Consider the following 288,358-nt stretch of genomic DNA (forward strand, 5'->3'; position numbering starts at 1 on the left):
TCACTCACCCCCGCGCTCAGCCATCCCCACTGAAACTGAGCAATTCCTGTCTGACAAAGGACTCCTCTCAGCCCTCCTTTTGGATGTCCAGGGCAGCTGCCAGGGGCCAGAGCTCTTTGGGAACAATAAAATGCGCAATGTTGACATTTAATACATGATAAAGTACTCCCTGCTCCAAGCCAGCTACTGAAAACACCAGGCCTGAGGGACGGGTCTATTAAGTGAAAATAAACCTCTTTTATTGTTTCATGCAAAAAACACATATTGTGCTTCACAAGCTTACAGCTGGGAACAATATGCATTTTTGGCAAAGGAGACTTGGGTGACCTCTCCACTCTCACACGATGACCCCTCACTGCGTGAAGAGTAGATGGCATTTCACGCACCGGCTACTGGCCCAGTGCTTCTCTTGGCTGTGGTCAGAGGGGGTCAGAGGTGCAAGCGAACCTCTCCAGCAAGGGAGCTCCCTTTTCCCCTTTGCTTCTTCTGATCGGTCTCGGTGGTAGAGCAAACTTAACACTTCTTTAGAGCCACAAACCCAAACAAATAAAACTCCGGGCTCTGAAAACATTGAGTCTGCCAATGAATCACGGAACATCAGAGAATTGATATGTGGATGGTTCTTTGAAAACGGATGGTGGAGAGTGGTCCTGAAGAAAGGTGGCTTAGGGCCATGACTTCTGGTTTCCCCTAGAACATGTCAAGTCCATGAAGAAAGAACTTAACAAAAATATGTACTTCCTTCCCAGCAGAAAAGTTATCCAATGCCCAGTGCTTAAGTGAGAGACAACAAATTTGATCTTAAACTTCCCATTTCCTCAGACTTACAAGAAGCTGTCAGTGGTACAAATCTGAGTTACCCAACAGTGGAGGCTTTTTCTCTGTGTTTTTCTTCTCACTGGAAAACTCCTTTTGATTTTCCAGGATGCAAAATGTGGGACGGATCTCTGATGACTCCGTGTGGGCAAACAATACCAACACGTATGCAACAGACATTTCAAAGTAATCCATTCAGATTATTATAAATTACAAAACCAGAAAACAAACAAATGAAACCCCACCAAACCTTTTGGCTTTACAGTGCAATATACTAATGAAGAATAAGATGCCAGCCCTGGAACTCTCTATTTTTTGGAACGAAGATATGAAAAGTGTCCACTGCCCTATAAAATAATTTTTATATGTTTATATATTTTACATATCTAAGGTTTATTTATACAATAGTTGATAATGACTAACATGTTATATATACCCTTTTCATAAACATAATTCACATACCTATTACGTCATAAAGATTGTCTTTTGGTCTATTAAAAACATTGTACTGAAAAAAGAAGCAGAGACACAAGAGTCTTTAGATTTTCTGCTGATACTTCCATGGAGGAGTGAATTTTTCTCCTCTTCCATTTTCTCTTTCCTCCTTTTTCCCCGTAAACAACACCCTCTCCCCCTGACCCAGCATGCAGGAATAAGAAGCAACAATTCCAGAAGATGAAACTCAGACTTCATGGTTAGCAGACTATTCTCCGGTGCATTTCTGGGCTGACCTCATTCTAATCTTTCTACTTCATCCTTGGCTGCATTCCCACCACCTCCAGCACTTTTTGACCCATGACAATTTGGAATATATATGCTGGAGCTCACAGACTGGAGATGAAAACTTTAGCAAATGGGGGAGCTTTTCGTACGCTTCTGAGTTTGGCTGGGAACAAATCATAGTCTTCATTTTGTGCTTTAGAAAAAAATATTTGGTTTATTTGGCTAAGCAGTTTCAAAGGAAAGCTAACTCTTCATGAAACCCTCCATGAAACTATAAGACATGGAAAGTTCTCAGAGATGAAAAAACAGCAAGTGTAAAATTAGGAGTGGTGGTTTCTTGTTATTCTAAATGTGAGAGGGGGAAGCCAGTCTAAGGAGAAGAAAGTCTGAGCGAGAGGGCCTTGGGGACAAAGCTATAATTAGCCAATGTGGTCTAATGGTTTCTGGGCATTAAAAGCTGTGTTGTTCCCCCATCCCCACCCAGCTTATACAACTTGCTTTTGTGTGGACACCTTGCCTATACTTAACCTTTCTGTATATCACCTATAAAACTAAAATTCCTTCCAACTCTGACACTCTATGACTTTGCCCTGGCAAGTGAAGTCTTTGAAACCTATCTATAGGTGGGTTGTAAGGCCTCATGATTGTAACAAGTAGATGCCAGAATCTGAAGGCAGCATCTCTCTATTCATTGCTCCTGAGGCTAATGAGGAGCCAGCCAAACCCGAATTCATCCCAGAGGAAATGGAACCAACATTTAGTCACAGCAGTTCAGAGAAAAGGGATAACCGACAATTGGCAGTACCATCATGGACCACGTGTAAGAAGGAGGTGTTGTCACTACATTGGCCTTTCTGTGGTCTCATCATACTTCTTGCTTCTCACTCACCTCTTGGCAGATAAAGCCAATGCTGTGGGGCTTCTTGTTGCCTATTATCACCTTCCCCTGGGGTTAACCAAGAGAAGGCTATGATTAAGAAGTCCGTTAAGTTAGTCATCCCATTAAGACACGGGTGCCAGTTTGAGCCCTGCAAGTGACAGCTTCACACAGAGGGAAACATTTCTGTAACCACAAAATACAGTCCTTACTCAGCTCATAGTTTGGCTTGGCTCCTTACCAGCAGGACTGGATGAAAGACTGGGGATGCTTCAGTGCAAAATTATGATACTGAACTTCAAAACCGTCTATCAATACATATCCAAATCATGCTGCATTCCTGTCATTGTCTTTGATAATCAAGGTGGCATGTGCTTTTAGAAATGAAATTCTTATTGATGTCTTAAGATGGGGGAGAAGATGAAAACACATGGCTCAAAGAGTCTGGGGGTATTTGTGCATTTCATTTATCTGTACAATCTCTCTCTCAGGTTAGCACAGATAATTTAAAATTTATATTTTAAATTATAGTTTTTTTGAAAAAGAGCGGTAGAATATCTTCTTTTGACTTCTTTAAGATGACTTATTTCTGAACAAAAAAGCCTGCATGGTTATAACTGACTTTTATATCTTTAGACTTGCAGTAGCCTCTCAGTAAGCACTGCAGTCTGTGGCATCTCTCTTATAACATCATGCGTGTTTCTTGTCTGCGATTATTTATATACTAAGTCCTTATTTCCTTGATTGGTATATTCTAACAAGAACCCTCTGGATCAGAAAGTGTCAGTGTGGAAAGACAGAACGGAATTGGAATGGAAAAGAATGTGGATGTGGTGGAGTGATGCAGGATGCACAGTCAGGGGAGGGAGTGAAGGCTGGGGACGTTGCGAAGAAGCACTGGCCTCTCTGGCTTGAACACCTGAGAGGAGAATATTATGCCAGCCCCTGTACTGCTCTAAATCTGAGCTGGAGCGATAGGCCAGACACAGTGTTGGGAGGCGTTTGATGTCCGGTCTTTTCATTTGTCAGTTAGGTGCCAAGGTGTGAGAAATTGGCAAGACAAAGTTTGGCTTTGACAGCAGAACAGAATAACAGGAGGGCCAGGAGTCTGGTGTAACCTGTAGCGGCACGTGACTCACGTGCTTTTCTCCAACCTGGCCCGCCACCCATTGATACTGTGGGAAGACAGATTTGCTTTTTCTCGTATTACCCTTCTGTTTTGGAGGCCAGCCTACTGGTATTCCTGTACCATCCCTGATGTCCAAGGAGTATCACATGGTCCACAGCTCTGTACCGAGCAGTTTCCATTCAAGCAGACGATTTGCTCTCTTCAGTATCCGGTTATTGCTAGCTCCTCCTGGGAAGGCGGGGTCTGTGAAGGTGAAAAGGATTTCAGAATCTATTGTGAATGCAGCCTGGTTAGAACTATAGTTCTTTAAACTTCTTAAGTCTTTTGGGCAGGAATTTGTCTTTTCATTTCACAAAAGAGATGTCGTGTCCTCTGTTCGTCATATCGGGAGGTACACACTATCTACTTCCCCATTACTGGGGATGCTAAAACTTTGATCTTTTGGTTAAGGTGGTTGTCTACCAGCTTTCTTCACTATAAAATTGTTATTTTCCCCTTTGTGATTAATAAGTATCTTTTGAGGAGATACACTGATACACTAGTTTTAATATCCATTGATGACTTTTGCTCGAACCATTTGTTACTGCAGTGGTTGTCAAACTGGGATTTTAAAAAATTCCATCATTCCTTCTACATTTTTTAGTTGTCACTCTACTGTAAGGAAGAGCTTTTCCTTCTCCCTCATTTCTTTATGTAGTAGGGACTCAGGGATTCCTATTTGATTATTTGTAAGGATTAGCATCCATTACTGCCAAAAATGAATAATCTGAATCTACTGATGAAGAAATGTCAGACAAAGCCTAATTGAGAGACTTTCTATAAAATAAATGGCCTATATTCTTTGAAATGCCAGGATCACGGAAGACAATGAATCTTGAGGAACTGTTCCAGATTAAAAGAAACTAAAGAGATATGACAAATGCAATATGTGGTCCTAGATGGGATCCTAGACAAGACATCAAAATCTGTTTTCTCTGTAAAGGAAAAGGATAGGACAATTGGATAAGATCTGTAGCGTAGTTAATAGTGCTATATCAATGTTAATTTCCTGATTTTGGTAATCGCATTGTGATTATGTAACACCCTTGTTTTTAGGAAATACACACTGAAATGTTTAGGGGAAAATGGGCACTTGATTTTTAGCTTATTTCCAAATGGTTCAGAAAAATTATATATATAATTTATATTAAATTGTAATTTAATCATTAATTAATATATACGTATATGCATATATAAAAGAGAGAGAGGATCAAAACAAACACAGTAAAATGTTAATATCTAGGGAACCTAGTTCTGAAGGGTATACAGGAATTCCTTGTACTATTTTAGCAACATTTCTAAAAGTCTGAAATTATTTAAAAAATAAAGTTAAAATTCACGAGCCCCCAGAATGTCTCCAAAGCCTCAAATATTTTATTTTTGATTTCCAAGCCCAACCTGCATTCCTGTCATCCCCACACATGTAGCCAGTGTCCTCCCCTTCCTGCCTAGCCCCTGGTGCCTTTTCTCTTCCCGAGGCTGAGGATGCCCAGAAGGAAGTGCAGCCAGCCAGCACTTGCAGCTGCCCCTTGTCCAGGTGAGGGCAGGCGGTTTAGATGGGCATCACAGGAGCTGGCTGCTCTCTGTGACTTTGCTGCCACTGCTTGGCTCTTGGCCCTTCTGAGTGCAAATGAAGTCCCGACTGACCATGCTGAAAGGGGACAGGAGAGAGCTAAAAGGATGATGGGAAATTGGTCCAATAACATTTAAAAAGATTTGCTTTCTAAAAGACTCAGGCTCGGAGTTTGTCCACGAGTGAATTCCCATGAAAACCCAGTAAAACGGGAAATAAGTAGGAGAGGGAGTTTTCCATCTCCTGCCCAATGTCTTTCATTTTGGAGCCTGACTCCTTTCCTATCCAAGGACTCCTGCTGATTTAACAGGCCAGTTTTGTCTTTGGGGAAATTTTAATGATGATCACAGACAGGTTCATTCTTTGCGGGGTGGCACAGGACAGCTGGATCTTGCAAGCAAAGTTTATGGGAAATAGCGGTTTTGGGAGTCTGACCAAAACCTCCCCCTCTCCAAAGGCAGAAGCATGAATCGTGGCTACAGAGACTAAGTATACTGAAGGAGCCTGAGCTTTCAAGCAGGCAACCACATCTGGGCTAACAGCTGAGCTTCTCTGTGCTCTCAAGGCCTGCCGATGCAAGACAGGACTTACTCCTTTGCGGGCGTGCTCCACTCAGAATAACAGCAAGTAAGAGCCATGGGAGGCTCCAGGTGGCTGCTTCCTATTCCACGGGAGAAGCAGGAATGAATAGAAAGCCTGTGATTACGAGGACGCATTCTGCGTCCCATCATGACGGTAAGTTACACAGGATTTGGAGTTATGCTGTCTCCATCGTACACCCCCAAACACGGGCAGGAGTTTCAGCCTGCTATTCACAACTTTTAGCCCTAAGAAGGGAAGACACCTGTGTTAGACATAGTCTGCTTCTCCTCCCTGTGCCTAAGTGGGTACCGGCACTGATGCTGGGCACCTGCCTTTGGAGATGGGTCAACCCGTTGCTATCACAGGGGGCCTGGAAATGGCTGCTTTGACCTGCACATCAGGCCTGGCATCAGCAGCTGGGGGCATATCCCTCCGAGACTGGCGGCAAGGTGATTTGAGACAACTGCTTCTGGATCTCAAGGGAGTAGTGGTGGTTTGTTAGCTCTTTAACTACCTTTATTGTGATGTAGCATTTCTGAGGGTGAGCGCAGGGACAGGGAAGTAATAAGGAAGTAAGTGCCACGAGAAGGCCAGCTGCCACATGAATCTGATCTTCCAGGTTGTGCTAAATGATGTAGAAAGAACTTCAACTCTAAGATCCACTGAGATTTTAATGGACACTCAAAAATCCCATCAGTGGCAGGAGGTGTAAATTTACCTATGGCTGGCAGTTGTACAGTACTGGGTAGCAGCTCTTATCAGTCCTGTGTCTACAGGCCAGGGGTTTTAGGATTAGGCAGGTAATAATGCTTTGTTTATTGAGCGCTCAGGGGAGAGGTCTGCTTGAAGTAGAAAACCCTGATGTCTGTAGGAAAGCTTTTGTGTCTCATCTTAAATGAGGTGGCAAGCAGCTAGCAGCAGCCACTGGAGTCCGATTGCCTGGGTTTATTCCCAAGCTCCACCGAGTCCCAGCTGTATGACCCCATGGAAACGATTTACTCTCTCTAGGTCTTAGTTTCTTTACCTGTAAAATGGCCATAGTAATAGTATTTACTTTGTATGGTTGTAGTGAGATTTTAAGATCAGTCAATATAAGTAAAGCACATAAAAGTGTCTGGCACAAGGCAGGGGGCCTGTCTATCATCGCTGGCTCAAAAGTATTACTATAAATTAAGAGACCTCTTCAAGGCTATTTATTATGTTCCTGGTTCTTGATTATCTCAAAGAATGGAAAACCCTACAGGTGGATACAGATCATTAAACTGGCTCATGGTCACACTCATTACTGGAGTTTCTTTTGCCTTAAAAACCTGAATAGAGTTCTTAAAATTTTACATCCTAATCCACAAATTGAGGACAACAATAGCTCAGTATTTACTTTATATGATTGTCATGAGAGGGCCTCTATTATTCTTCCTATTATATAGATGAGAAAATTGAGACTCAGAGAGGTGAAGTGACTCGCCCAAAGTCACACAGTGAGTCACACTTGAGGTACAATGGGTGTTCTGATTCTATAGCCTGGGCTCTCCACTGCTAGGTCAGAGAAAGGTGAGCGGAAGAGAATGAAGGAGGTGGGGGGGTGGAGAGGAGGAGGGAGGGAGGGAAGGGGAGAGGGAGACTCGCAACTAATAATAATATTCTCGGAATGAGTAAGTGGGCGTGGGAATTCAATACATATATCCTAATGATAACAAAGCAGATGACGTTTTATGCCTTGTCTACATAATTCGAAACAACCATTTTGACTGCTTAGAAAAATGAGATTGCTTTTTGCTTGCTGCAGAGTCATGGCTTTAAAGAGCTGTGAGGGCCAGTCCCTTTGGAAGGTGAGTACTTAAGATCCTGCAGTCCTGGAATGCTAGTGCCTAAGCCAAGCCCCTTGTTTGAGAGGTGAAACGGGGCTGGAGAAAATGGAAGTAACTTGCCTCTAAGCTTGTGGCATCGCCCATAAGTTCATCTTTCCTGTGAAGGTCCTTCTTGGCAGGAAAAAGAGGATTCATTTATTCTCCAGTTTTTCATTCAACACATATTGAATGTATGATCAAAAATGTTTGATAAATGAATGAATTTCCTTGACACTTTGAACTTGTTCCTCTTCATCTCACTATGCTGCATGTCCGATTCCTTCTCAGTCTTTAAATCTCAGTTGAAATCTCACCTCCTTGGAGAATCCTTTCCCGGCCACCCTACCCAATGTAGTGCATACCCCCCAGCCATTCTCCGTCCCACCTCTTTGTTTCCTTCATAACATCTGTCATATAGAAACAACCCTGTGTGTTTAATGTTTACCATTTACTCCCGTTCATGAAGGCAGGAACATTACTTGCTTTGTTCACTGCTGTATCCCAACTGTATGGAACAAAACCTCACACACAGTAGATGCTCAATCAATATTTGTTGAATGAAAATGAATGAATAAATGAATGAGGTGACACTGATTTCTACCCAGGAAGAAAACATTCTGTGACTTTAAATGGAGATGGAACGAGAGCTAGGACTTTGGCCTGGAGCCCCTTGGTCATAATGGCGTGTCCAGCAGGGGATTAACTAATCAGCACATGCATTTTCTGAATTACAAAGTGTGCCAGGGACATTTAATTTCTGTCAATTAGCACCGAGGAGGAGGGGTTGTTATCGAAATCACCAGCCAGCTGGAAGCATGTCCATGTCAGACCTATTTGCAAATCAGAATGGACATTTCATAAACCTTGTCAACCTTGTGAAGCTGCAAGTAAGTCCCCAGAGGGGCAGCACCAAGGTGCTCACCGGCTGCATTCAGGGTCACAGACGACCTTAAACCTCAAACCTTCAACAGATGAGGAGGTGAGGTGATGGGGACAACCAGAAGACAAAAGACTGATGAGGGTTATGGCATGAGATACATTTAAAAATAACTGTCATATTTCCTCAACCCTGGTGCCACTGACCAGCTGATCTGAAAAGTGAAGAGAACAAAAAAGCTGAGATTTCTAGTCTTACAGAGCCAGCCCCACTGCTTCCTTTCTGTGACCTTAGACAAGTGATTTATCCTCAGAGCCTCAGATCTGTTTGATCTATAAATAGCGGACAATAACACCCAACTCATGGGATTGTTGTGAATGTTACATGAGAAAAGGCATGTAAACAGTCATGATAGCTAATGTCACAGAGCATTTTCTATGAGCTGGGCACTGTGCTAATGACCTCATGCCCATTATCTCTTTTAATCCCCACCAAACCACTCAAGGAAAGCACAGTTAGAACCTGCATTTTGCAAGCAAGGGGACTAAAGTTTGGGAAGATTAAATGACTTCCCCGTGATCACACAGGGAGGAAACGCAGAGCCTGGATTTGAATCCGGTCACCTTGACTCACTGTGCTTTTAACCACCCTGTAAGTGACCCTCTAAGGGGTTAGCTCAGTCCCTGGCATTTAGTAGCCGTGTAATGAATGGTAGTTAGAAGGTTCTGTTCTTATTTTAGCATTTCTCCTGATCACCTGGCTTTGTCATGACTGCAAAATTCACTTCTAGGGTCCCTTCTGCACGCCAGCATCTGGCCTGTCTGTCTCACTTAATCTTCCCAATGACTCTGTGAAGTGTTGATTGTTTTCACTCTTCAGATGAGTAAAGAAAGTCTCAGAGAGGTTAGTTAACTTGGTCCAAGGTCAGACAGCCAAGAAGTGGTGGGGCCAGGATTTGAGCCCAGGGACATGTGATTCCAGAGCCCAGGTGGTTTCCTCTTCATTTCTCCACGCTGCCATCTTTCAGAATCGGTTTCGCCTCAGTGGAGCTCTCCTGACAGCTGAAACGCTCCTTCATTACTCCCCGCTCTTGCTTCTGAGCCTAGCTCTTTCTTGTACTCCGTTTTTGAATTGTGCCTCCATTCCCACTTATGGGTAATAGCTACCATTTACTGAACACTTTGATGTACCTCGTATCACCGTCAGAGCAGTACATGCATGATCTCGTTTAATCCTGCTGAGAACCCTATGAGGTGGAGGTTCTGATTCCCATTTTACAGATGAGAAAGCAGGTTTAGGGAGGTGGTGTAACTTTCTCAAGTTGCTTCAGTCATTTGCCAAAGGAAACCTAACGAGTAAGTGACAAGCTGGGACCAAACCCCAGATGATTTGGTTCCAAAACCCATCACCCTAGCTATTATATTATATTGTTTCTCCATATCTTGTAAAGTTCTAGTGGATTGGGAATACAGCTAGAATAGCTACCCCCAAATCCTTGTTGATTGATGTTTTAAAATTTAGTCCTTTACTGGAGGTCTCCATGAAGAAGGTCCAAGCTATCAAATTTGCCAAATCTAAAAAGAATGTAAGCTTAAAAAAGAATTCAATTTATAAATAGAATGTGCAGGATGGAATATTTGGAAATGTGGTTCTGATATCTAAAATTCAGCCTTCCGTTCCAAACAGTATGGCACCTTCTGGCTGTCTGACTGCTCTGTCCTTTGTCATGGAAGCTGGTGCCATCTCTCTCGAGCTGTGACTGACATGTCCTCCTCAGGCAGTGTGGTCCTCCAGCTCTCTCCTAGACAGAGATGGAAAACATCTCCCAAGGAACTGGGTGGGGAAGGGGTAGGGATCCAGGTACAACCCTTTGAAGGTGATATTTATTTGAATTCCTCTTTGGTCCTCCAGGCGTTTTTGCTGTCTCCTTATGTTTTGATTCACGCTTGCTTTTGCTTATTTGTGAGAGTCTCCTGACTGAAAATCGTTCTCACAATCCTCTCAGATGGTCCAGGGAGTTATTTTCATGGGAAGGACATTAGGATGGCTCTGGCCTCCAGGACACGTGCGACTGACAGCAGTCAAACTCTGACATTGCAAGTGGCCTTCATCAAGTCGGTCGGTCACCCTAGCACTGATTCTAACAGCATTAACCAAGGATACACAAAATGGCCTTTGCGAATGCATTTTGCCTTTCTCCCTGGGTCTTGGCTGGCTTCCTTTTAGTCCTTACCAGGCTGCAGCTCTTGTCCATCCAGCAGTGACCCTATCTGCATAATTAGCTTGCATCTGTGGGTGTGTATTTACCCCACCCCCACCCCCAAAAGCAATTGCCTTTGAACTTCGGAAAAATACCAGCATGGAACACTGGAAGGTGTCAGCTCTCTGAGTCCTCTTGTTCCCACAGAGAAGATGAAAGTGGGGGTCATTTTGGACATCATATTCCCCTTCGTCTGGACTCTGTATCCTTTAGAGGAAGTAAACTCAAGAAGAGGGAGAGATCTAGGGAATGCAAAATAATCATTGTGTTTTGATATCAGTGATCCAGAACCACATTGCAAACTTTGGTTCTTTTTCAAGTCGCTGGGCTGCGTCTGGCCGCCCTTGCAGCAGGCGTAGATTTGCTTTTTGGATTTCTCTATACAGAACACTCTCAGTCACCTTCTTTCCCACCCCTACTTCTTGGATGATAAGACCCTTGTATGGGTTGGCTAAAGAGTTCGTTTGGGTTTTTCTGTAAGATGTTATGGAAGAACCCGAATGAAGTTTTTGGCCAACCCAATACTTATTCTCTGGGAGGGCTTGACCCCCTGAGTTAAACCATTTCCCCACCCCCATCTCCATCCTCATCCCTGTGGTCTCAGCAGCACACACACATTTGTGCAACCTCTCCAACCTCAACCATGTTATGTGTTTACAGTTGCTATTGAAGAAGAGGGATGTGGTGATTTAAGATTAAGGTTTGGACTTAGAGTCCTGGGTTCTAGTTCTTGTTGCCTTGGACAGGTCATTTGACCTCTGAGTCATAATTCTAATCCCTAAAATGGAATAATAGCAGTACCTGCCCTCATAGGGTTGGGTAGGATTGGATGGCATAATGCGTGTACAGTGCTTGGTACACAGTAGGTGCTCAGTAAATGGTGACAATTATTGCTGGATGAAGAATCAGTAGTCTCCCTTCCATCTCAAACTAATTATGTGACCTTAATCAAGGCATTGAAACATCCTGAGTCTCAGTTTTTTGATCTGTAGTCTGGGGACAAAAATAACTTTTCTCTGCACTCTTCACGGGGTTCTTATAAGAAATTGGTGGCAGCAGCAGCAAGATCTGTTTTAGTTTCAGAAGTTGAGGACCTACTCTGGTGTTTGCAGTTGGCTACCCAGAGGCTCCAGGCAAGGCCCAGAGGAGAGCTAGCTAGAAAACCCTGTACTCAAACAATGCAGGCATAGCCACAACCCATATTTTCTCTATTCAGGAGCAACAAGGTCTCCTAAAACAGCTGTACTTGGAAGGATTCTTGTAAAAACCCCTTTAAACTCAAACTTCTCAAAACCAGACATGCTGGTGCATCAAAATCTCAATTCCCAGCAATGAATCAAAGCTTTAGAGTCCCAGTGACAGAAGCCAGATGGGAGTTCAAATATTCAGGCAGGGTATCTATGGCCCCAGGTTGCAATATTTGCTTTGACTAGTGCTTACTGAGTACCTCTATGAGCTGCACTCAGAGTTCCATGTGGTACATGAGCGGGAAATTTACAAGGGAGTGATCAGCATGGAATTCAGGATAGTGGTTGTGAAGGAAGTGGGGAGGTGGGGAAGGAAGGAATGGGACTGGGAGAAGCACACGGCAGGTTTCAATTATTTTTTTAAAAGCTAGGTGGTAGGTATATGGTTATTGGTTTTATGATCCTATATATTTCTATAGAACATTTAATTATAAAAGGGGAGAAAAGCAGAAAGGAGCCCCAAATCCAGAAAAAAGTAATAAGAAACAACATTCTGTGAAGGCCATATGTATTTTTATCTATCCTGGTAACTACTTTACTCCTGTTGCTTCTCATAGAGCCTGGTCCAGAGTACGTGATGAATTAACTGTTGTTGAATGAATGGATGGATGGATGGATGGTTGGATGGGTGAATCTAATGCTCCTCCATCCCATCATCTTTGATCCCACCTCTGCTGCATTCCATTTGTCAAAGTACAGGTCAATAGGCAGAAGGGCCTCCTGGGAACATTTTGTTTCTGCTCTGGTCTAGGACACAATACTACGGCCTGGCCAAGAGCAGGTGGCTTTGATCATCATTTAACATTGCTCTATTTCAAGCAAAACGTCCTTGTGAGATTTATCCTCAGGGACACCAACCTGCTGCAGGGGTCTCTGGAGTTAACTCCTCTGGCTTAGTCTTGCCTGCCAAACACATTCCCCTAGGTGACTGCCTTTCAGGCTCACCTAAGAGGTCTCTGTAAGTGCTAACACTCCTTTCTCTCAGCCCAAGGGGGAACTGGAGTCTTTACTCTCAAGACTAAGCAAGAGAAGCATCAGTGGAAGCAGCTGCTGCCCCAGGAGAGCCCAGCTTGTTAAGCACTTGCTCCCAGCTGGAGAGGCTTGAGAGGCCCTCGTTATTCAGCTTCTCACTTCCTAGGAAGGGAGTCAGAGGCTGTGGGGCTGCCTGTGTGAATAGGGGCTGGGGAGAGGATCAAGATGGAGGCCTGCTCATCTTATTGAAGCAAATTATGTGTTTCCATACCTGCCAACATGATGCCAGAGGAGCTGGGAAGCTGAAGTGCATTACTTATGCCTATGAAACTCTTAGCCGAAAAAGGTAGGTGAATAGGCATGGAAATGCTCATCCTCCAAGTCAGCTGCTTTCCTAAGCTAGGGGCCTGATGAAGGTGCTTGTCGGGGGATGAACGGTGGCCAGGATGGGGGCTGGGAAGAGTGTCAGGTTTGACAGCAGTGCTCTCAACCTCTGGGCCTTATTCTGTATAATAGGGTAACAGCCAAGATATTTAATAATCAGTATGGCATAGCACTAGCCAATCAGCATGAAGAAAGGCTTTATTGCTGGAGGTCTCAGCTGCAGCTGGCCTTAGCTTTTTAGCTGTTGGATGGGAGAGCGATGGGGAGGACGACATGGAGAAAGGACCAGGGTGTGGGAGGGGGGAGAGGTCTTGGGGAGCTCAGAGCATCTACTATTCACAGATCAGTACAGGACGATTTCAATATATTAACAACCAGCGAGGCCCTACTCCTGCTGAATGTCAGATCCAAATGTCAGCTCTGCTGTACCACATGAGAAAGGTGAATTTGATTCTCATACTTTATGTGCCTCAGGATCACTTGGGGAGCTTGTTGAAAGCGCAGATGCCTAGTTCCCACCTCAGAACTACTGAGCGACACCCTGTTGGGCCCTGGCTCGGCCCGCTATGCTCCTGAGACCTGTGTGCCTGGATCGGTGGATGTCTAAGAATCCAGCTCTAACTTTCAAGGGGTTTATGAGGCCTCTGGGAGATGAAGTCAAGCACACGGTCTCTAGGGGGACACGCCCACTTCAGGTGCAGGTCGTGTGAGTGAGTGAAGCAGGCTACTGGGGCTGCGGGGCAAATTGAAGAGCGCATGTCCATTTCACGGCAGTTGCAGTCCCACCAGATGGCTGCCAGTCGGGAGCGCGGGCCTGGTGTGGACGGACCTTCCGAATTGTCAAGGGAAGCTGGAAGTCAGTGAGTCAGCTCTGCACCTCACCAAGTCACAGGTAGGGCGTTGCTTTAAACTCTTCCTGTTCCGAAAGCTCTGTCTGTGGGAGGGGGAAGGGTGGAGGAGGTGTAGCTGGTCCCACGCGAGAAGGGAAGGAGACAAGTTTTAAGTGAGGATCTTGATGCTGCTCAAGTCAAGTGCGACTCCAACATTTCCTTAGGTGTGGCCCTCAGAATCTGTCCTCAGCTGGCTGCGCCCCTCCTTCACCTCTCAGATGTCCCCCCTGCTCTCTGCCCCCACCCCCGGGAAGAGCCTGCCCTCCGCAGCTTTCCTAGCACTGAGGTGTCAGGCCTGATCACGGGGTGAAGGGGCACCTCTTCTAGGGACTCTGAGTCTTAGCTGAGGGGATGGAGCTCTCACAGGATGGAATATCTGGCTTCAGACGTGAGGTGCTGGGGATCCAACTGGGATCCCGGGAATGTTCCACAAAGGAGTAGATTCCTCTGTACTTAGGTACAAGAGAACTTGGCTTGATTGCTACATTTAAACCCATTGCCAAATGCTTCTTTCCCTGCTTGGGCACCCTTTCTCGCACCTCTTTGTCTGCCTGACTCTTTCTTGTCCTTCAGGACTCAGACTGTGTCGTGACCTCCATGAGTAGGCTACTTGGTCTCCTTTTAGCACCACAGCCCTGGGCAGGCCCTTGTTTTAGACTTTCTCACCTGGAATTTCGATGGCCTGCTTCCTTAAGAACATTCAAGGCTAACATTTATCAGGTGTTCACTATGTGCCAGCGCGGTTCCAGTCACTTTATTACCTCAGTTAACCCTTAGAGTAGCCCAGTGAGGTTGGCTCTATTATCGTTCCTATTTAAGAAGACAAGGCTCAGACAGGTTAAGTAACTTGCCCAGCATCACATAGCTAGCACGTGGTAAATGAAGATTTGGACCCCGTCTTTGTGCAGCAGAGCCTGCAACTGTAACCACTGCATTATGCCACCTCCTTGCAGTTTGAAGTCAGTGGCCTGACATCAAGGATGGTCTCTTGGTTCATGTAGCATAGTCCCAAGTTAGGCTCTGAAGTTAGATAGCCTGAACTCAGGGTGAGGGCAGCTATCAAACTCGCTCTGTCACTGTCTGTGGTTACCCTTCAAGCCTCAGTTTCCTTGGCTCTATAATGGGGACAATTGTACTTGCCTTATAAGGTTATGGTGGACGTTATAGGAGGGGATGTATCTCTTGTTCTCATTGCAGTACCCAGCTCATAGGAATATCTGAAACATGGTGGTGGAATAAATGATGGGCAGTGCCCAGTGAATTCAACTTGTACTGCCCCTTTCAAATCCTCATATGTCTCTGCAGAGATGGGATTTGGTTTGGGAGGGAGTGAGTCTGATGCTGGGCATGGGGGAAGAAGGCTGGATGGAATGGGGATGGCCAGCCTCTGGTGTTGTTTACATTTCTCAGAGAGGTTACTCTATAGAGATCGTGGACAATGGGAAGAATATTCCGTTTCATTTGGAGGGTATGGATTGTATCTTCATTATGCCCAAACAACCTGCTTTTCAGCCACAACAGTTAAAAATTAACTGGCTCCAATGCTACTGAGGCACAGACTAAATGTTTGGTTGGCTGGGCATGCCATGTATCTGCCATTCTGGATGTAGATTGCTAAACTCATTAACTCACCGAGAGTGCTTTTCGGGGTAAATACGAGGAGTAAGTACTCATATTTTGACAAATCGTACAATGCCTGCCTGTCTTTATGACTTTTCCCCATTTCTCCATCTGGATTACTATATTCAGCTCATTGAGTCATGCAGTTGGGCCTGACGATTTTGTGGAATAGACATGGGTCACTATCACACAGAAACACCAGGGCATGTGACCACATTGGCTCTACCAACCCCAAAGGTCTGACACAGGTGCAGTATTCCTTGGCAGGATTATGGTTTTGTTTTTGTTTTTTTAAGGTCTGGAAAAGTCTTGACAATTCAATTTGCCAAGTGTGTGGTTGCTACGTAAAATATGGATGTTTTTAATCCCAGGATCTTCAAGAACTGTCCAGGGAGAAGGTCTAATTAGACCTGCCTTTTTTTTTTTTTTAATGACATCCAGGCGTAGTAGCAAATGGCATTTATGCACTAAAGTGCCCACATTGATGGGCATGCAATAAATGTTAAATTACAACAATTAAGTTAAATGAGAATTAATGATTTGTCTTACAGCATTGCCTCCACTCCCTGGGATGCTCTTTTACCCCTGTTTACAAGGCTTTGCCTGGCTGGTCCCGCTCACTTCAGCCCCATCTTAGTGGGGTCACCTACTTTTGCAGATTCCATCCTTCTTTCCCCACCTGTCAAGAATGTCAAGGCTGCTCTCCAACTCTTTTATATTCTTCCCTGACATTTCTCCTAATCCTCTTTCTCTCTCACTCTCGTCACCTCCCCACTCTCTCCATATTTTCTTCACTCTCCCTTTCTCCTCCTTCTTACCCACTTTTCCTCTCCAACCTTATTGTCGAGTCCCTTTTTATAGAAACTTTCCTCTAGAAGGCACCCTCACCCCAGCCATGGATTGGCATCTTCTCAATGACATTGTTGCCTTATTCTTCAACCTGGTGAAACAGCTAGTCTGCACCAAATAGAAGAAATCAGTGAAAGTAAAGACTGTTGCAATGCAAACAGAATGTATATCTAAACTCAAACCACTTACCAAGTTGTTTCTAAGCATGCTGTGTTCTCTTGGGGAAGTCAGACTAGAGCCAGGATGAATGAATTGTCCGTAACACCATACAAGACCCTCTCCACAAGTACGTGATTCCTGCTTATCTATCACGTAGGATTATATGTGGGCAAACAGATTGAGAAGCTTAAAGTATGGCAATAGTCAGCTTTCTCTCTGACCTTGTTTGGAGCAAAGCCAGGAAGCTGACTCTCTTTGGTTTAGAGGGTTCTTGGAATGTTCGAAGTATCCGTCTCACACCCTTCCCAGAAATTCTCCCTTGGCAGCCAGGATTATGACTTGATGGAGGGACAAAGATATGGGGGCTACTAGTGGCTGGTGTCTAGGTGCCAGAAGATGGCAGAAGCTGTTCTCAGATGTTGAGGCCAAAGAAGTAACGCCAGCATTCCACCATTGTGACCCACCTGGCTGAAGCCCCTTTGATAACATCATAGAAATTCTACACAGAACCTAGAGGATGAGAGGCTGCACACTCCACGCTGGGCAATAGAGTGGGCAGGATGAGCTCCCATTCCTTGGTCTGGGTAGTGGCCTTGCTACATTGAATCATTATGTCTGGAAGGTCACCTAGTCTATCTTCCCAGCCAGGGCAGGAATCCCCACTCCCACCTGTCCTTTCCTGGAGGTAAAGTGGGCAGAACAAGGACCCATGCTCGAGTCCCCAAAGAATGGCAGGACGCCCTCAGTGGAGGCATACTGTATTTAAACGCAATTCACCTCTTTGGGGTCTAGGAAAAGCCACCTGTAGATTCATTTGCTGGGAAACACGGTCTGCGTGGCCAAGGCAGTGGGCGTTGGGGTCATGGTTTTGCTAAAAGTTGACTTCCTCCGGAGGTCTGTCTGCTGTCCAGAATGGCAGCCGCTTCGGTGGGCGAATAGGACGGTCATCTCTGGGCCCAAGGGGGCTGCTTCAGGCTGGGACCCCTTCGGGGTGGCTGCTTGTTCAGGCTTCCCAGAGGTGTGATGTTTGGCGGGAGGAGGGCTGTAATTCTGAAATCTCACGGTTTTGACTTGCTGTAAGACAGAGGAGAGCAAAGGGACATAGGTGAGTGGGGAACCTGTGCTATTTTCCCCTGGGACTTGGTTCATGCTGTTTCTCTACACTCGTCCCTTCCTGGAATGCCTCATTCACGTGTTCATCCAGCAAATACTTGTGTCTGTCATGAGTGTCGACCATGCCTCACCACGCTATCAGGTGCTGTGAAGCCAAGAGTGAACAAAACCGCCCTGACAAATGACAGCGATAGCCAGTGCCACCGCGGGGGAAGCAGAAGATGCTGAGGAATGCAGCGGAGTATCCAACTGAAGCTGGAACGGGGCTTGTCGGAGAAGGCCTCTTAGAGGCAGAGTTATTTCAGTTGAGAACTGAAGAACGACTGGGAATTAGCCACTAGAAATAGGGGGAACAACCACCTACCTGAGAATAGGGTCCTTCCCCTCCCCTCTCTCCTTTCCACCTGCCAGTAAGGCCTCCCTGCTGACTCCATCCAGACAGTTCCTTCATAAATCCTCAGAGCAGAGGTAGCCAACTGGACACTGCTGACTGAATATAGTCTGCACAAAGTCTGGGAGTTTGATTTAGTGGCTAACACATAAAAATTGGGAGATGCATATAAAAATCAGCATTTTATATGTCCCTTAAGATAATCAAAGTGCAGGCACACTGGGGCCTGTGCCGCATTCTGGCAGCAATTGGCTGGAGCTGATTAGCAGGCCCCGCTTTATGTGGGAGTCAATGATCTGATGTTTGGATAAGCCCTTCCCCTCTCCCTTCTTTCCTAGCCTGTTATAGATCTTGTATATTAGGTTTTACTTTGGCCATTCCCTGTCTTAGAGGTTAATAAAGTGTTCTGTGCTACTGCTCAGAAATCTTTTTTTTTTTTTCTGTGAAATTCAATCCCAGTGTCTTGGGATTGAAAGGTGAGTGGGAGACCAAATGTCTTCCAAATGAAGACATCCAAATGTCTTCATACTTTTGACCCTTACCATGTCCAGCAGAGGTCTGGGCGCTTACTAAACACAGTTTGAGGGCTGCATCTAATGGCTTGGGGGTAATTGACAAGTGGGGTCTGGAAAACTTTGAATTATTTGAATACTGTAATTCAGAAGAAGAACTCTCAACATTTATATCAGTTAACACTAGCTTTTTCCAAATGCCTTTCCCTGCAAGCTTATAGCTTAACATTAAGAGCATGAGTTTTTGTGTCAGATCTCGATTCTACTCCAGACACTCATGTGTGTCAGCTGTGTGCTTCTGGGTCATGTACTTTAACTCCATAAGCCTTCATGTCCTCATTTTTAAATGAGGATGACAATAATAATTATAGCTACATCAGAAGGTTGTTGTCAGAATTAAATGAGATAGGACATGTGAAGTACTCAGCACAGTGCCTGCTAGGTCGATAGCATTCAGTAAATGCTTAACAAAGAGGAGGAAACCACACCATCTTTCCATTTGGAGGGAAATGGGTGATGGTAGTGATGATGGTGATGGTGGTCATGGTGGTGGTGATAGTGATAGTAATGGTGGTGGTGTGATGTTCAATACACTAAAAGATAACAATCACCTAATTTTCTTCACGTCACCTCCTCCGTCCCTGCCTCAAGCATATTGTTGAGAACATAACACTTTTGCAAAAACTCATATGACTTCTAGTGGGAAAAGCCCTAGAACCGATAACTGATAACCGCAAAGGTCCCGATAACAGTTGTTGGAGTAGTTATAACTCAGTGTGACCTTACTAAGTCACTTACCTTCTCCTGTGCCTCAGTTGCCTCTTCTATACTGTGAACGAGTACGTATCAAGCCCTACGTAAGTACTTTACTCATTTAACTCCTCTCCAATCCTATGAGGCTATTACTCTTCTTACCACCATTTTACAGATTAGGCAAAAGAGTCTCAGAAAGGTGAAGTGTTTTAACCAGAGTCACCAGCTAGCAAGCAGCACAGCTGGAATTCAAATCAAGATTGTGTCTGATGCCAAAGCCGTGTTTTTTCCAAGTTGCCTCTGGGCCTCGAAAGAAGGATGTATAAAATCCTCTGGAAGCCTAAAGGAAATTCAGTAACATGTCTGGGGAGGGTGCGGGTGATGTGAGGATATGGAAGGGGCGTTGTGTGCGAGGATTCTTTGGAGGCTGCAATTTTGATTCCTCGTCCATTTACGGTGAAATCTCAGGAGCTGGGACACTGTGCAAAGTTAGGGGTCTAAAGAATCAGGCCCCCCTAATGTCACCTACTCCTACCTTTTCGCTGCCATTTCTTGAGTTCTCTGGTTTCACCAGGATGGATGGCGGGGGAGATGCAGGCAGTTTTGGTAGAGGCTCACTCCTGGCGAGGATTTCTTTGCCTTCCATGATGAGGGAACTGGCTGCTGAGTGGATCCTGGTGTCACTGCCCCTGCTGACGCACGTGAGGGCAGGCTCCCCAGTGGCAGTGGGCTTGGGTCCCATCTCCGCCACCACCGCCGAGGCTGAGGAGGGGGCCCCCTGTGGCTGGTAGAATTGGAACTGCTGAGGCTGGACGACCATGGTGGGGTTGCGTCTGAGGGAGCCCACCACGAGGGTGGGGACCCCTGACTGGACGGGTCTCTGCAGGGATCCATCTGGGGAATTGTATGACAGAGATATCAGCAATGGGGCGGCTGACAGCAGTCTGGGTGGGAGCTGGGTAAGCAGTGTGTCCTGATAGCCCAGAATAGTTAAGTGCTTTCCCAATTTGACCGTGCTCACATTCTCCCAGGGTCTTTCAAAGGTGACCTTATTCTTTTTTTAGTGCTGTTTGCTGATGCTGGCAGCAAATGACTGGCTAGGCGAATACTGGGGGTGGGGTGGCGTCAGAAGGTATATCACCTCTATTCGTCCTCTCCCTCTCTCTCTCTCTCTGTCTCTCTCTGTCACACACATATACACACACACTCCTACTTTCTCCCTCCAGGCCTTTAAGATGGAAAGTGAAGAAGACAGTCCTAAAGAGAGAGCTTCACCGTGAGAAATAAACATAAAGGCATGCAGACCAAAGAGGAAACAAAAGCAGAGACAAAGAAAGAGACAGCAGAAATTGAGACACGCAAGAGAGAGTCAATGGAGAGGCATGAGTGGGAGGGAGAGAGGGCAGGAGAGAGGGGAGAGGACTCCAACCCGCTACTTAAAGAAAATTCTGGTGGAAGCTGTAGGCCTGTGGTGGTGGGACCTCTGCTTTTCATCGGGTCTGCAGGGAGGAAGGGTGAGTGGGATTTAGGGACTGCGTGCACCAGGCAAACGTGACAGCAGCCGGAAGCAGATTTGGAAAGGTTATTCCCAAATTAGAGATGTGAGCGGATGAGCTTCGTGAAGTCCCATGACACAGGCTCTGGAATCAGATCTCCTCCCAGGGAGCCAGGGGCACATCAGTCACATCATCTCCCTGGTCCTCGGTCCCCTGGTTGTAAACTGGAGCTAATAACAGCACCTCATGGCCTGGGGTGAGGATTACATTTTATGATGTGTGCAAAATGTTAGGATAGTGCCTGGAACATAATAAATGCCCCATGTTTTAAAACTTTTTTTTTGTTTTTTTAGGTAAGGAGAAGCAAACTCTAAAAATGCACAGTCCAGGAGTTTGGTTTTGCCCCTTCCGTTTCCCTGAGCTCTTTTTTTTTTTTTTTTTTAACTGAGATAGTCCTCCCTCAGTAAAAGGAAGCTATTCCTTCCCCTCAAATTCTCTGGAAGACAGGAGATCCCCATCCTTTGAGCATATGCCCTGTGGGTGACCTGGAGAATAATTGAGAGTTCATTGTGCTCTGTGGGGGGCAGTGGGGGAGACACCCTGAGAAGCATTGTGGGCTATTTCTTCATAAGGGTCTCCCAGAATTTAGAGCTATAGGTGACATCCAGCAGAGATGTTAGTTCTTTGTGACACTCTATGGACACGTGTGTGAATCACAGTCATCTGTGTCCAGCACAGAAGGCCTGAGCCAAGGCCATGTTCTGTGTCATGACTCTTTATCAAGCCGGGTGTGAACATGAAGAGCAGACGCTCACTGTAACACCGCTGGCGTTCTCAGCTGCCACTGGCAACCCAGCCACCACTTACACAAGTCTGACCTTTCAATGTCAATATCTATTTCTCCACTGACAGCCCTGTGAGATGCATACAGTCAATTCTCTGTCATTTCTCTTTGCTTTGGGGAGATTGATAGCTTGACCATTCTCACCTTGGGAAAAGGGAGAGAGAGAAAGCCTCTGGGACCTAGGAAGGTCAAAGCCACACTAGGCAGACCTGTCCTCAGGCTCTCGGAAATGGGTGAAAAATCAGTTTACCGCCTTATCTACTTATCTTGTCGGGTTCCTAATTTCCAACAGATTTAATGCTTTCTTATTACATGTGCATATAATGCAAGTGGTCAAAACTCCAAGCCAATCAAGATCTACACAAAGATAGAGAGGGAGTGTTCGAAAGGAAGTGTGAGCAATTGCCAAGGGGCTGTTCTCCTCGGTATTCAAAAGTGGTCTAGACTATGTGAACATTTCAACGCAAGTGAAGTGAATTACATTCACATTCTGGAGGGACCCAACATGATCTGCTTAGCTGCAGTAACAGTATTGATACTGATAAAATGCTATACTATAAAAATAGCTAACATTTCTCGAGAGCTTATTATGTGCCAGGCACTGTGCCATTAGTCTTAAATGAATTATTTAATGCCCTGATGAGGTAGGTACTATTTTTATTTTCATTTTGCAAATGAGAAAACTGAAGGCCGAAGAGGTCAGTAACTTGCCCGAGGCTGTTGTGGTGGGATAACTTATTGCATGTGTGTTTTGTGGGGAGAAGGTGGAGGAGAGGGTGAGGAGGAGGGCACCGTTGGCTAGAATTAAGAGGCAACAGTGGTAGGATTGGTGGTCAAGCAGATGATCAGAAAGCACTGAGAAAGGGTAGAACAAAGATAATTGCATTAATTGTCTTGGGGCACTAATTGCTTTAATGTCTGTGTGGCATATTGTCCCACATGTGAATCTTTTGCTCTGACTAGTACTACATTTTCACCTTTAATCTTTTTTTAAGATAGCAGGAGGGATGGCAGAGCCCAGTTTAAGTCAGGGGATGTAGAACAAATCAAGTTGACTTTGCTTGGCTTGTTGTCTTCTTCTAGAGAGGTGTACGAATATAGAAGCTTGATGTTTTATAGAACAATGGGTTTCAACCACTTTTTTAGAGCCCCTGAAAATGAAGCCTTATGCAGAAATTCAATATATTAGGAGATAAAAGCATGGCTTTGAAGATGAAGGAGCTATGTAATTGCCATGTGTGCAATGTGGGTGTTATATAAAAATAAAACCAAGGTGCACAACAGTGTACTAGGATTACAAGGTATGTATGTACATGGACGAGAACTTGGGACTGGGGGGGAAGGATATGAAGGAGACATTTGTACAGTATAATGTACTTTTGTACAATATAATTTTTTTTACCTTGTGCATATATTAGTTAAACAAAGTGGGATTCAGGGGCTCTTAGCAATGACTCTTCTTTTCCTCCTCCCCTGCATCCTTCCCTTGTTTCCCTTTTGGCACCTCCTGAGGGGTTCCGTGGAGCACAGTTTAAGAAGCATTGATCCAGCAAGTGCTTTAGTTGTTCTGTCTTAATAAGAACCAGCATCCACCTTGGCCATGCTCTGATTACATGTTGGCACACAGGGCTGGTATCATCCCAATCAGTCAGCATTCGTGTATGAAGTGACTGAGGGCGGGGACCTTGAGTCCGTGTGGCTTCATCTGATAAAACAACGCAGTATTTGGGAAGTGTAAAGCAACCTTCACAGAGGCTTATTGTAAAGCCAAGATCCTTGTTTTTGCAAAAAGCACTCTGTTTGCCAGTGTGAGATCCCCCCATCCCCTAGCTCTAGGCACGTACCTCTCTGCCACCACTTACTCTTTCTCATGCTGCTCCGCGCTTTGCGGAGGGAGCCCTGCCCCAGGGTCCCCAGACCAGCCAGGTTCCGCACGGGGTTGACTATGGCCGTGGGCACGAAGACGGACTTGAAGGGCTGGCTCTGCCGGGGATCACCTTCTGAAATGCTGCCTTGGGAGGACACAGAGGAGGTGGATAACGTCCATGTGGCGTAGAGAGCAGAGCTCCGGGAGTCTGGAACACTAGATGTCTTTCTGGTTGTGCAAATATTTTTTTTTTTTGTGAAAGAGAAGAAATAGAGAAAGAAAAGGTTCAGTCAAGAGTCCTGTTTTAAAAAAACGATCAGCTCCCAACTGTATAGCACATGTGGTCCCTCCTCATCCTATTCCTACCCATACATACATAGATACATATATATATGTTTACACTTGTCTTCATCACAGGCTTAACTATGGAGGCCTCAGCTTCCACACCTGGATAACTGTGTGGCATGCTGAGGGCGGGGAGAGGGTCTCATACTGAGGCCGGGTGGAACTAGAAGACTTGAATATCATCATCTTTCACTCCAGCTCTGCTCACTCTTCACCCCATGTCCCTTCAGCCCTCAGTTCAGAGCACAAGATCTTGTATGTGTTCATTTTGCTTCACAGGGGCGATTTCTTGTTCTTTCAGTGACTTTCCCACTAGATCCTAAACTCTTACAAAGGCAGAGATTTTATATGACTTGTTTTATAGCCTCTGTGTTCTGCACATATTGTTTATTAATAAATGTTTGTTGAATGGCTGCCATGATGCTTTTAGCACTGAAGCCAGTCATTCTGTCTCACACATAGTAAGCACTTACTGTATACCCACTGTAACACCCAGCATTGGCCAAGCTCTTTGCCCACATCATCTCACAGGTTCTTCTCAACAGCCTTCTGAGGTAGGTACTATTAGTGCTACTGTTTTGTAGGTTAAAAAATAGAGATTTACTGTTACTTGTCCAAGCAATTAATAGATCTGAGATTTGAACCCAGGTCCAGGCTGGCCCCTCGCTCTACCACTAAGCTACCCTACCTTCTGGCTAGTTAGAGCATTCATCATTTGGAAAACCCTGCGTCCCACTTGAAAATTAACACACTAAAGGAGCTGGTAGGCCCTACACATGCCTCCATAAGACCTAATTCTTCAGCCTTAGGCTTTGATTTTTAAGAACAGTGTTAATCTTTTGTAAAACAGCAATCTCCTGTCCATGTTTCCAGCCTGCAACTCCCTGAACCCCATGGGGAATGGTGTCATTTTACATGCCCTTCTTGCCCTTTTACCATCCTGCCCCAACATCACAGCCCCTACCGAGTAGTTCGTGAATCCCCTTGTCACTCTGTTGATTAAATAACCCCCGCTAATTCCCTGGAGATAACCAGTTCAACCAAGGCCCCGGCACAGAGATGCCCTCCACGTATTTTCCTTCCTGTCAATGCCTCCAGGTTTCTCTTTAGGTAATTTCCCCTTATTTCTCCTTTTCTCTCCTTGTTTTGCTTTAAAAAAAGTTTATGTAGTTTAATATTGAGCCACCAGTGTTGTACAAGATGGGAAAGGCATCATGTAATGCAGCCAACTCTGCCCAGGAAGCATATGCAGCCCGATGCACTGGGAACTGCTGCTTGCGGAGAGGGGTTTCTGTCCACAGCCTACAGCGTGCTTCTGGCCCCTGGGGATGCAGTCAGTGAGGTGGAGTGGGCTGTACACCAGGAAGAGCTCAGACTACATTCTGGAGATGAGGGCTGGGCTGGAGAGAACTCCCCAGCACTGGCTTGCCTGGCAGAGTCTGCCTCTACCTGTGTTGTTTTTTTTTTTTTAATAAATTTATTTATTTATTTATTTATTTATTTATGGCTGCATTGGGTCTTCGTTGCTCTGCATGGCTTTCTCTGGTTGCGGCGAGCGGGGGCTACTCTTCGTTGCACTGCGTGGGCTTCTCATTGCGGTGGCTTCTCTTGTTGCAGAGCACGGGCTCTAGGAGTGTGGGCTTCAGTAGTTGTGGCTCGCAGGCTCTAGAGCGCAGGCTCAGTAGTTGCAGCACACGGGCTCAGTAGTTGTGGCTCACGGGCTCTAGAGCGCAGGTTTCAGTAGTTGTGGCACGTGGGCTCAGTAGTTGTGGCTCGCGGGCTCTAGAGCACAGGCTCAGTAGTTGTGGCGCATGGGCTTAGTTGCTCCGTGGCATGTGGGATCTTCCCGGACCAGGGCTCGAACCCATGTCCCCTGCATTGGCAGGCGGATTCTTAACCACTGCACCACCAGGGAAGCCCCTACCTGTGTTTTAAACAAAGGCCTCAAAGTGTTGGATGCTGCAAAATGGACCAGCATCATGGAAGACAGGTTCCAGATTTGTTGCCAGCAGCAGCAGCAGCAGCAGCAGCCCGGACAGAATACAGTTAATGAGGCCCAAGCCAGCCTAATTCCACCAGTCCCTTCCTTGGATAACTGTTTACAGACCAAGGTGCAACTTCATTTTTCTGGACCTAGCATGAGGCCGGATTCCAGAAACTCCTAAATCTCAAGTCCCCCATCCAACACTGAGTCCCTCTATGTCTTTTGGCAAAAAGCTCAGCACTTACCCAGCATGTTCTTCTAACATCAAAGCACTTTGCAAACATATATTCATTAATCCCCATGACACCCCAGACCTGCAGATATTATGATCCCTGTTTTCTAGATGGAGAGACGGAAAGACATTCTGGGTTTAAGCGGGAGGTGTGTGTGTTGCCTCTGATTTGCTCCACTGGGCTGCTTTGAGCGTGCAGGTCCCTGTGTCCCCTTTTCTACCTGAGATATGAGCCCTTAAGAACCTGCGCAATATTTGAAAGGGACATGACACGCAGTGGCTCTATCCTGCTCAGCCCTGCCAGTGACCTCCTGGTAAGGCAAAAGCTTGGACCATGACAATCTTTATATAGTTCTATGTAGAAAGTTAAAGGCAAGTGAGTGGTGGCCCACGTGTCACTTTTCTCCACCCTTAGGCATCAGGATGGCGTATGTGTCCAGTGAAGGTTGCCAGAAAGAGAAATATCCTGGCTTATTGGGCAGAAGGGCATTCATTGGGAGGACAGGAGGGGGCGGAAAGAGCTTGGAAACAGGATCCAAGGGAGGCTGCCGAGAGCTGGGCAGCAGGGATCTGAGGTGGGAAGCGTCTGATCAGGTGCTGCTCCTTGAGTCCCCGCCATGAATGGCCTTCAACTCTGTCCACATTCTTTCCTCCCTTGTTCCTTCCTTGTTCATGTTTCCAAGTCCCAAGAGGCTGAGCCTGTCCCTCACCTGTGGTGATGAGTTGAGGAGGTTGGGGATGAGGGGAAGGGGGAGAGGGAGGAGGAGGGAGGAGGAGGGAGGAGGAGGGGGGAGGGGGGAGGAGGAGGAGGGAGGAGGAAGGGGAGGAGGAGGAGGGAGGAAGAGGGAGGGGGAGGAGGAGGGAGGAGGAGGGGGGAGGAGGAGGGGGGAGGAGGAGGAGGAGGGGGGAGGAGGAGGGGGGAGGAGGAGGGAGGAAGAGGAGGAGGGGAGGGGGAGGGAGGAGGAGGAGAGAAGAGGAGGAGGGGGAGGGGGAGGGGGAGGAGTTGGTTTCTGCAGCCTCTGAAAAGGGAGGAAACCTTATGCCTCTACCGAGACTGCATGGAAGTGGAAACCAAAGGGATGTAGGTGCTGTTATGAAGGGCTTGAATGAAAACGTGACAAGTGTTCTGTACCACCTGAGCCAGGGGATAACTCTGGGATACGGGAACTAGGTCGTGGTGGCAGATACTTAGCTGTGGTTGGCACAGCTGGACAGGCTGGTGTCACCATCGAGCACAGAGGGCTGGAGCTTTACACAGCATAGCAGCCTTTCCTCTCTCAGTAATTAAAAGGCTCCCTTGCTGAATCGTAAATCGAAACCCTGGCATTTTGGTCAACTCTGGTCTCTAATTGATCCCCAAACTCTGGCTGGCTCAGTTCATTAGGAGATGATGCTAGTAAGAGCAGAGGTTCAAACGCTCAGGGGGCACTTCACACCTTTGAGGTCTGGCTGTCTTATAAAAGGCAGCCCTGTACACCAAGGGGGCTGGTGGCAGTGCAGAGCCATCACTGCAAACAGACAACAAAAACGGGGCAAAACCTCTCACACACACACAACCTTAGAACAGAAAGGGGCCTTGCGCACGAAGTCCAACCCACTCAGTAGGAAAAACTCAGCTGACAAAGGATGGCATCATTCAGCCCTGAGTAGCGGGAGGAATTAAACCTCCCACAGGGGGAAGGGTTGTTAAGAACAAGGGTGAGCTGCCCCCAGATAGACAAACTGAACATGTCATCTGCGTCCAAGATTTTGGGGATGGGAACTTTCTCTGCACCTGAGAGGCTGTCAAGGAAAACACACACACACAGAAAGCATTGATCTGCTGTCACCTAATAGCCCTCAGGAGATTATACTGTGACAAGGACTTTCCTTTTTGGAAATGCTGACTCCCTAGAAGCAAACACACACATCAGCATAAGTAGCATCTCAGTATATGCACATATTCAGGTTTCTATGAGCTGGGGGTGGGGATGGACTCATGGCAAACTATGGTGGTGCTGAAACTCCATCCACTGCCTAACACGTGGCCATCGTGGAGCAGGTGAATCTGGATGCTCATGACTCGCCCAAGAACAGATCTAACTTGGAGAAAAGCCAAGAAGGAGAGAACGGGAAGCTGCAGCCTTGAAGTACACTGGAATGGAGTCCTACATGCATTCTAGTTAGGGTGACCTTACGTCCAGGTTTTCCCGGGAGAGTCTCAGTTTACACCTGCTCTCCTGGTAGAGTGTCCCTCTTTTATCTCAAAAGCGTCCTAGTTTGGATGATAAGTTATATGGTCACTCTTATTTTAATGTTTTTTTCATGGAATATCCAGGACTTTGGGCTAAGGCCTGATGCATAAGCAAATGCCCCAGTAGTAGAGATGGTCCCTAGAGGGTTCATGATAAGATTCCATGGAAGACTGTTCATGAGTTAGGGTAGATCCTTGCTCTTTGTTGTCACTTCTGGACCATCCTCCCACTCTTCTCAAGACTTCCCAGCTTGGGTTCACATGATTAGACTCCGCCACCTACCACCCTGTTGGAGCCATCATTTCCCCTCTTTCCTTGAGGAATTGAGCTCCTGGATCACTGTCATTCTCTCCACCTCAATGGATCCTATTGTGATGATCTCATCTAGTCTTAGGGCTTTAAATACCATCTCAAGGCTGGACCTCATTCTTAAATGCTAGACATGTATACTCAACCACTTACCAATGTCTTTACTAGGAATACTAAGGCATCTGAGACTTAATCTTCTACGAACCAAGCTTTTGCTTCCCCCCAACACCTCAAAACCTGTTTGTTCCTCTTTTGGTTTTCAACTCCATCTCAGTAAAAGGCAACTCTGTCTTCCAGTTACTCAAGGCAAAAAAAAAGTGGACTCATCATGAATCCTCTCTTCTTTTACACCCAGTATTTGATTTGTCAGAAAATCCTCTTGTCCCTACCTTCAGAATATACCCAGAATCTAACCACTGCTCCCTCCCTCCACAGCTAGCGCCTTGGTTCATTTCACCGTCACCCCCTCCCCCAACCGGATTATTACAATATCTGCTTAACTAGTCTCTCTGCTTCCACCTTTTCCTATCTATAGTTTACTTTCAACCCAGCAACTAGAGGGATTCTGATTACAACATAAGTTAGATCATGTCATGCTTCTGCTCAAAGCCCTATAATACGGTTAAAGCCAAATTCCTCATTACGACCGAGGAAATTCTGTGTGATCTGAATCCCTGTTACCATTCTGACCTCCTCACCTACTAAACCCCCTCTCACTTCCCTAACCCAGTCCTATTGGCCTTCATGTCAGGCATGCTCCTCCCTCAGGGCCTTTGTTCTGTACTTGCTGTTCCTTGGGTCTGGAACACACCTCCCTCATTCCTTCATTCTACCTTCTTACTGCTCAGTAAGGCCATCTCTGATCAAGCTATTAACATTGTAATCACCCCCACGCAAATTCTGTCCCCCTTTCCTGACTCCTATTTTCTTCTTAGACCTTATCATTAGCACACCACATGTATTACTTATATGTCTTGTTTATTGTCTGTCTGTCCCACTAGAATGTAAGCTCCACTGGGCGAGGATATTGTGTCTTTTGTTCACTGGTGTTTCTCCAGTATCTAAAAAGGTGCCTCACATATAGTGCTCAATACATATTTGTTGAATAAATGAATTAAAGCATCAGTTGTAGACATCCTTAGTTTGCCTTTGGAGATTTTGCAATTTTCTAACAAGTTCCAAGAACCTTCCATTTGAAAGGAGTAACTATGATCCTCTATTCCAATTTTCTGGCATGTGAAGAAATCTTTTTGCCTGAATCTGTTGGAACCCACATTTTGCCTGTAGTCTTTCTAGAAAGGGGATCCACCACCTCACCAGCCAGACTGATTGGAAAAATCTGTGGGTTAGAAAGTGCAGTCTTTTATTAAACCAGAACCTTCTAAATTGTATTCACTGGTTCACTGTCTCCTCATGGAACAAATTTACTTCCTCATCTACACAGTCTGTTGTGGTCCCTCTGACCCTTGTCTTCTGCAGCTCAAATAATCCTACTTTCTTTATAGGTTTCTCCAGTGATGTAGTTTCTGTCTCCTCACCATTGCTGCCCTCCACTGGACACACTGCCCCGCCTACATGAAAGTCCCCAAAACTGGCCATATATGACTCTAGCTCTGACCCCCGTAGTGTACAATGGGATTATCCCTTTCCTTGGAGTTATGACTCTCTGGTATGTCATAAAGACAGAGTGTATATGTGGTGATGGTCTTGCTGCCTTGTGACAGGCTTTGCCTGGAATTAATGGGGGTGGGGGTAGGAGGAACCATGGATAGTTTTGGGGTCTGTGTGTATTTGTGGTCGTACGAGGTGGCTGGACAAACTGTATGCCAGTGAAATTGATGAATGTGCCAGAGAATGAAAAAGATTGGGAAAAGCTGTTTGGGAAGAAGATCTTCAGGGTAACTAGCATGTGACCTGGGGTGTGGATGGATGGGTAGTGGTCTGAGTCACAAAAACCCTGTCTAATGGCCCAGCATCCTGGAAAGTCTCCCAAGGTGCTCCAAGAGGTCTTCTGATCATTGTGTTTTCCCATTGTGCCATGATTGTGAAGTGTCAGGGCGCAGGGTGTGAGGTGCGATTTGGGGGGGATTATATAGTAGAAAACCTGAAATCTAGTTCTTGAGCAGACTGGTTAACTCTGCACATCAATTTCCTCATCTGTAAAATAACATCTACCTTAAGCGAGATTCTTGAGCATAGCCAATGAGTTAAAAGATGCAAAAGTGCTTGTAAAATGGGAAGAGCTATTTAAAAGATAACTATTCTGCTATTTTTTTTTTTAAAGTTAAGTGTTAGGAGGGTACTAGAACAAAAGCTGTTTCTCGGCCCGCACTCTGAAAGGGCATTGAGTCCTTCAGAGATTCAACCCACAGATGGCCCCTGGCCTAGGCGACCCGACCCTCTGATGCCTGAGATTGGAGAGGACCCACCTGAAAATGGGGATGACATAGTTGTTGGGGAAGATGCCGACTCGCCCGGTCACCAAGGAGACGCCCCTGAGCCAGCCATCCTGGTACTTCCCCAGGACCCTGATGCCCTCTCCCTTCTGCAGGTCCAGTTCGTCAGGTCCATGGGCTGAGTAGGAGTGCAGGGCTACAAACCTGGGGAGACACAAGGAACTGGTAAAGGAAGCTGGTGAGTGGAGGGCATGGAACCAATGAAGGGTGAAGCTAGAGGAAAACTCAGAGACCATCTGCCAGGTGTTTAGCGGCAACACCTTTTAAGAATTGAAATCTCACTATGTAAGGCAGATGAAAGTGGTGGAGCCTGGCTGAAGGAGCAGTGGAGGGGCCCAGATCCCTGCTCCCTCCTTCTCCCTGCTCCTCCACAGAGTGCCCCACAGCTGCAAATCACTCATTTAGGTCACATCAGCTCTTTGACAATGGGGAAACTGGTCTAGAATAGAGAAAGGAGTTGGTGACCAGGAATCAGTGGCAGAGCTGGGTCTCAAACCTGGAAGTGATGGTTCTCTCTGGGATGCTTTTTCACACTGCTTAGAGTATCCCCCAAGACAATGGTCACAGCCATCAAGGTTCAGGGAACTGAGGGGTCAGCAGAGAAACCTCTCTGGTCCACTCCCTCTCCTGAGGGTAGGGACATGTCTGACCCCCAGGAATGGCCCGAGGAGCTAGCTTAATGTAGGCTGGATGTGGACATGGGAAAATGGGAGGCGGGTGTTAATTTCAGTGTTTGGCATGCAGTGGAATACTGGCTGTATGTTGGCATGGAGGAGGATGGGCTTGAAACATGGTAGAAATGTTCTCGGGTTAGTTCAGTGACTTGCCTCTCTGAAGTCCACACAGGAGTTGGGCAGGTAACATCCAGGTATGAGCCAGGGGGTGAAGACCCTGGGGAATAGTGAGGCTGTGGAAAGAGAATAACTGCCCGACTAAAGGCATTAAAAATAACCCACTTTGGCTTGCCAGGTTCGGGGTTACCAGTGTATGGCCTCAGGCTGGATGTTAGGAAGTCCTTCTAGACTCTGTGGACTGTGGGACACTGAAAGGTTTTATCAAAGGGGCTAGGACAGTGTTCTCATCTGCAAGGTTCCTTTCCCCTCTAAAATGCTATATTTATTTCTTGCTGATTACTAGAGCAACATCTATTGATGACCTAGCATTGTGAATCTAAAGGAAGACAATAGAAATTGCTCAGTACCCAAGCTTCCTGCAATGTTTTGGTATATAATCTTCCAGTCTCTTTCTACTTTTGTAAAATAATGAGCCAGGATGATGTGGTTTGGTAATTCGTGTTTTTCACCATTACTCCCTTTGGAGGTTGTAAAAGAAGGGGAGCTGTTATCTCTCTGGATGTGTTGGTTGGGGACGGGGGACGCTTGATGGCAGAGGGATGGCAAAGATGACCCCTCTATGCCAGGACCGGGAGTGGAGGGTTGAGCTTTTTTTACTCACATGTTAGCTGAGAGGTGTTGCTGGGAGCCGGGCAGACTGATGATGGCCGTGGAATGTCCTGGGGAGGCAGGTGCAGGGTGATAAGTGCTGACCTACACAGACAGAAAAGCCAGGCAGAACCAGTGAACATCACCAGCCAGGCCCACAGCAGAGCTGCTGCAGCCTGACGCAACCATAAACCAAGGGCCACGCCCAGCACCACCCAGCATGTGTCTGCTCTGTGGTTTGGGGCTGTGGGCAGAGCCGAGTGTTGGTAGATTGGTTTATGGTCTGCTGGGGTGGCATACCAGGGTCGCAATCCAAAAGACTGCTCAGAAAGGGCAGAGGATGAAGACCTGTCTAGTTTACAGTCAACAGGGTACTTCCAGGATCCTCGATCTCTTCCCTGGGCCCCTCCCAGCCCATCTCCCACTACACTCACCTCCCTCTATGAAAACCTATTCTCATAAAATGATACAATGGCTGATATTGAGAACTTAACACTCGCCAGGCAGTTTTAAGAGCTTTACAAGTATCAGCTAATTTAATCCTTATTAAAGGGACTATTATCCCTATTTTTGGATGAGAAACTGAGGGAAAGAAAAGTTACCTAACTAGTATGAAACAAACTTTTAAACCAGGTTGTCTAGGTCCTGAGCCCACACTATCAGTATTAACACACACACAGACACACACACTCAGACTCACACACACACACCAGTTTACCCAGTGACTTAAGGAAGGTAAATCTGCATCCTCTTTACTTTTCCAGGATGAAAGAGGGAGCAATAATGCTAAAAGTATCTGGAAACTGCCTATTATCCTGGCACCTTGCCTGTTGTGTAACGTCTTACCTTGCTCATTTCCTTCTTGGCATATATCACAGGCTGTGATTGTTTCCTTGTTTAGTTACTGACCATCCCCCATCACTAGACTGTAAGTTCCATGAGGGCAGGGACTATATCTTGTTCATCATTGTAATTCTTATGTGCCCAATATGTACTTGTAGCTTAAAGAATGAATAAATGAACAAAAAGATCTTTCTACCCAGTCCACCAAGGACTAGTGAAACCTCAACCATCTCCATGCCATCCAGAGTAAATACGTTCAATCTGTCTTCAGTTGTCGGCTCATAAGCGATGGTAACTACATATGTGTGCCTTTTTAGGACTATGCTTTTGTGGGTATGACTATTATTTGCATATGTGTGTTTGGGCAGTTGCTAATCCATTACCGAGTACATGTATCTCTGGTTCTTTCTACAATTGCGTATGTTTTTTCAGAACCCATGACAATTGTATGTACATGTATGATGGCACTGGTCTATTGTATGTCTGATTATGTTCACACATGTGGGCCTGTGGATTGATAGGCATGTATACTCTGTGTGATTATATGTATGTATGGTTGTAAATGTCTATCTGGAATTCTGTGTGTATGTATGTAAACTCTAGAGGTGTGTGCAAACATGCATGGGTATAGTTTTGTGTGTGTGCCAATGACTGTGTAAATGTATGTATGGCTGCGTATGTATGTGTGACATTTCAATCCAGGTATAGGATCAGAAAACTATTCCAGTGAGATAGTAACAAGTGTTGGCAAGAATGTGGAGAAATCAAAACCCTCGTACAGTTTTGGTGGAAACGTAAAATGGTTCAGGCCCTTTGGAAAATAGTTTTGCAGTTCCTCAAATGACTAAACATAGAATTACCATATGACCCAGTAAGTCCAATACCCAAGAGAGATGAAAACATACGTCCACACTAAAGCTTGTGTATGAATTTTACAGCAGCATTATTTATAATAGGCAAAAGGTGGAAATAACCCAAATGTCCATTGACTAATGAATGAATAAACAAAATGTGGTATATCCATACAACGGAATATTATTCAACCATAAAAGAAATGAAGTATTGATATATGCCAGAACATGGATAAGCCTTGAAAACATTATGCTAATTGAAAGGAGTCAGACACAAAAAACATTACATAATTCCATTTATATGAAATGACCAGAATAGACAAATCTGTATAGAAAGTAGATTAGTAGTTTCCAGGGGCTGGGGATATAGGGGGGATATAGGAATAATAGTTAAGGGTACAGGGTTTCTTTTTGAGGCGATGACATATTGTAAAATTGTGGTGATAATGGTTGCACATATCTGTGAATATATTGGAAACCACTGACTTGTACACCTTTAATGGCTTAAATGTATGGTATGTGAAATATGCTTTAATAAGCTTAAAAAAAAAGATGCCAAAAAGCATATGATCATCTCAATAGATGTAGTAAAAACATTTGATAAAATTCAACATCCATTTATGATAAAAACTCTCCAGAAAGCAGGCAAAGAGGGAACATACCTCAACATAGTAAGGGCCATATATGGCAAACCCACAGCTAACATCGTACTCAATGATGAAAATTTGAAAGCATTTCCTCTAAGATCAGGAACAAGACAAGTATGTCCACTTTCGCCACTTATATTCAACATAATTTTGGAAGTCCTAGCCATGGCAATCAGAGAGGAAAAAGAAATAAAAGGAATCCAAATTGGAAAGGGAGAAGCAAAACTGTTCATTTGCAGATGACATGATACTATGAGTAGAAAATCCTAAAGACACCACCAGAAAAACTACTAGAGCTCATCAATGAATTTGGTAAAGTTGCAGGATATGAAATTAATATGCAGAAATCTGTTGCATTTCTATACACTAACAATGAAAAATCAGAAAGAGAAATTAAGGAAACAATTCCATTTACCACAGCATCAAAAAGAATAAAATACCTAGGAATAAACCTACCTAAGGAGGCAAAAGACCTGTACTCTGAAGACTATGACGCTGATGAAAGAAATCAAAGATGACACAAATAGATGGAAAGATATACTGTGTTCTTGCATTAGAAGAATCAATATTGTTAAAATGACCATACCACCCAAGGCAATCTACAGCTTCATTGCAATCCCTATCAAAATACCAATGGCATTTTTCACAGAAATAGAACAAATAATTTAAAAATGTGTATGGAAACACAAAAGACCCCGAATAGCCAAAACAATCTTGAGAAAGAAGAACAGAGCTGAAGGAATGACACTCCTTGACTTCAGACTATACTACAAACCTATAGTCATCAAAACAGTATTGTGCTGGCACAAAAACAGACACATAGATCAATGGAACAGGATAGAGAGCCCAGAAATAAACCCACACACTTACATTCACTTAATCTATGAGAAAGGAGACAAGACTATGCAATGGAGAAAAGACAGTCTTTCTTCAATAAGTGATGCTGGGAAAACTGGACAGCTACATATAAAAGAAAGAAATTAGAACATTCACTAATACTATGTAGAAAAATAAATGCTAAATGGATTAAAGACCTAAATGTAAGACTGGATACTATAAAACTCCTAGAGGAAAACATAGGCAGAACACTCTTTGAAATAAATTGTAGCAATATTTTTTTGGATCTGTCTCCTAAAGTAAAGGAGATAAAAGCAAAAATAAACAAATGGGACCTAATTAACTTAAAAGCTTTTGCACAGCAAATGTAGCCATTGACAAAATGAAAAGACAACCTACTGAATGAGAGAAGATATTTGCAAATGATATGACCAATAAAGGATTACTATCCAACATATGTAAACAGTTCATACAACTCAACATCAAAAAAGCAAACAACTGATTAAAAATGGGGAGAAGGTCTAAATAGATATGTTTCCAAAGAGGAAATGGAGATGGCCAACAGGCACATGAAAAGATGCTCAACATTGCTAATCATCAGGGAAGTGCAAAACAAAACCACAATGAGATATCACCTCACACCTGTGAGAATGGCTATCATCAAAAAGAACACAAATAACAAATGTTGGTGAGGATGTGGAGAAAAGTAAACCTCTGTACACTGTTGGTGGGAGCCACTGTGGTGCAGCCACTGAGGAAAATAGTATGGAGGTTTATCAAAAAAATAAAAATAGAACTAACATGTGACCCAGCAATTAAACTCCTGGGTATATGTCCAAAACAAACAAACAAAAAAACAACAACAAAAAAACTAATTTGAAAAGATACATGCACTCCTGACCTAGAGGAACTTGACCAACAAGTAGAAGATGACGAGAGAACGTGAACCAAGATGGCAGAGTAGAAGGACGTGCTCTCACTCCCTCTTGTGAGAACACATGAATCACAGCTAACTGCTGAACAATTGTCGACAGGAAGACACTGGAACTCACCAAAAAGGATACCCCACATCCAAAGACAAAGGAGAAGCCACAATGAGACGGTAGGAGGGGTGCAATCACAATAAAATCATATCCCATGACTGCTGGGTGGGTGACTAACAAACTGGAGAACACTTATACCACAGAAGTCCACCCACTGGAGTGAAGGTTCTGAGCCCCACGTCAGGCTTCCAAACCTGGGGGTCCGGCAACAAGAGGAGGAATTCCTAGAGAATCAGACTTTGAAGGCTAGCGGGATTTGATTGCAGGACTTGACAGGACTGGGGGAAACAGAGACTCCACTTTTGGTGGGCACACACGAAGTAGTGTGTGCATCGGGACCCAGGGGAAGGAGCAGTGACCCCAGGGGAGACTGAACCAGACCTACCTGCTACTGTTGGAGGGTCTCCTGCAGAGGTGGTGGGTGGCTGTGGCTCACCGTGAGGACAAGGACACTGGCAGCAGAAGTTCTGGGAAGTACTCCTTGGTGTGAGCCCTCCCAGAGTCCGCCATTAGCCCCACGAAAGAGCCCAGGTAGGCTCCAGTGTTGGGTCGCCTCAGGCCAAACAACCAACAGGGAGGGAACCCAGCCCCACCCATCAGCAGTCAAGCGGATTAAAGTTTTACTGAGCTCTGCCCACCAGAGCAACAGCCAGCTCTACCCACCACCAGTCCCTCCCATCAAGCCTCTTAGGTAGCCTCATCCACCAGAGGGCAGACAGCAGAAGCAAGAAGAACTACAGTCCCGCAGCCAGTGGAACAAAAACCACATTCACAGAAAGAGAGACAAGATGAAAAGGCAGAGGGCTATGTACCAGATGAAGGAACAAGATAAAACCCCCGAAAAACAACTAAATGAAGTGGAGATAGGCAACCTTCCAGAAAGAGAACTCAGAATAATGCTAGTGAAGATGATCCAGGACCTCAGAAAAAGAATGGAGGCAAAGATCGAGAAGATGCAAGAAATGTTTAAGAAAGAACTAGAAGAATTAAAGAACAAACAAACAGAGATGAACAATACAATAAATGAAATGGAAAATACACTAGAAGGAATCAATAGCAGAATAACTGAAGCAGAAGAATGGATAAGTGACCTGGAAGACAGAATGGTGGAATTCACTGCTACAGTACAGAATAAATAAAAAAGAATGAAAAGAAATGAAGACAGCCTAAGAGACCTCTGGGACAACATTAAACGCAACAACATTCGCATTACAGGGGTCCCAGAAGGAGAAGAGAGAGAGGGAAAGGACCACAGAAAATATTTGAGGAGATTATAGTCAAAAACTTCCCTAACATGGGAAAGGAAATAGCCACCCAAGTCCAGGAAGCGCTGAGAGTCCCATACAGGATAAACCCAAGGAGAAACATGCCAAGACACATAATAATAAAATTGGCAAAAATTAAAGACAAAGAAAAATTATTGAAAGCACCAAGGGAAAAACAACAAATAACATACAAGGGAACTCCCATAAGGTTAACAGTTGATTTCTCAGCAGAAACTCTACAAGCCAGAAGGGAGTGGCATGATATACTTAAAGTGATGAAAGGGAAGAACCTACAACCAAGATTACTCTACCTGGCAAGGATCTCATTAAGATTCGATGGAGAAATCAAAAGCTTTACAGACAAGCAAAAGCTAAGAGAATTCAGCACCACCAAACCAGCTCTACAACAAATGCTAAAGGAACTTCTCTAAGTAGGAAACACAAGAGAAGAAAAGGACCTACAAAAAGGAACCCAAAACAATTAAGAAAATGGTCATAGGAACATACATAGCGATAATTACCTTAAATGTGAATGGATTAAATGCTCCAACCAAAACACACAGGCTCACTGAATGGATACAAAAACAGGACCCATATATATGCTGTCTACAAGAGACCCACTTCAGACCTAGGGACACATACAGACTGAAAGTGAGGGTATGGAAAAAGATATTCCATGCAAATGGAAATCAAAAGAAAGCTGGAGTAGCAATACTCATACCAGATAAAAGAGACTTTAAAATAAAGAATGTTACAAGAGACAAGGAAGGACACTACATAATGATCCAGGGATCAATCCAAGAAGAAGATATAACAATTATAAATGTATATGCACCCAACATAGGAGCACCTCAATACATAAGGCAACTGCTAACAGCTCTAAAAGAGGAAATCGACAGTAACTCAATAATAGTGGGGGACTTTAATACCTCACTTACTTCAATGGACAGATCATCCAAGATAAAAGTAAATAAGGAAGCAGAAGCTTTAAATGGCACAATAGACCAGATAGATTTAATTGATATTTATAGGACATTCCATCCATAAACAGCAGATTACACTTTCTTCTCAAGTGAGCACGGAACATTCTCCAGGATAGATCACATCTTCAGTCACAAATCAAGCCTCAGTAAATTTAAGAAAATTGAAATCATATCAAGCATTTTTTCTGACCACAACGCCATGAGATTAGAAATGAATTACTGGGAAAAAAAAGTAAAAAACACAAACACATGGAGGCTAAACAATACGTTACTAAATAACCAAGAGATCACTGAGGAAATCAAAGAGGAAATCAAAAAATACCTAGAGACAAATGACAATGAAAACACGACGATCCAAAACCTATGGGATGCAGCAAAAGCAATTCTAAGAGGGAAGTTTATAGCTATACAAGCCTACCTAAAGAAACAAGAAAAATCTCAAATAAACAATCTAACCTTACACCTAAAGGAACTAGAGAAAGAAGAATAAACAAAACCCAAAGTTAGCAGAAGGAAAGAAATCATAAAGATCAGAGCAGAAATAAATGAAATAGGAACAAAGAAAACAATAGCAAAGATCAATAAAGCTAAAAGCTGGTTCTTTGAGAAGATAAACGAAAATTGATAAACCATTAGCCAGACTCATCAAGAAAAAGAGGGAGAGGACTCAAATCAATAAAATTTAAAATGAAAAGGGAGAAGTTACAACAGACACCGCAGAAATACAAAGCATCCTAACAGACTACTACAAGCAACTCTATGCCAATAAAATGGACAACCTGGAAGAAATGGACAAATCCCTAGAAAGGTATAACCTTCCAAGACTGAACCAGGAAGAAATAGAAAATAAGAACAGACCAATCACAAGTAATGAAATTGAAACTGTGATTAAAAATCTTCCAACAAACAGAAGTCCAGGACCAGATGGCTTCACAGGTGAATTCTATCAAACATTTAGAGAAGAGCAAACACCCATCCTTCTCAAACTCTTCCAAAACATTGCAGAGGAAGGAACACTCCCAAACTCATTCTACGAGGCCACTATCACCCTGATACCAAAATCAGATAAAAATACTACAAAAAAAGAAAATTACAGACCAATATCACTGATGAATATAGATGGAAAAATTCTCAACAAAATACTAGCAAACAGAATCCAACAACACATTAAAAGGATCATACACAATGATCAAGTGGGATTTATCCCAGGGATGCAAGGATTCTTCAATATACGGAAATCAATCAATGTGATACACCATATTAACAAATTGAAGAAGAAAAACCATATGATCAGCTCAGTAGATGCAGAAAAAGCTTTTGACAAGATTCAACACCCACTTATGATAAAAACTCTCCAGAAAGTGAGCATAGAGGGAACCTACCTCAACATAATAAAGGCCATATACGACAAACCCACAGCAAACATCATTCTCAATGGTGAAAAACTGAAAGCATTTCCTCTCAGGTCAGGAACAAGACAAGGATGTCCACTCTCACCACTAGTATTCAACATAGTTTTGGAAGTTCTAGCCACAGCAATCAGAGAAGAAAAAGAAATAAAAGGAATACATTGGAAAAGAAGAAGTAAAACTGTCACTGTTTGCAGATGACATGATACTATACATAGAGAATCCTAAAGATGCCACCAGAAAACTACTAGAGCTAATCAATGAATTTGGTAAAGTTGCAGAATACAAAATTAATGCACAGAAATCGCTTGTATTCCTATATACTAATGATGAAAAATCTGAAAGAGAAATTAAGGAAACACTCCCATTTACCACTGCAACAAAAAGAATAAAATACCTAGGGAGAAAAAAGACCTGTATGCAGAAAACTTTAAGACACTGATGAAAGAAATTAAAGATGATACCAACAGATGGAGAGATATACCATGTTCTTGGATTGGAAGAATCAACATTGTGAAAATGACTCTACTACCCAAAGCAATCTACAGATTCAATGCAATCCCTATCAAATTACCAATGGCATTTTTTACAGAGCTAGAACAAAAAATCTTAAAATTTGTATGGAGGCACAAAAGACCCCAAATAGTCAAAGCAGTCTTGAGGGAAAATGGAGCTGGAGGAATCAGACTCCCTGACTTCAGACTATACCACAAAGCTACAGTAATTAAGACAATATGGTACCGGCACAAAAACAGAAATATAGATCAACGGAACAAGATCGAAAGCCCAGAGATAAACCCACGTACCTATGGTCAACTAATCTATGACAAAGGAGGCAAAGATATACAATGGAGAAAAGACAGTCTCTTCAACAGGTGGTGCTGGGAAAACTGGACAGCTACATGTAAAAGAATGAAATTAGAACACTCCCTAACAGTATACACAAAAATAAACTCAAAATGGATTCGAGACCTAAATGTAAGGCCAGACACTATAGAACTCTTAGAGGAAAACATAGGAAGAACACTCTTTGACATAAATCACAGCAAGATATTTTTTGATCCTCCTCCTAGAGTAATGGAAATAAAAACAAAAATAAACAAATGGGACCTAATGAAACTTCAAAGCTTTTGCACAGCAAAGGAAACCATAAACAAGGCGAAAAGACAACCCTCAGAATGGGAGAAAATATTTGCAAACGAATCAATAGACAAAGGATTAATCTCCAAAATATATAAACAGCTCATGCAGCTCAATATTAAAAAAAAGCCCAATCCAAAAATGGGCCAAAGACCTAAATAGACATTTCTCCAAAGAAGACATACAGGTGGCCAAGAAGCACACAAAAAGCTGCTCAACATCACTAATGATTAGAGAAATGCAAATCAAAACTACAATGAGGTATCACCTCACACCAGTTAGAATGGGCATCATCGGGCTTCCCTGGTGGCGCAGTGGTTGAGAATCTGCCTGCCAATGCAGGGGACACGGGTTCGAGCCCTGGTCTGGGAAGATCCCACATGCCACGGAGCAACTGGGCCCGTGAGCCACAATTACTGAGCCTGCGCGTCTGGAGCCTGTGCTCCGCAACAAGAGAGGCCGCGATGGTGAGAGGCCCGCGCACCGCGATGAAGAGTGGTCCCCATTTGCCGCAACTAGAGAAAGCCCTCGCACAGAAACGAAGACTCAACACAGTCATAAATAAATAAATAAAAGAACGTGAATTTCTTTAAAAAAAAAAAAAAAAGAATGGGCATCATCAGAAAATGTACAAACAACAAATGCTGGAGAGGGTGTGGAGAAAAGGGAACCCTCTTGCACTGTTGGTGGGAATGTAAATTGATACAGCCACTATGGAGAACAGTATGGAGGTTCCTTAAAAACCTACAAATAGAACTACCATACGACCCAGCAATCCCACTACTGGGCATATACCCTGAGGAAACCATAATTCAAAAAGACACATGCACCCCAATGTTCATTGCAGCAGTATTTACAATAGCCAGGACATGGAAGCAACCTAAATGCCCATCGACAGATGAATGGATAAAGAAGATGTGGTACATATATGCAATGGAATATTACTCAGCCATAAAAAGGAAAGAAATCGGGTCATTTGTAGAGACATGGATGGATCTAGAGACTGTCATACAGAGTGAAGTAAGTCAGAAAGAGAAATACAAATACTGTATGCTAACACATATATATGGAATATAAAAAAAGAAACAAAACGTCATGAAGAACCTAGGGGCAAGACGGGAATAAAGACGTAGACCTAGTAGAGAATGGACTTGAGGACATGGGGAGGAGGAAGGGTAAGCTTGGACAAAGTGAGAGAGTGGCATGGAAATATATACACTACCCAATGTAAAACAGATAGCTAGTGGGAAGCAACTGCATGGCACAGGGAGATCAGCTTGTTGCTCTGTGACCACCTAGAGGGGTGGGATAGGGAGGGTGGGAGGGAGACACAAGAGGGAGGAGATATGGGGATATATGTATATGTACAGCTGATTCACTTTGTTATAAAGCAGAAACTAACACACCATTGTAAAGCAATTATACTCCAATAAAAATGTTTTAAAAAATAAATAAAAATTTAAAAAAAGAGGCTTAAGAGCCACAGTCAGTGATTGCAATGTGTGGGCACTGGGCACTGGAATTAATGCAACGAACAAGACACACAGAGCTCCTTCCTCAGGTGGACCTCACCATGTATACCAGGGAAGACTCTTAAACCCATAGTTTTGTAAACATGGTGCATGTTGGCGCTGCCGAGGGGTGGGGCTCAAGGTGCTCTGGGCGCTGCTGGGAGACGCTCGCCTTGATCTCCAAGAGGTATTTCACTCACAGCCTACAATTCCAACACTAAGTTGTGATACACAGACCTCACTGTCATCAACTCCCATTTTTACAGATGCAGTAGCCAAGATAGAAAGATTACATGATGTTTAGGAGATGGCCAGCAAGTGATAGGTTAAGTTGACACCAGGAGCAAGGACCCTGGCCTGGAGCCCTTTCTGTGAGTCACCAAGGTTAGCACTTAACTCCATGTGGCTAGAGAGCTCATGTATGTGAGGCATGTTTGTGCATCCCAGGAAAAAGCCGTCTAGCCAAATTCAGCATTCTGTTTTTATGTTCACAGGTATGTCATGTTCATGACGACCAGCATCCCTGGCCAGTGTCCCCTGTAATATACAATAGATCTGGAGGGAGGTTGAATATGAAGTTCTTTTTGTTTTGTTGTTTATCTTCCTCCTTCCCTGGCCAAAGCGATGTCCCAACAGAGTCAGAGCTCCTTTTGCCAGACTGCTTTCCTTCCTTCTCTAAGCCTGTCTCAGAACCAGTCCGGCCTACAAAGCCTCCCTGTTCTGGATGAGCAGGGAGGCACCGTCCAGTGCTTTGATTTGCCCTGAGAGTAAAAGCGTTTTCTGAAAAAGAAAACTCGATCATGAGCTGGCAGCAGGTCCCTTTAGGTCCACCTCGAAAAAATGTCTTCTCAAGTACACAGTGAGGTCAGCAGGGGTAATATTATATAATGCTGTGAAGCCGACTACATCTCCATTTTCTAGGTAGTCATCGAAGCTTTGAATACGCTCTGTGATCTAGCCCCTGCCCTGCTCTCCGGCCTCACCTTCCTCCCCTCTCCCTCCCCGCTTCACTTCCTTCAGCCGTGGGGTCTTTTCTCAGCTCCTTGAGCAGGTCACACTGCTTCTGTCACCCCTGCCCTTTCCATGCCCCCCACCCCCATCTCCACTCTGTTACTTTCCCTCGTTATTGACATTTTAAATTATAAATACAGTAGGCATAGAAATAAGTGTATATAATTTTTTGTTATTTAAAGAAGAATAACAAAACTAACACCTGCATACATACCACCCAACTCAAGAAACAGAATAAAAATAGGAATTGAATACTGTACTTAGAGGCCCTCTGCATATTCCTCTCTAATAAGATCTCTTCCCTCCTCCCAGAGCTAAAACTACAATGCTGAAATTTAATTGATTGTTCCATTGATTTTCTATGTAATTTTTAACAACGTTGGTATACATCCCTAAACCATACGTAGTTGAGGTCTGCCTGTTTCTGAGCACAGTGTGAATGGATTCACATTGCGTGTGTTCTTCTGTGACTCACATCTTCCGCTTAACACTAAGTTGTCGTGGTTGGTTTTCACTGCTGTCCTGTATTTCACTGTATGCATCTACCACCATTTAACCGTCCTATCATTTAAGTGTCATTTGGGTGATTTTCAGTTTGGGGCTGTCCTGAAGGATGTTGCTATGAACATTCTTGTATATGTTCCCCGTGCACATGTACAAGAGTTCCCCCAGGATCTACACCTACGAGTAGAATTGATGGGCCGTAGGGTAGGAGCCTGCTCAGTTTTATTAGGCAATAACAAACTCTTTCCCAGCGTGGCTGTAACAATTTACACTTCCGCCAGCAGTGAATGACAGTTCCTGTTACCCCACTGTCTCGCTAGCGTGTGTTAATGCTGAGCTTTTTAATACCTGTTTGTGGTGGGTGTGAAATGATATCTCATTGTGGTTTCAAATTAATTTCTCTGAGTACTAATGAGCTGGGGTTTCTTTTCAAATGTTTATGGACCATTCTTGTTTCTTATATGAAATGCCTGTTCATTTCCTTTGTCTGCTTTTCCACCCCTCTCTTGGGTTATTTTCTTATTAAGTTATGAAGTTCTAATATTTTGGATATGAATTTTTTGTAGCTTGTAGTTTTACTCTGTGGTGTCTTCTGAAGAACTGAAGGTCTTATTTTTAATAGAGTCAAATTTACAATATATTCCCTTATGGCTTATACTTTTGAAGAATCTTGAATACTATTTTTTTTTTATCCCAAGGTCATAAAGATATACTTCTATGTTGTCTTCTAAAAGTTTTATAGTTTTGTCTTTCCCATTTAAGTCTTTAATCCACCTGGAATTGATTTTTTGACAAGGGAGGAATCCAATTTCATCTGTTTCCACATGGATACCCAATTAGCCCAGCACCATGGTTCATCCTTCCCTTCATCCTTCCCTTCTGATCTGCAAAGCCTGCTCTGTCATAAATCAAGTCTCCATGTTGTCTGTTTCTAGGTTCTCCAGTATGTTCCATGGTTTAATAGAATCCCTGTGCTAAATTCGTGCCATCAATTATTATAGCTTTAAAATAAAATTTGATATCTGATAGTGTAGGTCCCACTCTTCACCCCAACCAAATTCCATCTTCTTTTTAAGAAGCATCTTGGCTATTGGCTTTTGTCCTTCCATTTGAATTTTAGAATCACCTTTTGAGTTCCACACAAAGAACCCACTGGGATTTTAATTTATAAATAAAATTGGGGAGACAGTGAGTCTTTCTATCCAAGAGCATGGCATAATTCTTCATTTATTTTAGGTCTTCTTTTTAATTTTATTAAAGTATAGCTGATTTACAATATTGTGTTGTGTTAGTTTCTGCTGTACAGCAAAGTGATTCAGTTATACATACTACATTCGTTTTCATATTCTTTTCCATTATGTTTATCACAGGATATTGAATGTAGTTCCCTGTGCTATACACTAGGATCTTGTTGTTTATCTATTCTATATATAATAGTTTGCATCTGCTAACCCCAAACTCCCAATCCTTCCCTCCTCCACCATTTTAGGTCTTCTTTAATGTCTTTCAGTAAAGTCTGATACATTTTCTCCATAAAGGGCTTGCATATCTTTTGTTGGATTTAAAAAATTGAGTTGCTGTTGTAAATGGTATCTTTTTAAAAAATTATTTTTCTATTTTCTTTTTATTTATTTTTAATAATTCTATTTTATTTTATTTGGCCATGCCATGCAGCTTGTGGGATCTTAGTTCCCCCATCAGGGATTGAACCTGGGCCCTCGGTAGTATAAGCACCACCTAACCACTGGTCTGCCAGGGAATTCTCTGTTTTCTTTTTAGAGTACAGAAGTGCAGTTAACTTTCTTGTATTGATTTGTATGCAGAAACGTTGCTAAGTTCTTATTTATTCCTAATACATTTTTCTGGATTCTTTTGAGTTCTCTATATAGACAACAGTATCATCTACAAATAAAGACAACTATGTTTCTTCTTTTTCCTATCTTCCTGTTCTGGCCAGGTACTCTGGGAGGGACAGTGTTGAGTAAACATAACAGACATTTTTTTCTTTTTCCTAATCTTAAAGGGAATGCCTTCAACATTTTACCATTAAGTGCGATGTTTGCTGTAGATTTTACTTGGATTCCATTTATCATGTTAAGGAAGTTCCCTTTTACTCCTAGTTTGCTAAGACTTTTAAAATATGTGTAATGAATGGGTAGAGAATTTTATCAAACTTTTTTTCTTTATCTATTGAAAAGATCTTTTTTTCCTTTTATTTGTTAATGTGATAGATTACACAATTAATTTCATAATGTTAAATTAACCTTTCAAATCTTGGGAAAACCCCAACTTAATCATGGTTATTCTATTTTCCTACATTTCTGGATTTGTTTTGCTAATAGACACTTGAGGGGTTTTGCATCTATGTTTATGACTGAGTTAGAACTCAAAATTTCCTTTCCTATGTTGTTGTGTTCTGGTTTTTGATATTAAGAATATCTTGGCCTCATGAAATGAGTTGGGAAATGTTTTCTTTTCTTCCTTCTTTAGAAGAGTTTGTAAAAAGTGAAATTATCCCCTCCTTGAAAGCGTGAAAGAATTCATCTGTAAACCTGTCTTGGACTGGGGTTCTCTTTGTGGGAAGATTGTAAATTTCTTTAATAGTTATAATATGATTCTAAAGAGTTGCCAAGAACTGTGTCCCAGATGTAAAATGTTTTTCATAAACCATGTTTGCTGAAGATAAATTTCTGATTAATTTATTTGCTTGATGGCCTCCGTTGGGGAGAAAAGGTGGTGCCTGGAATATCTGTATAGAAGCTTGGAAAACCCCAGGTGATGTGGACCACCATACTGTCAGTTCAAGTTCTTAGCGTCTCCAGGGTCCCATGGCATTACTCAAGAAGAACTGCATGGGGACAGTCACTGATTTGGTGGATTTCTATAAATCCTTGAAACACTATGCAGCCATAGCTAAGAGAATGGACTTTGGGGGCTGTCTGAATTGAGTTTGAAATTTGGCACCGTAACCAACTGTGTGAGGCTCAGACATAATTCCTCTGAGCCTTAGTTTCCTCATCTATAAAAGGGGGCAATAACGGTAGCTATCCCTTAGAATTCTTGTGAGAATTCAACAGAACATATACGCAAAGTACTTTGCACAACATCTGGCTCATATGAAATACCCCCCAAATTGTAACATTGTTACTATTACAAGAGGGGAGACATACAAAGCAGATGTGTGAGAAGAAGCAGAAGAAGATAGGACTTTCTCAATGAGATTGGATTTTTAAAAATTAAAAAAAAAAAAATTTTTACTTGGAGTATAGTTGCTTCACATGCGATTGGATTTTTTTTTTTTTTTTTTTTTTAACATCTTTATTGAAGTATAATTGCCTTACAATGGTGTGTTAGCTTCTGCTTTATAACAAAGTGAATCAGTTATACATATACAATATGTTCCCATTTCTCTTCCCTCTTGCATCTCCCTCCCTCCCACCCTCCCCATCCCATCCCTCTAGATGGTCACAAAGCACCGAGCTGATCTCCCTGTGCTATGCGGCTGCTTCCCACTAGTTATCTATTTTACATTTGGTGGTGTATATATGTCCATGACACTCTCTTACCCTGTCACATCTCACCCCACCCCCTCCCCATATCCTCAAGTCCATTCTCTAGTAGGTCTGTGTCTTTATTCCCGTCTTGCCACTAGGTTCTTCATGGCCTCTTTTTTTTTTTTTTTTTTTTTCCCCTTAGATTCCGTATATATGTGTTAGCATACTGTATTTGTTTTTCTCTTTCTGACTTACTTCACTCTGTATGACAGACTCTAACTCCATCCACCTCATTACAAATACCTCCATTTCATTTCTTTTTATGGCTGAGTAATATTCCATTGTATATATGTGCCACATCTTCTTTATCCATTCATCTGTCGATGGACATTTAGATTGCTTCCATGTCCTGGCTATTGTAAATAGAGCTGCAATGAACATTTTGGTACATGACTCTTTTTGACCTATGGTTTTCTCGGGGTATATGCCCAGTAGTGGGATTGCTGGGTCGTATGGTAGTTCTATTTGTAGTTTTTTAAGGAACCTCCATACTGTTCTCCATAGTGGCTGTATCAATTTACATTCCCACCAACAGTGCAAGAGTGTTCCCTTTCCTCCACACCCTCTCCAGCATTTATTGTTTCTAGATTTTTTGATGATGGCCATTCTGACCGGTGTGAGATGATATCTCATTGTAGTTTTGATTTGCATTTCTCTAATGATTAATGATGTTGAGCATTCTTTCATGTGTCTGTAGGCCATCTGTATATCTTCTTTGGAGAAATGTCTATTTAGGTCTTCGGCCCATTTTTGGATTGGGTTATTCGTTTTTTTGTTATTGAGCTGCATGAGCTGCTTGTAAATCTTGGAGATTAATCCTTTGTCAGTTGCTTCATTTGCAAATATTTTCTCCCATTCTGATGGTTGTCTTTTGGTCTTGTTTATGGTTTCCTTTGCTGTGCAAAAGCTTTTAAGTTTCATTAGGTCCCATTTGTTTATTTGTGTTCTTATTTCCATTTCTCTGGGAGCTGGGTCAAAAAGAATCTTGCTGTGATGTATGTCATAGAGTGTTCTGCCTATGTTTTCCTCTAAGAGTTTGATAGTGTCTGCCCTTACACTTAGGTCTTTAATCCATTTTGAGTTTATTTTTGTGCATGGTGTCAGGGAGTGTTCTATTTTCATACTTTTACATGTACCTGTCCAATTTTCCCAGCACCACTTATTGAAGAGGCTGTCTTTTCTCCACTGTATATGCTTGCCTCCTTTATCAAAAATAAGGTGCCCATATGTGTGTGGGTTTATCTCTGGGCTTTCTATCCTGTTCCATTGATCTATATTTCTGTTTTTGTGCCAGTACCAAACTGTCTTGATTACTGAAGCTTTGTAATATAGTCTGAAGTCAGGGAGCCTGATTCCCCCAGCTCCATTTTTCGTTCTCAAGATTGCTTTGGCTATTCGGGGTCTTTTGTGTTTCCATACAAATTGTGAAATTTTTTGTTCTAGTTCTGTGAAAAATGCCAGTGGTAGTTTGATAGGGATTGCATTGAATCTGTAGATTGCTTTGGGTAGTAGAGTCATTTTCACAATGTTGATTCTTCCAATCCAGGAACATGGTATATCTCTCCATCTATTTGTATCATCTTTAATTTCTTTCATCAGTGTCTTATAATTTTCTGCATACAGGTCTTTTGTCTCCTTAGGTAGGTTTATTCCTAGATATTTTATTCTTTTTGTTGCAATGGTAAATGGGAGTGTTTTCTTAATTTCACTTTCAGATTTTTCGTCATTAGTGTATAGAAATGCAAGAGATTTCTGTGCATTAATTTTGTATCCTGCTACTTTACCAAATTCATTGATTAGCTCTAGGAGTTTTCTGGTAGCATCTTTAGGATTCTCTATGTATAGTATCATGTCATCTGCAAATAGTGACAGCTTTACTTCTTCTTTTCCGATTTGGATTCCTTTTATTTCTTTGTCTTCTCTGATTGCTGTGGCTAACACTTCCAAAACTATGTTGAATAATAGTGGTGAGAGTGGGCAACCTTGTCTTGTTCCTGATCTTAGTGGAAATGGTTTCAGTTTTTCACCATTGAGGACAATGTTGGCTGTGGGTTTGTCATATATGGCCTTTATTATGTTGAGGAAAGTTCCCTCTATGCCTACTTTCTGCAGGGCTTTTATCATAAATGGGTGTTGAATTTTGTCGAAAGCTTTCTCTGCATCTATTGAGATGATCATATGGTTTTTCTCCTTCAGTTTGTTAATATGATGTATCACATTGATTGATTTGCGTATATTGAAGAATCCTTGCATTCCTGGGATAAACCCCACTTGATCATGGTGTATGATCCTTTTAATGTGCTGTTGGATTCTGTTTGCTAGTATTTTGTTGAGGATTTTTGCATCTATGTTCATCAGTGATATTGGCCTGTAGTTTTCTTTCTTTGTGACATCTTTGTCTGGTTTTGGTATCAGGGTGATGGTGGCCTCGTAGAATGAGTTTGGGAGTGTTCCTCCCTCTGCAATATTTTGGAAGAGTTTGAGAAGGATAGGTGTTAGCTCTTCTCTAAATGTTTGATAGAATTCACCTGTGAAGCCATCTGGTCCTGGGCTTTTGTTTGTTGGAAGGTTTTTAATCACAGTTTCAATTTCAGTGCTTGTGATTGGTCTGTTCATATTTTCTATTTCTTCCTGGTTCAGTCTCGGCAGTTTGTGCCTTTCTAAGAATCTGTCCATTTCTTCCAGGTTGTCCATTTTATTGGCATAGAGTTGCTTGTAGTAATCTCTCATGATCTTTTGTATTTCTGCAGTGTCAGTGGTTACTTCTCCTTTTTCATTTCTAATTCTATTGATCTGAGTCTTCTCCCTTTTTCTCTTGATGAGTCTGGCTAATGGTTTATCAATTTTGTTTATCTTCTCAAAGAACCAGCTTTTAGTTTCATTGATTTTTGCTATTGTTTCCTTCATTTCTTTTTCATTTATTTCTGACCTGATCTTTATAATTTCTTTCCTTCTGCTGGCTTTGGGGTTTTTTTGTTCTTCTTTCTCTAATTGCTTTAGGTGCAAGGTTAGGTTGTTTATTCGAGATGTTTCCTGTTTCTTGAGGTAGGCTTGTATTGCTATAAACTTCCCTCTTAGCACTGCTTTTGCTGCGTCCCATAGGTTTTGGGTCGTCGTATCTCCATTGTCATTTGTTTCTAGGTATTTTTTGATTTCCCCTTTGATTTCTTCAGTGATCACTTCGTTATTAAGTAATGTATTGTGTAGCCTCCATGTGTTTGTATTTTTTACAGGTCTTTTCCTGTAATTGATATCTAGTCTCATAGCGTTGTGGTCAGAAAAGATACTTGATACGATTTCAATTTTCTTAAATTTACCAAGGCTTGATTTGTGACCCAAGATATGATCTATCCTGGAGAATGTTCCATGAGCACTTGAGAAAAATGTGTATTCTGTTGTTTTTGGATGGAATGTCCTATAAATATCAATTAAGTCTATCTTGTTTAATGTATCATTTAAAGCTTGTGTTTCCTTATTTATTTTCATTTTGGATGATCTGTCCATTGGTGAGAGTGGGGTGTTAAAGTCCCCTACTATGATTGTGTTGCTGTCGATTTCCCCTTTTATGGCTGTTAGTATTTGCCTTATGTATTGAGGTGCTCCTATGTTGGGTGCATAAATATTTACAATTGTTATACCTTCCTCTTGTATCGATCCCTTGATCATTATATAGTGTCCTTCTTTGTCTCTTGTAATAGTCTTTATTTTAAAGTCTATTTTGTCTGATATGAGAATTGCTACTCCAGCTTTCTTTTGATTTCCATTTGCATGGAATATCTTTTTCCATCCCCTCACTTTCAGTCTATATGTGTCTCTAGGTCTGAAGTGGGTCTCTTGTAGACAGCATATATATGGGTCTTGTTTTTGTATCCATTCAGCCAGCCTGTGTCTTTTGGTGGGAGCATTTAATCCATTTACATTCAAGGTAATTATCGATATGTATGTTCCTATTCCCATTTTCTTAAATGTTTTGGGTTTGTTATTGTAGGTGTTTTCCTTCTCTTGTGTTTCTTGCCTAGAGAAGTTCCTTTAGCATTTGTTGTAAAGCTGGTTTGGTGGTGCTGAACTCTCTCAGCTTTTGCTTGTCTGTAAAGGTTTTAATTTCTCCATCAAATCTGAATGAGATCCTTGCTGGGTAGTGTAATCTTGGTTGCAGGTTTTTCTCCTTCATCACTTTAAGTATATCCTGCCACTCCCTTCTGGCTTGCAGAGTTTCTGCTGAAAGATCAGATGTTAACCTTATGGGGATTCCCTTGTGTGTTATTTGTTTTTTTTCCCTTGCTGCCTTTAATATGTTTTCCTTATATTTAATTTTTGATAGTTTGATTAATATGTGTCTTGGTGTGTTTCTCCTTGGGTTTATCCTGTATGGGACTCTCTGTGCTTCCAGGACTTGATTAACTATTTCCTTTCCCATATTAGGGAAGTTTTCAACTATAATCTCTTCAAATATCTTCTCAGTCCCTTTCTTTTTCTCTTCTTCTTCTGGGACCCCTATAATTCGAATGTTAGTGCGTTTAATGTTGTCCCAGAGGTCTCTGAGACTGTCCTCAGTTCTTTTCATTCTTTTTTCTTTATCCTGCTCTGCAGTAGTTATTTCCACCATTTTATCTTCCAGGTCACTTATCCTTTCTTCTGCCTCAGTTATTCTGCTATTGATCCCATCTAGAGTATTTTTAATTTCATTTATTGTGGTTTTCATCATTGCTTGGTTCCTCTTTAGTTCTTCTACGTCCTTGTTAAATGTTTCTTGCATTTTGTCTATTCTATTTCCAAGATTTTGGATCATCCTTACTATCATTATTCTGAATTCTTTTTCAGGTAGACTACCTATTTCCTCTTCATTTGTTAAGTCTGGTATGTTCTGACCCTGCTCCTTCATCTGCTGTGTGTTTTTCTGTCGTCTCATTTTGCTTATCTTACTGTGTTTGGGGTCTCCTTTTCACAGGCTGCAGGTTCGTAGTTCCTGTTGTTTTTGGTATCTGTCCCCAGTGGCTAAGGTTGGTTCAGTGGGTTGTGTAGGCTTCCTGGTGGAGGGAACTAGTGCCTGAGCTCTGGTGGATGAGGTTGGCTCTTGTCTTTCTGGTGGGCACGTCCACGTCTGGTGGTGTATTTTGGGGTGTCTGTGGCCTTATTATGATTTTAGGCAGCCTCTCTGCTAATGGATGGGGCTGTGTTCCTGTCTTGCTAGTTGTTTGGCATATGGTGTCCAGCACTGTAGCTTGTTGGTCGTTGAGTGAAGCTGGGTCTTGATGTTGAGATGGAGATCTCTGAGAGATTTTTGCCGTTTGGTATTACGTGAAGCTGGGAGGTCTCTTGTGGACCAGTGTCCTGAAGTTGGCTCTCCCAGTTCAGAGGCACGGCCCTGATGCCTGGCTGGAGTACCAAGAGCCTTTCGTCCACACGGCTCAGAGTAAAAGGGAGAAAAAATAGAAAGAAAGAAAGAAAGAAAGAAAGAGGCTATAATATAGTGAAGTAAAATAAAGCTATTGTAAAGCAAAGCTATACAGACAAAATCGCACCCAGAAGCATATACATATACACTCACAAATAAAGGAAAAGGGGAAAAATTAATATATCCTGCTCCCAAAGTCCACCTCCTGAATTTGGGATGATTCGTTGTCTATTCAGGTATTCACCAGATGCAGGCACATCAAGTTGTTTGTGGAGTTTTAATCCGCTGCTTCTAAGGTTGCTGGGAGAGATTTCCCCTTATCTTCCCTGTTCGCACAGTTCCTGGGGTTCAGCTTTGGATTTGGACCCGCCTCTGCGTGTAGGTCGCCTGAGGGCGTCTATTCCCCGCACAGACAGGACGGGGTTAAAGGAGCAGCTGCTTCGGGGGCTCTGGCTCACTCAGGCCGCGGGGAGGGAGGTGTACAGAGGAGGCGGGGTGAGCCTGCGGCGGCCGAGGCCGGCGTGACGTTGCACCAGCCTGAGGCGGGCAGTGCGTTCTCCCGGGGAACTTGTCCCCGGATCACGGGACCCTGGCAGTGGCGGGCTGCACAGGCTCCCGGGAGGGGCGATGTGGAGAGTGACTTGTGCTCACACACAGGCTTTTTGGAGGCGGCAGCAGCAGCCCCAGCGTCTCACGCCCGTCTCTGGGGTCCGTGCTGATCGCCGCGGCTCACGCCTTTCTCTGGAGTTCGTTTAGGCGGCACTCTGAATCCCCTCTCCTTGCGCGCCGCGAAACAAAGAGGCAAGAAAAAGTCTCTTGCCTCTTCGGCAGCTGCAGACTTTTTCCCGGACTCCCTACCAGCCAGCTGTGGTGCGCTAACCCCTTCAGGCTGTGTTCACGCCGCCAGCCCCAGTCCTCTCCCTGCGATCCAACCGAAACCGAAACCCGAGCCTCAGCTCCCAGCCCCGCCCGCCGAGCAGACAAGCCTCTCGGGCTGGTGAGTGCTGCTCCGCGCCGAGCCTCTGTGCGGGAGTCTCTCCGTTTTTTTCCTCTGCGCCCCTGTTGCTGTGGGGTCTGCGGTGATCGCCGCGGCTCGCGCCCTTCTCTGGAGTTCGTTTAGGCGGCGCTCTGAATCCCCTCTCCTTGCGCGCCGCGAAACAAAGAGGCAAGAAAAAGTCCCTTGCCTCTTCGGCAGCTGCAGACTTTTTCCCGGTCTCCCTCCCAGCCAGCTGTTGTGCGCTAATCCCTTCAGGCTGTGTTCACGCCGCCAGCCTCAGTCCTCTCCCTGCGATCCGACCGAAGCCGAGCCTCAGCTCCCAGCCCCGCCCGCCCCGGCGGGGGAGCAGACAAGCCTCTCGGGCTGGAGAGTGCTGCTTGGCGCCGAGCCTCTGTGCGGGAATCTCTCCGTTTTTCCCTCTGCGCCCCTGTTGCTGTGGGATCCGCGCTGGTAGCTGCGGCTCGCGCCCGTCTCTGAAGTTCGTTTAGGTAGCGCTCTGAATCCCCTCTCCTCGCGCACCCGGAAACAAAGAGGGAAGAAAAAGTCTCCTGCCTCTTCGGCAGCTGCAGACTTTTTCCCGGACTCCCTCTTGGCTAGCTGTGGTGCACTAACGCCTTCAGTCTGTGTTCACGCCGCCAACCCCAGTCCTCTCCCTGCGATCCGACCGAAGCCCGAGCCTCAGCTCCCAGCCCCGCCCGCCCCGGCGGGTGAGCAGACAAGCCTCTCGGGCTGGAGAGTGCTGCTCGGCGCCGAGCCTCCGTGCGGGAACCTCTCCGCTTTGCCCTCCGCACCCCTGTGGCTGCGCTCTCCTCCGTGGCTCCGAAGCTTCCCCCCTCTGCCACCCGCAGTCTCCGCCCGCGAAGGGGCTTCCTAGTGCGTGGAAATCTTTCCTCCTTCACGGCTCCCTCCCACTAGTGCAGGTGCCGTCCCTATTCTTTTGTCTCTGTTATTTCTTTTTTCTTTTGCCCTACCCAAGTACGGGGGGAGTTTCTTGCCTTTTTGGAGGTCGGACGTTTTCTGCCAGCGTTCAGTGGGTGTTCTGTAGGAGCAGTTCCACGTGTAGATGTATTTCTACTGTATCTGTGGGAAGGAAGGTGATCTCCGCGTCTTACTCTTCCTCCATCTTCCCGAGGACCCCCGCGATTGGATTTTAAGGAGGAAATATTCATTCTCTGGGACACAAGGGCCTCAGTAGTCCAGATTCCCTTTGAGAAAGACTGAGTGACGGGCAACTAGCCCTGCGTGTGGGACATGTGTTCAGGAGTCCTTTCCTGACACTGGACTGGGCTTTTCTCATGTACCCTGAGGCTTCCAGTGAAGGATGGGGTCTGGCACCTCTCTGTAGCTGTGCTCTGCACTGGCTTCTTGGGAAAATGCAGAAAAAAGGCCACACCTCAAACCAGAAAGGCAAAATCCCCTTCTTTAAGCTGGGTCCTCTGGTTGGGCAAAAAGTATCCCCAGCCCTGCCACTCCCCCTTCCATTTTCGAGCTCATGTTCTCCTGAGCCTAACAGCCTGCTGCCTGCAAGGTGGGATTTTGTACCAAAGCAGAATCTGATGAGTTGAGTGCTATTAGTGCTTTTTGAAATGCCACGGTATACCAAAACCTTAATTATAACCCTTGCCCTCCCAGTCATAACGGTCCATTTGAAGAAGTAACTGCTTGGCAATAATTATAATTAAATCCTCTCACTGGGCTTCATTAGGGGCCATAAAAATCTAAACAAGCAAAGTTCCTCTTAGATCTGCTGTGGGTCCTCTCATGGCATTTATTCCCAGGAGATGCTTGTCATGCATCTACAGAGTACCGAGTATTGTGCTAGGTCCTGGGGATCGATGACGAAGGCCACTGCTCACCAGGATAGCACAGACTGTGTGAGAACTCTTCTGTCTCAAACCCGACAGAACCTGGGTCCTGCCTGCACATTTTCCAGACACGAGCAACCCAAAGAGGAGTCATTTCTGAACATCTAGAAATTCACATGCTGTACTGGCCTCTGATACAGACTCCATGACTTAGAAAGTGGCTTTTTATGGCAGAGAGCGGGGCTGACAGTTATTTCCTGAACTAAGGAAAATGGACCCACAGGGAAAGCTGGATGGGGAAAGCAGCAAACCAAAACCAGTCAAGAGACAATATGGCATAATTGCTAAAAACGTGGGTTCTGAATTCAGATTTTCCTAGGTATGGCTCCCTGCTTTATTACTCTTTTACCAGATGACCCTGGCGAAGTTAACCTGGTCCTAAATTAACCTACCTGGTCCTAAATTCCTTCATCTGTTTTAGGTGAGGTTTAATAGGTTTTTCTCTAAGGACTATCAATCTTTATAGGCCTGTGGCTTTTACTTTGAGGGAGGTAGCTGGAGAAGCAAACTGAAGCAGGGCTTAAAGGAAAGTTAGAAAAAAAAAATTCCCTTCTAAAAAATTTAGTGAAGGGAATTCTCTGGTGGTCCAGTGGCTAGGACTTGGTGCTTTCACTGCTGAGGGCTCAGGTTCAATCCCTGGTCAAGGAACTAAGATCCCACAAGCCACGTGGCACGGCCAGAAAAAGAATTTAGTGAGCCCAGAAATCATGTGACAGTGTCAAGTTCACTTGGTATCTTCAGAAAGTTAACTTCTTGCCACTTATTTGTTGTCTCATTATTTAAAAAATTTCTCGAAGGATATCACTGCAACCCCAACAGACATTTTTAAAAAGAGAAAATGGATAACACCCTTCCACATTGTCGGAGCAGTGGTCTCTGCACCTTTTGAGTAATAAGTCCCCTTAATAAATGAAGGCTCTACAATCTCACAGACCTAGGATGTGGAGCCGTCATGGTACCCTGGAACACTGCCTGATGTATTTTTGTTGCCAAGTCTGCCTTCCTCTTCTGGATTATTGTTATAGGGGACCCTTGGGAGACCTCTGATGTGGTTGTCACCTAACAGTTTTTCCTTCCCACGGGGTTGATAGGATGTGGTCATAAAGTCCACCAAGATCTGGGGGTCCTTTCTTGAGACAAGCTCAGGGATCTACAGTGAGTGAAAAGACATGTAATATTTCCAGAGCAAGGACTTACAGCCCCTTTCTGGATAGCATGCTTGCAGGCTTTATAAGATTCTGCAGAAATTAGAAGCTTGTCCACTACTGTCCCAAATTAGATTTAAATAGTCTTGGTTGCCTGCCCAGAGGGCTCAGTCTGTGGTGCCTGAGGTTTGACTGTCCTTGAAGCAAGCCCTCTACTGTTTTCTCCTGTCACTGAGCGAACCACACCAGCTTGGAGCTCCGAGGCTGTTTGCACAATTGGTGCATTGCACCCTTCCAGGCACTGCATCGGATAGGAAATAAAGGGAGAGCCCAACTTTTCAGTCAAATTCGTTTCCAGGTGTCGTGATATTTTCATCTCATTGTGCTCAGAAGGAATGAAACCACGGACTTGCATTAAGAAGGAGGGCCAGCCTTAGAACAACTGTAAACTTATTATTGGTTTTCCCAGCCTGTAGAACAATAACTCAGCACTCAGTAAATGTCTTTTGAGTCTGCTTCCAGGAAGGTCAGTGTCTGAACCATCTGGGACAGATGTGAAGAGACTATCCTCCCAGTTCTCTCTTCTGTTGGCATTAAGAAGTTGTTAACACCAAACAAGGCATATATATATATATATATATATATTTTTTTTTTTTTTGGGGGGTGGCAACCTGTGTCATTTTTCTCAAAAGAAGGCTAGGTGCCAGTGCCCATGGATTTTGACTAGCAGACCTCCTATAACATTTGAGAATGAATGTCTGATGCCTGTTGATTGACAAGCGTTCTGAGTGTTCCCAGCCTTGGATGAGGCAATGTGAGGATGGGGTTGAGAGGAAGGTGTGGTCCCTGCCCTTAAGGAGCGTATATTCCCACTGAGATGAGATGGGGAACACCATCCACAGATTTTGCAAATCACAACCACCACAAGGGCTAATATTTGAATGCTTCCTAGGGATCATCCACTCCTAAGCACCCTATTAGCTCATGTCATCTTCCCAACACACCAAAGGGCTAAATACTATTATTATCATCACCATTCCCATTTTACAGATGAGAAAGTCAAGGCAAAACCCATAAAGTCATTTGCCCAAGGCCATAGAGCCAGCCAGTAAGCAGAGCTGGGGTTCAAACCTAAACATCCTGACTTGAGAGCCGACCCTCTCATAACTCCCTACAGTCTGCAAAGCAGTGTGTGCAGTTTGGAGGTTGGATCAAGAGGCTGTCGGGGCTGGAAGGTTCTCAGAGCGCAGGAGTCTGTGAGGGTTGGAGCCCTCAGACGAGTCCTCTCCCAATGTTTGTAACTTATTTGCTGGGCTGAGCCAGGGCGAGTATGCCTGGTTTCTGGGAATCCTGCAAGGATGGCTGAGAAGAGATTTCCCAGTCCTTTCTCTCCCTGGGGTTTCATGGTGCACTTTCATGGCTTTCATAAGGCACCGGCAGTGGGATGTCAGGCCAGACTTTGGCTCTGTGCGGAGGCTCAGCAAAGCCTAAGGGAGAGGAATGGCTGCATTTGGATAGTCACACTTGATGCTCAGATGGCCGCTGGCCAAAACAGAGATGTTACCACACCCAGTGTCACTTTATCTCCATCATGAGCCAGATGGAATGGCTGTCCCTTATGCGATAGTCAAAGTTTTTTTTTTTTTTTTTTAGAGTTGTGGTCAGGGAACTGAGATTCTTCTTAACTAACTATATATGAACCTTGAAAAATCTGAAGCCCACTCCCCTTGGCTTTAGAACTGTAGTATATGTGAGCTGCAAGGGACCTTAAAGATAGTCTAATTTAATCTCCTGAGCCTCCGAGAGGGGAAATGGCACGTTGAAGGTCACACGTGGGATTTGGTGGCAGAGTCAGGTCAGGTCCCCATTGGGAGAAGGGATCCTGTCTTGGTAGCTGGTTCAAGCGGTTGGTTTACATGATTTGTTTTCCAGACTATGTTTCACTCATTTTCGCCAAGTATTTATTGAGACTTCCATGTGCCTGGCTCTGTCCTCAGGGAGCTTATATTCTAGTGAGGGAACAGGCAAAACAATAAACATACACAAAACAAAAAACAAGGAAAGAGACTAAAAAAGATGTGCTAGGAAGGAAACAGAGTACCGGGAGGGGCTGGCTTTGGAGACGGTGTTTTTGATTCCACGTCTTCCCACCTGGTTAGGATGACCGTGGCCATGAATGTCATCCAAATCAACATGTTGCCCATCCCTTGCACTGGGAAAGCGTGCCTCTGTGGGGACCTCAGCTTTTGGGGTAGGTCCTATTCCCGTGCGGTGCACAGAAGGGATGGGGCTGAGGACACATCAGCTGAAGGCGTATCTTTTCCATATATGGGAGGCCACAGTAAGGGAGGCACAGCCATCCGGCCTCACGCCCAGGGGCGCAGGTGTTTTTGTCCTCTGACAGAAGCCCTAGACGCTAAAGCACTAAAGCATGGGCACACCCTCAGCAAGGGAGGGTGTTGATTAAGCACAAAATCCCCACGGCTGGCAGGGCATGAGCAAGCAAGGCAAAATGAGGGGATCAGCAGAGCTTGGCGGTGACACCCTTCATCTCCTTTACGTGGCACTTGTAGAGAGCCCATCTCTCGCTTTCACTTGTATACTTATTTCTTTCTTCAGTTCCTCACTCTTACAAGCATTCCCTCACTCGTCCATGTCTCCTGTCTTTCATTCAACCCCTAGATCACTTGATCATTCCTTAATTCAGCCATTTCTTCAGTCTCTTGTTTACGTTTATTGACTCAGACACATTGGTACACTCACTGGGTTTCACTCACTTTCTCACTCAGACATCTACTAACATTTACTAAATATTTCCCTGTGCCAGGCTCAACTAGGATTAACCCTGGAGGGGGTCAGGAGGCACCAGTTACCTTGCTGTTATGGAGTTTAGGGTAAGAAGGCAGCAGTAAGGTAAATGCCAAAACAAGGTGTAAAGTGACAGCTGTGTATCCAGAGGCAGATGTGAATGGCTATGGGGGCTCAGCTGGTGCCTCCCAGGCATCTGCTGCTGCCTCTTCCCTTCAGGGCTGCAAGTGACCAGGTACACGCATTCTCACCAAGGCATTAGGGACCTCAGATGTCACTAGACCAGCAAGTATTTGCATTTTAAAGGAAGAGAGAGAGAGAGAGAGAGAGAGAGAGAGCAAGGTTTCACCTAGGGGTTGGCAAACTTTTCCTGTAAAGGATCAGACAGTAAATATTTTAGGCTTTGTGGGACATACAGTCTTTTTGAAAGTCCCCAGCTCTGCTGTGTGGTGTGAAAACGGCCGTGGACAATACGGAAAGAATGAGTGTGGCTGTGTGCCAGCAAGACTTTATTTTTGGATGCTGAAAATGGAATTTTTACATGTCATGGAGTATTCTTCTTTTGATTCCCCCCTACCCTCCAACCAATTAGACCTGTAAAAACCTTCTTAGCTTTGTGCCATACAAAACGAGGCTGAGGGCCACATCTGGCCGGTGGGCTGTAGTTTGCCATTCCTATTGTAGCACCTCCCCGGCAAATAAATGAATAGTGGATAATTTCCAGGTGCCAATAGCAGAAATAGTTTGCAGTGCATAGTCCTTCCCCTGGTGACTGCTTTCTCTGTTTGCATAAAGAGGTGAGGGCCCAGCAAGGGCCTAATCCCAGGCATAGGGAATATGACTTTGAACATCAAGGGTAGACAGTCTCCAATCTCATTCATGTCCTACCCACTTGAATTGGATGCAAGAGAATGATTAAAACCGTGAATGCTCTCTATGACCTGGTACATGCTGCTTCAAATATATTTAGGGTTGGTCTCCCCAGTGCTTGCCCAGAACTTGGCACATGACATGGAATCAGTAAATCTTTATTGAATGAATGGTTGGCTGGCACGTGGTGGGCACGCTGTGTTTGTGAACAGGACTGTGAAGGCAAGGAGCCTTCCCTAATCAGTGCCAGCTCAGATCAAGGTCAAGGCCAAGGCAGCAGGTGGAGCACAAGAGCTCAGTTAGGCAGCTTGAACTAAGCCCAGCAGGAGGGAAGGATCTGTTCCCATTTCTGACTCTACCCTCTCTGTCCTCAGGGTTGCCCTAGACTCAGCCATGAGAAAGCAAGTTTCCCTAGCTGAAGTGTCTGGAAACAAACTGGTGTTTGCAATGTTCTTTGCACATGTAAGCAGGTTTTATTATGCATCTAGTTGTGCAATTTTCCACCAGGGCTGGATTGTTTTGGAGTGGGAAGAGAGGGAGAAGGATGGATATTGCATCTGCCAAAGCTTGTGCTTTGAAAATACAACAAACATTTTTTTTCTATGGAAAAAAAATGGCCCATTTCCTCAGAAGTTTCTCTTTCCTTTTCTTTTTTGAGAACATTATTAATCATCAAAAACAAAATTCCTCAAGCATTAACAAAGGGTTGTGATAGGGGCTTTTACCTTGTTTTTCCATGAGAACAATGTGTTAAGAACAGCCTCCTTGTGCCCTCTGTAGAAACCCTCACCTATGGAGAAGACTTGATTTTCAGCTATGCCCCGAGAAAGCATGAAAGCAGCTAATTTGCTGAACAAACCGAGATGTACCCCTAGTCCACTGTAGACCCCAGAAAACGCCAGCTAGGATGATACAGAATCACTGAATCTTGGATTATGGGTCTGTACAAGGATGGCAAACACCTGGCACACCTGCCTCCTTTTCCTACTCCTGGGCCCATGACAGACATTGCTAATCAATCCCATCATTCCTTCCCACTAAGCCTGGTTACTGCCCTCAAATTGCTCTTAAACTCTCACTGTGAATGATCAAGTCAGCATATGAGAAGCCCTACTCCTGCCACCTGGGTGGGGAAAGAGCATGGGCTTGGAAGAGAGTCAGACCTGGGTTCTGACCCAAATCCTCAAATGTACTTGCTGAGTAACACTGAGCTAGTTACTTAGCCTCTCTGGGTCACAGTTCCTCCATCTAACATGGAAACAATATATCTATTCACAGTACTCACAGAGGCTGGTCTGTATGGAAGACCCTGGCACTGGGCCTGGCACCTGCTATCCAGGCCACAAAATTAGCTCCTTTCCCAGTGGACCTGTTCCAACAATCCAGTGAATATATAGGTCCCTTCAGCCTCTCCAGCCCTGTGCCCATGAGTCTGTTTGCACATTTCCAGTGATGGCACTGGCAAGTCTACCCGTCCCACCTACGGAAAGTTCCAGTTTTTCTCCAAAGCCCTTATATTCTTGGCATGTGTTTGGGAAGAAGGGTCTGATGTTCAGAAAGGGCGTTTGCCTTGCACAGACCTTACGTCAGCTGCCGTTTATGCTACATGTATTGTGCCCCAGGCCCTGTGCCATCTCCCGCACATAGGTGGTCCCCAGTTGGGGCTAATTTTGACCCTGGGGGACATTTGACAAGGTCTGAAGATATTTTTTGTTGCCACAGCCAGGTGGTGGGTGCTCCTGGCATCTAGTAGGTGGAGGCCAGGGATGCTGCCAAACACCCTACCGTGCACAGGACAGTGTCCACAACAGAGAGTCACATGTCCCCAAATGTCAGCAGTGCTGAGGCTGACAAATCCTTCTCTATGTGAATATCTCATTCACTTTCCTAACAGGTCTGTGTGAAAGGTGCTGTTACTGAGTCCTTGCAAATTTGAGCCACATGGACAAGGTCCCTGTGCCATTAAGGAATGTCCATGTCTCCTGTACCACCCTTCTCTATACTACCTTCCTTGTCCCTGACTGTTGCCCTGTACACCTCTTTTCTCTTTTCTCTTGCCCTTCTATTTTATTTTTCCTCTCCTATTTTTCCTTCATGCTGAATTCTGTGAGTGTGTGTGTGTGTGTGTGTGGTGTGTGTGTGTTAAGGGCCCCAGTGGCCTTGGGTATCAGTTACCCTTGCTCCTGGCTCCCAGGGCTAAAGAGTCTGTGTTAAAATGTCTGCGGTCAGGCCAGGCCGCTCCCTTTTTCAACCCTGGCAGGGCTGGGGCTCCTGAGTGGCTCACCTGCCAGAATTAATTGGGCAGAATGATGATGTAAAGTTTAACTTCTTGTTGAAGAAATGCTGAATCAAAGAAGCAAGCCGGGTTAATTACCGAACTTGCTTTGGTCACCAGAAACAAGAATGGTTTTTCCCCAGAGGACCTCAGGGAGCCTGGGCAGGGCGGGGATCTGTGCACTGCTGTTTTCTGGCGTAACTTCAGTATAAAGTGAACTGGGCTGCTGGGGCTGAGGAGAGGGTCTCGCGTCACCTCCTTCTTTCCCCAGGCTGACTTCCTTTATCCTTCAGGTCTCTCTCTACCTGAAGGTCACTTCCTGCAGGTAGGCTTCCCTGACCACCCTCAGACTCTCTTCATTCCCCATCCTTCAACCTCACAGAACTTTGCACACTTACAATCTTGTATCAGGTATTTATAATACTTTGTTTAGTATTTGTCTTTCCTGCTAGTCTGGAGAGTCCACAAGCTTAGGGACCACGTCTGCCTGGTCCACTGTACTGCCTGTGCCTGGAGCACTGGGGACATCCGACAACTCTTTGTTGGCTGCTTCACTGGTGGGCTGTGAGGGGCTTGGGCAACTAGACCAGATGAGGATGTGGCTTACAGAAAAAGCTGAAAGGTGCCAAAAAAAGATGGTGGAAACACGGCCCTGCCTCAGTCTCCACCCTGGTCTCCTCCTTTGTCCAAAGTCTTTTCTCGTGGCTTCCCTCCTGCGGGTTCCCCTTGGGATTACAGCTGAGGGTCTGAGCTGAGCAAGTACAGTTACCCCAAGGGGCCGCAAGATACAAGCCCAAAGCCATACTCCTTCCCTACTTCCAGAATTGCCACTGCTTATCAAGGAAGCACGGGGACTTTTGGAAGCCTCTGCACCCCAGGCAGGCTCTGATGGAGCATCCTTCTGAAGCAGGCTGCTGGTGGACGGCATTCTTAGCAAGGCCTGTTTGCACAGGCCAGCCCTGGGGCATGGGCATGGGGGCAGGTCATAGCTTCCTGAGCTGACCCAACATTAATCATACAGTGAACATTTACTGGGCCATTTACCACTGCCAAACCCTGGCCATTATCTCATATACATGCATCACCTCATTTTATCCTCACAGCGATCTTAAGAGGTTTAAAAAAAAAAAAATCACCACATCACTTCCATTTTACAGATGGAAGAACAGAGGTCCAGAGAGATTAAGTAACTTGCCCAATGTTATATTGCTCAGTAAGAGGCAGGATGAGAGCTGGCTGACCCCAAAGCCCTTATTTTTAAAGAGAATTCTTGTGTGGAAGTGTGCTTGAGAGAAGACCAGAGGAATCACAACCATGACCATCATTGACTAAATAATAGGAGCTGTTCTTCCCGGTGTCATTTACCTTCAGAGTGTGCTATTCGCTAACTGAGCAGCATAATACTCTGCCAGGTCTGTTTTATTACTCCACCTAGAAAATGAGAAAGCTGGGACCTAGACAGGCATAATGCCTCCCCCCGTCACGCTGTTGATGGCAGGGAGCGCTCGGATCAGATTCTTAGGCCTCACTGGTGACATCATGGCACATCAGGTAGTGATGGCACCTGTCTTGTACTAATGATCACTCTTGCAGCCTGGGACCATGTGGCTCACAGATGAGGCATTAAACGATGCAGTAAAAGGACTCTTAGTTTGGTCTTAAACCACAGTTAGTTTATTTGATTTTGGAGGAAGACGTGGACTCTGTTATGGAATTACCTTTTCCTGCCAATTTTCTCACATATAAAATGAGACAAGATCACCCCCATGTTGGCCAGGAGTTGTGAAAAATATACCTTAGGGAATTCAGATTGGAAGGGTCACCTAGATCTTGGAAGTTGTCTGGCTCGATGCCCGATTTAAGCCAGGGGCTCTCCTCAGTCACACCGATGATGATATATTCTAAACACTCTGCTTGGAGGCAAGCAGGTAAGAGCAATGGCGGCAGCTTACCGAGTTATGGCTAATCCCTGAAAAGACCTCGCAGGGAAGGACCTACCCATTTTGCAGATGAGGATGCTGAGGCTCGATGGGGTAAGGTACTTAGTTCACTGTCACTTAGTTATTAGGTAGCAAAGCCGTGGCATGAAGCTTAGGCTGACTCAGAGCCCTTCTGTTTATATTAAGCTGCCTTCCTCTACAGGGAAAAATAAAAACCACCCCAAAATCCAACAGCAGCACCCATAGGCTCCTTCAGCATTTTCCGTACTTAGTTTCTAACAATCTGTGTGATGGGAGAGATTTGTCCCTGTTCCTCATGAAATCCTTCATGTGCTGATTTATGTTCCTTTCCTCTTCCAGACACAGGAACACAAAACCAGTCTGTAAACCCACGTTTGGAAAAATAAAGTCAACTTCTATTCCCACAGCAACCCTGAAGCCCTTTCTTCTCCAGGCTGAAGAAACCTGGTCTTTTCCTCCTGGTCTTAGCCCAGCTGTGGGAACCAGTCCTCAGGAGGGGCAGGAGGGTGAACACACGGCTGATGGGGCCAGGATGAGGAGGCCGGCCTGAGGGCAGTGATAAGGCTGTAAACAAGGAGACTGGCACAGGCAGGCAGGGGAGATTAGCCCAGCTGGCAGCGGCCAGTGGAAAAAGGAGTAGCAGTTCAGTGATGGCAAACACACCAGGAGAGAAGGTGGTGAGAAATGAGTCCTGTCTTTGAACTAGGGAAACGCCCGGGAACAAACAAGGAAGAGAGAGAAAGAGAAACACGGGGCGGGTGGGGAGAGAATAAATATATAGTGGTTAAGACATGAACTTTGGATTCCCCAGTATATGCTGAGGGCCCATGATATGAAAGTTTGGAGATCATTGTGAAATAATTTAGTTAAAACTCACAGTATAGGATCTTACACATCATCAGCTCTTAGAAGGTAGTAGTCAATCTTATAGAAGCATTGCAGCTTAAAAAAATTCAGGAGGGGGGACTTCCCTGGTGGCCCAGTGGTTAAAACTCCACACTCCCAGTGCAGGGGGCCTGGGTTTGATCCCGGGCCAGGGAACTAGATCCCACATGCATGCAGCAACTAAGAGTTTGCATGCCACAACTAAGGAGCCTGCAAGCCGCAACTAAGACCTGACGCAACCAAATAAGTAAATAAATAAATAAATATTAAAAAAAAAAATTCAAGAGGGATGATAGATTTGGAATGTCACCATTTTGCAGCCCCGAATCAATGGTCATGAATGGTTCCTCATGAATGGTAGAGAGGATGTGTTAACATTGCATAGGCTCAACCCAGAATGTGCAGAATGTGGAAAATTCAACAGGAGAAATGACTTGGCTTTTTTTACATGTCCATGGCAAAGGACGAGAGAGACAGAGAGAGAGGGTCAGGGACAGAGAGAGAGAGACAGAGAGACAGAGAGAGAAAGCAAAAGCAAGAGGACCTGTAGAATAAAAGAAATCTAATACACATATCAACCCAATGCAAGGTGTTTACCTCATTTAGATGCCATTTAAACAAAACATCTTGTAAAAAACTTATAAGGCAAATATGGACATTTGAACACTGAACATTTAATGTTTTTAAGAAATTATTTTCCATTTTCTAGTGTGTGGTAATGGGATCACTCTTATGTTAAACTCTTGGAAGAAAATACTCCCTGAAATTTTTAAACAGGTACTGAGATGTGTATGGATGAAATGATATTATGTCTGAGCTTTGCTTTAAAGTAACTCAGTTAGGAGCTGGTTCATGAGTGGGGTTATAACTGAAATAAGATTGGCCTGTGAGTGGATAATTGCTGAGACTGGGTGATATGTACAGGACGGTTCACTGTGTTCTTCTCTTAACTTTTATATGTGTTTGAAATTTTCTGTTACAAAAAAGTTCAAAAAACCTGGAGGAGAGTGATTGAAGAGAAATCTAGCAACTGACTACCAAGAAATTTTGACTGCTAACATTTTCAATAATAACAAAAATAATAAAAATGGGAGCCAAGCACTTTACACCCACTTTACATCTTTGATACTCCCGACAGCCTTGTGAGGTAGGGGTTATTCCTGTTTTTTTGATGGAAACTGAAGCTTAGAGTGGCTACAGACTTGTCAGAAGTCTCACTGCTGGGACGGGGGAGAGGTGTCTGGGTCTAAGGCTGGAGTGGTTTCCCCTGTACGTAACACCGCTTCTCTAGGTGGCTCCTGAGAGTTCTTTACCCAGGAGATCTGGCAGAGCAGAGGGCAGCAGAAGCCCTCTGGTTCTACCCTGTGTCTTTTTTTTTTTTTTTTTTTTTGCTTTCAGATGTCTGCCAGGGAATTCCTGCTAAGGCATTAACTGATAATGTATGAGAACAGTCTAAGGGGCTGTCTCCACCCAAGGAGTACGTTCTTGAAAATTTAATAAACATATTTCAAGCACCTGTTAGGCCCCATAGAAGGTACTTTGGGGCAGATAGTGATGACATGGAACAGAACAGTTTGAGGGGACAGGTGTTGATTTAGTGGCGCCGCCCCACTTTTCACTCACGACTCTTTGGGGCCAATCTGGCCAGTTCAAGAGAGCTCTGACAGCCTCACTTGTGAGCAGGGGTTTGTTGTGTGAAAATTGTAAAGATAAAAATTTATATTGGAAGATAATCAAAATAAGAATATAAGCATAGGGGAAGTTTATTTCTGTAAATTACCTTAGAAGGAGGATTAGCTAAGAATCTTAAACATACATTAGCACTGACACTGTGTCCAAAGGAAAAAAAAATTATATTACTACTCAGTAAAAACCATCTCTCATGGCTGTCCTGAGTACCGTAAAGTTGGGTTGGGAGATTTCTACGAAAGATGGAGACAAAGGGACACAGGAGATCTGGACTTATAGTTGAAGTTCCTAGAAATTATTTTCTTCAGAATATTTTGAATATTGGATTGAAAGGAGAGTCAGCTTTACAGACCTCAGGATTCCCTAAGGCACATGACAGCTTATCTTCCCAGAAGCCCAGGAAAGATGCTTGGACTTGCCATATTATCATCCTGGGATGGGATGGAGGAGGCCTGGGGGAGGGAATCACATCATAAGGAATGATTTCAGTGACCTGTCTTTCCCCTCTCTATCTTGCCTCTTTTATTTTCTGGGTAATCAGAAGAGGGGAAAGGGATTGGTAGTTATTTAAGTAAATCAGAGGCCTCTGTCTTTGTTTTTGATTCTTGAGGCAAAATATGTTATTAGAAAACTTGATTGGGGCTTTGGAAAGTCAACAGCAACATAAATGAATAAAACACCACCCCTGCCCCTAACAAGTTTTCAATCTAGTAAGCCTGGTGATAAGATACATATGGGGTGCTTATAGTACAAAGAACACAAGTGTAAACAATGTGATGTGAACACAGGGGAAAGATATTAATTCTGCAGAAGAGGGGTGGCAGAAGTTTCCTTGAAGAAATGGTATGCATACAGGGTTTGGGGTATGGATGTGACAGTGACAGGCAAATGAACCAAAAATAAATTCCAGGAGGAACAGCATTTACTTATTCCACAAACATTTGTTCATTGCCCAGAGTAATGCAGGCACTATGCTGGGTACAAGCACAAAAAGCCAAGAGGTGGCCTAGTATACACTATGCTTACAGATGTTGAGTAGGTCACTGCAACTTGTGTGTGTGCATGTGTGGGGGGGACATGGGGGGAGGCTGGAAGGCTACCGTCAGATCAGGGAGGATTTAGAATGCCTTCATTCATTTAGGAGAGAGGGCACAGGTCTGGCCTCAAATCCTGGGTCTGTTTCTAGCTTTCAGACTTTGGGCAAGTTATCTAATTTTTCTGTCCCAAACCTTTTCTGTTTGGTAAAATGGGCACATGAACACCTACTCTGAACAGTTGTGAGAATAGTCATAATGTCTGTAAATCATCTCATATTGATAGTTTCTGACTCCTGGTGGACACTTAGTTAATGGCAGGTATTGCCGCTTCTGAAGACTGTAGGGAACCATTGGTGGTCTGGGGAGGAGAAGCAGCCAAACAGATTTGGGTTTTCAAGAGTATGGAGGCTATGATTGGGAGAATGGGTAGGGGTGAGGGGGTCGGCAGGGTGAGGGGTTGAGATTGAGCAAGGTTCTGGGAGACCAGGGAGAGGCTGAAGCAGTGATGGGGACCAAAACTTAGGCAGTGGGATGGAATGAATAGAAACAATTGCAATTTAGGTGGCAAACTGAGCTTGCTGACGAACTGGATGTAGAAGGTGAGGGAAAGAGAGAACTCTGGAATGATGACAGGCTTTCTATATAGCTGCACTGCAGTTGCACTCACCTGGGCCCGTGATACAGGAGAAGGGGCGGGCTGAAGGAGGGGGCTGGAGGAATTGGCAGTGGCGGGAGGGGCAAGGGAGGAAGAGGCTGAGTTCCCTGGGCAGGGAGGGTGCGTAGACTGGGGGAGCAGACTGTCTTTGGAAGGCTAGAGTTACAGAAAACCAGAGCACCTCATGGTGCTGCGAGTGGGGAGATGGGACAAACCGACTCCACATCCTGAACAAGTCAGTTTTGGAATCTCCAGGGTGGGCCTGGCACGGTGACTTCCCTTAAGAGGCATTACTGACGGACTTCTTTCTAACTCGTGTCCCATGCAGTTGACTTTCCTTCTCCTTCTAAGGCGTCGCCGTCCTCAGTGCAGACCTAGAGATAATCTCCAGGACTCCCCCAAAGGCCAACGGCATTGGTTCCAATTCTCCTTCTTAACCTCCTGCAGTGCAGTTTCCCACGGAACCTACTCAGAGTCTTCAGGTCTAATCCTGAATTATTTTCAAGCACAATTGTTTTTAGTCCGAAGTTCACCTTTAAGGTCACTTCCTGACGTTCCAGCCAGATGTGTCAGGTGGTTTCCCAAGGGTGGGAGGACACAATGACAACAGGAAAACAGAATTCCTTGCTTCAGCTTCTCTCTGTGAGAAGATAGGAACTGCTACCCTTTGGCGCTTAAGAGGTGACGGATAATCCACCTCTTCATTGTTTCTGTAGAGGTGTTTTCAGGAGACCTACTCCTTGCTCCTCCAAGCCCCCTCCGTTTAGTTGGTGGGGACTGGACATTCTTTAAAGAGGCTTTTCCCTAAAAAATTTTCCTGGACTTTTTACACGTCAGTCACAGAAGGACCAATGTTCAAATATTCAAATATCCCTCTCTCAGGGAACATGACTGAAGCTGACAAATGCCCTCTTCTCTCCTTCCGCAGCACTTCCTACACGTTCTAATTATGCATGTATTTACTCTGGACTGGTGCTTTCTAAACTGCATTGCGTCCCATCTTCATGGTTTTTGCCATATCCACATATCACTTGTACCTTTATTAACTCACTGTTCTTTAAAACAAAAGCTTTAACATTTTAATAAAGTATTAAAGATTTTTCATAGACTTCTGTGAACAAGAACTGGTATCACTTGTAAGATATGGAGGATAACATCCGACAACATGATAAAAAACATACAGTGTTAATGAAATTCAGAGATGGGCAATTGCTTGCCCAAAGCTCTGAGCCTGATGCCTTGTTCTCTCTTCCTGACAGAGGGAGATTAGCAAAACCTGATAGAGGATGTTAAAGACAGACTAGCACCAAACTAAGACTTTCTGATATCACCAAGAGGCTTGGGGAAAGTTGGAAAGGAAGTAACTTTCTCTGTCGACAGTTCTGTGTTGTAAAATTCCAAGTATCTTCACCACCTAAGTCAGTGTGGGTGCCATCAGGGTGTTCATCTCATTTTAGGAAGCCCTAACTCCACTGTAGTCAGTCATTTATTTTCTGTGTCCCTGCTAGACTGTGAGTTCCCTGGGGGCCAAAGCTTACTCCTGGTGCCTTCAGTACCGTGCACAATGCTTGGACACAGTTGGTAGTTCATAAAGGAACAAAGTGATAGTAAATGAAAACCTTCTTGAGGTGCAGAAGACTTAGGGCAAATTCTTTACTGAGGGGTGGGCAGGGAAGAGAATGCTGGAAGGCCTTGGAGTCAGGTGAAGACGTGCAAGAAAAGGGAGGCTACAGACATTCAAGATAAACTACATTGATGTAACGGTGTTGCCTGATGACGTCTCTCTTAATGGCGAAGCATAGTGACAAGAGCTTATGGGCCAGAATCACACAATTCTACGGTCAAAACAGACTCTCACTGTTCACTAGTTATAGGAACTTTGGCCAAACCATTTTTCTTGGGGGCCTTAATTACGTCGCTGTAAAGTGAGAGTACCTCACCTACAAAGGCTCTTACCATATTTTAGGATGGAGCGCAGGACTCAGGACACTGGCAACAAAGAAGGAATTCCTTCCTTCCTCCCTCCCTTCCTCCCTCCCTTCCTTCCTTCCTCCCTTCCTTCCTTCCTTTTCTACCTATCAATTCTTTTACTTTCAATAAATGTTTGAGGTTATTATTGCTGTTCTTGATGCTTTGGTAGTAGAATCCCCAGGACTCAATCTGGTAATTAGTACATTGTAAGCACTCAACAGATGTCTACTGGTTGAAAGAATTACACTTACCTGTGATCTTTCTATAGGAAACAATTCCTCCTCCAGTCTTCCCTGTCTATGTATACGCCACCACCATCTGCCTAGATGTTTAAGCCAAATGTCTTGATTCATTGATTTATTGAGCACCTACTAGGGACTATGTACTATGAAAGGTGCTGGGATGGGGAAGGAGGGGGGGTTTGATAAGCTAGACCCAACCACAGCTCTGAAGGATATTAGAGAAAAAGGAAGCAGGAGATCTTGTCATTTGCTCAACTTTCCACTCATCTTTAGATGTAGCTATAAGTGGGGCATTTTAAGAGTGTGTTTTTGACAACATCTGGGCAAACATGTAGAAATACTTATAATCCACCACCATGTGAATTGAGAAAAGGCTATCAGTACTGTGCAGTGGTTCCCTGGGGATAGGATATGCCACTTTGGAATTCTCACGATTTGTGAACATTAGGAAGGATTACTACTTGTTTTGAATCCTACTAGGATTCTCTGCTTCGGTCCAGCCTCTCTGTTGATGAGGTAAATGACCAGGAAGAAGAATGAAAAAGGCACAGGGAAAGTGACTCTTGGTTAAATCCTTTGGGAAGCCAACTTATAGCTGAGTGAGCTAGCCTAGATCTACTGAGTGTGGGCTGTACTTCGTATACCTATGTCTATATATTTAGAAAGAATGGTTTCAGAAAAATTCTGCTAGTCTTTCGCTTAACTGTGAGTCACTAGGCTCCCATGTTGGAGCATGTATGTGTGTGTATGTGTGTGTACGGGGTGTAGAACTTGGGGCACAAAATGTGTATGTACTTGTAAAAAAGTGTATGGAGTGTGTTTCACAGTTTTTTAATGCAAGGAGAGTGTATAGGGAAGGGAAGGGAATTTCACAGTTTTTTAATGCAAGGAGAGTGTATAGGGAGGGGAGAGTGTAATTGTGTGTGAGTGTGTATGCAGTGCAAGTGGCGGGCAGAATGACATCAACAGCCAGCCTCCTAGAGATGCAGACAGTGGTATAAGGTCTGAAGTGCTGTAGCAGGTGATTGTTTTCCTTTTAGACCAGCACACAGGTCTTTGAGGAACCCTTGACTTTCTCCTCCTCCTTGTCTTGTTAAAAAGGGATTAAAGTCCAATTAAGTCATTTAATCCCAAGGTAGAGATTCATGTTTAAAAACAAGGTTTACAGCTTAATAAAAATTACATCAGTGCAAGTTGAGGTTTGTCTTTTCAAGTTGTCACCTGCCTGGATCCAGAGAGTGTTTATAGCAGAATACCTGACATGCAGTTCTTAATCACTTTGCCTTGTACCTCTGGTCCTTCATCTTTTAAAGCATCCTTCAACCTAAATAGCCTCATGCTGTTAGAAGCAGTTCTGCTTCTGGATTGCCAGGACTGCCCCTTGGCTTATCTCCCTTCAGTTGGCAACTCAGTGGCCAGGCTTAATAATAATAGCAGTTGTATTAATAACAATAGTATTAAGAGCTAATGCTTATTGGGTACTCAGTATGTGCCAGGCATTGTGCTAAGCACTTTACATACATTATCTTATTAAATGCTCCATATGAAAACCACCAGGGCTGGCTTCAAGGGTGTGTGACATGTGTAGTCACACAGGGCTCTGTGCTCAGAAGGGCCCGTCACTTGGTCTGATGCTCTGCTGTTGCCATCTTGAAATTCTTAATCATTTTTGACCCGCATTTTCATTTTTCACTGGGCCTTGCAAAGTATATAGCTAGTCCTGAAAACACCCAATAACCCATAGTTTCTTTTTCTTTCTTTTTCTTCCCTTCCACGTGATGCCTGATACATTACTGGAGGATGGAACAGTGAATGTTAAACTGTGATCCCAGAAAACAGATGTCATTATCTCCTTGGAGGGAAGTTCTCTAAGGGACAGGAACCATGCCATGGCTCTTAGCAAGGGAAAGCAAACCCCCCTCCTCTAAACCTCAGTTTTCTCATCTGTAAAATGGGGGTAACAACAACAACAATAATAATAATACCTAGCTCACAGGCTGTTTCAAGGATGAAATGAGATCATGTATAGACATCTCTGACACATGATAACATTAGTTGTTATTAATGCATTATGGGGGCTTAGCAGGTACTAAACATCCAATATTGCTTGTGACACGGTGTGGGTCACTTGCCCAACTCCAAGGTACCCTTATCCCAGGGGTTTGTTCCCTACCTGCCCCACGGAGCTGGGAGGAGCATCCGCTTTCTCCATGTGCTGGGTGATCACAGAGGGGTTGCTGGAGCTGATGAGCACTGGGGTGCTGATCTCCACCATATGGCGCCCCGAGGGAGAGTGCACCATCCTGTTGAGGGTGTTCAAGGCTGTCATGATGGAGAACTGCCCGGGCCCCTTCCTCCTGGACCCCGGGCCCCTTCGGAGTGTGGGTGTGTTGGTCGCCTTGCCTCTGGACGATGACACCAGGGACATGCCTTTTGTGCGGGATGACTGACGGCCTTTGTTCTTCTCTAGGAGGTGTCTTGCGGTGAGGTTTGGCTGAAAAGACAAAAGGTCTGATGAGAATTTAGTCATCCTGATCTCGTGTGAGCAGCTGTGTCTTACCCAGGCTAGTCTGAAGCAGGCTCAGATGCCACCGCCTCAGTTGTCATTCCTTGGTCAGCTTCCATCTGTTATCAATATATCCCAATTCCTTTACTATATCAATCAATTCTCACAACTCTCCTGCAACGTAGGTACAACTCTTATTGAGGTCTGAAGAATTTAAAACAAGCCATGATAGTCTGCTCTGATTTTCCCGTCTCTCTCAGCATCATCCCAGCCTCCTTTACCTGGGGGACCCTTCCCTCTTCCTCTAGGCACCCCTGAATCCCCCCCTCCACCCTTGACTTGCTTGTTTGCCCTTCTCGGTGTTCCTGCAGCCCCCATGCTTTCCCACTCCACACCGTAATCATTTATCCTCCTTTCCTCCGCTGGACTGTTAGCTGCCTGAGGGCAGAGGCCTTATACGCGTGTTCTCTGCTGTATCCCAGAGTGGGTGCTCGATGAGTGTTTGTGGAATAATGAGTGGATGAAATTGCTCAAGTTCATACGTTTGATAAGTGTTTAACCAGAATGTAAGTCCATTCAGGACCCTGGATCACCTAAGGCTAAGACCACCTTTTACTACTTCCTTTAAATACTTTTACCTCATCACCATTCTCTCTTGTTCTATACCTCTTAGTCAGTGGTGTGCCGGTACATCAGAAAAACAAACAAAACAAACAAACAAATGACCCCCCTCACCCCGATCTGTAGAGTGTACCGATCTCTGTGGTGTAAAAATCTACCAATGGTTTAACAACTGGCTAGCAAGATTCCTGAAAACCTAACACCCAGCCCTTGCCATCTAGCTCCAGCCAGCTCTAGCACCACCACTGACTGTATTGTATTTTGAGTACCCTTGCCACCAAGGGCCCCGTGAGTTCATGGCCTTCAGAAATCGGAAATATGCTGACAAAGGGGATTGTGTGAACAAACTTTCCAGGACAGTTACTTAAATTTCCATCATGATGATTGTCACCAGTTGCCCTCTAAAAGCACGTGTCTCATTCTAATTTAGAGATTCACCTGTAGAGGTAAAAGGGAGTTTGCTCCTTTAAGAACTTTTTCTTCCTTTAAGAACTTTTTAATAACAATGTGAGGATGATTAAGATGATTAATATAGTTGAGATAGAAAATTTTAAAAAAGATGCCGCCAGAAGCTTGTAATATTGTGAAAAGAAAGCATCAAGTAGGGGAAGGGGCATTATTATGCCCACTTTAAAGACAAGAGAGCTGAAGGGGTGACATAAATGGCAGAGCCAGCATGTAAACAACCAAACAGGAAAAGACCAGGCGGTAATAAATGCTCTCATGTGTCAGAGAGTGACTGGGGGAGGCGGCTACTTTAGATTGGTGGGGGGCTGTCAAGGAAGACCTGCTGAGAAGGTGACATTCAAGCTGAGACACAGATGCCAAGAAGGAACGAACCATGTGAAGACAGGCATGAGAACATGCCAGGAGAGGGATCGCAAGCTAGTGGAAAGATCCCGAAGAGGGAGAAAGCTCAGCCTGTTTGAGAAAAAGATGTGAAAGAACTAGAAAGAAGGATGGACCAGAGTGAGTGAGGGGCAGGTGGTAAAGAGGAGACCATGGAGACAGGCAAGAGCTGGATCACATAAGGCTGGGAGGCTCTGAGTTTATTGAGTGTAACAGGAAGCCTTTGGCAGGATTTAGGTGGAAGGGTGACATGATCTGATGTATGCTTTTATTTAGAAGCTCATGCTACGGTTTGGCCGCTTCCTACTTAGCGTCTGACCCAGCAATCCCACTCCTGGGTAATTACCCAAGAGAAATGAAAACTCAGGCTCACTCAAAAATGGGTATGCTCATGTTTATAGCTGCTTTAGTGATAGTTGCCAAACAATTGGAAACAATCACAATGTCTTTCAATCGGCGAATGGATGACAGACTCCGGCACATCCGCATCGTGGACCATGACTCAACCAAAAAAAGGCACGAGCTACCAATACACCCGACCACATGGCTGAACCTCAAAGGCATTATGCTAAGTGAAGGGAGCCAGACTTCAAAGGCTACATTCTATATGATTCCATTTCTGTGACATTCTGGAAAAGGAAAACTGCAGGAGCAGAAAACAGGTCAGTGGGTGCCAGGGGTTGCAGTCAGGGAAGGAGCAGACTTCCAAGAGGCAGCCTGCCCTTGTAGTTTTTGGCAGGTGTTGGAACTATTTTATATCTTGATGGTAGTGTGGTTATACTGTATGCATTTATCGGAATGCAGAGACACCAAAAAGAGCAAATTTTACTGTATGTAAATAAAAATAAATACATAAAAAGCTCACTCTGGCTGCTATTCAGAAGTGCCAGACCGGAAGGAGGGAGATCAACTGGGAAATTACTGAAATTATTTAGGGCGCTTCTGATGGAAGCCTGGACCATGTCTCATGTTCCCCCAGAGCACGCATCCCGCCATTGTTCACCCAGTAAGACGATAATACACGCTGAGTTGAATGAGTAAAGTTCTTTCTGGTCATTCATAGCCACGATGAAATAAGTTAATTTCTTTTTCTGCCTTCACCTAATTGTTCTGCCCCCAGGTGAGCAATACCGTGAGTGTTTCCGTCAGCAACACAGACAAAGAGCCCCGTGTGACTCTAGGTCTTCCCTGTCCTCTGCCAGGGTGATTAATAGCTCAGTCGGGGAAGGACTGCAGAGCTCTTCAATTTGCACCCACTCATTTGAAACAATATCCTTGAGGTTCACTGGGCTGAGCGAGGTTCATATAACCCAGGCAGGCCCCGCTGGAGAAGTCCTGACAAGAACGGGCATAAGCTCCGCGTTTGTTTTACCACCTTTTACCCAGGTGCAATTCAATAAGTCAAATGATACATTAACAAGAAAAATCCTGTTTATGCCAAAAAAGCCCCACCTCACTCTCAGAAGAAAGCTCTCCTTCCTTCCAATTGCTTTGCACGGCGCTGGTAGTTCAAAACTTATTTAAAGGGTTCTCAGCAAGTGCTGGTCTTAATGAAATGACTGGAGTCAAATTTTAAGTACTCCTTTAAAAAGCTCAATATAGAGTTCAAGTAATTTTTGAAAACCAGGTTCCCAGATTAGAGCAACCACTTGATTATCTTTTCCCCTCCTAGCAATTAGGAGAACAAATGAAGCGATGGCTAGTTTGATGATGATTGTGAGGGTTCTTGTAATCACTAATTTTAGAGGTGGAGCAGTGGGGAGAGTATCCAAATGAATAATCATTAAATGTAGAAGTTTTGGGAAAAAAGGATCAGAAATGGGTAATGAAATCAGTGATGCCTTTTTTCCCCAGACCTATGAAGAAGCTTCTTGAAATAATACAGGGGACCATGCAAGCTCTAGTCTGCAAAAATTTAAGCACCCCCTATGTATCCAACTAGGATTAGTTGTAGCTCATCTCTGTCCTTGGAGACTTAACGGTTATCTCCCAAACGTCGTAATCGTTCCTCTTCAGCATATGTTGCTTGATCCAGCAAACGGCTCTACCACTGACCTAGGCACACAAATCCGAAAGTGGGGCGTGATCCTTGACCACTTCCTCGCCCCTATCCCCCGCTCCTGTGGCTCTGCCTCCTAAGAGGTCCTGGAATCTGTCCAGTTGTTTCCAGTCTACTAGTCAAAGCTACAGTCATTTTCTAACTGAGCCATGTAGTAGCCTCCTAATTGATCTTTCTGCTTTTTTTAATCCCTCCTCCTCAAATTCTTCTTCCCACTGCATCCAGAGCAATCTTTAAGAAACCCAAATCTGATGGAGTCACTGCCTTACTTTAAAATTTTCAGTGGTGTCTTCTGACCTCTGGGTCAAGTCCAAACTCCTTATGATACGGCAGAGGTCATGATGCTCAGCAAATATTCCAAGTAGTCCCCTACACTTCTCAGCTGATTTCAAGCCAGGTGGGACTAGGTGACTGGTGCAGGCCAATGGACTATGAGTGGGAGTGACAAATGTCACAGAGCTGAGGCCTTTGCTGATGCACAACTCACTCTTCTTTACTCTTCCCCGCCATGAAACCTAGGAAGTCCATGTGTTCCACATGGCGCGGCTACAAGATGGCCCGGCCTCATCAGTCTGGGCTCCTCAGTGACTGTGTGAGCACAGCCTCTCACCATTCTGTGCCGAACATGTAATATGGATTCGAAATAACTTTTTCTTTGTGAAGCCAGAGATACGGGGGCTGTTTATTACCATAGCATAACCTAGCTCATCCTGACTAATGCAGGAAGGTTTACAAAGTCTCCTGCGGTCTGTGTCCCATTTGCTTCCCTGGCTTCATTTTTTTTTTTTGTCTCTCTCTTACTCTCTAAGCTCCAGCTCTAGTATTCTTTGGTCCTTTGGAGGCACCACACTTCCTCATCCTGCAGGAGTTTTGCACACGTTACCTCCATTCCCTAAAACACTCTTCCCTCCAAGCTTACTCCTCATCATTTGTCAGATCTTGGCTTACAAGGCATTTGCCAACACCCTACCGAGGTAAGTTGAACACCATACTCTCCTCCCCCCAATAGCTCCCTCTCCTTCACTCTTTGCATCATTTATCACACTTATAATTACTTATTCATGTCTGACCCTACAATCCTTGAAAGTAGGGACTCATATCTGTCTTGTGTCATTGGAACTTAGCACAGGACCTGACATGGCAGGCACTCAATGAAAAATAAGTTGAATGATTGAATATATATTTAGGACAGGGTCATGTTGAAAGGTTTGTTCTCTGAATTTTTTTCCTGGTCAGTCAGACCACCTCCCAAATATTTTTTTCATTTTCACTTGTGAAGCTAATTTTTTTTATGAAGTACCTGCTCTGTGTTGGGCTAGCCTGTGAAGTACAAGCCACACACCCATCAGGTGTTCTGAAAAGAAAGAGACAACTGAGTATTCAACTAGTTGCTGGAATTTTATGGAAAAAGAAGATTTCTAGCTGAGCCTCATAAAATGAGTGAAGTTGAACACGTAGAGAGAATTGGGTGGGTGTACCTGTAAGGGGCTTCAACAAGAGAAAAAGCACGATCATTTAGTGGAGAAAGGAGGAAGACCAGCCTCTCTGGGCCATTCCTCTTCCCCTCCCTTCCATCTTTCATTCCTTCCATACAGATTGAGATGAGAGGGTGAGGGAACTTTGACAGCTGGGCAGTGTTCTGGGCACACCATTCACTTCAGAACCTGCTTCGGCTCTTAAGAATGGTAGAACTGGTCCCTTCTTTCCAACTCTGCCTCTGTTCTGTTTCATCCCACCCTCCTAGAGGGCAGGGAGCATACCTTCTACTTCTTTTATAGCTCAGTACTGCTTGCTTTTAATGCTTTATGCCTGGTAAGCGCCCAATAAGTGCAGTTAAACAATGAAGCCTCTCTTTTAAATGTGTAATGACCTGCTTCAAGCTGGGGAGAGGGTGATGGCTAGAGAGGTTAGGGGCTATAGGTTATATTACTATACTGGAGAAATAGGTAGACAGCCTAGCATGTGTTCTTTCTTTTTTTTTCAAAGTAGATTTTAAAAAAACAATAGAAGTAATATGTGCTCATTTCTGAAGATTTACAAAACACAAGTCAGCAGAAGAACATGAAAATTATCTAGAATCTCACCATCTGGTGATCACCACTGTTAATACCTTGGTACCTATTCTTGTAGCCCTTTATCCATTTATATATACACATATGTATTTACAAAGCTAGTTTCAAGAAGTTAATTTTTTTTTAATTGTGGTAAAAAACACATAACCAAATTTACTATAACAACCATCTTTAAGTATACAGTTCAGTAGTGTTAATTTTATCCACATTGTAATAGAACTCCAGAACTTCATCTTCTAAATCTGAAACTTTATAAACATTAAACTTTATTTTACTTAATAAATCACAAACATATTTCCATAATACCAGATACTCCATGATATTGAGTATTCTCCTTTAACATTATTTTTAATGGGTATATATTTTTCCATCACCATGATTTTAAAAAACTAAATCCTTATTGTTGAGTTTTAGATTATTTCTGGTTTTTCACCACTATGCACAATGCTACAATGAATATTTTTGCACATTCTGTACACATATCTTTGCATACTTGTTTTAATATTTCATTATAATGAACTCTCAGGTGTGGAATTAATGACTCAAAGGAAATGTACATTTTCAACGTCCTTGATAGGAGTTTGAGTCTGGAAACGAGAGATGGCACCAATTTGTACTCCTATCAGCAGAATGAAAAGGCCCTTTCCCACACTCTTGCCAGAAATGGGTATTATCATCTAGCATCTTTTCTTTCAAGACTTTAGTTAGTCCTGAAATAAGCCTCATATCAAATAGGAATTACTCTCAGGCATCACTGTAGCACATGTATAATTCTGAGTAAGCTCGAATCAGATGTAGACTTGATAGACACGTACCTCTACAAACAAGATTGGGAAGATGCCGACTTTATCTCCTAACTTGCCTTCTGCCCAGTTCTCATCCACTCGGCTGATCACAGTGATGATATCATCCTGAAAGAGAGAAAGTCTCCTGGTTAGCATTTACTGTCAGTTTTCAGGTGCTGAAAGCCTTCCGTGGAGATCAGCTTGGAGTCTCAGATGGTGTAAGGTGCAAGGAATGTAACTCTTTCACAATTTATTTACAAAATCTTCCACTAAAATAATCTTTCTCCATAAAGGGCAGTATTTCGAGGCTTCCCTGGTGGCGCAGTGGTTGAGAATCTGCCTGCCAATGCAGGGGACACGGGTTCGAGCCCTGGTCTGGGAAGATCCCACGTGCCGCGGAGCAGCTGGGCCCGTGAGCCACAATTACTGAGCCTGCGTGTCTGGAGCCTGTGCTCCGCAACAAGAGAGGCCGCGATAGTGAGAGGCCCGCGCACCGCGATGAAGAGTGGCCCCCACTTGCCACAAGTAGAGAAAGCCCTCGCACAGAAACGAAGACCCAACACAGCCATAAAATAAATAAAATAATAAATACTTTAAAAAAAAAAAAAAAGGGGGCAGTATTTGGGTCACCAAGACCAAAAGAGGAGTAGAAATAATTTGGAGCATCGAAGAAATCCAATAGGAAAACTTGGAAATGTCTCTAATTTTCCATCACCAGCAGAATCTGGGCTTTTCATTTAAATTAATCTGATGGAGAAACCAAGATGGAAGAGGTAGGGAGATAGACTTTTGGCTTAGCAAAAGGAAGAATGAATTGCATTCTGATTTTGAACGCTTTTCAGTGTTCAAAAAAATTTTTTTTTATAAATTATTTATTTGGCTGCGTGGGGTCTTTGTTGCTGCGCGTGGGCTTTCTCTAGTTGCAGTGAGCGGGGGCCACTCTTCGTTGTGGTGCGCGGGCTTCTCATTGCGGTGGCTTCTCTTGTTGCAGAGCATGGGCTCTAGGTGCGTGGGCTTCAGTACTTGTGGCTCGTGGGCTCGAGAGCGCAGGCTCAGTAGTTGTGATGCACAGGCTTAGATGCTCCACGGCCTGTGGGATCTTCCCGGACCAGGGCTCAACCTGTGTCCCCTGCAATGGCAGGCGGACTCTTAACCACTGAGCCACCAGGGAAGTCCCCCTATTCAATTTTTAATGTATCAAACATAAAGTGTCTTTTTATTTGAATGTTTCTTATTACCAAAGGTTATATGGAGATTTGTAGAAACATTTGGAAACACAGATAAGCAAAACAAAGAAAGAATTCTATCACAATATAGATACAACCACTGTTAACATCTTGGTTAACACATTTTCCCCCAGATTCTTTTCTATGAGGATAAAATATATGTACATAGAGACACACTGATTTTTAAAAACTTTTCAGAAAATGTACATAGGCATACAATAAAGTACAAACATTTTAGATGTAAAGCCTGATGAATTTTTTAAATTGAATATATCCACAAAACCCCAACCCAGAGTAAGAGATATAAAATACTTCCAGCACCAAGATGGCTCTTTAGTACTCTTTCCTGTCACATAGCAAGAGGTAGCCACTACTCTGACTCCTAGCAAATACATTCATTTGGCTTATTTTGTATTTCTTACAAATGAAATCATATAGGATACATTGATTTTTCACTTAATATCACATCAGGAATACCTTTCCATGTCTGTACCTGTTATCAATCTAAATCTGAATATTCATCCACTGATCTCTCTGATCTTCTGATCTATGCCCCTTAGTAATACAAAGAATCCAAATCTAAATCCATTACTGCATTATACCTTTTCTTAGATTTCTCTGTCCTTATTACAACCTGTAATTACATATTTATAGGTTATGATTTCTTTAATGCCTGTCCACCCCATCAGACCATAAACTTCATGTGTGCAGGGCCTGTATCTGTTTTGTTCATTTTTGTCCCTAGGACCTTATATAGCGGCTGCCCTATAGCAGTCAACCAATCATTCTTTTTTTGAATTATTTTTGTTGAGGTATAGTTGATGTACAGTATGATATAAGTTTCAGGTGTACAACATAGTGATTCACAGTTTTTAAACAATCAATATTTCTTGAATGCATGCATGCATGAATGAATAAATGCATGTGTGAATGAACTGAAAAATTTACTGAGACAGAAAACACTAGGAATAAAGGCTTCTGGAGAGAAGATCTTGAGTTTTTTTGGACATGCTGAGTTTAGGAAGACCATGAGATATCCTAGTGTAGTCTTGGCCTTCAGTGGCCTTCCAGAAGGGATCAAATCCTCTCTTCTGGGTCCTCTGTCCTAATTTCCCATTTATGTGTCTGTTCCTTCCAGTAGACTGCTGGCTTCGTGAAGACAGGGATAATGGCTCATCACTTTATCCCCAGTGGACAGCTTGGCACATAGATGGATTCAATGAATGAACAAGCAGGTGGGTAAGTGTCCCAGTTTGCAAATTCCCAGAAAAGGGCAAAAAAGCAGGTATTGCTTCCTGCCTATGTCTTCTTCCAGCTGTGTCCCTAGAGCTTAGTGTCTAATGCCTGGCACAAAGTAAATACTCAATAAACGCCTGTGGAATTGAACGGCCCTTCTCCAGCTGTAGTCAAAGTATAAAATTTACAGGTCAGCTACAGAATGACATTCCTTAGGGGACTCACTCTGAGGTGCTAAGACAATAACAAAGATCAGTATTTCAAAATATGGAGGACAGTGGGGTTATCTAGTTTGAGTGAATCTGAAGTAAATCTCATTTGCAGTAGTGATGGAATAAAAATGTTTTACAAAACAAAAGACCTTTCCTGAGCTACTGTAGCAGTGCCACTTGTACTTGTATTTGATCTACTTATCATAAGTAGCAAAGAATGAAAATCACCCCAACTTTAGTTTCTAAGAGAGATTTCAAATGTTTAGGGAATAATAAGTACTGAATACAATGACTTAAAGTACAGTCGACCCTCCATGTCCGCGGCTTCTGCATCTTCAGGAATCAATGTGTCCTGGAACTAATCCCCCTCAGATACCGAGGGATGGTTGTAGTCTAGACTTTAGTAGACTTGTCCTTACTTGCAAATGCTGAAGAATCATCCAAAAAAAAAAGAGAGGGAAAAAACCTTAGGGTAACTAATGTGTTTGGAAAATATATCTTGTAAGAGGTGATTTTTATGTGTAAAGATATTATTATGTTATTTTGTTGTTTGGAGTGTTTTGAATGCAGTGTTTACAAACAAAATAGAGTGTTGTAAATGAGTAGTACTAGGTGATCAGAACTTGGTCAGCGAGAATACCCCTGCAGATACACAATGAAGAGGTAAGATCTGTAGTTCTACACAGCACGCTGTTAAACTGTGTCTGTAATCTTCTGTCCAAGTGTCTGTCTCTCTCACTCCTCTGCCTGAGGGTAGGTGCTGTGACTTGTTCATGCTGTCTCCCCAGTGTCTGCAAAGAACAGGTGCTCAAAAGTGATTGTAGAATGAATGAATGAGTGTACAGATACTTAGTTTTGCAGTTGCAGTAGAAAAGGTTTGAGGATTCCCATCAAACTCCTATTAGATTTCTCTGGCGACTTTACTACCATATGTTTGAATTATACATACACATTACATATATAGGCACAGATTTATACATTTATGGATAAAATATAATTTTAAAAAATCAGCAAATATTAAACAAACAACTCGAGGTTCTGCCAGTCTTTATGCGGTCACTGGTGACTTTGGTAGCTGCCCAGAATCTTACCTTGAGGAAGGTCAGGTAGTCCTGGTTCTCACTCTTGTCCTTGTTGCGCAGGTCGAAGTTGTAGAGGGCCCGGCAGAGTGGGGGTGGCTGGGGAAGCTGCTTGAGGACCTCTACGGAGCTGGCTGGGAAGATCCCACTGACTCCATTGATTTCCCCCTGGTACCAGTTCGCATCCAACTGTCTCTGGAGGAGGATGACATCTCCCTTATTAAACCTCAGGTCACCGGGATTCTGCCCTCGGTAGTTGCACAAGGCCTTTGCTCGCGGCACCTGCAGTGTCATGGATCAATAAAATATGTATGGCTTAGAGGCTGGAGGGACACAAGGGATCATATTAATAACTAAATACAGGGCACTTCCTATGTGCTAAGTGCCGTATGTGGGTCATCTTGTTTAACCTTTGAGATAGACACTATGATTCCCCTTTCTAAGATGAGGTGACTGAGGCACAGAGTGGTTTAGGAAGTTGCCTAAGGCGACACAGCTGGGAAATGGCAGATATGGGGTTTGAACTCTGACAATCTGATTTTAGAGACCTGTTCTTTTTTTTAAAAATACATTTATTTATTTATTTATTTATTATTGATTTATTTTTGGCTGTTTTGGGTCTTCGTTGCTGCACGTGGGCTTTCTCCAGTTGCGGCGAGCAGGGGCTACTCTTCCTTGTGGTGCGCCAGCTTCTCATTGCGGTGGCTTCTCTTGTTGTGGAGCACGGGCTCTTGGCGCGGGCTTCAGTAGTTGTGGCGTGCGGGCTCAGTAGTTGTGGCTCGCGGACTGTAGACCGCAGGCTCAGTAGTTGTGGCGCACGGGCTTAGTTGCTCCGCAGCACGTGGGATCTTCCTGGACCAGGGCTTGAACCCGTGTCCCCTGAATTGTCAGGCGGATTCTTAACCACTGCACCACCAGGGAAGCCCAGAGACCCTGTTCTTAATCACTATGCAGGGAACAGGATTTTGGACTTGACTCCACAACTATGTGAACTTGAGTGAGGCTGTGACTCTTTCTGGGAACTGAATACTGATTCTGAATTCTGGTTCCACCTCTTTGCTCTTGTGTGACTGTGGTCAAGCTATTTCATCTTTCTTAAACAACATTCATTTATAAAATGGGGTAATAATAGAATGTCTACCTCATTAGAGTTGCTGTGATGACTAAAAAATATTGATAATGCATTCTGTGTATTGCTTGGTACATAGTATGTGCTCAATAAATGACACCTCTTAGAATTAACACCGTAATGTAGGTCTCAGTGTTGACGGCAAGAAAATTGAGGTGAAAACCCCCTGAAAATAGAAAGTGCTATGTGAGAGTGATGCATTATAATTTGTCTTCAGCCTTGTCTAGAAAGTGTAAACCTCATGTGTGTTTGGATCTTTAGGAAGCACAACCAAGATGAGTTAACAGTCAGAAATCAATCATCACCTAAAAAAAAAATCAGCTAAAGAATTGTCATTTGTCAAATCGATTGTCAGTCTAAATAATTATTTCAGTCAAATGCATTTCTTTTCCTGATTGAAATTGGTTTCTCCACAGAGAAATGGCCTCACTTTGGTCTTGTTTGAGGTCAGTCTGACAAATGGAAAGTTCTAGTAACTTAGGTTTTATAGAAAGCCCTTCAGTGTCACCTGTGATTGTATTGTATTTTGTACTTTCCTCGGCCATTGGGTGGAGTATTCCCCTCTGCTGGGGACAGTCTTGCTGGGACCTTCAAGGACCTTCAGAGTCTGCAGTGTTCATTTGAAAAGGAATTTCAAGCAGCTTCAGGGTTGAGACAAGACCTGAACGGCATCATATTGCTGATGGGACAGCAGCAGAGCAGTGGGTTTCTGCTGGTCCCTGGGGAGTTAGAAAACCACAGGAACATAGCTCATCCTTGGGAAACGAGTGGACAAATGAGCAAAGATGTATGTGCTAGGAGGTTTAACACACTGTTGTAGATAAATGGAATCAGTTGAATAAATTATGATACATCCATACAATGGAAAACCCTACAGTCATTAAAACTGATGATGTTGATCTATAATTAATAACACTGAGAGTTACTCATAATATACTGTTAAGTATAATAGAAGAGATTAAAAACAGTTATATAGACTAGGCTCTCTTTATAAATATACATATATATTTTTTACCTGGGGAAAATGCTAGATGGCTATATACTAACATTTTAAGAGTGGTTATTTCTAAGTGATGAGATTTTTGAATATTAAAAAAAAAAGTTTCCCTAAGTGCTTTGCAGTGTCTTCTAACTTTTCAACAATGAAAAAATTATACTGTCTATTACAATTGGATAGTAAAAAGAAAATGAATGAAGCTGGGGGATAAGAAGTGAAAGGTATGGGAGGAATTTAGGAAGAAAATAAGCCTAGCTGAGTGGGATCAACAAACCACGTAACTACCTTTTGGAGAAGCTACTCCCTTACCTGAGAAGTAAGCAGGTAGAAGCAGATCGAGAACAGAGGATTTCTGGGGAATGATCTGAATCTGTTAGACTCCCAGGGTTAGACATATCAGGGAATAATAATTGTCCCTAAGCCTTCTCCCAATTTTACATTGTGATATAAATCACATTTTTATGGGTATATGAGCACCTGGCACACACTGGTCACATTTGCCAGGCTTGCTGGCAGCTACATCTGGCCAATGGGATATAAGCAAATTTTAGGAAGTGTCCCTACTGAGAGAGACTGACTTTCTTTTTCTTTCCTCCATTTTGCTATGTGGGATGCAGACACGATTGCTGGCACTCTAGCTGCCATCTTGAACAATGAGGATAAGGGTCACACCTAAAAAGGGGAGAAAGTAGTCTGGGTTGCAGAGCTGCCAGGCAAGTCCTGGACTACTTTACTTCCAGACTTGTGTCTGAAATCTGAATAAACTTCCATCTTGCCTAATACACTTTTATTTTGGATTCATAAAAGGAAAAGAAAGAAAAGGAAGGAAGAATGAAAAAATTAGGAAAAGAGGGAGTGAAGCTCCTTTGACTTTGCATAATAATGATAATATCAATAGCTAATATTTATTGAGTGCTTCCTCCTATGTACCAGATACTGTGCTAAGCACTCCACAATATATTGTATTTAATTCTCACAACAACCTGTGATTAGAAAACTGGGGATCAGAGAGGTTAAAAATTTGCCAAAGTTCATGAAGCTAGAAAGTGGTAGATTTTAGAATTTGAGCTCAAGTATGTCTATTCTCAAGCCCAAGCTCTTAACCACTCAACCAGTGTTTCTCAAAATGAAGTCTGTGGTTTACCTAGATCAGAATCTCGGGAAATGTAAAAAATGCAGACTCTTGGACCCCATCCCTGACCAATTTGACCAGAATCTCTTAGAGGGCAGTTTAAGTAGCTGCATTTTTATCAAGCTCTCCCATCCATCCAAGTTTGATGCCGCTGGTCTGAGTTATATCTTATTCTAACTAAAATGGAGATTTGATGTAGTTTTGTAAATGGCTAAGCTGCTTTTTTCCTTTCTTTTCTGGAAGACATTCCCATACAAGGTGGCTTATGTATTTTAATGACTATTGAGCAAGTATATTAGACTAAAACTGCACAAAATGCTTAAATCTCTTTGAAGAGGCATAAACTTTGAAACCCTGAGATAGTACTAATTGCCTGACCATCTTCATCTTTTCTCTATCTCCCCTCAGTTGAGATAAACTATTGTGGAAGCAAACTATAAATTCTATTTTTAACATGAAGATTCTTTTCATCACCTTTTTTCTTCATTCTCCCCTTTTACTCTCAGTTCTACATTCATACTTATACAAAACATTGGCTTCCATGCTGTAAAGAGGGTGGGGGTGGGGAAGGAGAGAGAAAGAATCTGAAGAGGGGAAGGAAATTAACATTTATTGTGTTTCTGGCAAGCCATAGAAATTTGTCTTACATTATTGCACTACTGCACTTTCCATGTACAATACTGTCTCATTTATATGAGCTCAAAGCCCTGTGAAGTAGGTTTATTTTCATTTTATCGATGAAGAAACAGAAGTTCTGAGACGTTCAACCTTCAGGCAAAGTCACACAGCCAATGTACAGTGGCCCCGAGACTGACTTCTGTTCATTTGACGTCAAAGCCCTGATTTCTCTTTCATCCCTCTGAAGTCATCTAGTATGTTTTTCCATCATAAAACTCATTTGGGGTGATGTTTTATAATCAAAATCTGAATAGAGTTTGAATGCCATCTGCTTGCTGCTGGCTGCTGGCTGCATGAGCATGAATTATTGAACTCTAGAGCCCTCGCATAAAAGTTAAGCACCTGCCTGAAGAGACTCAGCTGGTTGATTCTATCCAGTCCACCATGGTTCTCTCAAGGGAAAATAACTCCAAGTTCTGCAGTAGCCATCACCCGTTGTTTTGTTGGGTGAAACAAAACACCACCCCAGAACCAAGATGGCGGAGTAGAAGGACGTGCCCTCACTCCCTCTTGCGAGAGCACCAGAATCAAACCTGGCTGCTGGACAATCATTGATAGGAAGACCCTGGACTTCACCAAGGAGGATACCCCATGTCCAAGGACAGAGGAGAAGCCACAGTGAGACGGTAGGAGGGGCGCAATCAGAGTAAAATCAAATCCCATAACTGCTGGGTGGGTGACTCACAGACTGGCGAACACTTATACCACAGAAGTCCACCCACTGGAGTGAAGGTTCTGAGCCCCACGTCAGGCTTCCCAACCTGGGGGTCCGGCTACGGGAGGAGGAATTCCTAGAGAATCAGACTTTGAAGCCTAGTGGGAATTGATTGCAGGACTTTGACAGGACTGGGGAAAACAGAGACCCCACTCTTGGAGGGCACACACAAAGTAATGTGTGCATCGGGACCCAGGGGAAGGAGCAGTGACCCTGGGGGAGACTGAACCAGACCTACCTGCTGGTGTTGGGGGGTCTCCTGCAGAGGCGAGTGGTGGCTCTGTTTCACCGTGGGGATAAGGACACTGGCAGCCGAGGTTCTGGGAAGTTCTCCTTGGCGTGAGCCCTCCCAGAGTCTGCCATTAACCCCACCAAAGAGCACGGGTAGGCTCCAGTGTTGGGTTGCCTCAGGCAAAACAACCAACAGGGAGGGAACCCAGCCCCACCCATCAACAGTCAAGTGGATTAAGGTTTTACTGAGCTCTGATCGCCACAGCAACAGGGAGGGAACCCAGCCCCACCCATCAACAGTCAAGTGGATTAAGGTTTTACTGAGCTCTGACCGCCACAGCAACAGTCAGCTCTACCCACCACCAGAGCCTCCCATCAAGCCTCTTAGATAGCCTCAACCACCAGAGGGCAGACAACAGAAGCAAGAAAAACTACAATCCTGCAGCCGGTGGACCAAAAACCACAGTTACAGAAAGATAGAGAAGATGAAAACGCAGAGGGCTATGTACCAGATGAAGGAACAAGAAAAAACCCCAGAAAAACAACTAAATGAAGTGGAGATAGGCAACCTTCCAGAAAAAGAATTCAGAATAATGATAGTGAAGATGATCCAGGACCTCGGAATAAGAATGGAGGCAAAAATTGAGAAGATGCAAGAAATGATTAACAAAGACCTAGAAGAATTAAAGAACAAACAAACAGAGATGACCAATACAGTAACTGAAATGAAAACTACACTAGAAGGAATCAATAGCAGAATAACTGAGGCAGAAGAATGGATAAGTGACCTGGAAGACAGAATGGTGGAATTCACTGCTGCGGAACAGACTAAAGAAAAAAGAATGAAAAGAAATGAAGACAGCCTAAGAGACCTCTGGGACAATATTAAACGCAACAACATTCGCATTATAGGGGTCCCAGAAGGAGAAGAGAGAGAGAAAGGACCAGAGAAAATATTTGAAGAGATTATAGTCAAAAACTTCCCTAACATGGGAAAGGAAATAGCCACCCAAGTCCAGGAAGCGCAGAGAGTCCCATACAGAATAAACCCAAGGAGAAACACGCCGAGACACATAGTAATCAAAGTGGCAAAAATTAAAGACAAAGAAAAATTATTGAAAGCACCAAGGGAAAAACGACAAATAACATACAAGGGAACTCCCATAAGGTTAACAGCTGATTTCTCAGCAGAAACTCTGCAAGCCAGAAGGGAGTGGCATGATATACTTAAAGTGATGAAAGGGAAGAACCTACAACCAAGATTACTCTACCCGGCAAGGATCACATTTAGATTTGATGGAGAAATCAAAAGCTTTACAGACAAGCAAAAGCTAAGAGAATTCACCACCACCAAACCAGCTCTACAACAAATGCTAAAGGAACTTCTCTAAGTGGGAAACACAAGAGAAGAAAAGGACCGACAAAAACAAACCCAAAACAATTAAGAAAATGGTCATAGGAACATACATATCGATAATTACCTTAAACGTGAATGGATTAAACGCCCCAACCAAAAGACATAGACTGGCTGAATGGATACAAAAACAGGACCCATATATATGCTGTCTACAAGAGACCCACTTTAGACCTAGGGACACATACAGACTGAAAGTGAGGGGATGGAAAAAGATATTCCATGCAAATGGAAATCAAAAGAAAGCTGGAGTAGCTATACTCATATCAGATAAAATAGACTTTAAAATAAAGAATGTTACAAGAGACAAGGAAGGACACTACATAATGATCCAGGGATCAATCCAAGAAGAAGATATAACAATTATAAATATATATGCACCCAACATAGGAGCACCTCAATACATAAGGCAACTGCTAACAGCTATAAAAGAGGAAATCGACAGTAACACAATAATAGTGGGGGACTTTAACACTTCACTTACACCAATGGACAGATCATCCAAAATGAAAATAAATAAGGAAACAGAAGCTTTAAATGACACAATAGACCAGATAGATTTAATTGATATTTATAGGACATTCCATCCAAAAACAGCAGATTACACGTTCTTCTCAAGTGCGCACGGGACATTCTCCAGGATAGATCACATCTTGGGTCACAAATCAAGCCTCAGTAAATTTAAGAAAATTGAAATCATACAAAGTATCTTTTCTGACCACAATGCTATGAGATTAGAAATGAATTACAGGGAAAAAAACGTAAAAAAGACAAACACATGGAGGCTAAACAATACGTTACTAAATAACCAAGAGATCACTGAAGAAATCAAAGAGGAAATAAAAAAATACCTAGAGACAAATGACAATGAAAACACAACGACCCAAAACCTATGGGACGCAGCAAAAGCGGTTCTAAGAGGGAAGTTTATAGCTATACAAGCCTACCTAAAGAAACAAGAAAAATCTCAAGTAAACAATCTAACCTTACACCTAAAGAAACTAGAGAAAGAAGAACTAACAAAACCCAAAGTTAGCAGAAGGAAAGAAATCATAAAGATCAGAGCAGAAATAAATGAAATAGAAACAAAGAAAACAATAGCAAAGATCAATAAAACTAAAAGTTGGTTCTTTGAGAAGATAAACAAAATTGATAAGCCATTAGCCAGACTCGTCAAGAAAAAGAGGGAGAGGACTCAAATCAATAAAATCAGAAATGAAAAAGGAGAAGTTACAACAGACACCGCAGAAATACAAAACATCCTAAGAGACTACTATAAGCAACTTTATGCCAATAAAATGGACAACCTGGAAGAAATGGACAAATTCTTAGAAAGGTATAACCTTCCAAGACTGAATCAGGAAGAAACAGAAAATATGAACAGACCAATCACAAGTAATGAAATTGAAACTGTGATTAAAAATCTTCCAACAAACAAAAGTCCAGGACCAGATGGCTTCACAGGTGAATTCTATCAAACATTTAGAGAAGAGCTAACACCCATCCTTCTCAAACTCTTCCAAAAAATTGCAGAGGAAGGAACACTCCCAAACTCATTCTATGAGGCCACCATCACCCTGATACCAAAACCAGACAAAGACACTACAAAAAAAGAAAATTACAGACCAATATCACTGATGAATATAGATGCAAAAATCCTCAACAAAATACTAGCAAACAGAATCCAACAACACATTAAAAGGATCATACACCACGATCAAGTGGGATTTATCCCAGGGATGCAAGGATTCTTCAATATACGCAAATCAATCAATGTGATACACCATATTAACAAATTGAAGAAGAAAAACCATATGATCATCTCAATAGATGCAGAAAAAGCTTTTGACAAAATTCAACACCCATTTCTGATAAAAACTCTCCAGAAAGTGGGCATAGAGGGAACCTACCTCAACATAATAAAGGCCATATATGACAAACCCACAGCAAACATCATTCTCAATGGTGAAAAACTGAAAGCATTTCCTCTAAGATCAGGAACGAGACAAGGATGTCCACTCTCACCACTATTATTCAACATAGTTCTGGAAGTCCTAGCCACGGCAATCAGAGAAGAAAAAGAAATAAAAGGAATACAAATTGGAAAAGAGGAAGTAAAACTGTCACTGTTTGCGGATGACATGATACTATACATAGAGAATCCTAAAGCTGCCACCAGGAAACTGCTAGAGCTAATTAATGAATATGGTAAAGTTGCAGGATACAAAATTAATGCACAGAAATCTCTTGCATTCCTATACACTAATGATGAAAAATCTGAAAGAGAAATTATGGAAACACTCCCATTTACCATTGCAACAAAAAGAATAAAATACCTAGGAATAAACCTACCTAGGGAGACAAAAGACCTGTATGCAGAAAACTATAAGACACTGATGAAAGAAATTAAAGATGATACCAACAGATGGAGAGATATACCATGTTCTTGGATTGGAAGAATCAACATTGTGAAAATGAGTATACTACCCAAAGCAATCTACAGATTCAATGCAATCTCTATCAAATTACCAATGGCATTTTTTACGGAGCTAGAACAAATCATCTTAAAATTTGTATGGAGACACAAAAGACCCCGAATAGCCAAAGCAGTCTTGAGGCAAAAAAATGGAGCTGGAGGAATCAGACTCCCTGACTTCAGACTATACTACAGAGCTACAGTAATCAAGACAATATGGTACTGGCACAAAAACAGAAACATAGATCAATGGAACAAGATAGAAAGCCCAGAGATTAACCCACGCACCTATGGTCAACTAATCTATGACAAAGGAGGCAAAGATATACAATGGAGAAAAGACAGTCTCTTCAATAAGTGGTGCTGGGAAAACTGGACAGCTACATGTAAAAGAATGAAATTAGAATACTCCCTAACACCATACACAAAAATAAACTCAAAATGGATTAGAGACCTAAATATAAGACTGGACACTATAAAACTCTTAGAGGAAAACATAGGAAGAACACTCTTCGACATAAATCACAGCAAGATCTTTTTTGATCCACCTCCTAGAGTAATGGAAATAAAAACAAAAATAAACGAGTGGGACCTAATGAAACTTCAAAGCTTTTGCACAGCAAAGGAAACCATAAACAAGACGAAAAGACAACCCTCAGAATGGGAGAAAGTATTTGCAAATGAATCAACGGACAAAGGATTAATCTCCAAAATATATAAACAGCTCATTCAGCTCAACATCAAAGAAACAAACACCCCAATCCAAAAATGGGCAGAAGACCTAAATAGACATTTCTCCAAAGAAGACATACAGACGGCCACGAAGCACATGAAAAGATGCTCAACGTCACTAATTATTAGAGAAATGCAAATCAAAACTACAATGAGGTATCACCTCATTCCTGTTAGAATGGGCATCATCAGAAAATCTACAAACAACAAATGCTGGAGAGGGTGTGGAGAAAAGGGAACCCTCTTGCACTGTTGGTGGGAATGTAAATTGATACAGCCACTATGGAGAACAATATGGAGGTTCCTTAAAAAACTAAAAATAGAATTACCATATGACCCAGCAATCCCACTACTGGGCATATACCCAGAGAAAACCGTAATTCAAAAAGACACATGCACCCGAATGTTCATTGCAGCACTATTTACAATAGCCAGGTCATGGAAGCAACCTAAATGCCCATCAACAGACGAATGGATAAAGAAGATGTGGTACATATATACAATGGAATATTACTCAGCCATAAAAAGGAACGAAATTGAGTCATTTGTTGAGACGTGGATGGATCTAGAGACTGTCATACAGAGTGAAGTAAGTCAGAAAGAGAAAAACAAATATCGTATATTAATGCATGTATGTGGAACCTAGAAAAATGGTACAGATGAGCCAGTTTGCAGGGCAGAAGTTGAGACACAGATGTAGAGAATGGACATATGGACACCAAGGGGGGAAAACTGCGGTGAGGTGGGGATGGTGGTGAGCTGAATTGGGCGATTGGGATTGGCATGTATACACTGATGTGTATAAAATCGATGCCTAATAAGAACCTGCAGTATAAAAAAGCAAACAAAACAACTAATACTAAACTTTCATTGGGTTATTTGTATGGAAATATGTTAATATAAATGTTTCAGATGTTACATGAAATTTCTAAAAATCTTGTATTTGTATGGAAATATGTATGGAAATATGTTAATATAAATGTTTCAGACATTACATGAAATTTCTAAAAATCTTACATGTTCTGGTATAATGTTATAAGTAACAATCCTAGTTATTACTTTAAAATGTATATCTCAGAAATAACTAATTTTCTTGTCAAATGCATTATTATGAACTTTCATCAAATCTTTTACCGTGGTCATTTTTAAGTCTTTTGTCATTTACAGACAGTTCTGGGTGTACTCTGATGATTTTGCAAATATGTTCCTATAAAAGGGTTTCATCTACAAAAAATTCATGGAAAAGACTCTGACAAGTACAGGTTTCTGGTAACTGACTATACTGCTGAACTGAATGAATAAGCATTTTCAGAACTCTGATGAAAAACTGATGAACTCATAAAAGTGCTAACAAAAGATCAAGATGAAAAACAACAATTAATTACATGGGACTGAGTGAACTGATGAGGACGAGTATAATTTTTGTGACTTTCTGTCTGAATTAAAAAAAAAAAAAATCCCACAAGGACTCAGAGGCAAAGAATATACAAATCAATTTTCACTGCAAAGTAAAGGAGCTGTTACAGTGGAGGATTACTGGACTGAATGTCAATATTATGACATAGTATGAGTGTGTTTCATGTTTGGTAATTGCAATCATTGTTGCTTTTGTTGTGGTCATCCATGTACAATGCTTGGTGACAGTCTATTTATCTCTTGTAAAAATAAAATACAGTGTGTGTGTGTGGAAAAAAAAAAAAAATTAGCTGAGATACCGTTCCATAAACCCAATATGTAATAGACAAGACCTACTCCTTGCTCAGAGAACTGGACTCAACACCCCCTATTCACCACACAAGGATATATCTGACTAGTAATAATCTTAAAACCTATGTATTGAAATCTCTCTGTTAGTGTGTCAAGTGGGTGTAAAGCGGCATAAACACAGCAGTGAAAAGCAGCTAAACCCCATTATAAAAATAAATTACTTTTAAAAACCCATGAAAAAAAAAAAAAAAAAACAAAACACCACCCCAATTGTTTTCTGTCTCGACAGGTGCAGGAGGGAGGGAAAATGGGGATAAAGTGGGTGTGGCGGTCTCACAGCCAGGTCATTACCAAATGTTTCTCCTGGTGTTTTTCAGAAAACCAGATAATCCAGTGGAAGGCTGTGTGTGTGCCTAAAAAGCTTTCCTTCTCAGAGATTCAAAAGGATTAATACTTCTATGCGCCTGTAATTTGTCTATTGATGTGTCACCTCAGTAGGGTGAGGTGAAAGCCACAAGGTTCATGCTTTTGATGGAAGATAAAGCACAGAACCCTGAAATAAGGAAGCAGGGGTATGCAGAGACATTAGTGGTAAAATTATGTTGTAGTAGTTATGTGTGTTGGTAATAAAATGGCAGGCATCCCTTCTCTGAGGATCCACACATTTGCTCTCCATCTTCTCATGGGCATGTTATTCACTCTGGTCACACCGCATACACATGGGTATGTGGCTCAGGCTGGCCAGTTATATAACCGAGCGAGGCCCTGTGAAGGCCTTCCTGGGGACAGAACCACCACCCCCCCCGCCCCCCACCATGTCCCTTGCCTCCTGTTTGTAAAAGAGCTTTAGCCTCCTAGGCCTTGCCTGAGTTCCAGAGAACAAATTCAATCAAAAATGAGAAAATGCAGAAACAAAAACAGTCAAGTGAGACAAAATAATAGTTTAGCCATAATACAAAGTCAAGGACCTTTAGTTCCTCCTTAAGGACTATAAATAATATTTTGGCCATGTCCTTGAGTTGTTTTACAGATACTAAAACCCTCCCCAGGTGAAAAAAGTTAGCTGCATGCTGACCACATACACGTAGACCCCAGACCAGTTAAATCCAAAAGGTTGATGATGTTAACTCCCAAGATACCACTCAGTTACCTCTCCACCAACCAATCAGAAAAATGTCCATGAGCTGATCTGGCACCCTGCAACCCTCTCCCTCACCTTGCCTTGAAAAATCCTTCCCTGAAATCCTTCAGGGAGTTTTGGTCTTTTGAGCATTAGCCACCCATTCTCCTTGCTTGGTGTCCTGCAGTAAACGCTGCACTTTCCTTCACCACAACCTGATGTCAGTAGATTGGCTTTACTGTGCGGGTGAGTGGACCCAAGTTTGGCTCGGTAACAGAGTGCCCAAATACTCCTGGCATAAAGCTTGGTACAGGGCAGGCGTGTGCCCCAAATAGGGTCAGTTAGAATCTTCTTTGATGTTTGATATATAGACACCCAAGAAGAGAGTGTTTCTTTTGGATCATGAGCCTGGAGGTGGTAAGCCTTGGACTACCAGTGGTGATATTTCCCAGCCAGCAGACACACCTTCCTGAGTAAAGCTGCAGAAGGCAGCAGAACTAGAGATATTGTGAGATAAACAGGTAAGTAATGGATAGAGCCTTCACAAGAAAATTTGAATGTCTATATCCAACTGTGCCTAAAGGATACACAGTTAAATGAGATGATATCCTCAATGTATTGCTTATTACTGAAACTGCTTGTAGTTATTTTCTGACCCCTGAAACTGAAAAAGTCCTGATTAATACATATTAAAAACCCAGAAACAACAAAACTGCATAAAAGTGAAATATCCAAAAAGCAGAATTCAGAAACAGCAGGAGGACTAGCCACCAATGAGCTCTGAGCTTATTTCCAATTGGAAAATAAAGAAGGAGGCATATGGATTGATAACAGGGTAAGAGAAAAGGAGCCCAAGATTGGAATCATCACAGTGATGAGACAAGGGAAAAAGCCGAGCTGGAGTGAGCATTCAACCTGTTCCTGTGTAATGAACTGTTCACCATGCATGAGTGGCACTCCCACTTGTTTAGAAAGAGGTAGGCCTGGTTCTCTACTCCTGGCATCAGATGGGGCCAAAACCAACATGCTGAGCTAACTGCTTACCTCCCTGAGCTGGTCATGAGATGGCCCATCACAGGAGAATGGAGCCAAGAGAAAACACCCTGGCCTATCATTCACCAGGCTATTAATTCTCTGCCCAAGAGTTTAGGATTTGTGTCTGAAACACCTCTGAAACTCTGTCTCTGAGCCCTGGACACAAGCAGGTGTTTCATAAATGCTTGGTGAATGAATTTGTGAATTAATCAAGAAACATCTAGGAACTGCCATTCCTGGAGGAAAAGAATGCATATAAGATTAATAAATATGACTGATAATAATTATTGGAAAGATCTAGTGGCATGAGCTAGAAAATAAAAAAGGCGAGTTTGGGTCCTCTTTTCCAAATTTCCCTGAATTTTAACAATTTCATGCTACACATACTCAAAAAGGTTTCCATACCCAAATAAGCTCAGGAATCACTGAGTTGAACAAAGTCACACAGGCTCTTTTGCTGACTGGCTTCTCAGAAGTTTTATTCCACTAATGTGACCTTGTATTTGCATCTGGACCACTTTACAGGATTAGCAGAATGGGCCTGGGGAATGCTGGGTAAAGTAAATGTGACTTCCCCTGTGATCTCATTCCACTCGTGAGGCAAAGGGTCAGCTAACTGTCCTGGGTCCTAACTTCCCAGCTGCTGCTTAGCCAACTGAGCCATCCTGCATCCCTCCCTCATGTTGGCAGCCCTTTTGGATCTGATGTCGGGGGCAAGGGAGCATATGTTAGAAAGTGCTGGCTGGCCCTTGTGCTCGTGTTTCTCTGGTGAGGAGGGGGAACACTTCAGTGCTCACTCAACAGCATCAGATCTATCAAGCCTTGACAAATCCCAGACCATCTGCTGCTTGGGGGCTTGAGATCACCAGAAGGTCTGAATCCTGACATTCAAAGGCTTGAGATCACTAGAAGGTCTGAATCTGGACATTCAAAGGCTAGAGATCATCAGAAGGTCTGAATCTGGACATTCAAATTTGAGGCCAGGCTTATGAGACATACCATGTGAGTTTCTTTCCTTCATAGAGAATTTTACTTGTTCAGGGGTGGTACTAGGGTGCAACAGAACACAGATGTTAGAGTCAAGTAAGGTGTTGGTTTGCATTCTGGCTTTTGTGACTTTGGCCAGATCACTTAAGTCTTCCTGATTCTTAGTTTGGATTATCCACAAATTGGGGCTAATACTAATACTTCTTTATGCAGTAAACTCAGCAAGTCTGTGTTACCCAAACCCTGCAGATTTCAATGGAAGTTTTGGCCCTTAACCTGGGCCAAAATCTCTAAGCCCCTGGAATATCCTGCCTGACCAGAGAAACTGTTTACCTGGGGTCTTTCTGAGTGCCAACCATGCCAGGCATTGTCTACCTGGTGAAACAAAGATCAAACTTATAAATAAACAAGTATATACATAATTACAAGTTGGAGTAAGTGTTATAGAGGAGAAGAATAGGGAGATGAGAGACACTGAGGGATGGAAGGAGAACCAGTGCAAGGAAGGTTCTTATTATTGGCCTTATACCTATATCTAAAAGTCTATTCTGTCCTGTGACTTTTGTCATGTATCTCTCTCCTTTTTCTCTCCCCCAAGCCTTTTGTCTCAGCCTCTCTTCTTCTAGTCCTAGGTAGAAACCTGGGAGAGCACAGCTCTCCATTTTCCTTCCTTTTTTTTTTGTGATTTAAAAAATAATTTAATTTAATTAATTAATTTTTAATACAGCAGGTTCTTATTAGTTATCTATTTTATACATATTAGTGTATACATGTCAATCCCAATCTCCCAACTCATCACCCCCCACCCCCGGCTTTCCCCTCCTTGGTGTCCACATTTGTTCTCTACATCTGTGTCTGTATTTCTGCCTTGCAAACCAGTTCATCTGTGCCATTTTTATATGCGTTAATATATGATATTTGTTTTTCTCTTTCTGACTTACTTCACTCTGTATGACAGTCTCTAAGTCCATCCACATCTCTACAAATGACCCAATTTCGTTCCTTTTTATGGCTGAGTAATATTCCATCGTATATATGTGCCACATCTTCCTTTTTTTTTTAAACATCTTTATTGGAGTATAATTGCTTTACAATGGTGTGTTAGTTTCTGCTTTATAACAAAGTGAATCAGTTATACATATACATATGTTCCCATATCTCTTCCCTATTGCGTCTCCCTCCCTCCCACCCTCCCTATCCCACCCCTCTAGGCGGTCACAAAGCACCGAGCTGATCTCCCTGTGCTATGCGGCTGCTTCCCACTAGCTATCTATTTTACGTTTGGTAGTGTATATATGTCCATGCCACTCTCTCACTTTGTCCCAGCTTACCCTTCCCCCTCCCCATATCCTCAAGTCCATTCTCTAGTAGGTCTGTGTCTTTATTCCTGTCTTGCCCCTAGGTTCTTCATGACCACTTTTTTTTTCTTTTTAGATTCCATACACATGTGTTAGCATACTGTATTTGTTTTTCTCTTTCTGACTTACTTCACTCTGTATGACAGCCTCTAGGTCCATCCCCCTCACTACAAACAACTCAATTTCATTTATTTTTATGGCTGAGTAATATTCCATTTTATATATGTGCCACATCTTCTTTATCCATTCATCTGTCAATGGACATTTAGGTTGCTTCCATGACCTGGCTATTGTAAATAGAGCTGCAGTGAACATGGTGGTACATGACTCTCTTTAAATTATGGTTTTCTCAGGGTATATGCCCAGTAGTGGGATTGCTGGGTCATATGGTAGCTCTTATTTTTAGTTTTTTAAGGAACCTCCACACTGTTCTCCATAGTGGCTGTATCAATTTACATTCCCACTAACAGTGCAAGAGTGTTCCCTTTTCTCCACACCCTGTCCAGTATTTGTTGTTTTGTAGATTTTCTGATGATACCCATTCTAACTGGTGTGAGGTGATACCTCATTGTAGTTTTGATTTGCATTTCTCTAATAATTAGTGATGTTGAGCAGCTTTTCATGTGCCTCTTGGTCATCTGTATGTCTTCTTTGGAGAAATGTCTATTTAGGTCTTTGGCCCATTTTTGTATTGGGTTGTTTGTTTTTTTAATATTGAGCTGCATGAACTGTTTATATATTTTGGAGATTAATCCTTTGTCCGTCCATTTTCCTTCTTTATCTATCTCCTGCCACTGTGGTTCAGTGGGCATGGCATTCCTTCCTTCCTCCCTTAATCAAATATCAATCAGGCACTGGAAATATGCCAGCCTTCTTTCCCCTGGTCTCTCCTGCTTCCTTCCTGAGTTATCAGGGGTCCTAGGGCAGGAAAAGGGGGAAGGAAGCAGGATTTACGCCAGTGGGCAGAGAAAGAACCATTCATAACCAGCAGCCTCTTTTCAGGGTCACCATTAGCATGCTTTTGTTTTTCCTTCCGGACATTTCTCTGAGATTGCCTTGGGGTGATTTCATTCCCCCATCACAGGAGGTAATCCCAGACATGTTCATTGCCATATTCTTGGCTACCTACATAAGCTGGTTTTTAATACACAGCTTGGGACTGCATTTGAGATGGGCTGGGTGCCAGATCCTGGAGCTGTTCAGTGGCAGAACACTGAATTCTCCAGGGAATCAAAGCATTTTGGTTGCCATCTCTTCTAACAGGAGGGTACAGGGCACCTGTGAGGAAGGGCTGGAGGTGCGTGGGAGCCTGAAGGACAGAGGGAGGAGCCATCTCACTCTTCCTGGGAGGCCACTCTGCCCCCTTCCATTTTCTCCATTCCCAGAGAGAGCTTTTCCTGTAGGTGTGGCACTTGGTGGATGAGTCTCTTTCCATATGGCTCGAGAAACTGAGCCAAATCCACCATGCAGAGGGAGGGAAGATGAGTCAAATGACCCTCCCACCACCATCACCACCACTTTTCTGACTTAGGGGGAAAAAAACTGTGGTCACATGTACACTGGCTTTCTCCACCAAGTTGTTTCACTCTTTCACCTCCATGTGGAGGTTTCTGGAGCTGAAGCAGGAATGACTGGTGACAACATGATTCAGACAAACAGCAGAACGTTTCTGATGATGGAGCCATCTGGTCTGGGGACTGGAAGTGGCCCATAGATGTAATACACAACTTACAGACTTGGGTCCTTGAGAGAGGCACTGAACCTCTCTGGGCCTTGGTTTCCTCAACTGCAAAGTGAAGAAGGTGAATTTTACCATTCCTTCAAATGCTAATGATAATGGGATATTAAGTGAACGATCAGAGTTCCAGGAGTATCTTTAGAATATGCTAGAAATAAGGGCGATGGATGAGATGAAACCAAATTGGCAAAATATCTTTTTTGTATTTTATTTATTTATTTTTATATAGCAGGTTCTTATTACTTATCGATTTTATTCATATTAGTGTATACATGTAAATCCCAATCTCCCAATTCATCACACCACCACCCCTGCTTTCCCCACTTGGTGTCCATATGTTTGTTCTCTACATGTGTCTTTCTGCCTTGCAAACCGGTTCATCTGTACCATTTTTCTAGATTCCACATATATGCATTAATATGTGATATTTGTTTTTCTGACTTACTTCACTCTGTATGACAGTCTCTACGTCCATCCACGTCTCTACAAATGACCCCAAATTGGCAAAATATTGATAATCATTGAGATTTAAGTCATGGGTAGAGGCAATTTATTCCACTACTCTCTCTTCTCTTGTGTACGTGGTCCTCCTAGAATGGCTGGTGAGTAAAGGTGCCACCGCAGGACAGGCTGTGGTGAGGAGTGAAGGGATGTGAGTGCCCCAGAACCACGGGGAAAGTGACTTTGGAGAGGAGAGCTGAAGTGGCTGGGCTTGTCCTCTACTGTCCAAAAGTTACATCTGGATTTCAAATGCTTTACTTTTTTTTTAACATCTTTATTGGAGTATAATTGCTTTACACTGGTGTGTTAGTTTCTGCTGTATAACAAAGTGAATCAGCTATACATATACATATATCCCCATATTTCCTCCCTCTTGCGTCTCCCTCCCACCCTCCCTATTCCACCCCTCTAGGTGGTCACAAAGCACCGAGCTGATCTCCCTGTGCTACACGGCTGCTTCCCACTAGCTATCTATTTTACATTTGGTAGTGTATATATGTCCATGCCACTCTCTCACTTTGTCCCAGCTTACCCTTCCCCCTCCCCGTGTCCTCAAGTCCATTCTCTACGTCTGCGTCTTTATTCCTGTCCTGCCCCTAGGTTCTTCAGAACCTTTTTTTTTTTTTGGTTCCATATATACGTGTTAGCATATGGTATTTGTTTTTCTCTTTCTGACTTACTTCACTCTGTATGACAGACTCTAGGTCCATCCACCTCACTACAAATAACTCAATTTTGTTTCTTTTTATGGCTGAGTAGTATTCCATTGTATATATGTACCACATCTTCTTTATCCATTCATCTGTCGATGGACACTTAGGTTGCTTCCATGTCCTGGCTATTGTAAATAGAGCTTCAAATGCTTTACTTCTTAAATAGCCTCCTCCTCTCTGACTTGGGTGTTTGTGTCTGTGTACCTATTTACACTTATTTGCCCTTTAATTTGGTGATACCCAAAGAAAAAGTCTACATGACTCTTGTTGAAAATAGCAAGCCCTGGGAAGTTAGAAATCTTCCCTCTCAGTTCGGTTGTCCTTGAGACGGGATTGTCAATACCAGGACCTCCTGCAAATCTGCAGTGTATCTGCCTCTTTGAAATCAAAATTCAGAGCATGCCTCTCCTTTACACCGAATGGAACAGATGTGAACTTACAGGAGAAGTACCCTGCCTGCTTATAGAGCTGGACCCCATTTTAGGAGTGAGTGGCTGGACATCAGAGAGATAGTAAAGACCCACATGTCATCTGTCACACTGAGCACAGGATTGTTCCAGTGGAAAGCTTGAATTGAGAGAAACCCTCTGAAAGTCCCTGAGAAATGGAAACCGTTTCCGAGGATTAAGCCATAGAAGTATTACAGCAGCTATTTGCAATCATATTCCACAGTGAGACAAAGTCACTAGTCCTCCCAGGAATATGAGATACTGCAGAATATGCGGACAGTTCTTTTTTGTCTGTAAGGTCTTATCCAGATAGGTGCCAATATCTTTGGCATTGCCTCTATGTCTTCTGCATCTTGGTCTTTAGAAAGCCTTTGCTGTTTCTTCCCATAAGGTTGAGTTGGGCTTCTTTGTTTAGTGAGCCACTGCACCCTACACTTCCCCTGACACAGCACTCATCACTTTGTATTGTAATTGCTGGTTTACTTGTCTGCTTGTCCACCAGATTTGAACTCTGCAGCAGCAGGGTCTATGATTTGTCCATCTTTATACCACTCACACGTGGCAAAGCAATGGCATCCACTCATTCATTCAACACAAATGTTCCGAATGCCTACAGCATATCATACAGATGCAGTCTCTGCCTTTATGGGATTTACATTCTAGCAGCACCTAGTAAGAACTCAGTAAGTATTTGTTGAATGAATGAATGAATGAATTTTAAGCCACACCATGCCACTTAAACCCAACTACAACTTTGATATTTTGCCATCTCTGCTCCTGACATAAAATTCCAACAGGCCCAACTAGTTATTTTTCCAGGATTGGGGCGTATCCAGGCATGCTAGCCACAGATAAAAATAGTATTTTTACAGGTCATCCTTTAAAAAGGCCCTATTACATAAAATGTGCTTTGAGCTATGTCCGTATCCCCATTTTTCCAATGGATACCTGCCTTGGAGCCTCCCATTGCCGAAGACTTTTTCTTGCCTACATGTCCTCTTCATCAAGTGTCTAATTTCCACTACAGGAAGCCATGATGAGTGACAAAAAAACGCCAGCTGGCAGTGCCAGGAAAGGGAGCAGAGGGAAGCAAGGAGATATCTTTTTCTGCCTGTTCAGAACATTGAAATCCAATTTCTCGCTGGCCACATGAGCCAAAGAAAGCAGCTCCTAGCAGCTGTTGATCTGAGAGGCTCCAATCTCATCTCTGTGACCCGGGTGCCACTGGCACTCCTCAGGCACGTCTGAGAATGGGTTGGCATGAAGGAATGGCTCTGCTGTTCTCTTCCCTGAGGACTGGCTTTGGGTGGGCCTGTTTCAGATGGCAGAAAAAATGAGAGACTCACTCTGTGAAAACTCTTCTTTGTTGTGGATGGACATTCCTTGATAACTGCTGCCCCAGGGTTCCTCCTCTTTCTATTCCTTTCATTCTCACTTGGTGGTGTGCTGGTAAACCAGCCCTCCAACAAAGAAAAGAAAAGGCTCTGATTTGTAGTATTTGCCAATTTCCATGGTGTAAATACTCCTACCTGGGCTACCAACCTGGTGCTGCTGAATATGGAGTTGGGAAGACAGGAGACATGTGCGTTATTGTCTTTCGTGGGCCCGCAGGGACCAGGTCCGACACCACGACACAGCTCCTTAATTCACGCTCGCTCAAGGGGTGCAAGATTGTACAGAACAGTACGATTGTCTTTCTACAGCTGGGATTTTAGGATGTGGTTTGTAAAATACTTCTGCATCTGTTGGGTCACTGCGCTCTAACCACAACACTGCACGGTAAGAATTATTATGCCTATTTGCTGGAGGAAGAAATCGAGGCACAGGAATCTAGGACTTGCCTCAGCTCCGAGAGCTGGGATTTGCTCAGGCCCTGTCTCTCCACTCTTAACCCTAGTCATTCTCCTACCACACTGCCCACTGCAGCCCAACCGCATATCTTTCTGTACTACCAATGCCTCATGCATGGCTACTTCTTACATTCTTCCAGAATGTTCTTTAAGCATCCCACCCTCTTCCTCTCCTGCCCACCTGCTACCTGTTTTTTCAGTCTCAGCTTAAACAGTATCTCCCTGAGTGTCCGTGTCAAGGGCAGGGATCTCTTCCGGGTACTTTAATGACACTGTCTAGCACAGCCCCCCCCGTGCCCTCAGCGTGGTATTTGTTAAATGGCTTGTTTATGGCTCTTCCTCCTCCATCAGACTGTAAACTTGGTGAGGGCAGAAACTTTTAATGAGCTCACCTTGTTCCTAGTGCCAAACACAGTGTCTGGCCCAATAAGTATTTTTAGAATGAATGAATCCATGAATGATGGTCCCCTAACCCCAAATTCACAGAATGCTTTTTGTTTTCTATACTATCTCCTATCAAGACCCCAAAGAATACATTTCCTCATAGATTGGTTGAGGTTTTCTCAGGAACCTGGGGAGGTTTCTGCTAGAATGCACAGCCAGCCAGACGGCTCCATTGTCGGTGGCAGCTTCTCCCCTCCCCTGCCTTGCTGTGGCCCCTGTGGGCTTTGCCAAGTGTCACAGAAGTCAGCTGAGAAACCTATTTGGTGTGGTCTGAAATGTGCTCATTACACACATGCCATGACAAAGACACAGGCAGGAAGAAGGCTCCAGCCAGAAACACCTGCACCTCTGGGAGAGGAGGAATGTTTAGGAATATTCTGGAACCAGCATGTCCTGTAATTGCAAGACTGAGCCTTCTGAATTAGCATTGATTCCTCTCAATTTCCCTCTGAGGAGGCAGGAAAGGGTCAGGGCTGCTTGCACGCTGGGAGCTGCTGACCTTTTAGCATCACAGAATCTCATACATACCTGTGGCGCCCATCACAAACATCTAATCATCGTCTGTAAACACAGGTGGCTGCCGCTTAAAACAGGCAGGGGAAGTCTGGCCCATGTGAGTGACTTCCCTTATATTACCTGAGCCTACCTAGTAACACAAACTTTAGGGTGTTCATCACTGCTCTTGAGCACAGATGAGGAAAAAATAATTTAATAATCATAGAGGATCTGATGATGCCTCTAGAAGAATTCTGTGCAAAGAGCTGTCTGTGATGATGGAAGTGTGCTATTCCGTACTGTCTTATACAGTAGCCACCAGCCATACATGGTTACTGAGCACTTGCCGTATGGCTAATGTGATGGAGAAACTGGATTTTAGATTTTATTTATTTTTAATTCATTTAAATGTAAATAGCCACATGTGGTTAGTGGCTACTACACTGTACAGCATAGCTCTAGATCTAACAGTTACAAGATATACAGAAGACTGGAGACATATTAAATGACACCCCCCCCCCAAAATAAACAAATGCCACAACAGGGATGTAATAAGAAAAATTCAGAAAGTGGGAAACTCTAAGACAAATGACCCAATTCCTCTAACGAGTATATTGCAAGGAATAAAAGAAGAGAATGTGTGTGTGTGTGTGTGTGTGTGTGTGTGTGTGTGTGTGTGTGTGAAACAGAGAGGTTTAAAGACATGTAAGAAGCATATGAACCAAGTGTAATGTGTGGACCTTGGTGGATCCCGATTCAAACAAACCAATTATTAAAAACTTCTGAGACAATTGGGGAAATTTGAACACTGACTGGGTATTTGATGATATCAAGGAATTTTTAGATGTGATAATGGTATTGAGGCTATGTTTAAAAAAAAGAGTCCTGGGCCTTCCCTTGTGGCATAGTGGTTAAGAATCCACCTGCCAATGCAGGGGACATGGGTTTGATCCCTAGTCTGGGAAGATCCCACAAGCCCCAAGCAACTAAGTCCATGCACCACAACTACTGAGCCTGCGCTCTACAGCCCGCAAGCCACAACTACTGAGCCCGTGCGCCACAACTACTGAAGCCCACGTGCCTAGAGCCTGTGCTCCACAACAAGAGAAACCACCTCAACGAGAAGACTGTGCACCGCAACGAAGAGTGGCCCCTGCTCGCCACAACTAGAGAAAGCCTGTGCACAGCAACGAAGACCCAACGCAGCCAAAAAAAAAAAAATTAAAAAAACGATCAATATTTTTTTAAAAAGAGTCCTTATCTTTTAAAGGTAACTATTGAGTTGTTTACAGATAAAAGAGGATGATATATGAGCTTTATCTCAATTTAATCTAGTGGAGGGAGAAAGCGGGGTATAGATGAAATAAGATTGTTGATAATTGTGGAAGCCAAGTGATGGCTACACAGCAGTTCACTATTATTAGTTTCTTTGTTTATTTTTATTAGTTATCTATTTTATACATATTAGTGTATATATGTCAATCCTGATCTCCCAGTTCATCCCACCACCCGCCCCCTCCGCTCTCCCCCCTTGGTGTCCACACATTTGTTCTCTACATCTGTGTCTCTATTTCTGCCTTAAAATTGTTGATAATTGTGGAAGCCAAGTGATGGCTACATAGCAGTTCAGTATTATTATTTTCTTTGTTTTTTATATCAAGAAACTTTCATAATAAAAAGTTTTAAAAATTATCAGAGGAATGCCAATGTTGGTGAGAGTATGGACAAACAGGCACATTCCTTCTTTTGTTTTAAATTGAAGTATAGTTGATTTACAATGTTGTGTTAATTTCTGCTGTACAGCAAAGTGATTCAGTTATACATATACATACATTCTTTTTTTAATATTCTTTTCCATTATGGTTTATCATAGAATATCGAATATAGTTCTCTGTGCTATACAGTAGGACCTTGTTGTTTATCCATCCTACATATAATAGCTTACATCTGCTAACCCCAAACTCCCACTCCATCCCTCCCCCAACCCCCTCCCCCTTGGCAACCACAAATCTGTTCTCTATATCCATGAGTCTGTTTCTGTTTCGTAGATAAGTTCATTTGTGTCATATTTTAGATTCTACATGTAAGTGATATCATATGGCATTTGTTTTTCTTTCTGACTTCACTTAGTATGACAATCTCTAGTTGCATTCATGTTGCTGCACATGGCATTATTTCACTCTTTTTTATGGCTGAGTAGTATGCCATTGTATATGTGAACCACATCTTCTTTATCCATTCATCCGTCAATGGACATTTAGGCTGTTTCCATGTCTCGGCTATTGTGAATAGTGCTGCATATATAGGGGTGCATGTATCTTTTTGAATTGAGTTCTGTCTGGGTAAATGCCCAGGAGTGGGATTGCTGCATCATATGGTAGTTCTATTTTTAGTTTTCTGAGGAACCTCCATACTGTTCTCCATAGTGGCTGTACAAACTTTCATTCCCACCGACAGTGTAGGAGGGTTCCCTTTCCTCCACACTCTCTCCAACATTGTTATTTGTAGACTTTTTGATGATGGCCATTCTGACCGGGGTGAGGTGGTACCTCATTGTAGTTGTGATTTGCATTTCTCTAATAATTAGCAATATCGGGCATCTTTTCATGAGGCACCTTTCTTCTTGAATGCTGGGAGCTTTAATTTCACATTGAGAAGTCAGTTTGGGTACTCTGATCCAGATTTAAACTAGGTGTTCTTTTTGACCCAGAAATCCTAGTTTTAGGAATTTCTCCTTCAGACATGTGCAAGAATCTATAAAAGACTGTGGAGTGGAGAATCATTTATATGAATGAAGAATTGGAAACAGACTAAATGTCTTTCAGTCATGAAGTGGTTAAGTAAATGCTGGTATGTAGCCACTGTGGAGTGAGTGATAAAAGCTTGAGAGAGAATGACATAGATTGATATGGACCGCCATCAGAAAGATGTCCATGATATACTCTTAGGTTAAAAAGAAAAGAAAATTGCAAAAAAATGACCCGATATAAAATGACATATGTGTATGTGTAGATATATCAGTGTATAAGCACAGAGGAAGCCTGGGAAAAAGGCTTGCCAAATTGGGGAGGGGAGGAGCTTACATCTGTCCCACGAATAATGAACAGCTGGCTCTTCCATCAGACAACCTGGCAGCTCTGGTCTGAATGTTGTGTCCCCCGCAAATTCATATGTTAAAATCCTAACCCCCAAAGATGATAGAATTAGGAAGTGGGGCTTAGAGAGGTGCTTAGGTCATGAGGATGGAGCCTTCATGAACAAGATTAGTGTTTCTGTAAAAAAGACTCCACAGAGCTCCCCAGCTCTTCTGCTATATGAGGACACAGTGAGAAGACAGGGGCTATGAACCAGGAAGAGGATTCTCACCAGAACGAGACCATGCTGGTACCTTGATCTTAAACTTCCCAGCCTCCAGAACTGTGAGAAATAAATTTCTGTTGTTTATAAGCCACGTGGTCTGTGGTATTTGTTATAGCAGCCTGCATGGACTGATACTGGCCCTTCCTCCCAGAAGAAAATGAATGTAGCATCTGTGACTGAGAAATTTCTTTCAGCACAAACTGTTGATCCCTCCTTCCAAAGTGGAGAGGCGTTTAATGAGTTCATTTCTATGGTGATAATAGCTACCAGTTACTGAGCGACACCCTGTGCCCAGCATCGTGCAGAGAAGTCTACACACAGGTGCTAAGAAGTCTCTCACCCACAGGCTCTCCCACTTGCTAGCTGTGTGACCTTGGACTAGTTCTTTCAGCTGTTTCCTCATATATAAAATGGAAAGAATAATAGTACCCAACTCATGGGTATGAGAATTGAGTGAGATAATGCATATTAAGTGCCTGGTACATATAAGTACTCTTATTATTTTTTCACTTCAACATTCCACTTACCCTACGAGGTAAATACTAAATCCGTCCATTTGACAGATGAGAAAACTGAGTCTTAGAAACAGTGGTGTGCTGGCATCAGCTTGAATGGGTTTATGAGAACTAGCTGTTAAATTTTCATGAATTTTTTGAGTTAGTTGACCATCATGTGGGTAGCTTGAAATTAGCTGAGATGGGAGTATATACACCATGGAAACTGGCAAACACTACATTTCCCACCGAGCTGTTTGTTAAACATTTACCAGCACACTATTGCTTAGAGCAGTTAAGTAACTTGTCTAAGCCCCATGGCTGGTGAGAGGCAGAGCCTGGATTGGAACCCTGCTCTACGCAACTCCAAACATCTTAATGTTTAGATATGCCTTGTTTGAATAAATCTCTCTTTACGAGTTAGAATTCCCATCTCCTGGACAAAGCTAGTAGGATCATGCTCATCAATGTCAAGTCCCTAGAAACGTGGTTCTCAAATCTTAGGGTACCTCAGATTCACCTGAAGGGCTTGTTGAAACACAGATTGCTGGGGATCTCAGAATTTCTTATGCATTTTGGGTGGGGTTCAATAATTTGTGTTTCTAACCAGTTCCCAGGTGATGCCGTTGCTGCTGGTCTGGGGACCGCACTTGGGGAACTACTATTCTAGTGCAAACTCTGAAGCTTTGTGCTATATATCTTGCCATAATCTTAGTGGCTTTACCAGTTCTTCTCTGATCTAAAGATGGGAGGATTTAGACAGTGGTTCTAGGCCCAGAGCTTTCTACAGGAGACCATTTTGGTAAGATATTTGTGCTCCCAGCAGTCTGAGCACAAGAAAACAGGAACCAAATCTTGGTGCCTCTCTCTCCAGTTGGCCCCCATTTAGCTCTGGCAGGTATCCCAGGAACCTGAGCTGCTCCCCACACACAGCGGGAGGCAAATGAAAAAAGAAACATTTCAAAGTCTATCTTTAAAGGCTGGCAGAAAGCTGCCCTATAATTACACTAAGTGAACTAGTTACAACTTCTCTTGTATTGATGTAGGATTATTAAGAGATTGCTCACACAGCCCTGTGGAATTCAACTAATGAATTTAGAGATTTTTTTTGTTAAACCACCCTTCTCTTCTAACCACTTCCTGCCTCTTAAATATGATAGAAAACCAAACCAGGAAGGAAAATGAAGTAAATCCTGAATTAATGTTCCTGATCAAAACATGATTGCTGCTTTTAGAAAAGCATAACTTTCCTAGCCTAATGTTCTAACCTAAGTATTCAGTTTTTGGTAAATGGGGGAGAAAGTAAGAGGACATGGAGTTACATATAAAAACTCACCTGTGGACCTCACTTCAAAGGAATCTAGAGAAGCTAGGATGGGGATTTGGCTATCCCAAGGTTGCACAGATTTAATTCATTCTCCTGGCAACGATATTCTGTGGACACACCAGCCAATGGTGTATAGAAGGAAATAGACCAGACCAATGGACCGTGGTGGGCCACTTTTGTAATCCTGAGCTTGGGAGACAGGACAGACCCTCTTGCCTTAAAATGTACCACAGGCTTATACCATTTAGATTTGCTTTGAATTAGGAAATCAGGGAATATGATTCCAGGAATACGGATTCTTTTTTTTAAATATTTTAAATTTTATATTGGAGTATAGTTGATTTACAATGTTGTGTTAGTTTCAGGTGTACAGCAAAGTGACCCCGCCATAAATATACACATCTCTATTCTTTTTCAGGGGAATATGAATTCTTGCCGGCAAATGGAATCCTAGTTTCTTGAGAGTAGGCAGTAAATCTTATTAATCTTTGTAGCTCCATATTCCTGAGCACATAATTAGAGTTCAATACACTCCACAAATGCTTATGAGTGACAGAATGTTATTGTGGAAAGAACAAGGGCTTTAGAGTCAGAGCGATTTGCATTCAAATGCCAACTATATCTCCAACTCTCTGTGTGACCTTAAGCAAGTTATTTAGCCTATTTGACACTCAGCTTCCTCATCTGTAAAATGGAGGTCAATCAGTCCATGAAATTTACTGAGTGACTGTGTGTGCCGACACAGTTTTGGACACTGGGGCACGTCAGCAAAGCAGCTGGAATTTCTGTCCTCAGGGTGTATGTAATAGTAGAGCCCCTGTCTCAATTTGCCTCTCACGGAGCCCAGATATGAGACAAGGGTCAGAGTTCCTGGGTTCAAATCCTGCCTTGACCACTAACTAGCTGTGACATCTCAGCAAGTGAACGGTAATAGGACCAGCCATATGGGGATGCTGTCAAGATCCCTCCACCACATATCTATGCATGCCTTTTTGTATATTTGGGCAGATAAGTTACACAGAGAGGCACTCCTACCAAGCAGCTGATGTGGTCGCATTTCAGGGTTTGGTAAGCAGAGGTTGGATTCAGCCTCCGGTATACCTCCTTGGCTGGGTACCATGTGCAAAAACACGTAAAGCTCCTAGAAGAGCAGCTGGCTACTTTAATCAATAAATGCTATCTTTCATTATTGTAGGTGTATGATGAGAATTTAATGCAAGCAAGGCATCTACAGTATATAGTTGGTGTTCAATAACTGTTAGTTTCCTTCCTCGGAGTCTGTGGGAAAATAGTAAACATATATGTCAGAACAAAGTATAGGTGATGGGCAACCATAAGCTATCTTGTTTTTCCTTTTGTTATAGTAGGCGCAGGAGGTAGTTTGACCTAAGAAAAAGAGCTCTGGGCTAGTAATCAGAAGACTTGGGTTCTGGCCCCTGCTCACCCATTGCTTGTCTCTAATTGTCCCAAGTGACCTCCACCAAGCCTCAGTTTTCTCATCTGTGACTGAGATGAGGGTGTGGGTTGGCCTAGGTCATGTGCTGGTATTATGACATGAATGTACTTCATTTGAACAAGTTCTTGCTTTGCCTAGTCTGTGTATAGACAAAAGGGTATGAGCCAGACTCTGGAAGGTGGTGAGTGGGTAAGTCTTAGAGTGACTTTCTGTTCTAACATGCTTTATAAAACACAAATTGAAATGACAGGACTTGCCCAGGATCACACAGTGGGTCAGCTTTTGATCGTTTCAAATGACCTCAACTTAGAGAACCATGGGGAGAACTGGATGGAGAGCCTAGCTGTCAACTAGATGGCTTAGGCATGTGAGCTTCTCTTTCATGTTCTAGGCTTGCTTGGGATAACTGGGTTACAGTGGTGAAATCGCTTCTGCTCAATTCGGTCTAAGAGTCTGTCCGGCTCAGATATTTTATCAGTCATTGACTAATATCTTTCACTTCTCACTGACTTTTCCCGTTAGAACAAGGCTATTCAAATTCCCAGTCAAGCATGAATAAGGCAATCTTTCTGTCAATTTAGGAAGTGAAACTACAGCAAGGTGTTTTCTAAGAGTTAGTGATATTAGCCTTTAGGCAAGTGCATTTCAATTGAAAATCCCTTTTTGTTTTCCTTTCTTAACTCCATTAGTCTGTAAAATAGCGAATGAAAGTCATTACTTATCATTTAGTGTTTGCTGTGGATCAGGAAGCAGGCTAAAGTTCATTTAGATGTAATATCTTATTCAGTCTTTATAACCAGCCTATGAGGCAGGTATTACTGTTATTTTATAGGCAAAGAAATCTGAAACTCAGAGAGGAGGAGTAACCTAAGGTCACACAGCTGATAAGTGGTGGAGTCTGAGGACAAAGCCCAGCTTCTTTCATCTGCAGCATCCTACATTTATTAATGAGCCCTCTCTATGTAGTGTTACAGGAGTGGCTTCCCTGTTGTACTTGCTTAATATTCCAGGTCAATTAATTCCCCAAATGTTTACTAAAATCCATCACGTGTAAAGGAAAGTTCTTGATCAGTATGCATGTGACCTGTCACTGTCTTACTCAAGTTGCACAGTTAAGTATTTGTGTACGCTGTTCACTGCAGGTGTCGAACTTTTCAAAAAAGTCAACACCCTTCATTCCTTATCGAGTGCCTGCTATAAGTTACATTTATTGGTTAGTTAGTACTATGTCCTAATGCAGCATCTCGTCTAAGCCTCACAATAGTCCATGAGATAAGTCCACTTATCATCCCAACCCTCAGATAGGGACGTGAGGCACAGAGCAGGGATCTGTCCGCAGCACCGCAGCTTGTAAATGGCAGGGGCCGGGTATGAGGACATAATGTCTTCTGTTTCCTTGGACTCTCTGCTGAGGGTCCAGTGGCCCTGTGTAAAATTTGAACTCAGTTCAAGTTTATGGCTTGGGTAGACTCCAGCAGGGTTGACTGTGAACCATAAGATCAATGGTTTTACTCATCTCTCCCTCTGGGCAGGTGGGGACCAGCTGGGGGCTTTGTCAAGTCAAACAGTGCAGGAGGCAGGGGTGGGGACTAGCCATACTGCCTGCCCCAAATTGGTGCAGGGGGGCCTATTTCGAAACCCTTCCTTTCCCCCATACTGCTTGCTGTGAGTCACCTTTTGTCAGTGGCAGGAGGCTTCCTGTGCAGCCTGCAGCTGCCCCTTTCAGACAGCTGAGGGGAGTCGGGGTATGCCGTGTTCAGCCATCCTTCTTAGAGCAAGTGTTGGACAATGCTAGTTCCAAGGACTGATGCTGAGCAGCGCTTTTGGAGCCATCGTGGTGAAGTGGCTATTGGGAAACTTGAGCTCCAGTGTCACTTGGGAAGGACGGAGTGCCCAGGAATAGAACGGGACATTGCAACTGAGTCGTGAAAAACAAGCCCAGGCTCCGGCCCAGCTCCTGGGCCCAGATGTGCTCCTGCAGAAATTCGGCAGAACTTGGGTATAGGACACTGCCTTTTTGAGCTGGCGTCTCCAAGGTCCCGAGCGCACCTTGGCTGTAGTGCTTCGCTCTAGGTTCTGAAAAACCCAGATGGGCCAGAAAAGGGTTCAGAAGCCTGAGACTCATCAATGGTCCCAACCAGCTTCAGTTCAAGTTCATGTATTTCTAATTGGCTGCTTCTTGCTGAAACCAATCCAATATATTGTAGACCTAAGATTTCCTCATTGATTGCCAACTGTTTTAGGAACAAATCTGCATTTGTTTGGAAACTCTGTCCTGTCTTATTGCTCCATTCTCTTTAATTCTCTTTTGCTCTCTCCTTCCCTGCTCTCTTAAAACACAGAATAGTAGTTATAAGCTTGGACTGTGGAATCTAGTAGAAATGATTATGAATTCTTGTTTTACTTTTTACACTACGTAAACTTGAGAAATGTATTTAACTTCTTTGAACCCTAGTTTTCTCTTTTGCAAAATGGGGATATTAGTAGCACCTACTACACAGGGTGATAAAATGAACATAAAGATAACTGGCACAGGAACTTGCACACAATACATGGTTAATAAATGTTACGTACACGTAGATATTTTTTCCTTCTCCTTCCATTTTTCTTTTCCTCTCCTTGCTCTTTTCTTGCCCTTTCCTTCCCTGTCCTTCTGTGGCAGACAGACTCTAAGGTGACCTCCATGACGCCCCACCACGGACAAATGTGTTCATGCCTTTGTGTAATCCCCTCCCCTTGAGTGTCAGTGGGATCTGGGACTTGTTTCTACCAACAGAAGATGGCAAAGGTGATGAGACATCACTACTGTGATTACTTCATTTGTATAAGACTCCATCTTGCTAGTGGTTCTCTCCCTTGCTGGCTTTGCAGAAGTAAGTGGTCATGTTAGTAGGTCCTTATGGCCAGGAGCTGAGGGCAGTCTCTAGGAGCTGAAGGTGGTCTTCAGCCTACAGCCAGCAAGAAGCCTGGGCCCTCAGTCTTACAGCCAAAAGGAAATGAATTCTGATAACAACCTTTGTGAGCCTGGAAGTGGATCCTTCCTCAGTCGAACCTCCAGACGACAACCCAGCCCTGCTAGAAGCTTTGATTGTAGAAGTCTCAGCTGGTTGTGCCTGAACTCCAGATCCACTAAAACTGTGAGATAATGTGTGTGTTGTTTTCTGCTTCTAAGTTTGTGCGCATTTGTTACACAGCATAGATATGCCCTTCTTTCTCAATTATTCTACTTTCCTTTTCACTACTTCATGACTTTCATAATTGCCACATATATGTCTCAAGTAGAAAATGCAGTAGAACCATATCCATATATCCCTTGCTGAAATATTTAGAGGGCAATTTTGTCTTAAGGTTAAAAACAAAAAGAAACAGAAAAACAATCAAGAAGAACAAACTGAGTTGGGTTGAATGGGCTCAAGTATCCTTGGAGAAAGACCTAGGAAAGCTGCAGTTATTTTTTCTGGCATAATAAAAGCAGCATCTCTTTCCTCCTATACGGATCAATAGAGATTTCAGCAACTTATCCTTCTTAAAAGGATGAATCTATTTTGGGGCATTTCAACAACGACTACATATGTGACGAAAAGTTTGAAAGAGTGAAAGGGACTCAAAAGACATTATGGAGAGAAGCACGACTGCTTTCAGATCCACTGTCTTTCTTGAATGATGTGGAAGATAATAATGTTGAAAATGCCCAGTTCCTAAATGATCATATCATTTTTTTGTTCAGAACTCTTCAGCAGTCTCCCCATTGCCCCCAAGATAAAGTCCCGACTCCTTAACATGGCTTAAAGGCCACTGTCAACTTCTTGAACTTCATTGTTCCTCTTTCTTCCTCTGATGTTCCTAGATCTCTCGTTTCAGAACCTTCCTCCTGGAGGAATGTGTTGTTCCTCTGCCCTGAACCCTCTTTGCCATATTCTTTAACTGGCTAACTCTTATCCATCTTTCAAGTCCCAGTTGAGATGCCATTCACTCAAAGGCTTTCTTGACTCCCAAGCACGAGTCAGGTGTCTCTCCAGGGGACCCTTTACTTCCCCAACCATAGCTCTTACTATACTACATTTTAATTCCATGTTCACATGCCTGTCTAACTGCAGTGAAGCATGAGTTACTTAAGGGCAGGGTTCATACCTACATTCCTCTTTTATCCCTCACGCCTTGTTGTGTGCTTACCACTGTGACTAAAGCAGCAAATAGGACAAAGTTCCACCTCCATGGAGCTCAAAGTAGGATCAGGGTAATGTACATCGCCAGCCTCAGCTTCACTTTGGCCCCAGTTATACTCTCAAAATCCCTCAACCAAAGCAGCCAAGTGACTTGCCATGGTGCTAGATCATTAGAGGTAAAGATAATTTACGCAGCCTCTGGATCTCCTGGAAGGGTGCAAAGGACGTAGGAGCAATTGCAGAGCAGATGTCTCCTTCTGGGATCATGTGGCCCCAGATACTTGCACTTCCTGTGACACTCACATGTTGAGGCAGTGTTCAGGCTGGGAGAGGACTTCACATCCAGTCCATTGCCCCTTCTATGGCTTGGGGCAGTCACCTTGTGAATAACACTCTGGAGCGTGATCAGCAGGGAGGAAGTCAAGTATTTGGGGTGGGTAGTGGGGACGGGGGGGCCCACATCCTCCTAATGCCGTAGCTTCTGCACTCACTCCCTTAGAAGGCAGCAAACCAATTTGTCCTGAAGAGTAGAAATGGAGCCTTTGCTGTTCTGGTAGGATGCTGGAATAGTCCCTGTCTTCTCTACCTACTATGGTTCAGAGCATGAACTCTTTCTTCCTTCCTTCCTTCTTTATTTTCCTTCTTTCCTTCCTCCCTCCCTCCCTCCCTCTTTTGGTATTATTAGTTTTATTTATTTATTTTCCAGAGGATTGATACAAGCAAGATAAGTTAAATAGCATGCTCAAGGTCATCAGATGACCAGTCTAGTAAAGATTAAAGCAAAGTCTCTCTGGTTCATATCCCAGCTTTTCCACTCCTGGCTGAGTGACCTTGGCCCAGTCTCTTCCTCTTTATAACGAGGATGATAATACCACCAACCTCATACAGTTGTTGTGGGACTAAAGGAGATAGCCCATATACAATGCTCAGAACTTCGTAAATGCTCGAAATTGTTAGCCATTATCATTGTTATTTTCACTTCTTGGCTATTTCAAACCTCATGTTTTGTCTTGTGTCTTAACTTTGGGGACTGATCTTAGCCTGACCATTCCAAATTGATAGTCTTATTTATCAACACTGCTGGGGTCAGCTAAGACCATGTCATTTTCTTCTTCAGCACCCACCATAGCACCTAGCACATGGCTGGCCAGAGTAGGCATCTTGATCATTCATTCAAGCCTGGATGCTTGCCTCCCCCATCCTAGAAAACAGCACAGTACTGAGGAATAAACACAGGCTTCAGAGCCATTTGCCAGCTGGGAGACTTTGGAAAAATAACCTGCCTATTCTAATCTCCACTTTCCACATCAGTCAAGTGGAAATAATAATTCCCACCTTGTACAGTCGCTGTAAAGGTGAAATGACACATGTGAGAAGCCCCACATGCGCTGGTCCCTTCTCCTCTTCCCTCAACCAGCTCCTGTAACTAGGACAGTCACCTTCTGATGACAGGATCCAGAGGGAAGGAGAGAGGCAGACTGCTGTTTATTGGCTTATTGCTTCACTTACTTACAAACCAATAAAGCCTGCTTGTCAGCTTTTGACTGGTAGGAAAAGTTTCCAAACCCAAGTGCTCAGTTTGTAGGTGGAACAAATATGACTTCTTGCAGAGTTCTCAAGTCCAGATGCAGCCATGTAAGTAATATTCATAGGTTGTTTTGGGCTGAATTTCTAAGTTCTTGCAAGAGAAAGCAGAGGGACCTCCCTGGTGGCACAGTGGCTAAGAATCCGCCTGCCAGTGCAGGGGACACAGGTTCGAGTCCTGGTCCGGGAAGATCCCACCTGCCGTGGAGCAAATAAGCCTGTGCACCACAACTACTGAGCCTGCACTCTAGAGCCCGCAAGCCACAACTACTGAGCCCACGTGCCACAACTACTGAAGCCTGCGTGCCTAGAGCCCGTGCTCCACAACAAGAGAAGCCACCGCAATGAGAAGCCCATGCACCACAACGAGGAGTAGCCCCCGCTCGCCACAACCAGAGAAAGCCTGCCCACAGCAATGAAGACCCAATGTAGCCAAAAATAAATAAATAAAGTAAATAAATTTATTAAAAAAAAAAGAGAGAGAGAAAGCAGAGCCCTGGTCTAAGGAGAACCACCCACTGCAAAGGAAACCTCAAAACTAGAGACTATTTAAGGTTGGAAGGCCTTGGAACTGGGTTCCCATTAATATTCCTTGTGACTCAAAAATGATTCAAAGTTTTGTAAAGAGATTGATTTTCCCTCTTCTTTTCAAATGCTCTGAGAATAATGTGGAGATCAAATTGCATTTGTAATCATGTCAGTGAAAATTACACATTCATTAATTGTCAGAACATCTGATATACACCAAGTTCACTTCCCTCTTTAAAAAAATTCTCAAAGCTCTGAATTCCCAGGTTGTTGGGAAAATTGAAAGAATGCTTTTCTTATGCTGACGTTCGTTTCATTTACTAGAGTAAGATGGGGCCCAGTCAACACCCAGTAGGAGGGAAAGCAAATATAGCACAGAGGTCAAGAGTACTGGTTGGGCAAACCTGATTAAAAATGTGCAGAGGAGCTGAACAGACACTTTTCCAAAGAAGACATACAGATGGCCAACAGGCACATGAAAAGAGGCTTAACATCACTAATCATCTGGAAAATGCAATTCAAAACCACAATGAGATATCAGCTCACATCTGTCAGAATGGCTGTAGTCAAAAAGACAACAAATAGCAAGTGTTGGCGAGGGTGTGGAGAAAAGGGAACCCTCATGCACTGTTGGTGGTTATGTAAATTGGTGCCGCCACTATGGAAGATGGTATGGAGATTCCTCAAAAAATTAAAAACAAAACTACCGTATAATCCAGCTATTCCACTTCTGGGTATTTATCCAAAGAATATGAAAATAGTAATCCAAAAAGATATCTGCACCCCCATGTTCATTGCGGCATTATTTACAATAGCCAAGATACTAAAATAACCTAAGTGCTCATCAACGGATGAATGGATAAAGAAGAAAAGAAGATATGAGTGTGTGTATACACACACACACACACACACACACACACACACACACACACACACACACACACACACGCTCACAATGGAATACTACTCAGCCATAAAAAAGATGAAATCTTGCCATTTGCAACAACATGGATGGACCTTGAGGGTATTATGCTAAGTGAAATAAGTCAGACAGAGACAAATACTATATGATTTCACGCCTATGTGGAATATAAAAAGCTGATAAACAAACAAAAACAAAGTCAGTGAACAAACCGAACAAAAACAAACACATAGATACAGAGAACAGAGTAGTGGTTACCAGAGGGGAAAGGGTGGGTGGTAGGGGAAGAGGACAAAATGGGTAAAGGGGATTAACTGTATGGTGACAGATGGAAAGTAAATTTTTGGTGGTGAGCACACCATAGGGCATACAGAAGTAGAAATATAATATGGTACACATGAAACTTATAAAATGTTATAAATCAGTGTTACCTCAGAAAACAAACAAACCACTGGGGGCAGTAGGAGAATGCTGGTTTGGGTTCAGATTATATCAAATGCCAGTTCTAGCCCTTACTGGCAGTGGGAATCTGGGCAAGCAAGCCACTTAATGTTCCTGAGTCTCAGTTTCCAGTATCTAAAATGGGATGATGCTCAAGGTTTGGTACAGCTGCTCAAGGTTTCTGTGAGGATTAAATGAGTTAATGCATGTATAGCCAACGTGATGAGGGCTTGGTCATGATTAGCCGTTATTATTATTAGGCAGTATGAGTAGATTCTTTTGCACATGAATCCCTTCTTTCTTGGTAGGTAGAGCATTTTCAGATTAAAGGGATGGGGAGAGAATAAATGCAGAGTTCTGGGAGAATGTGTTCAGAATATGTGATGTTACAGTGCAACCTGGGTCCTCCAGGATCCTGGGAATCACACACCCATGTTAGAGAATATACTGACCACCCCATCCCAATCTGCCTGGTGTTCTTTGCCAACTCACGGCTAGGATCCTCCTTTCCTCTAAGCTGCTTTACCCTCTCACCTCTGTAGCTGCTACATAAACCAGGTAGAGAATAAGGAGGTGTTGGGATCTGCCCTCCATCCCTTCCCATCACTACTCAGGGACACAGCGAACCTGGAGTCCTCCTGCCCCAATACACCCACAATGGGCATTTTTTGTTTCTCACCTCCTTCACTTCCATCCTTCCTTCCCTCCCACTTCCCACCAACTCCCATTTCTTTGAATTCCCATTGCACTGTCACTCCTACACTGCCAACTTGATGATGCCATTCAACCTTGAATTTTTTCTACAATTTTTCCATAAATAAGTCTTTTCTTTCAACAAAATTCTAAATTCGAGGACAGGAATTGTGCCTCCTCCTTCTTCATAACTTCCATGGGGTTTAGCTCTCACTGAGATTTTTTTCACACTGTACATTTTTAAATTGATGTACAGTTGATGTACAATATTATGTCAGTTACAGGTGTACAATATACTGATTCACAATTTTTAAAGGTTATATTCATTTATAGTTATTATAAAATATTGGCTATATTCCTGTGTTGTACAATATATTCTTGTAGCTTACTTTATACCTAATAGCTTGTACCTCTTAATCCCCATCCTTATATTGCCCCTCCCCCCTTTCCTCTCCCCACTGGTAACCACTAGTTTGTTCTCTATATCTGTGAGTCTGTTTCTTTTTTGTTATATTCACTAGTTTGTTGTATTTTTCAGATTCCACGTATAAGTGATATCAAACAGTATCTGTCTTTCTCTGTCTGACTTATTTCACTTAGCAGAGTGCCCTCCAAGTCCAGCCGTGTTGCTGAGAATGGCAAAATTTCATTCTTTTTTATGGCTGAATAGTAGTCCTTTGTATATATGAACCACATCTTCTTTATCCATTCATCTGTTGATGGACACTTAGGTTGCTTCCATATCTTGCTACTTGTAAATAATTCTGCTGCGAACATTGAGGTGCATGTATCTTTTCGAATTAATGTTTTCATTTTTTTTGGATATATACCCAGGAGTGGGATTGCTGGATCCTATGGTAACTCTCTTTTTAGTCTTTCGAGGAACCTCCATACTGTTTCCATAGTGGCTGTTAGCAATTTACATTCCCACCAACAGCGTACAAGGCCTCCCTTTTCACCACATCCTTGCCAACATTTATTTGTGTTCTTTTTGATCATAGCCATTTTGACAGCACACTGTGTATTCTTAATAAACACTTGATGGCTTGATTTATCTGCTTGGCAGCAGCATGTAAATATTGGTCATGAACCCTTGACATCAAGTATGTTACAGCCCGGGTGGATATCTGGCTGGACTTGAGAAGCAAATTCAGGTACCTCTATGTTGCTCCTAATAGTTCTTTAAAATATATGTAACTAAGAAGTAAAAAAAGAAATATACCTTTATAAAGAAACCTAGACACTATAAAATGTATAAAGAAAATATAGCTCCCTTTTTTGCTCTCTCCTCTATCCTACTTCCTGGACAAGACAACTGCTGTCTGCAGTTTAATGTATATGCTTCTGGATTTGCACTATCCAGTATGGTAGCCCCATGTGGCTACTGAGCACTTACAATGTGGCTAGTCAAATTTAATGTGCTGCAGATACACACTAGATTTCAAAGACTTAGTATGAAAAAAGAATGTAAAATATCTCATAAATTTTATATTGATTACATGTTGAAATGATAATACTTTGATATATTGGATTAAATAAAATATGTTATTAGAATTAATTCCACCTTTCTCTTTATTTAATGCAGCCACAAAAAAAGCTAAATTACATACATGGCTCACATTATATTAGGGAATAATGTTCTAGGATTTTTTTCTATGCATACACAAACCTACATACATGCACAAACACATATGTAAACATAATTTTTAACAAAAATATGTATATAGCACATGTAGATATGTTCTGCAACTTGCTTTTTTCATTTAGTTGTACTTTATGGACATGTTTTATTAGTATATTTAGAGCTACCTTCGTTTTTTAAAATGGCAATAAATATTCTGTTGTATAGATAGACCATTGTTTACTTGACCATTTCTCACAACTGGGGTTGTTTCCAGTGTTTTCTTTTATAAGCAGTGATGCAGAGTTTGAGCATCTGTACAAAAATATTGTTAAGCACTTCACTAGTATTTCACAAGTGAGATTATTAAATTAATAAGTACACACATCTTAAATTTTGATAGATTAAGCCAACTTTTAACATTTGGGGGTCATGACCCCTCTTGAGAATCTGATGGATTCTCTGATGGACTCTCTCTGCTGGAAATTGCACACAGGTAAACATCCATACGGTTTTCCATAGGGTATCAGGAATTCATGGATCTCCTGGAATCAAAGTTAAGAAGTCTACTTCTAGGGAAACAATTCACCATAAATTCAGCTTCTAAGTGTCCTGACTGTTGACTAGAAGAGAGAGACAATCCCACCTAGTGGTCAAGACTCCCCACCCGCTGTTAGGCCGACTTGGGCTCAGAGCCCCACTCTGAGGCTTATGCCTTAAACTCACACAGCCTCAGTCTCCTCCATGAAGCAGGGGAAAACTACCTACCTCATGGGGTCTGACCCACGGCAGGCACTAAATAAATATTACTTCTCTTTTGGCACTTCTGCTGAATGATTTTATCTTGAGGCATCTTTGTTCCACTGACAGAGTTAACAATGCTTTCAGTGCTTGGTCATTGGTCAGTGACTGACTGGGGCAGGAGTCATAAAAGGGAGAATTAGAAGAGTGAACTGGTGTCTCTGTTGAGTTTACTTAAACGTTGGGCACCTTTTCTCCACACAAAACTATTATTTTGAAGCAGCTGCCTAAATAGGAACAATTTAAACAGTATTCAGCTTATACCAGGGCTCCTATTCCAAAATCATGGTTCCACTTGGCAGATTTTCACCTAAAGGATAAAAGCTAAAGGGTAAAAAAGACCCTTTGAAGGGTCTTTGGTCCCTATTTATAAAGTCATTACTTCTATTTGTTTCATGAGGACGCATCTTATCATCTCTTCATTCCCACCCATGAAATCTGGATTGTTCTGAGTGCAAGAACCATATCTCCTCTGTCTCTTGTGTTCCCTCCAGCATTTGGTACAGGGCTGGATATAGAATGCATATTTTAATTCTTGTGAACCAGAACCCCTTTCCAGAAGTTTCTCAATACAGAGGAGAGAGGTTTTTTTCTTCAAGTCATTCTGAAAATTGCTCTGAAAATTATGCAAACAATAATAGCTAACATTTACTGAACATTCACAACGTGTCAAGCATTGTTATAAACCATTACATACATTGTCTTCCTTTTTTCTCACAACCCCAAGGTATAGGTGTTATCGATTCCACTTTAAAGTTGAGGGAATTGAGTCTCCAAAATAGGTGTCAACTATGTCACTTCTCTGTCTTACTTCCACTCTCATCTCTCTCTGCCATGCTCTCCTCATAGTCACCCCTCTTCCCCTCACCCAGTCCTTCATAATAACGCAGCCAGGAAGATCCTTTGAAAATGTAAATTAGATCATATCCGTCCCATCTAAAACTTTTCAGTGGCCTCCCATTGCATTTAAAATCTGATCCTGCCTCCCTCTCCTCTACCTTGTGACTCCTCTCCCCTTCTTTACAAAGCCTGAGGGCAGGTCCTCTAACAGTTCCTTTCTCCTCTGCGGGACTTCTGCACAAGCTACTCCCTTGCCTCAGATACTCCTGCCCAACTGTTTAGTTGGGTCATCCCAACTTATCCTTCACTCCCTCGGGAAGTACCTTTTTCTCATCTCTGATTCTCATTTTAATGAAGCCTCCCTCATCGACTCTTGTCTAAAATATCCCTCCTCAAGAATGGGCCAGAGCTTTCAGGTCTTTTTCTTATTACCCATCACACCTCAAAATTTTATACATATTTGTGTGTTTTACTACTTAATCTCTCTCCGATGAGACAGCACACTCTGTAAGAGGGGAAACTGCATCTACATGCTTCTTCACTCCATCCCCTCCACAGCCTAGCAGGATGTCTGGCAAATGGTGGCTGATAAATGAATATTTGTTGAAAGGATGAATGACATTTAGAGTAGTTCATGTGAACACTGATTATCTTACCTCTTTTCGACTTTGAAAACCCCACAATGCCCAGTCTATTGCTCTCTGTGCAAAAGGCAATGTTTGTTGAAATGAATACAATTGAATTTCAACTCTCTTTTCCTTCTCGTAGTTTAACAGAAGACTGCCATCATCCTAGTCCAAAACGGTGATGGCTCTAGATCACAAAATGACGATTGCTCAGAAGTTTTACGATGATTTGTAACACAGAGAGTCAATTGACCGTTGATATCAGGCTAATAGAGCCCCAGATAAACAAGCGAACTCACATCACTCTTTACTTGATAGCTACCTACAGAATCAGACAGAGCCTGAGGGTAAACATCACTGACAAAACAGGGCAGTGCCATTTCTAGGAGAAAAATTGAAAAACTGCAATTGGCTGAAATAGGGCTCTTCTAGTTTTTGCTTTTTGAACAACCTTGTCAGAAATAACAAAAGCCTCAAAAATGAGCTGGCCACTTCATTTAATTATTCTCAGTACATACAAGAAAATGTCTTTCTACTGGAGCATTTTTTCTGAGAGCAAAGTGGAGCCTTGGAGCAGATCACTTAAGGATCCATGGTCAAAACTGACACAGGGCACACGTCCACAACATGCTTACCTCTCGTTTTGTTGTAAGTAGAATTTAACTAGAACTGCACTTTTGGGACTTTCTAATGATATGGAGACACAGCAATAAAAAACCCAAAACAATTAAGGGGAACTCCAAGGAATCAAAGAGCTGGGGGTGAAGGAGAGGGTTGAAGAAGGTCACCTGATGTCACTTAATCCAGCCCCTTGTGTTCAGGGGACTTGAAAAGTAGTAAGTGAAGGTAGGAGGGGTTTTGGTGTTTAATCAGCCTGACAGGAGGGTAGTTTTTCATTATATTAAAACAAATTCTCTTGTGCAATAGTTTAATGTATTGTGTTCCATTTATTTTCTTTGTGTGTGTGTGTGTGTTCCTTTTGTGTTCAAGGTGGTTATGATACCTTCCAGTATAAAGTTTTTGGTTGCTTACTCAGCTGATCTTAATCCCTTCATTCTTTGGACCTCTTTTTTATTGGAGAAGGGGAAGGTTTATATCAGCCTGCAACTAACTCTATAAAGTCATTCATTTATCCATCCATTCATGTATCCAGTATTTCTTTTGTGCAAGCTATAAAAAAAGGAATAATTGAACAACATAGTCATTGCCTTCAAGGAACTGAGTCCAGGAGGAGAAAGAGACAAGAAATCCATGTCAATAAAGGAGATAAAGGGGGAAGTGTGGAGTCCAAAGGGGATCCTGACTTAGCCTGCTTCCTTTCTTCTTCCTTCTCTTGCTCCCTTAATCTTTTCCTTTCTAAGTATCTTCTGAGTTTTATTCTGGTGGCAGTCAGGGGGTGGTACCTAAGGCAAAAGCATGCATATATAAGACACATGGAGGCCGGGCGAGGGAACTGCCAGGTGAGGCTATCGGAACTAAAGAGGGACGCAGAATCTCAGACAGGGACAAACTGAGAAGATTTTCTAAAGAAGTGGCATTTGGGATGAAAGACCTGAATGTAAGACTGGACAGTATAACGCTCCTAGAGGAAAACATAGGCAGAACACTTTTGACATAAATCACAGCAATATTTTTTTCGATGCATCTTGTAGAATAATGGAAACAAAAGCAAAAATAAACAAATGGGACCTAATTAAACTTAGACGCTTTTGCACGGCAAAGGAAACCATAAACAAAACAAAAAGACAACCCCCAGAATGGTAGAAAGTATTTGTAAACTTTGTGACTGACAAGGGATTAATCTCCAAAATATACAAACAGCTCATGCAGCTCAATATAAAAAAAGCACAAACAGCCCAATCAAAAAATGGGCAGAAGACCTAAATAGACATTTCTCCAAAGAAGATATACACATGGCCAACAGGCACATGAAAAGGTGCTAAACATTGCTAGTTATTAGAGAAATGCAAATCAAAACTACAATGAGGTGTCACCTCGCACCAGTCAGAATGACCATCAGCAAAAAGTCTACGAACAATAAATGCTGGAGAGGGTGTGGAGAAAAGGGAACCCTCCCACACTGTCAGAGGGAATGTAAATTGGTGCAGCCACTATGGAGAACAGTATGGAGGTTTCTTAAAAAACTAAAAATAGAGCTACCATATGATCCAGCAATCCTACTCCTGAGCGTATATCCAGAAAAGAAAAAAACTCTAATTCAAAGAGATACTTGCACCCCAATGTTCATAGCACAACGATTCACAATAGCTGAGACATGGAAGCAATCTAAATGTCCATCAACAGGTGAATGGCTAAAGAAGATATGGTGTGTTTGTGTATACGTACATACACACACACACATATATACACACATACACACACACACGATAGAATATTACTCAGCCATAAAAAAGAATGAAATAATGCCATTTGCAGCATCATGGATGGACTTAGAGATTATCATACTAAGTGAAGTAAGCCAGACAGAGAAAGACAAATACCATATGATATCACTTATATGTGGAATCTAAAAAAATGATACAAAGGATCTTATTTCCAAAACAGAAACAGACTCACAGACATAGAAAACAAACTTATGGTTACCAAAGGGGAAGGGGGTGGAGGAGGGATAAATTTGGAGTATGGGATTAGCAGATATACATTACCATATATAAAATAGATAAACAACAAGCTCCTACTGCATAGCACAGAGAAATATATTCAATATCTTCTAATAACCTATAACGGAAAAGAATCTGAAAAAGAATATATATATTCCAGTGTAGAAGGGTTCCCTTTTCTCCACACCCTCTCCAGCATTTGTTATTTGTAGACTTTTTGATGATGGCCATTCTGACCGGTGTGAGGTGATACTTCACAAACACACTGAATCACTTTGCTGTACACCTGAAACACTGTAAATCAACTATACTTCAATTTTAAAAAGTATTAAAAAAAATAAAGAAGTGGCATTTGAACAGGACCTTAAAAAGTGTGGGCAGGATGTTGATACACTGAACCGTGGGGTGGTGAAAAGTTTGGATGGAAAGTCAGTTCAGGAAATAATAAAACATTGGGAGGAACTTGGTATTTTGGTTCCTTTTTGCTTTTAACTGCCATGCATGGCAGTTAATCCTAAATAATATTAAAAATGTGCCCAGGATTTAAATGTATTCTTACTGAGACATTTGTCTGCACAGGCTCTTTTACTTTTGTGAACCACCTCTCGTTTATCCCCTGGTAATTCTGCCCAGTCCCTGTGATGCAGGTGGGCTGACCCTGCCCTGCCCTCTGGCTTCAGGTGTGGCCACGTGACCTAGTCCTGACCAGAGTATTCCTTATATCCCATCCACAGCAATTGCTCAGAGATGCACATAGGACCTAAGGCAAGCTAATTAGCATCTCTGGCAGAGCTGTCAAGCAGTATGCCCTCAATTTCTCTAAGATTAAGAGCCTTAAGAATGATGTAGAGTTTGGCTGCCAATATCCTTCTCCTGGAAAGAACTTTCCTAAGAATGAAGAAAGCAGTAGCAGGCAGAGCAGAGAGACAGAGAGATACAGAATTAGATTACTATGAACTCATAGATCCTGCCACTCCTAAAATCCACTCTTCAAATCTCAGTGAAACCATCAATCCTCTAGTCACCCTCTCCCAATTATTTTCTTTTTTTGGTCAAGTTAGTTTGGCAAGGAATTTTGCAAATTACAACTGAAAACGACCTCACACATAGAGTTGATAAACTGTGTTGACACAAGGGAAATTTTCTTGGATAAGTTGGTCTAAACAGTATTAATAAAAATTGATATTTCAGGTTGACCTCTGGCTTGGCCAACTTTTCTTTCTTGATGAATTGATGGCCTCAATCAGCAACTTCAGTTAAAATGATAAAACCACTGTGGTTATAATAATGGCCAAGTAGATGCCTGGACTTCAAATATTTTAGATCAAAACCACAAAATTCTTTTAACCATGAATCACTGATTATTTCATGTATTTTAGGTACTTGAGTCCTTTCATTCCAGAGAATCCTGAAATAGTTCCCTGTCTGCACCCAGGATTCTATGAGTGTTACTTCATCCACCTCTGAAAGGTTATCTCTCTCTGTGGCTCCCTCCTTCCCCGCAGGCAGAAAGAGGCAGTATAGTCTGGAGAAGAGTCAATGTGCTTTCTTGAGAAATGAGAAAATTCTAATGACTCAACATGTGCTTATTTCTACTACCAAATTAGGGAAAGACTGTTACAAGTGACAACTAAAGATAACCCCCTCAGGATTTTTCTCTACTACAAACTTTTGAATTGACATGAGGCAAAAAAAATGAGGATGGACGTGGGAATGAAGTGGTTCCTGAAAAATCCTACTGTCTTCAAAAATGATACCAGTTTGCCCTCTTCATTTTATCTCCACAGGCAACTTGCCAAGAGTCAAGGCCGGGTAGTGCTCACTGTAGGAGTAGTGCTAGCAAAGCTAATTTCAGCATCTGTATAAAAATTTCCATCAGTTGCTTGCTGCTATCAAATATCACACTACCTGTGAAAGCTCTTTGAGGGATTGCATGTTAACTCCCTGCCCTGTTTTCAATGCAACTGAGAATTGTGTTTGTCTTCTGCCTTGCCTATTGGGTTCTTTTTGATCCCAGTTTTGACCCTCCTAATGCATCTTTAAGTGCCAATAGCAATTTTACATGCTGTTAATGTTCTTCCTAGGTAAGAATCTCATTTTCTATTTCAGTAGATTTCCATTGGTAAAAATGTCAAGTTTCCATTTATCAGAAATATTACATCCCCCTTTTTCCCCCCACAAAAAGAAATCAGACAGCCATAAAAGTTAGACACAAGTGAGGTAGGTCAGCCTGCCCACCTTTAAACAAAAGTTCAGGGAAGAAATATTTTAGATATAAGAAAACTAGGGGGACACAGGACTTTAATTTCATCTTTGTTTTGTCAGTATCAGACAAACGAGTCTTGGGATCTGGAATCAGGTCTTACTTGTGAAAGCTTCTGGATCATTTCTGTCCAGCAGGTATTTACTATGTGCCAGGCACTGAACTAGGTAGTGTTGAAAGAGGCTTTCCTTTTTTTCTGGGGTGGTGGAGCTGGAGCGATATTAATCTGAGCTGTCTGTTGCTGTGTTTTGTGTAGTACATGTTCATGTTCCTTTTGAATGCCATGCATCTGAACCCATTTTCTATGTTTGGGAACTCACCCACCTTATGAATTTTGGTGGGTGGCGGAAACTGCCTCAAAATTAAGAAGCTGAAAATGCCAGCTTTATCAGTACTGCTTTCAACCAGGGGTCTAGGCTCTGTCAGTGCCAGAGATCTGACTTGAACTTCAAATTGGGAGTTAGTGACACAAAGAGGGGACCCAGGAAGACTCATCTCTGCTTCTGTGGGAAAGTGGTAGGGGCCAATGCAAAGGTGACCTCCAACTGCAGTAACAGGAGGGGGGCCACAGGAGGCCTCCGTGTTCAGAGCGTGCAAGGTCAGCCCTGGAAGTCAGCACTTGGTCATTTAAGGCAGTGTTCCTGGCATAGTGGCCTCCAGTCAGGCTTCGGGTCTTAGTTGTGCCATACAGGATCTTTGATCTTTGTTGTGGCATGCAAACTCTTAGTTGCGGCATGTGGGATCTAGTTCCCTGACCAGGGATCGAACCCGGGCCCCCTGCATTGGGAGCGCAGAGTCTTACTCACTGGACCATCAGGGAAGTCCCTATTATTATTATCAACTGCAGTGGATTCTGTTGTTTGCAACTAAGAACCTGGGGGATGCACCTTCTTCCAACCCCATCGTGGAGAATGTTATTTATAATTGGGGAGAATAATGCCAATATAGGGAAAGAAGTGGAGTTAAGATACAGGAGCAAACTGGCAAGACAGTCTGGGTCCTTAGAGGCCCTGAGATCAGCTCTCTGAACTTCCCATTTCATGAGCTAACAGATTCCCACTTTTATTTGAACTCATTTGAGGTGAGTTTCTGTCACTTGCAAGTAAAAGTTCTGACAAACACAGATGAAAGCAAATGAATATTATGTATCAGGAGTCTCAAAAATATTCATCCCCTCTGAGCCAGTAATCGCTTTTCTATTCTTTGGAAATAATTTAAAACATTTAAAAGACAAAACTGAACTAGCAGGTGGGATTGGGCAAACGGTTGCATAACAAAGTGCTTCTAAAGAACAATATCCATGAAATTAGAGCCACTCGATGCCAATTCCAGGCTCACCTCTTTCATACCTTTTGTTTTACATCGGAAAGATTTTTCTTTCATTGCCATCCTAGATTTATTCTATGTCTCTCTGTATAGCTTGTCCCTTGTTCTTTCCCCCTGAGTCTTTGGACATTGCCTTTTGAGGCTCAGAATTGGCATAAACCGTGAGACCGTGTAAATGCTTACATGCTTTTCAGCCCAGATTGCAGTTGAGGGCCAGAGGTCTGAAAGTGCCCTCACCAGGCCATGCTGCAAAACACTACACATGATCTGAATGTGCTCACGTTTCTAAAGGAGTTCTTTATGCTGAAATCTGATTTGGAGGCCTCTGACCCAAGCCCAACAAACTCACTACAATGGCCTCGGCAAGATGCAAGGCAGTTAAAATACAGAGTGCTCAGGCCAAGATTCAGAACGACCGGAGTTTTGTCCCAGTGTTTATTCACTAGCAAACTGTGTGGCCTTGGATAGTCCTTTCTTCTCGCTAAGCCGCAGACTCCTCATTTGCATAGGAAGACATTGGGCCAGATGGTTTTTTATGGTCCTTTTCAGCTCTCAGCACCTGTGTGTTTTTCTGTTTAATTAATTTATTTTATTTATTTATTTTTGGCTGCGTTGGGTCTTTGTTGCTGTGCGCGGGCTTTCTCCAGTTGAGGCGAGCGGGGGCTACTCTTCGTTGCGGTGCTCAGGCTTCTCATTGCAGTGGCTTCTCTTGTTGCAGAGCACGGGCTCTAGGTGCGCAGGCTTCAGTAGTTGTGGCGCGTGGGCTCAGTAGTTGTGGCTCACGGGCTCCAGAGCGCAGGCTCTGTAGTTGTGGCGCACGGGCTTAGTTGCTCCGCGGCATGTGGGATCTTCCTGGACCAGTGCTCGAACCCGTGTCCCCTTCATTGGCAGGCGGACTCTTAAACCACTGCACCACCAAGGAAGCCCAGCACCTGTGTTTTATGATTCCTTACAAGGTGGCATTTTTAAAGAATGCCTGAGATGAACTTGGGTTAAGACTGCCTTATATGCAACACCCAGTCTAGGTCGGGCCTCAGGCAGAGTCATGGGAGGAATTTGTTTGGATGAGTTTCCCCTTTGAAGGAATCTGCCCCTCTGAGTCCTGAGAGTCAAGTCTCCTGAACCAACTCCCAAGGATGGAGGCCTTATGTGGCCCCAATTCTGTTCCTGGCTGGAGGCACCCAGGGAGGTGGTCTAAGTTGGTTCTGGACAACCTGGTGATTCAGCCTTTACAAGGTTCCATTTATTATAATATTAAGAACAACCATTTGACACAACATTGTAAATCAACTATACTTCAATAAAATTAAAAAAACAAACAAACAACCATTTGAAGTAGATGTTACTACCTTACTGAGGAGGAAACTGAGGCCAGAGAGTTCTAGTGACAGTAGCCAGTGAGAGAGCTGGGATTCAGACTCAGGTCCTTTGGCTTTAATGCCTGTGCTTTTCCTTCTGCCTGACTGACATCCTGCAGGTTTAACACCGTTGAACAGTGAGGTACACATTCATAGAGGGTGACGTGGGCCAATCTCCACCTCCTCTTGGGTTTAATGAGACAGTAGAGCACCTTGAGGTCACCAGCTATGGCCACATCCAGCTTTGTCTCTTGATCTCTGTGAGACCTTGAGCAAATTAATCTTTCTGAGCCTCAGTCTCCCTACCTGTAAAATGGGATGAAGGTAATGGTATTTGCCTCACACAGAAGTTGCAAGAGTTAAATGGAAGTGCTTGGCATAGTGAGTTTTCAGTAAGGTTAGTGGCACATAAACGGTCCAATTTGCATGCCCAAATGCAGCAAGTCCCACTGTTTCTACTTCCAAGTTTGCTCTCAAACTCATCCACTTCTCTCCATCACAGGTGCCATGTTAGTCCAGGCCACCCATCCAGAAGACTTGAAATTGATCTTCTGTTTCTATTCTTGTCCCCCAGAAATTCGTTTCCCACACAAGAGCCAAAGTAAGATATTAAATTGAAAATCAGGTCAGATGATTTTCCTGCTTTAATCTTTCTCATTGCATCTAGGATCCAAGCTCCCTTCATGACCATGGTTTCTTGGTCCCTCTAGACCTTCCTCTGCAGTCTATTCTCTTGCGTCTCAACTCATTGCTTATCACCCCTCAGCCAAGTGGGCATTCAGTTGGTTCCCCAAACTCAGCGAGTTCCGTCTGGGATCAGGCTCAAGATGTCCTCCATCGCTGGAACCCAGTTCTTTCCTTGTCACAGAGCTGCCCTCCTCTCCTCACTCAGGTCTCAGCATCAATGCCTCCCCTGATCAAAGTTCTTCCCTTTTATCCTCTATTTCATATCCTTGTATAGATAAGAGTTAGTTTATACAGCAGAAACTCAGCACAATTTGTGATTATCTTGGTTATTTTTTTATTTTTTATTTTTTAAGTATTTGTTTATTTATTTATTTATGGCTGTGTTGGGTCTTCGTTTCCGTGCGAGGGCTTTCTCCAGCTGTGGCAAGTGGGGGCCACTCTTCATCACGGTGCGCGGGCCTCTCACTATCGCGGCCTCTCTTGTTGCGGAGCACAGGCTCCAGATGCGCAGGCTCAGCAATTGTGGCTCACAGGCCCAGCTGCTCCGCAGCATGTGGGATCTTCCCAGACCAGGGCTCGAACCCGTGTCCCCTGCATTGGCAGGCGGATTCTCAACCACTGCGCCACCAGGGAAGCCCTATCTTGGTTATTTTGTATGTATGTAAGTGACGTGGCTGGTGCTCTACCCATATCTTCTCAGATCCCTTTATCATTTCTGTGCAGCTGAACTTCACTTCCAATAGCCAGCACCTGCAATTCTGTTGGAAACCTTCCCTTGAGCTTCTAGAACATACCTTGCCCCTTGGGGTAGCTCTTAACCACTGGCCAACAGGTATAGAGGTATAAATGCCCCAGATCTCTCACCTCTTGGCCAGGATAATTCTTCAGTCTGAGTTTTACAGTTTCCTAGAGCTTTTCCAAGGGGTAAAGCATCAGTAGCCCACTGTGGTGAGTGGAGTCAAAACACACCTTAACTAGTCACCTCCCTCTCCTGTATGATGTTCCCACTCCCCGACCGATGTCCTCATTCCTCCCAAATAATCTATGAGCACTCAATCCTCATGTCAGAGTCTGATTCTGGGGGGAACCTAACTAAGACCATGGCTTTTTCCTTCTTTCTATCAATCCCAGTAGAGTGTACCTTTTATGTCTATCTTGTTCATTATTATATCCTGCTGCCCAGTTTACTGTCTGGTACATAGTGACAGCACTCGATATATATTTGTATAATGAGTACCTACTAGTGGTATTATTACTGTAATGTAGTGTTTTTTCCTTTCATTTAGTTTAGTTTATACCAGTAGCCTACCATGCACCCACAGAATGTTACGTGTGCCCTCCCAAACATACAGTATAAAAAAGAGGGATTTTGTCTTCTATAGTGCTTTCAAGAGTAGCATTCCTGTTATTGTTTTAGCAAGGTTTGTTATGGCTAGAGGCTCTTTACAGGGAGGAGATCCCAAGAGACATTCTCTAGGACTGTGGCATTTCTTCCTGAAATCCCAGTGTGGAGATACTTCAGAGGTCTTTTCTGGGACAGACCCTGTTATGCTTATTTGTGGGTGGTTTAAGCAAAAAGCAACTGGATCCTGGACCAGGTGCTCCCAGTGAAATAAGATGGACAACTACGCAGGGAGAGGGGCAATAATAATACTAAAGAATAAAAAAATCACCAACATGTGGGAATGTAAATTTGTGCAGTCACTATGGAAAACAGTATGGAGGTTCCTCAGCAAACTGAAAATATAACTACCATATGATCCAGCAATTCCACTCCTGGGTATATATCTGAAAAAAACAAAAACCCTAATTTGAAAAGATACATGCACCACAATGTTCACAGCAGCCATATTTACAATTGCCAGGATATGGAAGCAGCCCAAGTGCCCATCAATAGTTGAATGGATAAAGAAGATGTGGTTTATATATACAACAGAATATTACTCAGCCATAAAAAAAGAAAGAAATTTTGCCACTTGCAACAACATGGATGGATCTGGAGTGTATTATGCTAAGTGAAAAAAGTCAGACAGAGAAAGACAAATACTGTATGATATCACTTATACATGGAATCTGAAAAAAAAAAACAGTAACTAGTGAATATAACAAAAAAGAAACAGATTCACAGATATAGAGAACAAACTGGTGGGGAGAGGGAAGGGGGAGGGGCAATATAGGCGTAGAGAATTCAGAGGAACAAACTACTATGTATAAAATAAATAAGCTACAAGGATATATTGTATAGCACGGGGAATATAGCCAGTATTTTACAATAACTATAAATGAAATATAACCTTTAAAAATTGTGAATCACTATATGGTACACCTGAAACTTATATAATACTGTACATCATCTATACCTCAGTAAAAAAAAAAAAACAAATCACCAACGTGGACTAAGTGCACTTATGGGCCAGTCCTTGAGTGTGTCACATGTGTCATGTTGTTTAATCCTCAGAACCACTGTGTGGGGTAGTTTGTATGTTACCTCATCCTCAGATAAAGAGAGTGAGGCTCAGGGAGGTTAAGTGACGTACCCAAGTTCATACAGCTAACAGGAGGTAGAACTGGGATTTGAAATCAGCTATCACGACTTCAGAGCCCCTGCTCTTATTCCTCCATCTTGCCCCCTGAGTTAGGAATACTTAAACCAGCTCTCCAGGTGAACTAAGAGAAGTACTTTAGCCTGTAGAAAGTAAGATCGAAAATGAAATACAAAAATAAGATGCAACCCTCCAGAGTTGCCTTCAAAGACCTGTAGGCTCCCATGGAAAGAGAGAGCAGGTGTGTTTTGTGTGGCTCAATCTCAGAAAGACTTTTCTAAGATTGCTGGCAAGAAATGGAGGGAATAGACTAGGTTCAGGCACAGAAAACTCCCCCACACTGGAGTTCTGAAGGCAACAGTCAAGTGGGTGTCTCTGTGGGAAGTCAAAGAGGACTGAAGCATAGGAGAGGTGGCTGGCTAGTTTGGAGGACTTTAAGATCTCCTGCAGGTGTGAGGTTCTAGAATACAAAGGAATTAGAAGACTCACTCAGTCCCTGCACATGTGGTTGGTACCATGTAGTTCTGGAATAACAAGATTTACACAGGGAACATGACTTGAGAGGAAGTTACTAACACCACATTAATAAATACAAAAGATATGTGCTACATATACTCTTTGCATAAGGAAAGCAGAGCTACTGTGCTGCAGGGTAGCATAATGCGATAGTCAAGAATATGGGCTTGTGGAGAGGGTGTGGAGGAAAGGGAACCCTCCCACACTCTTGGTGGGAATGTAAATTGGTGCAACCACTATGGAGAACAGTATGGTGGTGCCTTAAGAAACTAAAAATAGAGTTACCATACGATCCAGCAACACCACTCCTGGGCATTTATCTGGAAAAGATGAAAACTCTCATTTGAAAAGACGCATGCACCCCAATGTTCGTAGCAGCACTATTTACAATAGCCAAGACATGGAAGCAACCTAAATGTCCATCAACAGATGACTGGATAAAGAAGCTATGTTGATATGTATACACAATAGAATATTACTCAGCCATAAAAAAGAATGAAATAATACCATTTGCACCAACATGGATGGACTTAGAGATTATCATACTAAGTGAAGTAAATCAGACAGAGAAAGACAAATATCATATGATATCACTTATATGTGGAATTTTAAAAATAACACAAATGAACTTATTTACAAAGCAGAAACAGACTCACAGACACAGAAAAGAAACTTATGATTACCAACGGGGAAAGGGTAGGGAAGGGATAAATTAGGAGTTTGGGATTAGCAGATACAAACTACTATATATAAGATAGATAAACAACAAGGTCCTACTGTATAGCACAGGGAAATATATTCAGTATCTTATAAAAACCAATAAAGGAAAAGAATCTAAAAAATATATATATTTAACTGAATCACTTTGCTGTATATACTTGAAACTAACACAATATTGTAAATCAGCTATAGTTCAATTTTAAAAAATTAAAAAAAAACAATGTGGGCTTAGAGTTAGTCTACACAAGTAACTTTGGGCAAGCCACTCAGTACTCCTGAACCTCAATTTCCTCTGCTGTTAAACAGTGTTGCTCTGTGGTTTAAATAAGCTTTTGTAGGTACTTAGCCCAGGCCTGTGAAGACCATAAGGGTTCAAAACCAGTAACTATTTCTCTGAAAATCTTTAAATTTATATAGATTTTTTAAAAAACATAAATGCAAATACTTCTGTATCATTTGCATATTCTGTAAAATATTTGAGATGGTGGAATTCTGAGACTCAGAGAATCTAAGACTTTTTCTATAACCATAGTGATTGCTTATGTTTACTAAGCACTCAGATACATTTCATGTCACCGGGCTGGTTCTCAGCTAAGACAGGATTAGAAGCTGACTTTCCTGAATTTCAGGCTCTATTTTTTCTCCACCTTTAATAGACCATTCTGCCTATCCCGATGACAGGTTTCCGAAAGGAATGGAGCATACATATTTTGATCTAACTCTGTTTATATTTCGGGAAAAGCAGACCAGCTCTGGCTCAGAGCCTGCCATATCTCCTGATAACATATCTCCCCAAGTAGTCCTCCCCCGCACACTTGCTTCCTTGATCAGCTTCTCCCTTTCCTCCTCCTTCCTCCCTGCTTTCTGTTGTCCGTCTACATCTCCCATGTGTCTTTTCTGCCTTTCTCTATCCCTACCCTCCTCTCTTCTCTGGCTCCATTTCCTCCTTTCTTGTCTCCCTCTCCATCCACTTAGACTCATTTCTACTACCTACACCCTTAAATTTATGACCAAGTGGCCTCCAGTTAAGACACAGCATATCGTGCACATGGAGTTGGACTGGCTACAGACTACATCATGCTCTGGAAGGCTTATCAACCACATTAGAATGGTGGTGTTGGTGCCAACAGGAACCAACCAGCAATGGCAGATGGTGCAGGGCTCCCTGAGGTGCCAAGGGAAGACCATACTTGTCTTGGTCACCCTGACTGATCTCGTTTAGAGCCCAGTCCTTGGATGTAGGCAAACCTGGTTCAAATCCTGTCTCTGCCACTTCCTAGCAGTTCCTTCAACTGTGAAATGAGAAAACACCGTGGACTTCCAAAGGTTGTTGGGAGAACTCAAGAAAACCATGCTTATTTCACACAGCGTCTGGCACACGGTGTGTGCTACGTGACAGTTGTGGTTATTAAGGTGCTAATTAATAATGCCCACCTCTCCCCTGGCTTCTCTCTCTTCTGGCCCCACCCTCCTTGCCCAAGCCATCGGGACAAGCTCTCTGCCTGCTGGAGTTTTCCTGATTCTCGAGGCTTTGGGACAGCAAGTAGACGGAGAAGTTAGAAAACCCAGGACCTGTCTCAATCACAAAGTTTTATGATCGTGAAAAAAAAAGAATCTTAGTGTTTCAAAAACTTAAGAAAATAAAAAGAAACATGTTTAACAGCAAATTCTTTTCCTTTCTCACACAAAGGGAAGTAAAAGGAGGAGATGGAAAATGTTCTTTTTGTTAAAATGTAGGCTTCTGCATCCTTTTTATAATCTCTTACGGGGAAGAAAATGCTGCCATCTCCTTTTGTTCTTCAATCATCCCCTTCCACCTTCCTTCAAGCATGGAACCACTCCAACGGGAAACTGGAAGTCCAGGAGATTACCTCTCCTGCTTCCCCAGAAAGAGAAGTTTTCTCTTCTGCCCCTCCATTTCTCTGCCATTCCTGTTTATTAAGCAAAAGTCCCAAATAAGGTTTATGTCAGCCTCGCCTTTCTCCTATCCAGGCAGCTCATTAATATCACAGCCAAACACCCTTCCGGAAGACAGCTCTGCAGAGATCTTTTCCTGCTCCATGCCCACTGACTCTGCTGCATTGCCTTGGCAACCAAATAAAATACTTCTATGTGTGCGGCCATATCATCCTCAATTCTGCAAATCCAGGGCGATCTGCTCAGAGGGCTGCGCCTGCCAGGCAGTTGGTGTTCTCCTCTCTCTCTGGCTGCATCCTGCTCTGATTTCTTTTTTCACCTCCCAATTACCTCTGAATCCCCTGCAAGCACTTATGTGCCATTCCTAGCACACCTGGCCTTGAGTCAAGAAACACCCTTGTCAACAAGACAGGGGCTGGAAGGGATCCTGGGGATGAGATGGCTGGGCTGTCTCCTCTCCTCTAGCCTCAGGGGAAGACACCAGGGGCTCCTCAGCCTTGAAGATTCTGAATCTAACTGCAGTGTCTTGCAATATCGCCAACATTATGCATTCAATACTTCAATATTTATTGAATGCTGGTTGCATTTCAGGCACTGTGCTGAGTACAGAGGAGACAAGACACTTCCTTAACCTCATGGACCTTATGTGTGCTACGAGGCCAGAGGGTAGCACTGGGGACTCTGGGAGCCTGGGGAGGAACAAATGGCTGGCTGGCTTGGGATTGGGGACAGAGGGCTGACTTCCTGGAGGAGTGAAGGCTACCCTGAGACCAGAGGATGGGTTGCAGTCAGCCACGTGGGCCAGTTTCCCAGTTAGGCAGACGGTTCCATACTTGCCTTCTCTAACTCTGGCAGGTGGCTGATACCCTCAGCTGGGGTGGTTTGCATCAGGCACGCTGGGAGTATTTGCCTTATTTCCCCTGTCTCCAGGCTAAAGTTCTCCTGTTAGCCTCTCAGGGAAGAGTAACAGCGAATGATCCAAGCTCTCTCACCTCTTCACTTGGCTTTCCATGCTGTGCGTGTGAATGGAAGCCAAAAGGCACATCTTTCCAAACCAGCAGCATTGGGACCATGATGCCAGGAAGTCACCACCCAATGTACATGCCTCTCAGTGTATTCTGAGGTTTGCAATCCTCAGTGTCGTGGGTTTCTATGAATGGTCAAGAATCAGACCATTTGCATTTAAAAAAAATGCAACCTCAACAGTTGCCCCAAACACAAATACAGGAATGCTCAATTTTCATCTGCAGCCATTTTCTCCCATTGTGTTTTCTTATATGAACATTTATTGAGCACAAGCCTCTTATTTGTGAGGTAGAGAAAATGGTAGCACCTATCTCAGTGGGTTGTAGAAAGAATTAAGTGAGATTCTGTAGGTAGAAGTGCTTTACCCAGTGCCTGACATAGTAAGTCCTTTGTTTAACGTTTATTAACTGCATCATAATTATTACTTTACATGGATGTCTCCCAAAAGACCATGAGCTCTTTAAGGGAGGGTTTCAGCCATTTTGGTGAATTAGTCAGTTTTCCTGGGTCTCTTCCATGTCTACATGTTATTAAGGATCATATCCTTAATAATAATCCTTTTGTCCTTCACTAGAGCCTGGCAAAGGGTCTTACTCATAAAAGGCATCCTGTATATGCTTGTTGAATGAATGAGGCATAGGAAGAAATAATAGTGCCTCACACTCACTGTCATGGAGTACCATGTGTCATGCCCTGTGTTAAGAACTTCACAAGAATTATCTTGAATTATCCTCCAAATGATGCCACGATCACTGTTACCCCCGTGTCTTCAGTGCAGTCAAATAGCAGGCTGACCGCAGTCAGTGTAGTAGTACTTTATAAGATTAACCTACCTGGATGAGTGCAAGCAGACAATTAACCTTTACTAGGAGCTTACTTTGTCCAGACCCTGTGCTAAGCACTTTACAAGAATCGCCTCATTAACTCCTTCCAAGAACACTATGAGTTAAGTTTCCTATTTTCATTCTGTAGCAGCGATGCTCAGAATTACTAAGTAACTTGCCCAGAAGCACACAGCCAGTATACATTTATGAAGAGCCTTTGTCCCGAATCACAGCATTATCTTGTTTGCTTATCTCATTGGAAGTCTAAGGTCAGAAGCAGCAGAAAACTGGAATACATATTTTAAAAATGATACTAAAACACCTACTCCTCTTACTCAGAAAAAAGTTTTAAATATATATGTGTGTGTGTGTATATATACGTATATATATATATATACAATCACATACATGTACACACACACGCACACACAGGGGGCAATGAGGAGTTATTGTTTAATTGGTACAGCGTTTCAGTATGGGATGATGAAAAGTTCTGGAGACAGATAGTGGTGATGGTTACACAACAGTGTAAATATACTTAATGCCACTGACCTATACACATAAAACTTGCTAAAATGGCAACCTTTATGTTATATACATTATATACATGTGTGATGTAGGTTTGTCAGCATGAGAGGTGCAGGGGCCATGTTCCTACCTGTAATACTGCCTTCCCTTCATGTAGGAGGCCAGGTCAATTTAGCTCATAACTCAGGGGCAAATTCTTCTAGTGCCTTATCTTCTCTGTCACTGGTATCCCTGGGACTAAGTGTAAATTAACTCAACATGAAGCGTTTCCCCCATGATCAAAGGAGCACGTATAATTTGTGGTGTCTGATGCAGGAGTTTGGCCATATATGGAGAGGCATTTCCTATCTTCTTAGGGTTAGCAATTCATGAGCTAAGTGGTTTTGAACCTGGCCCATTGTGTTTTCTGGACAGTACTGTCTGTCACCCAAAAAGGTATTTAATAAGGTGATTCCCAACTAGACTATTTCAGTATGCCTACTATAATATGCTGCTCATTCCTCACATAGCTTTGTCATGACTCTATCCATAGAGTTCATTTCTGCATTATGCGGGGTTATTCCATGATTCCAATTTGAGTCCTGGAGTCTGAGACCATGAGCATTCCTGGTGTGGGCTTTCAATGGTGTGAGCTTTCAAGACAGAGCCTGGCACGTAGCAGGCACTTAGAAGCAGTCTGTTGAATGCCCTGGCTTCTGAGTTGGGGATCTAGAACGGTGTCTGTGTCCTGGGGGCGGACACAGACCCAAGTTGCAGGAAGCAGCTCACGACAAGTGGACTTGTCTTTCCTTGTCCTGTGTTCTCCTCCTTGCTTTGGGTGTGCTGGCTCGTGTGCCTGCATGCTAGGGTTGTCAGGTAACCTGACCATGTCAATGGGAAAGAGTGGCTCTGTCTGCCAGTGAAGTGGAGACTGCTCCTCAGTCACCCAGTGAGCTCAGCCATCTGCTTGGAGCAGAGATATCTTGTTTGGCTGCACTGAATCCATCAGGCCACATGATGACATGTAAGCAGTTTGGCCGCAGAGAGACTTTATTACAGAGTGAACTGACACATGCCTTCCTAGCAGTGGTGTTGAAGCAGGCAACTGGTCACCCCATCTCCGCTCCATCTGTTTCCTTCTCCCTCTCTTCCAACTTCCATTCTGTTCAAGATATCCTTGTCCTGCCCTGACTTTCCTAGCACCCACATGCCCAGAGTAGACCCTGCTTTTTCATTCCTTGACCATGTCCTTCCTGACCATTAAAACACCCATTTTTTGTAGGAAGTTTCTTTTTATTGGCCAAACTTCATTTTCCTTAAACTGAAGCACCTCCTCGCCTGACATTTTCATAAACCATCATCTTTTGTGTCTAAGACTTCTTTGTCTTAATCGCTTTATTGGGTTATAATTTACATACCAAAAATGTACTTTTTTAAATGTACAGTTTGATGAATTTAGACAAACCTATATCCACCACATAAAACATTTGCATTACCCAAAAAATCACTATAGTTTATAGTTTTGCCATTTCTAGAATTTTATATAAATGGAATCACACAATATGTACTCTTCAGCAAGACATTCCTTTTTTCATATCTTAACATTTCTAAAATTGGATGTCTCTTACAGTGAACATCTAACATGGTAATGTTTCTTTTCCCTTAAGAGCTATAACTAAATAATATATCTTACAATAGATAATATCTTTAAATCAGGGATATGTTATATATATATATACACACACACATATATTCACATATGTATTTGTTTATGAATGCTTAGACACATGTATCTAACTAGTTGGTTTTACCATTAGACGGTAAGCACTGGGAAGGTGGAAACTTTACTTTGCTGTGTGGGTTCCCAGTGTACCTATAGCTGACTACTGATAGAAGCTAAATAAATACTGCAGAAGGTGGTGATAGTGAGTTTCAAACAGTTTTCCAAAAATATCTTCTAATGACAAGAGCTTGCCTAAAACTCTTTTTGGACTGAGTCAACAGTCTCTAACCACAATAAAGGTTCTCTCCGGGGGCTTAGCTACCTCTGCATTAGTATGAGACAGCATTTCCCCAAATTTGTTCCATGACAATTAACACTACTCAAGGTACTAATAAAAGGAAGGAGAGGGGAGTACCACTGTTACAGGAATTTGGGGAACGTTTCTTATTATTATCTACCACTTAGAGACTCACAGCTCATTAGCGTGCTAAAAGTGCTGAAAAGTCCTGCGGCAAAGAAAAAAATGTTTGGCTCTGTTTCAGTCCAGGTTTGTTTGACCGTGGAGCTCTATGGAACATCCATTAATAGCTTACAGAATACACTTTGTGAAAGACTGTCATACAAGCATGAATTTAAAAATAAGAAAGCAAGGGAGAAGATCATGAGATTGAAGAGAGCTGTATGTGAGCTGGTCCCAGCTAAGCCCAAAGCTATGTACTGGTGCCTGGAATGGGATGGATGAAGGTGCTCTTTCCGAGTCAAGGGCTGAACAAGCACTTTCCCTCATTTCATAATCTCCTTATAGTATGAAGGGACATGTGGGAAGGCAACCTTTCCTAAGAGGCAACAAAATGACACAAAATATATGCGTTGACTAATCCCTTAGGTGACATGCCCCAGTGCATGTGCTGGATAATTGAGGTTGAGTGAGGAGAACCTTCCATCCCAGCCATCTGCCTGGGCCATCCACTGGGGGTTGAGCCGCTGTGTTTGTCTACCGGCCAGATACCTCTAACTGATGAGAAAACTGAAGCAGGTAATAGAATGGTTTGCTAAAACAGAGAGAAGCCCACCTGCAGGAATTACCCTGATCATTTAAATGGTGGCAAAATCCTTCTCCGAAATAGCATTGACCCAGTACACACAGAGATGAAAGGACATCGGAGTGGGACCGATAAAAATCAGGCAGAGACTCCAAGAAATGTATAAGAGCTCCCTTTCATTTTTAAAAAGATTATTTTAAACATCATCATACAGTGAAATTGACTGTTTTTTCTCTTGGTATATATTCCTATGAATGTTAACACATACGCAGATTTATTTAACTGCCACCACAGACAGGGTACAGGACAGCCCCTTCATCCCATAGAATTCCCTCATGCTATCCCTTTATAATCCTCTCCCAACCCAGAACCCCTGGTAACCACTGAAAACCACTATTTTTCATCACTATAGTTTTGTCTTTTCGTGAACCCCCTGTCCTTTTGCTATCCCCTTTGCTTAATTTTTTAACAGAAGTCTCTGCATGTTTATGCGTGGGTGCAAATCCAATGCCCCAAACTTTCTCCTCTATTGTTAATTTTGTTATTTAACATTTATTAGCATCTATTATGTACCATACTATACTAAGCTTTTCACATACATTATCTCATTTTAATCTCACAATAGCCTTCTGATATATGTACGCCATTATTATCCCCAGTACACAAATATGGAAACTGCGGGTCAGGGAGGTTAAGTGACTTGCCTGAGGCCTCATAGCTCACAGGTAATTGAATCCCAGCACAAACCCAGCTCCATTTGACCACAATCCTTAAACACTAATCAGTAAAAGGGAGGGAACTGTAACCAGGAAGGAGGTCCACGGAGAGAGGGTTGGGAGCAAAGCCAGTCTGGGGCCATGTGGTGTTTTAAAAGGTTTGCATATGTGGGTGGAGCTGGGGAACCATCTGGGTCTCCTGACTTCTCAACCTCAGCTCCTACCTTTATGTCTTCCTCCACTTGCCGCATCCAGGCCTTGCTGGCCCAGTGGCATCTGCCTGCTGTTTTCAGGGGCTTGGGATGGTTTTAATCCCGTTGTAAATTTAGCAGAAACCACCGTCTGTGTCACAGCTCTGCCGTAGGACACAGCAGCTGAAACCCAGGAAAAGGGGCTGGGCTCCTTCCGGTTTCTACCCAGCCTCAACTCCCTCACGTGCCTGCTGACCTCATTTTGCCCTCTCAGCTGCTTGCAACATCAGCTGAAAAAGTTTCTAGGACATAGCCACCTGGTCTGTGTGCTGTAGGTAGCAGGTGTGTTCTTGCTGAGACAGGGCAAGTGAGACAGGAATGTGTGTGGTTGGCATGTTGTTTAACAAAGAAGGGAGAGTCCGGCCCTGCAAGGCCCAGGGCGGCAGCGTTTGTATTGGGGATAGAGAGATGCAGGGGAAAGGAAAGACAGACCTTAATGGGGAGCTGGTGATGCTGCGGACGTGGACCAGGTTGTTGCTCTTTGTATGGTGTTCTGCTGAGCCTGCCATTTGGGGAAGTGACGCTGGGTCGCACGTTTTCTCCTAGCATCACCTCCTAGCTCCTAAAGGGTCTTGGAAGTGAGCTGCCAAGGCAGCGCATGCTGGGAGAAATCACACACCTGAATCGTGGCCCCGGATCCTTTGGAGACACACAAAGCAAACCAAAAATCAGGGTACCCGGGACCATCTCTGGAGGACACTCGATTAACAAGGGGGTGAGAGATGTTACGTAATTTAGACTGGAAAGTCTTGAGTCGCTTTAATAACAATACCAGCTCATATTTATTGAGCTTGTAATAGGAACCAGTTGCGGTGCTACGAGCTAACTGACATTAACAGTCTCATTTATTTCTCCCCAACGACACTCCGAGGTAGATACTACTGTTATCTCTAGTTTATAAAAGGGGAATTAGAGGCACTGAGGTTTAAGTGATTCATCCAAATTACACAGCTATCAAGGGGCAGAATCAGGATTTGAATTCTGGTATTTTTCAAACCTAACTTTGCAAATTTTATCTTCACTGCTTTCTTGCCTTTTTTTTTTTTTTTTAATAAATTTATTTATTTATTTTTGGCTGCATTGGGTCTTCGTTGCTGTGAGCGGGCTTTCTTTAGTTGCAGCGAGCGGGGCCTACTCTTCATTGTGGTGTGCGGACTTCTCACTGTGGTGGCTTGTCTTGTTGTGGAGCACGGGCTCTAGGCAGACGGGCTTCAGTAGTTGTGGCACGTGGGCTCAGTAGTTGTGGCTCGCGGGCTCTAGAATGCAGGCTCAGTAGTTGTGGTGTACAGGCTTAGTTGCTCCGCGGCATGTGGGATCTTCCGGACCAGGGCTCAAACCCGTGTCCCCTGCATTGGCAGGTGGATTCTTAACCACTGTGCCACCAGGGAAGCCCCTCTTGCCTGTTCTAACTCAGAAATATTATTAAAGGATAACAGAGCGAGGAGGAAGAGAGATCAGCTATACAGAAGCCCATAATCTTCTCGAAGGCTTGCAAAGTTCCTCTGGCTCACCTGCAGTACGGGAAGGAATAAGAGCCGGTGGGACTTGCACTGCCATGGGCCCTCCAGGAGTCTGTTGATCTCCCCTGTTGGTTTGAAAAAATTGCGTGCTGTAGATACCCACAGCCGTTTCTCAAGTTTTCTTTTTACACAATCGGCTTAGGAGGGTTTTAGACAGGTAAGCACAATGGACTATTTTTTTGTCTCTTGGGCTGGCACCGTGAAGTGTGACTATTGGTTCCACCCTAGTATACTGGCTGGCACAAAAAGTACCAGGCCTCTTTGAGCCAACAGAAACATCTTGATGAGCTTGTGTTTTCGATGAGTTTAGGAGAGCAGAACAGACTTTGGCCTTAAAAAGCTGCTGGACAAGAAGTTCAATGAACTCTTTGAGAGTGCCACCTTAACATCGAGTCCTTTGGAAGAGGTGTTTTAGAAAATGGTACCCTGTGACAACCGGTTATTTATGCCGTATTAGGGTAGTACTTGATACTTAGTATTATCCTGGCCTGGACTCATCATAGACTCAAGTTCAATAATAACACCTATTACACTCTCCTGCAAGGGCTCTCACTCCTGCTGTATTTTATAGAATGCCTCATGCACGGCAGGGCACACTGAACAGTCAATAATAATGCTTACTATGATAACGACCTTCCTAATGCCTTTCATCTAAGGATCTCAAAGTGCTTTGCAAACACTCATTAGTTAAGCCTCACAGTGGCTCTCTGTTTTTATAATACATTTTCCCATTTTACAGAATTTTAAATTGAGACCCAGCAAGCTTAAGTGGCTTGCCCAAAGACATACAGCCGGTTTAAATTAATGATAATGATGATGCTTTGCATTTACACGGCATAGGATTTCTAAGGTGCTATGAGTATGCTGTAAAGATAATTTTTACACTATCCTGGAGGAAGAGGGGTAGCAAGTATTACTAAGTGTTGACTGGATTGGGTAAACTGAGGCTGAGAGGGCAAGTAGGTTGGTGAGGGTTTGACTGAGGATGCAAGGCCATCCCTCCGCCTCTCAGAACAGTGTGGCCTCCCAGATAATCCGCAATTCTCTGAACCCAGGGACACGCGATCGCTTTCACACTTACAGGAAAGGTAGCTGTATTGGGGGGAGTAGAACAGGTTGCAGAATTACAGCCGTATTTACATCCAGGAGTAGTTTGTTCATATCCCCGTTGAGAGAGGCAAAAGGGATGACACGAGGCACTTGGAGAAAGGTAGGCTCAGGAAATGAAGGAAACAGGGGCAGTTGCGGGCTGGCTGCCTGCTCTGCTCTCTTGTAGAGAGTCTTCACTAAACCAGGTCCTGCCTGAAAGCAGGCGCCCTCAACGGCTTGCTTCTCTATTTCAGCCTCATGGCAGGACTCCAGTGCAGCTCAGAGGATGGGCACAACCCCATCACCGGCACCTTGGTCTGCAGTGACAGGTCCTTGTGAAAGAGTTCCAGGGACACGCAGCATCTTACTGGCTGTCTCTTACGTTGGACCAGCTCTAGTTCCTACAACTCCCTATGCCGGGAGGGGCCTGGGAATCCTCTGTAGTTCAAAAAGTAGGTAGCTGTGGATCCATCTGTTGCTACCTTTTCTTAGCAACATAGCCACATCGAAAAAAGATGAAAGCATGAACAAAAACATGCTAAGGTGGTAGGGGACTTGCCTCCTCCCAGTCCCCCGACACTCTCTGAGTGATCGATGATACTCTGCCCTGCGGGGAGGCAAGTCAGACTTTGCAGCGCAAGGGAGGGGAGAGGTTGCTGGGTCTTAGGAATTCAAAGGGAGATTTGCTGACCCAAGATAGAGCCTAATGCTCTATAAACACAGCCTGCCTCAGAAAGTTTGCTCCCCAACCCTGACCCCGCCTTTTCCAGGCCTGTGGATTCTGATTGATGACTAGACCTAGGGCTAATAAGGAGCCTTAAACAAGGGCGCCAAGCCCTCTTCGGGAATGTGTTCACGCACACAGGCCCAATGGCATTAAAAAGTCTGCAGTAAAGAAATCACACCAATGCCCTGCTTCTTCCCGCTCTCATTTTGGAATGTTTCCACACTCTCCTACTGCATGGGTGGCTTAAAGGTGCAGGGAACCCAAGGAGGGGTGAGTTGTTGGAAAGAATACTTTAGAAACTTGCTCTGAATGCACACCACAAGGCTATTCTCCTTCAGTGGGAAGGAATCCGGGAAGGACCCTCCCACCCTCTGCTACTCTTCACAGCAGGGAGTCGTGAGACTCTGCTGCCAGTATTAAAGCTTGCTTCAGGTGGGACTTCACAGAATACAGCTGAGACTTTCTAAGTATGCCAACCACCCAAGCCACAGCTTGCCATGTCCACGTGGACACAATGACTGCAAGGGTGACAGCATATAATCCTCCTGGAGCCACAAGGACCACGCTCTTCTCTTGAAATGTCCCCTTACCCAGCTTCCCATATCCAGGTCAGATAAAGTCCTGAGGATGTGCCCACAAGGCTGGAGACAACGATTCACATTACAAACACCAAAAGCGTTACTGGGTGATCTCCCGGGGCTCTCCTGGGGCTCTTCATTTATTTTATTGCAGCCTCTGATGTGCACTTTGTGTATGCTTTATTCATTTTGTAAAGTAAGACACACCTGCGGGGCTCCTATACACATCTATTGTACTTCACAGCCAGCCTTTGCTGTCAATCACTCCACCCACATATACGCTCCCTTCCCACGTGAAATTTGGGCAGTTAAATGTCTTGATAACTTTGAACCATTATGAATGAACATTGTTATCATGGCACTTTATGACTGGGAATGGAAAGATGGATCGGGGTAAAATGCAAACAAAACCTGACATTTGGAAACTTCTTTGAGATCTCAAAAGCAACAAGCAGTTAGATTTGTTTTTCTTTTTTCCCATCCTCTGTGCATTTCCCGTGCCCTGGTTTGGCCTCAGAACAGCAGAAATGTAAGACCAAAAATATAATCAAGAAAGCTTTTTTCCTTGTCCTACCACCTTCTGGACCAGGAGCAGGGAGAACCTGGGAAGCTTTAACAATTCTAAGAATTCGTGGGTGGATCAGATAGGCTCAGGATTCCACCAAGTCTCAGTACAAGGATCACCGCCCACAGAAACTCATCCCCAGGGGATCCTCCGCAGGGGCTCTTTGAAATGTAACTAAAAGAAGAGAAGCCCCAACTGCTGGTGCAGGCAAACCCAACCTCCAAGTGGACACAGTAGGAACAAATGAGATCTTTCTTACCCCATCCATGTGGATTCTGATGTTAGGCACCAGCCGGAAAGGGCTGCACTGCAGACCTCGGGGGTGAGTCTTGCTCTTCCTGCTGTCCTGTGAGGTCAGCACGCCAGGCCTGCAGAGGGAGCCCCCTCCCCCCGAGCCCTGTCCCGAGCGCACGCCATCCAGAAGGCGCACGAGCAGCAGGTTGGCCGGCAGCGCCTCGATGCTGCAAAACACCAGGGTCCTGCATTCGGGGCACCTCAGCTCCCTGTGGGTCTTGAAAATCCTCTGGAGACATGGTTTGCAGAAGGTATGCTGGCAAGGGAGGACTTTGGCAGTGACATCGAGCTTTTCGAGGCACACGGGGCACTCCAGAAGATCAAGTAACGTCACATCATCCATTTTATTTTAAAACTCCAGTCCTGACCCCGGAGGGGCTAAGTCCACATGGTCAGGTCAGCTGAGCCAAAGGGGCAGAGACTGCCTCTTGAGAGTGTCCGGATGCCTGCCGGTTTGAAGGAGAAAGGAAGAGAAGAAAAACCTGTGACTGCTCGGAGAGGTGTATCCCACCTACATCCAGCCAGAGTCTCATAAGGCAGTTTGCAAGGACTTTGCTCCCGCACCCAAGTTTCGGATGACTCATTCTGATTCAGTGCTCGCAGGTATAAGCCTCGACTCCTGCCTGCTGGCGGATGTGAGGGAGAAGTCAGCACAGCCACTGACGACTTTCATTGCCTCTCCGTGTGCAAGGCAAGAGGGGGAAAGAGAACTGGCCCGTTGAGGGGACAAAGCCACCCCTCTCTCTCAGCCAGGGCTCCAAGGGTGAAAGCCCTCAGGCAGTCCATCTGGGTCTCAAATGAAAGGCCTCTCAGGATGCAATTTCTCTGAAGCTATTTACTCTTTTTTCCCCCCCCTTCTATAAGTTTATCTGCTTTCTGCACCACCCTATAACAAATTGTTTACATAGATAAATGTATCTGAATCTCATGTAGCTGTAGAATTCTTTCCTTCACACTACATCTTCTCCCATTATTTTGTTCTAGCAATGTACAAGAAAAATTTCTACTAGAAACTAATTTTCAAAAATTCTTTTGTCAACTCCAGGCCATGTGGCTTGGAAGTTTCTTTTTTTTTTTTTTCTTTCTTTCCTCTCTCTCTCTCTTTTTTCTCACCTTGATTATCTTAGCCTCAGAGACAATATCCCTCCCATAAGATAAAGTTGCACAGCCTGTTTTGTTACTTTGACAATTGTTCTCAGTTTCAGCTGAAGCAGATAGGAATTCTGGATGGTGGTCACAGCCTGCAAGAACCAATAGGGAGCAGCATATACAGGTGTGTGTGTGCGTCTGTGTGTGTGTGTATTCTGAAAATCATCCTTGTCCCAGAAACAGTTTCCTTTCGGATGTCTGAAAAGAAGTCTCCCCTTTAGCAGAGCCTCCAGGGAAGAGGTCCCCGGCCCTCACAGCGCCAGGGCTTGGGCGAACGCATTAGCGGGAGGTTTGGCACGACAGCCGGCGGCCCCACTGGTGAATAAAGCAGACAGGACACACCAGGCTGAGAGCCGGCGCCGGCCTTCCTGAGACAACTCTCCAAAGATGTCAGCGCGGGGAGCTGTGCGGGGGCCACTAACCTTGAGCTTGTAATCCCGGCTGAGTTCAGCTCAGCACGGTTCTCGGCTCCCGCTCCGCCAGGCTCCCTCGACCGGCTTCCGTTTCCCCGGGAGCTGGGGCTGCCGCTGCTTTGCAAACTTTTACAACTCGAGCCTTACTCGCTTCAGGGATCGCCTTACTCAGCCCTGTTAACGCTTTCAGCGCCGGGCGCCCGCAGTGCTTTCCTCTGCGCTTACTCTCTGCCACTGATTCTTCCTTTGTGCAATTGAGTCGATTTCTGGGAAAAGATCACAGGGGGCAAAATATTTGGCTAGCTCACAGGGCAAAATATTTGGCTAGCTCATAAGGCCAAATATTTACAAAGTTTATATTTTCACCTTTCTCATTTTCACTCCTTTCCCAGACGCTGAAACACACTCAGTTATAAACATGCCCCGGTGATTGTGTTTATTTTAAACTTTTATGAGGATTTCCTGAAAACGTCAAATGTATTAACGGTAGCTATGATACCAAAGATAAACCGGCCACCTAAAAAATACTGCTCCTTAAAAATCACAGTTAGTCCTTGAATTGTGAGAGTTGAGAGGGACTTGAGTGATCTTTTTGCTCAATCTTTTGAAATTAAAAAAAATCAGTACTGTGGTGGTCCAGACACATCCTTGAAAAGTCAAAGCACAGGATGGCTTAAAGAAAAAGGAAAAGCAATGTCCCAGGTCCCCCCCTACCCTACCCACTGGAGCCTTTTATAGCTCCAAATAATGCTTATACTTCTATTTCTTGATTTATCAATAGTATATTTCATTTAACACTACAAAGTTACCCAATAAAGTAACAATAATATTATTATTATTACATAACACCAGAGTAGTGTAGCCCTTATCTGTGCCAAGCACTGTTTTAAATACTTTACCTGCACTAACTCATTTAATCCTTTTAGCAGCCCAGTGATACACTACGCTCTTCTTACCCTCGTTTTACAAAGAAGGAAATGGAGACTCGAGGTTAAATAACTCATCCTAGGAGTCACAGCTAGCAAGAGGCAGGTGGTCTGGGCTCTTAACCACCATGTCATATGGTGATACAACTTTAAGGGGAGGAGAGATGGTTGAGGGGAGCTAAACCTCATCTAGGATGGCAGGAAGTCAAAAGATAATGACCCAAAGTGACCAATCAAATTCTGTGGCAGATGAGGCAGCTGTGCCCAGAGAGACTGAGAGATTCCTTGACGTTACCCAGTGAGTCAGGGGCAGAACTGGGACTAGATACTGGGTGCTCTGCTTTTACCGTATCTTCTCTCTCAAACACAGGGATGACAATTCCTTATCATGAAGAAAGTACTCAGATATAACTCCATGGGAAAATCATAAGAGGGAACCAAGAGGTCTGAGAACAGATCACAGTGGTTTACATGCTTTTCAAAGTTCTTCTGTGTCAGTCCTGAAAAAGCAAACATACATGAGGCTCAAAACAGGGGGGAGCTTTAGGATGGAGCAGATGAAGTCATATGTTCTCCAAGCACAGAGGCCTAATTTGGATACATGTCAATTCCAGAGATCACTTTCAATTCTTTTTTTTTTTTTTTCTTTCATCTCTCTTTTATGTAGGGTTTTTTTTTTTTTTTTAACATCTTTGTTGGAGTATAATTGCTTTACAATGGTGTGTTAGTTTCTGCTTTATAACAAAGTGGATCAGTTATACATATACATATGTTCCCATATCTCTTCCCTCTTGCGTCTCCCTCCCACCCTCCCCATCCCATCCCTCTAGGTGGCCACAAAGCACCGAGCTGATCTCCCTGTGCTATGCGGCTGCTTCCCACTAGCTATCTATTTTACATTTAGTAGTGTATATATATATGTAGGGTGTTTTGAGCTTCAGCATCACATCCCACTCTGTTGCCTGTTTCCTTCAACAAATTTCCATTTTAGATTCTGTGCTTATCAGGAAGGCCCTGTAGTTCCAGACCCTTTGGTGTCCCCGCTTGGTAAAGCTGAGCTGTCTCCTCTGTGAGCTGTCGCTCAGTCCCCTCACCCCATAGAAAGGGCCAGTCTAGTGGGAACTCCACCTGCAGGGGTGGGCAACATTTTCCCTCTTCCCCTCTCTTGTATTTTTTTTGGATCTTAGTTCCCCACCAGGAAGCACAGAGTCTTAACCACTGGACGGCCAGGGAAGTCCCCCCGCTCCTGTTCTTAGACATCTCTCTCTCCCTCACATACCCACATCTGCACCTACACATGCAGGCACACACATGTTTGCACAAGGACAAGCATACTCATCATCTTAGTAACGTAACATTTATGCCTCAGAGCAGTGCTAAGACTTTAAACAGACTATCTCATTGAATCCTGCCAACCACCCTATAAGGTAGGTGCTACAACTTTCCTGGAGTCACAGAGGTTGTGATCTGAACCCAGGTTGGTCTAATCCTGGGGCCTATGTTCCTTACCATTATTGCTTCTTGTGTTATAAAGTCATGTATATGCCATAAGTATACCCGTCTATGTTTACCTAAGTTTATGTAAAGATACACATGCAACATTATGTATGCATCCTTTACCTACAAACGAGCCCAAGCTGCTTTCACTCTCGCTCTCTGTAACCTACCGAGTCTCATGGCCCCTCCCTGCCCCTGTGTGGCCAGTGATCTCAAAAAGCTTCAATTCCTCCCATCCCCGAGAAAACACAAAAAAACAGCTCTGTCCCAGGAAGGCAGGATAGATCCAGTGCTACCATATTTGACAGTTGAACATTCATCAGAATAGAATGGTGATGGTAGAATTTTAGACACTAGCAGAGAGCATAGAAAGTTTACACTGAATAGGAGTGGTGTTTTAGCACCTTTTGAGTCACATCCTATAGGTGGTCCCTACCACCACCCCCGTATGAGGTTAGTCTTAGTGGAAACTTGAGAAATTTTCTTTTGAAGCTTCTGAAGAAGGGGGAGAGTTTTCAGTGGGGATTTCATCGTGGCTTACCCAAGTGCAAACCTGACGTCAAATCAGACGAAGAAGTAGTCCTCAAAAACACAGAAAAAGTGAACTACGCAGGCCTTCCCAGACTCCAGGCTCAGGCCACCACCCCACTGCTCCCACCTCATCAACACTCCTCTTTGTTTTTGTACAATTACATAGCGATTACAGACGGTGAGCTTTTTAAATACCTGTGTGATATTTATGAGCTTCTGCTGCTTGTATTTACAAGCATATCTTGATTTATGTAAAACAAAACAGAACAAAAACCCAAATCTGATTATAATTTTTCCCCTGTTCAAGATCCTTTGGTAGATGCCCATTGACCTTAGGATAAAATCCAAATCCTTTTTCTGACCTATCAGGCCGGACATGATCTGGCTTCTGCCCAGCCACCAACTTACCCCCACCTCTCCCCCTCACTCACACACTCCAGTGCCCCTGGCCTTTTCTTTTTACTCAGGACAGTTTAAGTTTTTCTGCCAAGGGGTATTTGTTCACGTTCTTCCTTCTGCCTGCAACACGTTTTCTAGTTATTCTCCCCTACTTTACCTTCTTCACCTCCTCCTCTGCAAGTTTTAGCTTAAATGCCACTTCCTCAGGGAAGCCTTCCTTGATTCTCATGACTAGAAAGTTTATCATCCTACGCTTCATGATAGTTATCACAATTGTAATTCACTAATTGTTATAATAATTTACTAAATGACTCATTCCCCCAAATAGTCTGCAAGTTCCAAGAGAGCAAAGCACTTATGATAGACAAACTACTGTATCCCTCGTACTTAACATAGTCACCGGCATGTGGTTGATGCTTAATAAATGTTTGTTGAATGGGTTTATGAATGAATGAATGAATGAATGAATGGTGTTCTTAAAAAACTGTGTCTGGGCAGATGTACATCATACTGCTGATAATGGTTTTAATAAACTTTTTTTTTTTTTTTTTTTTTTTTTTTTTTTAAAGATTGATTGATTGATTGATTGATTGCTATGTTGGGTCTTCGTTTCTGTGCTAGGGCTCTCTCCAGTTGCGGCAAGCGGGGGCCACTCCTCATTGCGGTGCGCGGGCCTCTCACTATCGTGGCCTCTCTCGTTGCGGAGCACAGGCTCCAGACGCGCAGGCTCAGCAGTTGTGGCTCACGGGCCCAGTTGCTCCGCGGCATGTGGGATCTTCCCAGACCAGGGCGCGAACCCGTGTCCCCTGCATTAGCAGGCAGACTCTCAACCACTGCGCCACCAGGGAAGCCCCTGATAATGGTTTTATATTGGGGACCTCTTGGATGCCACTTGGAATGTTCTCAGCCTCACCTCTTATGCTAAGAAGTTTCACCAGATTCAGGTGAATGCTACCTGGCGCTGTCGGGACCCTGCCATGCACCTCTTGCTTCCTGCCGACAGCTTCTCTGACGTTGCAATAGGGACACCCGTGGGAACTTGCTCTCCAGTCACAAGTGCATGATCCAAAACTGTGGACCACCTTTCACTAATGGGGAATCTATGGATAAATGCTTCCTCCATTCATCCTTTGGAGCGGGCAGTCCTGAGATTTCATAAGGCTCTTCAGAAGGTTCTGTGGGATGAGTTCCACTCATCGTTGGGTGGCTAATACAATAATGCGTCCTTATGTTATCTCTCCCTCATTTCCTGTATCACTCTTTCATCCCTAACCCTTGCTCCCAAATAAATTACCTCAGGCCAGCAAGCCTTTGTCTCAGGCTAAGATAGTTTCTTTCATTTTTCTTTTTCTTTTTTTGGTAGCGCCACGTGGCTTGTGGGATCTCAGTTCCCTGACCAGGGATTGAACCCAGGCCCTTGGCAGTGAGCACAGAGCCCTAACCACTGGACTGCCAGGGAAGTCCCACAAATTTAAAACTAAATCACAAAATAGGTATACAGACAATTTTTTTTAACATCTTTATTGGAGTATAATTGCTTTACAATGATGTGTTAATTTCTGCTGTATAACAAAGTGAATGAGCTATACATATACACATATCCCTGTATTTCCTCCCTCTTGCGTCCCCCTCCCACCCTCCCTATGCCACCCCTCTAGGTGGTCACAAAGCACGGAGCTGATCTCCCTGTGTTATGCAGCTGCTTCCCACTAGCTATCTATTTTACATTTGATAGTGTGTATATATGTCAATTCCACTCTCTCACTTTGTCACAGCTTACACTTCCCCCTCACTGTGTCCTGAAGTCCATTCACTACATCTGCGTCTTTATTCCTGTCCTGCCCCTAGGTTCTTCATAACCAATTTTTTTTTTTTTAGATTCCATATATATGTGTTAGCATATGGTATTTGTTTTTCTCTTTCTGACTTATTTCACTCTGTGTGACAGACTCTAGGTCCATCCAACTCACTACAAATAACTCAATTTCGTTTCCTTTTATGGCTGAGTAATATTCCATTGTATTGTATATATGTGCCACAATTTCTTTATCCATTCATCTGTCAATGGACATTTAGGTTTCTTCCATGTCCTGGCTATTGTAAATAGAGCTGCAATGAACATTGTGGTACATGACTCTTTTTGAATTATGGTTTTCTCAGGGTATATGCCCTGTAGTGGGATTGCTGGGTCGAATGGTAGTTCTATTTTAGTTTTGTAAGGAACCTCCATACTGTTCTCCATAGTGGTTGTATCAATTTACATTCCCACCAACTCCAGCATTTATTGTTTGTAGATTTTTTCATGATGCCCATTCTGACTGGTGTGAGGTGATACCTCATTGTAGTTTTGATTTGCATTTCTCTAATGATTAGTGATGTTGAGCATTCTTTCATGTGTTTGTTGGCAATCTGTATATCTTCTTTGGAGAAATGTCTATTTAGGTCTTCTGCCCATTTTTGGATTGGGTTGTTTGTTTTGTTGATATTGAGCTGCATGAGCTGCTTGTAAATTTTGGAGATTAATCCTTTGTCAGTTGCTTCATTGGCAAATATTTTCTCCCATCCTGAGGGTTGTATTTTCGTCTTGTTTATGGTTTCCTTTGCTGTGCAAAAGCTTTTAAGTTTCATTAGGTCCATTTGTTTATTTTTGTTTTTATTTCCATTTCGCTGGGAGGTGTGTCAAAAAGGATCTTGCTATGATTTATGTCATAGAGTGTTCCGTCTATGTTTTCCTCTAAGAGTTTTATAGTGTCTGGCCTTATATTTAGGTCTTCAATCCATTTTGAGTTTATTTTTGTGTATGTTGTTAGGGAGTGTTCTAATTTCATTCTTTTATGTGTAGCTGTCCAGTTTTCCCAGCACCACTTATTGAAGAGGCTGTCTTTTCTCCATTTTTACTCTTGCCTCCTTTATCAAAAATAAGGTGACCATATGTGCGTGGGTTTATCTCTGGGTGTTTTATCCTGTTCCATTGATCTATATTTCTGTTTTTGTGCTAGTACCATGCTGTCTTGATTACTGCAGCTTTGTAGTATAGTCTGAAGTCCAGGAGCCTGATTCCTCCAGTTCCGTTTTTCTTTCTCAAGATTGCTTTTGCTATTTAGGGTGTTTTGTATTTCCATACAAATTGTGAAATTTTTTGTTTTAGTTCTCTGAAAAATGCCATTGGTAGTTTGATAGGGATTGCATTGAATCAGTAGATTGCTTTGGGTAATATAGTCATTTTCACAATATTGATTCTTCCAATCCAAGAACATGGTATATCTCTCCATCTGTTGGTATCATCTTTCATTTCTTTCATCAGTATCTTATAGTTTTCTGCATACAGGTCTTTTGTCTCCTTAGGTTTATTCCTAGATATTTTATTCTTTTTGTTGCAGTGGTAAATTGGAGTGTTTCCTTAATTTCTCTTTCAGATTTTTCATCATTAGTGTATAGGAACGCAAGAGATTTCTGTGCATTAATTTTGTATCCTGCTACTTTACCAAATTCATTGATTAGCTCTAGTAGTTCTCTGGTAGCATCTTTAGGCTTCTCTATGTATAGTATCCTGTCATCTGCAAGCAGTAACAGCTTTACTTCTTTTCCGATATAGATTCCTTTTATTTCTTTTTCTTCTCTCATTTCTGTGGCTAAAACTTGCAAAAATGTGATTAATAATAGTGGTGAGAGTGGGCAACCTTTTCTTCTTCCTGATTTTAGTGGAAATGTTTTCAGTTTTTCACCATTGAGGATGATGTTGGCTGTGGGTTTGTCATATATGGCCATTATTATGTTGAGGAAAGTTCCCTCTGTGACTACTTGCTGGAGGGTTTTTTATCATAAATGGATGTTGAATTTTGTCAAAAGTTTTTTCTGCATCTATTGAGATGATCATATGGTTTTTCTCCTTCAATTTGTTAATTTGGTTTATCACATTGATTTGCATATATTGAAGAAACCTTGCATTCCTGGGATAAACCCCACTTGATCATGGTGTATGATCCTTTTAATGTGCTGTTGGATTCTGTTTGCTAGTATTTTGTTGAGGATTTTTGCATCTATATTCATCAGTGATATTGGCCTGTAGTTTTCTTTCTTTGTGACATCTTTGTCTGGTTGTGGTATCAGGTGATGGTGGCCTTGCAGAATGAGTTTGGGAGTGTTCCTCCCTCTGCTATATTTTGGAAGAGTTTGAGAAGGATAGGTGTTAGCTCTTCTCTAAATGTTTGATAGAATTCGCCTGTGAAGCCATCTGGTCCTGGCCTTTTGTTTGTTGGAAGATTTTTAATCACAGTTTCAATTTCAGTGCTTGTGATTGGTCTGTTTATATTTTCTACTTCTTCCTGGTTCATTCTTGGAAGGTTGTACTTTTCTAAGAATTTGTCCATTTCTTCCACGTTATCCATTTTATTGGCGTATAGTTGCTTGTAGTAATCTCTCATGGTCCTTTGTATTTCTGCAATGTCAGTTGTTACTTCTCCTTTTTCATTTCTAATTCTATTGATTTGAGTCTTCTCCCTTTTTTCCTTGATGGGTCTGGCTAATGGTTGATCAATTTTGCTTATCTTCTCAAAGAACCAGATTTTAGTTTTGTTGATCTTTGCTATTGTTTCTTTCATTTCTTTTTCATTTATTTCTGATCTGATATTTATGATTTCTTTCCTTCTGCTAACTTTGGGGATTTTTTGTTCTTCTTTCTCTAATTGCTTTAGGTGTAAGTTTAGGTTGTTTATTTGAGATGTTTCTTGTTTCTTGAGGTAGGACTGTATTACTATAAACTTCCCTCTTAGAACTGCTTTTGCTGCCTCCCATAGGTTTTGGTTCATCGTGTTTTCACTGTCATTTGTTTCTAGGTGGTTTTTGAGTTCCTCTTTGATTTCTTCAGGATCTCTTGGTTATTTATTAGTGTATTATTTAGCCTCCATGTGTCTGTATTTTTTACATATTTTTTCCTGTAATTGATATCTAGTCTCATAGCGTTGTGGTCGGAAAAGATACTTGATAGGATTTCAATTTTCTTAAATTTACTGATGCTTGATTTGTGACCCAAGATATGACCTATCCTGGAGAATGTTCCATGAGCACTTGAGAAGAAAGTGTATTCTGTTGTTTTTGGGTGGAATGTCCTATAAATATCAATTAAGTCCATCTTGTTTAATGTATCATTTAAAGCTTGTGTTTCCTTATTTATTTTCATTTTGGATGATCTGTCCATTGGTGAAAGTGGGATGTTAAAGTCCCCTACAATGATTGTGTTACTGTTGATTTCCCCTTTTATGGCTGTTAGTATTTGCCTTATGTATTGAGGTGCTCCTATGTTGGGTGCATAAATATTTACAATTGTTATATCTTCTTCTTGGATTGATCCCTTGATCATTATGTAGTGTCCTTCTTTGTCTCTTGTAATAGTCTTTATTTTAAAGTCTCTTTGGTCTGATGTGAGAATTGTTACTCTAGCTTTTGATTTCCATTTGCATGGAATATCTTTTTCCATCCCCTCACTTTCAGTCTGTATGTATCCCTAGGTCTGAAGTGGGTCTCTTGTAGACAGCATATATACAGGTCTTGTTTTTGTATCCATTCAGCCAGTCTATGTCTTTTGGTTGGAGCACTTAATCCATTTACATTTAAGGTAATTATCGATATGTATGTTCCTATTATCATTTTCTTAATTGTTTTGGGTTTGTTATGGTAGGTCTTTTCCTCCTCTTCTGTTTCCTGCCTAGAGAAGTTCCTTTAGCATTTGTTGTAAAGCTGGTTTGGTGGTGCTGAATTCTCTTAGCTTTTGCTTGTCTGTAAAGGTTTAATTTCTCTGTTGGACCTGAATGAGATCCTTGCTAGGTAGAGTAATCTCGGTTGTAGGTTTTTCCGTTTCATCACTTTAAATATGTCCTGCCACTCCCTTCTGTCTTGCAGAGTTTCTGCTGAAAAATCAGCTGTTAACCTTATGGGGATTCCCTTGTATGTTATTTGTTGCTTTTCCCTTGCTGCTTTTAATATTTTTTCTTTGTATTTAATTTTCGATAGTTTGATAATATGTGTCTTGGTGTGTTTCTCCTTGGATTTATCCTGTATGGGACTTTCTGTGCTTCCTGAACTTGATTGACTATTTCCTTTCCCATATTAGGGAGGTTTTTGACTATAATCTCTTCAAATTTTTTCTCAGTCCCTTTTTTTTTCTCTTCTTCTGGTGGGTTTTTGCCTTACTCCTTCATCTGTTGTGTGTTTCTCTGTCTTCTCATTTTGCTTAACTTACTGTGTTTGGGGTCTCCTTTTCGCAAGTTGGAGGTTTGTAGTTCCCGCTGTTTTTGGTGTCTGCCCCCAGTGGCTAAGGTTGGTTCAGTGGTTTATGTAGGCTTCCTGGTAGAGGGGACTGGTGCCTGTGTTCTGGTGGATGAGGCTGGATCTTGTCTTTCTGGTGGGCAGGTCCGCGTCCGGTGGTGTGTTTTGGGGTGTCTGTGACCTTATTATGATTTTAGGCAGCCTCTTTGCTAATGGGTGGGGTTGTGTTCCTGTCTTGCTAGTTGTTTGTCATAGGTGTCCAGCACTGTAGCTTGCTGGTCGTTGAGTGGAGCTGGGTCTTTGCATTGAGATGGAGATCTCTGGGAGAGCTTTCGCCATTTGATATTATGTGGGGCTGGGAGGTCTCCAGTGGACCAATGTCCTGAACTCGGCTCTCCCACCTTAGAGGCACAAGCCTGACACCCGGCCGGAGCACAAAGACCCTGTCAGCCACATGGCTCAGAGGAAAAGGGAGAAAAAAAGAAAGAAAGAAAGAAAAATAAAATAAATTAATTAAAATAAAAAAAATTTTAATTATTAAAAATTAAAAAAATTAAAAAGCAATTAAAGAAAAAAGAAAGAAAGAAAGAAGAGAGCAACCAAACCAAAAAACACATCCACCAATGATAACAAGTTCTAAATGCTATACTAAAAAAACCCCCGAAAAACAGACAGACAGAACGTTAGGACAAATGGTAAAAGCAAAGCTATACAGACAAAATCACACAAAGAAGTATACACATACACACTCACAAAAAGAGCAAAAGGAAAAAAAAAAGTGTATATATATATACATAAAAAAGGAAGAGAGCAACCAAATCAATAAACAAATCTACCAATGATAATAAACTCTGAATACTAAACTAAGATAAACATAAAACCAGAAACAAATTAGATGCTGAAAGAAAACCCCAAGTCTACAGTTGCTCCCAACGTCCACTGCCTCAATTCTGGGATGATTCGTTGTCTATCCAGGTATTCCACAGATGCAGGGTACATCAAGTTGATTGTGGAGATTTAATCCACTGCTCCTGAGGCTGCTGGGAGAGATTTCCCTTTCTCTTCTTTGTTTGCACAGCTCCTGGGGTTCAGCTTTGGATTTGGCCCCGCCTCTGCATGTAGGTCACCCTCTGGCATCTGTTCTTTGCCCCGACAGGACGGGGTTAAAGGAGCGGCTGATTAGGGGGCTCTGGCTCACCCAGGCCGCGGGGAGGGAGGGGTACGGAATGAGGGGCAAGCCTGCGGGGGCAGAGGCCGGCGTGATATTGCAACAGCCTGAGGCACGCCGTGTGTTCTCCCGAGGAAGTTGTCCCTGGATCATGGGACCCTGGCAGTGGTGGGCTGCACAGGCTCCTGGGAGAGGATGTGTGGATAGTGACCTGTGCTCGCACACAGGCTGCTTGGTGGCAGCAGCAGCAGCCTTTGCGTTTCATGCCCATCTCTGGTGTCTGCACTTATAGCCGCGGCTCGTGCCCATCTCTGGAGCTCATTTAGGCGGTGCTCTGAATCCCCTCTCCTTGTGCACCCCAAAACAATGGTCTCTTGCCTCTTAGGCAGGTCCAGGCTTTTTCCCAGACTCCCTCCCAGCTAGCTGTGGCACACTAGCCCCCTTCAGGCTGTGTTCATGCAACCAACCCCAGTCGTCTCCCTGGGATATGACCTCTGAAGCGGGAGCCTCAGCTCCCAGCCCTCACCTGTCCCGGCGGGTGAGCAGACAAGTCTCTCGGGCTGGTGAGTGCTGGTTGGCACCGATCCTCCATGCGGGAATCTCTCCGCTTTGCCCTCTGCACCCCTATTGCTGCGCTCTCCTCCATGGCTCCGAAACTTCACCCTCGCCACCCCCTGTCTCCGCCAGTGAAGGGGCTTCCTAGTGTGTGGAAACTTTCCCTCCTTCACAGCTCCCTCCCAGAGGTGCAGGTCCTGTCCCTATTCTTTTGTCTCTGTTTTTTCTTTTTTCTTTGGCCTACCCAGGTATGTGGGGAGTTTCTTGCCTTTTGGGAAGTCTGAGGTCTTCTGCCAGTGTTCTGTTGGAGTGTTCCACATGTAGATGTATTTCTGGTGTATTTGTGGGGAGGAAGGTGATCTCCACATCTTACTCCTCCGCCATCTTGAAGGTCTCTCCCGCAGACAATTTTTGTCAATCAAATTTACTTACTTATTCGAGTTATAACATTAGAGGTGTGCTATTTTCATTTGACCTGCTCTTAACACTTTGGTGGTCTCAGGAGCTTTGCCATAAGCTTAATCATTCATAAACCAATCCATAAGTCCATCAAAGGAGTTCAGGTCACTGGAAATCTAAGGCATTATAACTGAAAGGTCATGAAGACTCTCTTGACTGTCACTGGACTCTTGTTGGCAGAGCCCATGCTTTGTAATTCTTTGCTCTCTGTCCTTAGTACCTAGTATAAATTTGGATATAGGTTTTAAATATTTAAATCGAGCTTTATTATCTGTTTCCATGATGCTGAATTTGCCTCTGTGATTTGGCTTTCTAATGATATTGGGAAACCTTTGGAACTATTCAAGGAGAGGAATGATTGGGGAAAAGTGGGCACCTTTCCAATAGTGGAAATGTGTAGGAAAGTTGAACGGCAGGGGTTGAATGGCTATTAGACATTCTGTCTTTCTTTGAAAGATGCAGACCCGTAATGAAGTTAGCTGTGAGATTTCCTTTCTAATCAGGAGTATGTCTGTCTAATCAGTTCAGGAATGTACTTTAGGGAATTCCTATGCAAACACCAGACCCGCAGTGACCCAAAGTCCTGGCAAGGATAAAGAGTCATCCCAAATTTTCTAGAGATGACTAACGGTCTTTAAGTTTAATGAGAAACAGTATGAACCAGCTGTCACCTGGTCTGAATCCTAGCCCTGCCAGATCCTCTGTCCCTTGGATTCCTCATGTTTAAACTGAAGTTATTAATGAAATCTATCTCATCAGGTTGTTCTGGGGAGTCTATGAAACGATGCATCCAATAAGTGCTTAATAGATGTTGGATTCTGTTCATCTATTTCGTTTTTGTAAGCAGATCCCAGAAGAGAACCAGAAGCCAGGTGGTTCTCACTCTCACCCAAACTCAACCCAAGGAAGAATATGCCAGGCCATTTGGCTGGTCAGTTCTTTATTGACCAAAAGGCTCTAACACAATGTATCACTAAGCTCAGCCATTTGCATTCCATCTTTTTGCTTTTTGTTTTTAAATTTTTTAAAATAAAATCACTTTTTTGTTAAAATAAATTTATTTTAAAAGGAAACTTAAAAAATACTCCTGTAAATGGAAAACCAGTTTCATCTGCTGCAATTTGAAAGCAAAAGTACATTTCGTTAAAACAATAAAATGCCATTGAATTCCAATTAAATGATGTTGCCTGCCTACGTCTGAACTTGAGGCCTAAGCAATTTGTTAAAAAGGGAGAATTAGTAAGTGTTATTGAGGCATTGAAGACTAGCCCTAAACTGAGGCTTTCTCCTTGATGTCATCAAAGGAGTGAAGGAGAAATGAATCACTTTCTCACTGTGTGATTCACTGTTACTTGCTTTGTGTTGGGGTACCCTCAGCTTTGGAAAACTTTGTTCCAGTGTATTATAAAGGAACTGGAATGATGCAAAGAACCAAAAGGAGGGCAGAATCCTACGCATTTTCTGTGTCATAAATGTTGGTTCAACCACCTCTGCATCTGGTGAAAGTCTTACTTGCATTTTTCCCTCTTAATTTTTAATAAAAGACAATAGTCTACTAAACATAGTTGCATTCTTTCCTCTACATAGGAGTTGTGTGTTTGTTTTTTTTTTTATCTACGTAGGATTTGAAGGGAGTGCTAAAGGCAGCTGTGTGAGAGGAGAAAGTAGGAAAGTGAGAATGCATCTTACCATTCTATTAATATTAAAAAAATAATTCAGCTGGTTAAATCCAAGTAAAGTCTGTAGTCTAGTTATTGTATTATGCCAATGTCCTAGTTTTTGTACTGTATTATTGTTATGTATGATGTTATCATTGAGGGAAGACTGGTGAAGGGTGCAAGGGATTTCTCTCTACTACTTCCATGTTTGCAACATCTTGTGAGTCTATAATTATTTCAAAAAAAAAAAAAAAAAAAAACAAAGAAAAGAAACCAGTAAAAAATTAGCCAAAGTCTTACAAATATGTCCTTATTTGACCCTGAAATACCACTTCTAGAAACTTATACTAATGCAACAGGTATATACCCCAGTATGTTCCTCATATAATTATTTATGGTATTTGAAAACATCCTTAATGTCCAACAATAGGGGAATGGGTAAATGGGTAAATAAATGGTGGCATAGATAGATAGATAGATATTACAACTATTGAAAATTATAGTGGAGATGTATATTTAATGACATAAAGGACATTCACAATTAAGTAGATATAGAAACTTACAAGCCATATGAGCCCAGGTTATTTAAGAATGATATGTAGATATATAATATTGAGACTAGAAGAAGGTATGCCCAAATGTCAGTGACAGTTATTTCTGGCCACTGGACTTATCAATTGATTTTAATTTTTTTATTTTGCTCATGTGTGTTTGTAGTTTTTCTACAATGAACATATGTTACTAGTGTAATAAATTTTTCAAAGATAATAAAACTAGCTTAAATCATTATAGATTTACTAAAACATTCACAACAGACAGAGTTAAATCCTGTAACACTAATAATCTATGCATTACAATTGATAAGATAGCCATTGAAAAGAAAAATAAATCACAAAACTCTGAAATTGCTGTATGTAGATGTTAATCCACAACAGATACTGTGCCTTACAAAAGAAAAGAGCTGTGGTCAGTTACTTCACTCATAACCAGTCTTTGTCCTCTTCCTTTACTGTTTCTTTTCTGATGAAATCAGTAAATGTTTTGATTGAAAACCATGAGCAGGATGCACCCTTAATACTTATTAAACTCAGGGCAAGTCTGTGCAAGAGCTGACTATTTGCCGAGGCTATTGAGTAACCACGATCTTGTACTTTTGATCACAGTTGGGAGAGTTGCAAAACTTAGTAATTCTTTACTTGCCCCGATTAGTCCTACATGCCTTTCTTCATAGGTAGGTCTTCTAGGATAATATGAAAATACATGATAAACAAATGTCTTCCTCTTTTTAAAAAAATTTATTATTTATTTGGTTGTGTTGGGTCTTAGTTGTGGCAGGCGGGCTCCTTAGTTGTGGCATGCACGTGGGATCTAGTTCCCTGGCCAGGGATTGAACCTGGGCCCACTGCATTGGGAGCACAGAGTCTTAATCAGTGCGCCACCAGGGAAGTCCCCTATCTTCCTCTTTTTTTAAAAGAGAGAATTAGAATTATTTTTCTGTAACTGACTGTAAATATTTGCCAAATCAATTAGACATTTTTTTGGGCCCTGTGATGGTGCTGATTATATATTAATTATATAAAATATTACTTACTCACTTGTCCCTGTAAATTGTTTCTTTTCCAAATAATCCCTATTCCATGGTGCAGGAACCATGTTTGTGTTGTTCATTTGTGCCTGAGACAAATAAGTGCTTAATAAATATTTGCTGAGTGGTGAGGATGACTCATTTATGCTTGGAATTCTTACTGTAATCCTAGGGAGAAAGCCTGGGACTTGGAATCTGCAGACATGTTTTGGAAACTCACCTCTGCCACTAACAGCTCTGTGACCCCAGGTGTTCAATAGCTCTAAGCCCCTTCCGCAAAAATGCTATCAGTAATATGTAATTCTCAGGCATGGCATAAGGAATAAACCTCCTAATATGCATTGGTAACCTTAGAACAGTATCTGGTACAGAGTAGTTGCTTGAAAGATATTAGTTGACAATACCTGAATTCCTCATTTTGTCCTAGCTGTAACTAGCCTCTTTCTGCCATTGTTTCTGACTTACTATAGTGGTTAAGAGTGTAAGCTCTGAAGTCAGAAGGCCTATGCCATCTTTTTAAAAAAAAATTTTTTTTAAGAGTATAGTTGCTTTACAATGTTGTGTTAGTTTCTGCTGTACAGCAAAGTGAATCAGCTATATGTATACATATACCCCCTCTTTTTTGGATTTCCTTCCCATTTAGGTCACCACAGAGCATTGAGTAGAGTCCCCTGTGCTCTCCAGTAGGTTCTCATTAGTTACCTATTTTATACATAGTAGTGTATATATGTCAATCTCGATCTCCCAATTCATCCTATCTCCCCCTTATCCCGTTGGTATCCATACCTTTGTTCTCTACATCTGTGTCTCCATTTCTGCTTTGCAAATAAGTTCATCTGTACCCTTTTTCTAGATTCCACATATAAGTGATATTATCTGATATTTGTTTTTCTCTTTCTGACTTATGCCATCTTATTAAATAAGAGGATGACTTAGAGCAAGTTGATTAAACACTCTGTACTTGGTTTTCTTGTCTGTACAACAGGGATGATAATAATAGCGCTCATTCCGTAGGATCAATGTAGGCATACACTGAGAAGATGCTTATAAAATGCTTCAAAGAGTGTGACACAGAGTAAGTGCTAAGTAAAGGTTAGCCATTATCCTCTTACCAGGCCTCTTATCATTTATGGTGTTGCATCTAAAGTACAGTTTAAAACTGAGCCCAACTCCTGGCTTCTTCTTTTCCTGAAGGAGTCATTCATTCCGATTTGGCCATTACATGATTGTCAACTCACAGAGTAGCCGCAGTGGTCTTGAGCGTTGTAGCATCTTATAGACTTTAAAAGGGGGCGGGGGCTTGCTATTATGTTAGAATAAACAATAACAATGAACATTATTTTGTGCCAGATTCTGCGCAAAGAACTATAACCCTAGTATTACTCCAATCTTAATAGATTAGGAGACAGTCTTAGAGAGGTTTATGTTTTGCCCCAGCTAGTGCTTGGGGGAACGTCAAGACTTATGCCTAGGCAATCTCTACTCTTAACCTTCAAGTCATGCCATTTGCTACATTTATCATAGAAAAAAAGACGCTATTTTTGTCAATTCCTTATTGTAAATTTGATCCGAGATTTTTATTTTTAGTTCCACTCAGTAGAGCCCAAACCTTGGAAACATAAGCAGCCTACACACAGTAACATCGGGTTAATCTACAAGGAACAGAAATGGAAATAAGCCTGAAACATAAATGGAGAAAATATAGGGGGTATGTTTTTTAGATGAAACAATGAGAAGTACCAAAAACTAAATAAAGACTAGTCAATATATTTGGATAAAAATTCCTTTTGTTTTTAACAACAAATGGAGAATTCCATAAATATAACCAGAATTATTATCTCATTTTGTTTTCACACCCAATTTATGACTGTGAAATAACTTGTCAGCTAGAACTCTAAAATATATTTGTCCTGCTGCATCTGCCTTTTCCATTTGCAATATTATCTTTGTGGAAATCTTCTATGGGTAGATTAGGAGTATAGGAGTATGGTTATTGAAGAAGAGGGCTCACATGTTGGACAGTTCATCTCTTTAAAAAAATTTTTTTTTTATCGAAGTATAGTTGATTTACACTGTTGTGTTAATTTCTGCTGTACAGCAAAGTGATTCAGTTACACATGTATACATTCTTTTTCATATTCTTTTCCATTATGGTTTATCACAGGATATTGAATCTAGTTCCCTGTGCTATACAGTAGGACCTTGCTGTTTATCCATTCTATATATAATAGTTCGCATCTGCTAATCCCAAACTCCCAATCCATCCCTCCCCCACCCCCCTCCCCCTGACAACCACAAATCTGTTCTCTATGTCTGTGAGTTGGACAGTTCATCTCTGGTGCCTGTCTCTAAACTCAACTACTCCTTGCTCCTTGTTTGGGGCAAAAAATGGCTTGAATTCTAAACCAACTTCAGTATTTTGGCATTATCTATTGAAATTTTAAATATGTGTTCCCTTTTACTCAGTAATTTCACATTTAGAAGTTTATTCAAGAGAAATGCCCAAATATACAAAGATACATATAAGGGTTTTTACTGTTACCTTCTTTGTAATTAATGAGAAATATCCATCAGGAAGGGATTGTTTATATATACCATAATGTGGTCATACAGAGGAATACATAGATAGATACAATGAAAAAGAGAAAATTGTAGGCAGTGTTCATAATACTCATACTACAGAAGGGTTTTGAAAGGATAGACATCAATGATTGCAAACTCAAATGCATATGGGGGCCAGACTGGTTTTATAAATGGGTCAGGTAGGTACTGTGACAACCTTGAGAGCACACCCTATGTGAAATCAACTGGCACCACTCAGCTTCAGATAATCATTGCTAATGGGTTGGTAGATTTTTGGATTTTCCAAGAAAAGCTGTAACTTTTCGTGCTACTTTGTGGTAGTCTATTTCCTTCTCTGCCACCTTCAGAGCTTCACAAAAATATCTCAGTTACATGAACCTTTTGATTTTTATTTTGTGGCAACTAATAGAAATATTTTAAAAAATATTTTAAACTGGATTTTGTCTTGTGGGCTCACAGCATGTCAACCTCTAAAATACTCTTAGCAATGGCTCTCTCTGGAGAATCATATTATGGGCCAATTTCCACTCTCTATATGTTGCTTTATGTTTGAGGGGTTTTTGGCCTGTCTCAAGAACCCGTTTCTTGGTCGAGGTGAGGGCTGAGGGACCTATACCCATGATGAGCAAGGGCTCAGGCCTTCCCAGTGACCTAGAAATCCATGTCCTTGACCAGGTCTTGGAGATAAGCCTTGTACTGGTTCAAGGTGAGGGAGAGTAAGTGGCTGTTGGAAATGTGCAGGGTCCAAGGTATGCCCCAGTGAGGAGGTACCCTCTAAATGGGCCATATCTGGCAGGGTGTTGAGGCACATGGGAACAACCTTGACCACTAGGAGCCTCTTGACAGACAGCTGGTCCTGGGACCACGACTCCCCAGCAAGAGAATTACAGGGTGTAGATGGTGTCTGCTTCCTTCCCTGAAGATGATCAGGTCTGCCACAAAAGTTTCCAGGTGGAACGTGCCTCCTTTCTTGCCCTTGGGGACCTCGCCATCGTGCTGGTGACCACCATCAGGAAGGCGGTCTAGCCCATGGCCCAGTACCAGTGGCAGTGCCCCAGCCTCTGGGCCCAGAGCTGCTGCCAGGCTCTCTGCAGATCTCCCCGCTTCCTCCCCCCACCCCGCTGCAAGGCAGCTCAGCACAGCCTCGTGTAGCCTGTCATACCCTGGGGTCTGACAGTCTTATTGGCTATCCAAGCAGTGTCCTGTCTCCTGCATCTGACCCCACCAGCCACAGGCCCCTGGGGCAGAAGACAGTCTGCTGGAAGACTTGGTACCCAGGTAGGAGGTGGTCCCCTTGAACTTCCACTCTGAGCAGTGATAGCAGCAATATTAAGAGAGAGAGAAGAGAGAGTGTAAGGGGCCATCACCCCAGCTCCAGCCCCTCCCATGCCACAACTGGTACTCATCTTCCTCAGGCAAGATGCCTCAGTGGGTTTTGGGGAGTGGGAGCGGGGTCCGAGTTAGGGCAGGGAACAGGGATGTTTAAGGTGGGGCTCAGCAAAAGCTGAGGAGAGTGCTCAGGGTCCACACCCAGGCTCGAGGGCCCCCATCTGGTGATGGGGCCAAGCCCATGTCACTCAGGAACTCCTCCTGGGCGTCAGAGGTACCACACCTGCCACTGGTGTCTGGAGAGGTATCTGGCGCAGGAAAGTCCCCAACTCCTGAGGTCACAAACTCGTAGATCTAGTGCAGATCCTGGGGGTCCTTGCTCTGTCCTAGGCCAAATGCAATAAAATGCTTCCTTCTGGTTTAGGGCGGACCGGAAATTCCTCTTCTGGGTCAGCAGGTTGGGTTTATCCTTCTCAGGGTATTAGGACCTCTAGCCTTGGCCCAGGCTGGAAGATGCGGAAGTCCTCCTGCTGGGCATCCTGCCGCAAACCATTCTTCAAAGTGATGCAGAGGCACATGCGGCTCTGGTCCAGGCAGGCCACGCCCTACGGCTGCCCCAGGTCCAGCTGCCACACAGGCCAAGGTAGGACCCGAGGCTTTGGGGTTCCCATGGCCCAGCATAGAGGCTCGGTGCACGCAGGGTGCTGGGACCTAGGCCTGCTCTTGGACTCCAGGTAGCTCTCGAGCTCACAGCTGCACGTACCCGTCCCCTTCCTGGCAGCTGGGCTTTAGAGTGGTGGAGCTTTCTTTTCTATCTACTGCTTTTATGATGAATACAAACACACAAACATACTTACACTGGCCTTATGCTAGAAAGGTCTGAACCAAAGTGAGTTTCCAGACCATTTCAGACTGGAACCAGTTTCAGGATTTTGGCCTAGCTTTGGTTTTGTTACTGATCGCAAGTATCTTGAGTTTGGTGGATACCCCTGGGTTCATCTAGATAATGAGCTCATCTGGATACTGCTTTGGACTAGGGTTTCTGCAGCCTTGAGATACTTCTGGCTATGTCGGACCGTATGGGTCCTTGGTGTGGAAGCAGCATTTTAAGGAAGGGAACGATCATCTCTCTCAATTTCCATGATGTGCCCAGAGTTTGTGGGAAAATGAGTAGCTGAGTGATCATCTTTCATTCATTCATTCACTCTTTCATTCAACAAAGATGTTCTGAGTGCTTACTATGTGTCTGGCCCTTTGTTGGGTCTTGAGAGCAGTGAGATATTTGCATGGAGTTCCCAGCACCACATAAATAGACTGATGTAAAATCGTGTGAGACGTAGTGCGGTGAGGGTCAGCACATGATGCCTCGGGAGACTCCAGTGGAAGTTAGGGAAGACTTGCCTAGAGAGGTAGCACGTGGGCTGAGTCTGGAGAGATGAACAGGAGGAGTTAGCCTGGTAAAGAAGTGGAAGGGGCTGTTGAGAGATCCACAGGTGTAAAGGCATGAAGGCAGGAGAGGACCCGGGACCTTCTGGGAACAGCCCGTGCTCTGTAGAGCCTGAGTGCTGGGTTTGTGGCAGGAGCTGTCAGGCTTTGGGATGAGCGTGGGCAGCCGCGCGATCACAAGCGCTTGATAGAGCAGCATGGGATGCCTGGGCTCCATCCCAAAAGCACGTGAAAGCCAACGACTGGTTTTAAGCCAGGGAGGTTTGGGGGCTGTCTTATGTATTTATGTCAACAAATATTTTCACCCAGAGTTTTCATTTTGTGTTCCCTTGATTCTATGAACCAAGGGGTGTGGGGTGGGAAATACTGGTTTTTTGTTTTTGTTTTTATTAAGTGAAAAGAAACAGCAAGTGTTTAAAAAAAGACAAACTCTACAAAATGATGGGTGAGAAGCTGTAGCTTTAAGTTTTATACCTTCCGTGCTGCTTGACTTTAGACGTTTCATGACATGTCATACATTGCCTGCAAGTTAATTAACCCATCAACTTGGAAGGTTGCTGGTAAATTCCAAACCAGTTTCGAGGGTGTGTATGTATTCTGAGCGGGGAGCTGGTTAAAGGCATCCATAACATTATGATAATCCTTGCTGAATATTGCTAGGATTTCAACTGGCAATTCATGCCATTTCTGGTACCATTACCCGCAAAAGGCCATGCTTCCCCAGAAAGGTAGATGAATCCTCAATCAATAGGAAGAGAATAAACATGTTTAATTTGGTAATAACTTGACTTCCCTGTCTCACAAGGTGAAAGGGAAAAGTCGGTGGTTTCTGAGAGAGAGAGAAGGGAGGGGAGGGAGGGAGGAACAGGCTGGGTTGACTGGTGACGCTGTGAAAGCCCCACAATTGCTGTCGAGGTGGTTTTTCACCCCTGGAGCAGGGTGACCTCATTTGCTGCTGCCTATGCATTCATCCCTGGCTTTCTTGTCTTTTTTGCCATCAGGACACATGCATATGCTGAATGTGTAAGCGTGCCTCAGGGAGGCTGTAAGGATTTTAGAGGCAGAGTAAGCAGGATTCAGATTCTCCTCTGCAACTTACTTAGCTGTGAAGCCTGGGAAAGTTGTTTACCTTACCTGATCTGATTTCAGAGTGCCCACCTAGCCTGGGCTTCTGTGACAATTAAATGGGGTGAGATGTTGGTGTATAGTGACTGACACATACCTGATGTTCAATAGATGTTAATTTCTCTCCCGACCCTGGACTAAAGTTACTTTTAATTGGTTTTCACAGGAATAGCCATTTGTCTCCCTGACTCTCTGTCCTGCTTACTTTTCACCAGTAAGGAAACACATGTTCAGAGAAGTGAGAACTTTGGGAGCAGAATGCCTTGTATTCCAATCCTGGTGTTACTACTCGCTTTGGACAGGTGACTCCATATTTTTATTTTATTTTTAAATTTATTTTAAAGTAATGTGTATTTGTTTTTATGTGTTGTTGTTTTAATTAATTCATTAATTTGGTTGCGCTGGGTCTTAGTCGCGGCAGGCAGGCTCCTTAGTTGTGGCATGCGAACTCTTAGTTGTGGCATGCATGTGGGATCTAGTTCCCTGACCAGGGAGGGATCGAACCCGGACCCCCTGCATTGGGAGTGCAGAGTCTTATCCACTGCACCACCAGGGAAGTCCCTCAGTAATTTCAGACTTAGGTTTCTTCTCTATGAAACGGGAACAGTGATACCCAATACTTCCTACGTCTTCCACGGTCGTTGTAAAGACTCAGCGAAGTAAGGCAGGGCTCCCAAACCGTAGAGAATCAGAATCACCCAGACATCTTGCTAAAACAGACCGCTAGACTCCATCCTCAGGGGTTCTGATTCTTGAAGTCTTGGGGGAGGCTGAGGATTTGCATTTCTAACCAGTTCCCAGGCAGTGCTGGTGTGGTGGTCCCAGGCCACACTTTGACAACAGGGCAGCCTGTCAATACCAGATGGATGTGAGCTACCATCACCTTTTGTATTTTTGGGTAGGGGTCATAAAGTAGTTGCCACCGCTTGGCTATTAATCTAATTTGGGGGCCCTTATTTTGGCTATGTCAAATAATCGCTTAATTTTGAATTTAAGTAGAACTACTATAAGCAGTGAGGAGAAAGAATTTAGTACTCTAGGGGGTTGGAAACTACCTTTGCCGCTGAGGACACCTGTGTGACGCAGACACAGGAAGGAGGGGCCTGGACTGACCAGGCGTCAATACAGTTTTATCAGCCTTGACCCCTTGGGACGTGTCTGGATTAAAAAACACATTTCTGGAACATTCTCCTATTGCACAAGACTCCCTACCAGGTGTTAAGGGCACATTTCAGGGAAATTCTGGAAAATGACAGGGGAGTTCCACAGGCCAGAATTTCTTTTAGTAACTTGTAAAAAAAAAAAAAAAAACAAACCCCATGATCCCTAAGGTTTTTAAGTACATAAAGATGGATCTTCCCACTGAGGAAGTCATGGGCCCTGACTCTTTTATTTTAGAAGGTGGATGGCAAAGATAAGGGCCATGGTGGCACCTCTGTCACTTCGTGAGCAGCCTGAATTACAGATCTAAAATTAACAGCTTCTCCCCCCATCCATCCACCCAATACTTAAACTCTCCTCTGTCATTGTTTCTAGAAGCAATCAAGTCATAAGAAATTCTACCTGAATCTGCAAGCCTTTCAAACACAGCCAAGGTGGGGAACTCAGTGTCACGTTAGTGTTAAGAGTTTAGGTTCTGGGGTCAGATGGATGGGGCCCATCTCTTCACTTTCTGGCTTGGAGAGAGTAACCTTAACAGATGACTTTCTAAACTCCCATTTTCTTAATCTAAATTGAGGGCAGTAGTAGTACTTATTCCAAAGAGTCTTTGTGAGGGTTATTTAGATAAGTATGTGAGGACAATAAATGACAGCTATTGTTTCTACCGGGGCGATTTTTAAGAGTTTAGGATTGGGACCAACAGCTGCATGCCCCCCTGAGCTGTCACGTTTACAGAATCATCCAGCAATGTTCAGTTGGTTTGTGGGGCTAGATTCTCCGTTTTCTCCAATTTGTTTATATGGTTTTGGATTGAAAGAGAAGGGGAAAGAAATGGGGACACAGGGACAGAGGATGGCCTGTGGGGAGTATGACCCTGCCTGACCTGGGGAACTGCGGCTCAGCCCCCGTAAGGCAGGAGTTAGAGCCATAAGCTGAAGGATCTGTTCTCCCCAGGTAGTGCGGGACACTCAGTGGCTCAGAGGCCAAGGTGACAAAATGCAGAGTTGGGGAAAGGGCTTACACATGGCGCCAGGGGTGCAGTGAAAACACAAGGGAACCTGGGTCTGTTTTACCTCTCAAAGTTTTGAGGTCCCAAGAGGCAGCAACCTGGGCAGGAAAGCAGTGTTTTCATGGAGGCCACAGCATCCATGGAGATGACAAAGTAATTCCCACAGGGACTTGTGAGTGGGTAGCAGTTATTAAGGAAGAACACAAGGGGACTTGTTCCGAAGGTTCTCCTTCTGTGTGCGGGGAAATCCCTAAATAATGGGAGTGGAAGTGACACAGGTGGGAACAGGGGAAGAGTAGGGACATTCGGGCGATGTAGCTGAAGTCCGCTGCAGAATGCTGGGCACAGGGTAACCATCCAGAAACTGGTCATTATTCCTAGCTGTTTCCTGCCACCTGACCTTGCCCTGTGCCCATGGCCCCGGGCAAGGTCTGCTTGAGTACTGAAGGACATGAGAATTCTCAGCCCCTCTTTCCATGGAACTCTTTGGAGAATGCAGAGTAAGGTATTATTAAGTCTATGCTAAGTCAGTTTTCTCCATCACAACCACAAAATATCTACTTTTGAGAGGAAAGAGTAACTTAGGCCTTAGGTACTAGGAAATAGTGATGATCCTGGCCGGCTCCCTAGACTTGGAGGCAGAAGACCTGGTTCAGACCCCAGATTTGTTACCTTTGAGCTTTGAGGCCATAGGCTAATTCTTTAACTTCCTCGTCTGTACAGTGGGGACAAAACTGCCTGCCCTACCACCAGATAATAAATGCAAAATGTTTTGTAAACTGTAAAGTTCTGTTTAAGGGAATTAAGGAAAGTGGTTTTGGTTTGGCTGATGATGACAGCTCCTAGGGCTACTGGCATTCGACCAAGGGATGGTGCCTTATTCCAAAATGAAGACTCATGAGGGAGCTCGGGCGTGGAGACAGGTGAGGGATGGGCAGGTGTTTGGGGAGGTCCCTGGGTGTTCGCTACCTGCTCCTGAGGCTGGTCTGTGGGACACAAACCCAATAATCTCATCAGGAGGTATCGATCACCGGGGCAATGCTGAGGATGAGACAGCTGCCCCTCCTCTCTCCCCTGCCGTGGTCAGGTATCCCTGTCTCCCTTGTAGACTGTGCACTTCTAGATCACGGACCATGTTCTCTTCTCTTCATCGTCCAGCCCCTGGCACAGGGCCTGCCACTCAGTGGAGATTCGTTCCATCAGGGTTTATGGAACGATTTAGTGAGTCAGTGAGAGGGTGTGTTTCCTTTCTTTGGATCACGGTTCTTGTCTGTATTCTGCACACTTTCATTCTTACGCTGCTTCTCTTTCTGAAATGTCCTTAAAGTAATCCACAGCTCTGGGGAGACTGGAACATGACAACACAAATTCATGGGTTGAAAAAACAGGAAAAGCTGAGGAAGAACAATAAGAATTGCTTTCCTTTCTGAGCTCTTTGTGCCTTGGGGATCAACTCTGGGGAAGAAAGGAGACTTGGGAATTGGTCGCTGGTGGTGGGTGCGTGGGTGGGGCAGCAGGCATCTTCTGTGGAGAATTCGCCTGTCTTGACACAATAATGCCGTTCTGTAACTTGAAGGAGATGTGGGCTCTGAAGACTTCTGGCCCTGGAAATAGGAGCTTTTTCAAAAAGAAACGGGAACTGACAAAATAAATCTGGAAATGGCTCCCATTGTTGCTAGGGTTGAAACAGGTGTTTTGTGAATTTCCTGAATGCTGCTACGATTGTAAACCAGGGAACATCTTGATTTTATGTTGGTTTCTGTTGTTGCTCCCAAAACCTCTTATGGATAGTAACAACAGTGACATCAACGCGGACAGTGCCCTTTCTCTGAGGGCTTGCTCTACATCACCACCCGGCCTTATTTCTCACAACAACTCTGTAAGATTAGTGACAACCATGACCCCATTTTACAGATGAGGAAATGGAGGCTCAGAGAGGTTAAGTGATTTCCCCAAGGTCACACAGCCAGTCAACTTAATGTGAACCATGTTTGAATCCCAGCCTGAAAGCTACACCCATGCCCTCCTCCACCCCCTGAAGTGCCTCCTTTGAAAAGTGTAAGGTTGAGTTTATTGATGATGTTGTACAGACTTGCCTCTGAAGTATTTTCTAGGTAGTTCAAATAAAGCCCTTCAAAATACAGATTGTGTGTATTTCCCTGACAAGAAATCCTCCCCGTCCCAACACCTCCCTTCAAGAGTTTTTTTATAGACAGCCCCCCCCTCCCACACCCAGGGTTCAGCCTGGGGGAGAAAATGAGACAAGAAAACAAGGAAATAAAAGAAAACAAAAGACCCCAAAGCCTGTAACCAGTCATGAATGAAACATGCTTCCCCAGCCTCACAAAATGTCAGTCGGATTCTCTTTGTTCTCAAAGCTCTGGTTTCGCAGAGCATCAATTTCCCCTAATAATAAGCTTTTTTATTCTTCATCTGATGATGCAGCCAGGTCTTGAGGGTTCTTATCATGTCTATTGCTCATCCAGGATGACAGACACGCGCACAGAGAGTGTGTCACTTCCCTTCATTTCTTTTCCTTTCCCGTCACACGTGATTTCCGCCCCGGTGCAAGCGGGGGCCCGAGCAGCATCACGCCGTTTCCTCCGCCCCCCGCCTCCCTCCCACACAGCTCTTTGTGTTCCCGTGAGTAAGCTCGACTTTCTCCACCCCTATCATTCACCCTTCCACGATGACTTGTCAGCTGGGTGTGCCCCTGGGGGCCCGGTATTTCCGACAGGGTGTATATCTGAGCTAACACGTATCATGTATGAACTTTGTTCCTGGCACATGCTGAGAGCTTTGAACGGATTACCTCATTTGCTACTTACGTCATCCCAAGGGGGAGGGTCCTGGTGGTAAACCCACTGTACAGATGAGGAAACTGAGGCACAAGATGTCCAAGGACACATAGCCCTCTAGTGTCTAGAGTCTAGAGCCTATCTTCTTAACCAGCAGGACTCACCAGCTTAGGTTTTGTTCTGGAAACTTCCTTGTGAAACATCGGAGGGCCTTGAGAGTAATCTCTGGCTTTTGAAGTTCTCAGCCCACAGGGCCCTAGAGCAGTGGTCCCCAACCTTTTTGGCACCAGGGACCGGTTTCGTGGAAGACAATTTTTCCACGGACAGGTTGAGGGGAGCAGGAGGTATGGTTCAGGTGGTAATGCAAGCGATGAGGAGCGAAGGGGAGCCGCAGATGAAGCTTCGCTCGCTCGCTCTCCCGCCCGTCTGCCTCTCACCTGCTGTGCAGCCCCGTTCCTAACAGGCCACGGACCCGTATCTGTCCATGGCCCGGGGGTTGGGGACCCCTGCCGTAGAGAATCAAGGTGGATAGTAACCTCGGAAAGGTCAAGTCAAGCAGTTACAATAACTAGAGGGGTTTACAGAACATCCACAGACCGTTTCAGATAACCAAAACCTGACCATTCTCTCCCTGTAAGGAGAGCGCAGGAATGGTGGTGGGAATGGCCCCCTGCACCTGTCTCCGTCTGTCACCTCCTGCAAGACCTCCTCCCCGTCATTTGCACCTTCCCCACACTTCTGTCATTACAGCCATCTATGGATAGGTAGGGTGACCTTAAGGACAGCAGTTCTTAAGGTTTCAGGTGGGTCAGGATCACTTAGGGAGCTTATCTAAAATCCAGATTCTGGAAATTCTGATTCAGGAGGCCTGGGAGAGGGACCTAGAATTTTCATTTTTCCAAGCACCTCTGGTGATCCTGATGCAAGAAGTCTCCAACCCGCTATTTAAAAGTAGCCACTGCTTCTTGGACAATAGCATTAGGACAAGGAAGCAAAATGCAATCGTATAGGTCAGCGGCCTGATTTTGCCTCGAGCAATCTCTCGCAAATGCCCGAGAGCATGACTGTAATCCCGGGACCCCAGCATCACTTGGTGGCCCTGCTCTCTGCTCTTCACCCTTCACCTCTGTTGCTGGGGAGGATGCAGCTGAGAAGCTGTTCATCTTTATCTGCTGTGCTTATTGTAGGAGCTCAATAATATTTATTATTATTTATTAATCTTCTTAACTAGGATCAAGATGTTTATCTTCTGGTCTAATATCTCCTACCAAGGGATTCTCTAACCCATTCAGAGACCAACTTTGACTGCCCATTTAGACCAACGGAAACGATCAGGAAAAAGTAGGGAAGAGATCCTGCACTAGTGACAGGTTATAAAGACAACTGCATGTTTAGGTGTAGACACAGCAGAAGTTGCCCCCAGCTCGGTTCCCTCTTTAAGTTGTGCTGGAGGCCCCACCTCCTACAGAAGGCCTTTTTCCGAAGAAGAAGAGTGGCTACCTGTCCCATCCCAGATATAATCTCCTGCGGGGCACTCCCATTGCTATGCTCAGTTTACAGCCAATCCGTCAGTGTTAAGTGGCCTGTAATCATTTGCTCTATCAGGTTAGTAATAAACCTCGGAACATGTCATTCTGCAATAAGTTATTTCATTTTCTTTGGTCCATAGCGTGCTTCTAAAACCAGAGCTTTCCTGATGCCTGCAAAGGCTGTAGACTCTACTAGGACAGGAAACACACGGATCTTGAGAGAGCAGTGTGGTGCCTGAAACATAGAAGGTGCGCCATAAATGCTTGTTGATTAAGTGACTGTAATTCTGTGAATCCACAATTTTTTGAGGAGCGGTTGTCTCCAGATGAGACTCTGTGGGCTGGACCAGAATAGGTCCATATAAAGTTGCACTCTTCTCAGACAAAAATGCAAAACTTTAGGGCAGTGTATTAAGTTTTTCATAAAGCTAAATTTAAAAGACTGTCTCTTCTGAGACTATGTTCTTCCTAATTTGGGTGTGTTAAAATTACCTCTATTCTATGAGGTGATGGCAAGAGATGTGACCATAGTGACTTAACTGACTCCACGCCCCCCTCTTTTGGATAGGCTCCTGCATTTCTTGCCTAGAAGACTGAAGTAGCCTCCAGCAGTAGCCTGCCTGAGCCCACTTCCCCCCTTTTATCTGTCAAGACTTTCAGTTACAATCCAGACAAGGGGATTCTAGCTGACCTGGGTATTTCCTCAAAGACAGAAAGACTATTTAAAAGAAGGTAGGCCTAAAGGCATTGTGCTATCCTCAGTTGGATCCTGGAAGAGAAAAAGGACATTGGTGGAAAGACTGGTAAAATCCAGATGAAGTTTGTAGTTTAGTTAATGGTAACCTATCATTGTTAGTGTCTTCGTTGTGCTGACTACACCATGGTTATGTAAGACGTCAGCGGTAGGAGAAACCGGGTGAAGGGTATAGGAAATCTCTGTGCTATTTTTGTAGCTTTTCCACGAATCTAAAATTATTCCAAAATAAAAAGTTTATTAAAAAAAAAGGCTGACAGTCCATGTGCTCAAAAATCCATTGGATCAAAGTTACCTTTTGAATATGTAAATCAGAGCCTATCAGTATGTTCCTTAAAGTCTTTCAGTGACTTCCCATTGCCCTGGGAATCAAATCCCACACTTATAGCAGGACCTCGGGAACCAGCCCTGCTGTATCTCCCACCTCATCTCTGGTCTGTCCACTCTGCCTTTGATTACTCCAGTCGCAGTGGCCTTCCTGCAGTTTCCTGACGAGGCCGTGCTTGCTGCTGCCTTAGGCCTTTGCACCACCTCTGTCTAGAACCCTCTTCCACCAGATGTTCGCATGGCTGGCTCCAGATACTTAGGGCTCTTTTCCAGCACTTTTGCTGCCCACCCACTCTAGCGTAGCTTCTCTGTTGGTCACTGTCCTTCACTTCACTCTGCTTTGTGTTCTTCAAAACACCTAACACCATCTATCAAATTACTTAAATGATTTATTTCCCTGGTATTTATTTGTTTATTGTCTCCCCCTCCCCTTTGGATCTCAGGTCCATGAGGACCGGGGTTTACTGTTCATCCCTGGATCCTCAGCACCTAGCGTCTGGCACATACTAGGGGCTCTCTAATTATTTGCTGAAGGAACGAAAGCAGGGACATTTCATCCAGGAGGGCTCCCTGACCGCTGCTCAGGGATAAGATTCCCCGCCTCTGGACCCACGGCCTCCTGCACTTCTCTCTCCTACAGCTTTTGCCCAACTGGGTTGTAACTGCCTGTTGGCCCTCTGTCTCCTTCACTAGGCCCTGAGCTCTGGTGGGTAGAATGATGTGATCCGCCTTTGCACTTTTAGAGCTTGCACACACCTGGGACAAAGGGGCATTCAACAGCAGTGGAACTCATTAGGGCCTCTGGCTTGGACACTTGCTGGCTAACTTGGGGAGTCTGAGGTGAACCCTATTTTAGACAAGACCAGTCAATGACCACTTCCTTCATCTTTGGATCGTCACTGCCTAGCATTAGAATGGGTTACATGGGTTTCCAAACCCTGCCTTGTAATGACTGAGTAACCTTTGGCAGGAAGTGTAACCTCCCAGAGCCCTGCTCTCCTCATCCACAGGACGGGTATGTGGATGTTGATGCACATGTGCACGCCCACATGTACACACACACGTACACACACTTCACATAGCTGATTTTCTTACCCTTTCAATCTCAGCTTAAATCTTTTTTTTTTTTTTAATTATTTATTTATTTATTTTTGGCTGTGTTGGGTCTTCGTTTCTGTGCGAGGGCTTTCTCTAGTTGCGGCAAGTGGGGGCCACTCTTCATCGCGGTGCGCGGGCCTCTCACTATCATGGCCTCTCTTGTTGCGGAGCACAGGCTCCAGACGCGCAGGCTCAGTAATTGTGGCTCACGGGCCCAGTTGCTCCGCGGCATGTGGGATCTTCCCAGACCAGGGGTTGAACCCGTGTCCCCTGCATTGGCAGGCAGATTCTTAACCACTGCGCCACCAGGGAAGCCCTCAGCTTAAATCTTATCTGCTTTATCTAAAGTAGGTCCCTTGGCCTCAGCCATAGCACTTATCACAGCTTATAATGAAGTGATTTACATATGTTTTGTGTCATCTCCACCATCAGAGTGCAGGTAGGCGGTGTAATTAATCGGCACCACTGTATCCCAGACGTTGCAACAGCAGATAGTATAGAGTTGCTATATTTTTATGCCATTATTTATACTTATATTATTTTTGTGGACAGTGGGGAGTTATTGAAAAGAAGGAAAAAGAAAATCTCTGGGCAACAAGGTCCTCTTTGCTTGGTTACTGGAGAGGGTAATTTAGATTCACAAAGTCAAGTCGTGGTCTGGGGGTGCCGGCTGAGATAAATTATTTCCAAGGAGAGGTGGTGTGTGTTTTACGGATTGTCAATTTATGACCGGCCCCCGAGTTTGAAAAGATAAAGTTTCTTGGATACTTCTTCCCCTCAAGCCTGCTCATGTAGTTTCAATTTATTTTAGTAGTGAATTCAGTTGGCATTTTCTCTGGAACCCTGTTATTAAAACAAACTTGACAGAGACTGTGCTTGCAAATGCAACAGCCTAGGAACGAAATGAACTCCGATGTACTATATGAGTCCCAATATTGGTTCAGCCACGGCATGACACTTAGAATGAGTGAGAGCGACGGGAATCTCATTAATCCTCACAATTTAGCACCAGCCTCAGGAAGAGGAGAAAAACACATCTGGTCGAACTGTCCTGTTAGTCTTATAAATGTGTGTGAGAGAGGTATTAATGGGGGGCAGTAAAGGGAGCAGGAATATTTATCCCAATTCCTTGATCATTTGCTGGTGGATCTAAGACAGAAGACTAACTGAGAAGGATTTATAGGAGAAGTAAAATGAGGCTGCCGTCCGAAGGCTCAAATAAGTGGAGAGAACATCAGTCATTCATCTTTCAGTTATTGAGCATCTGCTATGTGCTGGGCGCTATTCGAGGCCATGTGGATCGAGGGTGAAGAAGCCAGTCCAAGTCCCTGCCCGTAAGGAGCTTACATTCTGGTGGGAAGAGATAGACAACAACCAAATGAGCAAGTTAATCAGTAACTTTAGTAAAGAAAATAAAACAGGGTCACGTTATAGGCTGGTACTCGGATGGGGGTGGTAGGGACTGTTTTAGGTTGATGGTCAGAAAAGGCTTCTCTGAACATGTGACATGGAATGAAAAGCAGATGTTTGGGCGGAGGCAGCTGCTCGGAGATGGAAGTTCCTAGTGGCTCAGCTGAGGAACAGAACAGGAGAAGCCGTGAAATGAGCTCAACATCAGGGAGAAAACCAAAAGGTCTCTCAATCCCTGCCACATACTAAAATACAAATAATGAACAATTTCACATTCTTTATTACTTACTAGTGATACTTATTACTTACCGGCAGTGTGACCTTAGACAAGGTATTCATCACTCTAATCTGACAGCCATAGCATAGCAGTAGTAATGACTACACACCTCCTGGCTGTGTTATGAGACTTACATGTGATGGTAATAAGTACTGATAATTATTGAGTGCTTATGATGTGCGGGGCACTGTGCTAAGCGTTTCATTTACCAAAGCTCATTTAATCTTGTTGCTAACCTTCTTGATAAGGTTAGAAGCTAATATTATGTTCCTCATTTTGCAGATGAGGAAACTGAGTACAGAGAGGGTGAGCAACTTGCTCCAAGTCACACAGCCAGTGAGTGACAGGGTGGGGATTTGAATCCAGGCACTCTTCTTCCGAAGTCCTCAGCCTTACCCCCTGTATCTTCCAGATTTAGCAGCCTTAGAACAGCACCCATCAGGTACCTCGCCCAGTGCCGGCAGTGGTGACCCTCAATGCTCCTAGTTCTGTCATTACTACGCACATTGTCTTTCTTCCACTTCGCAGCAACCGTGAGCCATCTTAGAGCCTGCATTTTAGAATGTGACATTCAGAAGTCAGTGATTTGCCATCAGGTTGGAAGCCAGATCTGATTCCCAATCCACCGGTCTTTTCCCCATGGTGCAACTCCCTGGAGTTTTTGCTTATTATAATTAAGCATATTTTGAAAGGAACCCTCAGAAATATACACTGAATTTGCTTCAGTAGATCCAGCTGTTTGCGAAACAATAGGTTCAATTTTCTTCCTTAATACTGCTTCTATTAATATTTAAAAGATCCCTCCATATTCATTGTTCCTATTTTGAGCTAAAAAAAAACCCCCAAGCGTTTCAGTATTCATCAGCTGATGAAAGCCACCGTGATTCGGAATCGACACCCTCTCTGCCACCTGTCACCCAGACGTTGCTCTCGGTGCCTGTATTGCTCCTCCTTGTGTACAGCCCAGGAATTCCAGGTCTCCTTGCGACTTCTCAGGTAGGAAACATTGTTCCCAGTGAGTTTGTTTTTGTTTTTTGCACATGGTCATTCCTATGTTCTTGGATCTCTAGAGCTGAACTTTCAACTTGAAAAACTTAAGAAAAAAAAAGTCTTCTTGGATAGGACTGTTAGAATATAGAAGATCCTCTGAGACCAGAGGAAAGCATGTTTGAGCTCACTGCCTGGGCAGGCGATTACAGTTACAAGTGGCAGCAGGAGCAGTGACAGAGGAAAAGTAAGGCAGCCAGAGCAGCTTTCCCTTGATCTTTCTCTGAGGTTGGTTCAGGTGTGTGTCACTCCAGTCCAGATGTTTTCTCTGGAGTCGAGACTCTAATATTTGACCACCTACTCTGTGTCTCCACTTCGAAGTCTAACAGGCAACTCAAGTTTAACAAGATAACAACAAATGCCTGACCTTCACCCCCACGCTTGTTCCTCTCTTGGGCTTCCCCACGTCTGTTCATAACAACTCTGTCCTTTGAGGTGCTTGAGGGAAAATGTTGGAGTCTCCCCAACATTTTTCTTTCCCTGACAGGACCCATGTCCGATTCATCAGCAACACCTGTTGGCCTTCACTTTCAGACTAGATTCAGATTCTGACCATGTCTCACCACCTTCGTGGCTGTCACCATGGACCGAGGCACCATCCTCTCTTTCCTGATTTCCATGGTCTCCTAACTGGCCTTGCGCTTTCACTCGTGCCCTTGTTCATACACAGTGTGGCAGCCAGAGTGATCCTTTGAGATCTGCGCGAGTGCATACCCCTCCTCTGCTCAAAACTCTCTAATGCCTTCCTATCCTCAGAACAAAAGCGAAATCCTCAAAATGGCCTACTAAGCCCTCCAGGGTGCCCCTCCCCTATTACTGTTCTAATCTCATTTGATCTACCCTGCTTGTCCACTCTAGAATGTAAGTTCCTTGAGGGCAGGAATATTTGTCTGTTTTTTCACACTATTTCCAATGTGTAGAATAGTGCCTGGCACAGAGTAGGCACTTAAACATATTTCTTAAGTGAGTGGATGACTGTTAAGGGATTCACATAGTGCCTGACTGTATGAAGTCCGGAATCATTTCATTACAAAAAGAAAACCAATTCAAATGGAATACGATTGGATCACTTCCAATGGGATAGAAATTCAGGGGTGCATTACTTTCAGGGCAGCTCTATCCAGGAACTCAAATGAAGCCAATAGTCACTTGCTTCCTTTGTCTATTGTCTCTTTTTCTTCCCTGTTAGCCTCATTCTCAGGCAGGCTTTCTTGGTCACCATAAACTTCAGCCTTACATAACACTACGTTAGCAATACCAGTGGGGAAAAAAACAAACACGTCTTTCCCAACACTTCTATCCAAAGTCCTAGGAGACAATCTCATTGACCTAGCTTGAATCAGACACCTCTCCCTGAGCCAGCCACTGGGATGAAATGTTCCCATTGGTCAAGTCGAATCATCTGCACATCCCTGGAGTAGAATGAGAGAGTAGGGGTACTAGGCCCCCCAACATCCGTAGACTGAGACAGACGGAGGGCTGCTTCTGTAAAGGGAAGTATAGGTTCATCCCTCATTATTACCAGACTGATCTTTGCAAAACATGGTTCTAATCTTGTCACTATTATACTCCAGGATCCTCACTGACTCCCTACTGAAATAAATGTGAAAATCCTTGGGCTGGTATTCAAGGCTCATCATAATGTGGTCCCAATCTATTCCTCTGGTTTTGTCTCACCATTCCTTCCCACCTTCCCTTTACTGCAGAAGCACTGGACTCTGTGCTATCCTTGGAACACCATTTATTCACTTACTTATATCTATCTATCTTTTTCTCATGAAGCACCTACTGTATGCCTCCCAGCCTTTGTCCTTTTGGTGACCGCTCTCCAGAATGCCTTTTGCCTCTTCCATGTATATAAAAGCCAACACATTCTTTATGGCCTAGGTTAAGTACCATATTTTCTAAGATGCCCTCATTCTTCTCCCCCCCACCCATCATGCAGCTCAGAATGATTTATTCCCTCCATCTCTCCCCATAGAAAAATGTATTCCTCTCCTGAGGCAGCATTTTTTTTTTTAGCCTTAGGTTAATGTTATATATATATATATATATATATATATATATATATATATATATATATATATATATATATATATATATATGTTTGGCCAAAAAGTTCCTTCGGTTTTTTTAAAAAAATTTATTTATTTATTTATTTATCGCTGTGTTGGGTCTTTGTTTCTGTGCGAGGGCTTTCTCTAGTTGTGACAAGTGGGGGCCTCTCACTATCGCGGCCTCTCTTGTTGTGGAGCACAGGCTCCAGACGCGCAGGCTCAGTAATTGTGGCTCACGGGCCCAGTTGCTCCACGGCATGTGGGATCTTCCCAGACCAGGGCTCGAATCCGTGTCCCCTGCATTGGCAGGCAGATTCTCAACCACTGCGCCACCAGGGAAGCCCAGTTCCTTCGGTTTTTAAAGTAAAAAATAAAAGACACATTTTTCATTTTCACCAAGAACTTTATTGAGCAAAGTATTCACTTTCTGCCATTTTTCAGGCAACTTCATCATTCCATCTTCCCAAAACTTTTTATCTTTTTGAGCAAAGAACTGTTCCAAGTACCTTTTACAGTCTTCCAAGGAGTTGAAATTTTTTCCATTGAGAGAATTTTGTAAAGACCGAAATGAATGGAAATCCAAAGGTGCAATATCTGGTGACTACGGCAGATGAATCAGAACTTCCCAGCCAAGCTGTAACAGTTTCTGCCTGGTCATCAAAGAAATATGTGGTCTTGCGTCATCCTGATGGAAGATTATGCGTTTTCTGTTGACTAATTCCGGACGCTTTTTGTAGAGGGCTGCTTTCATTTGGTAACTGGGAGCAGTACTTGTTGGAAATAATCGTTTGGTTTTCCAGGAGCTCATGATCAAGGACTCCCTTCCAATCCCACCATATACACAGCATCACCTTCTTTGGATGAAGACCGGCCTTTGGTGTGGTTGGTGTTGGTTCATTTCGCTTGCCCCACGATCTCTTCCGTTCCACATTATTGTACAGTATCCACTTTTCATCACCTGTCACAATTTGTTTTAAAAAAAAAGGAATGTTTTCATTACGTTTAAGTAGAGAATTGCATGCAGAAATATGGTCAAGAAGGGTTTTTTCGCTTAACTTACATGGAACCCAAACACCAAAGCGATTAACACAACCAAGCTGGTGCAAATGATTTTCAGTGCTTGATTTGGATATTTGGAGTATGTCAGCTATCTCCCGTGTGGTATAAAGTTGATTGTTTTCAGTTAATGTCTCAATTTGATCTCTGTCAACTTTCAGCTGGTCTACCTGACCTTGGAGCATCGTCCAGGGAGAAATCTCCAGCAGGAAACTTCACAAACCACTTTTGACAGATTCGATCAGTCACAGCACCTTCTCCATACACTGCACAAATCTTATTTTGCATTTCAGTTGAGTTTTTTCCTTTCTTGAAATAATAAAGCATAATATGCTGAAAATGTTGCTTTTTTTCTTCCATCTTCAATATTAAAATGACTACACAAAAATTCAACAATTTCGATAAGTTTTTTTTCAAATGCACGCTGATATGACAGCTGTGACAATACAATCTAACAAAGTTGTTTTGAATGAAGTTAAGGACAACTAAGCGCTACTGGAGCCATCTTTCGGAAAAAAACAAACGAACTTTTGGCCAATCCAATATATATATATACATATGAGTGTGTGTGTGTGTGTGTGTGTGTGTGTGTGTATGTATATATATATATATATATATATATATACCTGTTTCCCCTATTGGACTCTAAATTCTTTGAGGGCTTGGACGTCTCCTCCCACTAGACAACCAGTTATAATAGTATTGTACACATAGTAGATATCTAAGAACTGTTTGTGAAATGAATCAATTACAAACTGAAGCGATTTAAACTTTCAGTTTCTCCTGCTTTATCATCACCTTTATCATCATCATTTATGATATGTTTATTTGTATAGGACATCTTATTTGTATAGAATGTTGGGATTTTTTAAATGTTTTGGGGATTTTCATCTTATTAACTTTTTATAATGATATTCTGAACTGAATATTATCTCTATCTTAAGGATGAAGAAACTGAATCTCAGGTCAGGTAACTTTTTGGCTGCACAGTGGTAAGGACAAGAATTGAATTTAAATCTTTGACTCTGTATTAGTCATAACTATTTTGGTAACAAGTAAGAGCAACCCAAGTCAGCTTAAGTGCAATAGGAAATTTATTGGTTAATTGGTGGCCCCCAAAGAACCATGCTTTTTGGTACTCACACTTGTGTAGGGCCGGCCATCCCTCAGTGACTCTGAGCTTGGACATGTGACGTGTTTTGACTGATGGGATTTTAGCAAGCCTGATGTAAACAGAGGCTTGATAAATTGCTGGCAAATTGTGACTTGCCTACTTTGAATGCTTCTTCTTGGAACCCAACTGACATGCCCTAAAAAGCCCAAGCCACATGGAGAGACCATGCGGTAGAAGAAGCAAGATGCTCCAGTCAACCACCCCAGCTGAGTCTTCAGCAGCCACTCAGCACCAATAGCCAGCATGAGTGAGCCTACTGGGTGCAGTGAGTGTCCCAGATGGTCCAGCCCAGGCCAGCCTCCAGCTGACTGCAAATCCAGCCACAGAACCTTGAGGGAGAGTAAAATGGTTGTCACTTAAAGCCATTAAGTTTCAGGACAGCTTGGTCTTCAGCAATAGGTAACAGAAGCATCAGGCAAGCGACTGATTTATTCCAAGTTCACCTGCCCAGCCCTGAACCAGTCACCGTGGCCATGGTGGTGGGGTCTTGTGCCTCCTCGAGGACCGCATGGAGCAGGGGAAGAGAGCCTCACAGAAGGTCTGGGAAACTGTGCAGAAGAGACAACAAGTGTAGGTCCTGGAGCCTGGTAGAGACTGCAGAAAGCCAGCATAGCTCCTAGGGGAACAGGTGGAGGTTTTTCATATCCGGAATCATAGATTGTCAGAGTTAACAAGTTCAAGTCCAGTTCTTTCGTTTTACAGGTACTATAATTAAGGCCCAGAGAAGACCATTTCTAGGGTCAAGATCTACCAGTCATCAGGCCAGAAGCCCAGTATCCCAGTTCCTCCTCTGGGTCTCTTTCTGTCGCCCCAGGTTTCCTCTGTGGTAATGGTTGGCGGGGGTGGGGTAGAGGTGGGGTGAGTGTGTGTGTTTCTGGGAATCTGACACGGGGTAGATTGGAGGGACCTTGGGTTGGGGGTTTAGGGGGAGTGATGTAATCCTCTGAGAGCTCTGTGTGCTCCCAGTGCCCCTCTGGCCAGAGACCTGTGTTCGCACACGAATCGGCTGCCTGGATTTGGAGTGAGTCAGACCCAGCTCAGCTCCAGTCACCCCTGTTCCTCAGCCTTTACCAACAGAGATGATCGTTAAACCAGGCAGCCCAGGACACATCTCTGAAGTGCTGTAAAATTTTCATAGGGGGGAAGTACTTACAGACAACATTTGGGACCTCAGGCTTCATGTAATGCCCTGTTTGATGTGAATTTGTGGCTCTTTAGACAATTTAAGATCAATTTTTGTGAAATTTCCCAGAACATTTTGTTTCCTCAGGCAAAAAATGGCTTTTGCTGCATGAACAGCAGTTGAGCGTCTGCTCCAGAGGAAGACGATCAATTGTGGCCTCTGACAAATCAATAAATATAGGTAGGAGGCAAGATTCTTCGTGTTCACTGCATCCATAATTCTCTTCCTTCCCATCACCACTGGAGACAGAGTTGTAGGATGTTCATTCTGAGAGATAATTTAGAGTTTCTTTGGTTTACTGATGATTTCAGACATGGGAAAACAGGCTCAGAGAGGGTTAAGGGCTTGTTCTAGTAACACAGCAATTCTATAGATCGAGTTGGGACTAGACTCTCAGCTTCTGAGTCTGAGGCGAATCCTCTTTCCACAGCCCTGAAATCTTTTGGTGACTTTGGCGGCAGCTCTGACACAGGATAGAGAGTAGGTCATGAAGAAGGGAGATAGGGAGGATGCTGCGTTTCCAAGGAAACTGATTTGTAGCAGGGGGACCACAGGGAGTGGAGAGAATGATCTAGATGTCTCCAGTAGAGACTCTGGACTTCAATATCTGTCTTTAGCCACAAAGAGGACACTTGGATATAAAATCTTTAAGAGGTTTTTATGCTCACAAGTCCCCACAGAGAACTAGCCACGCTATGTTTTGTTTTCTCTGGGTCCTGACCCACTTCTCTGAGGTTTAGAGGGGTTAAACTGTTTACTCAAGATCGCACAGTCAGAAAGAGCTGATTCCATAGCCTGTGCCCTTTGCATTACCCTGTACTGCCTTTTAGGGGGGCAGGCATAGTCCTTACTGTAAATGGAATTGAAGGTATTTTGTCCCAAGGAAAAAAAATCACAGGGTAATGTAGAAGTTTATTTATATTAAATACTGCACAGTGCAGATGGCTGAGGATGTGAGCTTCAGGGCCAGGTTAAAGTCCAAGTTCCATCAGTTATGCGTGTTTGACCTTTGGGGTGCATTTGTCCCCTGCAAGATCTTATTTTACTTCTTATCTATACAATGGACATAAACATTTATTTCATAGTGTTGTCATGAGGGTAAAAATGAGAAGATGCTGGTCAATCACTTAACACTGTGCCTGGCACTCAAGTGCTCAAAAATGTTAGCTGTTATGTGATTTTATCATGCACAATATTAATTGGGGAACGGGATGATGCAAGAAGGGAAAATGTAACAGAGAAAAGATAACCTTTTCTTCATGCTTAATTTGGCTTCACGCACCGATTCCTTTGCATGCCCTGAGCACACGTCTGTCCTCCCTGGTGGGTTAGAGTAGATCAGCTCGTTTCGAAGGTGAGAGATGAGTGAAACTGTTCACTGGGAAACCCAACTGGATGTGCATAAAGGTACATGTAAGAGGATAACCTTTGCAAGGTCATTTATAATAGAGAAAACCCGGAAATAACCTAAATGTTAGTTTATAAAGAACAGGTAACATCAGCTATGGTACATCACAGTTAATGCAGTTCAGTACTTCCATGTGCTTAGGATAAATCACCTTTGATTCCTTTTTTTCCCCTCTCACTCCCCACATGAATACCATCAGTAAATCCTGTTGACTCTACCTTCAAAATATATGCAGAATCTGACCAGTGCTCATTATCTGCTACCACCCTGATTTTAAACCACTGTCATCTGTCATAGATTTTTGCAGTCACCTTCGACCTAGTCTTTCTGCTTCCACTTTTGCCCTTTGCAGCTGCTGTCACATCTTCGCTGTTTCTTGAACCTATTAGTTACATTCCTACCTCAGGACCTTTGCACAGGCTGTTCCTGCTGCCTGGAAAACTCTTTCCCACAATGTCCTCATAGCTCTCTTTCTCATCTACTCAAGCCTGCTTCCCAGTGAGGCCTGCTCTATCCACCCTGTTTTTAGTTGCAATCCACCCCACTCTGAGTTTAGTATTCCCAGTCTCCTTTATCCTGTTCTATATTTTCCATAGCAGTTATCACTTTTTCATGTGCATATATTATTAACTTATTTATTAAGTGTATTGCCTCTTTCTCTCCACTGGAATTTAAGCTCCATGAAGGCAAGTGTTTTTGCCTCTTTTTTTTTTGCTTTTGTTGTTTACTGTTACATCCTCAGCACCTAGAATAGTTTCAAGCATGTAGTAGGTACTTAATAAATATTTGTTGAAGAATGAATGAATTCTTTACAATGAGTTAGTATGGAATCATAAAACCAATGTGGAGGATCTATCTGTATTGACATGGAAAGATCTCCAAGATATATTTTTAAATTAAATAAATCAAGTTGTAAAGCTATTAATATATATATTTAAACATAAATGAAATTATAATATATATCTGTATACATACGTATCTATGTATATATAACTTCATTTACGTTTAAAAAACAAAACCATCTATTTGTATCTGCATACATATGTATATAAATGCATAAAATGTTGGGAAGGCCACATTCTAGATGTATTAGTAACAGTTACTTTTTAAGAAGAGTGAAGGAGACCTTTTATTTTCTTCTTTATTCCTCTCTAATTTAAAAGATTTATCCTCTAAATGGCTGTATTCATGTATTACTTGTGTATGTTTTTCTAAATTGACGTAAATTTTGAAGCAATATGTGCAGAAAATTTAGCACTCTTTGTTATATCTTCCTGGATCAACTAAACTGAACAGGTTGCTAACAGAGAGGATTGAAATGGATGGGGGTATCTCTGACCAGCTGATTCTTTGTGCCCACTTGACCTGATCCCACCTCCCCAGACCCACGTACTTTCCCACCCTCGACTGTGAGCTCCTTAGTAGCAGAGCCCTAATTGTTTGGGTCACTGCCATAGCGCTGTTTTCTAGCACAGTGCTTTGGACTTGGGAGATGCAAAGTACGTAGCTGTTTAATTGAGGCAGTTCTTTCCTGTCCTCTGCGTTCTGGGATGCAGCCTCAGTTTGCTCTCCTACCTGCAGGTGGCAGTCTTCATCGGCTTGAGGCAGCCATGCTTCTTCCTAGAACAATGGTTCTACGTGCTTTCAGTAACACTTATTTCACAACACCCCTTTACTATTCTGGAATGAAATTACTAGATTAAATAATCCTCCTACTAACATAACTTTGAAAACCCATACAATGCCCTTGCTCTCATATAAAGAGAAATAAAGGAAAGTAATTGATAATAAAATGCTGTGTATTTTAATAGCAAATGCTTGGGTGTGATTTCCTTAGAAGATATCATGAAGTAGTTAGATGCTTTACCTGTGTCTAGGACCCCTGTAAATGCCACAGCTACAGGTGCTGTCTGATATAGGAGCGACATTTCAATCTGTGAAGCAGTTTTTCAAAATGTTATGTAATTCTTGGTAGAGCTCTGAATAAAACAAACTTCTCTTAATTTATATACATTTTCAGTCCCCCAAAATATATATTAAAGCCAAGCGTACTGCTCTCACCAAAACAAACAAACAGGTTCTAGGCTCCGATAATTATAAACAGGTGTTTAACCTATGTGGGAGTCTGAGATGTGGGACAATATCGTGTTGTGCAGAGCTGCCCTTTATATTGCAGAATGTCTGCATCTCTGGCCTCCCACCCACTGACTGTGAGTACAGTACTGAAAAAGAAATGTTTCCACACATTTCCATTATGCCCCTTAGGGGGCACTGCTGGCCCCATTAAGAACACTTGCACAGCTGTGCTGTCTAATAGGGTAGCCACAAGCAGAATGTGGCCAGTGAGCCTTGAAATGTGGCTAGCGGGACTAAAGAACTAAACTTTTAATCTAATTCAACTTACACATATACTTTTTAAAAAATAGATCTTTATTGGAGTATAATTGCTTTACAATACTGTGTTAGTCTCTGTTGAATCAGCCATATGCATACATATATCCCCATATCCCCTCCCTCTTGAGCCTCCCTCCCACCCTCCCTATCCCACCCCTCTAGGTCATCACAAAGCACTGAGCGGATCTCCCTGTGCTATGCTGCTGCTTCCCACTAGCTATTTTACATTCGGTAGTATATATATGTCGACGCTATTCTCACTTCCCTCCACCTTCCCCCTCTTCCCCCATGTCCTCAAATCCATTCTCTACATCTACGTCTTTATTCCTGCCCTGCCACTAGGTTCATCAGTACCTTTTTTTTTAGGTTCCATATATATGTGTTAGCGTACGGTATTTGTTTTTCTCTTTCTGAATTACTTCACTCTGTATGACAGACTCTAGGTCCATCCACCTCACTACCAATAACTCAATTTCCTTTCTTTTTATGGCTGAGTAATATTCCATTGTATATATGTGCCACATCTTCTTTATCTGTTCATCTGTCAATGGACATTTAGGTTGCTTCCATGTCTGGCTATTGTAGATACTGCTGCAATGACCATGGCGGTACATGCCTCTTTTTGAATTATGGTTTTCTCGGGGTATATGCCCAGTAGTGGGATTGCTGTGTCATATGGTAGTTCTATTTTTAGTTTTTTAAGGAACTTCCATACTGTTCTCCATATTGGTTGTATCAATTTACATTCCCACTGACAGTGCAGGAGGGTTCCCTTTTCACCACAGCCTTTCCAGCATTTATTGTTTGTAGATTTTTTAATGGCCATTCTGACCAGTGTGAGGTGATACCTCATTGTAGTTTTGATTTGCATTTCTCTAATATTTGGTGATGTTGAGCATCTTTTCATGTGCCTCTTGGCCATCTGTATGTCTTCTTTGGTGAAATGTCTATTTAGGTCTTCTGCCCATTTTTTAATTGAATTGTTTGTTTTTTTGATATTGAGCTCCATGAGATGTTTATATATTTTGGAGATTAATCCTTTGTCCATTGTTTCATTTGCAAATATTTTCTCCCATTCTGAGGGTTGTCTTTTCGTCTTGTTTATGGTTTCCTTTGCTGTGCAAAAGCTTTTAAGTTTCATTAGGTCCCATTTGTTTATTTTTGTTTTTATTTCCATTACTTTAGGAGGTGGGTCAAAAAAGATCTTGCTGTGGTTAATGTCAAAGAGTGTTTTTCCTATGTTTTCCTCTAAGAGTTTTATAGTGTCTGGTCTTACAGTTTGGTCTTTAATCCATTTGGAGTTTATTTTTGTGTATGATGTTAGGTAGTGTTTTAATTTCATTCTTTTACATGTAGCTGTCCAGTTTTCCCAGTGTCACTTATTGAAGAGGCTGTCTTTTCTCCATTGTATGTTCTTGCCTCCTTTGTCGTAAATAAGGTGAACATATGTGCATGGATTTATCTCTGGGCTTTCTATCCCATAGCATTGATCTATATTTCTGTTCTTGTGCCAGTACCATACTGTCTTGATTAGTGTAGCTTTGTAGCATAGTTTGAAGTCAGGGAGCCTGATTCCTCCAGCTCCATTTTTCTTTCTTAAGATTACTTTGTCTATTCAAGGTCTTTTGTGTTTCCATATGAATTGAAAAATTTTTTGTTCTAATTCTGTGAAGAATGCCATTGGTAGTTTGATAGGGATTACATTGAATCTGTAGATTGCTATGGGTAGCATAGTCATTTTCACAATATTGATTCTCCAATCCAAGAACATGGTCTATTTCTCCATCTGTTTATGTCATCTTTGATTTCTTTCATCTGTGTTTCATAGTTTTCTGAGTACAAGTTTTTTGCCTCCTTAGGTAGGTTTATTCCTAGATATTTTATTCTTTTTGTTGCGATGGTAAATGGGATTGTTTCCTTAATTTCTCTTTCTGATTTTTCGTTGTTAGTGTATAGGAATGCCAGAGATTTCTGTGCATTAATTTTGTATCCTGCAACCTTACCAAATTCATTGATTAGTTCTAGTAGTTTTCTGGTGGCGTCTTTAGGATTTTCTATGTATAGTGTCATGTCATCTGCAAACAGTGACAGTTTTACTTCTTCTTTTCCAGTTTGTATTCCTTTTATTTCTTTTTCTTCTCTGATTGCTGTGGCTAGGGCTTCCAAAACTATGTTGAATAAGAGTGGTGAGAGTGGACATCCTTGTGTTGTTCCTGATCTTAGTGGAAATGCTTTCAGTTTTTCACCAGTGAGTGTGATGTTTGCTGTGGTTTGTCATATATGGCCTTTATTATGTTGAGGTAGGTTCCCTCTATGCCCATTTTTTGGAGAGTTTTTATCATAAATCAGTGTTGAATTTTGTCAAAAGCTTTTTCTGCATCTATTGAGATGATCATATGGGTTTTATTCGTTAATTTGTTAGTATGGTGTATCACATTGATTTGCATATATTGAAGAATCCTTGCATCCCTAGGATAAATCCCACTTGACTGTGGTGTGTGATCCTTTTAATATGTTGTTGGATTCTGTTTGCTAGTATTTTGTTCAGGATTTTTGCATCTATGTTCATCAGTGATATTGGTCTGTAATTTTCTTTTCTTGTGAATATCTTTTTCTGGTTTTGGTGTCAGGGTGATGGTGGCTTCGTAGAATGAATTTGGGAGTGTTCTTACCTCTTCAATTTTTTGGAAGAGTTTGAGAAGGATCAGAGTTAGCTCTTCTCTAAATGTTTGATAGAATTCACCTGTGAAGCCATCTGGTCCTGGACTTTTGTTTGTTGGAAGATTTCTAATTACAGTTTCAATTCTTTACTTGTGATAGGTCTGTTTACATTTTCTAATTCTTCCTGGTTCAGTCTTGGAAAATGGTATCTTTCCAAGAATTTGTCCATTTCTTCGTGATTGTCCATCTTATTGGCATATAGTTGTTCGTAGTAGTCTCTTATAATCCTTTGTATTTCTGCGGTGTCAGTTGTGATTTCCCCTTTTTCATTTCTAAGTTTATTGATTTGCGTCCTCTCCCTTTTTTTCTTGATGAGTCTGGCTAAGGGTTTATCAATTTTGTTTATCTTTTCAAAGAACCAGCTTTTAGTTTTATTGATCTTTGCTATTGTTTTCTTTGTTTCTATTTCATTTATTTCTGCTCTGATCTTTATGATTTCTTTCCTTCTACTGACTTTGTGTTTTCTTTGTTCTTCTTTCTCTAGTTGCTTTAGGTGTAGGGTTAGATTGTTTATTTGAGATTTTTCTTGTTTCTTGAGGTGAGATTGAATTGCTATAAACTTCCCTCTTAGAACTGCTTTTGCTGCATCCCATAGGTTTTGGTCGTTGTGTTTTCATTGTCATTTGTTTCTATGTATTTATAAATTTCTTCTTTGATTTCTTCTGTGATCTCTTGGTTATTTAGTAGCACACTGTTTAGCTTCCATGTATTTGTGGTTTTTACAGTCTTCTTCCTGTAATTGATTTCCAGTCTCATAGTGCTGTGGTCAGGAAAGATGCTTGATATGATTTCAATTTCTTAAATTTTCCAAGGCTTGATTTGTGACCCAAGATGTGATCTATCCTGGAGAATGTTCTGTGTGCACTTGAGAAGACAGTGTATTCTGCCACTTTCAGGTGAAATGTTCTATAAATATCAATTAAAACTATCTGGTCTGTTGTGTCATTTAAAACTTGTGTTTCCTTATTTATTTTCTGTTTGGATGATCTGTCCATTGGTGTAAGTGGGGTGATAAGTCTCCTTCTATTATTGTATTACTGTCGATTTCCCTTTTCATGGTTGTTAGCATTTGCCATATGTATTGAGGTGCTCCTATGTTGGGTGCATATATATTTATAATTGTTATATCTTCTTCTTAGATTGATCCCTTGATCATTATGTAGTGTCCTTCCTTATCTCTTGTAAGAGCCTTTATTTTAAAGTCTGTTTTATCTGATATGAGTATTGCTACTCCAGCTTTCTTTTAATTTCCATTTGCATGGAATATCTTTTTCCATCCCCTCACTTTCCGTCTGTATGTGTCCCTAAGTCTGAAGTGGGTGTCTTGTGGACAATATATATATGGGTCTTGTTTTTGTATCCATTCAGCCAGTCTGTGTCTTTTGGTTGGAGCATGTAATGCATTTATATTCAAGGTTATTTTCTATATGTATGTTCCTATTACCGTTTTCTTAATTGTTTTGGGTTTGTTTTTGTGGGTCTTTTACGTCTCTTGTGTTTCCCACCTAGAGAAGTTTCTTTAGCATTTATTGTAGAGCTGGTTTGGTAGTGCTGAATTCTCTTAGCTTTTGCTTGTCTGAAAAGTTTTTGATTTCTCCACCGAATCTGAATGAGATCCTGCTGGGTAGAGTAATCTTGGTTGTAGGTTTTTTTCTTTCATCACTTTAAGTATATCCTGCCACTCCCTTCTGGCCTGCAGAGTTTCTGCTGAAAAATCAGCTGTTAACCTTATGGGGATTCCTTTGTATGTTATTTTTTGTTTTTCCCTTGCTGCTTTTAATATTTTTTCTTTTGAATTTAATTTTTGTTAGTTTGATTAATATGTGTCTTGCTGTATTTTTCCTAGGGTTTATCCTGTATGGGACTCTCTGTTCTTCTTGGACTTGCGTGACTATTTCCTTTCTCATATTAGGGAAGTTTTCCACTATAATTTCTTCAAATATTTTCTCAGACCCTTTCTTTTCTCTTCTTCATCTGGGACCCCTGTGATTTGAATGTTGGTGCATTTAGTGTTGTCCCAGAGGTCTCTGAAATTGTCCTCAATTCTTTTCATTCTTTTTCTATTCTGCTCCTCTGCAGTTATTCCACCATTTTGTCTTCCAGCTCACTTATTTGTTCTTCTGTCTCAGTTATTCTGTCATTGATTCCTTTTAGTGTATTTTTCATTTCAGTTATTGTGTTGTTCATCTCTGTTTCTGTGTTCTTAGTTCTTCTAGATCTTTGTTAAACATTTCTTGTATTTTCTCAGTCCATGCCTCCATTCTATTTCTGAGATTCTGGATCATCTTTACTATCATTACTCTGAATTCTTTTTCAGGTAGATTGCCTATTTCCACTTCATTTATTTGGTCTTGTAGGTTTTTACCTTGCTCCTTCATCTGTGACATATTTATTTGCCATCTCATTTTTTTTTCCTTTTTTTTTTTTATGAGCGGGATTGTGTACCTGTCTTACTGGTTGTTTGGCCTGAGGCTTCCAACACTGGAGTTTGTAGACTGTTGAGTAGAGCTGGGTCTTGGTGCTGAGATGAGGACCTCTGGGAGACCTCACTCTGATGAATGTTCCCTGGGGTCTGAGGTTCTCTGTTAGTCCAGTGGTTCTGACATGGAACTCCCACCACAGAAGCTTTGGCCTGACCCCTGGCTCATGAACCAAGATCCTGCAAGCTGCGTGGGGCAGAAAAAGAAAAGGGGGAACAATAACAAAGTAAAAAATAAAATTAGACTAGGAAACTAAAAGATATGTTAGAAAAAATATAAAAATAAAACTATAGATGAAACAACAACCAGAAGGTAAAACAGAACCACAATAGTAAAAAAGAGGAGGAGAAAAAAAAAAAAAGGTGGAAAAGGCCTTGGCTGTGGAGGGCGGGGCCTAAGCAGGGTGAGGTTTGGGCAGTGGGCAGGGCCTATGCTTAGGACCCACAGGGCTGCAAAAGGCCCTGGCGGATGTTGGGGTGGGGCTTAGGCTCAACAGAACAGAAGGGGCCCAGACATACCTCCCGCCTCTGGTCTCAGAGGGTGGGGGATCCCACCTGGGAGCTCAGCAGGCTCCCCCGGCCCCCAGTGGGTGGGGCAAATGCCCTCCACTCCTCTCCCACTCCTCTCATCCCAGAGAGCCCCTCCCATCTGCCTCTGCTGATCTCCTCAGCCTCCCTCTTATGCCCCCAGGACCCACGCAGCTCGGAGGGTACTTTGGAGGGCAAGGGACCAGCCTGGGAGCCCAGCAGGCTCCCTGTGCCCCAGTAGGTGAAGCAAATACCCTCCCCTCCTCTCCAGCTCTTTGGTCCCTCCCGCCTGTCTCTCCTGTTCTCTCCTGGCCTCCCTCCTACACCTCCAGGACCAACCTGGCCCAGAGGGGACCTCGGAGGGTGTATGACCCAGCCCGAGAGCCGGATAGACTTCCCCAGCCAATTGGGCAGGGGAAATACTGGGCACTCTCCCCTTGATCCGAGCCCCGAGGGTCCCTCCTGGCGTGGGAACCGTCCCCCCCACCCCTTAGCCACCCCTCTGGGGCGCCAGTCCTGTATGGCCTCCACTTCTCCTCCCCCATCAGTCCCCCCACGTCTTACTGGTTTTCTTGGGGGTTCTTCCCGTCTCCTTGGGTGTCGGGGCCCCCCACTAGCGTCCAACAGGCACCCTAGTTGTGGGGAGATACGAACTCCGTGTCTTCCCACACTGCCATCTTGACTCCCTACACATATACTTTTAAACTGATGCTCAAGTCCGTTACTGGAAGACTTTTAAGTGTGATTAGAACTACTTGGGTATGTGAATCTACTTCCTCAACTATCAATCTTATGAAATTTGAATACTGATAAAATATTTATAGTATTTTACTTGTTTCTTTGTACTTTTTAAAATGTTGCTAGTGGAAAATTTAAAAATATATATGTGGGTTACGTTACATACATATGTGTATTTCTACTGGAGGGTGCTGAGATCAAGAAAATTCAGGACCGTTTTGCAGCCTCTGACAGCTCTTCTTGCTTTCTGTCTGGTAGGAATGCACAGTAAGTCAGAAGTGAGAGAAGAGTTAGAAAAACGAGTTCCTTATTCTCTAGCTGGCAAACCAGGGGCCCTAGGGACAGGGTCTTTGCAATGGTAGAATAATCCCAAGTGATTATTATTTTTTAATGAAGTCCCAGATTTTAGCCTGTGGTTTCTGGCAGGGTTGATGTTTTTCCACTACACTCACCCTCTGCTCGGTCCTCTGGGAACCTTCTCTTTACCTTCTGACATGGGGGTTTTGGCCTGTGATGCAAAGACTTGTGCCAGCTCTGCTCAGAGGCAATGAGGAAAAGACATTTCAAAGTGTAAGGAAGATGGCCTATCTCTCCATTCTGGTGAATTACAGATAATACAGGTGGTTGAATTTCAGAACAAACTATGGGGTCTCCTCTGAGACAGAACATAGAGACCCAACCACACTGGTGGCTAAGTTACATTCCAGGCACAGAGAGGCCTCACTGATCATATATTCAAAAGTCTATTACGGGTTTTAGATTATGACTAGACTTCTTAAAATTATTTTCTCTCCTGCTTTTTTAAAAAAATATTTATTTATTTATTTGGCTGCAGTGGGTCTTAGTTGTGGCTCAAGGGATCTTCCATTGCGGCACGTGAGCCTCTCTCTAGTTGTGGGCGTGGGCTCCAGAGTGCACGGGCTCAATAGTTGCGGTGTGTGGGCTGTCTAGTTGTGGCACGTGCGGGCTCTAGAGCCGCGGGCTTATTTTCCCCGTGGCATATGGGATCTTAGTTCCTTGATCAGGGATCGAACCCACATCCCCTGCATTGGAAGGCGGATTCTTAACCACTGGACCACCAGGGAAGTCCCCTCTATCCCACTTTTAAAGAATTGACCTTTTTCCCCCAGGTGGTCAATTTGATGATGTGAGAGAAGCATGAACTTTGGGGTCAGACCTGGGTGAGTATAGCAACTGACATTTCGTGTCTCTGGGACCCTGTGCAGATAACATAACCTCTCTGAGCTTCAGTTTCCAGTTTTCTTACCTGTGAAATACCTCTCTCACACATAGCAAATGCTTAATAAGCTGTAATTGTTTTGCACTATGAACAGGGTGAGAGTCAGAGGTGGGGAGAATTTTTAAGCAGATAGGCATCTTCTAACAGCATCTCTGAGACTTTTTTCTCAAAACGCTGGTTTCCTGAAATAGAATTCCAACAATAAAAAGAGGTTTGTGGGCACTACATTTTGGAAATGGTGTATCCCCTGGTGGAAGTCGACAAAGTACATTAGTATATTTAACATTCTAAGAATTCCTGCAGTAAAGAAATTAGTTTAACTTGACTTAACCCATAATTTCCCAAACTTATTTTGTTAGGATTTTTTTTTCCCAAGAAATAACTTTTAGCTCTGTCGGTCACACTTTGGGAAATGATGGCATGGAAGAAAATGTCTTACCCTCTAATCAGAGCCCTTGATCTCACACTTTGGATGGGCTGGTCTCCTCATCAGATTGTCCTGTGATATGGGGGAAGACAAGTCACCAGACTATGTTCCATATCACCTAGGTCCGTAATGAAAAACTCATTCCTGTGGGAGATTAGACAACCTTGTAAAATTTAAAATAAATGGTGACATGAGATATGAGTCTTTTGAAGTATTGCCTTGGAAATTTCTATTTTGGTTGTGATAGAGTAGGGGTACTCTAAACTTAGATTTTGTTTTTAATGTTTTTTTATAAAGTTGCATGAACCTTCACAACTCTTGGAATGATCAGTAACTATATTAATGTTCTGCCATAACAATATTTCAAAAGGAAATGCCAGACAGGGGTTTAAATACACACACACACACACACACACACTCTGCGTAGTAATGTATGAGCAGATTAAAAGGATATGTTTAATTTATAAGCCCTACTCTGATTAGAAATGATAGATGTGGAAAGATCTCTAAAGGATAACGTTCACACTCAATTTGCAATAATTGCACATTTCTTTCATCAGGATACATATTTAATATAATCTCCCAAATCCCAAAGTACACATAAAAATAAAGTCCAGTAAATGACATCAGACAGGACAGGATAAAAATTCTACTCCAAGAAGATTCAGAATATACTAGGTGTAAATCAAAATGCATACAAGCAAACATAGATATCTGTGAATATTTTTCTAAGTGCATTATTTGCCCCCAATTTTTGTCATAAACATTTCAAACATTAAAAAATTAGAAGAATAGTATAATAAACAACCATAAAGAATTGTTAATATTTTTTCCATTTTTTTACTTTATATATATGCATATGTATTTAAGTATGCATATATACTGAAGGGATAAGCTTTTTTATAATAAATTGCAGACATCATGACATTTCACTTTAAATATTTTAGCATGTATCTCCTACAAAAAGAACATTCTCACACATAATCACATAATGTTATCCTGCATATGAAAATGAAGAATAATTATCTAGATCCCTCTGATGCCAACTCTAGAGTCAAGTTTCTCCAGGAACCAACCAAGGTTCATATATTACATTTGGTTTTATCTCTTTAAATCTAAAATGTCCCACTCATCCCAACATTTTTCCCCAGCGTATTGACTTTTTGGTGAGACCAGTTGTCTTATAGGATGTCCCACATACTGGCTTTGTCCATCTGTTTCCTCTTGGAGTCATTTCACTCATACTTCCATCACCTGTGTTTCTTGTAAATGAAAAGTTAGGTCTAAAGTCTTGATTACATAAATATTAAATATTTTTGGTCAAAATACCTCATCAGTAGGGCGATCATTTATTCCCATTTGTCTCCTGTCCCAGTGTAACTATAAATAGTGCCTTTCAGTGCCAAGAACGTCTTGGTTTGGACACTCCATCTGTAAATGAAGCATCCCATTAGGAGACACAGAATGTCAGTTTGTCCCACCATTAGGGACACCACGTCTAATCACCTGGTTAGGTGTCCATCAGAGCTTTTAAAAATTAATGAGCCCCATAATGAGATTATAAATTGATTGATTTTGTTATGTAAGTCATCTCTACTTTCAATAACCCATCAAAATTTTCTACATCTGGGTACAATCATGAGTAAATGATTCTACCTTAAGTTTGACTTAAGTTAAAATCACTTCTTTTTGTATTAAAATGGTATGAAAAAAATATATTTTTACAATAAAATGATATGATTTCCTATTAGTTGAATTCATCCAGAAGAAAAATGGCAGTGGTTGAAGATTTAATTTTCTCCAGCCAATTGCATAAATTCATCTGTATTTTAAAATGTTAGGCACAGTTTACTTTTAAAAAACCTGTTTTTTCCCTAATATTAAAATCACTATTAGCTAATTATCAGAAATTTAGAAAAATACAGAAGAGTATAAAAAAGAAAATAAAAATCACCCCTAACTACCTTGTCAGACAGAACCATTTTTAACATTTTAATAGATTTACTTTTGTCTTTTTCTCGTATACAATTTTACATAGTAAAGTCTATATCACAGAACAAAAAATTTTGTTTTACACCTTTTCTCACTTAATTTGTTTCATAAGTATTTTCCCATATTATTTCAAGCTCCGTAAATCTTTTTAAATGACTACATAATCTTTCATTTTGTGGAATTCCTGCTGTTGAACATTTAAGTTGTTTTCGAATTTTTTTCCTACTGTGAATAATTTATCCATACAAATATTTTTCTCCACTTGAAATTATCTCCTTAGGAGCGCTCCTAACCACTTCCGGTTTGGCACTGATAGATTTGAATTGAGTTTTGCTCAAATAAACTCTTAAAAATTTTAATATGCCTCAGTTTATCTTTTCACAGGTCTGGGGACATAAGAGGGAACCCAAGGAGACCCCCGAAGGCCCTCAGGAACAACGAGCGACAGCGGTGAAGGCACCTGCAGAGCCCCTTGCGTTGCTGCTTCCTCCCTGCCTTTGGAGGTGGTGGGTAAGGTCTCTCCATCCTCCATCCACAGCTTCTGCATTATGAGCTTTCAGACTTTATTTGAACATTTCTTTCTGGAAACTGCTGAAGTTGGCCTGGGTCTACTTGAGAAACCAGACTGGGTCCAGGGTTGGACTGGTTCTGACTTAAACTGGACTGGGTCCAGTGTGAAGCCTCAGTTTCTGGTGACCAGGAGGAGTCCCACTGGGACACCCCACTCTCTCTGGGGCCTGCAGATGGCATCCTGGGAAAACTGGCAGAAGCCCACAAAGGGTAAGAATCCTTACCAAAGTCAGCTCGCCCAGATCTCTGTGGTGTCTGCTCAAGACGGGAAGGTAAAATTTCACGTTATCCCTTCCTTTCTAAATCCAGATTGGCAGGAAAATACAGTTATCAATCCTTGGTTTCCCGGGGACATCTATTGCCTTCTTGTTTGTCTCAATTTGTGTCCTGAGAACTTGGCTTGACATCTGTTAGGTGGGGCCCCCAAAATATGACCGTACAGGACTGTGGGTTGCACTCCATTTGCAGCTAGGGTCCTACCGACTGTTGTCAGCTCTCAAGGGAATTTTCTAAGTCTTTCTTTTTCTTGCTTATCTTTGGGAGGAGTCCTGAGTCTTGGGGAGGATCGTATTTTTGCACCCTCTTTGGGGAATGCCTCTTCATCCAAGGGGTTGTTCAATACTACCAGGAAAATTTACTATTTGCCCTGATTGAAAGCTAACAAGACATTCAAAAGGGTTTTTTTTTGTGTGTGTGTGTGTGTGTTTGTTTGTTTTTAATAGCTCTATGGTCAGAAGTTGGCCAAATATATATTCAGAGCCTGGTAGGAACTTTTTTTTTTAGGCCTTCTCTCCTAGACTAAAATGAAACTGTGTATCCAGAGGGAAAGAAAATATTTTGAAGCCCTTGTGAAAGGGTTTACTCAAGCATTTCAATGACACATGGCTCTCAAGCTATAGCACAGGAATCTTTTGGTTTCCATCTTAGTTGAAGATCTTCTCCCTGATATAACCAAGCAAACTGAGGATGATGTAGTTGGGTGGGTGGGTCAACCTCGTGGTTGTGCAACCCAATTCTTTTTTTTTTTTTTTTTTTTTATTTTATTTTATTTTTTTAACTACCCTAACCCTAACCCCTACCCTAACCCTAACATGTATCCTAAACCTAACCCGTACCCTAAACCGAGCCCTAACCCTAACACTAACCCTAACCCATACCCTATGCCGTACCCGAACCCCTCCCCGAACCCGTACCCTAAGTCGTACCCTAAGCCTAACCCTAAGCCTAACCCTAACCCTAGGCTACCCTTGACTGCTTCTGCCTATAATAGATTTCCTAAGCACTAGTGTTTTAAGGAACAGCTTAAAAAGAGAATTCTAATGTGATTTCTTTATAATGGGTGTGTTCCTTATCTTATCCTAGTGTCTAAACTCTTCTCCATGGCTGGACCCCCAAATAATATTCCTTTACGTGCTAAGGGGTATCTACAGAGTGGGATCGTTTAATAACTAGCCTAACCCTAACGCGTACACTAACCCTAACTCCTACCCTAACCCTAACACGTACCCTAATCCTAACCCGTACCCTAAACCGAGCCCTAACCCTAACACTAACCCTAACCCTAACCCTAACCCATACCCTACACCGTACACGAACCCGTCCCCGAACCCATACCCTAAGCCGTACCCTAAGCCTAACCCTAAGCCTAACCCTAACCCTAGGCTACCCTTGACTGCTTCTGCCTCCAATAGATTTCCTAAGCACTAGTGTTTTAAGGAACAGCTTAAAAAGAGAATCCTAATGTGATTTCTTTATAATGGGTGTGTTCCTTATCTTATCCTAGTGTCTAAACTCTTCTCCATGGCTGGACCCCCAAATAATATTCCTTTACGTGCTAAGGGGTATCTAGAGACTGGGATAGGTTTAATAACTACCCTAACCTTAACGCGTACCCTAACCCTAACACGTACCCTAATCCTAACCCATACCCTAAACAGAGCCCTAACCCTAACACTAACCCTAGCCCTAACCCTAACCCATACCCTACGCCGTACCCGAACCCCTCCCCGAACCCGTAACCTATGCCGTACCCTAAGCCTAACCCTAAGCCTAACCCTAACCCTAGGCTACCCTTGACTGCTTCTGCCTCCAATAGATTTCCTAAGCACTAGTGTTTTAAGGAACAGCTTAAAAAGAGAATCCTAATGTGATTTCTTTATAATGGGTGTGTTCCTTATCTTATCCTAGTGTCTAATCTCTTCTCCATGGCTGGACCCCCAAATAATATTCCTTTACGTGCTAAGGGGTATCTAGAGACTGGCAACCCAATTCTTTAAGGAATTAAAAACAACTGTGCTTGTCTTACAAATTGAGTCTTGAGAACAGAAATTCGGCTCTAGAAACAATTTGAAGCCCCCTATCCTTTTTTTATCCAGTCCAAGAATATCCCCTGTTCATCTCAAAAGGCTTGCTGATATTGTGGAAGATCTGGATTTAGGGGGAAAAAGAGTCCTTTTTGGAGATAGCCCTTCCTTTCTCTGTGCCTTTGAGATGTAAATGTTCTACGTGGTCTTCTCTAGGAACCTACAGCCATCTCTTGAGATGCAAACTTCAAGGAGGTAATTCTGATCTAGAAAAACAAAATTTTTTTTTGGAAATTAGCTGAATTAAAAGTCTTGAAGTCTTTACCACAAATATTAGTAAGAGCCTTAGCCATCAGAGAGGTAACCTTAACTTACTCTATTCACCAGAAACACAATTTGTATCCAAATGTTCTTTTATAAACTAGTGAGTTTTATATTATTGTACCCATCTCATGGTTAAAATTTTAAAATGAAAGCTATAAGAGTTCTGCATTTGTCTGTATGTTTATGTATGTCTATGTATGTATGTTATAGATATGTGGTATTTTTCTACCTCCTAATGGTATTGCCAAAATTAATTGGTAAAGAGCTCTATTTAATTGGCTTAAAGACAAACAAACATTTATATAAATCAAGTATACTCTCAGAAATATAGAAACTAACCCAAATGTCTTTCAATTTCATGTGATCTAGGATAATCTTTGACAAATAAAAGCTAGTTTAAGCCTGTTGGTTTAATTAAAACAGGCATGTCTTTAGAGTTACAGTATTAAATAGAATGCTTTCATTCTACCTAGGTTTACTAAAAGTCAAATAAGCTCATGTCTTCTCTGTTAAAGAATTTGTCAGCAAGAAAGATAAGATGACGGTTAGCTGTTTAATGTCTCATGAAATTTTCATGAGTAATCTAAACATAATTGTTAGGAACAGGTAAGTTAAATAGATGTAAGTAAGGTTAAAGCTTATAAATAAACTTTTCAACAATAATAATGCTTTAAGATATGTCTACTTAAAAATAATTTCCAAAATATTTTTGATAAATTGAAACCTTAAATTTATGTTGAGATCAGTTAAATGATGGATATCATTGAATAGCCAGATCATTTCCAAATAAAATAAAATACTGAAACATAAATTACTGACATAGGTTTATCCACTTTTGACTTCCTTTTAGAGAGGAGCTAAAGATATTTGGATCTATTAGTAGACATGTTTTGTAACACATTGAAAATTTTACTATGAGGAAGAATATACTTCTAGAAATTGTGAAATATATTTATGAATTGGCCAATCCACAGAATGCTACTGTAACAGTCCACAATTGCTTACTTCTTAGTTTTTATTAGGAATAAAGGATTCTAAGGGTTAAGGATTCTAATCAATAAATGTAATTAAAACTACTTAGAAAAATAAAAGTTAAAGGAAACAACTGTGTGAAAAGTAGGTAAGGAAAGTAAAATGACTGGTTGTTCCAGATGAGGAAGAGAAAAACGTAGGACAAAACCTGAATGGATATTTAAAAAAAAAAGAAAGTTGTAAAAGTTCTGTGGAAAAGAATCTTGGAAAAGGAATTTTATGTGTGGTCAAGCTGACTAAAATGAGAATGGATTTATTTAAAATTTTAAAGTATGAGTTTTAATATTAGACATACACTGGTACAGAATTAGAATTTGGCTTTCTCTCTGTTAAAAGGACAGAGTTTTCTTGGAATGTTGGTTTCCTCTTGATTGTGAAAGTTTGTTGTTATTGTTGTTGTTGTTTAACTTTTTGGGTAGTCTACCTGGAAAGCAAAGATTTGGTGTCTTCCAAAATAATTTATTGTGCTTTACTTTGTCTTTATCAGGTCTTTGATTACTTAAGAAAACCCAGTCTTCTCAATATTAAAAGATCTAAGTTTTGTTTACAGCTTTGTAACCTTCTGTGTTTGCTTTTAAAATCTTCTACTGTCAATTTAGTTAAACTGATAATTAAGTATTATTTCATAATGATATGAGATCCTATTTAGTCAAATGTTCAAACCTTTTGACATTTTGACAAACTTCCCAAAATCAAAATATAAGTGCAGTCTTTTGACCTCAAAGTAACTTTGAAATTTCCCAGAGGAAGCCTGGAAAATCTCATAGGATTTGTTTCTCACCTTGTAAAAGAGAGATGTTAAACTAATTATGTTTCTTTGGTATGTTAAATTATGTGGGGTGCATTGTCAAATAGTAAGGAATGACAAACCTTCTTAGGTTATATGTTTTTGGATATATGTTACTAATATAGGTATTCTAGAAATTGTTTAAAGTTTCTAGAAATTTGCCAACACTCTAATAGTCCAATTATTATCCTAAATTATTGTATACTATAGAGATAACTACATTTCCTTATCAAATGCACTCTCATCAGATCTTAGTCCATGGCCATTTTAAAGTTTTTTTTTTTTATCATTTACAGTTATTGTCTTACTGTGATGCTTTTGCAAAGGTGTTTCATCTTTAGAGAGATTCATGGGAAGGACTCTGACAAGTACTCTAGAATATAAGTTTCTGATAAAGACCATAAAAGTGACTTGGGTGAGAATTTCCAGAACTAATGGGAAAACTGTATTCAGCAGAACAAGAATTAATAACATGGGATAGAATGAACTAATGAGGATGATTATAATTTTTTTTACAACTTTTTCTATGAAACATTGCTGGATCTTTAATATTCTTTCCCCCCTACCTCCCAGGTTTAAGGAAAACTTTTCCTCTTTTTCTCTTAAGCTATCTATGACTTAGAGTAATTTTGTAAAGTATACCTTTATAAACAGAACTGGAACATTTACTTTTTCTCCCTACCCAATACCTCCAGAATTTAGAAAGTTGTTGCGTATTCTTATTTTCATGGCAATATAGTTATTTGCATAAGTTCAATAAGAATATTTTCTTCTTATAATAAGATACAATTGGAAACATTGGTTATATTACCAAAGCTTTGACTAGAATGTCATATTTGAGAATATGCATAAAATCAGATTTGACCTGATACTTTTAAGGAAGTCAGGTTGACTCTATGGAGCCAATAAAAGCCCCTTGGAAAAACTGGCCTCTTAACCTTGCTTAAGGATTCCTGGAAGCCCTACCAGGTGAATAAGGAAGCCCACTTCCTGGCAGGCCCAGAACCTTAGGGTACCCTCAGAAAGAGAGGAATTCACTCACATCTGTAGGTATGCCAGGTGTAGGTATGCCAGGTGAATCTCTATGGTCAGTCACTATTCTTGCTGCATTTATCTGAATAATCAGGCCAAATTTAATGAGACTACACTTGCAAACAAATTTGTCTTACTATGATTATCTTTGATAGAAATGAGGGTGATTGTAGAGGAAATAATTATATTTCATAGAAAATTATAACACAGTCTTGTGGATATCGGATTCTAGTCCTGTTCATTGTCTTTGAGGTTTTGTTATATACCAGTAAACTGACTGGATCCTGAATTCTAGTTTCCTCAAATATCTGGCTACAGCTCTCCAAACTAATGGTTCCAAATTTTCTGCCACCCTTCTGATTTGGAATCACTAAGAACAAAGACTGCCCTTGAATCTCCTTGAAAGGGACCATACCAGGTCCTCCCCACTACCCAGATGGCAGCTGAATTTTAGGGACTTGAACCTTGGGTCTACATCCCCCAGTTAAAAATGGCTTCTCCAGACTCTTGGAACTGCATACCAGCTGGAGATCTAAAATTAAAATTGACTAGGTAGGTTACTTCCCAGAAGCAGACGGCATCTTTAGGTGGACAGCTCTCCCAAGATCACGGATCAAGATCTTCATCTCCAGTGTGAAAACTTTATTCCTTTTGCGTTTTTACTACTTGCTTTTCCTCTCTGTTAATGCATAGGAAGACAATGCTCCTTAACTCTGGCAACTATCACAGAATCTACCGATAAGGCCATAGCTGCACAACAGAAGTCCCTAGACTTTCTTGCTAAGGCAGTTTTACGTGATAGAATTGCTTTAGATTACTTGGCTGAAAAAGCAGTCTATGCCATAGCAAATACCTTCTGCTATACCTAGATCAACACCTTTGCTATTGTAGCAAATACAAGAAATTAACAAATAAGCCACTTGGCTAAAACAGGTTGATGCCCTTTCAGGTACCTTCTTTGATTTATTTGATATCAGCTGGTTTGGTTCATGGGGTCCCTGGCTAAGGAGTATACTTAAGTCTCTTGGTATTATCCTCCTAATAGTTATCATTATAGTCTCCCTGGAGTGCTATTTTCTTTCTCTTTTTTTTTTAAATTTATTTATTTAATTTATTTATTTTTGACTGTGTTGGGTCTTTGTTGCTGCGCACGGGCTTTCTCTAGCTGTGGCGACTGGGGGCTACTCTTCGTTGCGGTGCGTGGTGGCTTTTTTGTTGCGGAGCGTGGGCTCTAGGCACGCAGGCTTCAGTAGTTGTGGCACGCGGGCTCGGTAGTTGTGGCTCGTGGGCTCTAGAGCACAGACTCAGTAGTTGTGGCGCACGAGCTTAGTTGCTCCGTGGCATGTGGGATCTTCCCGGACCAGGGATAGAACCCATGTTCCCTGCATTGGCGGGCGGATTCCCAACCACTGCACCACCAGGGAGACCCCTGGAGTGCTATGTTCTATCAAAGGTCTTAAATGCATGTTTGTAGCCATCAGCAGTACATCAGATGGTCTTGCTGCACTTGAAGAAACAGAAGCTAGATGAGCAACGAGATGAACGGCAAAAACAATTCTTCTGTGGATCTGACAACATATTCTGTGAGACAATGAGAAAAGAACAACTTAACTTTGATGGTGATTGAGAGAGGCACTAATAGCAAATGTTTGGTCAGTCTCTCATGTATTAGAAGATAGCAAAAAGAGGGGAATTGTTGAATTAATTAAACAAGGAGGCTATTAAATTGGTATAGCTTTTATGCTGTGGTGGCCTATGTAAGCAAATCAAAGTCTAAGCCTGTAAATGCCTCATGGTTATGAAATCAAAACGCTAAGGCTGACCAGTCACAAACAGACATCTAGGCTTTGAGCTATAGCCAAACAATGATTGCCTTACTTTGCTTCTGCCTTTTCTCTATAAAAGTCTCTCCCCAGGCCCCTGTTGGTGGAGCACTCCTAACCACTTCTGGATTGGTGCTGCCTGATTCAAATCAGTTTTGCTCAAATAAACTCTTAAAATTAAAAAGAAAAATCATCTCCTTAAGAAAAATTATTGGATTGAAAGTAATGAATTTTTTTTCATTTATTTTCCCCCGATTATTAAAGTAAGATACGTTTATTATAGTCAAGTAAAATATAATGAAACTGGGAAGGAAAGAATAGTCATTGAGAGTCTTCCACCTGGGGGCAACTCATGCTAATGTTTTGACATTATTTCTTCTGATTTATTCGGTTATTTTCTCTTTAGTAAGGTGCAAGGATGTGAACATTTTTAAAGCTTTGGATAATACTGCCAAAGTTGTTTTCATTTTATCAATGTATGCTCCATCTGGAGGTGTGTAAGTTGTGACTGTCCTGAAATCACTAACATCTAAAAATTATCAAGTAAGCATGATTGTTTCAAAACTTCCATGATTTTGGTCTGGCTTGCTGAAAGTCTGTTTGTGAACGTGGGAATGGGTGTAAAAGTACAAAACAAATGTTACTTGGAAAGCTCATTGCCAGTTTTTGATTTCTTCACATAACTAAAGGATTCTTTTTTTCATAGTGAGAATCCTATCCAATTCATTCAGTTGTGTTCATAATTCTATCTTAATTTAAGCTTAATGAATTTTCAAGGTAGCAGAAGCACAATTGTGCAAAATGCATCAATGTATACACTCTGGTTGAAATCTACCCTTTTGAAAGTCTACCTTTTTAATGATGTTTATTCCGTGTTCAGTGGAGAATGCCTATTTAACAGGCAGCCATGGAAGTCCACTCACTGGTCCTCTGGATGAGGATAGGCTATAAGTCACTTACTAATACTTGTTTCCTGGGATGGATAGAAGAAAATGTTCTTCTAGTTAGGGCTTCCTGGTCTTTTTCATGGCATGGTATACTTAGAAAATAATGGTGCTTGTGTTTTACACTGGAGGAAATAGATGAGGCTGATGTCATCCGAGGTGAGCACCTGGGGGCCTGGGGCCCCACCTGCCTGTCCTGAGGGCTGAGGGATCCATGTTTCAGCCTCCTGTCATCCATTCATGGCACATCACAGCCAGCTCTGCATCCTAGGGAACCTACAGGCATGTATCTTCTGATATTATGAAGACATATCTTTCTTTCTTTCTTGTTTTAAAATGTTGTTTCTGTGTGAGTGTGTGTGTGTGTGTGTGTTTAGTCTATTCCTTGCATTGATTACACAGAGACCTTATAACCGGGAAACTCTTTTTTAGTAGAAGTGTAGATGTTTTTCTTGACAACTTTCACCTCTTCACTGTTCTCCACAAAATGTACTTATCTCCTGTTCCAAAAGTTTTATTTATTTGATTTCTCTCACCTGGAAGTCATTCGTTGAATAATTATTAACTGAGTTTTATTAAATACCAGGTGTTTTGATAAAAACTGGGGGTAAAGAAATGGTCAAGATAGCACCTGACTCTGATATGTTCACAGTTTCATGGAGAACGCAGGAATGGTAAGAGAAAAACAAGAAGCAGTTAATGGTGGTAGGTCCAAAGTCCCATGGCCTTCTCCTCGGGGCAGGTGGGAAGGCTTCCCAGGAGCTGTGACTTTGGAGGTGTGACTTGAAGGATGAGTGAAAGTTTGACATTTCAGTCAGGAAACAGAGTTTGTACTGGATAGGAGACAGAAATCTGTGGTTTTGAAAAATAGGTGAGATTGTCAGTATGCCTGGAACACAAATTCCAGGCAGCACCTAGAAGAGACAGAGGACCAGTCTGGAGAGGAAGACAGGGTTAGGTTCTGAGGAACTTTGCCTGCTGCATGAAGAGTTAGGACTATTTATGCAGGAGAGTGCATCCGCAGACTTGTGCTTTGGAAGCATCGCTCTGGCATCTATATGGAGAATGGACTTGTGGATGGGTGGGGAGGTCACCAGGAGGCTGCCACAGCTCTGAAAACAGAAGTGATGAGGGCTTGAGCTGGGGCCGGAGAGGTGGGGCTGGATGGAAGAAGGCAGTGGTGATAGAATCCATGGGAATGGCTGCAGAAGTACGGGAGAAGTCAGTTTGGGCAACTAAGTCAATGTTGATGTCGTTAGCAAAGACTGGGAGAAAGCCCTGTCAGCTCTTCAAATCCAACTCGTTCTTTTTTTGCCAATCCAAGGGCCCTTCCATTATAAGCCTTCTTCTTCCATCCTTGTTTCCTGAGGGACTGCTCTTTTTCCAGAATAGCTGTTCTGGCAGTTAGCAGTGGACAGTTTGCTCCCTAAGCAGGAGGCTGTTATTTCCTATGTGTTAGGCCTGTTTCCTAAACTAGATTATAGGACTGTCATTCTCAAGCCCCATGTCTTGTGCTTCTCTGATATTCATCCCAGAAACTCTCTCACAGTGTGGGCATTTACTAGGTGCTGTCTGCAGTAGGCATTGGGGCTCGTGCTGTTCTTGCAGATGAAATCTTAAATATAAAATAGATATAAAGTGAAGGTGCGTTGGTTAATGCAGGGGTAGAAGGCTCAGAAGGGCCCGTGGCTTCTTCCTGTCTAGGGCTCCATGAGACACGGTTTGAAAACTTTCGGCCTCGTGGACTGGCCATGGGTTTTGGAATCAGTTAGAACTGAGTTCGAATCCCTGCCCTGTCACTTACTTACTGTAATAGAGTAAACTAATGGAGAAACTGCTCGGGCCCTCAATTTCCCCTCTGTAAAACACAGATAATAATAGTTTCATTGTAGGTTTATTGTGAGGACAAAGTAAGAGAATGCATGTAAAAATCTCTGGCACCTATTAAATGCTCACTAGGTCATAGTTGTGGGTAAGAATAACAAGACCCTTGCTAACTGATCCCTGCTGAACTGATTACTTGTTCAGTCTAAATAAACCTACTCATGCTCATAGTAAGAAATGCCAGGGTTGGGGTGAAGTTATGGGTGAGTCTGGGATTCTGAGAGGACCCAGTCTTGTCTTATGCTACAACCACTCCATAAACCCGCAGTAACCTGCCTCTGCATGAAGGCCTATCCATATTTAATGTGCAGGTGTCAGTTGCTGTAAACCAAGCATGCCCCAGCACCAGCTTGAATTAATTATATGCAGGAGAGAAAATAAAATGCCTTTTTCTCAGAGCCCCAAGTTTCACTGGCTACACCAAAGCCTGGAAACCACAAGGTGAACTTTCTGCTGATGGAGGACCCTGAGAAGAAGCTGCACCAGAAGAGTGACGGCAAACCCCGGAAAGTACGATTTAAAATCTCTTCCTCCTACAGTGGCCGGGTGTTGAAGCAGGTCTTTGAGGATGGGCAGGAATTAGAGTCGCCAAAGGAGGAGTACCCTCACAGTTTCCTCCAAGAGTCCCTTGAACCAATGGATGGTGTTTATGGGTCTGGGGAAGCCCCCAAACCCCGGTCGTACTCCCCTAAGCTGACTGCTCAGAGGATCAGCGTGTTTCGAGAGGGTAGTGCCTACACCTTGGCGAGCAGCCAGCCTTTCTTCAATGATTACAAGGCGAATGACCGGAAGGTTGGTATTGCCCATGGTGTATAAGCTTTAAGGACTAAAATGTGGTTAGAGAAACACCTGAATTGTTCAGATTTGTGTCTGGCTCCAGCTCTGGTACCGACCAGAGCTGTAGGTGCACTAAATATGAAGTGGCTCTCAGAATAATATTTCTGGGACGAAAATAACATTCTTGTTGACTACCTATTGGAAAGTGCAATATGCATAGCTAGTATTCAAATTCCATCCAGGGTAGCAAATTGTAATTGGGTCTTTGGCTGGGTAATCTTGGTAAGTAAATGAAATAGACTTGCAGCGGTTTTCAGGTTGCCAGTCTGCCGTTTTAGAAAATTATGCGGCAACGAGTTGTTCTTTTTCCTGAAAGAGCTAAGTGTTTGAAGGTGCTTATTTTATTCCAGCCAATTATGCAGCTTGTGGTTTATCCATGTCTTCTTTTATTTCTTATCTCCCTCCTGCTGCCTGCTTGTTTGTTTGTTTATTTATTTATTTTGCCTTTCCATTGCTTGTTAACATGAATGCTGGGTAGTTGGAGTCCTGGGAAGAAATGGTGAAAAGCAAATCAGCCAGAGGTAACGTTACATGGGAAGACATTTGAGCTAATATTTCACTTGAAACATGTATTTTTATCTGTGAATTTCAGTTTCTTCTCCAGTACCATGGATAATCAAAAGCCCGTACATGATCTTCTTTGAAGCTAGAAGAACCTGGAAAATATTAGCTGATTTCCAAAAACTAATAGGAGATGTGTATATGCTCTCTGCCAGTAGGGCCATGAATGCCTTAAAAAAAAAAAAAAAGAGTAAATACAATGATATTATGTACCAGGTTATTAATGAATAGCACACCAAGATATGTTTTCATCTTTAAAGTGTGAAATTCAGGTAATTACTCTCTAATCATTTTTATTGTTTGTTTCCTAAGGGAACAGGTTATACATCTATAGCAGACAAATGTATTGGCCTTGCTGGCATTGGTAAAAGTGTAATTATGGGCATGTCCACATTTATCAAAGATAACACCAGGTTTCTTTTTGATATTAAAGGGGACTGGAATGAACAATCCCTCATGTTAGTGGAGTGACTTACGCATTACAAAGCACTATCACATTCTGTCTCATTGAGTCTTCTTCACAACCTTGAGGAGAAAGGCAAAGTATGGTCATTTCCATTTTGCAAGTGAGGAAAATTGAGTTCCAAGTTGTAAGGGACCCACCCAATACTATAGGGTCATTAGGTGCAGAGTCAGAATAAGAATCCAGGTCTTCTGATTCCCCATGCCCTTGGCCCTATGGAATGTTCCTTTTAAGAGAATAAGGCCATTAATAATAGTGATGATGATGATAATAATAGTTACCAGTTATCAAGTGCTTATTAGGTCCTAGGTACTTTGTTATATCCTGTACTTACAGTATTTCTTTTTAACTAAATCTCATTTGTAGCTTTAGAATTTATAAAGTCATAGTTTATATGAACCTTATACAAGGCCATGGTTTATAATATTGGACTGCTTGACCTTCATCAGTCATGTGTCGTACTTGGCATTTATGTAAAAGTATGATTAGGCATGGACTTGATAAAACCAGCTACCGGAGTCTTCCTGGCAGCACCGCACAATGGTTTTTTTTTTTTTTTAAACATCTTTATTGAAGTATAATTGCCTTACAATGGTGTGTTAGCTTCTGCTTTATAACAAAGTGAATCAGTTATACATATACAATATGTTCCCATTTCTCTTCCCTCTTGCATCTCCCTCCCTCCCACCCTCCCCATCCCACCCCTCTAGGTGGTCACAAAGCACCGAGCTGATCTCCCTGTGCTATGCGGCTGCTTCCCACTAGTTATCTATTTTACATTTGGTAGTGTATATATGTCCATGACACTCTCTTACCCTGTCACATCTCACCCCACCCCCTCCCCATATCCTCAAGTCCATTCTCTAGTAGGTCTCCACACAGTGGTTTTAAACATAGTACTCTAGAGACAAGGTTCAGGGTTTGATTTTTGCTTCATCTGGTTACCCTTGTTTTCTTTGTTGCCTGAACAAATGCCACATCCCACTGCTAGCCCGCCTCTGGTGTGAGAGTGGTCAGGATGGATTCGTGCAGCTCCACCCACTGAAACAGCTTGTCAATGCGGTACTTAGGAAAAATAAGGAAATGAGAGCTGGGAAGTCATGATTTTTCAATAGTGAATCCAACTGTAAAATAACCCTTAGTAAATATCGGCTTTGCAGCAACACTGGGTAGCAGTTAAGCACAATAATTAAAAGTAAGGGCTCTGAACTTGAACAGATATTTGTACACCAGTGTTCATAGCAGCACAATTGCCCATAGGTGGAAACAACCCAAATATTCATCAACAGGTGACTGAACAAACAAAACATGGTATATACATACAATAGAATATTATTCAGCCTTAAAAGGAAGGAAATTCTGACACACATTATAACATGCATGAACCTTGAAGACCTTGAGCTAAGTGCAATAAGCCAGTCACAAAAAGATAATTGTATGATTCCACTTTCATGAGGTACTAGCATAGTCTAATTTATAGAGACAGAAAGTAGGATGGTGTTTGCCAGGGGTTGGGGAGAGGAGAAGGTGGAGTTTAACTGAAGAGTTTCAGTGTGGGAATAAGAGAAAGTTCTGGAGATGGGTGGTGGAGATGGTTGCACAATAATGTGAATGTACTGATGTCCCTGAACTGTACCTTAAGAAGGTTAAAGTGGTAAATTTTATGTTATGTATATTTTACCACAATAAAATAATAATCATAAAAAGCAAGGCTCTGGTGTCAATTAAACCTGGACTTGATGTCTGTTCTACCCACTTACTCTGTGAGCTTGAGCAAGCCACTTAAACTTGTGATAATAAAAGAACCTACTGTCAAACATTATCATGGTGATTAAAAATATATGACATTAAAAGTACTTAGCATTGTGCCTGGCACATTGTATATGCTCAGTATATGTTACCTACCGTTGTGATAATGACCAGGTTCTTATCTAGGAAATATGGAGTCTTTTAAAATTTTATGTGATGGATAGAGAAAGTGGTTATAAAAAAATCAGATATTTTAAGGAATTGAAACTGATTAAAGTTTATAAGTTTCATTTAAAAAAATGAAAGGGAAAGGAAGAAGGAAAGTAACATTTATTGAACAGGTACGTTGTGTAAATTATGCAATTTTATCTTCACAGTAATTCTGTGAGAGTTTTACAAATTGGAAAAACAAGTTTATAGGGGTTAAAAAAACTTGCAAATCTCACACAGTTTGAGAGACTTAAAATTTGAACTCAGGTCTGCCTACCTCCAAAGCCCATTGAGTTTCTAGTACCCACTAGGCATGTCTGCATTTAAACACAGAGCAGTGGAAAGGTTTCATGGTCCCTGAATGGCAATTCCCAGTCCTGTTGCTTTTGACATCAGAGTATTTATGAATGTTTAATCACATAAGTTGCCATTCCGGGCATTGGAAGGACACAAAAAATTCCTGGCTCCATCCTGGTCCTCTATAATGTAAGAGTGGGTATTCCTCACAGGCAATTGGGTGTAACTGGATAATGTGAACTTTAGTTACACCCAGAGAGTTTCCTTAGACACAAGGAAGAACTTGGCTGTCAGGGTGACTGAAACTTAAACACACCTTAAAGGTGATTTGGGACCCTCCATCTTTGGAGTATCTTAAAAATAAATTTACTATCCTGGGTGTCTCAGATGCTGACCAGCTTAGAGGCAGGAGGTTGGACCAGATGACTGCAATTTTTTTTTTTTTTTTTTGTATATTGAGAATTTTGCCTTGAAAAAACCAGCCCTATGTGTGAAAAAAGCTTCCTAGTAACTGAACCTCTTTGGCTATTACTGGAAAGAGATATGGAACCTTCCAAAAGTGCCACCATCTTTATCTTCTGATGCTCAGAAACTGATAGTCCAGAGTGTGAAACAGGAACCCAGCATGCATCAAACAGTAGGAAATGGAAGCTGCTACATGATCCCCTGAAGAGAGGGAGAGAATACAGGGCCAGGCAGGAAGCTTGTGGCTCCGTAAATAATTATTGATAACTCCATGGGTGTTTCAAGGAAGGGGACCTGAAAATTGAAGTCCTGCTCAAGCCAGGTTGTGACTGAATGCCTGATGGCTTTAAATAGGAGACTGCTTAACTGTGGCATCTAAATAAATTTGGTTTATACAGTTCTGTAAAAGCAGGGCCAAATATTTTATGCTGGGGAATGTAGTTGTGTAGCATGATTGTACGTGCACTACTAAAGAAGTTTTTAATACTAATGGCAGTAACAATGCCCATCACTTGCATAGTATCTTCAGCTTTTGCAAACTCTTACATATTCTTCATTGCACCCTCGCCCCTAGACGTTGATATAATTAGCCTCAAGGACGAGAGTCAAAATATTTAAGCACAGGAACACTGCTCAGTCAGCACAGAAGCCAGCAGAGTGCTGGGGCAGGGTCCTGAGACCTGGGGTCTTAAGCATTAATGTCTACATTGCTGGGTTTGGGGATGTGAGAGGCTCCCTGAGGAGAGAGGCTGGGGAAACAGGAAGGCTCTCAGGAGTATCAGGACAGCACCTGATTACCACCCAGTATGGAAATATTCATATATTTTAATAAGTAGTTTGTCTCTGGTGGTGTCCATCAGTTGCATGTCAACCCATTTGCGTGAGCAAACAGGTTCTGAGAGGCCAAATGGCTCTCCCCATCTCACAACTGGTGGACAGTGGAACTGGGATCTAGTGTTGTTTCCCCCCAAGCTATCCTAGCTCTGCGAAACATTTCCTCCCCAGGCTTCTCTACTGCATTGTAGTATTGCCCAAGTTGTTTCTCAGCAAATGATGAAGTAACACATGATAAATCCGTACAAGGGAACATAGGCTATTAATAATGATGCTATAGAAGTGCATTTATTGACATAAAAAGATTTTCATATTATATGAATAATGAAAACACACACACACACACAAACACATATATATATATCTTATCTGGTGGTGGTGGGGAATGTTTGTGAATACTACAGTATAGGTGTTAAGAATATGGTCCTTAGGGTGAGACAGATCTGGGTTTGAATCCTGGCCACAAACCCTGAGTAACTCTGTAAACGTGGAAGACTCTTGACCACACTGAACCTCAGTCTCCTTATCTGTAAAATGTAGAAATCATAGCATCTACCTCATAGGGATGTTTGGGAGGGAAGTGAGGTAATGTTTGTAAAATGCTTAGTATGAAGCCTGACCCAAAAGAAATGCTATCCACTATAATAATAATAATAGTAGTAATTCAATAAATTGTGTCTATTGTTATTATTGATGCATAAAAATGTTGGAGAGAGATTTATTTATTTTTAAAAAAATACAGTTACTTTATTGATTTCTTACAATCAAATACTGCCAACTAGCATTACTTCTATTCATGCATCATTAAAAAGAAAAAGATATTTCCTTGGTATTTTCAAATGATGCATTATACAATAAATAAAAAAAGTTAGAACTTAAAAGCCACCCTGATTAATTATGTAAACTGGTAATTTTTTTAAAAAAAGCATAACTAATAATTTGGTTGCTAAGAGATTTATTTTTTAAAAGCTTTCCTTTGTATGCATTAAGCACTCACTGTGCCCAGCCCTGCACCAGATCCCATGGTATGTAGTAGGAATAGAAGCTCTGGACCCTGTCCTGCAGAGTCCTACATTCTAGTTACATGATTAATTCAGCTTTGGCTGGTTACCATCAACAGGAAGAAAGAAGCTGGTGTTCAGGGTTTTCAGACAGAGCAAAGAAACCAGAGAATGAACTGTAGCTTTGGGCTGTGATGGGATCCCAAGTGCCAGACCATATCTTTCTTTCCTGGGATGTTGAAGAGGTTCTGCAGCCCTGTATTTGGTGACTTCTGGTGAATCACCGTGCTCATTCTTCATTTCTCTAGTCTCCACCTATTATAGATTTTGGAAAGATAATCATCTACACGAATAACCTGAAAATCATTCGAACTCCAATGGACAAGAGAGATTTCATGAGGAAAATGCTCCAGAAGGAAGAGGAGGCTGAGGAAGAGTCCCTGATGAGCAAAGAAGAAATCTATGGAGACCAGAACGATGGGCCTTTGGCAGAGACGGAAGGCACCTTCCCCCATAACCAGTACCCACAGGTATGTCAGAACGGTTCACTGCCCTGCGCAGAGCTGGCCCTATAGCCGTGGGCTCCAAATTGTTTTGATTGTGCACTATTTAAGTAAGAACTTTTGAATGTGAATATACTTATGTCTAAATGTTAAAGATGTTGAGGAATTTTAAGTTTATTATATTCTAGTGGTTTATCACATTTTATTGTTAGCAATAAGAGTTATAAGCCCATATTTCAAATACTCATAATTTGAATTATTTTGAATGATTTAAGATCTGATTAGGAGCTTATTGTTTTCACTTTGCATTGAGGCTTAGAACAGCTTGTTCTAGAGACGGAAAAAATCAGCTCTGTCCTTTTCTTATGGGTTTGCTTGTGCTCCTATTATTGGTGGTAATCCTCAACCCACAGTTTCCTTGAAGAAATATAATAAATCCACTTGTCTTTAGAATTTGTGGAGATTAGTTTAGTTAAAACTAAGCAATATCATCTGTAAATCCACTAGACCAGACACGAGTGAACCACAACATGTTGTAATATGCTGAAAGTGAACGAATGAGCAGGGTCGTCATTGTCAATTTATGTAAAGTGAGGTCACTTTACATCACGTATACAACAGGGTCCCTTGGGTACCACCTATGTTAAGTGACTGCCCAACTTAGTGAGGGTGCTGGTGTCACCTTGTTTATTAAAAATCAATATAAACGTTTCTTTTGAAGATATCATTAAAGCTTAAATTCTTGTTTTGTTTTCTTTAGATAAAAAATAAATATAGATAGTACGAATGTTTTTTTCTCCCCACACCTTTCAGAGGTGTGCACTCCCCACCTTGGAAACCATTGCTCAGACATGCTCAGACAAGCGGGAAGGTGATGACATTCGTTAGTTCACAGTGTGGGGTTGAGGGTGGGAAAAGCAATTTTGGTGAATTTAAGCTAAGAGAGTAAAAGCTTGGAAAGCAGCAGAAATGAATTTTCTCTTTTTAGATTCCGTCTCTTGGGACTTGAAGCTGAACCTCCCTTGGGTTAGCGTGACAAAATGGGCCAGGGGCTTCCTCGCACTTGAGTGATGTCAAGGGAATGAGAAAGCCATGAACAGACTCCAGTTCTCCTCAGAACCATTCCTGTCTCTTTCCGACCTGATCTCACACTTGATAAAATATAGTTGAAATGCAAATCTGATCATGCCATCCCTTACTCACCCTCCCCCCGCCCTGCCACCAAAAGAAAACAACTTTCAATGGGCTCTTATCACTTGGGATAAAACCAAAACTCCTCACTTGTTCTAGAAAGCACTGTGTGGCCTGTCTTCTTCAGCCTCATCTCTTACACATATCTGCTCATTCTCTCTGCCCTAGACACACTGCCCATCTGGCTACCCCTCAGATGTTCTTTGCTCTTTCCTGCCAGAGGCAACTTCCCTGTGCCTAGAATATTCTCCAGACTCCCTACCTCCTTGCCCACAGGTCTCGGCGGAGACATCACTTCCACAGAGAGGCCTCCCCTGGTTTCCATGAGGATAAAATCCCATGAGGATAAAAATCCACAAGGATGGACCCCTCAAGGCACCTCCCCCTCCCCCTACACATGTAATCTTACATTTATTTGTGTGATTGTTTGGTTAATGTTTGCTCTTACCCACTAGGATTTGGTGTCTATGAGGTCAGGGGGCATGTTTATGTTGGGTGTAACATAGTGGTTCCAATGCCAAAAAACATAGAGCCTGGCATATAACAGGTGCTCAGTAAATATTAGGTAAATGTTTGTGGAAAGAATACTGGAATTTGGAACGAAAGTGCCAACTGATAAGAAATATTCTGCCTCTGCCTTCTCTCGCCTTCTACAGAGCACTATTCAGAGACTGGCATAGCAGCAGTCAGACAACTAAACTTTGTGATCCAAAGCACTACCGTCCCACTTTAAAATTCATTAATTCTGTCCTTTTCCATACCATATTGTAACTTGGAGCATGCATTTTCAGAAGAGGACCAGAAATGCAAGTCACGTTGCAGGCCTGAATGAAAAAACAACAACAAGCCTGCTATGACGATTACCTTTAAATTCAATTTTTTAGCTTTAATGCCATAAACCAAGATAGAGGTGTGCAGCAGAAAGTTGCTGTGAGAGGTTATACTCCGCTTGCCTGTCCTTTAAGCTCTATTTAATTTAATTTAATTTATTTATTTATAATTAATTAATTAATTGATTGATTGATTTTTGCCTGCATTGAGTCTTCATTGTTGCACGCGGGCTTTCTTTTTTTAGTTGTGGCGAGGGGGGGCCACTCTTCATTGCGGTGCATAGGCTTCTTGTTGCGGTGGCTTCTCTTGTTGCGGAGCACGGGCTCTAGGCATGTGGGCCTTAGTAGCTGTGGCACTCAGGCTTCAGTAGCTGTGGCTTGCAGGCTCTAGAGCACAGGCTCAGTAGTTGTGGCGCACGGACTTCGTTGCTCCGCGGCATGTGGGATCTTCCCAGACCAGGGCTTGAACCCGTGTCCCCTGCATTGGCAGGCGGATTCTTAACCACTGCGCCACCAGGGAAGCCCTAAGCTCTATTTTAAATTGCTATTTGTTTGCCCCATCCCTCATGCAGTAAATGCCCAGACAACTTTTATCCTAAAACAGAGGGTCAAAGAACAGCAAGGAGCCCATTCTGACCAAGAGACTCTTTGTTGTGTTATATGGAACAGGGAAACAGTAGGACCTTGATGAAAGAGCAGAGAGGGCTAAAAGCCAAGCCATGCTTGAACCTCTGTATTAACTGTAAAAGAAAAGGAGAGGAATAATTGAATTGAGCCACAATGAAAAGTAGAAGGGGAAAAATCTGGCCCTGTATTCAGTGGATTTGAGACCATAAGTCATCTGGACTTCTTTATGCTTTATGTGATCTTACCTTTGAAACAGAATAATAATAATAATAATAATAATAATAACAACTGCCATTTTTTGAGGGTTCATGTTAGCCAGGCCCCATGCCCAGTGCTTTCCATGCAGTAGTCCATTTCATTCTCACAAGGACTCTGTGAGAGTAATACTCTGTAGTCTCATTCTGCAGCTGGGGAAACTAAGGCTCAGAGAAGTTAAGTAACTCTCCAGAGGTCACCAGAGTCAGTAGTCAAACCCAGGTCCATCTGACTACCAATCTCATGATCTTAATCACTCTGCTGATCGGCCTCCAGATGGTGCTGTTTACCATCTTCAGGGCCACGCAAGCCTTTGAGTCTCTGATGAAAGCTGAGACCCCTTTTCTTGGTCATGGAGCTAGTGAGAGGTGGTTTGGGTAGGTTGTTGGGTTCTAGAACCTAAGTTACGCTGTGCAGCGATGTTCTATATCTTCTTACTAAATGTTTTCTGAGAAGAATTTTTAAAAATACTGAGACTGGTACGCAGACGCTGATATCATGCATGCCTTATATAGAGTAGAGGCTCAATAAATACCTGTTGAGTTAACTGAATGATTAAAAAGAGCATATTGAGAGCAAACAGTTGGAGGAAGGGTGGTAAATTAGGGTAAGAATGGAAACTCCAGTGAAACCTCTAACGATGTGTCATATAACCACGTGACATGAGATGAAATTTGATTGATGATTTGTTCTTGCTCTTCATGGTGGGCTCACCAGGTCATTTCACGAATCTTTCAATATCTGGCCTGGCGTTCTATGCAAATGAATTTTTGGATCACATGTATAGCATTATGGTAGGATTTTACTGTATTTTCTTTGACAGCCTTGACTTATATCATTAAAATCTCAGTGGGATCAAGTGCAAAACAAAAACATGATGGATCTGTCAGAAGAATGGACCATGGCAATTTGCTTTAAGAATATTTTGGCAAATATATTTATTCTGCATACTTTAAGGGAAGAAAACCAATTTCCCCATTGTTAACGTATCAGAATATGGCAACAAGCAGTAAAATATTAACAAAAGGGGGCATGGACATCATCTGGGATTTTGTCAGCCGGAAAATGACCTCCATTCCCTACATCTAGAATAAATAAAATTTAATACCTACTTAGGCGCCTTGCAGTGCGATGGGGCTATTTTTAGAACGTAGGCCTCCCTTTTCAGAGATGATTTTTATTCTTAGGTTACAAAAGAAAGCTGTGTTAGCTGGTCGAGGCACCCAGTGAATTCCAGCTGTCTTGTTAGTTCCTAGAATTTAAGAACACTAAGGGATCTCCAGACATCATTGTTTTGTTTGTTTATTCATTCAACAAGTATGTAAACAGCAAATATTGTGCCAGGTACTACACTACATGTCAGGAAGTGATGGGGAGAGGCACGAGCCCAGAACACTTCCTGCCTAGTCAGCAGGAACTTTAAGGGGAGTGTGAGACCTGCCAGGCAAGGGGCAGTAGAAGCGGGGTGGGACTCCTGGTCCAGAGGTACGGGTGGGCAAGGCTTCCTGGAGGAAGAGCTGCTAAGCTGACATCTGAGAACAGGTAGGAGCTGGCTGGGTTGAGAGTGGGGAAAGTTCCCTCGACACCAGCTAGAGAGAGACCTAAGGATGAGAGCCTGATGAGAGAAGTAACTGACAATGTACGTCAGCTAAGGAGACTGTTTTTTTTTTTTCCAATAAATTTATTTATTTATCTATCTATCTTTGGCTGCGTGGGGTCTTCGTTGCTGCACGCGGGCTTTCTCTAGTCGTGGTGAGCAGGGGCTACTCTTCGTTGCAGTGCACGGGCTTCTCATTGCAGTGGCTTCTCTTGCTGCGGAGCACGGGCTCTAGGCGCGCGGGCTTCAGTAGTTGTGGCGCATGGGCTTCGTTGCTCCGCGGCATGTGGGATCTTCCCAGACCAGGGCTCGAACCCGTGTCCCCTGTATTGGCAGGCAGATTCTTAACCACTGAGCCACCAGGGAAGTCCCGGAGATTGGGTTTTAACCTGAAGTTGATCTGGTGGGCAGGTGTTCATTACAAGGTTTCTTGGGTGCTTTCTATGTGGCAATCACAGCTGTAGGTTCATGAGATTGGTATCCATGGTGAGAACATCCCACAAGCCCGGAGGCAGCAACTATGCTGAGTTCATGCCAGAATCGATAGGCGTCTGGGTCGGGATTGTGGTTGCGGAGGGGAAGCTGAAGAGGTTTGAGGGATGTTCAAAAGGTGAAATGGACAGGAATTGGTGCTGAATCTACCTGGTATCGATCTCGTATTACCCCTTATTTCGCAGAAGGTTCGTGGTCTGTGCACGGTCATTGCATGGCAGCATAAAATTGCCAGTTTCCTTGAGATGTCTTAGGGGAAGAGCACAGCGATAGCCAAGGGGCATAGTCTGGTGTCCCTGGCAGGAGGGGACAAGGTTTAGAAGTAAACTAACTTTAACGGAGAACCTATAATATGCCAGATAATATATTAGGGCATTTACATATACTCTCTCATTTAATATTCCAGCTACTCAGAGAGGTAAGCAATATCCCTCCCAGATCACAGGTAAAGAAACTGAGATTTAGGGAGGTTAAGGGAACCAGCCCAGGTGCACAGTTGTTGTCAGAGGCAGGCCTCAGCTCCAGGCTGCTGACTCCAGAGCCGAGCTCTTAATCACAGGGCCTTTTCATGGTTCTCCAAGAGAATCAAGGTAAAAGTTCTGCAGGAATTCAGAGCTACGCTCCAAAGGATTGCGACATCCATTCATCTGTCCCTCAGTCACACAGAACAATCCTGAGCCCCTACTGCTGGGCAACTCCCATGAGGGCTGCATATGGAGTCATTAGGAGCATGATCTCTGGCGCCCGACCCCCTGGGACCCAAGCCTGCCTCCTTGTCTTCAAGCCGTGTGACCACTGGCACAGAGAGAGTTCTTAGAACAGTGCCCAGGGAATTCCCTGGCAGTCCAGTGGTTAGGACTCCGCACTCTCACTGCCGAGGGCCCGGGTACAGCGCCTGACACCTCCCAGGTGTTTCACAAGTGTTCACTATTAGTTTGGCAATGAGGAGCATTAAGTCCTGCCCTTATGGGCACAGATATAATGGGTCAGATGGTGACAAGAGAAATGAAAAAGGTCAAATTGTGGAGTGCACGGCCTGGTGGCAGGGGCTGCTGTTTTAGAGAGGTCCATCAGGGAAATCTTGGATAAAGTGCTGAGCTTATTCTGTGCCTCTGGCCAGGTCCCTCGTTGGCATGTGTGGGATGCATTTTCCTCTAATTCTGCCCTAGCCTCTGCAGGCTCCCAGTGCTATTTTGACTTGTGTGTGAACAATGGATTTGAACTGCTGCTGTAACTTAACCCTGACCTGTCTCTTGCAGGAAGGGGAACTTCCCGAGGACAACTGTTTTCACTGCCGAGGATCGGGCAGTGCCACCTGCTCTCTGTGCCACGGCAGCAAGTTCTCGATGCTGGCCAACAGATTTAAGGAGTCCTATCGGGCCCTGCGGTGCCCTGCCTGCAATGAGAATGGCCTGCAGCCTTGCCAGATTTGCAATCAATAGCCCGTGGCTTTGTATGTCTGCTTTTATCGCATCCTCCCTAAAGCTATTTGTAATCAACTGCCCCTCCTCCACCTTCTCCTCCCTCTCCCAGCAAGGAAGCCACCATGGCTGCGATCACTTCCACCACTGGCACAACTCAGTTACTCGATGATATTTCGTGAGTCTGGTAACATCTCCGTGTGGGTCTAAGTGGCAGAGGCATTTTTGAATTAGAATCTGCTTTGAAACTGGTTCTAAAATGATCCTTCCAGGACCATGTGCATGTATCTCACTTGACTTAGCTCAGGTTTCTCCTTGCACAAGTGAACAAATAAATGTACAATTCAGGCAGCAGGCTGAAGTCATTTTCTGGTTGGGAGTTATTTGAAAAATTATGCAGAGAGAAAGGAATAAAAAGAGGCAGGTTTCTGATGAACTGCATTCTTGTTGCTTATAATGCATTTCACACAGTTATTGGTCAAATTGCATTTTTAATTAAGCAGAAGAGGAAAGGGATGCCCAATGTTGAATGCACTAGCAAGGCCACTGAAAACAAAACAGGATGTGTTTGCTTCTTGCTGAAGAGAGGCAAACTGAGGAGCCCCTTTTTTTCAAAGTCCTGAGTCTCTCCTGTGTGATGTGCTTGGGTAATATGCATGCAGGCAATGAGCAATGCTACTTCTTAGGACAAGATGAGATAAGACATTTCTGTGTGCCTCTACACTACTGAGGTTATAAGCCAAGTCAAAGCTATTTATGATAAATTTGGTGCTTAAGTATATGGGTGTGTGTGATAACGGCTTCTTCCAGCCCCCAAATTATTACCAAATGAATGCATTTATTTTAAGGCTAAGATATAGCCATGATCTCTTCATAAAAGACTGTGGATATTTTATAGGTATCTATTGGAAACTTCTAAAAAAGAAACTAACCAAGGCTGATATTTAGTAATTATGTTTCTACTGTCTATGAATATGCATACTAAGGATAATTTTTCCTCTTAAAGTTGGTTGTAAAATTAGAAAAATACGTTTGTTAATAAACTTTTGCCGCTCTAACAGCCATTCCCCTTCCTCCTTGAGAATAACACTGTAAAATCTGTTATCTATTTATACACATTGCTTTTCTATGGTAATTATTTTGATTTTCGTAACTTAATTTTTTCAAGATTTGTTTGTTATTCTCTAATATTCAGCTGTTAATATAATTCAACAGTGGAGTGATCTTCAGACAATATACATACTTCTAATAAAAATATTAAACTATTTTTCAAGACCAAGATAATTTTGCCTGTTCTCTTTTAGCCAAAACAATGGCACTATCGCTCACCAACTTTCTTTGCTTCTGTACTTAACTATTTCCTGACTCTGTTTATGTTTTCTTACAGCTATTGGCTCTTCTGTCTTTCCAGAATATCAGAGGAAGGAATGATGTCGAGAGATCCTAAGACCTTTAAGTGTATTCTTCTGCTTTTTGACAGGAACATTCGACCACAGATACTGTTTGTTGGACATGCAGGACGGTATTACCAGGTGCTTGATGTGCAGTGTTTCCCAGATGGGCACCACCCTTTGGTATCTTATGGGACTTAGAGTTTCAGTGGAGGAGACAGATATATAAACAGATAATTACAATATAGTGTGACAAGTTCTGGGAAAGGGGAATTCCAGGGAGCATTTGGAGCACATAGAAGGGACACCTAACGTAGCCTGAGTGGGGTTAGAGTGGCTTCCCAGAGGAAGAGGTGTGAACTCTGTTGGTTTCTTTTCCGTACCCCAAGCTCTTAGGAGCATTTAATATTTTTCATTTCATAATAAATACATCTACTAATGATTACTTATTACTAATGATTATTCAGTTAAGTATTTATTGAATACTGGGGATGTATCACTAGACAAAACGGACAAAGTCCTGGTCCCTGTGGAGCTTACATTTTGGTGGGGTGATATTGACAACCAAAATATATGTATTTAGAGACAACTAAAAATATATAATACCAAATAAAAAGATACTTATCTGATTAAACTATACACGTATGTATATAATGTATAGTGTGTTAGAGAAGGATAAATGTTTGATGGAAAATAAAACATTGGTGAGGATCGGGAGTTAGGAGGGGTTGCATTTTTAAATTAGTTTTCAGGGAAGTGTCCTTGAGAAGGTGTCCTTTAAATAAAGGCTTAAAGGGGATGAAGGAGTTGTGAAGTTATCTGGGGTAGGACTATTCCAGGCAGAGGAAACAGCACAGGAAGGAGAGCATGGTGTGTTTGAAGGGCAACGAAGCCAGCGTGGCTGGAGCACAGTGAACAAGGTGACAAGAGGAGGTCAGAAAAGAAGGCGTGTGCGTGTGTCGGGACCAGGCGGTGCCTTCTTGTGAAACCGTCATAAGAACTTGGGTGTTACCGTGAGAGAGGTGCTGCTCTGGATGGGAGCTGTTTTCTGAAACCCCTCACCCTCTCCTTCAGCTCCCTCCTCTTACTGCTGGGTCAGGGGACCTGCAAACTACCCTTCCCAGAGTCCCTTGCCCGCTGGCGTCCTCTTAGGTTCTGCCCTGGGAGGTGCTGGCAGGACTGCAAGAAGGGAGGAAGGAAGAGCCTTCCTTGTTTTTCCAGCCGAGGGTCCTGGCAGCCTTTCCCATGTGGGAGCTGCCCTAGCAACAACGGCAGCTGGAGACTCTGGCTCAGGCAGCTTCCTCCAGCCATGGTCCCTTCAGTGGCTCTGATTGCAGGTTCCATGTCACACCATATTCCCTTTGTTCCTCCAGCCTGAGGGTGGCAGTGGCTTCCTGCAGTTACTCCTCTTTGTCATCAATTCCTTATAATACGTAGCCTCTCTCTGAGATATCTAGAGTGGTTTCTGGTTTCCTGATTGGATGCCAACGGATACAAATGTTTTGAGCAGCAGAGGATCACCATCTAATTTACGTTTTAACAAGCTACTCTGGCTGCTGTGTTGAGGGAAGATGCTACCGGGCAAAAGTGAGAGTGGGAGGCCATTTAGGAGACCACTGCAGTAAGCCTGGTGACAGCTAATGGTGGCCTAGGCCAGGGTGGCTCCAGCGGAAGTGGTAAAAATGGTCAGATTGTGGATATATTTTGAAGGTAGGGGTATAGGGTCTACTTACTGTCCTTTGTATGCAGAAATATTGCTTGTGACCTACTTAACTGTATGCAAAACTTTCCTGAGTTCTTTGCTTACTAGTGGAGATAAGTTTGCACGAAAATCTGCTTTCTGATCTACAAGCATTACCAGTGGGTTGGGCAGTGTCAGGGATAGGTTTAGGGCAAGGTTAGCCAACCAGGACGCCTAAGACTATGAGAATTCCTTCAGAGCTAGAGACAAATAAGAGGGTTAGAAAGTATCACAGTGATGCTGTGGTCAAAATAAAAATAATGCTATATCCTTTGAAAACTCAAAAAATTTTCAATGAATACATGTTTTCAAAAGGCACACTATCTATCCATTCATTTATATTCCAGCAAGATCAGATTCCAGGAAGCTAAAGTCTAAACATTAATCTCTTTCTTATTTTGAGATTTTAAAAATATTATACATAAAAGACATTATGTATAATATAATATCAGAGTGTATTTGTATAGTCTTAGTTGCTTCTTTTTTCTGTTTGGTTTCATAGACTTTTGTGTATACTCTTTTTTTGTTTGTTTGTTATGTGTACTCTTTTAAATCATGCTTCCATTTAATAAAGAATTAATAAGTAGGGGATTCAAAGATGAAAATACACTTAGTATTTAGCATTAATGAGATTATAATCTTGGGCCTCTGGTCAGCATAATGAGTGAATCTGGCCTTACAGCTCGGGGAGGACGCAGTTGCCTCCTCTGCTACTTCCTCCAGTGACTTTTGGTTCCTGTGCTGGCCCAGGTCAGCTGTATTGCAGAGTTAATTTACTTGTTTATTTTAACAAGTACATATCAGCTGTAGTGTGTGCAAGACACTGTTCTTTTTTTTTTCTTTTAAAATTTTTATTTTCATTATTATAATAATACTTTTCTTCTGAATTTTAGAATTTTATTTATTTTTTTATACAGCAGGTTCTTATTAGTTATCCATTTCATACATATTAGTGTATATATGTCAATCCCAATCTCCCAGTTCATCACAAGACACTGTTCTTAGCACTCCACATTTACTAACACCTTGAATCGTCCTAACAATTGAATTAATTCAGTTTAGGGATCACCTCTTAGTCCCGATGCTGAAAACTCAGCCTCTCTGCACCAGTGCTGAATGGACTCTTGGAAACAGAGTTCTGGGTGACGTAGAAAAGAGCAGCTTTATTGCTTTGCCAGGCAAAGGGGGCCACAGTCGGTTTGTGCCTCTCAAAACTCTGTGTCCCAACCCGGGGAGATTTGGTAAGAAGTTTTTTTAATAAGTTTATTTTTATTTATTTATTTATTTATTGTTGGCTGCGTTGGGTGTTCGTTGCTGCACGCGGGCTTTCTCTAGTTGCAGTGAGCAGGGGCCACTCTTCATTGCGGTGCGTGGGCTTCTCATTGCGGTGGCTTCTCTTGTTGCAGAGCACGGGCTCTAGGCACGTGGGCTCAGTAGTTGTGGCTCATGGGCTCTAGAGCGCAGGCTCAGTAGTTGTGGCACATGGGCTTTGTTGCTCCGCGGCATGTGGGATCTTCCTGGACCAGGGCTCGAACCCGTGTCCCCTGCATTGGCAGGTGGATTCCTAACCACTGCGCCACCAGGGAAGTTCCCCTGTGAAGGAGTTTTATAACAAAGTTTCAAGGGCGGAGTTGCTGATAGGGATCAGAGTGTGTGCAGGGCCTGCACTCCTTTAATCCGGCCTCCTGATGAACTTCTCTGGTTCCTTTAATCTGGCCTCAGGTAGTCCTGATGAGCTTCTCGAGGTTATCAAACTGCGACCTTCTCTCTGGAACATCTTCCAGTTGGTGGAGGTTTTAGTTCTGCAGAAGAGCTTAAAGATATTGTTATGTCGTGTATCCCTTGAGGTGGAACCAGGATCCTGTTCCAAGGCTGCTCTATTGTTTCCTGGCGGCTCCGCCCGTGTCTCTGCATCCCCTCCCTTTCCTGATTAGCAACTGTTGGAATCTGCCCTTTGGATCTCAGGGAAGGTCATGGAGGCTGGAAACTATTCCCTACAAACAAGAAATGGGGGACACGGACATGGAAAGGCTTCCATGCCCAGGAGCCCCACAGGGTACGGCTCGATTTCAGTCCCACACAGGATGTTCCTTTCCATTGGGTGCCACGTCCACCCAGACTATACACCTGCAGGCCCTTGCTGTGGTCCTCACAAACATCTTGCCTCACTATGCCTTTGTGAAAGGAACAAGCTGTATGAAAACGGGGGCTGACCTTATATGATTGTAACGAGGCAACCTAACTTAGCAAGACTACCTTTGCTGACTGTGCTGGCCACTTGCAACCCTGGTCCTTCCTTTCTTTTCTAGTTCACCCTCTGTTTTTATTAATCTGTTGGGTAGAGTGACTTATCTTCATGGCCCCTATTCCCAAACACGGCTTAGCCTCAAGGCCTATCTGCTTCTCCACAGGCCAAGATCTGCAGGGCCAGGGGTTTTCTTTCACACACCCCACCCTTCTTGGAAGACGCTTGTGGTTTGAAATGACTTATCTTCCCTTCCCTTCCTGTCCAGGGGATTCTGTGGGGTGAGGAGGGCAAGAGTCCATACTCCTGAAACCTTTGCCCCTGGAATAACTCTACTATTTTTCTGTTTATATTTTGGCTTCCTTTTTTTTTTTCCAGATAAGATTCCTATTGAAGAGAATGTTGCATATTTAAAATATTTTTTGAAATCCACATAATTTACCTTTCCAAGGACATCAATTAAGCTTACATTTATAGAGAAGATGTTGTTCTTATTCTAAGTCTTCTGAAAACACGAATCGCTGTGGTAAAATATTCATTTAGACCTGTGCCAGTGACATTTATAAAAAACTTCTGTGGTTCACTAGAGCTTAAGCTGAGTGAATTTTATGCTAACGGTAAATTTGAAAGAAATGTTCACAGTTGTTTTTATCACCTGTCCTCATTAGTTGCGTCTCCTCATTTTCTAATTAACCACAGTAATTACAGAGAGTTTGCATTCCTGCAATTATGTGAGAGAGAAATGGAGTTATGTCAGTGTCAGATTGTGGCATATAATTACTGCCTGTGTTAAAGAACGTGTACAGCCCAGAGAAGAGAAGACTTGGAACCATAATACAGTAGAACTTCCTCATTGCTTGGGGGTGGGAGAGTGGGCGAAGGAAGTAGGAGGGGGAAGTTAAACCAGGCCTTGACAAAATTAGAGTCAACCTGTATCTCCTTTAACATGACGAGATTCCTCTTTGTACATTCCCCTTAGCATCACTTTTGTCCAGCTCCCAAGTCCTTCTTTCCCTATTAATGATTAATTCTCAGAAGACTGGGGCCGTTAATTCACGTTTAGGTGTGAATAGCTAGTAGATTATTGACCATGGCTGTTTTTTAGGTTCAAAGCGTTATGCTATTGAAAGCCTCCTATGAGTCAGGCCATGTGCAAGACACGAGGAGCCAGAAGATGAAACAGACATAGTACCTTCTCTCGGGGACATTATAGTCTCACAGGGAACCAGAGATTTAAATAAATATTTGCAAAATAAGATAATATTTGCCATAGGAAAGGAAGAGAAGAGAGAGTGGCTAACTCTCCTTGAATTGTGGGTCTCTTTCATTGAGCTACGAGCTCCTTAAGGGCAGGAAGTGTGCCTCATCTATCACTGTATCCCCAGCATCTCCTACAAAGCCTGGTGCATAGAAGGTGCTCAGTAAATGACTGGTGATTTGGTGTTTGCAGAGACATGACATTTGGTTGCACACACATGGCCCTCCTCAGTGTATTGCCGTATGGGCCAGTGCCTTGGGAAATTTCACACGTAGACAGCTTCTAAAATGGCTCCCAGTGATCCCCACCTCCTGGTAATCATCCTGTGCAATCATCCCCTTGATGTGAACTGGACTGAGTGATTTGCTTCAAACAGTAGGCTATGGCAAAAATGATGGGATGCCACCTCTGAGAATAGATTATAAAAGACTATGACTCTTTCTCTGGCTTTTCTTGCTTCCTCACCTGATGAAGCCAGCTGCCATGCTGTGAGCTGCATTATAGAGAGGTCACATGGCCACGAACAGAGGGTGGCTCCTGGCCAACAGCCAAGGAGGAATGGAGGTCCTCAGTCCAGCAACCACTAGGAACTAAATCCTGCCGACAACCACATGTGTGAGCTTGGAAGAGGTTCCTTTCCTAGGTGAGCTTGAGACTCAACCAGAGCTGACCTCTTAGTTGCAGCCTTGTGAGGGACCTGGGGCCACAGCCACCCAGTTAAGCCCTGCCTGGATCCCTGGCCTGTGGGATGCTAAACTTTGAGATAATAAATGTTGTTTTAAGCCAGTAAGTTTGGGGACCATTAGTTACATAGGGATAGATAATTAACACAAGGTAAGACTACCTTCTCTCTAGGTCTTTATTGACAGATCATTTCTTTGGTTTTGTTTTGTTTTGTTTTCTTTTTTTTTTTGACAGATCATTTAAATCCAGAAGGTTTTCCCATGGAGAGGAATACACAGAATCATTTGTTCTTTGTTTAATGTTCAATTTATTTAACTCATGAATCTAATACCACAAACTGAAAATGAATTTTTTCTTGGGGCCTTTAAATATTGATTACAGATTTATTAAGCATATCATTTTAAACTAACTGTAATTATATATTTAGAACAGCTGATCCTTTTAAACACTTCGAAACCATAATTCACAAACATATAAAACAAAGGCTACAGAACTTATTGTTATAGTTTCACTTGAATTTACTCTAAAGCATCAATAACATAGGTTTAATGTCTTTCTTATTTCTATTCTTATTTTTCTATATTTGTTTTTAGATACCCTCAGAGTTTCAGCGTTATTAATTTTATTCCTTTCTGTGGGTCATAAAATTCTTAGCAGATCCTGAAGAAAAGATTACCTTATCAGAACTGCCTAGATTGCAGAACTTTGGTTTATTGACTGACTAATTCTTGATCATACTTGTTTGTTTCTCTCAAGGTGATTCTAACCCAAACCACCTTTCTATATTAAGCTTTTCTATAAAAGCTTAACAATAAAAATTAACTATAATTTTCTATAGTTAAATTATACCTGTTAATGCCAGTGTGACTATTTCAGGCCTTATCTTATGCCTAGGGTTTTAATTTTGCAACCTAGTATTTATCTCTGATTTAAAAAAATATATATATCACTTGGCCATTGTTATATATAACCTATTATCTTGTCATAATCAAGTATTGATTTTTGTCTCTTAGCATTAAAAAGTTACATCTCCCTTATTAGCATTGAGATTTAATCTCCTAGGGGTTGAGAGATTAAGTCTGTGTAGTTAGCGTTCCTCTGTAGGTCATCTGGCAAACACAGTGGAGCCCCCTTTCTGGTTGGTTATTGTGGGCGCCCACCCAAACTGAACAGTCCTTCCTGTTCTTGGCGTCTACATTTTCTGGGGCTATTTGACTTACAGCATCCAGTGTTTATTCTTAACAGATAAAGCAGACATATGACTGTGCTTTATAAACATACAAGATTCATAGAAGAAATATCAAACCCTCTTAATTATTAAAATCAATAAAAAATAAACATGATCTATTATAGTCACTACTTTCTATTACAGTCATCTTTCGGGCAAGCTTCATAATAACTTTTCTATTTTGAGTCATTTTGAATTCATGGTCTTTCACAAAACTCATCTTGTCCTGTAAACCATGATGATGATTATGATGGTGATGGTGGTGGTGGTGATGATGGTGACGGTGCTTTTGATGCTCAAATTGTAACTTCATCCTAAGAGATGCATCTTTTTTTAAATGGACAAGAGTAAACTATAGTGTTTAAGGATGCACATTTGGGTGATAAAACCAAAAAAACAAAAAACAAGGAAGTCATTATTATAAAAGTGAGGATATGAAGAAGGGGAAGGCGGTGTCATCAGAATGAGGCTCATGGAAGGAGCTTATGGAATAGGTGGCAAAGTTCTATTTTTTGACCTGGGCAAACATTTGATTTGTGTGTGTGTTACATCTGCTCTATTTGTATAATAGTAATTTTATTTAAAAAACTGTCACTGTATGGTCACTGGGGGGCCCTTTATGTTGACTCCTTTATCCTTTATACACTGCCTCTAATATTCTTGAAAACTCTCTTGCTTTTTGGCAACAACAGGATGTTGGAGAGATGTTCTGAAATTTTTTGTTTTCCATCATAAATCATGAAATTAGTTACCTTCCAAAGGATTCTGTTTTCTTTTAATAGGAAATAATTCTAAAGGCCAGGAGCTGGGCTCTGGGGATGCACATGGAAATGTGTGGTGAGCAAGAATGCATTGCTGTTGCTACTGGGTCACTGAGAGCTGAAAACATACTTATTAAGGTTATTATTTCACACTGATATTTCCAGTTTAACTTACAATATTGCTATTCCATACTTTCTTGTATTATATAAGGTTTCATCAACTACAAGCCTTTCTCCTGAATTAACAATCTTTTTGGTCTGATGAAGCTCCTGGATGGAGCCAAGACATGCTTTATATCACATTCTGCTCTTTGGTACAATAATTCCCTAACTTCTGTCAGTCACATAATTCATAAATTTTTTTCTACAAATTTGCTAAGTGTATAATTTTGTACCACTTATTTTATTGTTTTTTTAATATTTTTGTTTAATCAACATTAAAGTGACCCCCTTAAAAGAATGATATTCATATTAGGCAATAATATCTGTGGAAATATAAGGTTTCATTAATGGGCCATATGTTTTTTCCAGTATCTATTAAGATGGATATGAGTGTTGGAATTTGAGAGGACTCAATAAATGTCATCTTTCTCACGCAAGTTTAGCACCACCTGAAAGGTAGACAAAAATCAGGAAAAAAAGAGCTCAAAATATGAGGTTCATTACTAATAAAGGCTGCACTGGGGGATGTGGCTTAGGAGCTGGATGATTACGGGCTCCCTTAGAGTGGACCCCAGGCTTGGACAGACACAACCACCGACAGGCCTGACCTGCAGTGTTGCCCCATTTCCCTCACAGCCAAGGACAGCACAGAAGTTGTCCTCCCTGAAGGAGACAGATTCAAAAAGTAAGGAGAGAAAGACTGAGCTACCATACTTAGTTTTTTCTCCAATCTCACCAATCAGGCAGGAATGAGTAAGGGAGCAGAGAGGGGCCAGGGAACATTAAGCTAATGGATATTTCTGTAAATAAAACACAAAGTCAGGGGAAATAACTACTAAAAATACATGTTTGTCCATGTATCGAGTTAAAGCATCTAAGTACAACTTTTGGGAAATGCTGCTATAGTGAACAGTGTTACGGCAAAGTGCCTGTGAAGTTCACCTTGTCCAATATTTCTTGGGTACCTTCCCTGCATCTCAATTTATTTGTTACATTTGGAGGAACACATTTAATGCAGAAGAGTCTGTCTGAATCCAAATCAGAGTGAGTCATATTGACAATGTAGCACATATGCCATCTGGGTCATTTTTCAGATACTTGTATTAAATAAACTATCATTATGAAATCATAATCAAAAGGTTCCAGCCCTTCTTATGCCACTGGGTGTTATTTTACCTTCACTATTCACAAAACGACTATACAATGGCAAAATCTTCTGAGTTTTCATTCTTTATTTCCTTAATTGAGTCGGGGACACTTATTCCCTTCAAATATTTTGATATGGTAGTTTCCTCTGATCAGGCTCTATAGAATGACAGTGCTTAAAGGAAAAAGTAGAGATACACTGACTCGCCCCTTGTTTTATAGAGATGAGAAGTGAAGGTCTGCAAAGGCAAAGGACTTGTCCAAGGTCACATCCTACTTAACTGACTTAACCCCAGATTTGGGGTCTTCTAACTCTCAGTTCATTAATTTTTTTCTTCTTTTTTTTTTTTAAATCATCAACAATTTTTATTTTTTTATTTTTTTTAACAGGCAGTAAGTCTTTTTTAAAAAATTTTTAAAAATTTATTTATGGCTGTGTTGGGTCTTCGTTTCTGTGCGAGGGCTTTCTCTAGTTGTGGCAAGCAGGGGCCACTCTTCATCGCGGTGCGCGGGCCTCTCACTATCGCGGCCTCTCTTGTTGTGGAGCACAGGCTCCAGACGCGCAGGCTCAGTAGTTGTGGCTCACGGGCCCAGTTGCTCCGCGGCATGTGGAATCTTCCCAGACCAGGGCTCGAACCCGTGTCCCCTGCATTGGCAGGCAGATTCTTAACCACTGCGCCACCAGGGAAGCCCCATTAATTTTTTAATGCTGCCCCTGGGCTGTTAAACATAAAGTCAAAATGAGAAAGCAAGGGGTCTTAGCAGAGAAAAATTATTTCCTATCATTTTCTATCTCTAAAATATATTTTGAATCTCTCCATTCTTTTCCATATTCCACACCATCACCATAGTCCAGTCAACATCACCTCCTACTTGGATCACTGAAGTAACCTCAAAACACGTCTTCCCCATTTTCAACCTCCAACTCAGTTTCTCCCCTTCACATGAGTTGTTCACTGGAATGCTTTATCTTTTATTTTTCACCACTCAGAACTCAAGCCCTAACTTTTCTGATTCCTCATACTGTGATCTCTAATAGAACACAAACTTTCCCCCATATTTAGCTGATTTAAAGATCTGTAAAATGAAAATATAGGTACTAATTTACTGGACAAAATCCACCTATAAGTGGACCCATGCAATTCAAACCTGTGTTGTTCAAGGGTCAACTGTATATCTATTTTGTTTATTGATGTTTCCTCAGTGTCTGGAAAACTGCCTGGATGTGGTGACTCCCCCAAAAATATTTATTGAAAGAAGTAACAGCAAACACTACCCATTGGATACTTACAGATTTTAAGATAAAGACATGGAACAGAATTTTGGGGATTTTGGCTCAAAGATACCTGGCCTGGTATGTCTAGGTTAACAAGGAGATGCATTTTATTTTTTTTAAATTTTATTTATTTATTTATTTTTGGCTGTGTCGGGTCTTCGTTGCTGTGCGCAGTCTTTCTCCAGTTGCGGCGAGCGGGGGCTACTCTTCGTTGCGGTTCGCAGGCTTCTCACTGCGGTGGCTTCTCTTGTTGCGGAGCATGGGCTCTAGGCATGAGGGCTCAGTAGTTATGGCGCACAGGCTTAGTTGCTCTGCAGCACGTGCGATCTTCCTGGACCAGGGATCGAACCTGTGTCCCCTGCATCGGCAGGCAGATTCTTAACCACTGCACCACCAGGGAAGTCCAAGAAGATGCATTTTAGTAAGACAGTACAGCTAACAGATTGCACTAATAGCATGGATTATCAAATGCTTCTACAATAACTTTTAGACTGCAGCAAAATGAAAAAAACGAGTTTCCAAGAATCTATAAATCAACATAGCATATTAAAGTGTTGTAAAAAACTAAGCAAATCTATATTTTTCAACCTCTCATCCTGTCTAGAAGATGAAACACAATCCTGTTATGAACTGGCTTAGGTAAGTCCTATTGGTTGAAGTATGGAGACTTTAAGATTTTCTTTTTATTAGTCATTAGTTAACTACTGAGAATTTTCATCTTAAGCAAACTTTCTTATAAGTATATGAGTAAGTGTGTTGGGCCTCAGCTTCGTCGTCTGTAAACTATGGATATAACAGTACCTGGCTATTGTGGTGAGGATGAAATAAGTTAACACATGCGAATTACTCAAAGCAATTACACAAAGAACAGTGCCTGGCTCATATTAAGTGCCCAAGAAATGTTACCTATTATTACGAACAGCTAGTATTAGTGCTTTAGTTCCTTTATTATTTTATTTGAATAGCAATTTCCTCTACCAGAGAACTTATTTGTACATCACCTTATCTGAATTGCATGAAAGATTCAGCACTTAGTGTTTGCAGGGTGCCAGAGATACAAAGAAATGTAAGACCCAGTCCCATCTTTGAGAAATTTGCAATTGAGTTCCAGCAAAGTACGTTATCCTATGGCTTGCTTTTAGAAAATACCCCTCCAGGGGAGCTAAATTTGGACTGTCAGCTTTTTACCAATTAGGATTCTCTAGGTTGCAAGTAAGAGAAGCCACCTCAGACTGGCTTGGACTACAAAGTGGATTTGTTAGCCCATGTATGGGGCAATGAAAATAGTGTGGTTTAATTGGGGGTAATTGGCGAGGGGTTCCATAGTGTTCACTTTAAGGCCAAGATTAAAAAAAAAAAGACTGGGAATTCCCTGGCAGTCCAGTGGTTAGGACTCCACGCTTCCATTGCAGGGGGGCATGGGTTCAATCTCTGGTCAGGGAACTAAGATCCCACATGCTGTGCAGTGCTGCAAAAAAAAAAAGAAAAAAAGGCCCAGATTTTCCTATCTGTTGCTTCCTGTCATCACAGGGATGGCATCAAACCAAGGCTGTGGCCCCAGTAAACCTCTCTTTATGTCTCACTGGTCCACACTGGGTCAGATGCCCATTCTACTGCCAATCAGTGGTAATGAAGATCTGTCCTAGGCCAGTAAAGCCCACCACTGAAGCTAGGGGTAGAGTGAACACCTGAAGAAAAACAGGGTTCTATCCTGAAGACAGAGGGCAGGATGAATGCAGAGTAAACAACCAACAATTCCCAGCCTACCCTTCGAAGGGGGAACTGTATCTTACTTTTCTTTATGTTCTAACACATTCTGTGCCAGCTGCACAGAAGATGCTTAATAAATACTAGCAGAAAGAATGGATAGTAAATAGACCTAGGAAGAATTATTTATTCACCTTACATAAGCCTCCTGAGTCCCAGAAATGTTTGTCCCAGGAACTAACATGACCAGTTCTTTCTTGTTTAATTGCCTTTTCCCTTAGCAACATAACCATGGACTCCGGTAGTGCTAGAGGGGAGGTCTGGATTGACCCTTCCTTCTGGAGCCCCATCGTTGTTTAATTATAAGTTGTGATGTTCCTCATTCATTCTCAGGTCATGGGGCATCTTTTGGCTGGTTGGTATCATACGTCATGGTAGATGAATCAATCATCTAAGGTTTGTGCCCAGAGAAATTGCCATTTAAGCTCCCTCTTTATTCCAACCCTGAGGTTAGGGAAGCAGATGTTGATGGACTAATTAGCATCTTGGGAGGACTCAGAATGATCTCCCCATCCTTAAACTGTTGTTTAATCGGTTGTCCCAGAGAGACACTGATAGCCTCGCTGGAATGTGGCTTCATGCAGAAAAAACAGCCCGGCCTAGCCTCCAAGTCACCATATGGAATGACAATGGTAACAGCTATAGTAAAAAAAAAAAAAAAAAAGCAAGTCTAATGCCTGGTCACAAGTAAGAATAATGTTAGGTACATGGGACATCGGTAAATGTGTTACATCCCTGGAATTAACCCTTTGACTTGCATGCTCAGCATCTCTTTTATCTCATCTCTAACTAAGAAAGCATCCATATTTTAGGGGTAGACTTGGGGTAACCAAGTACACACAACCACTGCATAATATCATCTACAATAAGTCATTTAAGCTTTTGGGGAGCTAAAAGCAAAGTCAGGAGCCACTTTATTCTGAGACATCACTACCACATTAAATAGATATGCTCTTACTGGTAAGATCAGCCTTCTTGGTGAGCAAACAAAGGCAGTTGCTTGATGGCTTAAGTTAATCTTGATGTGACCGTTCTGGAAAAGAATTTTTTTTTTTCCAACGAGGAAAGAATTATTCAAAGTTCTTGCATGAATCATCTATTTCTAGGGGTAATTTCTCTAATATTTATGTTTACCTCGAATTTTATTTTCTCATGCTTTCATAAGTCACCAATACCTCTTTTGATTGGCTTATTCTTTCTTTAGAAGTATGAATGCCTTTAATCTAAACGCTCTTTTGTGTTCTGCCTTCAAATCATTCCAGTTTTCTTCCAGTGACTTTGTATCTATTAGTTTACACCTCTGCAGAGAAAAATTTTGGGAGACTGGATTCTACTCCCTTCAGATAAGTCAACCTCTGCAAGCTTCAGTTTATTCATCTGTAAACTGTAGGTAGGAATGATAATGGATGTGGTACTCTACCCAGATCCCCTCTTCAGGATCTATGCTTCCTCCAACTCCCAACTCAAAGCCACGCTCCTCACTGGGAATTGTCCTGCACTGCAAGGGAATTGCCTCCCTTAGCCCTTCGCCTCAGTGGGGCTCTCCCAGAACCAGAGCTTCTGCTCCTATACGGTTGGCTGAGACTCAGTTGGAACCATATTTTGGGGCAGATTATCTCTTTGCCCAATCCTGCATTCTTCACTACCTGTAGTTGTATCTCCCAAAGCACCCCCAATCCTCCTGTACGTCATTGACTGATGACATTCACATTTCTGCCTGATCTCATCAATCAGATAGTCCTTTGAGAAAAGTAATAACTAACTCTAGGCAAAGTTAAGTTGTCTTAAGTTTGTTATTTGTCCCTAAACTCACTCTTCCTTTGCCCTGGGGCTCTTCATGGTTGCCTCTTTCCCCTCCAACAATTCCAGCGCTCCAGTGCCTTACTGCTCACCCCTTCTTGCCCTAGAAAAATAGGTGGGAAGGGAAAAGACTTGGTAAACTTATTCTCATTGAGGCTGAATATGTTACCCCTTAGCTTTCTAAGTTATACTTCTTTTGAAATTCTCTCTGTGTGCCTTTTGTTTTATTATTATTGTTGCCTGTATTATGACCACAACTGCCCTTCCGTAATTTCTGGTTTTCAGTCTGGTGTGAGATCAGTCTTTTAAAATTGGTCTTCTCAGACAGGAAATATCTTAGATTCTTTTAAAATTCATGCCATTAATTGCTACCGCTATTACAAAGAAAATTTCCTTTTGTACGAACATCATGAGGTAAATTGACCTTAAAGGATGCAGTTTTACCAAACAAAATGAATAAAGTTCTCATTGGATTTCTAAACAATCAAGGTGGAAAAAGTAAAAAGAGAGAGTTGAAAATATAAATGTGAAAGGCAGCTCAACTTTCAAAGGTATCAAGAGTTGGGTTGATTTGCAGATGGAATAAGGCCTGGCAGGCAATAAGGGGTTCTTTTCTCTTCTCTTTTTTTCCTGGCATATGAACTCATAACAGCTAAATTTTTCTCCCACATTATATTAGGCAGGAGTCTCAGTTGAAAGTGTTAGAAAACTCAACTCAAATTAAGTTAAGCAGAAAAGGCGATTTACTAGAAGGATTCTGGAGAAACTCAGAAAACCCAAGGAGCTGCAGGAAACAGGGCAACTCATGGGATTCAGGGACTAGACCTGGAAATCCGGTTCCACCAGATTCTCTTTTCATTTTTGATCTCTGCTCATTTGTGTCTGGTGTTGTGGGTTGATACCTTTGTCCTCTAAAAGGTATTAAAGTCCTAATGCCCAGCACCTGTGAATGTGACCTTATTTGGAAAGAGAATTTTAACAGATGAGCAAGTTAAGATGATGTGTTAGTTTGTTGGGGTTGCCATAACAAAGCACCACAGACTGGGTGGCTCAGACAATATAAATTTATTTCCTGAGAATTCCCTGGAGGTCCAGTGGTTAGGACTCTGTGCTCTCACTGCCGAGGGCCCAGGTTCAATCCCTGGTCAGGGAACTAAGATCCCACAGGCTGCGTGGCATGGCCAAGAAAAAAAAAAGAAAGAAATTTATTTCCTTACAGTTCTGGTGGCTGAAAGTCTAAGATCAAGGTGGTGACAGGGTTAAAATGGTCCTCAAAAAAAAGTTCTATCTTTTTACCCTGTAACTACCCTTCAAGGACTGTTCTAAAAAAGCAATGAAACATGTTGATAAAAATTTACCCACCAGGATTTTCATGATAGCAATAGTTCTTATCATGTCCCTCCCCAGCTCAAAGTTTTCAGTAACTTCCCATTTCACACAGAGATAAAGCCAAAATCTTCACCAATGGCCTAGAAGACTCTATGTGACCTACGTCCTTATTACTTTTTTGACCTTTTCTCCCAGGACTCTGCTCCAGCCACACTGGCCTCAGTTCTCAAATACACCAGGCAAAGGAACGCTGTCTCAGGGCCTTTGAACTTGCTACTCCCTCTGCCGGGAATGATCATCCTTCAAATATGAGCATGACTTGCTCCCTCTCTTCTTTCAAATCTTCTACTTAAATGTCACTTTGTCTGGGAAGTCTTCCCTTCTGCCCTGCCCCCATTTATCATCCTTCTTCTCCACTTTTTCTCCTTAGCACACATACTTGTGTAATACCAGATATTTTACATATTTGTTTTGCTCTGCATTGGAAATTGAATACCTTCTAGGTTCCCTGTAACACGTGGATGGTATGATGACCAGCTGGCTCCTTGCCCTGGAACGTTTCTTCTCTGCCTGATTAAAATTCTTGAACTTCCGTTGTGTTGAGCTGCACCCCTCAGGCCTGCAAGCCTTGCCCAGCCTTAAGACTGAAGAAAGAGCCCGGAGTCAGGGACAGAGACATCACTGGTTTAATAGATGGGAGAGCTTACACGTCTAAAGCAAGGTCCTGGAGCTACACCCCACCGTCACCCCACTGTCTGCAGATGGAGGGCAGGGCATGGCAGAAGTCTTTGCCTGGGGAGGAATGTGTACGTGTCACCAGTTGCAGAGGGAATTGACGTCAGGTTACCAGGGAAACCAGCAGAGGGGCACGCCCCTTTGATAAATTAACATAGTGGAGGTAGTTCTGATCTAAAGATTAGAACAATCACTAGTTGGGGCTAGGGGCAAGTATGTAGGCATTTACCAATTAGGCTCTATGATTTAGAGGGAAGGTCAGTCATGTGAGTAGGTGTAGTTAAAGCAGGGGATGTACAGAGAGCAAGAGAACGGCTATCCTGAGTGGCCTGACCATACGCTTTGTCTGGTTAGTGTCATCCTTAATTGGGGGAAGAGAAGTCTGGTTCAATGATGCCATGGGTCTAACTTACCCTGACATTGTGAACTTGTTCTGAGATTTTGCCTGGTTTTCCCTGCAGATTTCTGCTTTGTGCCCTTGTATCCATGTTGCCTGCCCTGAGTCTCTAGTCCATATCTGAAATCTCAGGGAGCTAGAAGGGAATTTAGAGATAAAATTGGCCCATGTGGTTATTTTGTTGATGGTGAAACTGAGGTGCAGGGGCAGGAAGGAACTCGCTCAAGGTCATATTCTATGTTAAGTACATTCATGAATTTATTCAATATATACTATGTGCTAGGCACTTGTAGAATAATAGAAAAAACATATATTGGTCTCTGCCCCCCTCCCCCCTACACTCCCCTCTCCCACCTCTTAAACTCCTCCTGGCACAGAGCTCCTGAAACCCTTGTCATATCCTAAGTGATAAAAGCACTAGGAGCATATTTTGTTCTAATATTTGGTCTTTGACTCTGTTCCTGACACCAAGCTCCTAAATCCCCTGGAAATTTCTGGGTGATAGGAGTGCCTTTTTTTCTAATGAGGCAACTCTGGGTAGGCTGCTGGATGGGGGCTGATCACCAGAAAGACCAAACCAGGATTAGAAACTTGGAATTTTCAGCCGCATCCCCCATGCTCCAGAAACGGGAAATGGGCTGGAAGTGGAGTTAACGATTGATCCTGCCTATGTGTGATGAAGCCTTCATAAAAATCCCCGAAGTATGGGGCTTGGAGAGCTTCCAGGTTGCTGAACATGTGGAGGTGCTGGGGGAGTGGGATGGCCAGAGAGGGCATGGAAGCTCGATGCTCCTTCCCACCTAGTCCTGTGCAACTCTTCCATCTGGATGTTCATCTCTAACCTTTGTCATATCCTTTTATAATAAACCGGTACACAGTAAGTAAACTGTTTCCCTGAGTTCTGTGAGCTGCTCTAGCAAATTAATTGAACCGTGGGAACCTCTGATTTATAGCCCATCAGGTAATCACCTTGACTTGGGCTTGACATCTGGAGGGAGGGGCAGTCTTGTGGGAATGAGCCCTTAACCTGTGGGGTCTGAAGCTATCTCCAGATAGATCGTGTCAGAATTGAGTTAAATTGGAGGACACCCAGCTGGTGTCACAGAATTGCTTGATGTGAGGGAAACCCCTACGCATCTAGCGTCAAAAGTGTTGTGAGTGTGGTAGTAATGTGAGAATAAAAGAAACACAAGAGGCGGACTGAGGTTTTTCCTACTCAGCACTGAATAGGGAAGAGTGAATACGACACAGTTCTTTCCAGTCTGGACAACCTCACAGTTCAATGGAGAATTCACATAAACAGACAATTACAAGACTGGATAAAAAGATCAGTGAGAGAGAGAGACGGTCAGCATGAAGAGGGTGAGAACAGCACAGAGGCGAGAGGGCAAGGAGAGAAGGTCAGGGCTGAAGCTCTCCATCCACTTAAACCTCACAATATTTATAAAGGGCCAATCATCCGTTCATCCCATCCAAACGTATTGGATGTTCTTCTACTGGGCCTTGCCTTGAAGATACAAAGATGAGTCTGGTATCTTAAAGGCCAAATAAGGTCATGAACTTGTGAGGTTGGCCAGCAATTTTCCAAACTCGAGTCCCTGACTGGTTAAGCCACTCAATTTCAAAGCAAAGGAAATTTGTTTCACAGCCCTTTTCTCTTCCTTGGGACACAGCAGGTAAGTTGTGCAAACTGGCTGTGATTCTGAGTCACAAGACTGCTTGGAGGTGGCCTCCCTTGTCAAGCCTGGCACCCCTTTTCACCTTCAGAGTGCTCTGATGTCCTTGGAACGGGCAGGTAGCGTTTGTTCTTACACAAGGCAGTTGGCCAGCCAGCCCAAGTAGAGCCAGCAGGTGCTGGGTCCTTTAATCTTTCAGGACACAACCTTGGCCTTTTGTGGCTGGTTAATCAGGAGTGGGTGAGCAGCTGTCCAAGGATACATTCTGGAAGAAGTCGGTGGCCCAGGTGGAGCGTGGGCACATTGTCCAGTCTGGTAGGAGCCTCTCTTTCACACCCAGTCTCCAGATGCTGTCTGGTTGCAGAGGCAGATTAGAGACACCATCAACTCCACAAGTAAATTATCTGTCCTTTGTAGGCCTGTGTAATTCCCCAGGGACATTGGTGTTTGTTTTTTTTCCCGTAAGGATGGGTTGGTGATATAGTAGAGTTGCTTTATACATACATTCAACATGTAATGGCTTTGGTGCCTAACTCTCCACCCCACTTCTCATGCAGTATTTCAAGGTAATGCAGCCCATAGGTTTAGTAAGGTGGGGATTAAGAATTAACTAGTGGGTTTAGCAATTTGGTCCTTGGTGACCTTGACAGCAGTAAGTTCAGTGGAGTGCCAGGGGCCTGAACTGGCTGGAATGGGCTCAAGAGATTATAGGAAAAAAATGGAGCAGAGAGTTGAAATAGAGCTGGAAGAAGATATGGGGTTAAGAGTAGATTTTTTTTAAAAAATATATTAATTAATTAATTAATTAATTAATTTTTGGTTGTGTTGGGTCTTTATTTCTGTGCGAGGGCTTTCTCTAGTTGCGGCAAGCGGGGGCAACTCTTCATCGCGCTGCGCGGGCCTCTATCGCGGCCTCTCTTCTTGCGGAGCACAGGCTCCAGACGCGCAAGCTCAGCAGTTGTGGCTCATGGGCTTAGTTGCTCCGCGGCATGTGGGATCTTCCCATACCAGGGCTCGAACCTGTGCCCCCTGCATTGGCAGGCGGATTCTCAACCACTGCACCACCAGGGAAGCCCCTAGATTTTTTTTTTTTTTAAGATGGAAGAAATCACAGTGTACTTGTATGCTGGTTGTAATGATCCAATAGAGGCAAAACTGATGATGCAAAAAAGAGGGAGTAGATATGGCTTGAGATGTGCTTGAACCAGAAAGAGGACAAAGAACTTTTAGGGATGTGGTAGAGCTGTGTAGGGGAGGAAAAAGTTTTCCTTGACCCTCTTAGGGTCCCTGGCTGGATGTGAAAATTAAACTGACAAAGACAGATTAACAGGAGAAAAGCATACACATTTACTTACTGTAAGTTTTATAACTGACATGGGAGCCTTCATCAGGAAATGAAGACCTGAAGAAATGGTTAAACCTAAGTGTTTTTATTCTAGGTTTGATGAAGAGTGGGCAGTTGTGGAGAAATATGATAGGACAAAGGGTACAAGGTAAGTGTAATAAACTGGGGGAAACTTGGCAAGGCCTCTTTGTTCAGATTCTTCCTGGTGACCCTTCATCCTGGAGATAAAGATGCTTCTTTCCTCCGTGGTAGTAATAGAGGGGCACCTGTTAGAAGAAGGTCTTATGACCTGCTTCAGGGGAGAAGGGCGGGGGACAGCCAGCGAGATCTTCCTGCTTCTGCTGTTTTCTCAGACTCCTTCAGCTTAAACTATCCTATATGCTAAGGTGCACGTTTTGGGTTACTGTGTTCTGACCCTCATCAGCTGGTTGTTAAACACAACTGTAATTAAATATTAAATTATATAAATTTACTATTAAATAAACTATATTTTAAAAGGTAATAGATATTCAAAAAGCTTCCCTTCCTAACTTCATTACTACCTTTACCATGGTCTGTGTTCTTGCAGTTATGTCTATCGTGAGTGGGTGGTGGAAATGACACCATGCTGGTCATTTCAAATTGGCCGTGGTGGGAGTATTTACACCACAAAAAATGCAGCCATTAGACATCAGGGCCTTGTTTCGGTTTGTTTTTTAAAGGAGAGCTGTTTGTTAACCATCTGCAGCCCATGCCTGGATTTGGTGGACAAGTGGAGAGATTGGCCCTCAACTAAGTGGCAACAGTTTGTCCACAAGAACAGGGGAGAAGGCAGGCCATTTGGACAGGTGGGTAGATAGATGTGGTAGAGAGATGTTTCCTCTTTACTAAGGGAAAAAGGAAGCAAGGTAATCACCTGAGAGTAAGGCTGGGGAGGGAGGTGTTGGAGGTTTGAAGAGAGAAGAGCCTGGGACAGTAAGTAGGTTAGAGAATTGCAGTGTTTTTGTCTAAGCACCATTAAAAAGGCCCCTTGAGTTTGGTGGTTATGAATCTAAACAGAGGCCTGGGTGTATAGTTTCCTCCAGGCCCTTTCAGTGGCTTGGGTGAGGCAGTGAGTAAGTGGAGAGCTGGATTTATCCAAGGCTAGGGTTTTGTCAGTCCAGTATGACTATGTGTAAGTGAGATTATAAAATTATAAATGTAAAAGCCACCACCTCAGAGACCTCCCTTATTTATCCGAGCTAAAATCATGCCACCTGTAACTTTGACCTATTATCCTGCTTCTTTTTCTATTTTGTTTATTGGGTGTTAAATCATCTGACAGCAGGGACTGTGCTTTCCTTACTGCGGAATTCAGTGCCTACCACAGTGCTTGGCGCATAGTAGGTGCTCAGGAAGTAACATGTTGGATAAATTATTGGATTAATGGATTCACTTGCCTGCTCTTGTAAAATCTGTACAGTCGAGTGAAGAACACTCAAAATTCTTGTTGTATCCCTGGTTTCCTTGCTCCATGGTGTTTAACCTTCATGAGCGTAGGATTTCCTTACGGAGTCAGATGCAGATACGGGCAATTTTTAAGTACTTGAGACGCAACCTAAAGCCTCAGAGGCAGCTGCCCGGGTCGTGTGGGTAATGCAGTTGTTGGCCTTTGTCACACCGGACTCGGCAACACGAGGAGGGTTATATTACAATCCCTAAACTTGGAGGGAGGGTAGTTTATGTATTTATTATTACTTTTTTTTTTTAGCGCTGCCAGTAGCGGCTTAAGGCTCCAGGAGAGGTGATAACAAAAGCCCCAGTTGCAAGGTCCAAGCCGCTAAGGCGCTGTGCGGCGGCTCCCGGGCTGATACTTGGGTCCATAGGCGTGGTCGGGGGCGTGGCGTGGCCCGAGCGAGGCGTGACATGCGCGGGGAGGGGCGGGGCCGGGGCCGGACCGCTCCAGGCGCTTCCAGCCGACCCCGCCAGGGGCCCCGGCACCTCCCGCGCCCGCCGCCCGACGGGACGCTGGCGGAAGGGGGCGGGGGCATGACCGACTGTCTGGTTCTCCGAGTGGACAATAAAGTTTCGAAAGTTTGAAAAAGGAGGAGAAAAACCCCCCCCACGCCCCTTCGGCTACCCTGGTGTGGACGCCTGCGGCCTGGCACACACAGAGCTCCAGCAGCAGTGTGCTCGCGGAGGCGTGGTCGGCGCGCCGGAATGGGGGTCACCGTGGACGTGCACGAGGTGTTCAAGTACCCCTTCGAGCAGGTGGTCGCCAGCTTCCTCCGAAAGGTATTCGCCCCGCTCAGTCTCGGCCGGGGCTCGCATTCTCCCGCGCTGCCCCGGTGGCCCAGCGGTCTGCGCTCTGGGCAGCGGGCGCCCGCAGCTCCCCTCTCCTCCACTCTGCACCCCTCTGCCCTCGGAGGTCCACACCCACGGTCGGTCTCCCCTTCCAACTGCGGGTTTCGCCTCTGGGATGTGCTGGCCGAGGGCGGGGGTGGATTTCCTTGAGAGCTCCCCCACCAGGATGAGGGAAAGGCTCCGTGCGCGGCATCACGTTCACACCCTGCCCCAGCTGGAGGGAGAGTCGCGGGGAACCCAAGTTCTGGAGCCCCGGTGAGCTTGCACAGGGCTTGTCGATCTCTCTAGTACATCATTGACTCCTTCAAAGCTAGTGGAGGCTGTTGAAGCCGTCATCTACCACCTCGCCACTTTCTCTTTTATTAACAGCTTGGGACTTTGGGCAGTCTCCGTGCCTTAGTTTTGTAATATGTAAAATGGGAAAAATAATAGTACCAACTCAGGAGTTGTGAGGATTCAAGTGAAATAATTCCCGTAAAGTGCTTATCACAGTGACTGATGCTTGCTAAGTTCTTTAAAATATATTGTTGTTGTTTGTGCTACTATAACTGTACACCCTAGCCTCAATATTCAGTGGCCCTCTTTATCTCAAGGGCTGCTCCTGGGACTGTGGCTCGCAATGGTAGAATGGGAAATTTCTTTCTAGTCTGGTTCTGCCTTTAGTTAGTTCACTTGATGACCTTGGTCAAGGGTCGTTTTCTCTCTAGGCTTCAGTTTCTGCATCTAAGATGTGTCCACGTAAAAAAATGCACAACCTGAAAGTTGAGAATTATGTTCTATTGGGCAGACTTGCTGAGGACTTAAGCCGGGACACAGCCTCTGAGATAGCTCCTTGGGGCTGGTCTGAGGAGCTAAGGGAGGAACCAGGATATATAGGAGTTCAAACAGAAAAAAGGATAGTTGACCATCCAAAGATTACTGCTAATTAAAGAAAACGGGACATCTCAAGTTAATGAAATTAGCTTTTTTCTGTGTATGGAACAATGCAAGAGTCTGGGCTCATTGAAATTCCTTTGATAAGTGCCTTAACTATCTAGGACCTGTATCCTGTTTTTCTCTGTCCTGAATCCCCTCAGGGTGCACCGCTGGGGATGGCTGCAGAGGCTGAAGGACCTATGGCCACAACATCGTTTGTTTACTGAAATGGCAGGTGACATTCTTTGTCCCCAGATGAGTGTTGTATCAGATCTTCTTTCAGCTTTCACAATCTTGAGGAAGATTTGCAAGAATTGTAATTTGCCTTGGACAGCTGCCACTGGCAGTGCTCCCAGTGTGCCACCTGGAAGCCTGGAGATGGATTTTTTTAAGTGATAAGACCTGACCTCCATTAGGGGATGCAGTTGGGGGCCCAGGTCACAAAGGAGTGAGTAGGACCCTGGTTAACATGATGGTGCCATGGAGGCCTTTTTTGGGGGAGGAATGTCAGCGGGTTAATATTGTTAATTATCTCCTGTATGTAGTACCTGGTACCTACTAGGTGCTCAGTACAAATCTGATGAATGATGAATGAATAAATGAATGAATAAGTGAATTACAGATGTGCTGTAGACTTTGCCTTAGGCCAGGCTTCTGGGCCCTAAAGAGAAAAAGCCAACACCCCATTTTTGTTTTAGGACTGGCACTTTGGAGTGTGGATTCTCCAATGCCACTGCCCCTTTGGAAAGCCTTTCTGGGTTTTCCTCATCAAGAGGCAATCTCTGCCTTGTCAGAGCTGGAGGGACACTTTGGGCCTCAGTGACCGTCTTCTACAGTGTTGGGTAGTTACTACTGCATGTCTTTTCCCTCATTAGACTCTAAGCTTCCTCGGGGTAGGTCTCACTCCTGAAGAAGCACGTAGCACAGTGCCAAGCTCTCATTTAGAGAGTACTTGGCATGTGTCAAGCTTCTGGGCTAAATGCTTTTCTTTCATTCAGCAGGTGTTTAGAGACACTTTGCGTGCCAGGCTCTGCGCTGGGTGTAGGGCACCACAGACAGACTCTCTTCTCATGGAGCTGATGGTCTCTGGTGGGTGAGACTGACATTAATAAATGATTAACAAGTGAACACATAACTCCAGCTGATGATGTGTATTTACACAGGGAAAGTTCACAGTGTTGTGAAGTCCCGGAGGGTGGCATGAGGGAAGGCTTCTTCGAGAAAGTGACATTTGTGAAGTGATGGCTGAAACATGAGACGAGTTTCCTAGGCCAGCTGGGCGGGGGAGGAAGTGCTGTCATACGGTATCGTTTTTAGTCCTCCCAGCAGCTTCAGGAAGTAGTTATGATTGACTTCCATTCCATGGTCTGGAGAAACTGAGGTTCAGATTCCAAGTTCCCACAGCTAGCAAGTGGGAGAGCCAGGATTTCAACACATCTGAATCCAAGCTCACACCCCCTAATCACCAGGCTGTGCTGCCTTGCACATAATAGACACTCAGATAATCACTGAGGGAATACAGTGCTGTAGACTCTACTTTGTGTGCTCTTTATCCAATCTCAGTTTCCTTTTGCCTGCAGTCTTCTCTCAGGGTTTATTCATCTCCGACCGGTTGTGCCTGGTCTAAGGGTATAGCTTTGAAGGTGCGAGGGTGAGAAAATACATTGTTTGGGTAATCTGCTGTGTAACAGATCACCCTAGTGATTTAGTGGCCTAAACCAATGGTAAGCTTTTGATGGAAAGCTTTTAATTCTCACATTTCTACGGGTTGACTGCGCTCAGGTGGGCAGTTTTTAGGTGCCATGTGTTACAGCTGAGGTCGCTTCTCCAGCTGGGTTCAGTTAGGATCTGGAAGAGTTCTTGTACAATACTTAGCAAAGTGCCTGGCACATTGTACATAAAAACTGAGGAGGGATGTTGGTAGACATTTGCATTGTTTCTAGTATTTAACTATTATAAATAAAGCTGCTGTGAATATTAAAAAAAACAACAAAAAAAAAAACTGAGGAGGACATTTTGGAAGGTAAGGCTAGGGAAAGTGGAGGAGAACATTTGTAGAAAAGGTCTAGGGATGGGACAGTGTTATCTCTATGGACACTACACTTCCATTCTTTCTATTCACAAAGCAGTCCTTCAGAGATCCCTGGATGGGGCTATGTGACTGTCTCTAGGATGTCAATAAATTCAGTTGCTCTGAGAATTTTCACCTTACATTATTCATTCTTTTTTCTTGTCTCTCTCTTTTTTTTTTTTTTTTTTGGCCGCATGGCATGCGGGATCTTAGTTCCCTGACCAGGGATCAAACCTGTGCCCCCTGCAGTAGAAGCGAGGAGTCTTAACCACTGGACCACCAGGGAGGTCCCCACCTTGCATTATTTAAAGCCATGAACTGGAAGTCAGTAGACCTGGATTCCAATCATTGTGCTTCCTTCATTAAAAGCAGTTTTGAGGTGGCCTCGGGAAACAGTTTTCACCAGCCTATACTGTGCCTTTGAGCAAATTAGAAAGAGGCATCATCTAGGTGGTCTACACCCATAAGCTCACAGTAAATGGGGCTAGTGGGAGGTGTATGGGGCTACTTATGCAAGTTAGAAAAAAGTGCTCCTTCTTCTAGGTGCCCAATGGCCTGCTTGACTGGAAAACCTTGTGCAGTGAGCAACATGCACAACCTTATGAGACAACCCTACTGTCTTAATTTCTTATCTGTGAAATGATATGCTATGTACCCCACCAATCTCCCAGGATTGTTGTGAGGATCAGATGTGTAACAGTCTGACAAGCATATGTTTCTTTTAAAGCATAAGGTAGTAAGAATGATCCTTTTGGCAAAATACACTTTTATTTTTCTTTTAGTCTTTTTGTATTTTTTTTTTTTTTATTCAAAGGAAAGCACTTGGCAGAAGGGACAATCATAGGATCTCTGGGAAGCATTTAATCTGATTTTGCACAATGGTATGTTTGAAAGTGCTACAGCGCTGAGGAAGTTCTATTTTAAATAGAGTCTACTGATCTCTGGCTTTTGGTATGTTAGGGCTTGCCTTCCAAGTTATAATATCCTGCTATTTTTAAAACCTGAGGAATGTTTGCTCTTCTTACACCTGCCTGTTGGATACCACAGGCAAAATATTAGCTACATGCTTGCAAAGCTAAGTGGCACCTTGAAAACAAACACCACAATACTCTTTGTTCGTGGAGTGCAATGTTTCTCAATGAACTCTTCATGGAGGAGTGCTGTGAGAACCAAAATGGTTTATTCATCAGATGCTAAACTGTACTTTCCATGAACTACAGTGTCAGTGGTCTTGACAGTGTGTTTTGGTTTCTTTCTTTGAATGACTCTTAGCTTTCTAGTTCTCATCATTTATAGCTGTTTCCTTCCTTTTACTTAAAACCATCTACAAAGAGAACACACTGTTGAATAGATGGATATAGCAGCTGATAGGCTTACTCATCTCTGGAAGCTAACATGGGTCTGTTTAATGGGCTTGCCTTGCATGAGCTGGATTCCTAGATTTGCTAAAAATTTCTTCCTAAAAGACTTTCTAAATTTTGTCTACCTGAAATTTAAAGTCATAAAAAAGGCCATTATGTGGCCTGGATTTTTCTTGTTTATTCTTAAATGAGGCCAGAGAAGCGACAGTTTTTCTTACCATAGAGTTGTTCAGGTTGATTTTCTTGTTATGCTGTAGGTAAAAGAGTCACTGTGAATAGAGTGTAAGCTTCATGGGTGGAGATTTTATCATCTGTTCCTGATGTATCTCAAGTATCCAAAGAGATCCTGGATATAGTAGGTACTCAGCAAATCCTTATTGAATGAATGAGTGAAATACTCTCTTCAGGATTTAGCCCTGTGTAATTTCAGACCGAAGCCGGTGTGGGGTTCAGTAACATGTCCTTACTTTGGGTACTGTAATCAAACGGACAGATTAAAATAATTTCTTTGCTTCAACACAGTGGCCTCGGATTTTATTTATTCTAGCCAGGAGCTTGATGTTGTGAACAAAATGGTTTGAATGTTTACCCTTAAACTCAAAAAGGGGATTTATGAATGGCTATTTCCATTTAGAGTAGAAAGTTGATTGGGTAATTAATAATGTTTCCATTTCTGATCCTCTTTTTTCTCCCTTGCATATCTGACCCGTGTGGAACATCTCTCCCTACAGAGCTCCTGAAATATTTGGAGTGGACCCGTATTTCCAAAATAAGTGATTTGAAAATGATAGGCCTAATGCATAATGGTTATTTATCTTTTTGTTCACACTATAATAGTCTTTCTTCACTTTTATCTTCCTATCCTCAATTCTACTAGAAAATTAGGCACGACGGGAAGAAGGTGCAGACAGGAAGAGCGTGGGCTCTGGCATCAGCCAGGTGTCGGGGTGCTTCTAGCTGTGTGAGTTTGGGCAAGTCAGTTTATTTTTCTATGCCTCAGTTTCCTCATCTGCATAATATTAATAATAATAATATCTTCTGGAGTTGTTGGGGGAAAGTAAGTTGGATAATGCACACAGTTGCATACAATATACATAGTTTAATATCACCACACAGTAGGTGCTTTAGTACTTGTTTAAAACAAGTACTTTTAAAGTACTTGTTAAAAATCGTTATAGTAATACTAACAGAAATAATTTGTGACATGTAATCCATGAACTTGAAAATAAAAAGCTGAGAGAAGTAGTCTGCAGAATTTTATTTATTTATTTATTTATTTATTTTTGCAGAAATCTTTTTAACTAGAAGTAATTAAGGGGAGAGTAAGCATGAATAAAGGTACATATTTGAATTATGACTTATTCTTAAAATGTCATTTAAATAATATTAAAGCATACTTAGTAAGTTACCTAGTAGAGGTTGTGGCTTAATCAGTGCCTGAAAGATAGGAAAATTTTAATTATCAAAGTATAATAGTTAAACATTCATTATATGTCTCCTAATAGAAATCCACAATAGGTCTGTGTATCATTTGGCCCCTGGGAGATGAAAAGCTAAATAAAACATAGCCCTGGGGCTTCCCTGATGGCGCAGTGGTTGAGAGTCTGCCTGCCGGTGCGGGGGACACGGGTTCGAGCCCTGGTCTGGGAGGATCCCACATGCCGCGGAGCAACTGGGCCCGTGAGCCACAACTACTGAGCCTGTGCGTCTGGAGCCTGTGCTCCGCAACAAAAGAGGCCACGACAGTGAGAGGCCCGCGCACCGCGATGAAGAGTGACCCCCGCTCGCCACAACTGGAGAAGGCCCTCGCACAGAAACGAAGACCCAACATAGCCAAAAATAAAAATAAATAAATAAATAAATAAAACAAAAAAACATGTTTAAAAAAAAGACAAAAAAACATAGCCCTGGCCTCAAGGAGCTCACTGTCAAAGGGGACAAAAGAAAATAAATTAATTTTTGTGATAAGTGCCTTCTCAGGGGCATATCACAGACATAAAGTATGGGGCAAGATTCACGTTTTAATTATAAATATATAAGAGCTTTTAGAGTACTTAAGAGTTTGTTGCCTTTTTTAAAAGTAAGTATTCTCTCTATTCTCTTCTCCAATGTGGCGCTTTCCCTAATGCTAGTGGGTAGGGATGAGTCAAGGAGTCCTTGTCGTATCTTCTACAAATTCTGCAATGGTAAAGCATAAGCTTGTGAGGTTTTACTAGTCTAGGAAAATAAGAAATATCTTCTAGTAATTTTTGAATACTCATTTAAATATATCTGGATTGCAAATGGACACTAATAGTATACTTAATATGACACCACAGTAAGTTACAAGATAAAGACTGAAGTCTTGAAACTAAGTTTTCAAAAATATTGAGTCATTTTTTAGTAGCAAAACCAGTAAGGTGCCAGGTGTTACACTTTACATAAAATTATTTCCTTGAATTACTATAACAACTCTTTGAGGTAGATTTTTGTTTTGTTTTTTTTTTTGTTTTTGTTTTTCTAATTTTACAGATGAAAAGACTGTGACTGACTGAGATAATTTGCCTGAGACTCCCATAGGTGGGCTTCAACTGAGGTCTCTTAGATTCTAAAACTCATTCTGTTTCCCAGACTGTCTTTATTTTACTTTCGTTTATTTCTTAACTTTTCATTTAGAAATAATTTGACTTACAAAATGTTGCAAAAACAGACAGAAAATTTGTGTCCTTAACTTCCTCAAACCACTATATAATTTTTAAAATCAGGGAATTAACACTGATACCATGTTAGCTGTCCTATAAACATTATTCAAATTTTGGCTCTTGTTTACTAAAACGATTTTTTTTCAGTCTAGGATTCAATCCAGGATCCCACATTACATTTAATGTGTTGTTGTATCTTAGTCTCCTCTTCAGTTCTTTAGTGCTTTCTGGACCATGGTGCTTTCCAAGAGTACTGATTAGTTATTTTGTAGACTTTGTAACTTTAAATGCATTGGGTTTGTGTATGCATTTTTTTTAAAAAATAGATTTTTATTGGAGTATAATTGCTTCACAATACTGTGTTAGTTTCTGTTGTACACCAAAGTGAATCAGCCATATGCATACACATGTCCCCATGTCCCCTCCCTCTTGAGCCTCCCTCCCACCCTCCCTATCCCACCCCTCTAGGTCGTCGCAAAGCACCAAGCTGATCTCCCTGTGCTATGCTGCTGCTTCCCACTAGCTAACTATTTTACATTCAGTAGTGTACATATGTCGATGCTACTCTCACTTTACACCAGCTTCCCCCTCCCTGCCCCTGTGTCCTCAAGTCCATTCTCTATGTCTATGTCTTTATTCCTGCCCTGCAACTATGCTCATCAGTATCATTTTATTTTTTAAGATTCCATATATATGTGTTAGCATACAGTATTTGTTTTTCTCTTTCTGACTTACTTTGTATGACAGACCCTAGGTCCATCCATCTCACTACAAATAACTCAGTTTCCTTTCTTTTTATGGCTGAGGAATATTCCATTGTGTATATGTGCCACATCTTTATCCATTCATCTGTTGATGGACATTTAGGTTGGTTCCATGTCTTGGCTATTGTAAATAGTGCTGCATTTAATGTTTAGGGAAGAGGATTTTCCTTGGTGTCACAATTGTATGAATGATTCTTTTTAAAAAACTTCATTATGTCATTGCCAATTATTGGGACATTTTGGTATGAATGAGTGTGAAATGACGTTGGCTGGCCTTTGTTTAGAATCATAACTTGTCCCACCAGAAGGGCCTTTGAGGATCATCTGGTTGTCCACCACCCGGGCTTCACAGATGGCAGCATCACAGTCTGCACATCTTGCCTCCTTGTCCTTTGTTTCTTCTACTTCATCCTCCTATTGCGAAGGCCAATGAACAGCCATTCAAAATGTCTGTTGACTTAAATGTGTTTAGTCTTTGGTCTTTGACATTTTGACTAATCATTTGGTCTTGGTATAAAGTCAGCTTTGCTTTTCTTCTAAGATAGACAATAGTATGTAGCTCATAAAGGGAATTTGGCACAGCTCGCAGTGATTTCCTTGTGTAGTTAAATGCCATAGCTCTTTTCAGCAGCTCCATCCCTTTGCACGTACATGTTTGGCAACAGCCCGGGTAGCAGAGATTCCCTTAATGCTTATAAAACTGATATGTTAATATACCAGACTTACTTTAGGTCTCCTTGGCCTTCTTTGAAGGACTAATACAGATATATCAGCTTAACTGCTTCCTTGTGTTCTCTTGGATAATGCCAGTTGGAAGCTGGTAAACAATGGCTCCTTTGGAGGTCATTGATTTTTTTGGTGGGAGTATTATAAAAGGCAGGCATCGACTTCTGAGCTTTTTGGAAAGTTGTTTCTTTCTTTTTTTTTAAAAAAAATTAATTATTTATTTATTTGGCTGCACCAGGTCTTAGTTGCGGCATGCATGCGGGATCTAGTTCCCTGACCAGGGATCGAACCCTGGCCCCCTGCATTGGGAGTTTGGAGTCTTAACCACTGGACCACCAAAGTCCTGGAAAGTTGATATGTTAATAACTCCTTACTCTCAAGAGTCGGCTTTATGAAAGCTTATTATATTTTCCCCCTGTAAATGAGAAATGTAAATATACCCTATCTTCTGAATGTTATTCCTGTAGTTAGATGGACTCTATTTCTTGACCTCTCACTCTTCATAGCTATGTATTTGTTTTAATGTATATTTTGTTTTTTACCCATTATTTTGAAATTTTTGGGCTCTTGCCTTTTAATATGTAAAACAAATGAAAGCAAGGTATATGACAGTGTAGGAGAGTCTACATTTTACCCTTGTTAGACTGTTACATACATATAATATAAGCAGTGATATTTGCAACACATTTATATCTTGGGGAAAGGGAAGGGGTTAGTTTTTATGTTCTGTGAAGAATGTAAAAATTATAAGTAAATTCAGAATGAACTCAAATATACCTTGAAAAATCCCTTGTGTCACCCAGAAAGTATGGCAAATGTGCAGAGCCCTGTGCAGTAATTATTAGACACTGCAGTTTGTGGTCCACTGAGTGAGGTCCAAGGATGGCAAGGGTTTTTGGTAGATATTTGGGTCATCAGTCCACTTTGCTTCCATGAAAGTCACTAGTGTGGAGCAGGGAGCGGAAGATCCCAGGGTTGCCCTGCTCGTGTGCAGGTCTTATGCCATTATGTTTTTAACATGGAGACTCCTTATCTTAACGCTTGTTAAGAGATTTACTCATTTTGAGGAGGACAAAATGAGATAATACATATGGTGACCTCTAATACAGCACTCTGCACGGGCAAAGTAGATGCGCAATTAAGTCTTCGATGGGCTTGATCCTGATCTAGCTTAACCCTTTCCACTGTCACACTGTGTTTGTACAGGTGTCCAGAAAAACCTGGTCACCTGCTTCCTGTCTTCCCAATTGGCATTCCTGGTGGTGATCCTCTCTGAGCAGCCTTCCCTCTCTTGACCCCTTATTAGCTGACTTCAGATACATTTTTGTGAATTAAATCATGAATATTCAAGTTACCACAAGATGGTGTCAGAAAATTTTGAGTAATGCCAGGTAGGGGGCGCCTCAGCACAATAAATCTTTAATTTAAAAAAAGTTAAAATATATGCCGTTCATGTCATGGTATTTAGCTATTGTAAATAAACCTCTGATTTCTTTTTCCATTCTCACATGGAAGGAAACTTGAGGCTCACGTCTATTCAACTCCAAAAGTAGTTGCATAGGAAAATGCCTTGAATCTTGCAAATGAGTTTACTAGAGTGAATAGTTTAGGATTTCTTGTGTTTGGCTGAGACAACTTGCATTTTACTTTGTAATTTGCAAGCATTGTCTAATGAGTGACCCTTAAGTATTTTACAATGGCTCCTCTTCATGATTTCCCAAGCCCCTTTTATCCCTTAGTCTGATTTATTTTCTCCTTATATATTTTATTTTTTGTTTTTCTGACTGACATGTAAACTCTCTAAGAGGCTACAATTTTGTTTGTTTCATTACTCTATCCCTAGTGCCTGGAAGAGTGCCTAGGTAGTCAGAAAACTGTTAAGTGAAGAATAGTTTCACTATTATTTAAATCGATACCCTTCACCCTAATAAGCAGATATTAAAGTTATATAAAAGCGTGAGTAAAGCATTTGAGTTTATAATCTTTAGGAATTTCACTGATGACTTTGTGAAGTAATCAGAACTTGGGAAATTTTATCATTAGCCTTCTCTGGTGATTATGTTTCCAACCTCTTTCATAATTTAGTTCAGTCATCTTCGTATAACTTACAGTGTATTTATAATATTCAGTCAGTCAGGATGTATTGATGAATATAATAAAATGAGTAAACTAGAACTGTAGTAGAGGCAATATTCTCATACTCTCGTTTTACCTTAGTATAAAAGTTCTGATTTCTATACACACACACACACACAATAAAAATTAAGGGCATCTGTGTGAGTCTCAGATATCACCCTCACTTCAAGGGTGTTGTGTAAGTGAAGCCCCCTTGCTGAGGGACAGAACAGCTAAACCTGACCCCCTGTGATGGACATTATCTTCACAAAAATACTGAGGGTTAAACTTCAGGAAAACAAGCATTGTAATTTTGAGCATTTTTTTCTGGAGCAAACATGAATGAATGAATAAATAAATATTTAAACAGCCATGTTGGGAAATTCCTTGGCAGTCCAGTGGTTAGGCCTTGGTGCTTTCACTGCCGGGGCCTGGGTTTGATCCCTGGTTGGGGAACTAAGATCCTAAAAGCCGAGCGTGTGGCCACAAACAAACAAACAAAAAAAAAGGCAAGTTGTTGATTTGTTATCAAGATTGCAGTTTCCCGGATGAGAGTGTGACTGGGAGAGTTTACGGCGTGGGGTGTCCCGTGGTGTTGAGGGTGCCAAGGACTGAGCCCACTGCTTGCTTCATAGATTGGTTCCCCTGGTCCTCGAAGGGACTAAGGTTTAGTTTCCACCTTGATCCCGGAGGTCAGCAAGGTTTATCTTCCAGATTGTTTATTCATTCGGCAAATATTCATTGAGTGCCTGCTACGTGCCAGATACCGTGCTGGCTGGTGGAGATACAAAATTCCTGCCCTTGCGGAGTCTGTGTTCTTATCCCAGGTCTTTTGGGGCCACAGATAACTTTAACAATGTGTGAAAGTGATGGATTCTTTTCCCTGAAAAATCAGTCACTCAGTCAACCTCTTATACAAACTGATGCCTGCAGACACAGAGCTGCCGTGGGGTGGGGAAGAGCCCCGCTCACTGAGTTTTGTATACCATTTCCCTGGGTTCAGAAGGCTTAAAGCTCAAGCTTACCAAGAGGAGGGCCCTGTCCCCTGCCCCCAGCCCCACCCCCCCCAGCCTGTTCGCTGCTCTCATCTCCCCCTCAGCACCTTACGGTGTTTTGGATAAGACTTGCCTGTAATTTTCCTTTCATATTAGATTGCATGATGAAGCAGTAAACCTCTGGGAATAGAGCCCGACAGGCGCTCAGCGGGCCTGGTCAGCAGCCTGCTTGTCCTCTGGCTTTGAGGACTTCTACTGTCTTGAGTCTCTTTTCACATCTGAGCAGTGGAAAGGGTGGGGTTTGAGTGACTGCCGTGTTTGAGGGTAGGTTAGGTGGGCAGGCCTTGAAGGCAAAAGAAAGTATCTGTGGCTAAATTGCAGTCTTGATGCTCATTAGCTGGGTGATTTTGAGCAAATGACTTAGTTTATCCAAGCTTAATTTCTCACAAGTGAAAGGGAAAAAAAACCCCCAGAATGTAACTCATGGAATAGTTTTGAGAATTAAACTGAAATAATATATTAAACTGCCTAGGACAAAAATGGTAACTGTTATCAGCTTTTTCTTTTTCATAAATTTATTTTTGGCTGTGTTGGGTCTTCATTGCTGCGCGCGGGCTTTCTAGTTGTGTCGAGCAGGGGCTACTCTTCGTTATGGTGCACGCATGGGCTTCTCATTGTGGTGGCTTCTCTTGTTGCGGAGCACGGGCTCTAGGCACGCGGGCTCAGTAGTTGTGGCTCGTGGGCTCTAGGCACGCGGGCTCAGTAGTTGTGGCGCACGGGCTTAGTTGCTCTGTGGCATGTGGGATCTTCCCGGACCAGGGCTCAAACCCATGTCCCCTGCATTGGCAGGCGGATTCTTAACCACTGCGCCACCAGGGAAACCCTATCAGCTTTTTATTAACATGAAATTGTGTTTCAGGGGAATTTAATCAATAAATAAACTTTTTGTTTTGCATTTTTTTCCTTATTGAAATATAGTTGATTTACAGTGCTGTGCCAGTTTCTTCTGTACAGCAAAGTGACTCAGCCATACACTTATATACATAAATAAACTATCGAGCACCTGGCATAGACTCCTTCTGTGATTATACTCCTGTGATGCTGACCCAGCCACCAGGCAATAGTGAAGGGCAATAGTGAAGGAATTCACTATGTATTGATACTAGGCCTGATTTAATTTTGTGGCTCTACCACTAACCAGCTGGGTGACCCTCTTTCTGATTTTATTTAGTTTCCATTTAGTTTCTGAAAGACGGGATAATGATATCCCATGACCCAGTCACAACAGAGAGACTGATTTTAAAAAAGATCATGCAAGTAAAGCATTCAACACAGTGCCTCGTACAAAGAACACACTTGATTTATGTAAGGCTGGTTCAATATTAATAGTATCATTTATTAATTAGCTTACCCTAACCTCCCCCTCTCCATCCAGAGCTAGGTTGACTCCAAAGACGGTTTCTCCTGGTTTCATACAGGTCCAGTTGATGACAGCATCTCACTTACCTATTCCGAACTAGTAAAATTAAGACTCTTGATTGAAAACTGGCCTTAGAGATTGCTTGGATAATATTTACTGTTTCTGCAAATAACTGGTTGCTATGAAGTAATTCACTTTGTAAAAAAAAAGAATGGTAATTTTTCTTTATGTGTTTTCATTTAGTATCCAAACCCCATGGATAAAAATGTCATCTCTGTAAAAATCGTGGAGGAAAAAAAAGGTAAGTGCTAGTGATCTTTGTAAAGATGTGTGTCTTTGTGTGTGTGTGTGTGGCCTGTTATATTTTAAACAGGTATATTAACAGGTATAATTCTGTATTTGAGGCGACTGATAGAAAAGAGCACCTGGCATTTCCCACAGTAGAAGGCTTGCCTTATGCTCTTGTCACTTTCTCCATTAAGAATTGATGACAGCTGTGACAGTTTACACTTTTGAACACTTAATGTGTGCCAGGCGCTCTTACCTTTATTAACTTAATCCTCAGAACAATGAGGTCACATGGCTATGCCTCTTGATATATTCATGTATCATTTTATAGATGGCAAAATAGATATGACTAATAGCATGGATATGAGATGTGACTAAAATGATTGGATTATGGAATCAAAACTGCTTAACAATACGGTTCAGTATTGACTAGAGTAGGGCTTGACAAATTATGCTTGTGTTGCCTGTTGTAAATAAAGTTTTATTGGCACACAGCTCTGCCCATTTGTTTATGTATTATCTGTGCCTACTTCCGTATCACAACAATAGAGTTGTGGTAACAGAGACTGTATGGCCCACAAAACCTAAAATATTAATATTTACCATCTGGCGCTTTACAGAAGGTGTTTACTGATCCTTGGACTGGAGTGTAGGAGTCTTTCCTGTTCTCTGTCATTCACATACATCTCCTCCGGTAGAAGCGTTTTCACTGTCAGTGTTTGAACTCGAGAGCTGGCAATGAAGGAAGCTATAATGATGCACATCATCAATGTGTAAACCTTTGGAGACACCCAGGCTCGGTCTACCATGCTCTTGAACCTTCTGAGAAAATGTATGAGATGTTCATTTCGTGACTCTGAGGCCTTCTCTCTGCTTGGTGAAGAGAGAACTGTCTTTGCGAGGGTATTTCCTGCACTTCCATAACTCTGTAAATATGATTAAAAGCCATTTTCTCAGGTACCTGCACTCGTAGGAGAAAGGTTTTATATGGCATTAGAAAAGTCTGATTTCAGGTCCTGATTTTGTTACTATCTATACATGACCTAACTTCTTGGAGGCTCTATTTCTTCATCTGTTAAATGGGAAAATAATAACAACCTGCCTTTAGGTTGTTGAGAAGATCAAATGATAGAACAATGTGCATATTCCTAAGTGGTTAATTATAATTTCTACCACTGACAGGGGCTTCTTTGCCTCCGGGAGTGGCTCATCCATTTTCACTACATGTGCTGCAGACGTTGGATGAGATGGCCAGAGGCATGCCAGTGGGCAGACGAGATGAACCAATTTCTCACCCTACCAACAACTTCTGGGCACTCAGGGTGTTTGCACCAAGGTTCAGGGCTGTTATAGCCAGAGCTTTGAGAAACTGTAGGAACATGGCTGAGTCACAGTAATTCACAGAGCAAAAGACAACACTTCAGAGTTTATATTTTTCTCTGATTTGGTTTCCTTTTTTTCTCAACTCACATTTATTGTGTGTTTTTTTTATGTCCCTAGTGCTATTCTGTAAACTTCGTTCCAAAACAGAATAGTTCCAGCCACGGGGGGGGGGGGGGGTTCTGCTCCCCTACAAGAGAAGAGTATGCCCAATATAATTAATAATAGGTTTAAGTTTGTAGCCAGAAACCTGTGCTTGAAAACACGTTTGGTGCAGAAGGTGGCAGAATCAGATTCTCCATCATTTTGTTAAAACATTCTCTTCGTTGGAGCTGAGCAGGAGGCTCATTGGCCATGGCCATTGGAGCGTTGACATTGATAGTCCAGAGCAGTGAACGATTTACGATTCTTTTGTCCTTGAATTTAGAATGTGCAGTGTGAGTGGCTAGCTATTTTATCCTTATTCCTTGCTCACAGATATTTGGAGGGATTTGGCCCAGAAAAGTGGTCAGGGATGCTGGGTTTTGAGTTAAATATTTTCTGTGGGAATTCTACATATAGAAAATTGAGATTGACATTAAAAGTTTTATTGACATTAAAACAAGAATACATTTCCTTCATTTTTTTTTGAGTGTGAAAATTTTCTGTTTCTAGATGTGTCAACAGGGATCATCTATAGAAAGAGGATTGCAGTCTGTCAAAATGTGGTTCCAGAAATTTTAAGGAAGGTAAATTCATTTCAAAATTTAATCAGATTTGGTGTAACGCTGGGTGTTTTCCAAATAGTCATGGAAAGAGATAGCATTTTCTGATGTGAAGGAGTGTTGGAACTTCCCCAGTTCTCCTACCTCAGAGCCCTTCAAAGGAAGAAACCTGTCTCCTATCCAACCTCAGTTTTGACAGATGCTACCAGAGATAGTTTTTTTCCTGTCTGTTTTGTCTCTCTTGTGGAGGGCTCTTAGTGTACATAGAGATGGGCTACAATTATTTTAAAAGATACTTTAGACATTTTGCATGAAGTGGCCATCTTTTCTAATCTGTCCATGGTTAGATATGACTCTTAGGTAAGAATGATCAGAAGTGGGCAGATGGTAAATATTAAGTGTAATCTTCAGTAAGGAAAAGCTTCAGTTTCCATTTTACTGTCAGTGAGAATGGTTTTGGGAGTATAGTGTTTTCAGCACCCTCTGTAAGTCTTTTTGTGTGTGTTTCTGTAAAGTAATGGTATTGATGATGAAATCTTCATGATAGCAAATTGTTTTCTCTCTTTGAAATCCATGAGCACTCTGGTGATTGTTGGAAAAAGGTGAGTGAAATTTTTAATCACGTTGCTTTAACCGTAGAGGGATTATTGATAAGAGTCCTTTTAGAATCATTAGGAAATAGAAGAGAGTGTCTTGCTGTGCACTTTTAAAAATGTCTCAGTCTTTTCAACCTGGAAGTGATCCTGTGTGTGATATAAAACCCAGCGGGGCTTCTGCCACTTAGCTTGCAAATTGCTTTGCTGTGCTGTGTGTAGAAAACATGGCAGCTTCCATCACTTTCTTATCATGGATTAAGACTCTGTTGCTTTCTTTAGTGGAAAGAAGGCTGATATGACAATGAAAATGAACTTTCTTTTATTTTCCAGATAATAACATGTTGCAGTATGTGCAGCAAATTATTGCAGGCTTTTTCCACAGAGTGTGTACCCTGCCTTTGCCCTGTATACATGCTTTGCATCTATTATTTAAAAAGGCATTCAACTTTGTCTGGTATCTCCATTCTTAAATAATTTAAGGACACCCTGACTTGTACAATTTTGCCTTTGTAGCTTTCCATGTTTCCTCCACCTAGGAAAGCATACATTTCTAGATATTGGGCAGAGTTTAAAATGAAGAACATATTTTATCTGATATTGTCCTGCATGTGAGCCCGTAAGTGGGCCCAATTAGAATCCGTCAATTTAAGAAAGCCATAACCAACCCTAGAGGAGACACGAAGGAGGCTGATACTTTGCTTAGTGTTCAGCAGTTAGGGAAATCAGGCCAGGGACTATACAGGCTGCATAAATCCTGGGCCATTTGCATGTCCTTACCAGCATTTAGTGAGGTCATAGTATGTTTGATTATCAAGGCCTTACAGCCATTGGTGTGCCGTCATCCATATATCAGGATCACTTGTCCTCTTAATTCCCCAAGACTAAAAGCAGCTCTGGACACAGTCCTTACGTAGCTTGTTCTTCCTAAATTCAGAAAGCCATCTTCTGTCTTTTGGACAGGTGAACATTTTAAAGGTACCTAATGTCCAGTTAGAAGAGGAATCATGGTTCAATCCGCAGGAAAGGAACATGGCTATAAGGAGTCACTGCCTCACGTGGACACAATATGCATCCATGAAGGAAGAGTCTGTCTTCCGGGAAAGTATGGAAAATCCAAATTGGTAAGATCACCTCTGTCTGTGTGTGTGTGTGTTTGTGTGTGTGTGTGTGCGCGCATGTAGGTTGGGTGCGGGGAAGCACAAATGAGCACGCATATTAAAAAGCTATGATTCCATACTTATAACCTCTGTTTACAACTCACATAAATTATATACTATTAATTTTTAATCACACAAGTAATCAATAAATAGATTTCCCTTTGGGGGAAAAATGACAGCTCAACTCCTTTCTGACTGTCCTATCCAATTTGGTGCCTTTTTGCCTTCTCCAGAGGCAGTGAGTGTTATCAGTGTATTGAGTATTCTTCCAGACCTTTAAGAGATACCTTTAGATACTTATAGAACCTGTATAGTATGGTTTTGATTATCTTTTTTACATACATGCTTTCATTCTGTGTAAATCATTGTGCACTTATCTTTTTCGTTTAGTAGAATGTTTCTAAACTTTATCCATTTGATGTCTATAAAATCTAGTTTATTCCTTTGAACTGCTGCATAGTGTTCAATCCTATCATTATACTACATTCTATTTAGCTTTTTTTCTTTTTGGACAGATGTTCAGATGGTTTCTAGTTACTCTTAGATATAAGCAGTACTGTAATATTTGTGAAGCATACGATCCTTGTGTATTCTATATGTGAATGTTTCTCTAAAGGAGAATTGATTTTATTATTGAAATATAGTTGACATACAGTATTATGTTAAAGGAGAATTTTTAATTGTCAGGTTTATTGAGTTATTATTTACATACAAAATTTATTCTTCTTAGGGTACAATTCAGTGAGTTTTGGCAAACACACACATATACAGTTGTGTAACCATTGCCACAATCAAGCTACAGAACGCTTCAGGTAGATTTTAAAGAGCTATATGCCAAGATAATTCCATGAGGAAAGAGTATTCTTTTCAACAAATGGTGCTGGCACAACTGGATATCCACATTCAAAAGAACGAAAATGGACCTCTATCTCACACCAAATACAAAATTAACTCAAAATGGATCAAAGAACTAAATGAAAGAGTTAAGACTATAAAACTCTTAGGAAAAAGCATAGGTGTAAATCTATGTGATCTTGGATTAGTTGGTAGTTTCTTAGATATGACACCAAAAGCCCAAGCAACAAAAGAGAAAAATAGGTAAAATTGACTTCATCAAAATGAAAAACTTTTGTGCTTCAAAGGACACTATCAAGAAGGGGAAAAGACAGCCCAACAAATGGGAGAAAATATTTGCAAACTGTATATCTGATAAAGGTTTAGTATCCAGCATATATAAAGGACTGTTACAACTCAGTAATAAAAAGACAGCCCAATTAATAAATGGGCAAGGCATTTGAGTAGATATTTATCCAAAAAGGTATACAGATGACCAATAAGTACATGAAAAGATGCTCAACATCTTTAGGAAAATGCAAATTAAAACCACATTGAGATACCACTTCAAACCTGCTAGGATGGCTATAATAAAAAAGAGACACAGTAACAAGTGTTGGAAAGGATGTGGAGAAATTGGAACCCTTGCACACTGCTGGTGGGAATGTAAATGGTGCAGCTGCTGTGGAAAACGGTTTTTCAGTGCCTCAAATAGTTAAATGTAGAGTTACCACTTGACCCAGCAATTCTACGTTGTATTGAAAAAATCCACAAAAATTTGCAGCAATGTTCATAGCCCCATTATTCGTAATAGGCAGAATGTGGAAACAAGCCAAATGTCCTTCATCTGATGAATATATAACCAAATGCGGTATATCCATACAATGGAATATTATTCAGCCATAAAAAGAAATGGAGTAATGATTCATGTTACAACGTGGATGAAGCTTGAACACACTGTTTTCAGCGAAAGAAGCCAGTTACAAAAGACCATATATTGTTTGAGTCAGTTGATTTGAAATGTCCGTAACAGGCAGATCCATAGGGACAGAAAGTAGATTAGTGGTTGCCATGGGCAAGGAGGACAGGAGAAGAGGGAGTGAACTGATGATGGGTATGGAATTTCTCTTTGGGGCGATGAAGATATCCTGGAACTAGTGTTGATGGTTGCACACCTCTGAAAATACTAAAACCACTGAACTGTATACCTTAAAGGGGCGAATTTCATGGAACATGAATTATTCCTCAATAAAAGAAAGTTATGTGGCTGGTTCTCAGGACATGCATATTTTAAGTTTATACAGATTCTGTCACCAATATATTAATAAGTTAATTTACACTCTCATCAGCAGCACATGAAAGCTCATTTCCTACAATATTGCCAGGACTTACTATTAACATACTGTTTAATTTTTGCCTGTATAATGGGTGAGAAATGATTAATTCCTTTGAAATAGGTTTACAAACAAAAGCAAACTATAACAAGCACCACATGTTAATAGTGATTATTGCTGTGAACTATGATTTCAGAGGATAATTGACTGTATGTTTTTCTGTTGTATATGGTTTGAGATTTTTATTTACCTGTCATTTTAAGGGAAATAAAGCCCTCAAACCCAAATAACTAAAAATCAGAAATCTAAAATCCATCTGAAGCCCCATCACTTGTTCAAATCATTTCTGCTCCCCATAATTTTGGTCCTATAGTGATAATTCTAGAATGTTCCAGCAGCACACTGGGTGAGTATGAATGCCAAGTCTTATTAGCGTCTGAGGTGGGCTTGCTCTGAACCACCCACTAGCTTTTTTTTTCTTAGTCTCCCCATGTCAAGAGCTTCACATAGAACATAGATGTTTGGGATTAACTATAAAAGTTGTGGGTAAAGAATAGAGCTTTTTTTTTTCCTTTTTTTGTAGAAGTAGTAAAAGGACAGAATTGGCTGATTTTATGCAAAAAACACAGAAGTCTTTCGTTTCATATGCCTCATTTCAGCCTCATTTTATCAACTATCTGGGCTGTCGGCTGGTCTGAAAAGCAGTACTAAACCTTCATCAGTTCTTTGTAAAATAATAACTGTCCTGGAGAATCCAGGAAAACTTCCTGCAGGACCTTTTTCCATTGTGTGTTTTTAAAAATTATTTTTTAAATAGTCATTCTGATTTTGGAAAAAATGTTACATGTATCTTGTAAAAAACACTAAATTCAGGGAAAAACGAAGCAGTTTTCATCATATAACAATAGTGCCTGTTTACATAATTTTCTTGATCCAATCCTAATGGCATTTAGATTGTTTCTGAATTTTTCGCTATTATAAACAATGCTGTGATGAAATCCCTATGATTACATATTTCCTCACTTATTCAATGACCTTTTAAGGTAGATGGGACAGGTGGGATTTCTGGGTCAATTCAAAGGTTTTGTGCATTTTATATTTTGATACATATTACCAGATTCCTCTGTAAAAGAGTTTGACCAACTACACCTTTTCCTTTCTTTGGTTTGTTATGTTCTTGTCCTCTGCAAAACACTCTCTTATTAATGATTGACACAGCAGGCCAGTATTTATTGACTCCTATTATGTCAAGGTCAAAGCTAGATCCTTCACCTGAGGTGTTTTGAAGCTAAGGTTAGATAACTTACCCAAAGAGAGATGGTCACTAAGTTGCCCAGCCAATATGTGACCCCACCTTGAGCAAAGTGGTGAGGCAGGAATATGGACATTTTTAAAGGATGGACTTAATCTCAAACTGTAGGTTGCTTTGGATTCCAGGTTATGGAGAATGGGTTTTGTTCTTCTGGCAACAAGCAGTCACACAAAGGTTTCTGAGCAGGGGATGATGTAATGACAGCTGTGATTCAGGCTCTGGGAAACTTATGTTTTCTTAGGTCTTGACATGGATTTAGAAAGGCATTTTAGGCAGACATTCTAAATGAGTGGGTAATCTTGGGGGGACATGAAAGAAAGGACCCATTATTATTTCCATTCCCCTCCTTTGCAGGGAATGTGAGAGTAAGGGCTATCCACTGCACCCAGAAGATGAAATATGGACCATCTTTTTTTAAAGAAAAAAAAAAAATGCTGTCACGGCTGCTGAGTCTAAAATTAGACCTTCAAGCTGTGTGTTGGTTAGCAGGTGCGGATGTGTGACGGGAAACCAGATGTCATTCTGTCCCTGTGCGTGGCCTGTCGGCTCAATTCAGAGATGGCCTGAAATGGGTTTCCCGTAGAATCTGGCCAAGCCTTGACCTGTATCTCTTTACATAGATCCAGTTTTGGCTTTCTGCTGATGTCTCTGCAGTTGTGGCACCTTCTTGGGCAAGAGCTCCTTTGGTCTTTCTCTGTCTGTGTATCACACAATTGGGTATTTCTAATATGCTTTCTTCCTTTATTAACTTCATTGGACATTTTTTCCTTGCAGTTTTTATGGACTGGAGTTTACATCCTTTTCAGAAGCTAGAGTGATGTGATGTTTCGCACTCATCTCGATTTTTCCAGAGTCCAGCTTGGCACTCCATGCCTCAGAGACGTCCTCCTATACCTGTTCTGTCCCTTCTCCTATACCCATCAGGCCGCCTTCCACAGCAAATTACAGACACCCTGACTCAGGTGATTCCAGCCATCACTTATGTACGTTTACTCTGTGCCAGGCTCTGTTCTAAGTGCTTGATATATGTATGTATTTGTGTATATATGAGTTTATATATATAAATTCATTTAATTCTCATAGCAACCCTATGAGGTTGGAACTATTATTATACCCATTTTACAACTTGAGGCTTAGAGAAGGTAAGTAACTTATACTAGCTAAGATGGCCAGTAAGTGTCAGAGTCAGATTCAAACCCCAGGTGGTATGGCTCCAGAATCTATGCTGCTGGCAATGACACTGTCCTTCCTCTTAGTAAGGAGCTCTATTATCTCATAACCAAGTGGGGTACAGTTTCATAGTTGTTCTTCTTTTGGCTCCACCTTTCCCTGTGTATCCAATTTTTTTTTCAAGTTTGTTTAACTCATGGCTGCCAGCAGCAACTAGGGTAGCAAGCATCTTTGTCCTCATTTAGTGAGGGAAAGAGACCTGTGAGAGTGAGAGAACCCATCCCAACCAAGAGGGACAAGGCCTTTCCCTGAATCTCTCTGAGTCAGCCTCAATCACCTGCTCCCTCGTGGACCAGTAAGAGTGATCAGAGGCTGATACCGGCTGACTGGCCCTCACCAGTCAGGATCTGCCCCTAGAGCTGGGGTGGGATCCCTTCCCTCTGAAATACATGGGCTGCATGGGAGAGGGCTGGGCACCTGGACACGAACACCCCTAGAGTATAGTAAGAAGGACCACTGCACACTGGTTTTCCCCTTCAACATGGTACCCACTGTCTTTGTTATGCTTTGGAAGTGATAAACACTTACTACAGCAAGTGAATACAGGGATATCTCTGTACCACCAGTCATTGGGCCTCCCAAGGGACAGGAACCAGGAACTAAGGCAGCCTCACAGTCTCCTGTCTTTCCATACCTGACTCGTTTGTCCAAAACACAGATCTACTTCATTCCACAGCCAGCCTGGCTCCTCCAGGCCTGTGCAGGGTCTCTCCTGTCCTGTGTCACAGTAACTGACTAGATTCTGGGGTTAGAAACCACCTCTGAAACTAAAATTATGTGCCCTTGCACAATTTATTTCTCTTCTCTAAGCCTCAGTGTGCTCATCTGTGTGATGGGGATGATATCCCTACCTTGGAGGGCTGTTGTGGGAATCAAATGAGTTCATACACGCAGAGAGCTTCGAGCAGCACCTGCCCGTAGTGGTCAGTAAATGTTAGTGCTCAACATCGTGACTTTTATTGTTGTCATCCTCATCTTCTTAAAAATTCACATGACTTTTGATTCTAATCCTAAGCATGTACTATTTTAATACAGAAACAGTGTTTATGGTTATTTCCATTACGCTGCAGGGAGATGTTCCACGTCGTGATTTTGCATTCCCCTGGTTCACCATCTCTGGGGGTATGAGCTCCTCAGTTCGAGAGTCATGGGAGTAGGAACACTTCTCTTTTAGTTCCAGAGCTAGATTGAAGCACTGGAGAGCATAGCATGCAGGGGTCAGTGCAAGCGTTTGGCGTGGACTGAATTCTCCCGGATTTGGGGTTCTCTTCTTGGCTCCTGCTATGACCACGGCTGCTGTAGACCCAGGACTGTCATGCGCAGTGCTCTGAGGAACTGACTGGGTTTCCAGAGTCAGAGATGCTGGGGGGCGATGCACAGCTTGGCCTTGGGACACTTGGGACAAATCAGAGAATAGAAAAATGAATTTTAATCTGAAATAAAAAATTGGAAGTCAGCTCTCATGGGAATGTGCTTTTATTTATATTTATTTATTTATTTATTTGGCTGTGCCACGTGGCCTGTGGGATCTTTCCGACCAGGGATTGAACCCTGGTCCCCTGCATTGGGAGCACTGAGTCTTAATCACTGGACTGCAAGGGAAGTCCTGTGCTTTGCTTATTATGTAGAGTAAGATACAGGCATTTACTCTTGGAAGTGGGGAAAGGAGTGCACTATTTTACATTTTTCAGAATGAAAAGTCATGATTTCTGCCCTCTGAAACATTACAGTCCAAGATAAGCTTATTAATTTCTTACTCTTTTGTGTTTGCTTCTAGACTTTTTAATTTTTTAAAATTTTGTAACATCTTTATTGGAGTATAATTGCTTTACAATGGGTGTTAGTTTCTGCTTTATAACAAAGTGAATCAGCTATACATATACATATATCCCCATATCTCTTCCCTCTTGCGTCTCTCTCCCTCCCACCCTCCCTATCCCACCCCTCTAGGTGGTCACAAAGCACTGAGCTGATCTCCCTGTGCTATGTGGCTGCTTCCCACTAGCTATCTATTTTACATTTGGTAGTGTATATATGTCCGTGTCACTCTCTCACTTCATCCCAGCTTACCCGTGCCCCTCCCTGTGTCCTCAAGTCCATTCTCTAGTAGGTCTGTGTTTTTATTCCCATCCTGCCCCTAGGTTCTTCATGACCACTTTTTTTTTTTTAGATTGCATATATATGTGTTAGCATACGGTATTTGTTTTTCTTTTTCTGACTTTCTTCACTCTGTATGACAGATTCTAGGTCCATCCACCTCACTACAAATAACTCAATTTCGTTTCTTTTATGGCTGAGTAATATTCCATTGTATATATGTGCCACATCTTCTTTATCCATTCATCTGTCGATGGACACTTAGGTTGCTTCCATGTCCTGGCTATTGTAAACAGAGCTGCAGTGAACATTGTGGTACATGACTCTTTTTGAATTATGGTTTTCTCAGGGTATATGCCCAGTAGTGGGATTGCTGGGTGGTATGGTAGTTCTATTTTAGTTTTTTAAGGAACCTCCATACTGTTCTCCATAGTGGCTGTATCAATTTACATTCCCACCAACAGTTCAAGAGGGTTCCCTTTTCTCTACACCCTCTCCAGCATTTATTGTTTGTAGATTTTTTGATGATGGCCATTCTGACCGGTGTGAGATGATATCTCATTGTAGTTTTGATTTGCATTTCTCTAATGACTAATGATGTTGAGCATTCTTTCATGTGTTAGTTGGCAATCTGTATATCTTATTTGGAGAAATGTCTATTTAGGTCTTCTGCCCACTTTTGGATTGGGTTTTTTGTTTTTTTGATATTGAGCTCCATGAGCTGCTTGTAAATTTTGGAGATTAATCCTTTGTCAGTTGCTTCATTTGCAAATAGCTTCTCCCATTCTGAGGGTTGTCTTTTCGTCTTGTTTATGGTTTCCTTTGCTGTGCAAAAGTTTTTAAGTTTCATTAGGTCCCATTTGTTTATTTTTGTTTTTACTTCCATTTCTCTAGGAGGTGGGTCAAAAAGAATCTTGCTGTGATTTATGTCATAGAGTGTTCTCCTATGTTTTCCTCTAAGACTTTTACAGTGTCTGGCCTTACATTTAGGTCTTTAATTCATTTTGAGTTTATTTTTGTGTATGGCATTAGGGAGTGTTCTAATTTCATTCTTTTACATGTAGCTGTCCAGTTTTCCCAGCACCACTTATTGAAGAGACTGTCTTTTCTCCATTGTATACTCTTGCTTCCTTTATCAAAAATAAGGTGACCATATGTGTGCAGGTTTACCTCTGGGCTTTCTATCCTGTTCCATTGATCTGTATTTCTGTTTTTGTGCCAGTACCATACTGTCTTGATTACTGTAGCTTTGTAGTATTGTCTGAAGTCAGGGAGCCTGATTCCTCCAGCTCTGTTTTTCTTTCTCAAGATTGCTTTGGCTATTCGGGGTCTTTTGTGTTTCCATACAAACTGTGAAATTTTTTGTTCTAGTTCTGTGAAAAATGCCATTGGTAGTTTGATAGGGATTGCATTGAATCTGTAGATTGCTTTGGGTGGTATAGTCATTTTCACAATGTTGATTCTTCCAATCCGAGAACATGGTATATCTCTCCATCTATTTGTATCATCTTTCATTTCTTTCATCAGTGTCTTATACTTTTCTTCATACAGGTCTTTTGTCTCCTTAGGTAGGTTTATTCCTAGATATTTTATTCTTTTTGTTGCAATGGTAAATGGGAGTGTTTCCGTAATTTCACTTTCACATTTTTCATCATTAGTATAAAGGAATGCGAGGGATTTCTGTGCAGTAATTTTGTATCCTGCAACTTTACCAAATTCATTGATTAGCTCTAGTAGTTTTCTGGTAGCATCTTTAGGATTCTCTATGTATAGTATCCTGTCATCTGCAAACAGTGACAGCTTTACTTCTTCTTTTCCGATTTGGGTTCCTTTTATTTCTTTTTCTTCTCTGATTGCTGTGGCTAAAACTTCCAAAACAATGTTGAATAATAGTGGTGAGAGTGGGCAACCTTGTCTTGTTCCTGATCTTAGTGGAAATGGTTTCAGTTTTTCACCATTGAGGATGATCTTCGCTGTGGGTTTGTCATATATGGCCTTTATTATGTTGAGGTAAGTTCCGTCTACGCCTACTTTCTGGAGGGTTTTTATCATAAATGGGTTTTGAATTTTGTCAAAAACTTTTTCTGCATCTACTGAGATGATCATATGGTTTTTATTCTTCAATTTGTTAATATGGTGTATCACATTGATTGATTTGCATATATTGCAGAATCCTTTCATTCCTGGGATAAACCCCACTTGATCATGGTGTATGATCCTTTTAATGTGCTGTTTGGATTCTGTTTGCTAGTATTTTGTTGAGGATTTTTGCATTTATGTTCATCAGTGATATTAACCTGTAGTTTTCTTTCTTTGTGACATCTTTGTCTGGTTTTGATATCAGGGTGATGGTGGCCTCATAGAATGAGTTTGGGAGTGTTCCTCCCTCTGCTATATTTTGGAAGTGTTTGAGAAGGATAGGTGTTAGCTCCTCTGTAAATGTTTGATAGAATTCACCTGTGAAGCCATCTGGTCCTGGGCTTTTGTTTGTTGGAAGGTTTTTAATCACAGTTTCAATTTCAGTGCTTGTGATTGGTTTGTTTATATTTTCTATTTCTTCCTGGTTCAGTCTTGGAAGGTTGTACTTTTTAAGAATTTGTCCATTTCTTCCAGGTTGTCCATTTTATTGGCATATAGTTGCTTGTAGTAATCTCTCACGATCCTTTGTATTTCTGCAGTGTCAGTTGTTACTTCTCCTGTTTCATTTCTAATTCTGTTGATTTGAGTCTTCTCCCTTTTTTTCTTGATGAGTCAGGCTAATGGTTTATCAATTTTGTTTATCTTCTTAAAGAACCAGCTTTTAGTTTTATTGATCTTTGCTCTCGTTTCCTTCATTTCTTTTTCATTTATTTCTGATCTGATCTTTATGATTTCTTCCTTCTGCTAACTTTTGGTTTTTTTTGTTCTTCTTTTTGTTTTAGGTGTAAAGTTAGATTGTTTATTTGAGATGTTTCTTGTTTCTTAAGGTAGGATTATATTGCTATAAACTTCCCTCTTAGAACTGCTTTTGCTGCATCCCATCAGTTTTGGGTCATCGTGTTTTTGTTGTCATTTGTTTCTAGGTATTTTTTGATTTCCTTTTGGATTTCTGCAGTGATCTCTTGGTTATTAAGTAGTATATTGTTTAGCCTCCATGTGTTTGTATTTTTTACAGATTTTTTCCTGTGATTGATATCTAGTGTCATAGCGTTGTGGTTGGAAAGGATACTTGATATGATATGATTTCAGTTTTCTTAAATTTGCCAAGGCTTGATTTGTCACCCAAGGTATGATCTATCCTGGAGAATGTTCCATGAGCACTTGAGAAGAAACTGTATTCAGTTGTTTTTGGATGGAATGTCCTATAAATATCAATTAAGTCCATCTTGTTTAATGTATCATTTAAAGCTTGTGGTCTGTCCATTGGTGAAAGTGGGGTGTTAAAGTCCCCTACTATGATTGTGTTACTGTCGATTTCTGCCTCGTGTTACTGTTGATTTCCCCTTTTATGGCTGTTAACATTTGCGTTATGTACTGAGGTGCTCCTGTGTTGGGTGCATAAATATTTACAATTGTTATATCTTCTTCTTGATTCTTGGATTGATCCCTTGATCATTATGTAGTGTCCTTCTTTGTCTCTTGTATAGTCTTTGTTTTAAAGTCTATTTTTCTGATATGAGAATTGCTACTCCAGCTTTCTTTTGATTTCCATTTGCGTGGAATATCTTTTTCCATCCTCTCACTTTCAGTCTGTATGTGTCCCTAGGTCTGAAGTGGGTCTCTTGTATACAGCATATATACAGGTCTGGTTTCTGTATCCATTCAGCCAGTCTATGTCTTTCGGTCGGAGCATTTCATCCATTTACATTTAAGGTAATTATCGATATTTATGTTCCTACTGCCATTTACTTAATTGTTTTGCGTTTGTTATTGTAGGTCTTTTCCTTCTCTTGTGTTTCCTGCCTAGAGAAGTTCCTTTAGCATTTGTTGTAAAGCTGGTTTGGTGGTGCTGAATTCTCTTAGCTTTTGCTTGTCTGTAAAGCTTTTAATTTCTCCGTCAAATCTGAATGAGATCCTTGCTGGGTAGAGTAATCTTGATTGTAGGTTCTTCCCTTTCATCACTTTAAATATGTCCTGCCACTCCCTTCTGGCTTGCAGAGTTTCTGCTGAAAGACCTGCTGTTAACCTTATGGGGATTCCCTTGTATGTTATTTGCTGTTTTTCCCTTGCTGCTTTTAATACTTTTTCTTTGTATTTAATTTTTGTTAGTTTGATTAATATGTGTCTTGGCATGTTTCTCCTTGGATTTATCCTGTAGGGGACTCTCTGTGCTTCCTGGACTTGATTGACTATTTCCTTACCCGTATTAGGGAAGTTTTCAACTATACTCTCTTCAAATATTTTCTCAGTCCCTTTCTTTTTCTATTCTTCTTCTGGGACCCCTGTAATTTGAATCTTGGTGCATTTAATGTTGTCCCAAATATCTCTGAGACTGTCCTCAATTCCTTTCATTCTTTTTTCTTTATTCTGCTCTGCAGTAGTTATTTCCACTATTTTATCCTCCAGGTCACTTATCCATTCTCCTGCCTCAGTTATTCTGGTATTGATCCCTTCTAGAGAATTTTTAAGTTCATTTACTGTGTCATTCATCATTGTTTGTTTGCTCTTTAGTTTTTCAAGGTCCTTGTTAAACGTTTCTTAAATTTTCTGCATTCTATTTCCAAGATTTTGGATCATCTTTACCATCACTATTCTGAATTCTTTTTCAGGTAGACTGCCCGTTTCCTCTTCATTTGTTTGGTCTGATGGGTTTTTACCTTGCTCCTTCATCTGCTGTGTGTTTCTCTGTTTTCTCATTTTGCTTAACTTACTGTGTTTGGGGTCTCCTTTTCACAGGCTGCAGGTTTGTCATTCCCTTTGTTTTTGGTGTCTGCCCCCAGTGGCTAGGGTTGGTTCAGTGGGTTGTGTAGACTTCCTGGTGGAGGGGACTGGTGCCTGTGTTTTGGTGGATGAGGCTGGATCTTGTCTTTCTGGTGGGCAGGTCTGCATCCGGTGGTGTGTTTTGGGGTGTCTGTGACCTTATTATGTTTTTAGGCAGCCTCCCTTCTAATGGGTGTTTTTGTGTTCCTGTCTTGCTAGTTGTTTGGCACAGGGTGTCCAGCACTGTAGCTTGCTGGTCATTGAGTGGAGCTGGGTCTTGCTCTTGAGATGGCGATCTCTGGGAGATTTTCGCCATTTGATATTATGTGGAGCTGGGAGGTCTCTGGTGGACCAATGTCCTGAACTTGGCTCTCCCACCTCAGAGGCACAGGCCTGATGCCCAGCCGGAGCACCAAGACCCTGTCAGCCTCATGGCTCAGAATAAAAGGGAGAAAAAAAAGAAAGAAAGAAAAAGTAAAATAAAATAAGATAAAGTTATTAAAATAAAAAATAATTATTAAAAATATAATAAATTTAAAAAGTCATAAAAAAAAGAAAGAAAGAAAGAAGAGAACAACCAAACCAAAAAACAAATCCACCAATGATAACAAGCACTAAAAACTATCCTAAAAAAAAAAATCCAAAAGAAAAAAAAGGAAAAAACGGACAGACAGAACCCTAGGACAAATGGTAAAAGCAAAGCTATACAGACAAAATCACACACAGAAGCATATGCATACACAGTCACAGAAAGAGAAAAAGGGAAAAAAAATATATATCATTGCTCCCAAAGTCCACTGCCTCAATTTGGGATGATTCATTGTCTATTCAGGTATTCCACAGATGCAGGGCACATCAAGTTGTTTGTGGAGATTTAATCCGATGCTCCTGAGGCTGCTGGGAGAGATTTCCCTTTCTCTTCTTTGTTCGCACAGCTCCTGTGGTTCAGCTTTGGATCTGGCCCCACCTCTGCGTGTAGGTTGCCTGAGGCCGTTTGTTCTTCGCTCATCAGGATGGGGTTAAAGGAGCAGCTGATTCGGGGGCTCTGGCTCACTCAGGCCGGGGGGTGGGAGGGGTATGGAGTGTGGGGCGAGCCTGTAGCAGTAGAGGCTGGCGTGACATTGCAGCAGCCTGAGGCGTGCCGTGTGTTCTCCCGGGGAAGTTGTCCCTGGATCACTTGACCCTGGCAGTGGCGGGCTGCACAGGCTCCCGGGAGGGGTGGTGTGGAGAGTGACCTGTGCTCGCACACAGGGTTATTGGTGGCTGCAGCAGCAGCCTTAGTGTCTCATGCCCGTCTCTGGTGTCTGTGCTGATAGCCGCAGCTCATGCCCATCTCTGGAGCTCATTTAGGCGGTGCTCTGAATCCCCTCTCCTCGCGCACCTGGAGACAGTGGTCTCTTGCCTCTTCGGCAGCTCCAGACCTTTTCCCTGGCACACTCCGGGCTAGCTGTGGCACACTAACCCCATCAGGCTGTGTTCACGTAGCCAACCCCAGTGCTCTCCCTGCGATCCGACCGAAGCCCGAGCCTCAGCTCCCAGCCCCCGCCGGCCCCGGCGGGTGAGCAGACAAGCCTCCCGGGCTGGTGAGTGCTACTCAGCACCCATCCTCTGTGCGGGAATCTCTCCGCTTTGCGCTGCGCTCTCCTCTGTGGCTCCGAAGCTTCCCCCCTCCGCCACCCGCAGTCTCTGCCCGCGAAGGGGCTTTCTAGTGTGTGGAAACCTTTCCTCCTTCACAGCTCCCTCCCACTGGTGCAGGTCCCGTCCCTATTCTTTTGTCTCTGTTTTTTCTTTTTTCTTTTGCCCTATCCAGGTACGTGGGGAGTTTCTTGCCTTTTGGGAGGTCTGATGTCTTCTGCCAGCGTTCCGTAGGTGTTCTATAGGGGTTGTTCCACATGTAGATATATTTCTGATGTAGTTGTGGAGAGGAAGGTGATCTCCACATCTTACTCCTCCATCTTGAAGCTCCTCCTGCTTCTAGACTTTAAAATGTATGTATCTGTCAGTTCTGGTTCTTTTCCTTATAATGAATAGATTTTTATTGTACTATGTGGGAATGTAATTGATATGCACTGGATTTGGTATTAATAACATTTACTGTATCCAAGTAATGTAATTCTAAAAGATAATAATCTTGTAAAAGTATTTTCTTGGGCTTTGCCCTTTCACCATAACTGTGTGTGTTTTGGTGGTAAATAAAAACTGCTCTGTTATCTTCAAGCAGGATTTAAGTTATCACTGTCACTGGAGACTCATGCTGTTCATGATGGTACGGAGCTGGGTTTCTCTTGCTTTTGAGTGACAAGACCATAATCCCATACTCAGCATTGAGCATCTTGATGGCTCATGTCTTCACCTTTCCGTGTCTAAGAGCTTCTGCTTATCCATTGAGGCTTGCAAACCTTATTTCTGAGATTTGGAGATGTTCAGCCTAGTAGAATGTGTGTTAATAACATTGGTTATGTTGTCTCAACCTTTATAAGATATCAAAAAAAATCCCACCTGGAATATAGTAAAAGAAACAAAAAAGCCAAAATCAAACCGTATACACAGATTAAATGACTAGGACAAGCAGCTCTTCTTAGTTCAGTAAGTTTTCGTTATCATTGAAGTGACTCATATGAATATTCTTTGTTCTGTTAAATAAGGTATACAATATTTTTAATTTTTAATTTTTAAATTTCTGGATTAAAACATCCCAAGTCTCAAGTATTCATTTGGTGATTCACAAATAGTATAATTTGCATGTTTTGAGGGACTAATTGTTGGGCATTTTTTGTTGTGTATTTGTTTCTTCCGTACTCTGATGTATTTTTTTCCCAGGAGCAAATTTGATAGTTTGGTGACTTGCATGCATTTGGCAGTAGCCTTTTTAGTTGACCTCCAAGCTTGTTTTCACTGAGGTATTAAAATATTCTGGCTTTGTCAACTTTACTTAGGAATGATTCCTAAGCCTCGATCATGATGATAAAGGTCTTGAGGGTGTTGTTATCTAATATCCTGAATAAAAACCACTGTATTCATCCCCAAACAGGATGCCCTGTGCTTATACTGACCTTGATTTCCCATGCACCAGTGGGTGATGAGATAATCAGCAGAACGTACTGCCAGTTATAGAACACGGAGCACCAGTGCCTTTTCTGTAAATATGGCAGGCGTCTGGGCAAGAGCCTTATTTTCCACTCAGTAAGACTGCCCTACAAAAGATACATTTGTGTCCATATAATCAGGGTCTTCTCTGCTCTTCCATCCTGTTGCACCCCTGCATCTGGCATAGTGCTGGGCTCACAGAGGAGGCTCCATGGCCGTTTGTTGAATGAATGACAGATAATGCTTCTTATGGGCTGAAAAGGGGACCGGCAGAAAGGGCACATGCAGATTGGGGAAGTCTGATAGGATGTGGTAGGAAATTCGGTGTAGAGGGACTCTTGAACCCAGTAATGTGGATACTTCTCTCCTGGTTTTTGCTGCTTGGTCACTTACGTGCTGTTGGACTCTGGGAGAAGGGATAAAGCTGGCCTGAGCTCCCTCACAGAGTGGTGTGAAGATTTAATAAGATAATAAATGCCCTACACTTGGGGAGTATAAAGCACTAGATAATGTAGGTTGTCGTTGGAACTAATGGTGAATAAATGCTGCTTTCAAAGTGCCGTGTTTCCTTAAAGGTACTAACTTTGACAAGTGGAGTAAGCTGTTTTATTGAAAATGGAGGTGATGATTGAACTGGAAACAATTATGTTTAGCCAGGAGAGCATTCTGTGCCATTTACAAGTAAGAGCTTTTGAAATATATTAGTGAATGCCTATTGATTTTTTTTTTCCTCTCCCATCCTCCTTTGCCCTTTGGTTTTCAGTTGTGTATTAGTGAAGGGTTGGGGGGAGTTTAAATGTGTGGATTCATGTGGTGATTCTAGTTCTGTCGGCTTGGGCTGGCTCCTGGGAGTCAGTATATTTAAAGTTTTCCCGGTGAATCTGTTGAGCCTCCAGATTTGGGAACCCTTGATAACTAGTTAGTATCCTGTGGTTACAGTGGAAAGCAGACATACAGCTGGCACCCCTTTTGGAGCTCTGTTTTGTGCAAAGTTCCTGTTAATCTTATAAAGCATGACCAGTTGATAATCTGACTCTCCAGCAAACAGTAAACACTTCTTGGCAGAAACACCCTGCTGAAAAGTTTAGCAAAATTTGGATTAACTCTTCTGGAATCTCTTATGGAGCAGAGAGACCAGTTTAATTTCCTTCCTCCCTTCCTCCCTCCCTCCCTCTCTCCCCCCTTCCCTCCTTCCCTCTCTCCCTCCCTTCCTCCCTCCCTTCCTTCCTTCCCTCCCTTCCTTCCTCCCTCCCCCTCTTCCTTCCTCTCTTTCTCTTATTTTTTTTTCCTTTCCTTTTTACTTTCTCCCTCCCCTCCCCTCCCCCCTCCCCTTTCCTTCTCTTCCTCCATCCATCTCTAGTAAATAAAAAGTTTGGGTATGAAAAACTAGAATGTTTTACCAACCAAGAATCGATGCCATGCAGAAACCCTAACGGTCCTGGGACAGTAGCCGGGAGCCTCATGGCTGTCCTCCCGGTGTAAGGGTCTGCCTCCTCCATCAGGTTGCGGGTCAACACCTGGGAGCTGTTCACCCTCTTTTTAATCAAGGCTAGTATTGGTAGCTAAGCAAAGAGATGGGAAAAAAATTGACCAGCTGAGTTCGTTTTCCTGGTTTGAATTCACAGCTACATTTTGAGACGTTTTCTGTGCTGGCGTTGGAGGCTCTTCCATGTCATATGTGTCTGACCTCAAGAAGGGTGTAGTCTTGAGAGGAATCTAAGTGGTCATTCCTAGCTTGTTCTGTTTTATTCTCTGCTCTGCTCTGGGAAGACTCAACAGCCTCTTGTCTGAAGGTAGGAAAACCTTCTGGCCCTCACATAGGTCCTGTTTGGATGAGTCTTGCTCCAAGTATTCTTTATTATCATGTTTAAAAATAATGTTTCCTCTTTTTTTCACAAGTATTACATGTTCATTGTAGGACAGTTACAAGGTACATAGAAGAAAAAACAATATATTCATGCCCTCTTCAGGTCAGTGCTGTTTCTAGTCAGTGACCCCAAAGGGAACCAGTATTCTGACCTCCATCTTTATAGATTAGTTTTGTCTCTTGTTGATCTTCACATGGAATGGAATCGTGTAGTATGTATTCTGCTGTATTAGTTTTTTGTCGTTGTTTTTTGTTCGGCATTGTGTCTAGGAGCTTCATCTTGTGTGTATCAGCAGTTTAGTTTGTTCTTTTCCCATTGCTGTGTAGCATTCCATGGCAGGAGCATACTGCAGTTGCTACAATTTATTTACTTATTGTGCAGAATTTTTACAGACTTGGAATCATACTGTACATGGTATTCTGACTTTTACAATTTAACATTGCATCTGGGACTGTCTTTCCTTATTGAATGTGTCATTTTAAAATGATTTTTAAAAATGGCTGGTCAGATGTATTTATTGGATAAAATTATTCTAGTGTGTTTAATTATTGGGCATTGCATTATTTGCCATTATTTGCTCTTATAGATAGCAATGTGTTGAATATGTTTGTAGCCTGGTCTATGCGCTCATCTAAGATTTTTTGCTCAGAACGCATTGTTAGAGGTAGATGTTATGGGTCCAAGGGTTTGCACATATTTGAGGCTTTTATTAGGTATTGCTGAACTGAAGGATGTATTCCTAAGCATCTCATAAAACTTCCCAGGGACCTGGCAGTTGGCAGTGTTGTACAGACTTATGTTTGAAATGGGATCAGGAACAGCTACATAATTTGCAGGAGCCAGTGCAAAATGAAAATGCAGAGTCCCTTGTTAAAAAATAGATAAGAATTTTGAAACAGTAACAGTGGAGCATTCAACTGAGTGTGTAGCCCTTCTGATAGCTGAGCCCTGCGCCACCCCGTAGAACGTACATCCTTGAAGCCAGCCTGAATGGGATACACGTGCTGGTGGGCCCGATATCCCAAGACAAGCCTCCAATTGGACCAGTTCACAAACTGTGTATTTTGAAGCTTTGTCCACCACTTAGGATGCCAGTAAGCACATTGCCAGTAAGCAAATGTGAATAGGCACATTTCTAGGAGGCAGGATTGTGGGAAGGGACACTGGAGCTGATGTTAACTGTGTGGATTCACAAAGTGGTCATGCCAGTTACTTTTGTGTGACCTTAGCAGATTTGCCACTCTGAACCTCAGTTTCTTCATCTGTAAAATGAGATTAATATTACTACCTCATAAGATAGTGAGAATTAACTGAAATGTGTGTATAAAAGACTTAATACAGTGCTTCTGCACGATCGGCTGTTAATAGGATAGATTGTGAGAATGAATGCTATGTTTTAAGAGACTGAGCCACCCTGCCCTATAATGTTTACCCGCATTAGGCTGCTAGGCTCCTGAGATCCACCGTTTACTTACTCCCTGTTCCTGCTCCTGGTTAATCATTTAGGCCGCAACCCAGTGGTTCCTGGGATGGGTTAAAGGAGAGCCGCTCAGAGGGGAAGGGCTTCAGGAGTGAAGGTTATAGAGACCAGCAGGGTGTTTGGTCTCTGTGGCCGCTGTGCTGGGTGTGTGACATGTGATAGCAGGGAGGGAGGGAAGGCTGGAAAGATGGAGGGTTCTGGAGCTCCAAGGGCCTTGAATGCCAGCATGGGGAGGGAGGGACTCCTTGCCAAGTAGTTTATGGGGATTGAGTGCCATCTAGATGCCAGAGAAGTGGACATACTTTGGAGTTTACTGGAGCTGGATTTGTACTGTGGGCATTTAACTTCCCAGACACCGTGCTCTTCTTTCTGCAAATGGGAATCATAATGATGGTAGTAGTAAATAGCATTATTACTACCAGTGTTAGTATAAGTAACTAACATGTATCGAATGCTTACGCATATTACCTTGAGGGCTTCACACATATTACCTTATTCACCTTTGGAACAAAATTTGAGTAGGTATGATTAACCCCATTTTACAGAGGAGACTGGGCTTCAGGAACTTGCCTACGTGGGCGGGTCCCCATTCCGTGTTAGAGAGGAGATGTGAGTCCAAGCCATCTGACTCCAGGAACCATATGCCGAATTCATGTCCTGTAAAGATATATATATTTAATATAGATATATAAAATATGAGAAGCGCATGTATAATTATGTGTTCGCGTTAAGGCTAAAAAGTGCTTAATACTGACGGAGGACCCTGTAAATTGAATTGGGTCTCTGAGGAAGCACAGTTCTGTAAGTGGGTCTGGTAAGCTGGGGGGAGGGACCGCGTGTCCTGGCGTGGTGAAGTGCACGCACGGGCAGGGCAGTCTCCGCAGCAGTGTCAGGCCCTGCCTGTCCCTTGGGCCACCCCTCTGTGTGGTTACAGGAGAATGCCGAGAACAGCCTGACTAGAACTGAGATGTCATCACAACAAGCATATCCGTGGAACCATTTTTCCTTCTCAAAGACACTTTAATTAAATTCCCATCATGAAAACAATTGGGCAAGGTTTGCTATACCCAACCAGTCAATAATTCAGGGACAGGAGCCCATTAAGAGCTTTTGCTTTCTGGAAACTGCCGTTTTGAGGATTCAGAGCTGGTGGCTGTGTGCTCTGGGGATTAATTCCTGATCCGTGTTTCCTCTGAACTTTTTTATTTCCCCAAATTCAGAAGGAAACACATTTTTAAATGACCCCAGAGTAGGAGACTGATGGAATAAGCTGTCATTCACTTTCACACAGGTGTTCCTAGCTTTGAGATGTGCGCTCTGTCATGATTCCATTGTGTTCTGTGTTGAATTCTGTCCGCCCATGGACAAAGCGATAGATGTGACTCAGGTATAGGCACCGTGTGAGTGAGTGAGCCTCCTCT

The 288,358-nt window shown here is 42.5% G+C and overlaps 3 protein-coding genes and 1 pseudogene across 9 annotated transcripts in view; 2 read left to right on the forward strand and 2 right to left on the reverse strand.

The window, feature by feature from the left end:
- Positions 1 to 217: 217 nt before the first annotated feature.
- On the reverse strand, positions 218 to 152,227 carry SH3RF2 (SH3 domain containing ring finger 2). Of its 2 annotated transcripts, none has more exons than XM_082454171.1 (11): positions 152,006 to 152,227; positions 150,400 to 150,880; positions 84,873 to 85,142; positions 81,138 to 81,233; positions 74,389 to 74,709; positions 32,836 to 32,927; positions 31,354 to 31,524; positions 23,798 to 24,048; positions 20,149 to 20,507; positions 17,622 to 17,918; positions 218 to 3,788 (listed from the first exon to the last, which is right to left on the reverse strand). In XM_082454171.1, exons 2-10 carry the CDS (start codon positions 150,775 to 150,777, stop codon positions 17,655 to 17,657), a joined length of 2,202 nt encoding a protein of 733 aa, XP_082310297.1. In that variant the 5' UTR covers positions 150,778 to 150,880; positions 152,006 to 152,227; the 3' UTR covers positions 218 to 3,788; positions 17,622 to 17,654. The 2 variants fall into 2 exon arrangements, with proteins under 2 accessions (XP_082310297.1, XP_082310298.1); XM_082454172.1 differs by having other exon boundaries at positions 23,816 to 24,048; positions 152,006 to 152,221.
- A 16,847-nt stretch (positions 152,228 to 169,074) lies between these two features.
- On the reverse strand, positions 169,075 to 175,316 carry LOC309657691 (interferon regulatory factor 3 pseudogene; annotated as a pseudogene). Its single transcript has 2 exons — positions 171,039 to 175,316; positions 169,075 to 170,978 (listed from the first exon to the last, which is right to left on the reverse strand). The product of its transcript is annotated as an interferon regulatory factor 3 pseudogene (transcript).
- Positions 175,317 to 187,079: 11,763 nt separating this feature from the next.
- On the forward strand, positions 187,080 to 239,680 carry GRXCR2 (glutaredoxin and cysteine rich domain containing 2). The gene is made up of 4 exons (XM_082454352.1): positions 187,080 to 204,834; positions 215,425 to 215,819; positions 221,753 to 221,974; positions 228,199 to 239,680. The coding sequence occupies exons 2-4, from the start codon at positions 215,484 to 215,486 to the stop codon at positions 228,379 to 228,381; spliced, it is 741 nt and encodes a 246-aa protein (XP_082310478.1). The 5' UTR covers positions 187,080 to 204,834; positions 215,425 to 215,483; the 3' UTR covers positions 228,382 to 239,680.
- An 11,503-nt stretch (positions 239,681 to 251,183) lies between these two features.
- PRELID2 (PRELI domain containing 2) overlaps positions 251,184 to 288,358 on the forward strand; it is a 77,487-nt gene continuing 40,312 nt past the window's right edge. Inside the window, exons 1-7 of one of the 5 annotated variants that reach the window (XR_014261683.1) lie at positions 251,184 to 251,554; positions 256,848 to 256,931; positions 264,915 to 264,972; positions 266,994 to 267,067; positions 267,622 to 267,645; positions 268,600 to 268,760; positions 273,051 to 273,238. Coding sequence is in view for 4 of the 5 variants with exons in the window: in XM_082454299.1 (XP_082310425.1) it covers positions 251,480 to 251,554; positions 256,848 to 256,931; positions 264,915 to 264,972; positions 266,994 to 267,067; positions 267,622 to 267,645; positions 268,600 to 268,760 (476 nt within the window). In the remaining variant the exon portion in view is untranslated. The remainder of the gene's footprint in view (positions 251,555 to 256,847; positions 256,932 to 264,914; positions 264,973 to 266,993; positions 267,068 to 267,621; positions 267,646 to 268,599; positions 268,761 to 273,050; positions 273,239 to 288,358) is intronic. The other 4 variants (XM_082454299.1, XM_082454300.1, XM_082454301.1 and 1 more) reach the window with 4 other exon arrangements.

The sequence above is a fragment of the Balaenoptera physalus genome, assembly GCF_965194825.1.
Source record: "Balaenoptera physalus genome assembly, chromosome: 3".
Lineage (NCBI taxonomy): Eukaryota > Metazoa > Chordata > Mammalia > Artiodactyla > Balaenopteridae > Balaenoptera > Balaenoptera physalus.

What these genes read in the sequence shown, in the direction of transcription:
- SH3RF2 (XM_082454171.1), bottom strand. Translation starts at nt 150,777, where the DNA reads ATGGATGATGTGACGTTACTTGATCTTCTGGAGTGCCCCGTGTGCCTC. An exon ending in CTCCCAGCTCCGTGGGGCAG is followed by an intron (nt 32,928 to 74,388) that starts GTAGGGAACAAA and finishes CTGTCTGTGTAG; the next exon opens with GTCAGCACTTATCACCCTGC. An exon ending in CAACACCTCTCAGCTAACAT is followed by an intron (nt 31,525 to 32,835) that starts GTGAGTAAAAAA and finishes GTGTCTCCCCAG; the next exon opens with GTTTGTAGCCCTGCACTCCT.
- GRXCR2 (XM_082454352.1), top strand. Translation starts at nt 215,484, where the DNA reads ATGGAGGACCCTGAGAAGAAGCTGCACCAGAAGAGTGACGGCAAACCC. An exon ending in ACAAGGCGAATGACCGGAAG is followed by an intron (nt 215,820 to 221,752) that starts GTTGGTATTGCC and finishes TCATTTCTCTAG; the next exon opens with TCTCCACCTATTATAGATTT. An exon ending in CCCATAACCAGTACCCACAG is followed by an intron (nt 221,975 to 228,198) that starts GTATGTCAGAAC and finishes TGTCTCTTGCAG; the next exon opens with GAAGGGGAACTTCCCGAGGA.